Below are 288358 nucleotides of genomic sequence, written 5' to 3' on the forward strand. Positions count from 1 at the left end.
AATTTGAGGGAGTCCATGCCTGATTAACCCAATTTTCTTACACATACACCCAATATCAGAGGACCATAAGATATTTCAAATTCACCTGAAGCAGAAGAGAGGGAAGAAGATGAAAACAACCCTGAGAAGTGGTAATTAATAGCGAGCTCTCTGGTGTATAGTTCAAATTCATTTCATCTCAGCAGTTCAAAAAGTCCTCAGGCACCAGTCTTGTGGCGCCCCCAGGTGCTTGCTAGAAACAAATGCAAATGCTCTAGAGTAGCGGTTCTCAACCTGTGGGTCGCAACCCCTGAAAATACATCCTGCATATCAGATATTTACATTACGATTCATAACAGTAGAAAAATTACAGTTATGAAGTAGCAACGAAAATAATTTTATGGTTGGGGGTCACCACAACATGAGGAACTATATTAAAGGGTCGCGGCATTAGGAAGGTTGAGTCTAGAGTAACATAGCTTCATTCTAGGGCTCTAAGGTTTCTCACAAATAATTTTGCTCACAATAACAAACAGCAAAGACAGAAAGCCCTCAGTGAAAACCAATAGAAACAACAGACAGCAGGAAAAGACTGGTAAGACTTCAATTTATTCAAATTATCAGATAAATGCAGTGGTGTGCTGAGTTGACTCATACAGACTCAAGAAAGCCAAGCATCTCCCTCCAACTCCGTATTTATCAGTGATATCAAGATAGTAGTTTGAAATTGGCCAAGGTGGGAGTTTTTATACCACAGAAATCAGAAAATTTTATAAATCAGGGCTTTTTTTCTTCAGAGAACTGACGATTAAAACTTTATCAGCACACCACTGGATGTAGGTTGTAAAATTATCATGCATATTATCTTTAAAGAAATAAAATTTAGGAGGCCTTGGGTTTAGCAATGAAGTTTCATATACAACAACAAAAGCATAACCCACGAAAGAAAGAAATGGACAAAAAGGACCACATGAAAGTTGAAAACTTCTGCTCTGTGAAGCACACTGTTAACAGAAGGAAAAGACAAGCCACACACTGGGAGAAAATATTTGGAAAACACATAGCTGATGAAGGACTGTTATCCAAAATATACAAAGAACTCGAAACTCAACAATAACAAAGCAAAGCACCAATTAAAAAGTGGACAAAAGATGTGATGCCAAAGAAGATATATGGATGGCAAGTAAGCATATGAAAAGATGTTCAACATTATATGTAGTTAGGAAATTGCAAATTAAAATGAGACAACACTACACACCTATTAGTGTGGCTAAAATCCAGACAACACAAAATAGTAATGAGGATGTGGAGCAACAGGAATTCTCATTCATTGCTGGTGGAAATAAAGAATGGTATAGCATTTTGAAAGAAAGTTTGGCAGTCCCTAAAACTAAACATACCACCAGCAAAAGTGCTGCTTGATATTTTCCCAAAGGAATTAAAAAGTTATTTTCACACTAAAACCTGCACATGGATGTTTATAGCAGCTTTATTCATAATTTCCACAACTTGGAAGCAACCATGATGTCCTTCAGTAAGTGAATGAATAAATAAACTGTGGCCCATACAGAGAATGGAATATTCTTCAGTGATAAAAAGAAATGAGCTATCAAGCCATGAAAATAAATGGAGGGACCTTAAATGTACATTACCAAGTGAAAGAAGCCAAAGTGATATGCTACATACTGTATGATTGTAATTATATGTCATTATGAGACAGTAAAAAGATCTGTAATTGCCAGGGGTTGTGGGGAGGGAGGGATGAATAGGCAGAGCACAGAGGAGTTTTAGGGCAGTGAAAATACTCTATGATATAACAATGGTAAATACATGTCATTATACATTTGTTAAAATTCATAGAATGTACAAAACAAAGAATGGACACTAATATAAATGTGTCACTATAGGCTCATCTATTGTAACTGGTTTACTGCACTAATGCAACATGTCGATGATAAGGGAAACTGAAGGAAAGTGGGCTGTGAGAGGGTATATAGGAACTCTATATTTTCCACTTGATTTTTCTAAAAACCTAAAACTGCTCTAAAAACAGCAATAACAAAGAAAGTCTATTAATTTTTTTAAAAGACATCCCAGGTAATTTTGTTCAGCTAGTCCAGCACCAAGTGTTTAGAAACTACTATGTTTTTTTTAATATATTTTTATTGATTTTTTACAGAGAGGAAGGGAGAGGGATAGAGGGTCAGAAACATCGATGAGAGAGAAACATCGATCAGCTGCCTCCTGCACACCCCCTACTGGGGATGTGCCTGCAACCCAGGTACATGCCCTTGACCGGAATCGAACCCGGGACCCTTCAGTCCGCAGGCTGATGCTCCATCCACTGAGCCAAACCGGTGAGGGCTAGAAACTACTGTTTTAAGCAATACATGCATTTTGGTCAAAATACATCCTTAAATAGAGGCCATTGAAATGATTCATCACTGACTATAAAGTCTGCTTCCCTTGGAAGGCGTTGTTGTATTGAGACTTTGAAAAACAGCATGTTTAAAATATAGGGCTTTCTTTCTTTGCCTCTACACCTGTAGGAGCAGAGCCTGACAGGATCTTGTAGGAAGAATTCAATCATGAAATGGGATGTAGATTGGAAATAGGAAGAAACTTGAGTACCTTAGTGTTTCTTCCAACATAGCAAGTCCATGAGTCTCTGCATTGGTTTTCTATTGATTGCTTCTCAGCTCCAAATCCATCCTTCTTTAACTGTTCTGTGATGATGGAGATGGGCTTTGTAAATATTGCACCCTTACAAACTGTTAATCCTTGTCAGTAGAGAGTGCTAGAGATATACTGGAAGAGAAAGGGGTTTCCTTCCAGGTCTGGTGTGTCTTGCTTGCTAGCCTGCAAAGCACAGCTTTCTCCAGTGCTTGGCTCAGGAGCCCGAGGAGTCTTCTGTGCTTGGCTTCTAACTGCATTCACTAGTCTTTTACTTTCTGTATTCTAATGCTTTGATATCTGGTGTTCTTGCTGACTCTGGAGAGACAGCCCCTCCCAGGGTAAGCCAATTCCTAACAATAGTAAATAACTTACCAATGAGCACTCTTTACAAATGCAAACCAAACAATCCAGGGCCCTTATCTCCAGCCACCTCCTTTATTGGCTTTCACACTCCAGGCCACTCTTCACCTGCCCTAATCACCTTAGGGCAAGGCACATAGGGACAGCCCATATGCCCCTCCACCCTGCTGAAATTACTCAAACTGGATAATCCTAAAATTGCTAGCCCCACTTCGCCCATCCTTTTCCTCAGAAACCAAAATACAGGCTCTTGCCCACAGTTCCCTCCCCTGACCCTGGTACTTTTAAATTTGGCCCCCAATGGTATGGCATGTCCCCGCTTGGGAATCTGTGAGTTTAACAAACTACCTTTTCAGTAGCAATTGCCTCTTTACTTACTAGTCAAACTCTTATTACTCCAATCCCATTAGTGTTCTTCTTATTACTGTTCCCCTATCCAAATGACCATGTGGTTTCTGTCTTTTGATTGGACTCTGACTGATACAGTCTACTAAGTCCTATAATCATTTTTGATCATCTTTTCTTCAGGGAGTGTTTGAGAGGGGGAAGTTGTGGTTTTCATCAATGCTTTACAATATAGACCAAAGGTCTATTTCCAGAATGTCACACAAAGCAAAAAGGAGCTGAACAAAAGTATAGAACTTAAATTAGAAACCTTCCCAAACTGATTACACACCATGATAAGATGATTCATATCTCTGTCCTAAAAGTGAGTTTGAGCAGTTTAGAGAATTATTACCTCCATGAGAAAAAATTTAAGTCTGTAGCTTTAAGTTTTACTCTTTTATATCCAACTAGAGGCCTGATGCATGAAATTTGTGCAAGGAGCCTGGCCCTCCCAGCCCCGGCTTTGTCCAGAAGGTTGTTTGGCTGTCCAATCTAATTAACATATTATGCTTTTATTATTATAGATATCCAAAATCATTTTTAAAAAAAGAATTTCAAGCAAATTACAAAAATTCAAACAAGATAAAATAAACTAGTTAATCAGGGAAACTGAAAGATAAAAATAGGGACAATAGATGAGTTTATTAGAATTTATGCTTCAAGATTCTATACACTCACCAGAAGTTTGCCACATATTTGTCTGTGAAGTTTTCAATAAAGCACAGATGATATGATTGGTTTCTAATTCATTGTGTCTTTGAGGTAAATATTAAGCCCTGATATTTGACAAAGGAGCCAAGAGCATACCATACGGTGGAGTCAAGACAGTCTCTTCAATAAATGATGCTGAAAAAATTGGTCAGATTCATGCAAAAAAATGAAACTAGATCACTAGCTTACACCATACACAAAAATAAACTTAAAATAGTTAAAGTACTTAAATGTAAGATGGGAAACCATAAAAATCTTAGAAGACTCCATAGTAAAATATCAGACATGTGTTGTAGCAATATCTTTACTGATACAGCTCCCAGGGCAATGGAAACTAAAGAGAAAATAAACACATGGGACTACATCAAAATAAAAAGCTTCTGCACAGCAAAAGAAACAATCAACCAAACAAGAAAGCCCATTGCATGGGAGAGCATATTTGCCAATGTTATCTCTGATAAGAGTTTAATCTCCAAAATTTACAGGGAACTCATACAACTTAACAAAAGGAAAATAAATAAGCCAATCAAAAAAAAATGGGCAAAGGACCTAAATAGACACTTTTCAAAAGAGGACATATTAAAATTTCCTCAAAGTCACTAATCATCCAAGAGATGCAAATCAAAACAACAATGAGGAACCATCTCACACTGTCAGAATGGCTATCATCAACAAATCAACAAAGGACAAGTGCTGGAGAGGATGTGGAGAAAAAGCAACCCTCGTGCACTGCTGGTGGGAATGCAGACTGGTGCAGCCACTGTGGAAAACAGTATGGAGTTTTCTCAAAAAGTTAAAAATGGAAGTCCCATTTGACCCAGTGATCCCACTTCTAGGACTATATCCCAAGAAATAAGAAACACCAATCAGAAAGGATATATGCATCCCTATGTTCATAACAGCACAATTTCCATAGCTAAGTTTGGAAACAGCCTAAGTGGATTGCTGTTGCCACATACTTGTCTGTGAAGTTTTGGAAACAGCAGATGAGTGGATTAAAAAACTGTGTTACATCTACACAATGGAATACTATGCTGCTATAAAAAAGAAAAAACTCTTACCATTTGCAACAGCATGGATGGGTCTGGAGAGCATTATGCTAAGCGAAATAAGCCAGTTGGAGAGAGATAAATATCAGATGATCTCACTCATATGTGAGATATAATGAACAACATAAACCAATGAACGAAAATAGAGACAGAGACAAAGAAACACTGAACAGACCATCCAACCTCAGTGAGAAGGCAGTGGAGGAGATGGGGGAGAGATCAACCAAAAGACTTGTATGCATCCATATTAGCGTAACCAATGGACACAGACATTGGGGCAATGGGGGCTTGTCCTGGGGGGAAGGAGTGGCGGGGGGGGGGTGTCAATTGGGGAAAAGGAGATATATGTAATACTTTAAACAATAAAAGAAAAATGAAGCCCCAGTTGGTTTGTCTCAGTAGATACTAGAGCCTCGGCTTTCGAGCTGAAGGGTCCTGGGTGCGATTCTGGTCAAGGGCACATGTCCAGGTTGTGAGTTCAATCCCCAGTGGGGAGCATGCAGGAGGCAACTGATCAATGATTCTCTCTCATCACTGATGTTTCTATCTCTCTCTCTCCCTCCCTCCCTCTTCCTCTCTGAAATCAATAAAAAGTATATATATATATATATATATATATATATATATATATATATATATATATAAAATAAAATGTTTCAAGAACAACTATTCCTGGTACTCAAACCAGGTGTCTTTCTATGATTGTTCAGGGTCTTGTGAAACTTAAACCCAATCCACTGGATATCCTGAAGTTCCATTTCTACCCAGTTGAAAGCATGTAATCTATGCATGGCCACCAGGTCTAGTACAGTATCTAGCACATATTAAGCATTCAATAATGTTTAAGTGAATGAATGTATAACTTTCTACCTATTTCTATTAAAAAGAATAATGCCACAGTGACAAGGTTCTTTTTAAAAACTTATTTTTATTAATTGAATTTATTGGTATGACATTGGTTCACAAAACCATAAAGATTTCAAGTGTACAACTCAGAACATCATCTGCACACTGCATAGTGTGCCCATCACCCCAAGCAAAGTCTCTTTCTGTCCCCATTTATCACCTGTTGCCCACTTCTGTAGGGAGCTGATATAGGGTTAAGCCTCGGACTGACCTGTGGGCAAAGTCACAAACAATTCCCAGCTTAGAGGGCACAGTCCTCTTAGTATAATTAGGCTTGACCTTATGAGGCTCCCTAGATCTTATCTGGGAAGCTAATGGGCTGGGGAAGTGCAGGAAGTATAACCATGCTGTAAACAAGTGAAACTCACAAGAACAGTGTAACTTTGGTAACCACTACCTTGTTTACCTCTCACTATAAAATAAAGGCTCAGCTTGCCTTGGGATCTCTCTCTGTGGCCTCAGCCAGGCACAGGGAAGATCCACGGAGACTAAGGAAAGCTAGAGAGTTTTGAACGCTGTCTCCGTGTAAAACATTCTTCGCCGACTCCGTCCACACCTTTGGGAACCCCTGGACCCGCTGGGGCTGGCCCCCAGCACACTTCCACCAACTCCCACGCCCCTTTCCCTCTGGCTATCATCACACTGTTGTCTGTGTCTGTGTGTTATTTATACATGTTTTTTGGCTAATCCCTTCACCTTCTTTTATCCAGTGTCCCCGAACCCCCACCCCTCTGACCTCTGTCAGTCTGTTCCATGTATCCATGTTTCTGTTTCTATTTTCTTCTTGAATTTATTATGTTCATTAGATTCCACATGTAAGTGAAATCATATGATATTTGTTTTTCTCTGACTAACTTATTCTGCTTAGCATAATAATCTCCAGGTCCATTCATGCTGTTGAAAAGGTACGATTTTCTTCTTTTTTACAGCCGCATAGTATTACGTCATGTAAATGTACCACAACTTTTTTATCCACTCATCTATTGATGGGCACTGGTTTGTTTCCAGATCTTGGCTATTGTATCTTTAAAAAAAAAAAAATCCTCACCAGAGTATATGTTCGTTGATTTAGAGAGAGGAAAGGAGAAAGAGAGAGAAACATCAATTGGTTTCCTCTCCCACAAGCCCAGACCTGGGACCAAACCCGCAACCTAGGTATGTGCTCTGAATGGAAACAAAACCCGAGACCTTTTGGTGTATGGTATTATGCTCCAACCAACTGGTCAGAGCCAGATCTTGGCTATTGTAAATAATGCTGCTATGAACATAGTGGTGCATATATTCTTTTGAATTGGTGTTTTGGGATTCTTAGGAAATATACCCAGAAATGGATTGCTGGGTCATAAGGCATTTACTATTGCAACAAAAAATAAGGTACATAGGAATAAATTTATCTAAAGAGGTAAAAGACCTGTGGTCAGAAAATTATAGGATATTGAAGAAAGAAATTGAGGAAAATACAAATAAGTGGAAGCATATACCATGTTCATAGATTGGAATTAACATCATTAAAATGTCCATACTACCCAAAGCAACCTGTACATTCAATACAATTCCTATTAAAATATCAATGGCATATTTCACAGATCTGGAACAAATATTCTAAAACTTTATATGGAACCAAAAAATGATAACATTCTTATAGAATAATACTGTAAGCATGGCAAGGAATTCAAAGAGATCTTGGCAATTTTTATTATTAAAAATTTTAATTACAGTTGACATTCAATATTCTATTAGTTTCAAGTGTACAGCATAGTGGTTAGACATTTATATAATTTACAAAGTGATTAAATCTTGGAATTTGAATTTCTTTTTTCAGTTTAACTTCCAAGATCCATTCCAGCTCTAAAATCTGATGTTCTCCCCAATAACACTTTAACATTTGTCTTAGGTTAGGATCCTTAGAAGCAGAGGTACAGGGATGTGGGGGCACCTGATATATGAGCTCTCAGGAGAAGGGGGTGAGGAAGCAGGAAAGGGCAGAGAAAGGGGCTGCCCAAGGATGTGGTGGCAGGTAGACTCTGGCTTCAGCCTGATCTCATGAGCATCTCTGGGGTGCTAATTGCACCTCACCACTTGTTTCATTTTTATACAAGGGGGCAGACTTCTGTTCTCCGTGCCAATCATTTGCTGTGAGCTGCCCCAGGGTTGGGGAGAGGGAGTGTATGTAACCTTCTAGGAAAGATGGCTCCCATACCTGAAGGCAATCCTCCACAGAAGGGGGTGCTTGGGAATCCTTAGCATCCAACACTACCAGCAGCTGGCAGATGGGGGTAAAGCTGCCAGAGTGGAACCACTCACTGTCCCAACATTGTCCATGTCAACATTAAAACTACTTTGTCTATGCTGTCAAGAGGGAAACAAGTTTTTATAGTTGCCATTTACTAATAGCCTACATTTGCATCATGCTTACACATACCAGGCATTGTTCTAAGTACTTTATATATATTAAAATTAATCTAATTGCCACAACAAGCCTATGATTATCTGTATCATCATCATCATCATCATCCCCTTTAGCATTCAAACAATTCGTAACACTCAAAACAGATTGCTAAAACCCTCCACCGAAGGTCTTGCAAAAGCAGTTCACCTCTGGCACTGTTAGGGCTGGAAACCATCTCGGCCCAGTGATGGCGAACCTATGACACACGTGTCAGAGGTGACACGAGAACTCATTTTTTTGGTTGATTTTCCTTTGTTAAATGGCATTTAAATATATAAAATAAATATCAAAAATATAAATCTTTGCTTTACTATGGTTGCAAATATCAAAAAATTTCTATATGTGACACGGCACCAGAGTTAAGTTAGGGTTTTTCAAAATGCTGACACACCGAGCTCAAAAGGTTCGCCATCACTGGCTAGCACCTAATTGTGCTGGCACCTGGCTGCCATAGGTGGCAAAGAAATTGCATGCTTTTTCCCCACTTGGTTGAACCCCATGTTCAGAATGAAAAAAAATCCCCCCCAATTCTGCACAATGAACAGGTCAATGGAATGCTTAAACATTTGCTCAGGAAGCTGGAAGTTGATGTATAACGTCCTTGCTTGGCAACTATGTTACTCCCCTCGTGGGGGTTGGGGTGGAGGTGGGGGCAGAATCTTGTTAATCCTCACCGGAGGATATTTTTCCATTGATTTTTTTAGAGACAGTGGAAGGGAGAGAGAGAGAGAGAGAGAGAAACATCAATGTGAGAAAGACACATCAATTGGTTGCCTCCCTGGACCAGGACCAGGGATTGAGCCTACAACCAAAGTATGTGCCCATGACCGGAATCGAACCCAAACCCTTCAGTCTACAGGCCAACACTCTATCCACTGAACCAAACCAGCTAGAGCCATTTTGTTTTTGTTTTCATTTTATTGGTCCACGTAATGCAAAAGTCTGGGAATAACTGGTTTGAACTCGGTGTCTCCTTTCTTCCCCTGTGTAATGGCTAATTGTATGTATCAACCTGACTGGGCCACAGGTTGTCCAGATGTCTTGTTAAAACATTATTTCTGGGTCTTTCGGTGAGGACACTTGCAAAAGATTAGCATTTGAATCAGTGAATCTGTAGACTGAGTAAAGTCAATGTTTCTCCCCAAAGTAAGGAGGCCTCATCCAATCCATTAAAGTCCTGAATAGAACAAAAAGGTAGAGGAAGGTGGAATTCTCTTTCTGCCTGACTGTTGAGCCCAGACATCCATCTTCTGCCCTTACTGCTCCTTGTTCTCAGGCCTTCAGATCCAGACTAGTATCTACCTTCAAAATATTGCACTGGCTTTGCTGAGTCTCCAGCTTGCAGATAGCATATCATGGGACTGCTTGGCCTCCATAATCAAGTGAGCCAATTTCATATAATAAATCTCATTACAGTCATGCTTTGTATAATGACATTTCAGTAAATAATGGACTGCCTGTACAAAGGTAGACACATAACATTAAAATGGAGCTGAAAAATTCCTATTACCTAGTGACATCATAGCCATTGTAACATCACAGTGCAATGCATTCTTCATATGTTTGTGGTGATATTGGTGTAAACACACCTACTGTGCTGCTACTCACATAAAAGTATAGCATATACAATTATGTGCAATACATAATATTTCATAATGATAATAAATGACTATGTTACTGGTTTATGTATTTACTGTGCTATACTTTTTATCATCATTTTAGAGTGTGCTCTTTCTACTTATAAGAAAACTAGAGGCCCAGTGCATGAAATTCATGGATGGGAGGGGGTCCTCTCAGCCCAACCTGCACCCTCTCCAATCTGGGACCCCTTGGGGGATGGGGCCTAAACTGGCAGTTGGACATCCCTCTCACAATCCTGGACTGCTGGCTCCTAATTGCTCACCTGCCTGCCTGCCTGGTCGCCCCTAACTACCTTCTCCCCACCAGCCTGATTGCCTACAACTGCCCCCCCACCAGCCTAGTCACCCCAAACTGCCCCACCTGCTGGCCTGGTCGCCCCCTCACGGCCCCCCTGCCAGCCAGGTTGCCCCATGCAGCCTGCTGTTCAGTCATTTGGTCGTCCCTCACTAACCCCCCTATTGGTCTGGTTGCAGGCAGCCATCTTTGTGAGGGTGTGAGGGTTAATTTGCATATTACCTCTTTATTATATAGGAAGTTTGTTGTGAAACAGTATGTAATGTTACACCAGCAGCAGTCTCATATATATCGAGCTTACTGCCTCTCTTGATTGCATCATTTTTTCTTGTGCTTAATTTGATCTCATGTTATGTTGTACAAGTAACATTCTGTATAGGTTTGTACCTAGGAGCAAGACCATGTAGCCTAGGTGTGTAGAGGCTATATCATCTGGGTTTGTGTAAGTGTACTCTATGATGTTTTTCACAACAAAGAAATCGCCTAGCTATGTATGCACTTCTCAGAACCTACACCCATCATTGAGTGGCTCATGACTATAGAGACAGATATAGAGATGATAGAGATAGAGATAGAAATTAGAGATAGAGCGATAGATTCTGTTTCTCTGGAGAAGTTAATACACCCTCCCAGACATTTCTTAACCCTTACCTCCAGCTCCAATTGTCCCCTGAAAGTGTTCTTATCAAAGTCCAAACCACCTCCACGTTGCTGATTCGAGGGCCCACTTCTCTGCCCTACCTTACTATATGTCTCAGCACCACCTGACACTAAACCATTCCTTTTTAAAACTCTCTACTTTTTTGGCTCTCAGGTCCCCTCTTGTACTTGTCTCTGGTATTGCCTCAGGCTATTCCACGGCTTCTGTCCTTTCACTTGCCTCGTAAGTGCTAGTGTTCTAGTATCTTACCAGTGCAGGCCTGACAATTCATTCCTCACCTTGCCTCCTACCACACAGGTGGATATATGTCCCCTTAAGTGATTCCTGGGAAGGCAGTGTGGTCAATCCAACAACCCTGATATGGGTTGGGGCACTTGTGTGTTGAAAGGCAATTCTCCATGACTATCTCAGGTTTCTGCATGTTTCTGGACCACTGAGTGAATGAATTTATAGCCAAGTTAAGAATGTTGGTATAAGGAGACATTCCCAGATAGAAGGTCCAAGGTCAAGGTCCTGGCAAGGTTTTATGAGAGTCCTGGTGAGAGCCTTCTTCCTGGCTTTCAGACAGCTTTCTTTTCACTGTGAACTCACATGGTCTTTCCTCTGTGCCTGCATATGGAGAGAGTGAAACCAGTCTCTCCGGTGTCTCTTCTTATAAAGGCACTTATCCTATCAGACCAAGGGTCCCCTCCTAATGAGCCAACCATCAGCTAAAGGCCTCATCTCCAATTATTAATTGAGGGTTAGAGCTGCAACATATGAATTTGAGGATGAGAGATACAAACATTTAGTCTGTAATAGTGGGGTAAACATTTGACTTACAATTTTGGAAAAACAGAACCTTGTAGGAGGTAGCTCTACAGTGTGCCTAGAGATCTTCCCTTCCTTCCTCGAATGCTTCCTTCTCCTGTTGCCCTTTCTCCCCAGGCTTACCTCCTCTTGTGTGTAATATGGCTTCTGGGGCTCCAGCAATTACATGTTAAGGTTCAGTTTGAAGTTATTAAGTTGGTAGGGCAGGATGGGCCTGGGATGGGAAGCGGGAACTTCATGTTTCTAGGTCTGCCTTTTACCAGGGTCATAAAGTTTGTTGTCCATACAGAGGGCAATCATAGGTGAAGGGGCCTAGCCATGATTTCCAACAAAACCAGAGATGAGTTGACAAGGTGTGAGAAGTTGGATATGTGAACCCTAGCGAAATGAGCAGGGACATAAGTCTAGTCCAGAATCAGATATTGGCTTGATTTTCACAGCACTGATTTAACCAACATTAGTTAAATGTTATTCTTAATATAAACCAAGGGCGAAAATTCCGAGGTTGCCCTACAGATGGCTGGAGGTGGGTTTTGTGGGAGGGAGTGAGAAAAGGGGGTGGGATGGAATTGCTAAAATGTATGGAATTGCTCTGGCTTGGAGAGGTCGTTACTAGGGACGCCCAGGGGCCTGAGCTTCCCCACCCCAAAACTTTCCTTGTAACAAACTGCTTGGCTAAAAGTGGGAAGAAAAATTGAAAGAAAATAAATGATTTTTAATCCTTGAATGCCTCTGAACTTTTTTTAAACGCCGTGTCTCAGTAATCAATCTGGTAGTTCACTGAGCAAATCACGTTCTGTGCCGTTTGTAGACTGCGATCCCAAATGGCTTGGGTCGCGTCCAAGTTGCTCCAGCCTCTGCCCCCTGTTCCGGTTTCCCTGGCGGGAGCATAGGTGGGCGTGGGCGGGTGTGAGGGGCGACCGGACGCCTGGCCTCCGAGCCGCCAGCGCCGCGCCCCTCCTGGGAACCCCCCACCCCCACCCCCACTCCCGCGCGCGCGGACTTGTGGGTAACGCAGGGCCGCCAGGTGACAGCTAATGGCGGCGACCGCCTAAGCCGGCAGGCGGCAGTTAGGGCCTCAGGAGCGCGGCGGGACATTCCGGCGCTTCTCTGATCCGGATCGCGGTTTCCCCGCGGCGGCGGCGGCGGCGGTCTGGGCGCTCCATGGACCGGCAGGCGGCGGCGGCGGCGGGCAGCGAGGGCGCCGGGGGTCCGGGCCCGGGGCCGGCTGGGGGCTGGAGACCCCCTCGGGTCGCGGGGGCCCCGCCCGCCGGCTCCCGGCAGCCCAGTGTGGAGACCCTGGACAGGTAAGGGGGGGCCGGCCCGCCGAGGCCTCCGCACCCTGATTCCCTAGGGCCCCTCCTGAGCCCCAGCCATCCCCTATGCGCGCGTGGGTCGGAGGTGTGGGTGCGGCGTCCTCCTCCTTGGCCCCCTACTTGGCCCACTCCGAGGCTCCGAACCCCATGTCAACATTCCAGACCCCTCACCTGGCTCACTTCCGCCTTGCACGCAGGAGTTCCCCTGAGGGGCTTTGCAGCTGTCAAACCATTTCCAGTGCCACCTCTTACTGTGCCTGGGCTGGCGTTGCCCCAGCCACAAATCACTGGGGAGGATATTTCACCCGGGCTCTCCTCTCGTAGTGGTTTGAAGACCACCATAAATCAGCAGCACCATGCTTGGGGTCTTTGATGTTGGGATTGGGAGTGGAGGCCAGGGGTGGAACCCCGCGGATGTGGAGCTGGTTCACATGGGGGCAAAGATACCCTGATTTGAAAAATTGGGATGGAAAATGTCCAAACTGCTCCTGATGCAGAACATGCAATCGTTTACTTTCAGTTCTCTACCCTTGGTAGGAACCAGTTGGATGTTTTCCTGAACACATGAGCCGACTGCTTGTTACCTAGTCTCAGAACTAAGATCCATCAGTTAGAAGCATAAAGTGACCATGTCCAACTGGCAGGGCCATCCTAATGCCCCCTAATGCAAGGGGTGGGTTATGCCATCTCCAGAATATCCAGTATTCCCACATCTTGGCCATTTCACTTGACACCAGAGTGCAGTTAGGCAAGAGAGACAGCTCCATCAGGTTCAGATGTTTATTCTTGCCTGGCTTAGTCACACTACTGAGCTGAACTTTGGGAAATTTCCAAAAGCATAGGAACAACAAGGAACACTCCCTTTGTTTCTACCCCTGTGTAATTACAGTGTATTTTAGTAAGTTAATCACCCAAGTGGTCAGCTTCACTGAAAACTAAACACAGCTAAGACAGTACTTGGAATGGTCAAAATTTTCCCCTCATTGTGAATACTCTGTAATGTCTGAGGGCTTGGAGAGTCAGAGAATATTTGCTCTCTTAGCATTTAGTGGAGAAGACAAACCAGCAGTTTATGTGGAATATAAGTGCTAAGGTAGTGTGAACATGGAAACATTCTAGATGGGGATCATCTGAGAAGCTTTTAAAGAACTCCATGGGGCAAGGCCCCCCTCCTAAGGCTTCTGATTCTGGAGGTTTGGGAGGGAAGCCCAGAAGTTAGTAGTTTCGAAAAGGTCACAGCCTCAGCTGTGATATGCTACATTGTGGGTACACGGAAGTGGGTACTTGATTTATTTGTTAGTGGTGGGGGGATTGGCAAGTCTGGACAGTAAGCAAGGGCCTTCAGAGGAAGCTGACATTTGAACTGAGCGATAAAGAATGAGAAGTTAGCCGGGGGGCAGGGTGGGAAGGGCTTTGAGCCATTGGAGTGGAATGTGTAGTCATGGAGGTGGTACTGGATGTGGGGAACTGGTAAGGGAAAAGACTGGCGGGATAACGGGCCAGATCTTGAAGGGACCAGTGTGCCTTCCCAGGGCATTTTGCCTTTATCCTCTGGGCCAATGCTTCTCAGGGCATGGTTCTGTATAACCCGCCACAGAATCACCTACAGTGCTTGATTCAAATGCATATTTTTGGGTCTCACCCTAAATCTAGTCCATCCACCTCTGGGGTGGAGTCTGGAATTCTGCATTTTTAACAACCACTTGGCACTACATGTGGGGGGAACACATGATCTCTTTTGCCCAGGATGGTACTGGTTTACCAGTTGGGCCAGTGTAATTATTAACAGTGTTCTCCTTCAACTCACAGTAGTGATTTGGTTTGGAAGGGGAAATTATATGGTCACCCTAATGCAGGGACCACAAAAGGATTTCCATCAAGTGAACTACAGGATGGGACTGGCATTTGAGAACGGATTGGAAGCAGGTAGCCTTATTTATCAGATTATGGAAATGCTAATCATTCATTCATTTCTTCTGCAAATACAGGTGCCTACTGGGTGTCAGGCATTACTTGTATGTTGGACTGAGGGTCTAGCAGGAAATAGACACAAATACCTGCCCTCGAGGAGTGTATGTTTGGTGGGAGAAAGACAAAAATACAAGTGAAATGTGTTCTCTGCTAGATGATGATAAGTGCTAGAGGAGAAAAGTAAGTTGGGAAAAGGATGGGAATTGTTGGGGGTATGCACTTGGGAAGTGGTTGGAATTTTATTTAGTGTGGTCACAGAAAGCCTAGCTGAGAAAGTGACATTTGAATAATGTTCCTAAAAAGGTGAGGAATCCAGTCATACAGATATCTGGGATGACTGCATTCTAGGCAGAAGCTTGTGCACCCTTGAGTGGGACTGTGGTCGAAGTGTTCAAGGGTCAGCAAGGAGACCAGTGTCACTACTAGCGGGTAGGGAGCTAGGGAGAGAGCAATAGGGGACAAGGGGCGGAGAGATCACAGGGGCAGATGGTGGAGAGTCATGGGGAGCCATTGCAGGTCTTTCAGCAGAGGAATGATATAATCTATTTAGATCTGAGTAATGTCTCCATGACTGCAGTGTGGACAACAGAGCAAAAGGGGAAAGGGTTGAAGCAGAGAGACTAGCAAGTAAGAGGCTACTGCAGTCATCCAAGTGAGAGAGGATGATGGCTTAGACTGGAACAGTGAGGGGTAGAGGATGGAGGAGAAGTGATCAGATTCTGGACATAATTTGAAGAAAGGCTCCATGGTAGAGCCAATAGGGTTTGCTGATTTTTGGTTGTTGGGTAAGATAGAAGAAGAATCCAGGACAATCCTGAGGTTGCTGGTTTGTAGGAAGTGGTGTTGCTGAGTTGGAGAAGCCTCTAAGTGAAATAGTTTTAGGAGACTGGCAGACTCTAGCTCTGTACTGTCAGTTATGAGATGCCAGTTGTCCTGGAGGCAGTTGGTTTATATGACCCTGGAGTTCAGAGGTGGTGTCTGGGCTGCAGACCTCAATTTGGGAGTTTAAGCATAGAGACTGGGCTTAAATTCATGAGGCAGGAGGAGAACACAGAAGAATGATGGGTGTCTGGAAAGGGAAACTGGAATAGCAATCAAGCAAGGTGCATTCTTGTGACATTAGGTGTGAGAGTGAAGTGAGGGGTGGACTTCAATGTAAACCCCAGCTTTTAGGCCTTAGGGGCCTGGGTAACTGGCTGTGCTTTCCTCTAAATTAGGAAACATGGGGCTGATGATGGTTCAGAAATTTTGAGTTGGCAGGGTCTCTGGGACCGATTAGTGATGTGTCCTAGGATTGTGGGCATCCACACCCAGGTTGGAGAAATAAGGCTGGGAGGCGCCAAGTGATTGTTGATACCAGGCATGTGGAGGAAAATTTCACAGACTAAAGAGAAGAGGTTGGGAAGAGGGGATATGGCTTCCCTTCTTAGGTCTATCAGTCACAGTTCTGATTCACACTTTTAAGAGTGACCATGAGTATGGAACCTGGCTCTCCAGCCATAGACTGTGGGACCCTCTCCTGTCTTCTGAATACTGTACTTCTCTTAATGATGTCAAATCTGTGGTCCTGCAAGAGGATGTGGCTTGCTCAAGGTCACAGAGCTAGCAGATGACAGAAACAGGACTTGGATCCAGACCTCCTCTCTACCCTCTCACTAAACCACACTGTTTGTAACTTTTGGTTTCAGGTGACAAAAAATACAGATCATTCTAGCTTAAGCCAAAGAACAAACTGTCTTGGTGCACATCACTGCTGCAGCTAAATGGCCATAGCACATTTGGCCCCAGAGTTGCAAATAGTGTTGTCAGCCTTCCTACCCCCCAATCTATTGAATTTTTCTTGTCTTACTCTTTATCTCTGTGGGTTCCTCAAAGTGGTATGGGGAGTGGCCCTCAGTGGACTGGGGTGGATCCAACCCAGGGTCTAAGAGAAAAGCTTCAATTGGCCCAGGCTGGGTCACTTCCCTACAAGTGGGGGCAGGAGGAACAAGAGGTCAGTCACTCTTCTCCCTCCCCCACAGAAGCCTATGAAGTTGAGGGGTTGTTCCCCACAGTAAAGAGAAGTGTCCTTATCAGAAGAAGGGGGAAAGAATGCTGGGCAGATGGTAACAACAGATCACCCATGGTGCGTACACAGGCAGGTTTCTGTTAGATTTGCAGTCAGGGGTAGATGCTGACAGGGAAAGGGCCTACATGATAAGAAAAGTATGCTATAACTGGGCAATAAAGGTGACAGCCTTTAAAAAGGAAACTAAAATCCCTCCCCTTTCCTTCCTTCTTCCTCTTAGAAATTGTGGTAAATGAATTCTTGACATATTGTAGGAATGTCTTCCCATTTAGTGCATGTTTTTACTTATATTTTCAGTCCCACAGATAACCACTGAGATATCTTTGTCAGACTGCAATTTAGATCACTAGTAGAGAACACCAAATATCTTTATTTCACTACTTAGGTTATTTTACATACTGCCTCGGTAATCCAGGTTTTTCTATTCTTCCATACATGAATGTGTATTTAATTAGAGATGAGATTTTTAAAGGTCTTGAATATTGTTTACAGTGAAAGCTACCTGCAAGGTAAATGTTTTGCCCTTTTGCTTGATCTCTTCATTGCTTTGACCAGTTGAGAGAAAAACCTGGCCCCTAGGGGCAGTTTATAATTCCCTCTCTGCCTAGTTTGCTTATGTGGTCCTTAGGTCGGGAGTGCACAGCTCTGAACCCTTACCAGCCACGTGACTTTGGTCAAACACTGGAACCTCAGTGTTCTCATCTGTAAGATGGGTCACTGTGAGGCTGGGGTGAGGCTGTGAGTAGAAGTGTGTTGAATATTTTAGAGCACCGTACAAGTGGAAGGTACCATTTTCATTGCAATGTGGTGTTCTCATGTAGGCAGTGGCTGGCATCTGTGGTGCTGGCCTCTGTTTTGCCTTCCAGCTCAGTGAGTTGGCCACTACTGGTTGTGCCATGTTCTGGCAGAACAGCCCTAATGGAAGTGAAGGCAGTCCTGCCACTTTCTTACCAGGTATGTCCCCTTGTGCCTCAATTATCTCATCTCAGAAACAAGTTGGCTATTTTCTGTTCTGTCTTCTTATACCATGGTGTGAGGCTCTGATATAATGACTGGAAGGGCCTTTGTTCGTCATCAAAGCCTTTACTGAAATATAAGGAAGCATTATTACTAGACACAGGCATCGTTTTTCTATTCTGTTCTTTTAAAAATCACATAATCAACTTTGCTACATTAAGAGTTACTTTGATTTATTCAAAATTACATTTTCTAGATTTGAAACTACCAACATGAAATCGATTGAATGTTTAAAAAGCATATACTTTAAGATAAATATTTTACTTTATAATTAATTTCCTGTATACAGCACATTAAGAATATCCACTCTATATATAGAGGTTGGCAAAATCTGTATAGAGCTAGGGTCCTAAAGACCGAAGGCTCGACCAGACCAGTAGTCAGTGCTGGGTTGCTGTGGCGACCCAACACTGACTGGGGCCTCTGTGGCGCCTGACCCAGCACTGACTGCCTAGGGGGCTGCAGATCAGGCCCAGAGAGAGGCCTGCAGAGAGAGAGGCAGGGTCTGATCTGTAGCCTCTGTGGCAGCCGTTGATCAGAACTTGCCTCTTTCTCTACCGACCTGGCCAACAGCTGTGCCTCCATTTCTCTCCAGGCCTCCACCAAGGCTGCTGATCAGCTCCCCCTTTCTGATCAAGCCCCGTTGATAGGCCCAGAGATGCTGACTGGCATAGAAACTGACCAATCAGCTGAATCTGGGTGAATGTAAGGAGCCAATGGCTGCCTAGGAGGCAGAGCTTTTGACACTGACTGGCATAGAAACTGACCAATCAGAACTAAATTGGCCAGCAGAGGAGGGCAGTTGGGGGTGAGATCAGGCTTGCAGGGGAGAGCAGTTAGGGGTGAAATCAGACCAGCAGGGGAGGTCAGTTAGGGGCGATCAGGCCGGCAGTGGAGAGCAGTTAAGGGCAAGATCAGGCCAGCAGGGGAGGGCAGTTGGGGAAACCAGGCTGGCAGAGGAGGGCAGTTGAGGGCGAGATCAGGCCGGCAAGGGAGGGCAGTTAGGGGTGATCAGGCAGGCAGAGGCAGTTAGGGGCGGTCAGGCAAGCAGAAGCAGTTAGGGGAGATCAGGCAGGTAGAGAGGTTAGGGGCAATCAGGCAGGTAGGCAGGCAGGCAGAGGGGTTAGGGGCAATCAGGCAGGCAGGCAGGTAAGTGGTTAGGAGCCAGCAGTCCCAGATTGTGAGAGGGGTGTCCAATCACCGGTTTAGGCCCAAGGGGTCCCTGATTGGAGTGGGTGCAGTCTGGGCTGAGGGAACCCCCCCTCTGTGCCCAATTTTGTGCACTGGGCCTCTAGTAATACAATAATTAATCAGTAATAATATAAGAATAAACTTTTGCATACTCACAACTGTAAACCTATGTTTGCCCACCCCTGTAATTGGAAGAGTAAAATTCCATTAAATGATAGGGAATAACTTGCTTAGAATCTTAAAAATAAATTTTTAATTCATTTAAAATCAACCTGGAAGCTAACTTACTTCCTAGTTATTAGTCAGTATTTCAGTTCTTATAGTAAATGTAAAGGTAACCAAATAGTCTAATAAAAGTTGATCTGAAAAAAGAAATGTATATATATCCCCAGTCAGTGCTCATTTTTCTCACCAAGAACTTATGTCTTAAAATATTTAATCACACTATTTCTTTTAGTCCCACAGGATCACATGTTGAATGGTGTAAACAGCTTATTGCTGCTACAATTTCTAGTCAGATTTCAGGTTCAGTGACATCAGAAAATGTATCCAGAGATTATAAGGTAAGCAGCATTGAGTTCTTAATTCGTTTTCAATATGCTAAGTAGCCAAGAAGCTTTGCAATTTTAAACCGAGTGAGACTTTGGTCCCTTGTTGCTGGATGGCCATTTGCTTGGGAACAAGGCTGAAAGATTCTCTGTTGTTAGATGTGAACTTTAAAGAGAAACTTTACCAGGATCTAGTATATGTGGTCATAATTTTGTAATTGAGAGGAAAAGATGTCTTTATATTATAATAATTCTTTTAAAACTCCAGTTTCATTTTATGATTTAATATATATTATATTATATATTACTTTTTTACCTTATTGTAATAAATACCTATATCTTCTCTGTTAATATTCTAAATTTCAGAAAATATCTGATGTACAGTATCTTCCTACAGTTTGTTTCTGTATTTAGATACTACCTGTGGGTATTTAGCATTAACGTGTGATAATATAATGTAAAAAACTTGTAAAAATCTCAAGAATATTTTATGGGTAGCCTGATATTTTAGTCCTTATTAAATTAAGAAATACCTTCTTGTTTATTTTTAAAGCTGGATTTTCTGCTTATTCTAAAGTTAACAGTGATAAGCTCCTTTTCAGTAGAGAGGGGCTGGGGTTCTTTTACTCAACACTGCTTCCCTAGCATGATCTTGGAACTTAGCAGGTGCTCAATAAATATTTGTTGAATCAATTAACAAAACACTTGAGTACTCCATCTTTTAGGTTGAAGATTAACTTCGTTTTAATGTAAATAAACTATTAACAGCTACATTAAATGAAACTGTGTTTACATTTCAGGTTGTAATGTTTGCTTGATTTGAGATTTCTGTTTATTATAGTAATTTTGCCTGCTAGTAAGAGATAATTGATTTTCATAAGTATTGCAAATTACATTTAGTATTCCAGACTACCCTCAGTCAACAGTCTCTCAAAATCATGGTCCTTGCCAGGCATCAAATCTTACAAACAATTCAAGAACTACAATAAAGACCCTAATTCATTCCTAATAGCCGCTCCTTGTTTAAGGACACTGGACTCAGTTCCTTTTTAGCTCATAACATAAGTGCAAAGACTGGCTCAAGAGGCCATGTAATTGAAAATTTGGCTGTCATGCTGTACTTGCTTCATAGAAGCTGTCAAATGCTTTTGATGACACCTACCGAAGGAAAGCATTGGCTGTGGATTAGTAGAAATTGGATAATCTGCCCGACCAGAAGGACGACAGTGTATTCCTTAATAAGTTTCCCTGTTATTTGATTTTTGTGTTTGCCCACGTAGTAGCAGCTGGGACTCCAGGTCCTCAAAACCTGGCGGGTGCCCTAACTGGTTTGGCTCAGTGGATAGAGCATCGGCCTGTGGACTGAAAGGTCCCAGGTTCGATTCCGGTCAAGGGCACATGCCTGGGTTGTGGACTCGATCCCCAGTGTGGGGCATGCAGGAGGCAGCCGATCAATGATTCTCTCTCATCATTGATGTTTCTATCTCTCTCCCCCCCCTCTCCCTTCCTTTCTGAAATCAATAAAAAATATATATTAAAAAAAAAAAAACCCGCTGGGCAAATATGCCATCTCCAGGTGGGAGAAACATCTGCTGTATCGCTGATGCTTGAGTGGCTGGTCACTGAGCAGTTACTGGTTGCCCTATTGCCTCCACTTTAACTGAGTAAATGCCCTGTTGAGTGGAGAAGCTCAAGGACCCATGTTAGCAGAGAACAGCTCTTAGTCCTTGGAGTGATTTTCTGTACTGATAATTAATGAGTTAACTGTAATGTTTTCATTTGGTTAAATATTTGTTAGTGCTGTGTGGGTTCTATAAAAGATTAAATGTTGATTGTGTGCATAGCTTTCTAACCTCTTTATTAATACATCAGACTGAGTCTGTACTTTAACATAAAGCAACTAAGTGGTTTTTTTTTTTTAAATTTTAGTCTATTTACAAATTTTGTGTAGCAGAATCGGCTCATATCGGAATGGTTTAACAGATGGTATTCAGAAAAAACTAAGGCTTTTCTATATTTTTTAAATTGAATTTTAAGTATCTACATCAGATCATGGCTAAAGTCTTTGATGAATTATTGTCTTATCATTGTCTTTGTTATATTTGCCCTGTAGTCAAATCTACAAAGTTGCTGTTAAAGTTATTATTCGGGAGTTATATTTTTTCAAGGAACAAGTTTTTTTTTAAATAATAAATATTTTTTATTCTAAACCACAAAGATAATTTTACATGCTACTTATAAAGTAGTTCTTTTTTTAAATGTATTTTATTGATTTTTTACAGAGAGGAAGGGAGAGGGATAGAAAGTTAGAAACATCGATGGGAGAGAAACATCGATCAGCTGCCTCCTGCACACCCTCTTACTGGGGATGTGCCCACAACCAAGGTACATGCCCTTGACCAGAATCGAACCTAGGACCCTTGAGTCTGCAGGCCGACGCTCTATCCACTGAGCCAAACCTGTTAGGGCATAAAGTAGTTCTTAAAATCAGAGTAACCAAGATGGGCCTTTGAGACACCTCTGGCCTGGGAGCCATTGTTTGGGGTTTTCCCTAAAGGTCCAGATATAACTCTTTTTAAAAAAATCCTCACCTGAGCATATTTTTTCATTGATTTTTTAGAGAGAATGGAAGGAAGAGAGAGAGAGAAGCATTGATGTGAGAGATGCACATCGATTGCCTCCCGTATGTGCCCCTGGGATGCTGGACCCTGCAACAGAGGAATGTACCCTTCATACCCTTGACCGGAATGGAACCTGAGACCCTTCAGTCTGAGGACTGACACTCTATCCACTGAGCCAAACCATAGAGCCAGATACAATTCTTTGATAATTTAATTTGTAGTCATCAATCAGTAATATTTGAAATTGTCTACTGCACAAATACCTTATTTAAAATACACACTCAAACTTTGGATGGTGGGCACACGGTGCAATGTACAGATCTTGTAACATAGAAATTCACACATGAAAACTATATGTTCATATTGACCAACATCACCCCAATCAACTTAATAAAAAAAATAAAATACACACTCAATTTGGAGGTTAATTTATTGAAGGTAAAATTCAAGGTTTGTAATTAAATGGGAGCAGGTGTTTGTATGGAACAGAGCACTTGTATCTTTATTTGAAACTAGAGGCCTGACCCACGAAATTCATGCACTTAGGAGGGTCCCTCAGCCCGGCCTGTGCCCTCTTGAAGTCCAGGAGTGGGCCTAAGCCATCAGTTGGACATCCTTAGTGCTGCTGCAGAGGCTGGAGAGGCTCCCGCCCCTGCCACTGTGCTCCCCAGCTGTGAGCCTGGCTTCTGGCTGAGTGGAGCTCCCCCTGTGGGAGTGCATTGACCACCAGGGGGCAACTCCTGCATTGAGCATCTGCCCCCTGGTGGTCAGTGTGCATCATAGTGACCAGTCATTCGCCATTTGGTTGATTTGCATATTAGTTTTTTATTATATAGGATGCTGATTGTCTTCTGAATGGCAGGCTGCTGAGACTGCTTCCACATCCTCATCAACCTCCTAGCATGTACAGGGTTCTGTGGTTTTGACATATCACCCATTTAAGCCTTAAAATAACCCAGTAAGGTCACTTTTATTATAATCATCATTTAACAGATGAGGAAACCAAGCATTGGAGAAGTCAGTTGATTTGCTTAGTATCATACAGTCAAAACTGGGATTTGAACTCAAGATGGTATTAAAGCTCTAATGTTTTGCTAGTACAACTTTACCAAAAAAAAAAAAGAACTAGGATTTGAACCCAAATCATCCCATTGAAGAGCTAGAATGAGTTTTAAAATTTGTCCCACCCCTCTGCCCACTGTTTTTCAAAATGTGGCCCTTGGGTCTTCTCACATCAGCACTCAATGGGGTACCTGCAAAAATGCACCTTCCTTGGACCCCTCCTACTCTGTGAATCAGAATCTCTGAAGGCAGGCTCCAGTGCTTCATATATTTCTTACGTACAATAAAATCTGAAAAGCTAGGTTCCCGAGGTTAATATCTGTTGAAATTAGTGATGGGACCATACATTTCTGGTACATGTCCACAAATCTGAATAATTAGCAACCCATGATAGATTTTGGAGATGATTGTTTTATTATTTACTCATATCATAAATTGACAGCTCAGGATCAGATCACCCAAAGTGTGGTAAGAAAATCACCATTTTCACATGTGATGAGTTTAGATGGTATGTCCATGGACATTTTTAACAGTTACATAATTATTTTAATGAGTTTAGTAAAACCAGCACATCACACTTGTAGTTTAATGGATGTTATTGCTTAGAGCTAGGGAAAGTATGAAAAAGGAGTGGATTTAAAGGCCATATAAAGGTAAATACTAATATTAGTACAGGCACTATACAGATACAGCAAACCAACTTGTAGAGGCAATATATGAAATGACAGAAGTTTGAGAAACATTGTCGCTGATGAAAGAGTAGATAGCCTTTATGTTGATTTGTAAGTCAACTAAATTAATAAATGTTTGCTTTAATACCAATTCATCCTGAAGATTTGACTAATAATTAAGACTCCTAGAAGAAATATAATAAAACTAGAAGCCCGTTGCACAAAGATTCAAGCAATAGGCCTTCCTTCTCCTGGCTGCCAGCACTGGTTTTCCTCCAGCACCTGGGACCCAGGCCTTTGGTCCAGCCGCAGTGTGGCTTGGCTTCTCCGTTGTGGCCGCAGTGGAGAAGCCAAGCCTCTTCAGTCTTCAGTCTTCATTCCGGCCGGAGCCTTCAGTTTTCGCTCTGTGCCTGTGTATGCAAATTAACCACCATCTTTGTTGGGTTAATTTGCATAGTCACGCTGATTGGCTGGTGGGCATAGCGGAGTGACACCAGTTTGCATGTTTCTCTTTTATTAGTGTAGATGTTTTGTTTTGTTTGCCCTTCCCCTCTACTACTCAATTGCTTTCATTTTTACTGGCCTAAAAGAGTAAAATTCTCTCTTGAATTTGTCAATAAATTTAAGAACAAGATCAGAATGTAATGTTCCATAGAGTAGATGAAATAATATAGTTAAGAATTGTACTGAAACGTTTTTAGGAACTATTAAAAGTGACACAGTTGATCAGTTTTCATTGCTGGGAAAGTAGGATTAGGCCAGGAAGAGGGAACATGATGGAATAGTACAAACAGTACTGGTTGGCTTTGTGAACTTGTATAATCCATGACTGTCAGTTTCCTTATCTGTAAGGATAAAAGAGTTTGGATTAGATTGCAAGTCTCTAAACTCCTTTCTTTCTAGAAAATTCTTCAATTTTCTTTTGTCCAAAAAGGATTTGATTCTGGCTGGCCTTCAGGAAATTAGGACATTATAATTTTAATGTTATCATCCTCATTCCTCTGGTTCCATCATTGTCATTATCATCATCACCTCTATGTACTTCTCCTCCCCTCATCCATACACATACAGTAGCTAGATCTTGTCTTTAAACATTCTGAAGAAGATAATGGAGAGGGCCCTGTACTAAGTTTAATCATTTAACAAATTAGTACAGTGATTAAATTCTGGATGCTCAACAAAAATTTCCTGAAGGGCTTTGGAGAGAAGTGGAATGCAGTGTATGGGGAAGGCTTAATTATGCTTGAACTAAGTCTTAGTTACTATTTCTTAAATGAAGTACTATGAAAAGGGCGGCTTGAGCATGATCTTTCGGAATCCATGGCTGTAATCCGTTGTTGATAGCTTGATCTCATGATCTATTTATTAAATCTGAGTTTGGAAATACAAATGTCTACATGAAATAGTTAACAAGCTGGCAGATATAGGAGGGAGCTGTGGGGAACTACAGAGTACAGCATCTCCCCCTAGAATAATTAAATTAGAAAAAAAGCCTGCTGCCTATTTGAGCAACAGGCATCTAATTTGTAACCACTCTAATAGAAAAGTGCTATCCTGTCTCCCAGGGTTACATGTGGGGAAGAATTATTGCTTAGAAATATCAGGATTTGGGCTTTTGCTTTGAGAAAGATGGAGCAGATGTACTTTTTCTTTTTTTTTTTTTTAACTTTTTCTTATTCTTCATGCTAAGGACAACTAGAAACCCTGGACATAATCTGTAAAATAAACATAAGAATTCCATGAAAGGGAGAGAGAAGAGGCAAACTGGTCAGGCACCTCAGGACCCAAGGAACGACAGGGTAGTGAAATCCCTGGGTTTTGTTTTTGCCACATACTGTCCCAGACTTATTGCTGAAGAAGCCAGCAACCCCAAAATGCCAACAGGCACAGACAACAAAAGCCTACTCTGTAACCAAAGGACCATGAAAGGGGCAGCCTAACAAAAAGAAAACTCTTAGACACTAACCAGTGTACTCCAGCCAAACACCACAGAAAAAGTTTTGGCCCCACACCCACACTCCAGCAAAGCCAAATGGAGAGCCTAAATTCAATCCTTGCTAGACTGTAATGAGGCAGTGCCCATCCTCCCCTTCTGCTGGTGCAGTGTCAGAGAAAGCGAGCTCAAACAGCAGGTTTAAATACGATCATATAATACTTAAAATGTCTAGATTTTTATTTAAAAAAATCACTTAATAGCCCTGGCCAGTTTGCCTCAGTGGTTAGAGTGTTGGTTCTCAGACCAAAGGGTCGTGGGTTCTTTTTAAAATGTATTTGTATTGATTTCAGAGAGGGAGAGATAGAAACATCAATAATGAAAGAGAATCATTGATCAGCTGCCTCCTGACGCCCCCTACTGGGGATCAAGCCTGAAACTTGGGCATGTGCCCTTGACTGGAATCGAACCCAGGATCCTTCAGTCTGCAAGCCGATGCTCTATCCACTGAGCCAAACCAGCTAGGGAAGGTCGTGGGTTCTATTCCAAGTTAAGGGCACATACCTCGGTTGCAGGTTTGATCTCTGGCCTCGGTCGGGGCACATGTGGAAAGCAACCAGTCGATATGTCTCTCTCACATAGATGTTTCTCTCCCTTCCTCCCTCCCTCCCTCCCTCCCTCCCTCCCTCCCTCCCCTCTCCTTCTTTCTTTCCTTCCTTCCTTCTTTCTTCCTGTCTTTCTTTCTTTCTTTCTTTCTTTCTTTCTTTCTTTCTTTCTTTCTTTCTTTCTTTCTTCTTTCTTTCTTTCTCCCTCCCTCTTCCTCCTCCTCCTCCTCCTCCCTTCCTTTCACTCTAAAAAATTAATGGAAAAATATCCTTGGGTGAGGATTAAAAAAAGAAAATTAATCATTTTACCGAGAATCAGAAAGATCTTAAACTGAATGAAAAAAAGAGAATAGATGCCAAAACTGAGATGATAGATATTAGAATGATGTAAAAAAGGTTTGAAAGAAGCCATCATAAAATTGTTTCAATAAGCAATTACAAATATACTTGAAATAATGAAAATAGAATGTCACAGAAAAATAGAAAAGTTTAAGCAAAGAAATATGAGATAAAGGAGAACCAAATGGAAATTTTAAAACTGAAAAATACGATAACTGAAATTTTTTTAAAAAAAACCTGAATGGATGAATAGCAGAATAGAGAGGATAGAGAGAAGGGAATTACATTAAGTAAAAAACAAAACAAAACAGCACTCCTGTCCTAGCCAGCGCATTGGCCGGCATACTGAAGGGTCCCGGATTTGATTCTGGTCAAGGGCATGTTCCTCGGTCACAGGCTCCCGACCCTGGTCGGGGCATGCAGGAGGAAACCAATCCATGTGTCTCTCACATCTGTGTTTCTCTCTGTCTCTCTCTCTCACTTCCGCTCTCTAAAAATCAATGGAAAAAATATCCTCGGGTGAGGATTTAAAAACAAACACAACAAAAAAGCCAAAACCACACACACACACACACACACAACCCAGCACTCCCAAAAGGTCACAGACTTTATGTTTTCATTTATATACTGTATGTTTTCATTTATATAACAGTCTTGAAATGACAAAATTATAGAAATGGAGAATAGATTAGTGGTTAAAAGGGGCTAAGAAAGGGAAGGGCAGGGAAAAAGTGGATGTGGCTATAAAAGAACAACTTTGGGTTCTTGTAGTGATTAAATTGTTCTGTGTCTTGACTGTGTTAGTGTCAGTATCCTGGTTCTGATATGGCAGTATAGTTTTGTTATATACTCCCATTGGGGAAATCAGATGACATGTACATAGTACATGGAATCTCTCTATTGCATGTAAAAAATATTTTGATTAATATTTCTAAAAACTCATGATATATCAAAAGTATGATTTAAATGAAACATATAGTTATGCTATGATATGTAAAAACAATTACAAGAGAAGTGTATTGTAATTTCTGAGTCCGAATCACTTCTATAAATGTGATGTAAGGCACCTATTCTTTTCAAGGGGCTGGGCTGGGCTGCATGGAATTCATAGTAGGGGAAAGAGACACCAGAAAACATAGTACAAATTGGACTGTGGTGAGCATTCAAAGGACAAGTAAACAAGGTGTGGTGGGAGGAGGGGAGGGAGCAGAGCATGGCATTCTGGGCATTAAGCCTGAGGGCCTTTATCAGCCTCCTCCAGAAGGGGAATAGGTTTAGGTGAGGCCTTTTCCAGGTTAAGAGCATGGATGCTAAAACCAGCCAGCTTGGGTTTGAATTCCCACTCTGCTTTGCTGGCTCTATGACCTTGGGTAAGTTACTTCACCTCTTGCTGCCTTGGTTTCCTCATTTGTCATATTGGTATAATAGTAGAATCTCCTTTCCCAGTGGCTGGGAGGGTTGAGATAACACCTAAAACATTTACCACAGCACCTAACATTGAGTAGATCTTGTTGATAATTGTATTACTGGTACTGGCTGGGTTTGAAAACTTTCTGCAATAACTTCACGCTGTTGAGGATTTAGGGGTGTCAACTACCTAAAGGAGAATTCAAACAGAAGCTGAACAGATACAGACCATAATAATTTCTCAAAGCTGACTTGAAGGGCCTGGATCAGGTGTGAGGCCACAGTGGGCCCTGGATAACACACACTTTCCCAAAGGTAGCCCTGGACAACTTTGACCTCTCCTTTGGGGCAGAGCCCCAAATTCTTCATGTACCCTATAGGCAGGCTGGCACACAAAGCCCAGAGAGGCAAAGGGGGCACAGTAGCTCTCTTCCCCAAATCCACCCAGAGCAAGTGATCATCCCGAGCCCTTGCCTCTCTAGTGGGGAGTGCCCCAAAGAAAGATTTGAATGGAACCTGAGGGCAGAGGAAGAGAGTTTTTTGCCCAAAACAAACTTTCATACAAATTTAAATTTAGGGTATTCTCTGGAAAATAATTCACTGTTTCCCTCCCAGCTATTCACACTGCATACCTAGAACACTTCTGACACCAGATGTGCATTTCCCCCCCACACCAACCAATACTCCAACACCAGCTGGGAGTCCTCCAATTCAATTAAATTCTCACACTAACTGGAGTTAATGCAGAACCCAGAGGTTAAAGGCTCAGTCTCATGAGACTGTCCCCCATTTCAGATTCCAAAGCAAATAGTGGGTTCCCAGTTTCCCCAAAACTTCTGCTAGACTTGGCTACAAGTTAGAGCAATGATGGCGAACCTATGACACGCACGTCAGAGGTGACACGCAAACTCATTTTTCTGGTTGATTTTTCTTTGTTAAATGGCATTTAAATATATAAAATAAATATCAAAAATATAAATCTTTGCTTTACTATGGTTGCAAATATCAAAAAATTTCTATATGTGACAGGGCACCAGAGTTAAGTTAGGGTTTTTCAAAATGCTGACACACCAAGCTCAAAAGGTTCACCATCACTGAGTTAGAGGCTCCCACAACCCCCTGTTGAATTTGACAATTTGCTAGACCAGCTCACAGAATTCAGGGAAACACAGTTTCTTAAAAGGTATGATAAAGAACACAGATAAACACCCAGATGAAGAGATAAAATGGCAAGGTCTGGGAGGGTCCCAAATGCAGGAGCTTCTGACCTTCTGGAGTTATGGGCAGTTGAACCACCCTCCAAGCATGCGTTCAATCCAGAAGCACTCTGACTCCATACTTAACTTTCAGGTAGTCTGTTTGTTTTGTTAAATAGACTAAGATCATTAACTTTTTTGCACCTTCTCATAGGTTCTTGGCATGTGTAGGTGGTGAGAGAGGGGATATGAAGCATGTCAAGATAGTTGTGGTGCAAGTTGGGTAGGCTGAGACCCATCTAATCTAATAAAAGAGAAACATGCAAATTAACCACACCTCTGCTACACCCCAAGCCACACCCACCAGCCAATCAAAGCGACTATATGCAAATTAACCCAACCAAGATGGCGACCGGCAGCCACAGAGCTGGAGCAGGCAGGAGGCTTGGTTGTCCCAGTGATGGAGGAAGCCAAGCTTCCGCTGCCCTGGCCAGCTGCGGCCTCCACTCAAAGCAACAAAGTTTCAATTATAGAAGATAAATAAATCCCAGATACCTGCTTCCAGCCAGCCTCCCCTGGGAGCTTGGGTGACTGGGGGCCGTGGCAAACAGCCATCAGCCCCTCAAGCCCAGGATGGCCACACCCTCAAGGGGTGAGGGTCCCCGCTGGGGGGCTTGGCCAGCCTGCAAACAGCCATCAGCCCCTCACCCAGGCTGGCCAGGCACCTCAGCAGGACCCCCGTCCCTGAAGGGGGTGTGCCCAACCTGAAAACAGCCCTCAGCCCCTCACCCAGGCTGGCCAGGCACCCCAGCAGGGATCCCCACCCTGATCCAGGACACCCTTCAGGGCAAACCAGCTGGTCCCCACCCATGCACCAGGCCTCTATCCTATATAATAAAAAGGTAATATGCAAATTGATCCTAACAGCAGAATGACTGGGAATGACTGGTCACTATGACACACACTGACCACCAGGGGGCAGACGCTCAATGCAGGAGCTGCCCTCTGGTGGTCAGTGCGCTCCCACAGGGGGAGCTCTGCTCAGCCACAAGACAGGCTGATGGCTGCCAGTACAGTGGTGGTGGCAGGAGCCTCTCCCGCCTCCTCAGCAGCGCTAAGGATGTCCGACTGCAGCTTAGGCCTGCTCCCCGCTGGCAAGTGGACATCCCCTGAGGGCTCCCAGGCTACCAGTGGGATGTCTGACTGCCAGCTTAGGCCCAATCCCCTGGGAAGCGGGCCTAAGCCAGCAGATGGTCATCCCCAGAGGGGTCCCAGACTGTGAGAAGGCACAGGCCAGGCTAGAAAACCCCCCAACCCCCCGAGTGCACAAATTTTTGTGCACTGGGCCTCTAGTCTATATATATATATATATATATAAAAGCCTAAGTGACCATTATGACCGGACGACCGGCCAGTAGCTATAATGTGCACTGACTACCAGGGGGCAGATGCTTTATGCAGGAGATACCCCCTAGTGGTCAGTGTGCTCCCACAACCAACCTCCCGCAGCTGGCCAACCTCCTGTGGTCCCTCCCCCACCCGGCTGGCCTGATTGGGACTCAGTGCAATGGCCTTGATCACCAGCCAGGCCGAGAGGCCCCACTCATGCAGGAATTTGTGCACCAGGCCTCTAGTCAACTATAAAAGGTTACCTAAATAGTACTGATGCTAACAACTGCTTCCTGAGTACTTATCCACCTAGGTACAATTTTGTTACCCAATTTAACCCTTCCAACAACCTGTGAGGGAAGTGTGCCCAGCATCACTGGTTTAGAGAAAAGGAGACTAAAACTCCCAGGGCTTGTGTTGCTCTTCAGGGGTCTGGCGGGCAGTAACACAAGATTTGACTCCAGAGTTCATTCTTCCAACCACTATGCCGGTTTTCATCCAGAAGCCTTGGTTGGGAAGATGTTTTCTGAAGTATTTCCATGAGGATTAGATACATAACTCCTGTGGTTTTAGAGCTGATCAGGACCTTGCAGTCATTCTGAAGACTCCTCTCCTTTTGTATTTATAGAGACTGGGACCAAGTGCAGACATTAAGAGGCCGTAAATACTGGTAGGACCCAGGCCTCCTAACTTAAAACCACTGCTCTCTTCTCTAGCTTCGGTCAGAATCCAATTCAAGGGGGGAAAAAAAGAATGAATCTCTCTGTGTACCTGAAATGGCTTATTTCAGAAGAAATGTAAACTAAACCAGAGAGAAACACTTAGGCATTCACTTACAGACTTTCGGGAGACCTTCTTGGTCTTATATAAAAAATACTAAGGATTTCATTACAGTCGATAAAGAATTATGTGAGTGTAGGCCCGGCGGGTGTGGCTCAGTGGTTGAGTATCGACCTATGAACCAGGAGGTCACGGTTTGATTCCCAGTCAGGTCACATGCCAGGATTGGGGGCCTGATCCCCAGTGTGAGGCGTGCAGTAGGCAGCCAATCAATGATTTTCTCTCATCATTGATGTATCTATCTCTCCCTCTCCCTTTCTCTCTGAGATCAATAAAAATATATATTTAAAAGAAAAGAATTATGTGAGTATAAAAGCATGTATCATCCTACCCCTTTCCAGGCTTTTGAGTTAGTCTCTCCTTCCAATACGAAAGGCTTATTGATAATGGTATATGTCCTACATTTAAGGAAGGAAGGCTCAGTTACACTACTTGTGAATGCTGCTTTGTTGTTTTCAGTTGTTGGTATCACGTTATAGAGAAAGTGTCAGAAATATTGTAGTTATAGAACAAATGTGAAAATAATGACTTGCTAGAGCAGAGGTTTGGAGGTAGAGAGGGGGAGCAAGGGAAGTGATAGTGGTGTTGATTTTTTTCATTAACCTTAAAAGGGAGATTGTATGCTTGAAGACTATAGTTTAAATGTGTTAATTATAGTGATGCCATCCTGAAGCAGTGTAGCAGACCACCTGGGTTTAAGTACTTGCTCTGCCACCTTGAACTTGGCCGATTATTTAACCTTGACTTGGTTTTCTCATCAAAACTGGAACCAATAGTTTTTATCTCACAAGGTTGTTCTGAGAATGAAATAAATTAATACATACAAAGTGCTTAGAAGAGTGTCTGGCACCTAAAAATCATATCATGAGTATTTTAAATTTTTTATTAAATTTTTGGAGTGGTATTGGTTAATAAAAATATATAGGTTTAAAGTGTACAATTATATAAATACATCATCTATATACTGTATTGTATTTCACCACCCTATGTCAAGTCTCCTTCCCTCACCATTATTTATCCTTCTATTACCCCATGAGTCTCTTCAAACTCTTCCCACCCCCATGAGTTTTTTTATGATGCAACTTTGCTTAAGGAAGACAATAAAATAACTAAAAATCAAATTTTCAACAATCAGAGATTAGGAAGAGGGAGGTAGTAGTTTGAGAGAGCCTATTTCCTCATCTTTTAAAATGGGAAGAAACTAGGTACTGTTTAAGGTAGACAAATCAAGAAGTCGAGGTGTAACCATATTTATGGTTATGGAGGCGATCCACAGAATTAAAAATAGGTCCAGTTAAACATGGTTATCACTGAGGAATGAAGCTCAGGGGGTGGAGACTTTCTATTTTGAGTTTTATTGCCATATATGTCCCATTTTGAGTTTTTATTAACACAAGTATGCATGTTTATACTAACTTTATTGTGTTGTTATTAACAAACGATAAACTTTCCATATTTAGCACATACAATTTAATAAGTTTAGATAGGTATACACTTATGAAATGGTTACCACAATTAAGATGATAAACATATATATAACCCACTGTGCTCTTAAAAAACAAAGCCAGGTTTAAGCTTCTTAGTCTAAATAGTCTAAGTTTAGGAACTTATGGGCTTAAATAAATCTCTTTGTCCTACAACATCACGTAACTCAGAAAGCTTTTTTCACTTCAAGAGTATTTTCATTTAATGATGATACAGTGATGAAATCTTCATGTGCTTATCTATCCTGAGGAAAATCTATACAGCTAATAATACCCTCTGGTGATTTTTTAAAATAATCTATGTTCCATAGAACATCCAGTGGTTAGATGATCAGAAATCAGACTTTGGAATGGGGAACACATGATTCAGGTCTTCCTCAGACAATTACCACCATTCACTTTTCAAAAGTTTCTTTCATTGTTTCCTCTGTCCTAAGCTTCCCAAATGCATATACTGCATGTTCAAGTAGTATTCATAGGCTATTGGTGCAGGAAGAACATTGCTGAAATTAGTGTCCCTTATTCAATAAAGCCTGGCTTCCCCTTGCAGGGGCAGCAGCTTGGGCCTCCCCTCCCCATTCTCTGGCCCTCCCAGACCAGCCAGCTACCTCTCCCCACCTGGAGCTGTCCTTCTCCCACCTGGAGCTGTCCTTCTCCAGGCAGCGGGGTCTGGGGGTCAAGAGAGGCATTTTTCTCTTGGTGGGGCGGCCACATCTGGGAGTCAAATTCTGGAGTCCCAAGTGCGAGTTGGAAATATAATTTCTACAGAAACCAGGTTATGATTTGTGGTTATCTAAGTTTCACGATACCATTAACACTGTAGCTGAGCTATGTTCTGGGTCAAATGTGGGAGCTTTTGTGGGTTTTAGGTTTGGTTTGGTTTCTGTGGGCTGGTTTGGGATTAGAACTGCCTTTTTATATAATTGTTTCTATGGGGGAAATGTATTCGGTATTCCAAACAGACACACAAATGAACTTTTCAAACACTGCCTGTTCACAATGGCTAGTAATAGCACTTGACAGAAGGGGTTTGTGTTTAAAATAATGTTGTTTGTCTTAGCCTAAGGGCAATAAGTTTCTTCAAACCATAGACTTGCCTGAAAATTATAGGACAAATGTGTTAAGATTGATTTGATGTTGAATGAAACTTTAGAGGGCAAATGTGTTAGGATCGATCTGTTTGGTTTTATGTACAGGATTATGATGTTTATTAGGGAATGGGCTGGTGAACTTAATGACATTTTGTACAGGTCAATAGTAATGTGTTTGTGATGATGATGTTCTGTATTTTAACTAACAGGTTTTCAGGAGGCCTGATATAAGGGTAAGGATGTTTGGCAGATGGGCCTCCTACTTGTGTGTCTCTGTGCTTTATTGAACACAGTCTATTTAGTGTTCTTTACCTTCTCACTGGTTTTTATGAGTCACTCAAATCAATTTGCTCTGCTGTGTCATAGCTTTAAGTGTTCACTGGAAACGCTTTATTTGTTAAAATGTTTTTATGTGTAATAATAGCCACTGTGTATGAGGGCAGGATACTAAAATTGTTGCCAGTGTGAAATACTGACTTTTGTTGTGTTACATGAATTCTGACCAAATGGATCTTCGTGGCAGGGGCTTATAAGGCAGAGTCCTCTTTTAACCTTGTTTAGCATGTAAGTCATGCTAAAGAATTTAGCAACAACAACAAAATTGTTAGTTGTTGTCTACCCTATCTAAATAAGATTATAAGTCACTTTCATGTCTGCATGCTGAATCCCAAAAGTAGAAGTGCTAATCCTAAAAATTAGTTTAGCAAAATCAGTCCCATTTAGTATTTCTTAAAACACAAATATAACTATTACATCTAGTGGGTTATAGCTTATATTTCTTCATGATTTTCCTTCCCTTTATTTCAGAGTATTCATAAAGCAAGACAAAGATTGGTAATGTGCATGCATTTAAGCCTGAGTATTAGATGTTGAAAATTAACCTATTTCCATTAAATGAAAACAATGTGGATTTTGATAGAATAATTTAGTGACTTCAGTTTAAAATTCTTAATCTTATGGAAGCCAATAAGTAGTACAAAAATAAGCAGGTTACATCAAATTCTTATGATTCTAGTTGGTTTATCTTTGTTTAATCTTGTTTTCACTGTTTTCTTTCACTCGTGAGAATCATTGTCTTTCACTGATTCACATTGTTAAATATTAGTGCTTGGCTTTACACTTGCATGGACTTTGAAATGTTGTGTGATTTTTGTTGTTGTTGTTTAGCCATTCATTTTTTCTGTTTTTAAAATTTGTGTCAAAGAATGATTCAATTCTCTTTGTATTTAAAAATGGAAAGTTCAAAAAAAAACTGGCTGCATTTTAAAAAAATCAACCTTCATGGAAGGGGAGCAGTACCAATTGTGTACTAAATTCAGTCTGATATAAAGTATACAAATGTATTAAGTAACAATTTCACTTTATTGACAAAAATGAAAGATGGGAAATAAATTCTTTTAAATCTTTACTTCTTCACTGATTGCCTTTCAAAGAAATATAGTCAGTGGAACCAGTTTCATGAAGGAAAAAATATATATCTATGCTAAATTTTAATATTTTCAGTCTTAGAGACTTGATATTATAATTTTGTCATCTTAAGTATTTGTATTTTTATACCATCTGCTGAACTAAACATCCAATTTTTAAAGTTTCAAAAATTGATTCTATGAAGAAATTAAATTAAGAACAGTATACCTTAAAGGGATTGGAAAAAATTTAAATAAAGATATGTGATCTCTCAGCTGTTTCTTTGAAGCACATTGATACTGTAATTAGAAATATTTAATATGGCATTGATTCATAATTCACAATATTTAATTAGTAATAAGCAATAAATACCAGATTATATGTATACATATATTTATATGTATATGTATATCTCTAGCATGATACGTGCATGAGCATGTTTGTGGAAATTTTGGTAATACCAGTGGAGTTGATCGCTGGACAATATAATAATTCTTGAGAGTATATGAATACTTACTGTGTTTAAAATACATGTCTATGAACTGCCTTTGTATTTTGGCTGGCTTTTGCCCTTTACCTGGTTTCTGTGGTGTTCTTTATTTTCCATAAGCATATTACCTGTCTGCTGTTTTGTTCTTTGACTATATGCTATAGTGCGAATTGCTTGATTTTAAAAAGACAGTACATTCCTTGAAATCCATGATATTTGTTTGCTTTCCATTTTTCTACCCCAACACAAATACAGAATAGATACTCCACTTTAGGCTGAGGATGCTATAGATGGCCTACACGTTATTTCCTTACCTCCAAGGGGTGAAATGTTGTGATTTGCAAAGCCATGAAAGGTGTGTCGACTTTTACATGCTTACTGTCTCTTTAAAAAAGAAGTTCTGTGCTTTCACCTGTCTGTTTGCACGTGTTTCTCTTTCTCCTCTTTGCTTTTTCTTGTCCATGCACCTGGTGCTGTGCAGGAGATTCAGGAAGAACACAATGGCTACCCTTCTGAAGCTGAAGCCGATCAGGTGGCAAGTTCTACATGTTCATCTGTTTGTAGCTACAGAGTGTGTATTTAGAAGCCATTTCATACTAGATTTCTAGACAATAAGCAAATGCTTTTACCACTACAGTAGTGCCCTCCTGTCCAAGTTTGATAGATTCCATGATGACATTATTTGCAAAATTTGGTTTATCCAACATTTTGTCAACGAGAAACTTGTTCGTCCATACTTCTCGGTTTTCCCACATAGGGTTATTAATGTGTTAATGAGCCTCAGACATAATAGGATTCTGATGGGCCTTTACAAAGACTTAGAGGGGACAGATGCATATGCTAAGCATGCTCCTTGAGGGTGCAGACTTTGCTTTCTTCAAATGTTCATGGTCCGTGCCCAGCATGGTACCTTGTACCAGAGAGCTGGTGGGCCTTCAGCTGGACCTTCAGGGTCACCGGAACAGGATTTGGGTGAGATCATCAGAGGAAATTCCTCAACTGGGCAACACTTGGAGCAAAGGCACCAAGAGGAATAGGTGTGTTCATGAGATCAAATTTTGTTCACAAGAATCCATTCTTTGATTATGCTGTACATGGGTTGGATAAATCAAGGGTCAAATTATGTCTTGTGCAACTTAATCGTTGCAACAAAAGCTTAATGTAGCACAAGTGTGAGTCCCATTTCCTAACATCAGATTGGTAAAGGGAATCTACTGTACTCACCAGACAATGAGCCTTTAAAAACTATTCTCCTCTTGAATTCCTATGCTAAAGTGAAATGTGTTTCCTGTACAAAAGAAACATTTTATGGGGAAATCTGAAGCAGCAGGATCATTTGTTCGTTTTGTTCTGACAGTTGCTTTCTCATTTCTTAAAGAGCATGTCCCAGATTTAATTATTATTAGTGAGGTTTATCTCACTGTCTCACCAACACAGTCATGCTTCATATAAATGCACAGGTGTTTTAAGCCAAATTCAACATGGCTTTTAGAAGAAAAGGAAAACGTTTGATCTTCAACCTCTACCTTGAGAGCCTTGTATATTCTCAAAATGGTCCCAATCACTGCTGTCTCCATCCGCACATTTTGCTAGGTAGTCGTGGGCTGAGGATTTTAAAGTGTTTAATGTGGCTCCACATAAGGCTTAAAGTGAGCCACATTTCCCCCATCCCTTCCAGCTACAGTTAGATATAGTTAATTAGAACAGCTTGCTTTAGTAACTCTATTTCAAAATAACCTATTCTCATTTATTTTAAAATATAAGTTAAAAAATGTAAGTCTATATAATATATAATATAATACTTAGCCATTAAAATAAGCTTTAACAATGTAATATTTGAAGTAGTACAAAACTTGAATATTGATTAAAATGACTTTCTCACATTGTAACTATATTATAAAATTACCCTCTAGTGCAAGCAATAAATTAAAGAAGGTGACTTTCAAATTAAGGCTTCTATTAAGGATTTGTGATTTCTTACTGTTTATAAAACTAGACATTTAAAAATATGTGTTGGTTTATGCATTAGTGTGTAAAAGATATATTTCCAAATCAGGTGTGAATATTAAAATGAACCCCAAAACACTTTCTCATGTCCTCTTTAGTAGTCCTCTAAGTCCCTAAAATTTTGGGCTGAAAAGTGTCTTAAAACCAATCTGCACTAAAAATTCAAATGAAATAAAGGTGTTTGGAGGTAATTTGTATTGTTTTAATGATAAGGAGGAGGATGGACTTTGTTATTTTGTGCCCTCCCCATAGAACAGACATATCCAGACCAACATTTAGCATTGAATTTGCTCTTTATGTCTTCACCTTTTCCTTTTCTTTATTTTCAAAATTTTGATGAAACTACTATGTTTAGTGTTTTAAAATTGCGTCCCTTTAATAAATCATAATGAAATACTCTTATAACTATGAAAAGTAGTTATTTTGAATTTTCAATAATTTTTATTAGAATTAAAAAGTTTTCAAGTTTTAATGTTTTACTTCACAAAATTATGCTGAAAACTTGATATTGTCCGATCTGTTTTCCTCTGAACACCAGTGGCCTCCTGATGTTAACTAATATTTTTTTTGGAGAAAGCAGCTCATGACCAAATAGGTATGGGACATGCAGCATACTCTAGCGCCCTCTTGCTGATTTGGCGTACATTAACATGCTAAAGACTGGTCTCACGCACACATAGTTTAACTTGTTTTCTTTAATCCTGCATTTCCTCAACTTTTCACACACACACAAAAAAAAGACGTATTCATATCTCTTGGGAATTTAGTGCTCTGTGAAACACAGCTTGGGATTTCTAGGGTTTTGAACATCTTACTCTTATTCGTGATACATTGTGTCAGAGATGCCAAGGAGAAAGTAACCAGTTTCCTTGGCAGCATTGCAGAGGATGGCAGTACCTTGGAATAGGCCCAGAGTTCAGGTTCTGGTCCCCAGCTTTGTAGTTCGAGAGCACCATTTTCTCAACTTTTCTGAGTTCCCTGGCACTATCCAACCAAACTCACAAGAGACTGACTACTGGACTTCCATGCCAATCTGGAGAACTGTGGGCATGTACCCACATTTATACCCAGGCACCTTGTAATAGTCATCTATCCAAGACATCCTTTTCCTAGCATCATTGTAGCCAGGAAACCCAGTACCTCATTAGCAACTTGCTTGGTGAGCATGGAATCAGCACAAGGGTGAATTGACTTTGACGAAGCTTGATTAACACACTCTGCTCCACAGTCTTGATTTACATACTCTTGTCTGCCAGATGAGGGCACGCTTTCTTGTGGTCTGGATGCTATACACACTGACAAGCCCCTGAACTTTGTATATACACATGGGTGGCTGGGTTGCAATACAAAAGCCGAGGGCTTTCCTTAGTAATATCACTGCCCTGAGACACCTCCCTGACTACTTTACACTTCAGGGTTTCCCACATTATCTCATAAGCTTGGCCATTTCTACAACTAGCTAAGCACCTACATCTAATTTTGATTTTATTTGAATTTTATGCTCAGAAGATAATTTTTTTTTACTTTATTTTCAAATTCTGGAGGTACCTTATAATAGCTGTCTGTGTAGTGATTAGAGTATGTATCTGTTATGTCAAGCCATTTCTGTATTAATGTTTTCTGTGAACCTTAAATATGTGTAATAATTTGCTAGAATATGCAGCATGGTGTCCTGTGATGTTGAGCTTTGAAACTGTCTTGTAAGGGGAGGGAGCATACATTTTGCACGCTTCTGTAGCTTTGTAGCAAGAGCACAGAACACCACAATTATTCCCACGTATACAGATGGGAAGTGAGATTTACTCCTGTTTGCTTTTTTGCCAGGCTCTAAGGGATGGAAATAAGCTGGCACAGATGGAAGAAGCACCGCTTTTTCCAGGAGAATCCATCAAGGCCATTGGTAAGTTTAATGCGTACACTTTGCTTATAGCAATCCATAAAATGACATGGCACTTTCGTTGTGAGCACATGTGATGTAATTGCTCAAGATCAGTCAGAACACTTCTTTAGATGACAAATGGACTAGGTCTTTTCAATCTTATTAATGTCCTTATGACCTTAAGAGATAGAATACTATAGAGAATCACTTTAAACTCTGATTCAGTATTAGTTGGCATTACTAACAGAAGAGGATCCACCTTTTCCTGGTGAACTGAAGGCTGATTAGACTTGTTATGTAGGTTCACTGCTTTGTTGGAATCCTTCACTATAAGGAAAATGTATCAAGAAAGTGCAATTTTAGTGCAAGAAAAGGGCATGTGTTGCCATCCTGGATTATAAGGGCAATGGCCTAAAGGCTTTCACATCCCCCCACTGTGGACTAGCAGGCATTTCAGCAGATAGTCCACTGTGCCATGCGTGGATGAGAGGACAGCTGGGTGCGACCATTTTACCTCGTAATTGCTGGATTTGGCTAGGACAGTCTGCTTTGCTAGGCTGAGTATTGCCTTCTTTCCTCATGGCTCCCTTCCAAAGATGTGTGCTCAGTCTCAGAGTATGGTAATCTTGTGTCAACAACTTCTGAGTAGCTGCACTCTCCTACCACGGCCTGCACACAGCCACCCCCACTAAATAACCTCTTCTGTGGCTCTGAACCCTGCCTATCCTATCCTTGGTTTTGGCATTCTTTCTCTCTTTGGCTTCTAGTACCTCATTCACTCCTGGTAGTCCTCTGGCCTCTCTGGCTGTTATTTCCCTGAGAATTCTAGCCCTGCCTCCAAGCTGCTTTGGGAATGATCTGTTTAAAATGCAAAGCTAATTATGTCATGCCTCTGCTTCTCCTGACAGCAAACTGCACAGATTTAAAGTGAACATGAAGAGTTTTGACACATTATACACCTGGGAAACTATCATCACATTCAAGATAATGAACATATCCTTCATCTCCCAGCAGTTTCCTTAGGTTTCCTTATAAATCTTTGCTCCCATGCTTTCTCCCCATTCCCAAGCACTATAGACTAAATTATATTTTCTAGAAATATAATTATTGAGTACATTCTTTTTCTTGTCTAGCTTCTACTCAGCATCATTATGTTGATATTCATTCATACAGTGATATGGGTTAATAATCATTCTTTTTTATTGCTGAATAGTATTCCATTGTATGGATGCACCATACTTTGCTTATCCTTTCATCTATTGGTGGACATTTGGGTTGTTTATACTGGTTGCAAATTATACTATTACCAATAAAGCTGCTCTGAACATTCATGAACAAGTCTTCTCTGACCTCATGTCCTATCATCCTCATGTACTCTTTGATCCAGCAACTGGCTGCTCTTTCTTTTCTCCTTCTCCCCTCTCTCCCCCCGCCACCCCCCACCCTGGGCTTCCTTGCCAGATTAAGTTGATCTTTTTTCTGAGCTCTTGTCACATTGTGTCCACATGATTATGATAGCATTTATTAGGCTATAGTATAATGGCCATTTTATATGTATTGTCGCTCACAAGTCACGGACTACTTGTGGGCAGGAACTAGAACCCCCAAAATAGAAGCAACTCGGTACATAATGAGTTATAGAAAACGTTAATGGAAGTGTTTGTCTGGATGACAACTTTTGTACCTTTAATTGATCCAGTTGGACTCATCTGTAGTTACGTACATTCTTGTCATTCCAGTGGAATGATGCTTTGGGAAGATCCTGTAGGTGTTTTTCAATAGGCATAAGGTTCTTAACATGCATAGGAATCAATATGCTGTTGATACCATCTACACTAATAAAAGATAAACATGCAAATTGACCATACCTTCGTTATGCCTTAAGCCACGGCCACCAGCCAATGAGAGCGACTATATGCAAATTAACCCAACCAAGATGGCGGCCGGCAGCCATGGAGCTGGAGCAAGCAGGAGGCTTGGTTGCCCTAGTGATGGAGGAAGCCAAGCTTCCCGCTTGCTGCGGCGGCTCTGAGCTCCACTCAAAGCAACAAAGTTTCAATTATAGAAAGTAAATAAACCCCAGATACCTGCTTTCAGCCGGCCATGGCCACGGAGCTGGAGTGAGCAGGAGGCTTCCCTCCCGCCCGCCCTGGCCGGCTCTAAGCTCCTCTTAAGGCTACAAAGTTTCAATTATAGAAGGTAAATAAACCCCAGAATAAAAAAAAAGAAAAATAGGAGAGTCGCCAGGGGGCTTGGCCAGCCTAAAACGGCCCTCAGCCCCTCACCCAGACTGGCCAGGCACCCCAGTGGACCCCCCACCCTAAAGGGGGTGTGGCCAGCCTGAAAACAGCCATCAGCCCCTCACCCAGGCTGACCAAACCTCTATGGGGTGGGGGTCCCCACTGGGAGGAGCTTGATCAGCCTGCAAACAGCCATCAGCCCCTCACCCAGTCTGGCCAGGCACCCCAGTGGGGACCCCCACCCTGAAGGGGGTGTGACCAGCCTGCAAACAGCCATCAGCCCCTCACCCAGGCTGGCCAGGCACCCCAGTGGGGACCCCCACCCTGAAGGGAGTGTGATCAGCCTGCAAACACCCCTCAGCCCCTCACCCAGGCTATCTAGGTACCCCAGTGAGACCCCCACCCTGATCCGGGACACCCTTAAGGGCAAACCAGCCAGCCCCCACCCATGTACCAGGCCTCTATCCTATACAATAAAAGGATAATATGCAAACTGACCCTAACAGCAGAATGACTGGGAATGACTGGTCACTATGACATACACTGACCACCAGGGGGCAGATGCTCAATGCAGGAGCTGCCCCCTGGTGGTCAGTGCGCTCCCACAGGGGGAGCTCTGCTCAGCTAGAATGGCTGCCAGTACAGCAGTGGTGGTGGGAGCCTCTCCCGCTTCCTCAGCAGGATGTCCGACTGCAGCTTAGGCCTGCTCCCTGCTGGCAAGTGGACATCCCCCAAGGGCTCCCAGGCTGCCAGAGTGATGTCTTCCTGCCAGCTTAGGCCCAATTCCCCAGGGAGCGGGCCTAAACCAGCAGGTGGTCATCCCCTAAGGGGTCCCAGACTGCGAGAGGGCACAGGCCAGGCTGAGGGACCCACCCCGAGTGCACAAATTTTTGTGCACCGGGCCTCTAGTATTAAATATGCTGATATTGATATTCTAAATACGAAAATAAAAGTCTATATGGAAGCTGATAAGGAATTTGAAGCAAATAATTATTTTTCCACTCCATTGATGTGGTTTGGTTTTTGTCATCTGTAAAGCAGTTGCTTTTAGGAGGTGCATTAGTGGCTAGTTTTTAGCTTTAGTTTTCATTAGCAGTAATTTATTAACTGGTAGCCCACTGTCTTCAGAGATTAATTAATATGTTTTGATATGATTAATTTATCACTCATAGAAAAAAGTTAACCACTTGGAAAAAATGACAAAATGTAGCGTATTATGAAGCCCTTCACTTAAAACCTCATTAAGTACCAAAATAGAATTTAGTTTGATAAAAAGGAATTTTATTAGAAGACTATCCATGTCTATTTAAAGTAATAACAAATTTATAATTTATTGAAGCACAAGTCTATGGCAGTAGTTGCTACTTTGAGTTTTTCCTTTCAGTGAAAGATGTCATGTATATCTGCCCATTTATGGGAGCTGTGAGTGGAACGCTGACTGTGACGGACTTTAAGATGTACTTCAAAAATGTAGAGAGGGTGAGTTTTTAAAAGTATGTTTTATTTTAAAAAACATGTCAGAAATGAGTAAACAATAAAGAAGAAAGTAAGAAGTGCCCTGAAATCCCATCACCCTGAGAGAACCAGGTGAGTTTTAAGATGTGCACATTGACAACCAGATTTTGAATCTTGAGAAAAAAAGCTGTTAAAGTAGCACTTATACCTGGAGGGGAAGTCTAAACATCTTTAGAAAACATGTTAGAAATCAGACTTCAGTTTCTTAGCTGGGACAAAGAGGAAATGTGAAGTAAACAAATAAGTTTTAAGCCAGGGAAGACTTACAATATGAAAACTCTGTTGACTGACACTAATAGGCATTCATCTTAATTTGTAAACTCAGGACCCACATTTTATCCTGGATGTTCCCCTGGGAGTGATCAGCAGAGTTGAGAAGATTGGAGCACAGAGCCATGGGGACAATTCTTGTGGTATAGAGATAGTGTGCAAGGTATGGTACCAACACTAGTAAGACTGCAAGAGTCAGTCAGCTGGGAACTTTTTCTGACACAATTTTCCTGTTCTTTGGACAGTCACAGTAATTTGTACTGTTAGTAACTCAAATGTTTTAGGACAGAAACCTCTTTTAATCTTGTATCAACCAATTCATACTATTATGTAAGCCATTGAAGTAAACCTTTTCTTTCCTATTGAAGTATTCTAATTAGCATGGACCTGTAACCTACATGCTGATATTATTTGTTACATTTCAGAGAAATCAAGTGGAAAGCAGAGATCCATATTTTCCCAGTTCGTTGTTTTAAGACTAATCTTCAGAACAACGGATGGTCAAAGACTTCCTAAAGGGACAACAGTACAGTGACCACTGAGCAATGTGGGGCTTAGGGGCGCCAACTGCCTGCACAGTCAAAAATTCCCATATAACTTTTTCAAAAATATGTTTTTATTGATTTTTAGAGAGAGAGGAAGGGAGAGGGAGAGAGAGATAGAAACATCAATGATGAGAATCATCTATAGGCTGCTCCCTGCATGCCCCCTATTGGGAATGGAGCCTGCAACCCTGGCATGTGCCCTGACTGGGAATTGAACCATGACCTCCTGGTTCATAGGTTGATGCTCAACCACTGAGCCAGGCTGGCCAGACAGTACATCTCTCTTCACCCCTATTGCAGTCCTTGCAGGCTCCCACTGTTATCAATTTTCATAGATACCCTCTGCACATAAGATGTATGTATAATCTTTGAAAACATTCTGCCCTTTCCATTCCCCCTTAACAATGTATCTCGGAGCTCGTTGACATCAATACATAGCAAGCTGAGTCTCGTTTTTAACAGCACTCTAGTATTCCATTATATTCTAGTCAGCTTCTGATTATTTCCATCTTCTTGCTGTTGTTATACATATCACAACAATAACTTCCTCATTTCCAAATTACTCTACCTTAAATTTGTTTGTGGCCATAATTATTTTTTAATTTCAAATAATGTTAAAGAATAGTGATAGTTTTGTGTTTACCAGCAGTGGTTTTAGAAGGTTGGGGGACAATGCTCAAACCAGTCCTGGGAAGAAATTGCCCCATATGAGCCACCTTACAGGAATTGCTCCTCCCCACCTTCATTTGAGCTTTTGGACAGCAGCTTGCATGGTGGGGCATTTTAAGAAACTGATCTTAAGAAAGAGCATTATCGTTTTTGTAAGGAAGTCACTGAGGCGGTAGTCTCTCTGTGACAGAGTCCTTGGTCTGAGTTCTGGGAAGGAACCTCTTTTGCATTTCTGTTTTGTTGAGGGTTCAAGATCTGTAATTGATTCTTTCAATAGTTTAAAGCTCACCATTGATTGGGTGTCTCATATCTTTAGGAAGTAAATGCGTAGGTCTTGATATACTAACTTTATTCTTGATTCTATCTGAAGAGTTTTTTTTTCCCCAACACATGCCCTCTGTTCCAGTTTCCTCACTTAATTTCCACACTGGGCTTGGCCTGTGTGGCTCAGTGGTTGAGTGTTGCCCCATGAACGAGGAGATCATAGTTTGATTCCCACTCAGGGCACATGCCCAGGTTTTGGGCTCAATCCCCAGTAGGAGGCATGCAGGAGGCAACCGATGGATGGTTCTCTCTCATCATTGATGTTTCTATCTCTCTCTCTCTCCCTCTCTCTGAAGTCAATAAAAACATATTTTTAAAAAAGGAAAAGAAATCTTGTTGGAGGTGTTTTTGTTAATTACCTTTTGTTAGTTGGAGCAAGATAAAGTATAACATGAGAAATGATCAAAAATATTTTATTGATCTCTTATAGCATGGTTATGACTAATTGGTACTCAATACACATTGAATAAATGAGTTCTGCTAATTGTTTAACAGGATATGAGAAACTTGCGACTTGCTTATAAACAAGAAGAACAGAGTAAACTGGGAATATTTGAAAACCTCAATAAACATGCATTTCCTCTTTCCAATGGGCAGGTAAGTACACTAATATAAACCTTTTTGCATTCCTTTGTGAGGGTCCAAAATTTCATGCTTAATTATTCCTTTTTTCAGAGGTTGCCTTTATCTGTTTTCTCTCTTTTGGCAACTAATATTAGAATATTTAAAATTCAGCAGTTCTGTGTAATGATTAAGAAAGCTGCATATTTGGTGCTTCAGCATTTACAAATTAAAAGAGGAATCTTAATACATTCAGCTTATAACTGAATGAAAAGTTTTAATATTGGGTATATGACATAGCAAAGAAATGCTGACATGTATTTTGTGTTTTTTTGTATCCAGACACTCTTTGCATTCAACTATAAAGAAAAATTTCCAATTAATGGATGGAAAGTTTATGATCCAGTAGCTGAATATAAAAGACAGGTAAAGTATGTTGCTTATCGAAACTAAAAATAATAGGTTGAGCCGAAACCGGTTTGGCTCAGTGGATAGAGCGTCGGCCTGCGGACTGAAAGGTCCCAGGTTCGATTCCGGTCAAGGGCATGTACCTGGGTTGCGGGCACATCCCCAGTGGGAGATGTGCAGGAGGCAGCTGATCGATGTTTCTCTCTCATCGATGTTTCTAACTCTCTATCCCTCTCCCTTCCTCTCTGTAAAAAATCAATAAAATATATTAAAAAAAAAATTTAAAAATAATAGGTTGAGCATATTTTTGTTTTCTAAAAGGTTAGAAATGTTGTGGTAATATGTATTACTTATTTTAGATATTGGTAAGAAATTTCTGTCTCTAGAGGAATTTCATGAGTATTTTTGAAGACAACACTATGCTCATTCTTTATAAAAACACTACAAGAAATGTATAGTACTGGGATTCTAGTATATAATTTTCATTTTTTTTAGTGTGTTTGGAAATTCTTATGCTTCATTAAATTTTTAAATGGGTAGGAAATGGGTCATATTCGATAAATATATATTTGAACTTTTAACTAGCACTGGACAAATTATAAACAGATTTTAGCACAAAATAGGAAATGGATATGGTTCATGCTTAGTACTTTTCAAAAGTATAAAAGTATGCTTTCCCCCTCTTCTTTCTTCTCTAACACCCTACAGGGCTTGCCAAATGAGAGTTGGAAAATATCCAAAGTAAACAGTAATTATGAGCTCTGTGACACTTACCCTGCCATCATTGTTGTGCCAACTAATGTAAAAGATGATGACCTTGCAAAAGTAGCAGCCTTTCGAGCAAAAGGCAGAGTCCCTGTAAGTAATAAACATTGTCATTTAGGTATAAACATATTGTGTTAGATCTAATATGGGAAGAAAATAGAAAAAAAAATCTAGTGAACAAAATGAAAAGTAGAAAAATAAGCCTGAAAACCTGAACATATCTTTGATTCTCAGGAACTACCCAATTATGTAAACATTATGTTTGCTGACTGTCTCATATGACTTCACATTACTAAGTATAAGGGTAATTTCAGTTTAGCTCTCAAAATGTAGTACGTATAACAAAAGACAGCAAGAATGAGTTAGCATGTTACTGCTTTAATGGTTTGTGTCTCTGGTTTCACCAACTCATCTCGGAGAAAGACGCTCTTTCTTGGATGCTGAGTGCAAGGCTGCAGCTGCATGGGCGGGACACCATTATGAAAAGAAACATAGGAGCCAGCAGGGGATGGGTTTTTTAAATAGCTTTATTGAGGATTAATTGATACACAAAAACATGTCACATGTTTAATGTATAAAATGTGATGAGTTTGGACATATGCGTACCCCCATGATACTGTTACCACAACCCAGGAGGGAGTGAACATTTTTGAGCCTAGAGTTTGCAGTCTGGTACAATCCTGATTCTCTTGGCCACAGGAAGAAAAAAGGAGGTTTGGGGATATAGTTTTAGATTTTATGAGAGACCGTATATTCACTTTGTCCTTATCTGGCCCCATATATCATTGTTGAGATACAAAGCTGTTTTTTAATTTAGGAGACAAAATAAAACTAGTCGATCAAATAGGAATGGGGCTTGATGTTAGTAACCTTTTCACTTAGTTTCTGCTTTTCTTAGAATCATAGAAGTTTAGATGCGGAAGGGGATTTTTAGAGCTCATCTAGTCAGACTTTTTTCATCCTGACCCAAACATTGCATCTCATAGCCACTGTCATTGCTGTGATTGGCCTGACCTCTCCACTTTGAGGAAAATATACAGAAGAAGCTGTGCTTGAGAAGAGAACTTGTTTTTACTACATAGTATTTAGAGCACATACTGTTTTAGGAACTGTACTCATATTTGTTACTTACACACATTAGGTGTTGTCATGGATTCATCCAGAAAGTCAGGCAACAATCACTCGGTGCAGCCAGCCACTTGTGGGTCCCAGTGATAAACGCTGCAAAGAAGATGAAAAATACTTGCAGACAATAATGGATGCTAATGCACAGTCTCACAAACTTATCATCTTCGATGCCCGACAAAACAGTGTCGCCGATACCAACAAGGTACATTCTTGATGACATTGCAGAACCAGTAGGTCTTGTCTCATGTACTGTCTGTAAATTGTTATGCAGTTCAAATAGCCATTGACTTCCTCCCCACCTGAAGGTAGAATCTTTCCAAGTAGACCGTAGCTATTCCTCCCTGGGATATAGCCTGTGGATGTCTCATGTGAGTTGGGATCTTGTCTCTCTTATTGTTCCTCCACAATCCTGTCTGCCGAATTAATTAAGCAAAGACCCAGAAAGAGAATTATCACCAAAAGAAACAAGTAAGTACCTTAATGAAATGATCGTGAGGCCCTTGGAAGTCCTTTAACCTGTGAAATATGGTGATTGCTTGACTAATTCACATCTGGTCTGAAGGTCTGTTAGAATGGAGTCAAATATGTGAAACTAGGGAAATATAAATGTTTCCATAAATCACATGGAGCAGAAGCATCTGCAGACCACTCCATTTGATTCTCAGTAGCTGAAGGGGACAGGACCCTTCAAACCTAGCAATAGCTATGACATCAAGCCTCCAATACCCACTATCCAAATAGAAAAGGCTCTGAACTGAGTCATTTCTACTTCCCATGATTGACTTTCCAGCAATGTGTTACTACAGGTAGGTATTTGGCAGTCAGAGGGCTTGGCCCTTTCCACAAGTAATTTCATGTATCAGGAAGGTGGTGACAGCCCTTACCATCTCATGTCTTTTGGGCAACAAACATGTAATAAGTACCTACTAGGAGGATATACCACAACAGACCAGGTGAGGTGCTATTTACAGGTATCAACTCAGTGTGCTGGGGGAGCCAGGAGAGGGACTGGCCAGGCCTGCTTGTGAAGCTGGGTAAGGCTTCACGAAGGAGGCACCATTTGAGCTGACTTTGGATGGTTAGCAGGTGGAGACAAGCAGGGCATTCTAGAGAGCACATGTACCAACCCAACAGTGTGCCAGAGCATGTCATTCACAAGAGTGGCAAGAAGGAAGATGTCTGAGAGCATGGTCATGATCCCTCATGTTCTCCTCAGCAGTGCTTAGGGAGGTCTTTGTTTCTCTGGGCAACTTGAACCTCTTATTTCCTCAGTGATTATGTACTTGACCACAATCTCCAAAAAGCCACCTTCCCATCTCCCCCCATCTCACTCTTCAGAGAAGCCATTACCTTCTTCTTCAAGGAGCAAATGAGCCATCCATTTTCCTTCAGTGCTTGAGTGCCTGCTATGGGCCAGGCATTTGCTAGGTATTGGGAGAGACACATACTGAACAAGTAGTCGCAGCAACTGCCACATGGTTATCCTCTGAGGTATGGAGGAACATGAAATATGCTCTGAGAGAGCATAGAAAGAAACTGGTTATTTGCTATATGACTTCATCTTTCTGCACCATGTTTGCCTCATCTCTAAAGTGGCAGTGACAGTAAACCTACTTCCTGGAGTGGATGTAAGACTACTGTAAAGGGCCTAGGACACTACCCTGTGAGAAAGCATTTGGTTCAAGTTAGCTGTCATTGTTACTGACCTCAGAGTGTACTGCTCCATTCTCTTGACTTTTATGACATTCACCCCCTGGATTTCTCTGTCTCCAACCTGGCTAGCTTGGTCTCCTTCACTGGTTCCTCTTCCTTTCCCAACCTGCAAATGGCAAAGCTCCTCAAACTCAATCTGGGATCCTCTTTTCAACTTTGTGCACTCTCCTCCTATGCCATGAATTTAAACAATCTATATGCTGAGTTTCACATCCAAGTTTCTATCCCACCCTCATTCCTCCTGAGGTCTAGACAAAATTTCCATCCGTTGTCTAGTTGCCATCTCCACTTGGCTGTCTCCCAGGTAACAACTTCAGCAACTTCCGAGGCAGGGTATAAGAACCCTTGGCTTGGCAATCACTTACAACTGAGTTTTTCTTCAGGTTCTGCCACTTGACTCTATGTAGAGCCCTGAGCCATTTACCTCACCTCTTCATAAGCCTCAGGTTCCTCTTCTATGAAATAGGAGATAACAGTGCCCTGTGTAGAGGGCTGTGTAAGGATTAAAATTAAGTGGGAAGAATGCACATAAGGGACTCAGCACCGTGCTGGGTACATCCTCAGAACTCAGTACATGACGTTGATAAGCTCACTGTCTCAGATGTCTGGCCTGGGGAGTGATGGGTGGCATCAGCTATTGATATGGGAAAGACTGGAAGAGGAACAGGGTGGGGATGGAGATGAGCAGTACATGAGTTTCCTGAGGCAGCAGTACAAATTACCACACACTTGGCACCTTAACACAAATTTATTCCCTCATGGTTTTGGAGGCCAGAAGTCTGAAATCTGTCAGGGTTTCACGGGAGAATCTTTCCTTGCCTCTTGCAGATCCTGCTGGCTATTCTGTATATGTAGCCACAACACACCAATTTCTGCCTCTGTGTCTTCACATGGCCTTCTCCCCTGTGTCTGTGTCCTCTCCTTTCTTCTAAGGATACTTGTGATGACATTACAGCCCACCCAAAATAATCCATGAGTTCTCTTCATCCCAAGATCCTTAACTTAATCACATCTTCAAATACCTCTTTTTCCAAAAAAAGGTCATGCTCACAGTTGCCAGGGATTTGATGTGGATATCTTAGTCAGTTTCTCTTGCTACCCACATCTGGTGGATCACTAACCCTTGTCAGTCCTTCTATGTCTCTGCATACTTCCTGTCACTGCTGTAATACTATTCCAAAGATATAAAACACAAGATGAAAGCTATATTCACAGAGGTGATCTTCTAAACATCCAACAGAGCAAGGGAAGTTCATTGTGTTTCATCCAATGTGGAAGAGATAGAAGCAGGACACCATGGAAGAGGGTGTTTCAGCTCTGGCTGATATAACAAAACACTGCAGACTGGGTGGCTTATCTATATGTATAAAAGCCTAAGCTACTGAAGGACCACCAGGAGACAGATGCTTAACACATAGGATCGGGTTCCCTCCTATCTGGATTGGGCCTGCAGGGATCGGGCTCCTTCCTGTCTGGATCGGGCCTGTGGGGATCAGGCTATCTGACATCCCCAAGGGGTCCCAGATTGCAAGAGGGTGCAGGGCAGGCCAAGGGACCCCACCCGTGCACGAATCCATGCACCAGGCCTCTAGTAAACAATAAACACTTCTCACAATTCTGGGGGCTGGAATTCCAGAATCAGGGTGCCAGCAGATCCCGTGTATAGTGAAAACCTATTTCCTGGCTTCTAGATAACCACCTTCTTGCTGTGTCCTCACACATCTAAGAGCAGAAAGAGGCCAGCTCTCTGGTGTCTCCTATAAGGGTTCTACCCTCATCACCTAATCCCCTCCCAAAGACCCCACCTCCTAATACCATCACTTTGGGGGGTAGGATTTCAACATATGAATTTTTCAGGGACAGAATCATGCAGTCCATAATGAGTAGTGTGGATTTGTGAGTCTGGGGACATGGGAATGAATACTGCCCTGGCAGTTTATCCCTTTGGCCTTTAGGAGTTGCCTGCCCTCTCTGAGGCTTCAGTGTTCTCACCTGGGAGCCCTCCCTGCTACTGAGGATTGGCATGCTGATGGGCGGAGAGTGCTGTACACCTTCAACAAGCACTGAACAGCTGTTTGAAATCAAGGAAATCTGAGTACATCCTTCAGCTGGCTACTGGTATTCAGGTTTCCTTTTCCCAAGAGTGTTGGGATGGCCCTATCTCCGCTGCTATCAGCTTATTCTTGCAAACTTGGGGGCTAGTCTGTAACAGTGCCCCAGTGTCACTAGCTCCTCTTCAAAGCCCTGCTTGCCCCCATAGAAAGAGGTCTGGCCAGCAAGTTCTTGTCTTCCAGAACTCTCTGAAACTCTCTCCCTGTTCCAGCTGGGACACTTCTCACCCTCCTTCCCCTTCTTCTGTCTCAAGACCTCCAGCTGTCTGTTCTTTGTGTCCTGGCTTAGAGTGGGTAATCACACTCTTTCTCTTTTATAACCCCATTTTCTTTTCTTAATTTTAAATATATTTTTATTGATTTCAGAGAGGAAGGGAGGAGAGATAGAAACATCAATGATGAAAGAGAATCATTGATCAGCTGCCTCCTGCATGCCCCCAACTGGGGATTGAGCCCACAACCCGGGCAAGTGCCTTTGACCTGGCACCCTTCATTCCGCTGGCCAACGGTCTATCCACACAGCCAAACCCGCTAGGGCTACAACCCCATTTTCTGATTGTCATTTGCCTCATTTGGATCTTTAGTAATTAGCTTCCAGGCAACAAACTGCCTTGCTATACATTCTCCTGTTTAAACCCAGCTTTTGGCATGAGCTCCATAATGACATGTTTGATAAGCACGAGGCCCCGCCCAACCCCTCCTAGAGCCTCTTCCTCAGCACTCTCTCAGGGAAGGGCTCCGCCTGGCTCATGGCTTCGGACATGGTAGGTGCTGGTGAGGTAATACTATATCAGTGCTTGAGTGACTTTGGGGGATGGTGGACAGGCACCAAGCTTTGCATGAATTAGCTTTAAGATAATTTATTTTATTTTATTTATTTACTTAGCAGTTAATCCCCACAGTGACCCTTTGAGATTTTTACAAGTGAGAAAGCTGAGGTGGCATTTGGGTGGCAGAACTGGGATTACAAACCCACTCTCCCTGCCACCCAGGCCTGTGCCTTTAACCACTACACTGTGCTGTTCCTACCTTAGCAAGCAGCGTCTTCAGCAGGTGCTAAGGTTTATACTTCTTTATGAAAAACATAAGGATGCCACGGAAAGCAGGACTGGACTCTAAACTGCTTTGTCCATAGTTGGTGTTCAAAAAGTGTTTAATGATGTTTAGGTGTTTCATATAATTCTATAAAATAACGGAGTATAAGCTGGCATCCAAATATACAAAAATTATGTTGTTTTCCTGTTAGTCATGTTTGCCATGTACAGACTTTATCAGATATTCAGCAACTGTTCCTACATCCAGGAGACCAGGATTTCAGCCTCACGCACAGCCTCTGGTCTTCCCCAGAGCAGCTTTCCTTCTGAATTCTCAGATGCAAACTGTCCTCTCAGACCTTCGCCTCTTGTGCCAGTGCTTACAGGCCACTCCACAGCTGGTCCTCAATGCACGGACCCCCAGACCCTGCACGTCCTCCTGTTTCTCTCAGCTCTGGGACTATCCACATGACCCTGCCCAGCCTGGGCTCCTTAGGTTGTCTGTCTCCTGGCCAGCATCTTGGCTCATTAGCCCTTCAGCACTCCTGCCTGACCCAGTTCACTTCTCCTTGCCTGCCTTTCTCATGCCCACAATCTGGGCTGCTGAGTGTTACAGGAGGATAAGAGGCTCACAATGTGCAGGTTGGAGCCACTCCAGATTTATACTCTCCAGACTGGGCCCTCATCGCTGCTGGAAAGTTTTCCCCCCTCAGTCACCCAATAGACTCCCCAGGAGTTGTTTCAGCCTCTTCATGACTCTTGTCTAATGACTTTTGTATGACCTTGCTGTATCCCATTCATCCTCAACAGCTGACCTTCCTTCTCCACAGAGGGTAAACCAATCCTAAGACAGGAACTCCCACCGCTCCTGCCACCACACATGGAAACTAGCTTGCATTGCTGTCTGTGGCAGCCTCTTGCCTCCTGTTATTGTGGATGGGGTGGCTGCCTTCTTGTGCCCTGCCATTAGCTCCCAACCTCTCCACCTGCTCAGTCATCCCTTTTCTTGCTCTGGGATCTTTGACCTTTCCCCTCCACTGACTCCTTCCCATGGAGTCATTTCCATCTACATAGATACGCCCTCCCTGGATTCATCATCACTGTCTCTTTCCAGCTAGCTCCTCCTGCCCTTTACAAGACTTCTTAGAGGAGCTGCCTCCTTGATCCCCCTTAGTGCTCACTGCCACTCACTCACCCCTTAAGCTATGTGAAACTAGCTCCCATCCCCATCTCTACCCCGGCTGTTCTTGGTAAAGTCCCCAAGTGTTTTCTTTTCACAAAATTCAATGTGTATTTTTTTTTTAAGTTCTTTTCCTTGTTTTCGTGAGCTTTTGACATGGTTAAGTACTTTCTCCTTTTTCAAAATACTTCTCCCCTTTTTCTTTTTTTCCTTCAATCTCTGGCTGATCTTCTCTTGCTTTATATTCCTTAAATGTTGGCCTTCTTCAAGTTCCTGGTCTTTACTTGTCTCCTCACATTGCATGCTGTCCTTGAGCACCATGTGCCAGACCTTTGTCCTCCAATATCATCCACATGTCCTCGACTTCATATTGATATGCACAGCTCAGTCCTCTCTTCTGAGCTTCAGACCTGTGTATCCCACACCCTGCAGGCCTCTCCACTTGAATTCCTCCCAGGCATTTTGTATTCACTATACTCAAAGCCAAACACTGTTTCTTCTCTAATAGTGTATCCCAGTAAATAATACCACCATCTCTCAGGTTACCCAGTCCAGAATTTTAAGCATCACTGTCACCTCCTGTGTTCCCCAGTTCCATTGCCCCAATCAGCCACCATGTCCTGCCTCTTAAATATCTCAAAGCAGGTGCATGTCTCTGCCCTGGTGCCTCCATCATGATTCCTTCAGCCAGGTAACTGCCTGTCTCTGAACTGGTCCACCTGCACAAAGTCCCCCCTTCTCCAGTCCCTTCTGTCCCTATGTAGCCAGTGCTGATTCTACAGTAAAAGTCTGATTCAGGACCTGACCACTCCGGCCTCCTCTCTTCCTGCTCTCACAACTGCCCTAGTGTCTTCTGCTGAACTTCTTGCTTGCCTCTCAGGAAACCACATCTTCACCCATTTCTGGTCATGTAAACATGATTGGCCCCTCTACCTTGAGTGTTTTCGACCTTCCTCCCCACAGCAAAGCTTTCCTAACTTGTATAGACATCTCTTCTGCCCACCCTGGCAGCCTCACGCTCTTCTACAGGAAAGGACTTGCCCCCTGTTCTTTACATGCCCTTCTCCTCACCTGATTACCCCACTAAATGTTGAAGACCTTAAGGATTATAGTCTACACTTGTTCATAATTGTTGCTCCAGTATTTAACTCAGGGTTGAGCATTAGTACCCACTAGGCAAATGGTTGGATACTAAATGATGAGTGTGGTCTTTGAGTTGACAGATGCATTTATTGCTTTTATTAATATAAAATTCAGTTGGGAAGGCTGGGGAGGATTGGGGGGCAGGAGGGAGGGGGGTAAGAGATCAACCGAAGGACTTGTATGCATGCATATAAGCATAACCAATGGACATAAGACACTGGGGGGTAGGGGAGGCCAGGGGATTGTCAAGGGCGGGTGGCAGGGGAAGGACACATATGTAACACCCTTTGTAATACTTTAAGCAATAAAAAAATAAAATAAAATTCACATAACATAAAATTTGCCATTTAACCATTCCAAAGTTTTACAGTTCAGTGACTTCCAGTATATTCACAATGTTCTGCAACAATTACCACTGTCTAATTCTAGAATGCTTTCATAACCCCAAATGGGAACCCTGTGCTCATTGACAGTCTCTGCCCATTCTCTCCCCTTCCTCCTCAATCCCTGGCAGCCACTAATTTACTTGCTGTATAGATTTCCTTGTTCTGGACATTGCATATTAGCAGGGTCATACAATATGTAGTCTTTCACGCCTACAACAGTTTGTTTATTCCTTCATCCATTGATGGGCATTTGGGTTGTTTTCACCTTTGGCTGTTGTGAATAGTGATGTGTTCATCTGTGTACAAGTTTTTGTTTGAATACCTGTTTTCAATTCCGTGGGCCTGGGATTGCTGTGTCATATGGTGATTCCATATTTAACTTTTTGAGGAACCACCAACATTTTCTCCCACAAACTATGCAATTTTAATTCCCACCAGCAATGTATTAGGGTTTCAACTTCTCTACATTCTCATCACAGATGTGTTTTAAATGTTGATCTCTACAAAATATAAGTTAGATCATATTTTGTTATGAGATTACCAAGGGGTGAACCATATTCCCCTTTTTTGTTACAATTTTAGTTTGCTAAAATTGCTTAAATAAATATCATTGTAAGGGATTTACAAATGATTTTATTATTTTTATTAATTTTGTGGTTGTATAACTTTTTGTGTTCAGACAGATGGCATTAACAGAACTTTTTAAGTCTAAACTGCCTTGAGTAAGATCCATTTCTTAATGGTTTAAAAACTGACAATGGGTGATGGAGGATTACTTTGGGTGAATTGTATCTCCCTTTAAAAAAAAGTCAAAGTCCTAACCCCTGGTACCTGTGAATGTGGCCTTATTTCAGAAGAGGGTCTTTGCAAATGTAATCAAGTAATGATGAGGTCATTTTGGGTTAGGCTGATTCCTGATCCAATCTGACTGGTGTCCTTAAGAGAAGGGACACAGACACAGGAAAAGGACTTGTGATGATGAGGCAAAGATTGGAGTAATGAATCTATAAAATAAGAATACCTGTGACCGCCAGAAGCTGGAAGAGGCAAAGAAGGATCCTCCTCAAGAGTGTTCTGAGGGAGCATGGCCCTGCCAATATCTTGATTTTGGACTTCCCACCTCCAGCACTGTGAGAGAAGACACTTCTATTGTTTTAAGGCACTCGGTTTGTGGTGCTTTGTTCCAGTGGCCACAGGAAACTCATATGAAAGATGTAGGGAGTTTATAATAAACAGATGAGTTTGTTGCTTCTTTAAATGGTCTCTATTTGGTAATACTAGAGAGGACAACAGTTAACTCAGATGAAGTGATGTCTTTCTTTTGTCTTTCACAGGCAAAGGGTGGAGGATATGAAAGTGAAAGTGCTTACCCAAATGCGGAACTTGTCTTCTTGGAGATCCACAACATTCATGTGATGAGAGAGTCACTACGTAAATTAAAAGAGATTGCGTACCCTTCGATTGATGAGACACGGTGGCTATCCAACGTGGATGGGACACATTGGCTGGAGTATATCAGGGTAAAGAGGGCCAGTCCCTTACATGCTTTCTGGATAAGATTTCTCTGTGTTGGTGCCATAAATCTGTATCCAAGTGGTTTCTCAACATTGCAAATTAGCACATATTTGCTGTGTGCTTGCACTTCCTTAGTTTCTATGGGAAGCATCCAGACTTTGGTCTTCTTTGGGGGGGCTTCTGTGATATAATAAAAAGAGATAGTGCTTGCCTTACATCAGGTCTTTTAAGTACATTTCGGCTGTTATAGTAAAGGACCCTAGTTACTGCTATAGTTTTTCTTAGTATAAATTTCCACCTCCCATGATACTACTAATATTTTCTAGTGATTTTCAATTCCTTACATTCTTGTTTGGCTTATTGATCTGAACTTCCTGTGTTCTCCCCAGAATTATTTTTGTTATAACAGAAATTATATGTTGCTTGGTCTAATGTGCCTTCTTTTCTGAAGATGCTTCTTGCCGGGGCAGTGAGAATTGCTGATAAAATAGAATCTGGGAAAACCTCAGTGGTGGTGCATTGCAGCGATGGTTGGGACAGAACAGCCCAGCTGACATCTCTGGCTATGCTGATGCTGGACAGCTATTACCGCACCATTAAAGGATTTGAGATTCTCATAGAAAAGGAGTGGATAAGTTTTGGACATAGGTTTGCACTGGTAAGTTGAGATAGGTTCATGCTTCAACTGTTTTGATCCATTATTTGATGTAGGTATGACCTACCTTCCTTCCCTCCCTCCCTCCCTCCCTCCCTCCCTCCCTCCCTCCCTTCCTTCCTTTCTCCTCACCCAAGGATATTTTCCTTTGGATTTTTAGAGAGAGTGAACGGGAGGGGGAGAGACAGAGAGAGAAACATCCATGTGAGAGAGACACATCAATTGGTTGCCTTGCATACACACTCTGACTGGGGCCAGGGGTTGAGCCTGCAACTGAGGTATGTGACCTTGACTGGGAATTGAACCTGCGACCCTTCAGTCCGTGAGTCGACGCTCTATCCACTGAGCAAAACTGGCTAGAGCAGTATGGCTTTTTAAAATAAAAGTTGAGCCTGGCCAGCATGGCTCAGTGGTTGAGCATCAGGCTATGAACCAGAAGGTCATGGTTTAATTCCTAGTCAGGGCACATGCCCGGGTTGGGGGCTGATCCCCAGTGTGGGGCATGCAGGAGGCAGCCGATCAATGATTCTCTCTCATCATTGATGTTTCTATCTCTCTTCTCCCTTCCTCTCTGAAATCAATAAAAAGATATTTAAAAAATAAATAAATAAAATAAAAGTTGAGGTAAAACTCATATAACATAGAGTTAACCATTTAATGTGTAGAGTTCAGGTCCTGGCCACTCCCCAGCGTGAATACCTCAGAGTCTTCCTATGGCCTATGGGATTGTGGGCAAACTCCTCAGTTTGGCATTCAAGGCACTTGGTCATCTGGCCTTAGTCCACCTTTCCAGCCTCATTTTGTCTCCCTTGCTGTGCTTCATCCTCTGAGCCTCAGTTGTGCCCAGCTAATAATGGCACCCTGGTGCCCCCATTGCTTCTGATATATTATCTCCCTGGCCAGCCAGGTAGCAGGCATCTTCCTGTCCTCCAAGGTTTATCTCAAATGAGACCTCCTCCATGACTGACTTGTATGACTTTCCCTCCTCATTCCCTCATCTACCCCATATTAAGATGGCCACTTGCTCCTTTGTGGCCCTTGGAACACTTTATTGCTCTTGTTATTTATAGGTCTTTCTCCCATGACCAGACCATAAATTAATTAATCATCAAGCATGGGTACTCTGTCTCATTTGTCTTTGTACCCCAGATGACTAACCAAGGTCCTGGACTCTACTAGACACCATGAAAATGCCTGAAATCCTGAGGGCCAGGCAAGATGTGTTACAGACACCATAGGAGTTCAGTGAATGTCTATTAAAAGAAAGAATCTCACTTCTGATCTGACTTATTTTCAATGGTTTTTATCAGTCCTATTTATGTGATTGAAATTATCTTTTACTTTTTGAATCTATTAATATCTTCTAAAATATCAAAGACTATGAAAAACAATTCTAGCTATCAATTATATCTCAGCTGGAAAAAAATTAATACAACACTGGACTCCTAGAACAAGGACTCTAGCCATTATTATTTCAAGAGTGAGATTTTTGGGGTTCTCTGAGTCATAGAAAATTGCTTAAAATTTGTATATTGTTAATGATTATTTTTATTTTCAGACTTTCCTGACATTTCTGAACAATGGAAAAAATGTGTGTGTTTTTTTCACTTGTGGAGAAAATGGCAATCATAATGTGCTTTATGAGATGCTAATTGGTAGTTCCAGGGTGACACTGTGCACTTGGTGTGGTGGCTGGGGGCGACCCCATCATTTGGACTGAAAAATGCTGGCTCTTTGCTTATAACTCTTGATCCCAGCTATATGAAAGAAACATTATAAAACAATCATCATGTAAAAATGTAGTACACTGACATTTTTTTTCCTAAGACTAATGAAAGTCAGTTCAATTCAGTGAACATTTTTGAGTGCCTATTATGTGCTGGTAATTCTGTTAGGCCTTGAGACATAGGAGTGAGACATGATTCTTTTTTATTCTTTTAATCTTTATTGTTGAAAGTATTACATAAGTCCTTCTTTTTCCCCCATTACTCTCCTCCAGCCCACTCATGCCCCCCCCCATGCCCTCATCACCCCATTGTTTGTTTCCACGGGTTATGCATATATGCATACAAGTTCATTGGTTGATCTCTTCCCATCCACCCTCCCCTGCCTTCCCTCTGAAGAGACATTATTCTTGTCACCAGGCAATTTTGAGAGGGCCATGCATACATTAAAACATTTAACCTGTTGTTTCTTTACAGCGAGTGGGCCATGGCAATGACAACCATGCAGATGCCGACCGGTCTCCAATATTTCTTCAGTTTATTGATTGTGTTTGGCAAATGACAAGACAGGTGAGAGATTTCAAATACATGTTTGACCTACACAGTCTGATTCAAACATTCCTTAGAGTTGAAGAGTAAATTTTGATGTTCATTCAAAATGAAGACGTGTATAAAATATGATCCCTTCTATTATTTAATTCATTTTATTCTAATTCATTTAGATTTAGAAATATAAGCAGAAAATTAGAAACAAACAACTTCTCACCAAAAGTTACTTTTCTTGTACAAGTGTTCTTTGTCAGCATCCTGTCCCCAAGCCTTGCAAACCAAGGCCCTACTCCTTAGCCATTCTACTTATCTTGCTCACTTTCTGTCAATCCCCTGCTGGGTCAGAAATGTAATGTGTTAGAAATGGGGATGGGACTGAAGACCAGCAAAGGGGATTTGACCAGGGAATCCAGGAGTCTCCATACCCTGCCCCCAGGCCACAGCCCCTCTAACCCCAAGGTCACTGAGGGAAATGACTATTCAAGAACCAATGGCAGATAGAAAACTGCAGAGTATTTTGTCATCTCCTGGTGCTTAGTTCCAAAACCCCAATACAAAGGGCCCTGGTAAGCAAGAAGCCCATACATGGACCACCCGTCCCTAAGCCAGTTGGGCCTGGAGGGCTTTAATTCAAAGCAGACCATGAGGTATGTATTGTTTTTCCCCTCATCTCCAACATCCAAACCTGAGTTTGAGGATTTACCATCATGATGGGAGATTGTGCCATGGAAATGGACCTGGAATCAGAGAGAGACAGAGCCAGAGCCAGTCAGAGAGAGAAAGACAGAGACACAGAGAGTGAAAGAGAGATGATGTCAGAGAGAGAGGGGCAGAGGGGCAGAGAGAGATAGGGACAGAGAGGGACAGGAAAAAAAAGGAGTCAGAGAGACAGTGTGGTAGAGAGAAGCAGAGAAGGGGGCAGGGAGAGGGCCAGAAAGAGGTGGAGTAAGGGAGGTAGAGGAGTGCAGAGAGTGACGGGGCCAGAGAGAGGCAGAAAGAGGTAGAGAGGGGGGACAGAGGGGCAGAGAGGAAGACATGGGGTCAGAGAGGTACAGAAGGAGGTAGTGGGGGAGGCAGAGAATAGAGTAGGAGAGAGGGGACAGAAGCGGGTAGGAGAGAGGGGTGGTAGAGTGAGGAGTATAAGAAAGAGAGGGGCAGAGAGGAAAGGTCAGGAGAGAGAGAGGGGGACATAACAGGGGCAGGGGCAGGGACAGAGAAAGGCAGAGAGGGGCAAGGGCAGAGAGAAAGGGGAAAGAGAGGTAGGGCGTGGTAGAAAGAGCCAGAGGGTCAGGGAGAGACAGGCAGAAATAGGCAGAGAGTGGCAGAAAGTGCAAGAGGGGTTAGGGAAGGGCAGAGAAAGAGAGGCAGAGAGGGGTGCACGGATACAAGAACAGGGGCAGAAAGAGGGCAGAAAAAGGGGCAGGAGGCAGAGTGGGGTAGGAGAGGCCACAGAGAGGAGTGTAGGAAAGAGAGGGGAGTAAGAAAGAAGGGGCAGAGAGAGGAGGCAGGGAAGAGAGGGGACACAAGAGATGGCAAAGAGTAGGCAGGGAAAGGGGGCAAAGAAAGAAGGAAGCAGAGAGTGGGGTGGGAGGCTGGGAGGGTAGTAGAGAGAGAGGGAAGCAGAAGGGGGCAGGAAGATAGAGAGGCAGAGAGCTAGAGGGGAGATGTAAAGAGAGAGGGAGGGGGCAGGGTTAGAGAAAGAAAGTCAGAGGTAGGGAGAAGAGCTGGGGAGAGGGGAAGAAGCAAGGAGAGAGGTTGGGAGTGAAGGAGGCAGGCAGAGGACTTCCCTAGACCAGTGCCGCTCATACTTAATGGGAGCACAGAAATCCCCTCTGGCTTATAGTAAAACTAGAGGCCAGGTGCATGAATTCGTGCATGGGTGGGGTCCCTCTGGTGGCCTGTAGGGATCAGGCCGAAACCTGCAGTCCAACGCCACCTGTAGCTCCTACGTGCTGCTCCCGCTCATCCTGGCCCCAATGTGCCTGCTGCAGGCTCCCACCTGATCAGTCCCGATCGCCATGAACCCTGTATCTGGCGCCCTCCCAAGAAGAATGGCCTGTGGGATTGAGCTGAAACCGGCTCTCCGACATCCCTTAAGGGGTCCTGGATTGTGAGAGGGCACAGGCCATGCTGAGGGCCCCCACCGGAGCACGATCAGGCTGGGGAGGGACCATGGGAGGGCTCCAAGGCGTGTCCAGCCCATCTCGTTCAGTCCCGATCAGCTGGACCCCAGCAGCAAGCTAACCTACCAGTCGGAGCATCTGTCCTCTGGTGGTCAGTGCATGTCATAGCGACTGGTCAACCAGTGACTGTCTGCCCCCTGGTGGTCAGTGCACGTCATAGGGAGTGGTTGAGCAGCCTTAGCATATCATTAGCATATTACGCTTTGATTGGTTGTTCAGTTCTGCTGTTCGGCCTATTTGCATATTACCCTTTTATTATATAGGATATAGATTCTGATTTGTGAATCTAGGGGTGAGCCTGAGAGTCTGCATTTCTAATAAATACCTAACAAGTCATGCTGCTGGTCCATAGATCACACTTGGAGCAGCAAGGATCTGGAGAGCATAGACATACCTTCAGAAATAAGTAAAAAGGGGGCAGTAGATCAGAGCAACCAAAGTAAATTCCCAGAGTCCTTGGGCCTCTCTTGGAACTCAATTTTACTTTTAGACCAGGGAGCTGCTTGGGCTCAACAGTCATCTGAGTGCCAGGTCACAGCTGACTGAAAGCAGTCAATTAAAAGATTGTTGGGGTAAAAGTGGTGTTCTCACAGGCAGACACCCTGGTATGAGTGATAGGTAACAGCAAACACATACTCACAAGGCTGGCCAGAAGTCTCACTGTTTTGTGTGCCATGCACTTCTTGCTGTTCATGTTGATACCAAGCCAGTACAAAAATTAAATGTTGGTTACATTCAGGTTAAGAAAAGGAAGTGTGAAATCCATCATAGAAAAAATGTATAAAAAGGTTGAACACAGCCCAGCCGGCATGGCTCAGTGGTTGAGCGTCGACCTATGAACCAGGAGGTCATGGTTCGTTTCCGGTCAAGGCACATGCTTGGGTTGTGGGCTTGATCCCCAGTGGGGGGTGTGCAGGAGGCAGCTGATCAATGATTTTCTCTCATCATTGATGTTTCTATCTTTCTCCTTCTCCCTTCCTCTCTGAAATCAATAAAAATATATTTTAAAAAATTGAACACAAAAAGTAATTCTGATGCTTCTGAAGGGATAAGCACCACTTCGTGGATCTGAAGTAGCTTATTCCTCCCAAATGTCTAGGTAAATGTGCGTCTGTTATTAACATCTTCAATCTGACTACCACTTGTCATGTTGATTAGTGCCTATTTTCATGTCTAATCTGCATCATTTTTGTACTGCTTGTTTTTAAGAAAGAAAATAAGGGGTTTGGATTAGAAAATTTCAGATGCCTTTCACAGCTCTAAGACTCTGTCCATGAAATGTGCATAATTATTTTCAAATGATATTGTTAGTGCATTAGATGTAGAAACATGAATGATTGGTCTTTATCTATCAATTAAGTCACAAGTGAATGGATGTAACTTGTTAGAAAAGATGTGTTAATATAACAAGATTAACCTATTTTTAGGTTGTCTGCTGCTAAATCAAGTAAGTTAATGCAGTATAAAGCTGTCAGAAAACTCAGAATAAAATAATCTCTGTGCACAAATTGATATAAAATGAACTAAGGGGAAAATTGAGGGATTCTTTAGAAAAGAGTCTCAAAGACATTCTACAACAGCCAGACTTTAACAGACTCTACCTTTTTGGATAAGTTTAAGTTGTTGTTATTTTTGCCCCTCAAGAAGTGCAGAATTTTATTATGGACTAGAGGCCCGATGCACAAAGATTTGTGCAAGAATGGGCCTTCCTTCCCCTGGCTGCCGGCACCGCCTTCGCTCCGGCCTGGAGCTGCCTTTCTGCCTTCCCACGCTGCCCAGAGGCCCTGAGTGGCTGGGGCAGTGGGAACGCCTGCATCGTCGCCACGGCAATGATGCAAGCGTCCTGCCCTGCCCCTGGCCGCTTGGCACCTGCATATGCAAATTAACCACCATCTTTGTTGGGTTGATTTGCATACTCCTGATTGGCTGGTGGGTGTCGTGAAGGTACAGTCAATTTGCATCTTTCTCTTTTATTAGTGTAGATTTCAGTGGAGTGTTTAAGACAGCCGTGGTCAAACTACGGCCCGTGGGCCGGATCTGACCCGTTTGAAATGAATAAAACTAAAGAAAAAAAGACCGTACCCTTTTATGTAATGATGTTTACTTTGAATTTATATTAGTTCACACAAACACTCCATCCATGCTTTTGTTTCGGCCCTCCGGTCCAGTTTAAGAACCCATTGTGGCCCTCGAGTCAAAAAGTTTGCCCATCCCTGGTTCAAGACCACACTTTTTATGTAAATGGTATAGTTTCCAGGAGAAGAGGCCAAAACAAATTATTGCTACTTACCCTCATGAAATGTTTTCTGAGTTGAATTAAATGCCACAATGACCTTTGAATGAGAATAGCAGTTGAGGTGAGTAGGAGCCTTTGCATTCCAGTGTCTTGAGTGCTGATGGGCGTGGGCTGAGGGCTGCCCCATGTCACCTTCCATAACTGGTGCCCACTAGGCCAGAATAAGGCTCAGAGTCAGTGGTTTTAGAACAGGGGTGGGCAGACTTTTTGACTCAAGGGCCACAATGGGTTCTTAAACTGGACCGGAGGGCCGGAACAAAAGCATGGATGGAGTGTTTGTGTGAACTAATATAAATTCAAAGTAAACATCATTACATAAAAGGGTACGGTCTTTTTTGTTTTTAGTTTTATTCATTTCAAACGGGCTGGATCCGGCCCACGGGCCGTAATTTGCCCATGGCTGTTTTAGAATGTACCTAACTGAGCTCCCAGATCCAGAATGCAGGCTTAGGAATGAAGACTCATAAGATTCAAAAATCCTATATAATAAAAGTGTAATATGCAAATCGACCAAACAGCAGAACGACCGGTCGTTATGACGGGCATTGACCACCAGGGGGCAGACACTCAATGCAGGAGCTGCCCCCTGGAGGTCTGTGTGCTCGCTCCCACAGGGGGTGCACTGCTCAGCCATAAGCCGGGCTCAGGGCTGGTGAGCGCAGTGGTGGTGGCCAGAGCCTCTCCCACCTCCACTGCAGGCAGGCAATAAGGAGCAAGGGGTCATGGACTGCTAGAGTGTGCAGGCCGGGCTGAGGGACCCCCCCCCCCACTCCAGTGCACGAATCTTGTGCACCGGGCCTCTAGTATCTCAATAAAAGTCTTGCTGTCCTGTTAGTAAACATATTTTTAAATGTTTGAAAAGAAAATAGATTTTTCCATTCCTATCCTTGATTTAATAAAACTTCAATAAACACAAATGTTATATATTTGCTTAAAATTAAACTTCATTGTTCTAATAATTTGTGAATAGGGCATAACTAAGATGCATAGTAAAAGACTGGGAAAGTGGACATATTATACACTTGGCCTTTTAAAAGCCATTTGGAATGTGAGGCCGTTGTCAGAGTTGTAAGGGGCAATCTTAAAGGCTCTGACAGAAGATTTATCAGTAGCTATTTTTAACATGTCAAACAGATTTAGTTGATCATTAATTTAGATAATCTGAGAACAAGAATGCTAAAAGGAACAACCACCACAGCTCCTAGAAGTTATTGAATAAATGGTATTCTGATGGGGTTTCTTAGAACAGAATTGTGTGTTTCTATAAGAGCAGTCCTTAAGATGGAGAGAAGTTGACCTTAATCCAAGGTAGCTGAGAAGAATTGGTTAAATTGGAGAATGGAATATCCTGGTGAGGAAAATAATTTCAGTTGGAGTTTGGACAGTCCTGACTAAGCTAAAAAATAAACTTGTCTATCAGTGACCCTGGTTGTCACTCTAGAGGTGACAGGATTAGTCATGATAGTGTGCCAACATCATTCTGAGTGGGGAATAGGTCTTTAAATTGACAAAAACATGCTGGGTAGTTCTATTTGGTTTTGCTCTAATTGGCTTTGTTTCATTCAGTAGATGATTAATATTTCACTATGTTTTTTGTGTGTTTTTGCTGTTCTTTTTATAATTTTAATTTTATTTTATTGGGGTGACATTAGTCAACATGAACATAGGTTACATGTGTGGATTACTAATTTACAAAATCTGTATATAGAACCATGTCCCCACCACCCAAAGTCAGATATTCTTTTGTCACCTCATATTAGGACCCTTTTCTTCCCCCTCCCCCCTCCCTCTGACAACCACCACACTGCTGTTTGTGTTCATAAGTTTCAGTTTTATATCCCACATACGAGTGAAATCATATAGTTCTTAGCTTTTTCTGTTTGACTTATTTCACTTCACATAATGTTCTCAGGGTCCATCCATGTTGTTGTAAATGATGCTGTTTCATCCTTTCTTATGGCCGTGTAGTACTCCATTGTGTATATATACCACATCCTCTTTATCCAGTCCTCTATCGTAGGGCACTTTGTTTTAAAATTAGAATTCTGGCACAGGGTAGGACCCCCCCCCCCCCGTACATGCCTGTTACTAGAATCATTATTATCATTTCCAGGTTGCCTTCTCGTAGCTACTAAATGCCAGCTACTAGTTAGAATCTCCTAGCAAAGGAATAGTCTTTGTTAGAATTCTCCAAAATCCCATTAAGAATTAGCTAAAACAGCCCTAGCTGATTTGGCTCAGTGGATAGAGCGTTGGCCTGGAGACTAAAGTGTCCCAGGTTCAATTCTGGTTGAGGGCACACACACGTGCCCAGGTTGGGTTGCAGGCTCGATCCCCAGTTGGGGGGCGTGCAGGAGGCAGTCAATCAATGATTCTCTCTCATCATTGATGTGTCTATCTCTTGCTCCCTCTCCCTTTTTCTCTGAAGTCAATAAAAATATATAGAAAAAAAATTAGCTAAAACAGTTGAGGTGATCATGTGATTTTCTTCCTCACTCTGTTAATATGGTGAATTTCACTAATTGATTTTTTTGTAACATTATTGATTTTCAAATGTTAAACCAACCTTTCCTTCCTGAAATCAACCCCACATGTATTGCTACCCTTTTTATGTATTGCCAGGTTCAATTGCTTATATATTGGTTTGCATTTGGTGGCGGGGGTGTGTGTGCAAGGCGTTTTCTCCATGGGAAGGTTTTAAATTATGAGTTGTTTTTTTAATACATATAGACTTTCCATTTTTCCTTGAGTCACTTCTGATATATGCTGTGCCTGTAATCCCTCCCCTCCCCCTTCTCCATGGCCCAGAATGTACCTCTAGGTGGAAACCTGAGACAATAGTAGGGCTCATCTCCCTGTTTCCTTTCTCTTGGGGGTCACAGTCCCATGCTGTCTGGTGCTAATTTCTGAAAACAGATGTTTCATATATCTTGTCCAGCTTTCTAGTTATTTCTGACAGAAGAGTGAATATGAACTTCTACCATCATGGAGAAATGGGAGCCCCTTGAGTTTTGTTTTGTTTTTTTTTAGATTTTTAATTGATTTTTAGAGAGAGGGGAAGGTAGTGGGGGAGAGAATCATGGATGTGAAAATGCAATATTGATCAGATACCTCCTGCACACCCCCTACCCCCCAGGGGGTTGAGCCCACAACTCAGGCATGTGCTCTGACCAGGAATCAAACCAGCAACCCATTGGTGCATGGGAGGATGCCCAACCAACTGAGCCACACCAGCCAGGGCTCCATAAGCTTTTTAGGCATTGAAGGTACAATTTTTATTGCTTCCAGTTCAGCCAGATCTATAAGCTTGGACTTGAAACTGTAGATAGTTATGTGTCAGCTGTCTTTTCACAAAAATATTGGTACCAATCTGTTTTAGACATTGACCTTTAACCTTATTTCCCTCTCCATTTAAGTTTCCTTCAGCGTTTGAATTTAATGAGCTATTCTTGATTACAATCTTGGATCACCTTTATAGCTGTCTCTTTGGGACTTTCTTGTGCAATTGTGAACAGCAGCGGTTCAAAGAGGTAAGTGCATTATATCCTGTCCATTGCTTTCCAAGTTGCTCAAGTGCCTTTCCCATTAAGTGCTACTGTAGAAGGGGGACTGAATGGAGAGGGACATAGGTGTAGCCCCCCCCCCGCTTTTTTTTTTTTGCTAAAATGTACTCTAAAAAAAACAGCTCTCTTGAGATATAAATTCACCCTTTAAGTGTACAGTTCAGTGGTTTTTAGTATAATGAGTGTGCAACCATCACCATTTTTCATAAAATTTTTGTCACCTTCAAAAGAAATCCTATACCATTAGCAATCACTTCCCATCAGTGTGTAGTAAGGGTCCAATGTCATTCTTTTGCATGTGGTTATCTAGTTATCCCATCACCATTTGTTGAGAAGACCATCATCTTTCCCCTATTTTCTTGGCACTCTTATTGAAAGTCAGTTGACTGTAAATGTGAGGATTTGTTTCTGTATTCTTTTCTATTCCATTGATCCACATTTATATCCATGCAATGCCACTACCACCTGTATTGATTACTGTACCTTCGTAATAAGTTTTCAAATTGGCAAATGTGAGACCTCCAAATTTGTTCTTTTTCAAAATTGTTTTGGCTATTCAGGGTCCCTTGAATTATGCTGGTGTTTCTCTTATAAAGTAATGAAAAGGTCCGAATTGAATTTTCTGAGTCTGGATAGCTTGTGAGGAAGTCAGCTGTCTTGGAAAGAGCAGAATGGTAGAAAATACTCTTGGCCTCATCATTTTCTTGTTTTTATTTTGTCACTGGGCTTGATCCATGATTAATATTTACCTGCCCCACCAGGATATCCTCATTCAGATGAGCAGTGTAAATGATAGCATTTATAAACATGAGCAATGTAAATGATTATAACATTTCTAAACCATGTACCACAAAATCAGGTGGTGGGGAGATATAATTTAATGATATATTGACCTCTCTATATAAAGCTTCTCCAGCCTGCAACCCTGGTGTGTTTTGCACAAGATAGCCATGGTTTCCCAATGAAAGGAATCTTATCTGTAAATTCTACCCACAGTCATTAATATTAAGAGTCAAAAAACAAACTGCAAACTGGAATTAAAAATGTATTTGCTATGGATGAGCCCCATCATTCCATGGCTGTTAGAAAGTTCTCATTCCGCCTTCACACAGATGCAGTTGCCAGATGTTAACTCAGCAATCCATTTTTCCAGGACAGTAATCAGTGTGTGTTTCCGTGTCATCCCTAGCATGAGGTGATGCATGACAGAGGGATGGGTGTGGGGCTTAGTAAATTGAATTCAAATAAAAAATTGAATTCATTTGTTATGCAAGTCCTTTTCTTTATGTAATACAAATTCTTAAGGATGTGAAGAAAAGCTGAATTTATTTCAATGTATTCCTTTTTTGTTTTTCAGGATATATATACGAAGACTATATCCTTATGGTCTTATATCAATAGTCAAATCGATGAATTTTCTAATCCCTTCTTTGTGAATTATGAAAACCACGTCTTATATCCTGTTGCTAGTATGAGTCATTTGGAATTATGGGTAAACTATTACGTGCGATGGAATCCACGAATGAGGCCTCAGGTATCTTTTTGTTTTTCTTCTTTTCAAAAGAGCATGTCTTTCTGTTCAAGTAAAGATGGTATTTCAGAAATGGGTGCATGCTAGGTGTAAGCACATTATACTGAAGGCCCTCTGCCCTTGACTATCAGGGTTCAACCCTTTACAGTCATGTTCCAGAAGGTTCCTTTCACAAACCAACCCAGATGCCATTTGCTGTGTTAGAGTTAAAAATCTTAGCACCTCTGTCTTATGCTGATGGTACATAGATGAAGTATTATTAGCTACCAAGTTTGACTCAGCTTTTACAGGAACTTGACTCAGAGGTGTTATGGGGGTAGCAGTACCAATTATGCAGGGTACCATATGGGGAGTCAGTGGAAGGGTATTTGAAAAATGCATCGTGGTTTGTTTCTAGATTCTAGTAGCACAGCAGAAAGGGGGCCTGTGCTGAGCTGCAGAACAGTGCCCCTTGAAGAAGGGGTAAAGTTTCCCTCTCCTGCCACACTTTTTCACTGATATTTTCTGAGATTAAAAAAATAGAGAACAGTGCACATCAAGACCAGGCAGCCCGGCTGTGGTCACCCTTGGTCTTCAGGGGCTGAGTTTGAGCTGTGGTTCAGACATTACCAGTTAGGGTCCCCATGGTGCTTCCCCAAACCTTTGCTCTACACAGTCCTGCCCCACCCTCAATCTCCTCCACATGGGTGGCCAGGGCATGGTTGGTGCTAGGTGGGGAACATACTGTTGGAGGCAGCCCTCACCTCCGTGGACAGGCTTTCTGCTGAAGTTGTTTATTAAAGTTAAATATTGTTAGGATTTCCTGGCAGTTCACCTGGAGTATGTTTCCAGGGCCTTGCTTAACAGCATCGCTTTTGTTGGCCACAGATACACAAATCTGCCTTTCCTCTCTGCCCTCTTCCTTCTCAATTCTTCCCTCATTCAGTGTCTTCAGTCTCTCCAGGCACATTTCATCTGTCTTAATCTGCTAGAGCTGCCATAGCAAAGTACCACAGACTGGGTGGCTCACACAATAAAAATGTGTTGTCTCCCACATCTGGAGGCTAGAAGGACAAGATGAATGGTGTCAGCTGGGTTGGTTCTTTCTGAGGCCCATGAGGGAATGATCTGCTCCAGGCCTATCTCCTTGTCTTGTAGATGGCCACCACCTTCCCTTTATGTGTGTTTGTGTCCAAATTTCCCCTTTTTATAAGAACACCAGTCATATTGGATTAGGGACAACTTTAATGATTTCACTTTGACTTGATCAACTCTATAAAAAACACTTCTCCAAATATAGTCACAACCTGTGGTATGGGGGTTAGAACTTTCACATATGAATGAGGGGATAGGATACGATTCCACCTATAACAATCCCAAGCCCCACTAACCTTGGGGAAGACTAAACTGTTCATTTCCCTTTTCAGTTGGCTTGGCACTTGAACTTCGAAGGTACTGTCACTTCACTAACCTTCCCACCCTACTGGAAAAGTCACTCACTGTAGACTTAGCTCCAGGTTCTGTTTGACAGGTGCAAATTGCTGCCCAAGGCACTGCTTTTCATCTCCTGACCAGCTCCCTTTTTCTCTCACACCACAGCCCAAGGTGCTCATCACTTGCTTCTTCTTTTCCTGTGTCATTCCATCTGTTCCACGAAGCTTTAGCTACAGAAACCCTTTCCAACTCTGGAACCTCTGAGTCAGCCATGCCACCCTTAAGACCTGAGGCCTATTTTCCAGAACTCCGTGATCAGGGCCCGCTCAGCCCAGTACTTGTCCTTCTGTCCAAGCAGGTCCTAGAACCAGGCCTCAGGTTCCCCTGCACCTGTGCCTCTGCCACCCCTCCTCCCAGGCTGATGGACTCCATGCCCCACAGGCTGCCGCTGAGTCACCCCCTACTCTGCCTCTCATGGTAGCAATAGCTGGTGGTCTCAGAACCTTCTTTAGAACCCTTCCCTTACTTGAAACTCCCCTCCATTTACTATATGAGGGCCCAGCTGCTGTTACTGTGTCTCATGCAGATTTCTAATGTGGTGCAAGGGACTACTAGCCGCTTCCTATGTTACAGCGCAGAGTAGCAAGGGAAGCACACATGTCCACACTGGTGTGAGGGGATCTCAGCACTAAGGCAGCCAGAGCACATTTCTACATACCAAACGGGTTCTGGGTTTAGTAGTGTGTGCTTTGAGTAGCAAAAATGCTAACTTCTAAGAGTTGTAAAGTATTTTATTGAAGAACATCTGAAGCTGGAGAGACAGTCTCAACTCTTTACTCCATGAAAACAAATAGTATACATTTAGTATACATTGGTCAGTGGTCAATGTTTTAAATACAGATTTTTTAATTTCACTTGTGGCCAGTAAGCCATTAGTAACTCATTTTAAATGTTCAGTAAAGTTTATCCCTGTACCAGCGAGCATCTGTCCTTAGCTCTGTGGCATCTGTGCAGAGTGCCATGATATCAGTTAGCAATCATCTGGCCTCCAGAAAGCTTCCTCACAAGCACAGTTCCAAAATCTGTTCTCCTTTCCTCTTTGGAGTGGCCTGCTCCTTGAGCCACTCATCCCCTAGTGGCCAAAGTCAGTCACACAAGGCCTCCTGGTGCAGCCAGTTATGGAAGGAAAGGCTGCCCCCAAGCAGCCAGGGCCAAATCCTATTTCTGGCGGTGATTGTCTCTGATGCCTGATGTGGGGCAAGGCCCTTAGCCTCGCTAAGACCTTGTGGGTGTACAAGTGTAAAATGAATTCCTACCTTGATGGGTGGTAGGGCTGGGCCTTGTTGCTCCCTTCTTCCTGCCAAAGTCAGGAGTTGGTTCTCGGCCTCTTCCGTGCTGGTCACCAAGCCACCGTGCTATGATGGGGGCACCTGGCTGCCCTCTTTTTCATCTCACTTCCTTTCTTCTCTGGCTCGCTCACTCACATCTCTGTCCCGCTTTCGTTTTCTGCCTGTCCCTCTCTTTCCCTCTCATCACTGTCACCCCCTTGTCTCTGTTTCTCTCTTCCTCTTTCTCTCATGTCTCTGCCCCTCCCTCTCGTCTGTCCCTTTCTCATCTGTTTCCCCCTTCTCTGATCTCTGACCCTCTCATCTGTCTTCCACCTTCCTTCTTTCTTCTAGTCAGGCTCATCATCATTGGCCTCCCTAATGGGACAGTTCAGTCTTTGGTGGAGGTAAATGATGAAATAGACAGGCCTGGTAGGAGTGGAGAGTCCAAAAGTGTCCCCCCACCCCCAGAGCATGTGCTATTTACACTGGTCCCTGTGGGCTGAAGCAAGCACGTGTGTGAAAAGGCTGGGGGAAGAGTACCCCAGGCAGAAGGGACAGCACATGCTTCCAATACCTGGAAGGTTCTGGAATGCTGGACCTGGTGAGAGGTGAGCAGGAGAGGCAGGCTGGGATCAGATTACACAGGGCCTTGAGGACAAGGCCAGGCTGTTACCCTTAGGGTGGCACGAAGAGGCCATTGCAGTGGTTCTCAACCTTCCTAATGCTGCGACCCTTTAATACAGTTTCTCATGTTGTGGTGACCCCCAACCATAAAATTATTTTCGTTGCTACTTCATAACTGTAATTTTGCTACCGTTATGAATTGTAATGTAAATATCTGATATGCAGGAAGTATTTTCATTGTTTGCGATCCACAGGTTGAGAACCGCTGCATTAGAGGGTGTTAAGTGGTTGTGCCTAGCTGTATGGAAGGAAGGAGGGAGGGAAGAGGCAGTGTCCCCAGGGGACTCCCCTCTGCTGGCACTGCCCTCTCCAGGGGCTTCTGCTAGCTCCTATTCCAATCAATGAAAATGAATGAAACTTCAAGTTGTAGAAAGTGCTGATTTAACAGAAGCATTTTTAGTCAGTAGAGCTATTTATAAAATTGTAAAAATTCAGAGGTAATGAAGGTATGTATGCATGCGAGGGGCAGAAGCCAGTAGCATTTTATGACCAGTCAGTACCTGTGGCCTTGCCTGATGCGCAGGTTGAGGTTTCACCTGAGCCTGCTTGTGTTCTCTGGGAATTTGGCCAAGCTGGCAGGGGAGTACAGGGTGACAAAAGCATCCCCACGGGGTTAGCTGGAACCTCTGGCTCCTGGGTAGAGAGTCCCTGTAGCTTAGCATGAGGACACATGGGCATCTTGGTTGTGAACTCATCCTGCAGTTAGAAGCATCTGCATGCTGAAAGTGCCCATGAGTGCCTAACGCAGCTGTGTCCTGCTTGCCCCCAGATGCCAATTCACCAAAATCTCAAGGAGCTGCTGGCTGTGAGGGCGGAGCTGCAGAAGAGGGTGGAGGACCTGCAGCGGGAGGTGGCCACTCGAGCCTCATCCCCATCTGAGCGGGGTTCCTCGCCTTCCCACTCAGTCACACCCGTCCACACCTCAGTCTGATGCTGCAGAGACAGTAGTTCCGGTGAGTCCAGCCATCAAGGCCATCCTGCGGCTCCACTGCTTTCCCAGGTGACTCAGGCAAGGGTCCTGCGACCTGTTCCGGCTATACATTGTGATCTTGTCTTTTAGGATTAGGCCCAGTGCCCTCCACATCTGGACAGCACTTCTAACCAGCGACCCTGTGTGTGGCTAGGTGCCAGCTCCCACTGTCGTCTATACTTTTTTGTTTTCTGAACATCCCATTTCCCTCCTGTTGGGTTTCTCAGGGGTGGCTGTCTGTCCCATTGACCCTGTGACTGGCCCAGGCGCTTGGGAGAAGCCATAGTGAATGGAACATAGTGCTTAGGTTCAAGAAAGTCTCATAGCATTTCTTTCCTTCATTAAAACAAACACCATTTACTTAGAGACCATGTTGCCAGCCCCGGGCTTCTTTCAGCTCCTTGCTACAACTTGACTGTTTTAAAGTTAACTATTTTGGGGAAAAAACAGACCATTGCCCTCTGTTCTAGAGTTCTTGCAAGGGGGCCCCTATACCAATTACTGCTGTGTACATGTAAGGTATTTTTTAAAAAGAGAAATATGCATTTATTTTCCTATGTCCTTTTTTATGTTTATACTAGTCACCCCAGGAGGTATCTGCTAACTGGACTGTGAGAAATTCTTTTCAAAAACAGCTCATGATAACTTTTATGTGGTACATTTAAAACGCGACTTGAATACTGTTGTTTAAAAGGCATTGTGTTCTAGCCTCACCTAACTTTGGTACTTGCCTCCTGAGGTGGCCTAGGCCACTGATGGCAATAGCAGCAGTTTCCCTGAGGTGGCCTAGGCCACTGATGGCAATAGCAGCAGTTTCCCTCGGGATGACTTTGCAGAGGGGGAGGACTCTGGCAGCTCTGCGCTGGCCTCCCCGTGGGCTCCTTCACAGAGCTGTCCATAGCTCCTGGCCTGTCTGACCTTGCAGCCTCCTGCTTCTGAGTCCGCTCTCACCTGTTATCTGCCTGTCTGAAGATCTCTTTAATTCAGTTTATTCATATGACTTCATGTCAGTATTTTAAAGCAACCACTGAGCTGTGGCTTCAGTTGCCAAAAGCATAACACGCACTTCCCTGGGTTTTCTCATCTCAGAGCCAACCTTCTCCGGCCAGGCCTCTCTTCCCAGGTTTGAGCCTTCCCTCCTGAATTTGGGTTCTGGGACTCTGTCATTGTGGGCAGGAACTAATTTACCATCAGCTGGTCCATCCACTAGTGCTAGAGCTGAGTTCCTCTGTGTGGTGTCACAGAATCTTGTACCCGCTCCAGCAGGCCAAACCCTCCCCCTGCCCTGCCCATTTCTGCCAATCACTGGGACCCCCATCACTGCAGGAGTTAAGCTTGCCTTTGGAGTCAGGGAGCCTCAGAAGCCCATAGGGTTAGAGCTGAGTACAACTGCATTGGAATATCTAGTTTGTTTAATTAGTGGACGCCATGCACAGTCTTACATATTGACCTTATTTTTGAAAATATATTCTTAAAAAAGATTTTTTTACAAATAGTTAAGAGAATAGATGTTTTTTCAACTTGGAACTTTCTGATTCTTAAAGAAAATTATCTGGTACTTGTAAGGTATCAGAAGTACTTCTTCCAAGTAATTTGATTACCTAAAATGAATTCTCCATTTTTATCAGCTGGGGATTTGTTTCTAAATCATAGTTCAATTTATATTAGCTTTTTATTTATGCTCCCAACATACCTGAAAGCTTATTTACAAATGGATGAACTGGATTAATTCATTGATACACTGTTTTCTTCCTAAATGGAGACATTCCCTTTTTTTGTTCCCTACAAATATCCTTTAATCCCCAGCTGCACTAAGACTATTAAACTTGGTGGGGACTGGATGAGGCTTCTGACAGAACCAGAGCAGCAGAGTGGGCTTATTCTTGCCCAGGTCAGCTAGCGTGGTGCTGGGCAGGGTGGGGGCCTAGGCTGGGCTGTCGCACCCTCCTCTGCATGTGGGGCCCTAGGAGGAGCCCTTGAAACTCCCATTCGATTTGAAAGCAGCAATCGAGATCATTCTCCTTTATATGTTCCTAGCACAAAACTATTTCTAAAATAATTTGAAGTATAGTTTTGTTACCTAAGCAGTTCTTTTTTTCGGTTTTATTTAAGTGTACTAGAATGTAAAACCTTTACGGTGCAGATTTTTAAAACTGGTACAGTATCGTATTTGCCTCACCTGATGCACTATATTACAATCTGTAATTAAAATGATAATATCTTTGCTCTGTGGTTTCTTTTTTTTAAGTGTTTGGGTAGATTTTCCCCCCCTCGGGGGAAATTAGTAATGGTAAACATTCAATCCATGTTATTTTATTATGTGCCTTTAAATAACTGAATTCATTTACTAAATCATAAATGCAATTTATCTTAAGTCTTCAGTGTTTTGGCTGAAATGGGTAAGTACTGTGATTTAAAAATCTGAAATGCCTCTTGACCTTAACCTTGAAAAAATGTTAAGGACAAAGGAAAGGACTGGAGACACCTGAGAACCAGATGCAGCTCTGAGGAGTCAGAGCTGTCTTTCCAGGCCATGAGTCCTGGAGCCTAAAACTGGGTGCACTTCTGAGAAGCCCCAGAGTCCCCACCCCAAGTCTACATAAGGAATGCTGGCCTTCTGGAGGGCTGTAAGGGCTTGGATGAAACCATGGTACCCCTGAGGCTCACCCTTCTTAAAAAGTCCTCGATCCCTGTCCCTCTCCATGGAGCAGTCACTGTAGCTGTAGTCCTCAGCAGTGACAGCTGAGTGGCAATGCTGGGAGGGCCACTGTGTGAGACCCCAGTTGGCCATGCAGAACCTCTGCACTGAAAAGTCACTGGGTGGGTTTGGGTTTGAAGACTTAGTGCTGTTTTACTACTAGAACAAAAATGTCACCCACCTCAATGTGGAAGCTCTCCTAGTGTCCACCGGATCTTGCTCATGCTGAAATGTCAGGCTGTCTTTTCACTCTGTAAGCCAAGCTGTGGGGTCATGACAAGAGCACACTTTATCCCAAATAGGCCATACCACACAGAGCAGCAATGAGTGATGGGGTGCAGGGCCCTCCTCCTTGCTCAGTTTCTCTGGCTGAAACCACTGCACAGACCTCACAGCCACCCTCAATATTGCCTTTCATTGAAGAAGGCAAAGCAGTGGGCTTGGGAGTCAGGAGTCTGGAGCCTTTGCCCTCCCGCCACCCCTTGCCCCTCACACACCCTGGAACATCAGGCACGTCACTGTACAGCTCTAGGCCTTAGCTTCTTATACCCTGAGTGGGGCCACCCCTAACCTACCTCTCTCCTTCCAAAGAAATACCTTTGGCTGGGGAGGGTGTGGAGGAGGTCAGCTCCATATCATAATTAGGGGGAAAAAACAGCATCACCTGACAAAGGAAGTGTCTTGAACGCCACCACAATGCAATGATCTCTTAGGTTCCATTTTGTTTAATGTAAAGACGAGACAGTTTACAATTCACTCTTAAATACAAGCACATAAAAAGTACTGGGGTCTTGATCAGTCTCTATTTCTTCTTCCTCAGAGAACTGATACTAACTCCCAACCCAAGTAGCCAAGGCAGTGGCCTGGCACTGTTCTATGGGTCTGACCTGAGAGGGTATTCCACCCCACAAAACTGCCATGTCTCCTTCCTCCACGTGCTGTTAATAACACTGAGCCAGCTCTGCCCCCACCCCCACCCCCGCTGCCCAACCTGCCCACCACGTTAAGCTGATACAGATTGGCTCTTTTCAACTGGCCCTTCTAATTCACTCACTTTATCTCCCTTATCATCTGAGAGAAGCCCACACCAGCCAATGCAATTTTCAGATAATCACATAGTTACAAAAGCCCCATAGGCTTCTGCAGGTATCAGTACTCCACCTGGGTTGACAGCTCTGCAAATGGGTGGCTGAGTGACTTTCCAGGCTTGGCCAGCCACTAGCAGCAGGTTTGAGCACTCATTCTGCAGAAGGCACCCCGAGAGCTAGGGAGGAACAAAATGGGTTTGGCAACTGAAGTCAGTGCTGCTCAGAATGTGGCTTTACAGAGCGTGTTGACTTCTCATCCCAGATGGAGGGGTGCAGGTTCTTTGCCATCACAAGCCTCAGGTTAAAGCTAAGGGGAGAAACCCAACTAATTCCAGTGCCAATCCTCGCCATGCCAGGGGCCACACAGGCCACATCACTCCTCATCCTACTCACTGCTGTGACTGACTTCTCTATAAAATGTCCACAGTTCCCAGCATGTGATTAAATACGCTGGCCCTTTTTTCCCCATTAAAGGCCTCAGGAGGGCCTTGGTGCTCAGACATCCTAACACAATCCCTCTCTGACTCCTGTCCTTAGGACACTGGCTGTCCCTGGGTCCTGAGGTCAACCTATCTACGTAGCAACAAGCCATAGATGCAAAAATCCTTCATAGCTGCCTCCAGCCCAGCACTGGCCAGGGATTCAGGCCATCAGTTCTTGTCATTGTTGGGATGGGGAAGCCGAGCAAAGTTGACAACAATCTGGCTAGTGAGGGCTGGGAGGTGTTAGAAACAGGCATACCTTGCAAGCACTGCCTCCCCTGCTCAATCTCTTGGAACATGGGGAGGCCACATTTTCCTTCCTCCAGTGTCCTCAGTGCTCCACGCCCCCTCAAAGACACATACCCCTGGCCTGACTGGGAGGTACCTCCACACAGAAGGCATTTTAGGACCTGCAGGCCTGCATTGGGAATGGATCCGAAGGGCAGCACTGAGCCACACAATCCAACTGGACTGATTACCATCACACAATGGAGTATGTTTTTAAAACAAGTGCATAAATGAACACATGAGGCATGCATTAGATAACCTATGGGGTCTGTTCAGATTTCAACTGTTTCCTTAAGTTGGAGTAGGCTCTCCCAGCTCAGTAGACAAGGAGCTAACACAGAGCCTGGGAGACTGGTGGGGCCTCCTGTGCAGGGCAGAGGCACATGGACTTGTGTAAATAGGAGCCTATCTTCCTGCTGACCTTCGTTATGTTCTCAGGGATTGACTTTTGACGCTCCAAACTTATTATCAGTAGACAGTGACTCTATACTCTAGCTCAGCCTCTGACAGCAGAGCTCCCAGAAACAGGACCACATGTGGGCCAAAGAGAACATTCCAGGAAGTCAGCTCTGCTCCAGCCCCAATAAGATAGTGCCAGGTCAAGTGAGGAGCCAGTCCCTGGGTTCTGGTGTTTCCCACAGTGAGCAGGCCCCCAGTGCTCATCATCAACAGGCCAGACAGTATATCTATAAACTTGCCAAGGCAGGCATACGTCACTAAACCAAGCAAACATCCCTTCCCTCTTCTCCCCTCCCCTCCCCTTCCCCTCAAATATATTTCTAAGCAAACAACAAGCATGCTTCTGGCTTTGATACTCATTCTTGATGTCTGTATCTTTTGCTACCAAATAAGAACACAAGAGGAAGGGGGATGAATTCATTTCTAGTACATAAATGATTCCTAAAAACTAATCATGTCAGCCTGGAGACCACATCCAGTCCCCTATGGAATCAGATGGGAATTAGACTTGAGAGTCACAGCTTGTACTTGTCTAGAAAATTCCTAAACTCTGAGGGCAGGACTAGCATGGCATGCATTTTTGCAATTAAATAAATGTAAAATGTAAAGTCTCCACATGGACCAGCTCTCTGGAAGCCCAGCAGTGAGTGTCAAAGCTGGAATTGGAAAGGACAGAAATGACTCCCCACCTCCACCCTGGGTGTCGTGTGTGCCCAGTGTTACCTGGTGTTCACTAATTCGTTCCTTGCAGGGGCTCTAAGCACCGTATGTTAGCTGGGCCCCCTGATTGTTCTCTGAGGTCACACTAGGGCTGCCTTTTGGCAGAAACCTGCCAGTGGGTCAGGAACCACACTACCCTGTGGTCAGTATCTTGTCCCCTAAGCACAAGTGTCCTCTTGGCCTCCCTCAGCTTGGTCCCCCTCCCCAGCTCACTAAGGCCTGGGATTGTCTAGTTTCGGGGAGTGGGTGACCCAGCAGCTCCCACGGCTGGATTTCAGGGTATCTGTGGCAGGGAGGGCACCACCATCCTGTCTGCAGGGCACAGAAACCAAACTCACAAACACCAAGAGCTCATCCAGAAAACTTAAGAACAACGAGAAGCCAATGATATCAAAGGAACAGTACAGCAGCTGCGGGTCCAAATGAAATAAGGATCTTGGTCCTCAGTGGCAAGACCACTGTGAGCGGCTGCTGCAAGGGACCCTCAGATCCGAGGCGGCTGGGGCTGCAGTGGCTCCGCGGACTGTGGTGGCAGTTCTAAGCATTTCACTGGGAAGAGAAAACACCCGTTAGAAGGGATTCATTTCCACGCTGCACAGAAGGTGCAAATACACAATTCAGCCCCTGCTGGACACAGCGAGCTGGTTCCCTGTCTGTCCTGTTCAGGGGCTGGGGCAGCACAGCCCCTCCTGGCCAAACTCCCCTCTAGTGCCCACTCTGTCCCCAGTCAGGGCAACCCATTTCCTCATCTGTAACGGGAATGCTTCTGATGGGGTTGCTGGGCGGATTTTAAATAAAGCACTCGACACAGTACCTGGTCTACAGAACGTGCTCACACAATGTTGGCTAAGAGTTTTAAAAATGCTTATAGTGAATGCTGCTGTCGAGCCAGTTTTCCCATGTTTTAAGTCAGGGCTCTTTAATCCATTCAGTGCAGTACTGTCAAGTACCCATCCTAAGCAAGGGCATGGGGCACGCTGTGCACCCCCACTGCTGCTGCCCTCTAATATAGCCACAAGATGCCTACCCAGCCTCTACTGAGGAAAACAGCCTTTCCTGACCACCCCACTCAAATTCTAGAGCCACAGGTGGTATCTACCCTGAGAAATTGGCCCTCTAGGCCAGCAGCTTGACCTTATGCAGCCTCCATTGCTGATGGCTCCTGCACCCAGAAAGGGCTTCATGACCATGAAGGAGACAGGGAAGGAGGGAAGGAGGGAGGGAGAGGGGGGAAAGGAGGGTAGAGGGAGAAAGGGAGGAAATGAGGGAGGGGGAGGGAAAAAGGGAGGGAGAGAGGGAGGGAGGAAGGGAGGGAGGGAGGAAGGGAGGGAGACGGGTTCCAATAATAGGGTCTATGTTTTAACAAAGTTCCCTCTTGCCTTTGGCAATTTTCAAATTGAAAGTTTATGTGTCTAGGGTAAAATATTCCCCAGGGCTCTATGAGAATTTGTCTGGAGTCATCTATTTTCATTGTAGGGAGTACAGGGGCCTGGGGCTCATGCTCAGATAACTCAGGAGCACAGCCCGAGCCCCAATAGTGCACCGAAGTCCTCAACACAGCATCAGCTGGCCCTGGCTGTGGTCCCACTCTCCCTGATGGCCATCTGATCAGGGGCTGAGTGCAGGGACCTCTAGGCCACTGCAGCCCTTGTTCTGCCTGGATATTCTAGAAACAGACACCTCTGCACTTCCTGCTTCCCTAGCACAGTGCTGGGCTCACCAACTAGGGGACCTTTGGCAAGGGACACTGACCAAAAAGTCTTTACCTTGAGGTTCTTCACACACAACAGCTTCTAGGTTCTCTCCCTTCACGTAGTCTGCATTGAGACCCTCTGCAAAGGGCAAAGGGCAGAGTTAGCAACTGAACCAAAGGGTCTCCCACCATGATCAAGCACTCCCGTCTAAGTCCTCCAACTCCCTTCACAGACTCGGACCCTGCACCCTGAGCCACATACATGTCTTCATCTAGGCAGAGTGGCTGGCTGGGAGTGTGCTGCCTGCCCAATTCTCATCATCATCCTCAGAAATGATATCACATGGCAAAGGCCCCTGACAAACCCCGTCCGCATAGGGCAGGTGGCACCGCATGTAGATTGTGGGCCAGACAGCAGCTCCGCTCAGCAGAGGGGGCACCCAATAGCAGGGCTCAGTGTCACCCATGGGTCCATATGCTGGGCCAGGGGCCAGGAAGGCAGAGAGGGAGCCAAGCACTGCATGAGTAACCGATGGATGCTGAGTAGAGGGGCAGATAGCTGAGTGGAGCTCACTTTGGAGATGCCTGCAAAGCCTCCTGCTAGTGTACAGCCTTCCCGGCAACACCTGCATGGAGAGGCCAACCAGATCCTCTAGGCAGTGGGAATGGCACTGGCCCTGCCACATACAGGTGCTAGGGCCCAGCAACAGCTTCTCTGGTCTAGTTATTTGGCTTTCTCCCACCTACTTTCGAGAGGGACTTGGGGACTCTACAAAGCATGCTCTGCATGCCAGCGCTCTGGCCACTGAGCAGCACCATGCTGGACATAAGGGCCATTACTCAGGACCCAGAGTGGACCCAACCCCTGCTGCCTGAGGAGAGTCAAGAGCCCCTGTCTTATCCTTAGATGGGCAAGAGACTGGAAATCTCATCAGAGCTCTGGGCCTGCAGGAACACTGGATCATGGTTACAACCAACCAACCAAATGAGTAGGCACCAGTGTAAGTCACTCCACCCTCCTAGGCTGCATTCAGGCTCCTTGCCTAGAAAAGTATGCCTGTATGCCCTGATGCTTGCTGGCTCAAGGCGATACCAGATGGGTCCAGTAAAAATGTGGGCATCTGTCAGCAGGTGTGGCTAGCCCCCATATGGGACAGGGTAGGTGATGGAGCTGGGAAAAGCTATCCCCAGCTGATGGGCAGGGGATGGGAGACTCCTTGACCTCTGATCACTGTCCAGCTGCCACCCTGGCATGCACTGCACTGGCTTTTACCTGTGGGCAGCCATCTGGTTTGCTCCTCAGGGATGACCACCAGGGGGCATCTGAATCCTACATAGGACCTTCACTCCCTCCCACACATCCCTGAACCCAGCCTAGGGACAGAAAGTCTGGCAGGTGGCACCCTCCCGTGTGTATCAGGGAAAGCTAAAGATGATGTGGTTGCAGCCAAGTTGGAAAGTGCCAAGGAAGAGCGGTGGAGAGCGGTGAGAAGGAGCAAGAGCAGCAGGATGGTGGGGGGAGGGGGGAAGACAATGAGGCATTGAGGCCAAAGCAGAAGAGAAAAACAAGTAAGTCAAAGTACATTGTTACCTTGACCTTCTGCTGCATCTGAAGGCAAGACACAAAACTTAGGACCCTGGAGCAAGAACTCAGCCCCCGGCAACAAAGCACACGGGCTTTTGGTGAAACACGCTGGCCCTTGGCACTGAAGGCAGAGACGGGAAGCAAAAGGTCCCCAAAACCTGAGCCCTTTTGATGGCAGAAAAGGCTGGAAGCCCCTGAGGGCCACATTGGGGAGAGACCCTCCTAGTAGCCACACACCATCCCTTGGGGGGCTTGCTGGTGCACCCCGTGCAGAGTGGTTTCTGCTCTGCTTTTCCTGACCTCCACGCAGTGATAGTTGAGGCCACCCTGGGCAGGAAGTCCCAGCCCCCAGCTTCACAGTGGTTTTAGCCACCCCACATCCATGGGATTCCTTCTGATTCCCACCCAGTGTAGGTACCAGGTACATAACACATGAAGCACACACAGTCTTCCCACAGGCTGACAGTCCAGAGAGTGAACAGGGAAGCAGTCACAGATGCAGAAACAAACCACCAAGCCCAATCCTTCCTCATGATCTCCATACCAGTCAGCAGGGGGCGCTGTGGGCACATCCAGGAGAGACATCTAGTCAGGGCCATCAGGCTGGGAGGGTCGGAAGGCTTCCTGGGAAGGTAACCCAGGCCCAAAGAATGAGAAAGGCTAAGTGAAGAGGGGACAGCAAGAGAGGATGCTGGAGGCCCCAAGGCACACTCAAGGAAGTGAGTATGGCTATGGAGAAAACCTTATGGGGCCATGGCTGCAAGGGTGGGGAGGGGAGCGAAAGGGCAGGGTTGTGGTTTGAGTGGAACAAACCACAGAATGACAAGCTCAGGGGCTCAGCCATGACCTGGGAGGAGTGGGTAACATGGGAGGTCCTGGCAGAGCTGGTTCTGTGCATTTTTAAGCAGGTCCTTCTGGCTGCTCCGTGCAGGGGGAAGTGTGTGGAACACTGGGGCAGGCAGGAGGCTGATGGAACCATCCAGATAGAGGACTAGGAGACCTGGCCCTGGAAAGGCATGGGCCATGGTGGTGGTGTGACCCCAGAGCAGGGGGCACAAGCCCCAGGATTGGTAAACCATGGATGCGGCATGAGGAGACAGGAGGATCCAGGAGGACTGGTGGAATCTGTGAGAGGGGCCACAAGGATGGGGTGGACGCAACTTAAAAACTCTGAAGAGAAATGTGGTAGTACAGGGAGTGGATACAAAAGCAAAAAAGGTCCTTTTCAAAACTGGGGGATACTTCACACTTGGCTCCCTTCTGTGTAAATTGGGGGTGATGTTAGCACTTGCACAAGTGTCCAGTAAAGGGATTCAGGACAATGTAGGTTAAGCAATGATAATGACATCATTAACAGACTGAAGGGGGGAAAAAACAGGGCCAAAGATGAGGGTCCACTCATACAGGAGCCAGAGGGTGTAGTCTGAAGTCTGTGGCAGGGAGGGAAGCCTTCCTTTAGACTGAATGGGGGTTGGGGAGAGGCCTATTGGCTCCCACTCAGGGATCTGTGAGGCCAGTGGGTTCCATGAACTTCTTTGGAGCTATCATAGTCCTACAAGCCCACTTGCTTCCCTCGCCTATGCCACCCTGCCAGCAGGCTCACCCCCACTGCCTGGCCCAGCAATACCCTCACCTCGAGGCTACCCCCCAGAAAGGTCACATCCATGCCCTCCAGCTTTGTTGCCACATAACTTTCAGCTGTCATTAACACTCCCTCTTTTGGGTTTATTCTTTCCCAAATATCATATAAATTGCTCAGTTCTACACACCAAGTCCTTCATGTGTTCACATTTTACTTGGCTTCCCTGATAATCCAATTTGAAAAGCTCATATCTGTCTGTTTTATGTGAAAATAATGTATTTTCATTTCACCTTAGTACCCCCACAGAGACAAACAGATACAACCCAGACATCTCTTTTTTAGTTTGGAAATCAACCTTTTTTCTCCTCCCTGTTTCTACCTACTGGTACCCCTTCTGGATTCATGGCTTCCCATCTGGAGTAAGTTCCTTCAAGGACTGTCTGTGCCTCTGTTCATCTATGAGATGAGGGTGTACGTCATTCCTAATCGGTGGGGCTGTGGGAGTTCTTACTCTTTGGGTAATGATGCTGTACTGGAGTCTATGGTGGCCCCCAAAAAGGTATGTCCTGGAACCTGTAAATGTGACCTTATTTGGAAAAGGGTCTTTGCAGAAGTGATCAAGTTAAGGATCTTGAGATGAGATCAGGCTGGATTATCCAGGTGGACCCTCCATTTAATGACAAGTGTCTGTATAAGAGACAAAATAGGAGAATCAGACACAGAGGGAAAGGCCATGTGAAGACAGAGGCAGAGACTGAAGTGATGCAACCATATACCATGGGACATCTAGGGCCACCAGAACCTGGAAGAGGCAAGAAAGGATCATTTCCTAGAGCTCCCAGAAGAAACCAACCCTGCTGACACCTTGATCTTGGACTTCTGGCCTCCAGAACTGGCAGAGAATAGATTTCTGTTGTTTTAAGCCAGTCCGTTTCTTTTATTTTATGCTGGGACAAAGGAAAGCTCTAAGGACAATCCAGCCTCCAGGTTTGCACTCCTGACTCTTCCTTGTTCACACCACTCTACAGCCAAGCTACGCAATTCCTGGTGAGGTGACAGTATCTCCAGCAGGGAGACCATGAACAGTTGCACAGGTTGTGTACTGAGATGTGAATGGTGCCCCCAGAGTACTGTGCGCAGTCTGTGCAGCTGTATGTGGTGGCCCTGGTCAAGAATGTTGTATAAGAGTAAAAGAAGCAAATATGATGGCCAGATGAAAAGCAGTTGGAGATTTCAGCAATATCCACATTCAAAACATTCTGGGACTTGGGTTAATTTTCTGGGGAGCTCAGCTCCCAGCTAGAATTAAGGGCAGAGTCCTAGAGCAAGGGTAAGAGAAGCCTCATAGGGGATAATCCTAAATTTAGGAAAGAGGAAATCTACTGCTGAGTCAGATACTGTCCCTTGAACTAAAAATCACCAGTCTTAGGGATACGCTCTTAGCAAACAGTGACACATCAAAGCTGTGCTTATAAAACCAACAAGTGTGGTTTTTCTGCCCCCGCCCAACAGCATTCCCACGGGTACCTGACAGCTTCCAAGATAGAATTCCATTTGTACCACATCTTATAGAAAACCATGGCATAAAACAGATGCATCCTAGCTTTCACAAATCTAGCATGTAAAGGAAGGGGCAAAACTACATTTAGTTTCTCTCTTGCATTCCTACTCCTTTAAAACAATTCACAATTCCACGTATTTTAAGATGTTCTGGCTCACACAGGGAGGAGCAGGGACACCAGGGCAGTGACTTCTTGGGATCTGAAAGGAAGGGAAAGGTTGCCAGAATGAGTGGTCCCCAGAGACTGCTGCCTTCTGCTCTGGAGAAAAATGACACCAGAAGAGGGAGCTGTTGACCCCAGAGCCTCTGACGCTCCCAAATTCCTTTGGGTGAAATCTGAGGCCATACAGACATCCCAGGGTCTCTCCTGTTCTATGACAAGGAAACATCACAATGGCCACTGGGCTCTGCCCCCACAGAAATCTGGCTTCTAGAAACTGGAATCCTGGAAGACCAAGGTCAATGTGTCCAGCCCCATCCTCTCTTCTAGGCTGGTTTACACTTCAGTTTGGCCTAGACCTGTCCTCCAGGATTTCCAAAACTGCAACTCCCCCGCCCCACCCCCAGGAAGTCTTCTCTGGAGTTGCTCTCAGGCAGGCTGTGGAATAGACCAGAATCTCAACTTGCTCATGTTTCTTCCCCTTTCCCTCAAAAGGCCTTAACCATTTGTTCACATCCAGGATTGGGGGGAATGCAATTGCTGCGGGCACAGCCACAAGCAGCTACAAGGCAGATCCACTTACGCTGGATGCGGAAGCAGAACTTCTTCTGCTGGTAGGAGATGTAGCTGGTAACGGCGCCAATCAGGGCCATGGCCAGGGCACTGGCCACACCGGCAATGGTGCCAGTCTCTGGTGACATTCCTGGGTAAAGGTGAGGGTGGGAGAAAGAAGACTCAAGGTCAAGCTAACTGTACCACAAGAATTGGCTCAGACACTGACCTAAGTTTGTTCTAATGCTCAGGACCTCTGAGCCAGTGTTGAGAGGCCCAGCCATTTGTATCAAAAGGGTTCAAGTGACATAGTGCCCCCTTGGACTTGCCAAATGCTTCTCATTTTCCATAAGGATTTCCATTTTGAGAAGCTTAAAAGGTGGACATGGAAATGGCGCAGTCCCTCCCTATTTAACTCAGTTCCAGTTAGGTCTCTGGGTCTCATGCCAGCGAGGTTCCCATGGGATGACCTCCCTGGGGATCCATGTTTTCATGATTCATTCCTTTAAATGACTTTGTCCCTCTGCTGTTGGCCTCACAGTTCTTTAGCAGAAACATTCAGGGGAAGGTCTGGAAGGCCAACTCTGCGATCAGAGTGGGCCAGCACTATGTCTCCTTGTGGTTTCCAACAGAAATCTTGGGACTCAAACTCACCAGCTTCAGAGTCATCATTGTTGCCATATCGGCCATCACCTAGAGAAAGGACAAAAGCACATAGTGTCCGCCGTGAGTCTGTGACCATTCAGCTCGGGGTTAGGAGAAACAGTCCCTTTCCAATTCCCTGACCCTTCTTATTACCCCCTGCACAGGCTCCAGCCAGTAAACCTCCCAAATGAAGCAGGACTCGCAAAGCCCAGGCTTCCAGGTAAGAATTTTTATTTTCAAAATGATAGCAACTATGCATTGAGCATTTGTTATATCCCACCCAGATCCTAATGCACAGTACTCCATTGAATTTCCTTGCAATCAAATGGGGCAGATGATCCCCATCTTACAGAAGAGAGAGCAGAAGCTAAAGGACTTGCCAACAGGTGGCTGAGCTGGGCTCATGCCAGGTGAGCCTGACTCTGAATGACAACAGTATGTGTGTCCCATGTATCTACTATGGTAAGAAGTATTTATTCTTTATCTGAAGTGTATATAAAACTTTGTTTTAAAGAAGATAAAAGGCTAGCATAAATATTCATAATCCCACCAGCCAGTGAGATTTACGGTTAATATTTTCAATTTACTTTCTTCCTGTGCCTAGTACTTTATCTGCTTTTCTTCACATCCAGATGTTTCTGTTCATGTAACTTAGGTAAAATACAGCATCCTTATGAGATGCTACAGGATTAAATCATAAGAGTTTTTAAGGGCTTCCACTTCCAGCTTGGCATAGATTTGGAGTTGTTCTTGGAACATACACAAATGCAGGTTGACAATCCCTTACCCAGGATTTTGAAATTCAAAAGGTTCTGAAATATCACAGAGATGGAGATGAGATGAGTGGCTGACAGGAGTTAAGGAGGGTGGAGGGGGGGGAGGGCTGTCTGTGATTATAAAAGGAAAACAGGCAGGATCCTTGCGGTGGCACAACTGTCCTTTATCTTGACTGTGGTGGTCACAGGAATCTATACATGAGATAAAATTTCATAAAACACAAACACACACACACTTCCCCAGACCAACAGCTCCCTGCCAAGCAAATGGTGCCATTTCAAGACATTAATTAGCCTTGAGCACTCCTTTCATGTCGCCCTCTTCTTCTCAGGACATAACACTCATTAACGGAGGGAGACTGTTCACAAAGCCCAGAGTCCTCAGGGGGAACCGCCCTGGGATGTTGGAGGCAATGAACTCTGACATTTCCTTCACCAATCAAAGAGTCTGGGGCAATGTGGTTCCTGGATCGTAACAAATGTCCACCCTCTGGGAAGGGATGTTGGTAATGGAGGAGGCTATGGGTGTGTGGGAGCAGGGTTGATATGCGAACTCTCTGTACATTCTGCTCAATTTTGCTGTGAACCTACAAGTGCTCTAAAAAATAGTTTATTTTTTAAAAAGAATCTTGTGGGAGAAAATGAGGTTTGTTATGTTCCCACCTGGGGCAGAAACCTTGGGTTAAATGCATTTTATAAAGACCCATGATTGGATATGAATGGTTATTTACAAAAAAAGAACACTGGCATTTTAAAAACCACAATGGGGGTTCATCAGTGGCCCCCCCTCTGCTGTGCTAGACAGGCAAGCCCCCTCACAGGCGTCTTCTACTGACATGTCACCAGATTTCCAGACAGATCTGAGCAATTCAACCTATTCTTTCTTTCACCTTGAGGTGAAATGACGCTGAGTGTTCACAAGTCTCTCTTTCCTTGTTAATGATATGGTCATGAGGATTCACAGCAACTTGAACCTCACAGTCTATATGATGGCTGAGTTAAGAGGGTGTTACATGAAATGTAAACAGGACTGCCGCTGGCTATTGTTCATCCAGATGCAAACAGAGAGACCTGGTACTCTCCCAGGCTGTCAAAAAGACTCAAAATCTCAACACATCTCTACAAATTCCTCACTAACTGACAACCTGTGACAGTACAGAAGCATTATCCTAAGATTATTTTTTTTAAAACCATGTTATTTCTCTCCCCTTCAAAAAAAGTGATCCCATCCTGTGGGAGACTCATTGCTCAGATGGACATGTGAGCTAGAAACACCATGAGGTTAAACAATTAGAAAAAAAATAGGCATTTAAGATCCTTCCATCCCTTCTAGTTGCATGAACCTAAACTAAAGTCAGCCACACAGACCTGCCATTGCAGTTAGCCAAGCCAGTGTCATGGCTTTGATCCTCATTCGGCAACAGAGCTCTATTTACTTCCTCTGAGCACAGAATGAACCCAGTTCCTTTATGAAATGCATGCTGTATAAAAGATAGTATTGGGACAACTGATGAACCACTGGCATAAAATAAATTTATCTAATCCAATACCTTCCATGGAAGTTCCCAATAAATACAAAACAGATGAAGCCATAAAAGCACTACAGGAAAATGTAGGACAACATTTATATTGTCTTGGGGCAAGGAATGAGTTTCCAAACATGACCCAAAATCCAGAGACTTAAAAAGGAAGAGATATCAAAAGTAAAAACTTTAGTACTAAAGCACAAGCAACAAAACAAAAAGAATAAGTTGGATTTCATCAAAATCAAAACCTTCTGTGCTTTAAAAGACTTCACCAAAACAATGGAAAGACAAACCCACAAACTGGAAAAAACATTTGCAAATTGTATATCTAATAAGGAACTAGTACTGACAATATATGTAGAACTTCTACAACTTGATAATAAAAAGGCAAATAACTAGATTTTAAAATGGACAAAGGATGCAAATAGACATTTCTCCAGAGACACACAAATGGCCAATAAGCACAGGAAAAGATGTTCAACATCATTAGTCATTAGGGAAATGCAAATTAAACCTACAATGAGATACTGATTTAAACACATTAGGATGCCTATAATAAAAAAAAAAATAAGTAAGTGTTGGCTAGGATGTGAAGAAATTGGAACCCTCAGATATTATTGATGGGAATGTAAAATTGTCTAGTTGCTATGGAAAACAGAGAAGAAGCAATCTAAGGTTTCTCTTGAAGGATGGGTGGCTTAGCACTCTCTGGGGAATGAGTGGGAATTCATCTGGTGAAAGAAAGGCTTTTTAGACAGAGAAACAGAATGTGAAGGCCTAAAGATAAGCATTACCAGTTCATATGTTTGGAAATAAAAGGAACCTGGTGGTCCAGGGCTGAAAAATAGGGCACCAGGCTAAGGGGCTTCAATGTATTTTATAGGCAGTGGAGAGCCATTAAAGAGAATTTGTTTGTTTGCTTCTTTAAAAAAGTTTTCTAACATTCAAAAGAGCTGAAAGCACTGTAGAGTGAACACTCATACTAGTATATCCAATATCTGGATCCTATAATGAACACTTTGCATTATTTGCTTTATCATTGTCCATCCAATGATATTTCTTATATTTGTGATGCATTTCAGAGTTGCAGATATCAGTATACTGACCTCTAAACATATTTAGAGTTCCACATTTGCTCATGATTCCTTTTGAAGGTAAAGTTTACATAGATAAATCTTACGTGTACCATTTGATAAGTCTTGGTAGATGAATATACTTGAAAAATCCATATCCCCACTAAAATACACAATGTTACCATCACCCCAGAAAGTTCTCTCATGTCCCTGTTCAATCACTCCCTGTCCGTATCCCAGCCCTGACAGCCATGAATCTCATCTCTAACATAACACATTAGTTTGCAAGTATTATTACTTAATATGTTTGGGCTCATTTAGTATGTACTCTTTTTTTCCCTTTGGCTTCTTTCACTTAGCATAATGTTTTGACATTTATCCATGTTTTTATGTGTACCAGTAATTTATTCCATCATATGAGTGTATATCATAAATTATCTATCCACTGATTCTCCTATTGATACTTGGGTTGCTCCCAGTTTTTTGCTTTTATTTGGCTATTATAAATAAAGCTGCCATGAACATTTTTTACAAGTCTTTTTTTAGACATAAGCTCTCATTTCTCTTGAAAACACATGAAATTGCAGAGTCAATGCATAGTGTATGTTCAGTTTTATAAGAAACTTTACATTCCTACCAACAATGTATGAGTTTCAGTTGCTCCACATCCAGACCGACATTTGGTATTGTCTGTCTAATTTTAGCCATTCTTGTGGGTGTGTTGTGATATCTCTTGTGGTTTTAATTTGCAGTTCCTTAATGACTTTGAACATATTCATATAACTTCCTTTGTGAAGTTTCTGCTCAAATCTTATGCTCATTTTTAGCTGGGCTATCTTTTCATTAATATACAATAGTTTTAAGCAGAGGTCTGACAAGATCACTTTCATATTCCTGATGGTTCTCTCTGGCCACTGCAAGGAGGAAAAACTACATCCAGGAGACCAGTTAAGAGGTTAAGGTGATGACCCAAGCAGAGATGACATGGGTCTGGGCTTGAGGGGAGGCAAAGAGAAGTAATATTCCAGTTTCAAAAGATACTAAGGGGGAGGATTTCTGGCATGAGGGAATGAATAAATCATCTCCTCAAAAAGCAATTCTAACTGTGGATAATCAAAGACAGCCATTTTAGGGAACAGTGAGAACAGCTGGAGTCTGCGGCCTTTTTGCCCAGGCTTGCTCACATTCCCCCCTCCCCCAGACTAGTTCAACTGAGGTGGAGTAAACAGGCCATAAAAACCAGCAACTGCACTGCAGCTGCTAAAGGGGACCCACGTGACTTGCAGTATTGTCAGTTAATGTGGCAATCTCAGTAGCAAGTGAATAGGGAGAGCCAGCAGCTCCTTTAGCCTGAGCAAGCCACCAACCAGTAAACTCAACAGGGATTTCATAGGAAGGTAGGAGGTGAGATAACAGATGCAACCTGTTGACAAGACTGTCACTGTCACCTAAAGACAAGGGGGCTCCTATAAGGCCAGCAGAAATGTTTTCTGGAGAAAAAATATATAACAAATAACATTTCAGAATTACACTCCAAAACTATAGTTGAGTCTATGTGCCTAAGAATCAAGGTTGCATGAATTATAATTGTTTTTAGGGTGAAGATCATCATTTATTTAAATGTGATGTTTTATCTTCACGCATGGCATTAGCATGTTGGCACAGAGGAGAGTGTCTGGGAAATGCATCATGTGCTTATCAAAATGTTTCAGTTTCACACTTGTATTTTTTGCTAGGACCCCTTTTATCTTCTTTTACTGAGATCCATAATGACAGAGAGTAAAACTTGAGCTAACAACTGATTCTTTATAAGACAAGTTCAAATATGAGCCTAATTAAAGAATTTCCTAACACTTCCTCATTGCTAAAGCATGTACTTTTAATAAGGAATAAAATCATTCAGACTTTTATTCATGTGCATGCATACATACACTACTACTGCCCTAATCTCCCCATCTGGAAATACCATTTGTCACCCAGGAGTAATTGGCTCATTTGCTGGGTTTGCCCTTTAAATGTTCCATGTACTCCTGACACCTGCAAGTTTCATTTAGAGGCCTTTAGAGCTTTTTACTCAAGATGACACTGTCTGGAAAGGTGTTCTGAAGGACAAATTTGACTACAGTATCCTTTGATCAGAAGAAAACACTCTTCCCATATGAAAAGTACACAGTTCCTGCAAAAAAGGAGCAAATGCTAGTACCACTGCCAGGACTGTGGGGAGTATCACAGGGTTACCACCAATAACTTCTCACACACATAACTGTAACAACGTACCATCACAGCAAGTTACAACCACAAACTGCTACAACCATAGCTTACCATCAGAACAGGTTACAACCATAAGTAACAATCACAAATTACAACCACAACCTGTTTTTTCATATCAAGTTTGGCTAATATTCTCTCCATATTAAGATAAAATCTTGACATATTCTATAGAATCAAAGCCCCATGACCGAATGGCGGAATGACCAGAACAACCAATGGACCAGTCACTATGATGCACACTGACCACCAGGGGGCAGATGCTCAACACAGGAGCTGCCCCCCGGTAGTCACTGTGCTGCCACTTGGCTGACCAGAATGAGCAGCTGCTCCCGCTGCGAATCCTGGGCCAATGAGCAGGAACCCGGGCTGCAATTGTTGCCTCCTCACCCCAGGCTCCTCCTTTTCGCTCCCTGCTGATTCCTCTGGATGCCCACAGGTCACGCAGAGCCACCTCTGGGCTTGAAGAGCTGACCCCAGAGGCTGGGAGGCGGGTTCATGGCCGCTGCAGGACTGAGGCCTACTCCGCCTCCTCTCAGTGCTATTGTCCCTGGGCCTGGCCTTGACCGGGTCCCCTGGAGAGGTGAGTGCTCTGGCTCCACAGAAGATGCCAGACCAGGGAGCAGCTGCTCAGAGGCAGATCTACAGCCGCTCAGCTGACCCGGATGAGTGGTGCTCCCACAGTGGGCCAATCCCTGCAGGCCACGCTCCCCACCCGTGCACAAATCCCGTGCACCAGGCCTCTAGTATTATGATAAAAGTTTTGCATTATTGGTATTTTGGGCAATTAAAAATAACTGGCTTTGGGGGAGGATGTGACTATGAAGGTTTAGCATGAGTGAGTTCGCTTGTGATGGAAGAGTTCTGCATTTTGAATTCAGATTGTACACATGGTTATTAAAATCTACACTTGTGATAAAATGTGATAGACCTATATGCACACATGTGCACACACACACAAACACACACATGAGTTCATAAAAAATCTAATAAAATTTAAATAAGGTTGATGCTTGACTTAATAACAGTATTATACCAATATCAGCTTCCTGGTTTTGACAATGTACTATGGTTACGTAAGATAGGGAAAACTTGGTGATAGATACACAGCTTTTACTTCTTGTGGGCTTTAGACTATGTCAAAATAAAAAGATATTTTAAAAACTGTTTGGCTTGCCTGGCCAATGTGGCTCAGTGGTTGAGCATCGACCCATAAACCAAAAGGTGACTGGTTTGATTCCCAGTCAGGGCACATGCCCAGGTTGCAGGCTCAATCCTCAGTAGGGGCAAGCAGAAGGCAACTGATTGTTTCTCCTCGATGGTTCTCTCTCTCTATCCCTCTTCTTCTCTCTCTAAAATCAATATATATATATATATATATATATATATATATATATATATATATATATATATAATATTTAAAGATGATTGGCTTGCTATGGATCTCCTTAAAAAATGATTGTCACAATGGTTTTTGCTTCTCCCATCCCAAGAGTGACAGGCTTCCCAGGTGGGGGACTTCCCAATGAGTTCTGTAACCCTCAGTTACTGTAATTAGTGCTGCCTTGGCAAATGGCTTCTTCTAATGTAGAGACGTTAACCCATGCAGCACCCTGGCTTTAGGAACATCAGAGAAAATGTGTGACCTTGCCAAACTGTCTTATAAACTCTCCTCCTTGAGCTGCAGAGCTCGCATCATTCCAAGTGAACCCCAAGTTGCAAGCGCAGATGTCTGGGAACTACCTCTGACTTCCCAGAGGCTAATCATGTAATCACATTGTAAATGAGAATAAGCTGTTTGGACAGATAAATGCCCCTACCTCTACCCTTGTCTGGTTTGTAGTCACCACCCCCTAATACATCTTCGAGATCCTTGTCCGAAAAACCTAGAGAGAGAAAAATATATACTTCAATGGCAAAAATACATTTTTCAGTGACAAGAAACTTATATAGGTTAATGTTGCCCAACAACCCCAGACAATAATTGCCTCTTAAGAATGTTCTTGATCAATGTGGTAGACAAAATTCTAAGATGGCCCACAAGATTCCCTCCCACTAGTATACCCATCCTGTATAATATCCCATTACTTTGAGTGCCAGCAGGACCATGAATAGGATGGCTATTGCCCCCGTGATTAGGTTATATTACATTACAAAAGTGAAGGGATTTAGCAGATGTAATTAAGGCACCAAATGAGTATGGCTTTGTATTCATCAAACGGGAGATTATCCTGGAAAGGCCTGACTTAATCAGATGAGACCTTTAAAACAGTGTTGAGACCTTCTCTGAATTCAGATACTAGAAACAACAGAGTTAGTCGTCCTCTTCCACTCTACCCCTCTCTGTCTTTGTACTGTCTGGCTCCTGCTGGTCCTGGAGAAGCAAAGATCCATTAGTTCTACAATTGCAAGGAAATGTACTCAGTCAACAACTACATGACCTTGGAAGAGAACCCAAGCTCAGATGAGACCACAGATTTGGTCAACATCTTGACGGAAGCTGTATGAAGCCCTAAACAGAAAACTCAGCTTAGCTGTTCCTGAACTCCCCAACAAAGGAAATTGAGATAATAAATGGGTGTTGTCTTAACTCACTAAGTTTGGATCATTTGTTATGCAGCAATAGAAAACTAATACTAGGAAACAGTAATTAATTTTATTATAGCTCAACCACTAAGTACACATTGTTTAATATTCTATGTGATGAAATGAAAGTATGCTTAAAGCATTTCTGTTGCACTCCAAAACATTATAGTTAATTCATAAAAGCACCTGTGTGATTGGTTCAGTTCTGAGTTGTATTAGATGCTTTGTGTCATGGAAGACAACTTTCACAGGAAAGACTGAGTGATGGGCAAACTATGATTGTGGTATCTTAAATATTTGGCTGATGATTTCTTAAAAATGAATGAAATAGGCCGTCACTTAAAATCCTTGGAGGTATTTGTTGTCAATGATAAGATTTCAAACAAGAATTAAAATTTCAAAAATCTTTATCTACCACTGTGAACAAAATAACTTCCCTCTACTTAAATACTTTTTCCGCCCTAGCTGGTTTGGCTCAGTGGATAGAGTGTCAGCCTGTGGACTGAAGGGTCCTGGGTTTGATTCCGGTCAAGGGCACATGCCTGGGTTATGGGCTCCATCCCCAGTAGGGGACATGCAGGAGGCAGCCAATCAATTATTCTCTCTCATCTTTGATGTTTCTATCTCTTTCTCCCCTCTCCCTTCATCTCTGAAATCAGTAAAAATATTTTTTTTTTATAAAAGACTTTTTCTGATGAGATGGGTGGTAATATCAACAAAAGTGAATTTAGGGAATTGCATAATGAAATGGCATTATTTGAAAGATCAGAGGACCTAGGGGCAACAATATTTTTCAAACGACCAAAGCACAATGTACATAATCAAGAATGGGGTTTAACTCAATTATGGGAAGTTCACTGATATAATTTTATATTCCACACTAGATGCCCGGTGCATGAAATTCGTGCATGGGTAGGGTCCCTAGGCCTGGCTGATGATCAGGGCCGATTGGGCCCTTCCTTCCAGCTACCGGCCCAGGCCTTCCTTCGTTCCATGCCACCCCCTGATGGTCAGCACACGTCATAGCAGGCAATCGAACACCTAGTCTTCGGGTTGAACTCCCGAGGGGACACTTTGCATATTAGCCTTTTATACGTAGAGACTGCACTTAACCTGAAAGAAATAACTACTGGTTGAGTTTTAAGTTTTTAGTGTCTTATCCAAGAATGTCCACAGTGATCTGATAAGTCTATTAAAATATTCCTCCCTTCCCCAGCTGCATAGCTATATGAGGCCAGGTTCCCTCCATATACCTCAACCATCACAACATGTTACAAATGAATCTGGAACCAGCAGTGAGACTCTAACACTTCCACTAAAATAGCCATCATATCAATTTGCAAAAATTTTTCTCACTAAAGTCCTCTTTTATCTTGCCAAGCATAGTTATTTCACATGATACTATGCTATTTATGTTATCATGCATGGGCTTATTGCTGTTCATTTTTCATTAATAAATACTTTTTTTCAGTTTTAATTTCAAAGATTATAGATATTGATAGATGTGACCCACATAACCAAAAACCCTTGAGATCCTCAATAATTTGGGGGGTCCAAAAATTTGAGAACATTGTTTTAGGGTTCTCCTGTGCCTTGAAGTGCCCCCAGCTCTGCCAGGCCAGGAGTGGCTCTGTGGGCTGCAGTAGGAAATGAGCTACAACTCGACCAGTGAGCTACAGTGCTGGCCAGTGCTTTTAACCAGCTACAACTTACCTCCTCCTCCTGCACTTGGCTTCCTGCGGCCATCATCTCGATCATTTCGATCATCCAAGGCATCAGCCAAGTCAAAATCATCAACTTCATAAAAGAGAAAATCAATTGGTTAAATGACAGGTAGCTCACTTGGACACTACCCCAGAGGGAGCTCCACAGGGTCTTTCCTCATTGCCCTCATTAGAGTAGCATTTACCTGCAGGCTTTGCTGGAGCTCTGGTCGTTCCAGGCCTCTTGGTTGTGGTAGTGACATGGTCCCATCGCTCTAAAGGAGGGAGGGGGACAGCAAGAGGAGCCCGTTTAGTAACAAAATATAGCAGCCACTTCATGGCTCAGGGAAGTCACATCATGAGTAGCGTACCCTGGTCTTGGTCCTTGAGGCTCCTCGTAGGCCTCTGAGAATCACTTAGAGAAGGATGACAAGGAGATGTAGGAGGTTTAAATGAGACAAGTTCTGCTCACATTTCTTCAGAAGATGGGTGGTGAGGTGGATGTTGTCCCTCATTCGACCTATAGACCTCCAATAGTTTTGACATTTTTTGCAGAGATATTAAAAACCACCCTAAAATTCATATGGAATCTAAAAAGACCCCAAATAGCCAAAACAAACTTGAAAAACAACATAGTTGAAGGATTCACACTTTCTTAATTTCAAAATTTACTACAAAGCTATAGTAACCAAAACAGTGTGGTACTGGCATAAGAACAGACATATAAACCAATGGAATAGAACAGAGTACCCAGAAATAAACTCTCACATATATGGTCAATAGATTCTTGACAAAGGTTCCAAGAAACTGGATATGAAAAGAATGAAGTTGGAACCTTATCTTACACCATATATAAAAATTAATTCAAAATTGATCAAAGACCTAAACACAAGAGCTAAAACTATACAACTCTTAGAAAAAATATAGGGGAAAACCTTCATGATATTGGATTTGGTGATAATTTCTTGGATATGACACCAAAAGCACAGGTAAACTGATAGATAAATTTGCCTGGATCAAAATTTGAAAGCTTTTGTACAAAAGACACTATCAAGAGAGTGAAAAGACAATCCATAGAATAAGAGAATATATTTTTAAATCACATACCCAATAAGATATTAAAATCGAGACTATATAAAAGAATCCTAGAATTCAACAATAAAAAACCAGTGATATTTTTAAATGGGCAAAGGGCTTAAATAGACATGACTTTAAAGAAGATACACAAATGACCAATAAATGCATGTAAACATACTCAGCATTGCTAGACACTAGGAAAATGCAAATTAAATCCATAATGAGATAGGACTTCACACTCATTAGGATAACAATTATCAAAAGAAAAAAAACAGCAAGTTTTGGAGAGGATGTGAATAAATTGAAACCCTGGTACATTGCTGGTGGAAATGTAAAATGGTGCTGCTGTTGTAGAAAACAGTTTGGTGATTCCTCAAAAAGTTAAACATAGGTGATGTTTAAAAAATGCTGGGAATATACTTAATGCCAATGGATCATACACTAAAATGGTTAAAATGGTAAATTTTGTTATGTATGTTTACTACACTGCTGAAGTATATGAAATATTTAAAGAGGAATTAACACCAATTTCACACAATCTCTTCCAGAAAACAGAGGAAGACTAATTCCCAAGAGCAAGACTCATTTTATGACCCTGATAACAGAAAAAGAGCATATTAAAAATTTACAGATCAATATTTCTTATGAATTAATACATAAAATCTTCAACAGAATACTAGTGAACTGAATAGAATATATAAAAAGAATTACACATCATGAACAAATGGGATTTATTCTAGTTATGCAAGTCTGGACCTACATTTAAAAACAAATATAAACCATCATATCAGCAGGCTAAAAAAGGAAAATCATCCTATCTAATAATAGACAAACATGGTAATTGACCATACCTTCGCTACTCCTCCCATTAGATAATCAGCGAGATATGCAAATTAACTGCCAACAAAGATGGCGGTTAATTTGCATATGTAGGCACAAAGCGGCGGAGCGAAGACTGAAGGCAGCTCCAGCCGGAGCAGCGAAGACTGAAGGCAGCTCCAGCTGGAGCGAAGGCCTGGGTCCTGGGTGCCGGAGGAAAATCGGTGCCAGCAGCCGGGGGAAGGGAAGGCCTATTGCACGAATCTTTTCGTGCAACAGGCCTCTAGTCTATATATATAAAAGGCTAAGTGTCTGTCTGTCTGACCATAGCTATGGTACACACTGACCAACCAGGGGTCAGATGTTCAACACAGGAGTTGCCATGATGCACACTGGCCATTTAAAAATAAACAGCACCATGGACCTAGCACCAACAAACCAATACTCAGCTTCCCCCAAGTGGGACACAGGCCTCGCCACCACCCCGGAGTGACACCCCACCAAATTGCAGCCAATGCTGCCGAGACCCCATGGCACAAAATGTGACCCACAGCCCAGCCCAGCCTGGAAACAGTCACTGTGGATGCCGGGTAATGACATCACATAGCAACGTCTGGCTTCCTCTCCCTAGCAACTAGCCTCCTTGGAGTTCCTTCAGCCCAGCAACCCAACTTGCTTTATAGCCAGGTGCAAACATTTTACAGTTTAACCAAATGTTTGTGAAGCATTTTCCCATGTCTCATCTCATTTGATCCTCACAGAAGTCCTGGAGTAGGTAGATAGGAGACTCCGTAGAATCCTATATTCTTTTCATTAGCTGGAAAACGGAGATTTAGAAAGTTTGGAAACTTGATCCAACATAAAAGAAGTAAGAAATGGTGGAACTTGAAAATGACTTCAGGTTTTCTCACTGTGCAGAATATAGTCAAACACTGCTGCAGTTAAATATCTTACCCTTTGTTCTCCCTGCCTGATCTACAATAATAATCTGCTTCATGTTGACATTTACTGCTGTGTTGCTGACAATTACCTGAAAGAGAAGTTGGGGTGCTTCACTGGGCTGGAAAAAGTTTAGCTACATCAGAAAGCAGGTCTAATTAAGTAAGTTTATTCTATATCTATAAAAGACTGTTGACTCGCGCATGCGTCATACATATAAAGCTCTCACTGGTGCCAATCACACGTGTGTTTCAATCTGTTATTGTTGATCATGAATTTGGTTGACACTTCTATTATAGAGAAAGGGTGAATAGTGATATTAAAATATTTCTTCTAATTAATTTCTTTTCAATGTACACGAATTCATACACCGGGACACTAGTATAATTATATTGACATATAAAATCCAATATCCATTTATGAAAAAAAAGCAAATTAAGAATAGAACTACCACAACTTCATAAAGAACATTTAGAAAACATCTATAACTCTCAGCAGACTTGATGATGAAAGACTGATACTCTCTCCCTGAGATCAGGAACATGGCACAGAACCTGCTCTCACCACTTTTATTTAACACTAGAGGCCTGGTGCACGAAATTCATGCATGGGGGGGCAGGGTGCGGGTGGTCCCCTCAGCCCAGCCTGCACCCGCTCCAATCCGGGACCCCTCGGGGGATGTCCGACTGCCAGTTTAGGCCCAATCCCTCTCAGAATCCTGGACCACTGGCTCCTAATAGCTCACCTGCCTGCCTGCCTGCCTGGTCACCCCTAATTGGCCCCCCTGCTGGCCTGATCACCCCTAACTGCCCCCCCACTGGCCTGGTCGCCCCTAACTGCCCTCCCTGCTGGCCTGGTCGCCCCTCATGACCCCCTTGCTGGCATGGTCACCCCACACAGCCTGCTTGTTCAGTCAGTTGGTCGTCCCTCACTAACCCCCCTGCTGGCCTGGTTGTAAGCAGCCATCTTGTGAGGACATGAGGGTCAATTTGCATATTACCTCTTTATTATATAGGATAATACTAGAAGTGATAACATTGCAGCAAGAAAAAAACTTTTAAAGATTTAAAAGGAAGAAATAAATCTGCCCCTATTTGCAGATAAAAAATTCCATGGAATCTACAAAACAAAGTTTTTAGAACCAATAAAAGGTCTCAAAATATAAGATTGACAAAATCAAAATCAATCATATATAATAGTAATTAGATATGAAATATGAAATTAAAACACATTACCACTTATAATTGTTCCAAAGAAAATAAAATATTTAGGTGTACACCTAAAATATTTTTTTCTGTAAAAAAACATATACAGAACCCAGTAATTCTACTTCTGGGTATTTAAGAAAATGAAAGTACTAATTTTAAAGGATATATGCAATCCAATGTTCACTGCAGCATCATTTACAATAGCCAAGATATGGAAACAACCTAGGTGCCCATTAATAGGTAAATGGATAAAGAAGATGTGGTACATAAATATAATGGAATATTATCCATCCATAAAAAGAGTGAAAGCTTAACATGTGTGACAACATGGATGGACCTTGAGGGCATTATGCTAAGTAAAATAAATTGGATACAGAATGACAAATACTGTATGACTTCGCTTATATATGGAATATAAGAAATAAACATATGCATAAACAAAATAAAACAGAAACAGATTCAAAGATACAGAGAACAAACTGATAGTAGCCAAAGAGGAGGGTGGTGGGCAGAAGGATAAAATAGGTGAAGAGGAATAAGAGGTACAAACTTCCTTATATAATAAGTCACAGGGACATAATGTATAGCACAGGAAATATCCAATCTAATAAAGAAGCAATTGCTAATTGACCCTCATGCTGTAGCAAAGATGGTGGCGCCCACAGCCAATAAGGAGGAAATAGGCTAATTGACCACCCCACCCTCAAATATGGTGGCGTCCACAACCAATAAGGAGGGAATATGCTAATTGACTGCTCCACCCTCAAAGAGGGCAGTGCCCACAGCCACAAGATGGCGGCGACCAGGCACCTCAGCCTCCCAGCCACCCAGGGCTTGCCCGAAGCACAGGCAAGCCTCGGATGGTGGCTGCCCACCCGTCCAGGGCCAGCCCAAGACTCAGGTAACCAGGGCCGGCTGAGGCTTGCACTGCTGGCAGTGGCAGTAGCAGAGGTCTGATGGGGCGTCACCTTTCCCTGATCGCCAGGTTGCCTGCCCCTGAGGGCTCCCGGACTGTGAGAGGGGGCAGGCCAGGCTGAGGGAACCCCCCCTCCAGTGCATGAATTTTCATGCACCGGGCCTCTAGTAGTGAATAACATCATAAAAATTTTGAATGGTGACGATGGTTACTAGGCTTATCATGGTGAACACTATGTTGTACACCTGAAATTAATGTTATATGTTAGCTATATTTCAGTTAAAAAGAAACATGTACCGGACCCGCATGCTGAAAATAATATGCTAATCTGAGAAATCAAAGACTACCTAAATAAGCAAAGAGGCATACTGTGTTCATAGATTTGAAGACTTAGATGTCAACTCTCCTCCAATTGATCTTATTATGTCTTTAACATAAGCCCTATCAAAATCTTCAGGAATGAGGGCTAGGTGAAGAGTTCACAGACTTGAAAGCAAAACCATGATCCATAAAACAATGTTAAATCAGACCTCACTAAAATAAAAACATTTCCTTTTGCAAAAGACCCTGTTAAGAAGATGAAATGACAAGCTACAGAGTAGGAGAAAATATTTCAAAACATATCCGACTAAGGACTAGTGTCTAGAACAGCCGTGGGCAAACTACGGCCCGTGGGCCGGATCCGGCCCGTTTGAAATGAATAAAACTAAAAAAAAAAAAAAGACCGTACCCTTTTATGTAATGATGTTTACTTTGAATTTATATTAGTTCACACAAACACTCCATCCAGGCTTTCGTTCCGGCCCTCCAGTCCAGTTTAAGAACCCATTGTGGCCCTTGAGTCAAAAAGTTTGCCCACCCCTGGTCTAGAATATATGAGGAACTCTCAAAATTCAATAGTAAAAAAAAAAAATCTGACTAGAAAATGGGCAAAAGTCATGAAGAGAAATTTCACTGAAGAGTTTATACAAATGGCCAGTAAGCATAGGCAATTAGGGAAATGCAAATTAAAACACAATGATTTACCATTACACACCTATCAGAATGACTATAATAAAAAAAACAGTGATAACACCAAGTGCTGACAATGAAGAGAAACTGGATCACATATATTGCCAGTGGGAATTTAAAATGGTAAAACCACTCTAGGAAGCAGTTTTGAAATATTCTTAAGAATCTAAATCTACAACTATCATATGACTCAGCAATTACACTCCTAGGCATTTTCCCCAAAGAAATGAAAACTCATGTTCATACAAAAACCTGTATATAAGTACTTATTTCCAAATATTAGAAACAACCCAGATGACCTTCATAAACTGGTAAATCATGGATTATTATTCAACAAGAAAAAACCAACAAACTATTGATACATGCAATAACTTGGATGGATCTCAAGGCAATTATGCTGAGTGAAAAATCCCCAGACATTACATACTAGATTATTCCATTTACATAACTTGTTTTAAATTGCCAAGTTCTATAGGTGGATAACAAATTAGTGGTTAGGAAAGGAAAAAGGTGGGAGGGTAGCAGGACAGAAGGGTTCTGTTCATGAAAGGACAGCAAGGGAGATCTTTGTAATCAGGAACTGTTCTTTGTCTGGACTATCAAGGTGGATACATGAACCTACACAGCTAATAAAATTGCATAAGAGGACCCAGCTGGCATGGCTCAGTGGTTGAGCGTCGATCTATGAACCAGGAGGTCATGGTTGGATTCCCGGTCAGGGCACATGCCTGGGTTGTGGGCTCAATCCCTAGTGGGGGTTGTGCAGGAGGCAGCCAATCAATGATTTGCTGTCATCATTGATATTTCTATCTCTCTCTCCCTTACCCTTCCTCTCTGAAATCAATAAAAAATATGTTTTTTAAAAATTGTATAAGAGGGAAAACATCCACATGAATACAAGTAAAATTGGGAAAACCTGAATAAGATCACTAGACTATATCAATGTCAATCTCCTGGCTGTTACATTATAATTTTACAGGATATTACCATTGGGAAACTGGGTATAGGATGTACAGGATCTCTCTGTAATATTTCTTACACTTCCATGTGAATTTACAATTACCTCAAAAGAAAAAGTCAATTTAAAACTAAAGATTGAGCACAGCTGGCACGGCTCAGTGGTTGAGTATCAACCCATGAACCAGGAGGTCACAGTTCTATTCCCACTCAGGGCACATGCCTGGGTTGCAGGCTCAGTCTCCAGTAGGGGGTGTGCAGGAGGCAGCCAATCAGTGATTCTCTCATTACTGATGGCCCTCTCTCGCTCTCTCTCTCCCTTCCTCTCTGAAATCAATAAAAACATATAAAAATAAATATAACTGCCCTGGCTGGTTTGGCTCACTGGATAGAGCGTCAGCCTGGGGACTGGAGGGTCCCGGGTTCGATTCCAGCCAAGGGCATGTACCTTGGTTGCAGGCATCCCCAGTGGGGGGTGTGCAGGAGGCAGCTGATCAATGCTTCTCTCTCATCGATGTTTCTAACTCTCTATCCCTCTCCCTTCCTCTCTGTAAAAAATCAATAAAATATATTTTTTTAAAAATCTGACGCATAGCCGAAACCGGTTTGGCTCAGTGGATAGAGCATCGGCCTGCGGACTGAAAGGTCCCGGGTTCGATTCCGGTCAAGGGCATGTACCTGGGTTGCGGGCATATCCCCAGTAGGAGATGTGCAGGAGGCAGCTGATCGATGTTTCTAACTCTCTATTTCTCTCCCTTCCTCTCTGTAAAAAATCAATAAAATATATTTTTTTAAAAAATCTGACACATAAATGACTGGTCTTCAAGGGCCCAGGAATGGCTATTATCAATCTGAAAAACTAAGGAGTAAGTCATATAGTCCTGAGTTGGGGGAACATAGCCGTAGGTAAGAACATCTAGAAATGAGGTGGTATACACAAGGAAAATTTTCAGACAACTGAAGCTTCTTCCTTCCTGATCCCAATGGTTTGTACAACACTGAAACTCTTCTCCAAAGGATATCTTTCTAGAGCAAGTAACACAATTCTCTATTGAAATGAGTATATAAAACACAACCTTTCTAGAGAGCCCGGGATCACTTTTTTCTGTGATCACACTGTGCTTACCTCATAAAGATTAGTCCCCTTTTCAGCTTTCTAGATTGTTGGATCTAATCTTCCAGGGCTAAGAAAACTGCAGAGCAGACCAGTAATACACTACAAGTCAAAGCTGGTATTTTTGGCTTCGAGGTGCTGCCACAACTTTCTGGGGGCAGGTTAACCTATGGATCAGTAGAGGCCTTTGCCAGGGCTTCTTCAGCCAGGGTGCATCAATTGACCTTAAACTCACCTTTGGGGTCATCATTACCCTGCCTGTGCAAGCACTTCCAATGGCAGCATGCAGCAGAGGAAAAAGTCCTCAAGGTAAAGCCAGAATCTCTGGGCTCCAGTCCAGCTGCACTGTTAGCTTGCAGCAGGACATTGGACAAGTTCCTCTCAATTGAACAATGACAGGAGGACATATTCATTAAGGTGTTCCCGGGTTATGTCATCTAGAGTTCTTCCTCATTAATAAAGATGGCTTTAATTTTTTTAAAGTTGAAATTTATTAAATTATTAAAAAGGGAATATATGCTCAATATAAAAAAAAAATAATCCAGTGGTGTAGAATGGCAAGAGAGAAAATATAAAGGTAAGTCTTAAATCTCTCTCCAGAAATGGCTACCATGAATCTTTTCAGACCTGCATGCATGGCCCTGTGTGTGTGTCTGCATGTTCACATATATTTGATAAGAACATGAGTCATACTACATATATCCTATTCTGTAACTTGCTTTTTTAATGTCAGTTCTAGAGATTTACCATATTTTTGTAATGGCTGCACAGTATGAATAGTTCAGAATTTATGAATTTAACCATGAGATTTGAGAGTATTTAATTTTTTTAATATTTTACTTGATTTTTAGAGAGAGAGGAATGGAGAGGGATAGATAGAAACATCGATGAGATCAGTTGCCTCCTGCCGGCGCCCTACTGGAGATTGAGCCGGCAACCCGGGCATGTGCCCTGACCAGGAATCAAACCGGTGACCTCTTGGTTCCTGGGTTGACACTCAACCACTGAGTAACACCGGCCTGGTGAGAGTAATTTTAGATTGATACAAAACACAGGAAAGCTGCAAAAGCCATTCCAACTGTATCTCTGCACACATACATAAGTGCACCTAGAGGGAAAATGCTTTGAAGTAGAACTGCTCGTTCAAAGACTTTCTCAAATTGCTCTCCTAAAAGGTTTAACTAATTTATATGATTATCACAAAAGTGAAATTATAAAAGTATAACTTAATACACAGAAGACACATAAAAATGACCTTCCTGCCCCAACTCCACAAATACATGCTCATTGCACATTAATATTGAAGAGCTCAGTGATTTGAAGGAAAACATAAGGATGCTACATAAATATGTAGTCATCTTCTCAGAAAGTTCTTAAAGTTTGTTCCATGGACCTCTGGGGTCCATGAGGTCATAACTATTTTCATAATCATCCTCAGATATTTTTTGCCCTTTTTACAGGGTTGATATTTGCACTATGAGGTAAAAGCAATGGTGAATAAACCTGGCCCTAGAATGAACCAAGGCAGTAGCACCAAACAGTACGAGGAATCAATAGATTCTTCACTATACAATAGCAGTTGAAAGAGAATGCCAGTTTTACTTACTGTCCTAGATCAGTGGTTCTCAACCTGTGGGTCGTGACCCCTTTGGAGGTCGAACGACCCCTTCACAGGGGTCGCCTAAGACCATTGGAAAACACATATATAATTACGTATTGTTTTGTGATTAACCTCTATGCTTTAATTATGTTCAATTTATAACAATGAAATTGGGGGTCACCACAACATGAGGAACTGTATTAAAGGGTCGCGGCATTAGGAAGGTTGAGAACCACAGTCCTAGATGAATATGGGAGGTATAACTCTAACATAGTTGCTAAGACTCCTGCCCTGCTGATATACATACCCCATATAATCCCAGCCCTTTGAGTATGAGATGGACCATTTCACTCCCATAATCAGGTTATGACATATGGCAGAGGTGAAGGGATTTTGCAGGCTGAATTAAGATGCCCAATCAGTATGACTAAATTACACAAAATGGAGAATATTATGTATGATTTAATCAAGTGAGCCAATGAAAAGTGTTGTTTAGGCCTTCCCTGGGCTGACATTAGAGGAAGCAGACTCTGAGTCTCTTGCTGACCTTGAAGAAGTAGATACAAGTTCTATAACTGCAGAGAAATGAATTCTGCCAACAATCCTGAATGTGTAACTATATTACCTTACATGGGAAAAGGAACTTTGCTGATGTGATTAAGCTAAGGACCTTGAGATGGGGAGATTATCCTGGATTATCTAGGTAGACCCAATGTAATTACAAAAGCACATATAAGGGAAAGAGAAGGAGGCAAGAAAGTCAGAGAAGGAGATGTGATGATGGAAGGAGGGATGGGAGTGAGAGAGAAATTTAAAGATGCTATACTGCTGGCTTTAAAGATGGAGGAAGTAGCCACAAACCAAGAAATGTAGGTGGCATCTAGAATCAGGAAAAGACAAGGAAACAGATTTTCCCCTAGAACCCCGAAAAGGAATGCAGAGCTGTCAGTACCTTCATTTTATCCCAATGAAACCCAGATCATACTTCTGGCCTCTAGAACTGTAAGATAATAAATGTGTGTTTTTAAAAAATATGCTTTTATTAATTTTACTTCACTTTTTCTGTTTTTGTTTAATTCTCACCTAAGAATGTTTTTTCCATTGATTTTTAGAGTGGAAGGGAGGGGGAGAGACAGAGAGAGAGAAACATAGATGTGAGAGAGACACATCAATTGGTTGTCTCCTGCATGCACCCTGACTGGGGCCGGGACTGGAGCCTGCAACCGAGGTACATGCCCTTGACCAGAATCGAACCTGTGACCCTTTACTCTGAAGGCCAACACTCTATCCACTGAGCCAAACTGGACAGGGCTGTTTTTATTTATTTTAGAGATACGAAGGGAGAGAAGAAGAAACATCAATGAGAGAGAAACATCAACATCAATTAGCTACCTCCTACATGCTTGGGCTAGGGTGAAGATGATAAATATTGATAGATATGACCCACATAACCAAAAACCCTTGAGATCCTCAATAATTTGGGGGGTCCAAAAAGTTTAAGAACACTGTTTTAGGGTTCTCCTGTGCCTTGAAGTGCCCCCAGCTCTGCCAAGCCAGGAGTGGCTCTGTGGGCTGCAGTAGTAAATGAGCTACAACTCGACCGATAAGCTACGGTGCGGGCCAGTGCTTTCAACCAGTTACAACTTACCTCCTCCTCCTGCACTTGGCTTTCTGCGACCATCATCTCGATCACCCAAAGCATCAGCCAAGTCAAAATCATCACCTTCAATGGGCACCAAAACATAAAGGAAACAGCCAACTGGTTAACGACTGGGTGCAAGATTCCAAAAAGGCAAAACTACACCCATGAGCTCAGTTAATCAATGGACTAAACCAAAAAAACTTAAATTGGGTTCTAACTCCTTCTACAGATATCAATAATGAAAATACCAGCAGGATGGAGTAAGTTACTGCTTTCTGCCTTTGCATGATATTACCACTAGAGACCCAGTGCACGAATTCGTGCACCAGTGGGGTCCCTCGGCCTGGCCTGTGGGATCGACCGAAACCAGCTCTCCAACATCCCCCGAGGGGTCCCAGACTGCGAGAGGGCTCAGGCCAGGCCGAGGGACCCCACCGGTGCACGATCGGGACCGGGAAGAGATGTGGGAGATTGGCCAGCTAGGGAGGGACCGTGGGAGGGCTCCAGGGCATGTCCGGTCCAACTCACTCAGTCCGGATCAGCCAAACCCCAGCAGCAAGTTAACCTACCAGTGGGAGCATCTGCCTCCAGTGGTCAGTGCATGTCACAGCGACAGGCTGACTGGTTGACTGTCTGACACCTGACGGTCAGTGGTCAGTGCATGTCATAGTGAGCAGTTGAGTGGCCTTAGCATATCATTAGCATATTATGCCTTGATTGGTTGAAAGGCTGACCAGTTGACCAGACGACTGGACACTTAGCATATTAGGCTTTTATTATATAGGAGGACTTTCTACTTTTTATATTTCTATATACGCTTTCCTTAGGCCAGCAATCAGACCACAGCATACTCACTGATTACAGATATTAACCCAATATTCAAAACCAGCTGTATAGAGTGCATAAACTGGACAATCAAGAGGGAGACTTCATAGTCGCATACACCCAAAAAAAAAACCCCACCCTTTTGAGGGTGCAAATGATAAGACACAAGGGCAAAATCATAAAGCAATAGTAAATCTCTCCTGAGTCAAGACTGTCTCTTTAGAAGTAACCCTACTTCAAGGCACATGGTAGCATGCTCCTAAATACTAGTAACAAGTTGCCAGATGGAATCAATGATTGCATCTCCCACTCCAAGGCTAAGCTTGTCTTTATATCAGTGAAGATGTCCGAATAGTAAGATGGTCCATCTGGACAAAGGTTAAAACAACTTCAGGAAAAAGTCACAAAGAAACATCAAGTTCCAAAATCCTTTACTGAACATGACACTGTAAAATAAATGTCACCCAAAATGTTCCAACAGCCTGAGAAAGCATTTGACAGGGGGGGAATTGGGGGGGGGGGGGTTATAAAACCTATACAATTACATCTTCTCTGATTTTAGAATGTGAAATGGTTGAAAGGGGAAGAAAATCCAAACGGGTTTTTCTCTTGAAATTTTCCCAAGTAAAACTTTTCATAAAAAAAAAAAAACAAAAAACAAAGACAGTGATTTGGCCAGCTATATCCTCTGTTACTAGTAAGTTAAATCCAATGTTCAGATAAAGGTTTTGGTTGGCATTGCATATACAGGGCTTAAGGCTATGGGTAGTTCATCTGGACACTATACTACCCCAGAAGGAGCTCTACAGGGTCTTTCCTCATTGCCCTCATTAGAGTAGCATTTACCTGCAGGCTTTGCTGGAGCTCTGGTCGTTCCAGGCCTCTTGGTTGTGGTAGTGACATGGTCCCATCGCTCTAAAGGAGGGAGGGGGACAGCAAGAGGAGCCCGTTTAGTAACAAAATATAGCAGCCACTTCATGGCTCAGGGAAGTCACATCATGAGTAGCGTACCCTGGTCTTGGTCCTTGAGGCTCCTCGTAGGCCTCTGAGAATCACTTAGAGAAGGATGACAAGGAGATGTAGGAGGTTTAAATGAGACAAGTTCTGCTCACATTTCTTCAGAAGATGGGTGGTGAGGTGGATGTTGTCCCACATGCAACTTATGACTAATGGAGCGGGGGCTTCCTCCCAGATCTGTTAAAGGTGGGCACGTGGTCCAGTGAGTTCCAGAGCTGGAGCATGACCCTTGTGAGCTTCAAGCCTTGGTTTCCACCACTATCAACCTGGCAGCATAACCACAGACACTACTGCCCATGGATGGATGGAAGTTATGTTCCCCGTAGAGTACGGGAGTGTCTTATAAACTAAAAGTGGTTATAACACCAAGGAAATATTTTATATCAGTGTGGCAACTACTGCCAATATTAGGTCTATGGGCTTAACCATATTCCTTTAAAATTGTGGAATTCTTTCACATCAATTACAAGGCATGCCATGTACAAGTTTTCCAATAGTTTCTTTTCTTAAATATCAAGACTGTTCTGTAACTGTTAAACTATTGGAAGTAGTAGAGAGAGAGAAAATTTGAGTAATGGGAAAGCAGAGATGAAACAGGTTTAGGTTTATATACAGCAATCACTCAATAATTATTGACTACTCAGGAAAAAAAACAAAATATAAATTAATTTAAAGTAAAATGATAGATACAGCTATAGAATGCAAATAGCAATCATAAGAGAGCTGGAGTAACTATATCAGATAAAATACACTTTAAGACAAACATTATTACAGGAGTCAAAGAGTGACATTTTATAATGATTAAAGGATGAATCCAGCAGGAAGAAATACAATTTAAAACATATATGGCCCTAGCCAGTTTGGCTCAGTGGATAGAGCGTCAGCCTGTGGACCAAAGGGTCCCGGGTTCGATTCTGGTCTAGAGCATGTACCTTGGCTGTAGGCTCCTCCCTGGCCTGGGCCCTGGTCAGGGCTCGTGCAGGAGACAACCAACCGATGTATTTCTCTCACATCGATGTTTCTCTCTGTCTTTCCCTCTCTCTCCCACAAAATCAATGGAAAAAATATCCTCAGGTGAAGATTAACAACAACAACAACAACAAAATCTGTATGACTCTAACAGCTCTGGCATAAAAATACTTGTTTTCCCAGTTTAAAAAAAAATCAGCCGAAACTGGTTTGGCTCAGTGGATAGAGCGTCAGCCTGCGGACTGAAGGGTCCCAGGTTCGATTCCGGTCAAGGGCATGTACCTGGGTTGTGGGCACATCCCCAGTGGGAGATGTGCAGGAGGCAGCTGATCGATGTTTCTCTCTCATCGATGTTTCTAGCTCTCTATCTCTCTCCCTTCCTCTCTGTAAAAAATCAAAATATATTTAAAAAAATAAAAATAAAAAAAAATCAATTCATAGATGTAAGAGTTTATTTTTGAACTCTCATTTCTTTTTTATTGCTGCACATGTCTATCCTTATGCCAATATCACACAAGTCTTGATTACTACAGCTTTGGGGAGTTCTGCCCTACTATGCACAGTTTCTAGAAAAGTCTGGTTTCTCTGAAGATCTTCAGGTGCCATTTCAAGAAAGGGCCTTCCTTACATGCATATGGAACCAGTTGCTCTGTCAGAGCCTGAGCCTGCAGTGATATGGAACATAAGCTTGGATCTGTGCACTTTTTAAGATAATATTAGCGACAAATCTTGTTGTTAGCCTTTAAATAGGATAAGTGAGATGAGGAAATTCTAGTTACTTACAAAGGAATTAGAAGAGTAGTCAACTTCACTAAAGCAGCGAGTTCCTAAAATAAAGAAACCTATTTCTATGAAGCCTTTCTCAAAATAAAACTTAGAAAGGATTCTTTGCTGTTCAGCAAACACTGTCAGCAATATGGCATTCCTACCAGGAGTGGTTCTTTATAATATGTGCTATAATAAAACAATAAATAGTCCTAGCCGGTTTGGTTCAGTGGCTAGAGTGTTGGCCTGCGGACTGAATGGTCCCAGGTTCGATTCCAGTCAAGGGCACATGCCTGGGTTGTGGGCTCGATCCCCATTAGGGGGCGTGCAGGAGGCAGCCAATCAATGATTCTCTCTCATCACTGAGGTTTCTCTCTCACACTCCCTCCCTCTCTGAAATCAATACAAATATATATTTTTTTAAAAGTGAATAAAACTGGTCAGGTTCACCCTGGACGGTTTGCTCAGTGATCAGAACATCAGCTCTCAGACCGAAGGATCACAGGTTTGATTCCTGGTCAAGGACACGCACCTCTGTTAAAATATCCTCAGATAAGTATTAAAAACAAACAAACAACAAAAAAAAAACTGGTCAGGTTCTCCCAGGAATGGCTTAATGATGGTACCCATGGTATTCCAAGGAAAAGAGAACACTCATACAAAGCTTTATTTGAAAAGAGGAGAAGTGAATTCCCCTGTGAGATGATTACACACAGAGAAAGATGAAAGGATGTGGGGGGGGGAGAAAAAGATGGACAGAGAAGGAGAGACAGTGGGAAGGAGTGAAGGAAGGGAGAAAAGCGGGGAGAGAAAGAGGAACAAAATTCTGAAAACAACATGGATGAACCTTGAAAATATTATGCTCAGTGAAAGAAACTAAACATAAAGTCCACATATTATATTACCCCACTGATATGAAATGACCAGAATAGGAAAATGTATAGAGACAGAAAGTAAATCAGTGGGTGCCATGGGCTGGGGGGTGAGGAAGAATCAGGGGATTAGGGAGTGATAAGTAAAAGGTACAGTGGGTTGTCGTTCTTTTTGAGATGACAGAAATGTTAAATTGACTGTGGTTATAGTTGCACAACCTTGTGAATACACTAAAAACCAATGAATTGTGCACTTTAAACCGGTAAACTGTATGGTACGTGAATTATATGTCAATAAGGCTGTTTTTAAATATATACTCCAGGAGTTTCCTCTTGTAATTGGAATAAAGTGTCACTATGCCTTTGAGACTTTATATGCTCTATCTCCTGGGAACTTCTCTGTCTTTTCTCTAACATTATCCACACTCCTAATCACATAGACTACCTTCTACGCCCTAGAGCCAAGCTAATTCTCTGCTGTATGGTTCTTTCATCTAATCCCTTGGCTTTCAAGGGTTTTTCCCGGCTCCATGCATGTCAACTTTCACCAGAGAGTTCTTTACCATGTTTAAGTAGTTACCCCTTACCACGTCCTTGGGCTCTCCCTGTTCCATCACTCTGCTATATTTACTCTAGAGTACTCAGTAGTACCTGAAATTATTTTATGTACTGTCTATGTCCTTCCAGAGAAAATAATTTCATGAGGAAATTGACCTAGGCCACCTGGTAAGTCCAGCCCTGGAATAGTGACTAGCAGCAAGCAAGTACTCAATAAACATTACTGAATGGATTATTGAAAGCCTTTTACAATACCCTGACGTAGGTGGTTCAGGGATTTTTTAAAAAATAAATGTACAATATACAAAGAAGAACATTCTCTGCCAGAAAAATAATTGAGCCAAAGAGAGATGGGCAGGCCTGTGTCTTTGAAATTTTAGTTGCATAAAGTGTAAGCTAAAATAGAAAAACAAAGGATGGCAGAGTGATGTGGTCTTAAAGGATATCATTCAACCCAAGACATCATGTGCAACCAAAGACATCTTGTATTGGTGGTCCTATGCATCCCAGACACACTGGCTGATGGGTGCTGATGAGTAAAATCCGATGGACAGGCATATGACTGAAAAGGTGATGTAAATATTTAAAAGCCCTCCAGTAGGAAATTAATAAATTTACTAATTGGTGGTCTGTTTATACTTAACAAGTTTTTCTGTTTTGTTTTAGATCATGTTTGTTTTTGGAGATGTTAATTTAATTTCATTAAAACCACCGATAATAAATTAGTTGTATTTTTTTTCTTAGGAATCTAAAAGGCTACCTGAATGTATAGGACTGTGTGCATGCTCAGCAAAAACCTGAGAATACCCTAAGATCTTGCCTCACAGCATACATAAAAATGAACTTCCAAGAGATTTATAGTTTTAGGTATATGATCCATTTTGAATTAATTTTTGTATAAGATGTGAGGCAGGGGTCCAACTTCATTCTTTTGCATGTGACTAGGTAGTTGTCCCAGCATCATTTATTGAAGAGACTATTCTTTCCCCCACTGAATAGTCTTGGTACCTTTGTTAAAAATCAATGGGCCCTACCTGGTTTGGCTCAGTGGATAGAGCATCAGCCTGTGGACTGAAGGGTCCCGAGTTCGATTCCAGTCAAAGGCATATGCCCGGGTTCTGGTCTTGATCCCCAGTAGGGGGCATGCAGGAGGCAGCCAATCAATGATTCTCTCTCATCACTAATGTTTCTATCTCCCTCTCCCTTCCTCTCTGAAATCAAAAAAATTTAAAAATCAAATGGTCACCCTGGTCGGTTTGGCTCAGTGGATAGAGCATCGGCCTGCAGACTAAAGGGTTCTGGGTTAGATTCTGGTCAGGGGCACGTGCTTTAATTGCAGGCTCCTCCCCAGCCTGGGCCCTGGTTGGGGCTCATGCGGGAGGCAGCCAATCAATGTGTTTCTTTCACACGATGTTTCTCTCTGTCCTTTCCTCTCTCTTCCACCCTCCCCAAAAATCAATGGAAAAAATATCCTCAGGTGAGGATTAACAATAAATAAATAAATAAATAAATAAATAAATAAATAAATAAATAAATAAATTGGTCATAGATACAAGGGTTTATTTCTAGACTCTCAATTCTAGTCCATTGAGCTCTATGTCTATCTTTATGCCAGTACCATACTACTTGATTATTGCAGATTTGTAGTAAGTTTTGAAATTGAGAAGTGTGAGTCCTCCAACTTTTTCTTCTTTTGCAAGATTTTTTTAGTTATTCTGGGTACTTTGAAATTAAGATCAGCTTGTCTATTTCTGCAAAACTCTAGCTGGGATTTTGACAGGAAATTGCATTTAGTCTGTTGATCAATGTAAGCAGGTGAGCATTTCTTACGTATGCCTGACTCTTACACTGGAGACCCAATCTTTCCAATCAAATCAGTCAAAGAACAACAATAATGACACACACACACTGAACACTCACCTTATATCAAGTCCTTTGCATAGTTCTTCACAAGGGCCAGCTCATCTAATCCTTACCATAATCCTAGGAGGTAGTGCTTATTATTAGCCTCATGTAACACATGAGAAAACTGAGGAGCAGAGAAGTCAGGTGACTCACCTAAGGTGATAGTTAATAAGTGGCAGAGGCAGGATTCAGACACAGGAAATCAGATGCCAGAGCTCCTGCCTTTCTCAATCCACAATATACAAAGGGATCCCACAAACCCATAAAACCCCCCAAAAAACAACCAATAACCCAGTTGAAAAATGGGGAAGGAATATGAAGAGACAATTCACCAAAGAGAAAAGTGCAAATGGTCAATCCTATCTAATAATAGAGAAACATGGTAATTAACCGTAACTTCGCTACCCTTCCCATTGGCTAATCAGTGAGATATGCAAATTAACTGCCAGCCAAGATGGCGGTCAGCAGCCATGCAGCTGAAGCGAACATGAGGCTTGCTTGCTCCAGTGATGGAGGAAGCCAAGGTTCCCCACCTGCCGCAGCCCAGCTCTGAGCTCCGGATGCAACAATGTTGCAATTATAGAAGCTAAACAAACTCCAGATACCTGCTTTCAGCTGGCAGCGGGCTCAGAGCTTAGAGCGCCAGTGATGGTAACAGAGTTTCAATTATAGAAGCTAAACAAACCCAGATACCTGCTTTCAGCCAGCACCGGCTCAGAGCTGGAGCCAGCTCTCAGCTCCAGTGACAGCCATAGAAGGTAAATAAATCACAGAAGAAAAAAAAAAGAAGAAAAAAAGAGGCTGGGAGCTTCAGTCACCCACCAGCATGAAAACGGCCCTCAGCCCCTCACCCAGACTGACCAGGCACCTCAGTGGGGACCCCCACCCTAAAGGGGGTGTGATCAGCTGCAAACAGCCATCAGCCCCTCATCCAGGCTGGCCAGGCACCCCAGTGGGGACCCCCACCCTGATCCAGGACACCCTTCAGAGCAAACCAGCCGGCCCCCTCCCGTGCACCAGGCCTCTATCCTATATAGTAAAAGGGTAATATGCAAACTGACCCTAACAGCAGAACAACTGGGAATGACTAGTCACTATGACACACACTGACCACCAGGGGTCAGACACTCAATGCAGGAGCTGCCCTCTGGTGGTCAGGGCGCTCTTTCAGGGGGGAGCTCTGCTCAGCCACAAGCCAGGCTGATGGCTGCCAGTACAGCGGTGGTGGTGGGAGCCTCTCCTGCCTCCTCAGCAGCCCTAAGGATGTCCAACTGCAGCTTAGTCCTGCTCCCTGCTGGCAAGTGGACATCCCCTGAGGGCTGCCGGGCTGCCAGAGGGATGTCTGATTGCCATCTTAGGCACAATCCCCCAGGGAGCAGGCCTAAGCCAGCAATTGGTCACCCCCGAGGGGTCCCAGACTGTGAAAGGGCACAGGCCGGGCTGAGGGACCCCCTACCCCCGAGTGAACAAATTTTTGTGCACCGGGCCTCTAGTAAAAATATAAAACTAGAGGCCCAGTGCACGCAATTTGTGCATTCAGCAGGGGAGGGGGGAGTCTTTCAGCCAGGCCTGCGCCCTCTCTCAGTCCGGGAGCCCTTGGGGGATGTCCAACTGACAGCCTAAGCTGGTGCAGGGCTTCTGGCTGAGCGGTGTTCCCCCTGTGGGAGCACACTGACCACCAGGGGGCAGCTCCTTCATTGAGCGTCTGCCCCCTGGTGGTCAGTGCTCATCATAGCGACCGGTCATTCTGCTGTTCAGTCAATCTGCATGTTAGCCTTTTATTCTATAGGATAATGCTCCATCTTAGTATAATCAGGGAAATGTATAATAAGCAGTAAGATATTTTGTCCATCATATTGGTAAAATGTTTTTGATTGGTAAAATCTGGTGGTGGTGTGAGGCTGGGATAAAAGTTACTATTATAACAGTATCAATGGGAGTACATAATGGTAAATTCATTTTGGAAATAATTTGGCAAAATCTGTTAAAATATAAAATATATATACATTTCAGCCTTGTGGTTCCACTGTACTTGGGCACAAAGGATATGGAGAAGAAATGTTCACTGAAGCCTTATTTGTAAATGTGCAGAACGGAAACAAACCACATGTCCACCAGTAACAAAATGGCCATGTCCACAGTCATATCACTGAAATGCTAGTTCCACAAAGCACAGGTTTGTGTCTGAGATACTAGTATATGAATAATGCAGTAGGTTAAATGGTGGCCCCCAAAATATATAGCCACGACCTAATCCACAGAACCCAGGAATATGATCTTATTTGGAGAAAGAATCTTTGCAGATGTAATTAAGTTAAAGTTCTAGAAATGATACCACACAGGATAACCCAGGTGAGCTCTGAATCCAACAAAAACTGTGTTTATAAGAAACAGAAGAGGAAAAGACACACACAAATGAGAAGGCCGTGTGAAGATGGAGGCAGTGATTGGAATGCCACAGCGGCAAACCAAGTAACACCAAGGTTTGCTACCACCACCAGAATCTGGAAGAGGCAAGAAACCTCCCCTTGAGCCTTAGGAAAGGGCATGGTCCTGCCAATACCTTGATTTTGGACATCTGGCCTCAGGAACTCTGAGAGAATGAATTTCTGTGGTTTTAAGCCACCCGGTTTGTGGTACTTTGTTATGGCAGTCCTAGGAAACTAATATAAATAAATATATTCACTCAGGTCTTTTGATACATATTAACTAAAAAAACAAGTTATGAAATAATATTCATATAACTAAATTAAAAAGTCCTACACATGTTATGTAAAACAAACAAAAAAAGAACTATGTGTATAGATGTGCATAATGACATAGAACACTAATCAGCCGTTCCTTCTTGGGGTGGGAGTGGGTTTTAGTAGGATGGGGAGCGGTCAAGGAAAATCTCAGCTTTACTTTCTAAGCATTCACACATTTTTTAAATGTAAAGACAAGCTGATAACAAAGCTTACCATTTGAGAGATTACATGCAGACACCATCTTAAGTAAAGCCATTTTTTTTTTTTTATCTAAAAGGAGAAACAAATCCCTTATTCACTTCAAAGTACCTTATTCTGAGGTAGGGAAGTACCTTATTCTGAGCTTGGAGGCCACTGCCTGCTGGCATGTTATACCAGTACAGGCTATGACAGGAGCTGGAGAAAATGCTGTATCAGTTATTACATATTGCTTGGTATTCTCCACAAAAGAAACAAAGAATTTTAGATATTCAAATTTTCTTTTGAATAATGTAATTTATGATACCCATATTTTATCCGATCAAGTGCAATACAGGCCACCCATTTTCCTTGAGTATGTATTCTGAGTGGATGGTACATATTAATTGCTATTGTTTGCTTTTAATAGATTATTCAATTTACTACTCACGCTTTACTGAGGAAGTTTCTTTCAATGCATCACTCAGATCAAAATCAAAGTCCGCGGATCCTAAAAAATAAAATTTTTTAATTTTAACTATATTTTCATGAAACAAAATAATACTAAAATACTCTCTTGTAATGGTCATTTCTCTTTAGCTAGTGTCATGAAGGTAATGCCACAAAAGAAGATCAGTTGAAGCCTCCCAAAGATATAATGAATTGATATCCTTCCACAAACAACTTATCCCTGCCCCCCCCAAAAAAATACATCCTTCAGTCCACTAGAAGTGTGAAGGCTCAAGTGTATAGAACATAAAGTACAATCTTACAAAAATATTTCTACATGTTATGTATGACTTTTGTAACAGGTAATATTGGAGCCCAAAGCTCCACTGAAAGTGGGCTAAGATCTTTCACCCCACCCCAGGTTTCACAAAGGCTACTCTGCATTTTGTCAACTCAGGGTACCCTCCTCCCCGACCCTAGCACCTACACCTAGACTAGTAGCTCTAACCAATAATACATAACTGAAAAGACTCTGGGGAAAAGCTTTCCACAAAGAATCTTCCATTCCATCTGCTCAATGCTGCTTGTTTTGGAATTTGACAGCTATCACTCCCTTGAGATCGGCATGTAGTTTCCCATGGGGGTATATACATTATCAAGTCTCAAGAAAATAGCTATGCATTCTCACTGGAACTGAATAAGTAAATGAATGGTGGATTGTAGAAGCTAGTTTTCTCACTGTTGGAGCATCAGATAATCAAGATTAACACAGACAGTGATGAGTAATATTGATAGTATATACCCTGGATATGATGTGATGAGAAGGGTGCTATAGTACGTGTGTGGTCTTTCTCTTAAAAACACATGACCTCAGTATAATCATGAGAAAAACATCAGACAAATTCCAATTGAAGGCATCCTAAAAAATACTTGATCAGTATTCCTCAAAACTATCAAGACCATCAAAAACAAAGTAAGTCTAAGAAACTGGAGTAGCCTGAAGAGTCTAAGGAGATATAGTTATGGAAAGTTATGTGGTACCCTAGATTGGATCCTGGAACAGAAAAAGGATTTTAGATAAAAACTAAGAAAATCTGAATGGAATATGAACTTTAGTTTATAATAGTGTAGCAATATCGGTTCATTAATTGTGACAAATGTGCCATATTTTTATATGTTTTATTTATTTTAGAGACAGAAAGGAAGAGAGGAAGGGAAGTGAGAGAGGGGGAGAGAAAAAGAGATACAGAGAGAGAGAAACATCAATGTGAGGGAGAAACATAGATCAGTTGCCTCCTACACACATCCCGACTGGGGATCAAACCTGCAACCTGGGTATGTGCACTGACCGGGAATCGAACTGGTGACCTTTTGGTGCATGGGGCAATGCTCAACCAACTGAGCCACACTGGCAAGAGCTCAAATGTACAATATTAATAATAGGGGAAACTGGGTGTGGAGCATATGGGAACTTTCTGTACTAGCTTTGCATTGTAAATCTAAAACTGTTCTAAAAGTAAAGTATATTTTAATATCCATTTCCTATAGCAAAAATTAAGGGTAACCACTAAGAGATGATCTGTAACCTCAACTCTTTCAAAAAGTAAACATGAAAGTTCAACAACAGTAACTAAAATCAATCCAAAAAAGTCACTAAACGGAAAAAAGAAGCAAGAAACATAATTGTCCAAGACTATAGAATATATTAACACCAAGAGTGAACCCTCATGTAAATTATAGACTTTGGGTGATAATGATGTGTCAATATAGATTAATCAATTATAATTAATGTACCACTCTGATGGGGATTGTTAATAATGGAGGATGCAGTCACCCATATATTATTTAATATATTTAACTGTTAAATGCATTACCTACCAACAATAAGATAGACCTTTATGAAAACTGAAAAAAGAAAAAAAAAGAAAATGGAGGAGACTGTGTGTGAGGGCAGAAGGTATATAAGAAAACTCCATACCTTCTGCTCAATATTGCTGTTAACCTAAAACTGCTATAAAAAAATTAAATCTATTGAAAAAAGGATAACAAAAGCCTATATAATGACACTAGAGGCCCAATGCAAGAAATTCGTGCAAGGCGCTCGGCCCTCGCAGCCGCAGCGGCTTGCCTCGGCCCTCACAGCTTTGTCTAGCAGAAGGTCGTTCAGCTGTCCGGTCTAATTAGCATATTACAGTTTTATTATTATAGATAGGAAAGGGCTCCAAAATATACTATTAAATAAATAAAGCAAGGTGCAGAGAGTATTTTTCCATTTGTCTATATACATATCCATACAAATTTTCTAGAAAAATTGCTAACAGTAGTTATGTTTAGAGAATGAAAATAGGAGTCAGGAAGAATGAGCATTTTACTATTAATTTAAACCTTTCTCTGCCTTTTTTGTTTTTAATAATGTACATATATTTCTCTTATGATGATGATAATGATAATTTAAAAGTTCTGTATCAACCCTCCAAAATCATAAGCCTATCATCCTACTGGGTCTCCATTTAAAACTCTATTCTTACTTTCTAGTCCAAGAATTGGAAGAATAGGTTCTTCCAAGTAACATCTTGCACAAGTAATATTTTTAGCCTCAGCCACTCCACTACTGTTTGCTGACACATTCTGTTATATATCATCAAGTAAAGAGTTAGGAACAATATAACACAATTTTGCAGTATTTCTTAATCCCTCATTGACCTTGGATTCAATAGACCCAAACCATCTGTGGACAAAACCATTCAATCTCAATCTAATACATCCTGAGCTCTTAAGGCTACCTCAGAGCGTACGACCAAGCATAGCTGCTAAAATCAAGATGGGAACAAATATTTTCATGAGAAATACCACACCTCAAATGGTCTAAAGTAGAGTTGTATTCCATACCTCTTCTATGCAATCTGTAACTAAATAACTCAGTTTGGGTGCAGGCAGACAAGGATCCTCCACTTTAACAACACTGGCTCATCATTTGGCACCAAGCACACATTAGAAAGCAGCTTATTCATCGTAGGGTCAATTTACAAACCCCAAATCATTGTGTATCTGGGGGACCAGTGTTCCAGTATGGGGCAGGAAAGTTACCTCATTCAGCCCTCTCTCCCTCCAGGTAGCACACCCATGCCATTGCCTCTCCCCCCCCCCCCCCCGCAGGTACATATCCCCCAATTCTAAGGGACCTCATGATATTTCTGCTGCTGTCAATAAAGTCTTGCTTGATTTTCTAAAAAAAGAAAAAGAAAAGTTACCTCATTCCACTGCAGAGGGTCACAAAAATTTGTTTTAATGGAAAAAGCATGTAATGAACTGGTGACACCTGTATAAAAACATCCTTTCATAGAGCAGAACTTTTGGAAATATTACACAAAGCCCTGCACATGTCCTTGAGAAGATCCATTTAGTAAGGAAAACGCTGCTTCTACCCACAGATAGCCCAGCGGCCTGTGTCTGTCCTAACGTGGATTTTGTCCCTTGGGGAGGGAACACAAACTTGACCTCATATTGCAACCTGACCCACTGTGACTAGGGTCTAAAGCTAAGGGCACATTTTCAGAGAGCTGTAAAACAAGGCACAACAGGCAACTGTTAGAGAATTCCACCAGGAATTGGCAGGACCCAGCAGCTGTCTTGATTGAAATGTCTGATCCATGAGAGCACCCACGTGATGTGCCCCTTAAGTAGTCTTACATTTGGATTTTATTTAATTAGCCACTCTGCTCTGTTCTCCTGCCTGTTCCACATAGTTTTTCCTGAAAGCTTGCCCCTTGCAGTTAGGTATATATGTTCATTCTCTCTCTAGCCCTATCCTGTCCATCATGGGAACCACTAGCCACATGTGGCTGTTTAAAACTAATGAAAATTCTATAAAAATGTTAAGATTCAGTTCCTTAATCACACTAGCCACATTCCAAGTGCTCCATAGCCACATGAGGCTGGTGGCTATTGTGTTCGACGGTGCTGACAAAGAATATTTCCATCATCATGGAAAGTTCCATTGGCATGTGCTGCTCTAGACAGTGAGCTGCTTGAAGCAGAGACTAGGACTTGGTCTTCTCCATGCCTATGCACAGGCCCAGAAGCAAGGAGGCACTACCTGTTCATTGTGATTATCCAAAGGGTGTCTCCATATTGTGAGAATACCTTCGATCTTTTCCCCACAGACTCACCAGTAGATCGTACATGATATTATTTTGTGACAAATCCATTTGGGTTTCATGCCAAGAGCAAACTCATCTCTGCAGAGGAACATGTCTACTCTCTGCTGATGGATTAAGAACTGCAGAGATATGGACCTCTGGCTGCTAAAGATTTCAGAGGCATAGTCACAACTCAGTCAGGAAGATGGGAGCCTCTCAAGTGTCCAATTACATCTATTCCCCTGCTCTCTAAGGATGGTTTCTCATCTCCCTTTTTCCTATGTACACATGAGAAACTTTCTTTTTTTTTTTCCTTTTTGGAAAGGGTCCAGTACAAATCCTACATGAATAAAAACTCACATAAACTGCTTTTGTTTTCAAATTTTAAAACCTTGGCCCTTTTCTGTGGATAAATAAGCATGCAAGGGACACCTGAGACTCGTAAATCATAAATATGACATCTCCGGATTTTCCATTTGTCTAAATGGAGCTTCCATAAACATCTATGTTATACTTAAATTTGTCCAATGCAAGGAGGACCCACTAGAAGGTGGGCCAGAATCAAATTCCTACCTAAGGGGTCAAATCATGACACACTTAACAGGACTCTGGCATATACCCATAATCACTTGGGTTCAGGAAATAATACTAGCCCAGTCAGTGTGGCTCAGTGGTTGAGCATTGACCTATGAACGAGGAGATTACGGTTCGATTTCCGGTCAGGGCACATACCCAGGTTGTGGGTTCAATCCCCATCAGGGGGCATGCAGGAGGCAACAGATCAATGATTCTCTCTTATCATGGATGTTTCTCTCTCTCTCTCTCTCTCTCTCTCTCTCTCTCTCTCTCTCTCTCTCTGTGTGTCTCTCTCCCTTCCTCTCTAAAATCAATAAAAAACTATTTAAAAAAATAAGACTAAAATCAGCCCTAAAAGATTGAACCTAAAGGAGGAGGGGTGAGGGGCACCGCTTGATTTAACCTGAAATGAGCAATGGAAGATTTCATCTGATGGGGCAGCTTGTAAAAGCCATGTGTTTCCCCTGCCCTCTAGGCAGGTGGCCATTAAGGCTATCATATAATAAAAGCCTAATATGCAAATCGACAGAATGGCAAAATGACTGGTTGCTATGATGTGCACTGACCACCAGGGGGCAGACACTCTACGCAGGAGCTGCCTCCAGCCTGCAGGCCCCAGGCCAGCCAAGGCGGGTGCCAGCAGGGGTCCCCCAATCACCCCGCCCGCGCGTCACCCCACAGATTGGCCCTGATCATGGGTCAGGCCTAGGGACCCTACTCGTGCACAAATTTCATGCACTGGGCCTCTAGAGAGTAATAAAAGGAAAACCTGCAGATCAGAAAAACAACTTTATACCTCTGTGCTGCAGGAAGCCTCTGCCTGCCATGGAAACATTCCTGAACACTGCTTGTGGGAAATTTATGCAATAAACTCACTGGCACGCATGGTCAATTTTACAAATGTCTCTGGTAAAAATAACTTTTCTTCCTTAACACAAACAAGTAGGTCTCCCACCTGGTGCTAGAGAGGGTGGGAGCAAACCAAAAACACTAAATTATGCTGTTCCCTCATTTCCCTGAAATTTTGCACTGTTTTAAATTAACTCTTGTTGCTTAAATCTAGACTTGAACACATTTGTCTTGCCAAATTTATGCTTTTACACCTCAAAGCATGCTGAGTAATTAATATCCTCTAGGTTAGCTAAGCACTGCAGCATTGCAAGGGAACATGAAAGTGGCTTTCCTCTTATTCTGATTACTAAATGGATATAGCTATTGCCACCTGAGCTCCCACTAGTTTCATGAATAAATTTAAAGCACTCCCAGAGAGGACAGTAATGATGCAAAAGCTGTAGTTCACTAGAAGCCAGGGATCAGCATTTCAGTCCAAAACAGCCACCACCATTAATACATCTGCAGTGTCCAACCCAGGTGCTTCATTACAGGTATTCACAGGACACACTGCACTCCAGTTACCTGCTACTTAAAGGAAAACTTGGTAAAAAAGAGAACGATTTATATTCAGGTGCCATTGCTAAAAGCATTTTTGCATATTCCTAGGAAGTGTCTATGTGTCCTACATACATGGAAAGTAGCTTGATTTTAAAGATGGGAGGAGGATTTTTTTTTTTTTTTTACAAATTGTGTAAGTCACCTCACTAATTAAAAGATGTTTTATTCTTCTTTTCCACACAACTGTTCAGAGAAAATCCCTAAGGTGTTCAGAAGAGTTTTACCGTTTTAGTTCTTACATTTAAAATCTATGATCCACAGCCGCCCAAGCAGCTCGCCCCTGTCCAAGGAGTAGCAGCCACACGAATAGACAGACTGACCACATCTGAGGAGCGGCAGCCCTGCGCAGCCCACAGTGGTCTAAGGAGCAGCAGCCACACGCAGTCTGCACCTGTCCGACAAGCAGCAGCTAGGTGAGCATCCTGTCCCCATCTGAGGAGCAGCAGCCACACGTGTAGCTCACCCCCGCCTGAGGAGCAGCAGCCATGCAAGAAGCCCGTCACCCATCTGAAGAGCAGCAGCTGCGCAAGCAGCCCACATCCGTACAAGGAACAGTAGCACTGTAAGCAACCTGTCCCAGTCCAAAGAGCGGCAGCCACACAAGCAGCCCACCCCATCTGAGGAACAGCAGCAGCATGCAGCCAGCCCCGATCCAAGGAACAGCAGCCACATGAGCAGTCCACACCCATCCAAGGAGGAGAAGCCACGGGAACAGCCTGCTCCTGTCCAAGGAGCAGCAGCCGCGCTAAGCCCACCCCCACCTGAAGAGCAGCAGCCTTGTGATCAGCCCACCCCTGTCCAAGGAACAGCAGCTGTGTGAGCAGCCTCACCTACCAGCCAGAGGAGACACCACTGCTGCGAACAGCACCCACCAGAGGAGCCGCTGCCAACTGAGGAGCAGCCACTACTGCGACCACTTGAGCAACTGCAGCCTGAGGAACCACTGCCACCCAAAGAGCAGCCCCTGCACGACTCGACATCTAGATCAGTCGGTGAGACCAAAAATAGGTAGACAAAGAAACCCCCAAAGGAAAGAAAAGGAGGACTCGCCAGAAAAGTGGCTAAGTGAAACAGAGGCATTCAATATGTCAGAAAAAGAATTCAGAATAAGGGTCTTAGAGTGCATAAACTGGTTGGAGGAAATAACAACTTATGTAAGAATCAAGAAGAAGTGGATGAAAAAAATCAATAACTTACGTAAGAATCAAGAAGAAATAAAGAGTGATATAGCTGCAATAAAAAACACTATGGAAAGTTTCAACAGTAGACTAAGAGAAGCGGAGGACCGAATTAGCGAATTAGAAGACAGGGAAGCAAAACACACCCAAACTGAACAGCAATTGGAGAAAAAAATTAAAAGACACAAGGAGAGAGCCTAAGGGAGATATGGGACAACATGAAACGAAACAACATACGAATAATAGCGGTGCGAGAACAACAGGAAGAGGAGCAAGACTTAGAAAACCTATTTGAAGAAATAATGTCAGAAAATTTCCCTGCGGTGGGGAAGAAAAAAGTCACACAAGCACAGAGAGTCCCAAGCAAGATGAACCCAAAAAGATCTACACCAAGACACATCATAATTACCATGGCAACTGTTCAGGACAAAGAGAGAATCTTAAAGGCTGAAAGAGAGAGACGGAAAGTGACATACAAGGGATATCCCATTAGATTATCAAATGATTTCTCAACAGAAACACAGAAAAGAATGGATGGAAATTTACAAAGTGGTGCAAAACAAAGGCTTGAATCCAAGAATACTCTATCCAGCAAGGCTATCATTCAAAATTGAAGGGGAAATAAGAAGCTTCACGTACAAAAAAAGGCTAAGGGAGTTTATCACCACCAACCCAGCAATGCAAGAAATGCAAAAGGGACTGGTGTAAAAAGAAGAAATAAAAAGCTCAGAAAGAAAACAGCCACACAAAAATAAAAATGGCTACAAATAAGTACCTTTCAATAATAACTTTAAACATAAATGGACTAAATGCTCCAATCAAAAGCCACCGAGTGGCTGAATGGATAAAAAAACATGACCCATACATTTGCTGTATACAAGAGACCCACCTCAGAAGAAGGGATTCACACAGACTGAAAGTGAAGGGATGGAAAAATATCTTTCAGGCAAATGGAAATGAAAAAAAAAGCTGGGGTAGCAATACTTATATCAGACAAAATAGACCTCAAAGTGAAGGCCATAACAAGAGATAAAGAAGGCCACTTCATAATACTAAAGGGATCAATACAACAAGAGGATATAACCCTGATAAACATATATGCACTCAATGCAGGAGCACCCAAATACATAAAAAACTCCTAGAATATATCAAGGGAGAGATCAACAACAATACAATCATAGTAGGGGACTTTAATATATCACTAACATCACTGGATAAATCCTCTAGACAAAAAATCCAGCAAAGAAACAGCAATCCTAAATGAGTCACTAGATCAGATGGACTTAATTGACATCTTCAGAACATTTCACCCTAAAGCTGCAAAATATACGTTCTTCTCAACAGTGTCCTGAACCTTTGCACATGGGATACTTTCAAAAATAGACCACATATTGGGTCACAAGCAAAGTCTCCCCAAATTCAAGAAGACTGAAATCATACCAAGCATCTTCTCAGACCACAATGGCATGATATTAGAAATAAACTACAATAAAAACAATCCAAAACACTCAAACACGTGGAAGTTCAATAGCATGTTATTAAATATTGAATGGGTTACCAATGAGATCAAAGAAGAAATTAAAAACATCCTGGAAACTAATGACAATGAAAACACAACAATCCAAAACCTATGGGACACAATGAAAGCTGTCCTGAGAGGAGTTTATAGCCCTACAGGCCTACCTCAAAAAACAAGAAAAAAATGGTAGCAAATCATCTAACTCTACAACTCAAAGAATTAGAAGGAGAGCAACAAGAAAAGCCCAGAGTGAGCAGAAGGAAGAAGATAATAAAGATCAGAGCAAAAATAAATGGCATAAAGACAAAAAAACAATACAGAAAATCAATGAAACCAAGAGCTGGTTCTTTGAAAGGATAAGCAAGATTGATGAACCTCTAGCCAGGCTCACCAAGAAGCAGAGAGAGAGGACCCAAATAAACAAAATCAGAAATGATAGAGGTGAAATAAAAACAGACCCCACAGAAATACAAATGATTGTTAAAAAATACTATGAACAACTCTACTCCAACAAACTAGACAACCTGGAGGAAATGGACATATTCCCAGAGAACTACAACCTTCCAAAACTCAATCAGGAAGATTCAAAAATTCTCAATAGGTCAATAACTATGGAAGAAATTGAAGCAGTCATCAAAAAGCTTCCAGCAAACAAAAGCCTGGGGCTAGACGGCTTCACAGGGGAGTTTTAACAAACATTCAAGGAAGAACTAAAACCTATCCTCCTCAAACTATTCCAAAAAATTCAAGAGGAAGGAACACTTCCAAGCTCATTCTATGAAGCCTCATACCAAAACCAGATAAAGACAACACAATGAAAGGGAATTACAGGCCAATATCCCTCATGAACAAAGATGCCAAAATCCTCAACAAAATCTTAGCAAATCAGATCCAGCAGTACATCAGAAAGATCATACACCATGACCAAGTAGGATTTATCCCAGGGATGCAAGGATGGTACAATATTAGCAAATCAATAAACGTGATACATCCCATAAACAAACTGAGAGAGAAAAAACCACACAGTCATACCAATTGATGCAGAAAAAGCATTTGACAAAATCCAACACCCATTTTTGATAAAAACTCTCAGCAAGGTGGGACTAGAAGAATCATACCTCAACATAATAAAAGTCATATATGACAAACCCACAGCCAACATCATACTCAATGGACAAAAACTAACACCATTTCCCCTAACAACAGGAACATGACAGGGATGCCCACTCTTACCACTCCTGTTCGACATAGTACTGGAAGTACTAGCCATTGCAATTAGACAGGAAGAAGAAATAAAATGCATCCAAGTTGGAAAAGAAGAAGTAAAATTGTCCTTATTTGCAGATGACATGATATTGTACATAAAAAACCCTAAAGACTCCATCAAAAAACTATTAGACTTGATAAATGAATTCGGCAATGTAGCAGAATACAAAATTAATGCCAAGAAATCTATGGCATTTCTATACACCAATAGTGAATGTGCAGAAAGAGAGACTAAAAAAGCAATCCCATTTACCATCGCACCAAATAAATTAAGATACCTAGGAATAAACTTAACTAAAGAGTTAAAAGACCTCTACTCAGAAAAATACAGGACGTTGAAAAAAGAGATAGAGGAAGACATAAACAGATAGAAGAACATACCATGTTCATGGATTGGTAGAATCATCATCATTAAAATGTCTATACTACCCAAAGCAATCTATAAATTCAATGCACTTCCCATTAAAATACCAATGGCATATTTCACAGGCCTAGAACAAACTCGCCAAAAATTCATCTGGAATAAAAAAGACCCCGAATAGCTGCATCAATCCTGAGAAAGAAGAACAAAGTAGGAGGGATCGCAATACCAGATATCAAGCTGTATTACAAAGCCACTGTTCTCAAAACTGCCTGGTACTGCCACAAGAACAGACATACAGATCAATGGAATAGAATAGAGAACCCAGAAATCGACCCGAACCGATATGCTCAATTAATATTTGACAAAGGAGGCAAGAATATACAATGGAGTCAAGACAGTCTCTTCAATAAATGGTGTTGGGAAAATTGGACTGATACATGCAAAAAAATGAAACTAGACCACCAACTTACACCATACACAAAAATAAACTCAAAATGGGTAAAGGACTTAAATGTAAGATGAGAAACCATGAAAATACTAGAGGAATCCAAAGGCAACAAAATCTCAGACATATGCCGAACCAATTTCTTCACTGATACTGCTCCTAGGGCACTTGAAACTAAAGAGAAAATGAACAAATGGGACTACATCAAAATAAAAAGCTTCTGCACAGCAAAAGAAACCATCAACAAAACAACAAGAAAGCCCACTGCATGGGAGAACATATTTGCCAATGTTATCACTGATAAAGGTTTAATCTCCAACATTTATAGGGAACTCATACAACTTAACAAAAGGAAGATAAACAATCCAATCAAAAAATGGGCAAAGGACCTAAATAGACACCTTTCAAAAGAGGACATTCAGAAAGCCAAGAGACATATGAAAACATGCTCAAAGTCACTAATCATCCGAGAGATGCAAATCAAAACAACAATGAGGTACCATCTCACACCTGTCAGAATGGCTATCATCAACAAATCCACAAACGACAAGTGCTGGAGAGGATGCAGAGAAAAGGGAACACCCGTGCACTGCTGGTGGGAATGCAGACTGGTGCAGCCACTATGGAAGACAGTATGGAGTGTCCTCAAAAAGTTAAAAATGGAAGTCCCATTTGACCCAGTGATCCCACTTCTAGGAATATATCCCAAGAAACCAGAAACACCAATCAGAAAGGATATATGCATCCCTATGTTCATAGCAGCACAATTTACCATAGTGAAGATCTGGAAACAGCCTAAGTGCCCATCAGCAGATGAATGGATTAGAAAACTGTGGTACATCTACACAATGGAATACTATGCTGCTGTAAAAAAGAAGGAATTCTTACCATTTGCAACAGCATGGATGGAACTGGAGAGCATTATGCTAAGTAAAATGAGCCAGTCAATGAAGGAAAAATACCACATGACCTCACTCATTCATGAATAATTAAGACCATTATAAACTGATGAACAAAAATAGATAAAGAAGCAGAGGAACATCGAACAGACTGTCAAACTACAGCGGGAAGGCCGGGGAAGGTTGAGGGGCGGAAGGTAGGGGGTAAGAGATCAACCGAAGGACTTGTATGCATGCATATAAGCATAACCAATGGACACAAGACACTGAGGGGAAGGGGAGACCGGGGAAATGTCAAGGGGGGGAGGGGGAAAGGAGACACATGTAATACTCTTTGTAATACTTTAAGCAATAAAATAAAATAAAATCTATGATCCATTTTGAGTTAATTTTGCATATGGTATGAGGTAGGGATCCAAATTCTTTTATATATATATATCCAGTTGTCCCTGAACTATTTGTTGCAAAGACTGTTCTTTCCCTCATTGAACTATCTTGGCACCTTTGTCAAAATTTGGCTGGTCATAAATTTGAGGGTTTATTTCTTGACTCTCAATTCAATTTCATTGATCTATATGATTATCCTTGTTTGAGTACTAGCCAGTCCTGAAGTCTGCTGTATTGTAATGAGTTTTCAAATTGGGGAGTGTGTGTCCACTAATTTCATTCTTGTTTTTCGAAACTATTTAGCTATTATGGGTCCCTTGAATCTCCATATAAATTTTAGGATCTCCCTGTCTATTTCTGCAAAAGCAACAGCTGGGATTTTGACTGAGCTTGCCTTAAATCTATAGATCAATTTGGGAAGTATTATCCCATCTATTTTTAAACGTGCACAAATCTCTCCCACTTTAAACTAGAAAATTGATTTTTTACTATACAAATGGACACTGCCTTCTCTCTCCTCCTCTTCATAACCAAACATAAAATGGCTGTTTTAACTCGATGCATCCACTCTCACCCCTTCCAATCATTCCTTAATGCCTCAAAGTCCCCTCATACTCAGCATGTCCAAAACCAAATACCTGCACTTGCCCCACCAAACTAGACCCTTTCCTGGGATTCTCATCTGTTTCACTGAATGACACAGCCACCCCCACCCATTTCCAAGTCAGAAAACTACACATCATCCTAGCCATCTCTCCCATACTCCATAGCCACATCACCGTCAAGAACTCTCAAGTCTACCTCCACAGCATGCCCTTGGTCCACCCACTTATCCACATCTCCACTGAAGCCATCATCTCTTGCCTAGACAACCATAAGACCCATCCACCTGGTCGTTCTAGGCCTTCTCCCCACCGTAACCAAATCTCCACACCGTAGGCAGGGAGACACCCTTTTTCTTTTTTTTTAAATATATTTTATTGATTTTTTACAGAGAGGAAGGGAGAGAGATAGTTAGAAACATCGATGAGAGAGAAACATCGATCAGCCGCCTCCTGCACATCTCCTACTGGGGATGTGCCCGCAACCCAGGTACATGCCCTTGACCGGAATCGAACCTGGGACCTTTCAGTCCGCAGGCTGACGCTCTATCCACTGAGCCAAACCGGTTTCGGCCCTTTTTCTTTTTTAAACAAACATCATAGCACATCATTTCCCTGCTCAAAGACCTCCTCACTATACTGAATATAATCTCCATATGCCAAACTATAGCCTGCAAAGCCCAGACTAACCTGGCCCCTGCCTATCTCTCTCTGTAAGTCTCTCCTGTATTATGCTTCTCAATGTGTTATGTAAATTTTTAAATTTGTTTTCAAATAATGTATGTCCACTCTGGAAATCTTACATGATGTGAAAAAATAAATAAAATATTAGCAAGTGATTATCATATAGATGAATCTTGAGGACATTATGCTAAGTGAAATAAGCCAATCACAAAAGAACAAATAATGTATGATTCCATTTATGTGAAGTCTAGAGTAATCAAATTCATAGAGACAGAAAGTAAAATTGTTGTTTTCAAGAGCTGAGAGGAGAGGGATTATGGGGAGTTAGTGTTTAATGGGTACAGAGTTCCAATTTTGCAAGATGAAAAACTGGAAATTGGTTGCACAACAATGTGAATATACTTAACTTCTGAACTGTAAACTCAGAAATGTGTAAAATGGTAAACATTAGGTTTTGTGTTTTCTACCACAAATTTTTTTGCTTTCTTTATTCCACAATTAAAAATTTAACAAACCACAGCAAGCTATGATTCTTTTTTGAAAAACACTATTTATTTATTTATAATCCTCACCCAAGGATATTTGTCCTTTTTTTTTTCCTTTTTTTTTTTAGAGAGAGAGTGGAAGAGAGAGGGAAAGACAGAGAGAAACATCTATGTGAGAGAAACACATCAATTGGTTGCCTCCTGCACGAGCCCTGACCGACCAGGCCCGCCCCCCCACCAGGGGGGCGAGGAGCCTGCGACCAAGGTATGTTCCCTTGACTGGAATCAAACCTGGGACCCTTGGGTCTGCAGGCCAATGCTCTATCCACTGAATCAAACCGGGTTGGGCAAGGTTTAGCAGAATAGGATCTGGAAAGATTTCTAAATGAATACTGCCAACCTGTTAAAAACAAACTTCACAAAGGCAAGGTCAACTTTCTCAGGACTTATTAACTTTGGGCAGAACCTGAAATGTAAACTAATCAACCATTCATCAGAAAACAGCAAACTCATCTCCAATGTATAACTCAGAGGTTTTCAGCCAGGAGGGACGGGCTGAGGAACCTCTTCTCTCAGAATCAATTGAGTTGGGGGCCCTAGCAGGTGCTTTTGAAGGTCATTCATTGGAAGAGGCAGGTTGTTGGAAACTCCTTTTTTTGTGTTGACCCCAAACTGACCCTGATCCTCTGGCACTACAACAAATCAGTCCATCCCCTGTTGCCCATGACAAACACCTGAATTCTGGGGTGAGGATCACCAGTCACCAGCACCAGATCTCATCTCCCTGCCACTTGCCTCACTTCTTCCTCAACCCCTTCCTCCCTTTGACTTGAACGACTTTTCTCCATGAACCTGTCCATGTGTGTCATATCTGCAAGAAATACCTTCCTCCAATTCTCTTCCCTGATATATCTAATGACAAACATCCCTTGGCACTTGCATGGCACTCTGTAAACACTGAGTAAGCAATCTGGAAGCTGTGTGTAAAACAGAAGAGCCAGTCTTTGGGTATAAATATACCCTGCTCCATAAGCTCCTCCTGGGGCTAGCTTATCATTGAAGTAGGCCATCAATCTAACTCATCCTTCAACACAAATCCTCAAAAGGAATGAGACTCCATCCCCAGTTTTCACCTGAGTAGAAAAGGGAAGATTGGTGTCTTAGGCTATATAGCAACTTTAAGGAACATATCCAAGCCTGTGTCTGCTTGATTTAGTCAAATAAGTCCGTAAATGAGCTAGTTCTTTGAGGGAATATAAATCAAATAATGTATTTAATACTATACAAAATGAAATTATAGCTTTTCAGCTGACCTTTTCCCTTTTCACCACTCTACTTGTGTCTCTGTACACAAGTCAATGGGGGGTGATGCTAAGGACACAATGACAATTTTTAAAAATCCACTAGAAATGACAAGCATCCTGCAAGTCTACATTGTTGAACATTCCTACTCAGTTTGGAGAGGGAAGCTGGAAGGTCCCCAAGAAAGCTTCCTGTGTGTCATGGAACAGAATCCAACTTGTGTATTTGTTAAGCTTCTTTCCAGCCCAAATGTGTCCCTTAAAACATGAACCAAGCCAGGCTCAGCAGTGCACACGCTCAACATTAAGAACCTCAGCAACTCATCAGACCATAGTTATCTTCCAGTTGTTGCTGACATAGATCCCAGAGTTAGTAGAAACATAATTTGCATCCCTAGACATGCACCTAGCAACAAATGATGCAACAAAGGCTACTCGAATTGTCTTGGCACCTTTGACAAAGACAGAAACAAATTCAGAAAGCTGAATTCTAACTTCTCTTCATAACTACCTTATTCACAGAAAGGGGGAGGAAACCTTTGGAGCAGCAATGGCCAACCGGTGGTCCACGGACCACTGGTGGTCCGTGAGGTCCGAAAGGTTGGCGACCGCTGGTCTAGGAGATCTCAGGTTGAGATTTGTGCCTCTTCTCCTCCATGGCACCTGAAGCAAGGCCAGGTGTGGCACGGACCCACTGGGCACTTAGCACGTTTGTTAAATGAAGTCACCTAGCCCAGTAATTTTTAGTAACAAGAAAACCTACAAAAAGGAGGCTTTTCTCTTGTGTGGGAGGGAAAGGAACGAATGACTAATATACACACAACATCGATAAATCTAAGGATAATTATGTTGAGTGACAGAAGCCAGGTGAAAATGAAAGAGTATATGCTGCATAACCCCATTTCTAAAAAATTCTGGAAAATGTAAACTAATCTATAGTGAGAGGAAGCAGATCAGTGCTGCCTGTGGATGGGGATAAGGACAGAGAGGTATTTCTTAGGGGCACAAGGAAACATCTAGGGCTGATGAAGACAGTCATTATCTTGATTCTAGTGATGGTTTCACAGGTGTATACATATGACAAAATTGATCAAACCATACACTTTGAATGCGTGCATTTTATTGTATGTCCATTATACTTCAATAAAATATACACCCACTGGGGGGAAATGTAAATGCCAAAATCCTTACAATAGCCTCTGAGGGTCCACAGATCTACCGCCCACCTCACCAACTCCTCGAGGTGTTTTCATAAAGTCTGGAATAATATATCACAAAATAGTAACAGTAGTTATCCAGAGGAGATGCTTGTTTTCTTCTTTATTTTCTCAAATCTATTAATTTCATATTCAAAAACAAAACTATTAAAAAAAAAACCAATGTAATGTAACACAAACTAACCAATACCCCCTGTGGTAGGCAGAATCCTTCAAGAAGTTCCCATCCTAACCCAGAAACCTGTGAATATGTCACCTTATATAGCAAAAGGGACTTGGCAGATGTGATTAAGTTAAGGCTATTGAGATGGGAAGATGCTCTTGGATTATCTGAGTGAACTCAAGCTAATCACAAGAGTCCCTATAAGTAAAAGAGGGAAAAAGCAGGGTACACAAGTCAATGTGATTGGAAAAAGGGGCCATGGGCCAAGGAATATAAAGTAGATGCTGGCCTTTTCCAGATGCTGGAAAAGGCAGGGAAACAGATTCTCCCCTAGAGCCTCTGGAAGGAACACATGCAGCCCTGTTAACACCTTGATTTTATCCCGGTGAGATCTGTGTCAGACTCTCAACCTCCATAATGTAAGAAAATATGTTTGTGTTGCTTTAGGCCTCTAAATTTGTGATAATTTGTTACAGCAGCAATAGACCTTCCTTTCTTCCATGTAAGTGTTCATCTGTTATGTCAACAAAACTTTGCTGAGCAACACATCATCCCAGACCTGGAGAATAGCAAGAACAATGCATCCCCTGCCCTGGAGAAGTCACCAGATATGCTACTGTTTGAAAGAGGCTAAGTGCCCACCTTTACTTTTAACAGGTTGGCAGTATTCATTTAGAAATCTTTCCAGATCCTATTCTGCTAAACCTGTAATGTCACCCTTTCAACAAGCAATTACTTTTTTTTAAAAAAAAAGTCCTACTTACAATTATGGATTTTCTAATTGGGTAATATGACTGACAAAGGCTTTAATTATGGTCCATAATTCACACCTAGTATATTATTAGACCTTTGCTATAAGTTGGCATTTGTGAACATTACACCATTGTTCTGTCATTTGTGCAGTTTTCTCCAATTATTGTACTTGCAGGGCAAGGTGACAAATGATGGTGGTCTAACTACCAGAGCCTTTATTTACCTGACAAAAGCATATTTTGGTCATTCAAACCCAGAATACAAAATGCATGTTCACCCAGAACATGTGAATTTGACCTTGGTTGGAAACAGGGTCTTTGCAGGAGTAATGAAATTAAAATGAGATCAGACTGGGTTAGAATAGCCCCTAATTCAATGACTGGTATTCTTATTAAGAGAAATTTGGATACAGACCCAGGGAAGAACTCCATATAAAGATAGAGGCAGAGATTAAAGTGATACAGACGCAAGCCAAAGAACACCAAGGATTGCAGCTACCACCAGAAGCTAGGAAGAGGCAAGGATTCTATCCATAGTCTAAGAGGGAGCAAGGGAGCAAGGTGGAGAACTGGAGACAACTTCAGAGGGTGTCCACGGCTGGCACAGAATCAAAGTACAACATGGTGACTGCTTACAAAGAAATATTCATACCATAGGGCGACTGGAACCAACAAATCCAATGTGATAACATGGGGAGATCTTAAAAACATGGTACTGAATGCAAACAAGAAACAGACAGGCACTGTATGATTTATGCATATCACACTATACATTTCACAGAAATGTACTTATTTAATAACATGTATCAAGAACAAGTGTTTACCCTGGCTGGTGTGGCTCAGTGGTTGAGCATCGACCTATGAACCAGGAGGTCATGGTTCGATTCCCAGTCAGGGCACATGCCCAAGTTGTGGGCTCCATCCCCAGTAGGGGGTGTGGAGGAGCCAGCTGATCAATGATTCTCTCTCATCATTGATGTTTCTCTCTCCCCCCCCCCTTCCTTCCTCTCTGAAATCAATAAAAATATATTTTTTTTAAAAAGAACAAGTGTTTAATGAAGGGAGGTGAAAGAAGGTGGGAAGGGGGATGAAGGGGAATAAAAACTAATATAAAACAAAATGAAAGAGAGGCCTTATAAGGCCACCATGGTGACAGTTGGTCAGTACCAAGAAGTGAGATGAACTCCATTATCCACACTAGAGAGCTAAGAGAGAAAGACTAACAAGGCAAAGAAGACCTCAGCCCATCACAGTGGCTGGTACACAGGAAGTCCTCAGGAAATGGAAACTCTCCCCTCCCCAGCATTAACACACTTTTCCATGGAAACAGATTCATGGGGTAACTTTGAACTCCATCAGCTTTCATTGCAACAGGAAAAAAGAAGATGAAACCTATACTGAAGTTTTGGTAGTAGTGTTTTCAAAAACCCAGTTTAGGAAACTTTCTACAATTCAGGCCATGGAGAATGCAAAGGCACTGGGAACTCCAATCTTGGAATTCTTGACCATTCAGCCCAGTAATTGTCGGATGCAAAATGCCAGGTAGGGGATGGGATCCTGGAACAGAAGAGAGACATTAGGGAAAACTAAGGAAATCTGAATAAAGCTGGGACCTAGCTTGACATTGATTCATTAATTATGAGATATGTACCATACTAACTTAAGATGTTAATAACAGGGGAACTGGGTATGGGGCATATGGGAACTCTGCACTATCTTTGAAAATTTTCTGTAAATATAAGACTGGTCTAAAATTTAAAGTTTATTTTTTCAAAAAGTTTAGACAGGTCCCTGATCCTACTTCATCTTACTTCTCAGCCTGGGTTTAAGAGACTCAGAAAGATGGGTGGCTTCCTTTGGAGACTTCATTCCTTTTAATAGAGCCCATGGAGGTGTTTTGTGTCAAGTAGGATCTAAGCCCTTGTAGACATTTTAGACTCTGCCTCCACTACACAGGTAACTCACCTGGACTCCTGGCCTCATCTCCAGCCTCTGCTCAGGTGATCAGAAGCTCTGATTTTGCTCACAGAGGGAGATCTTGCCCTGCCCTCGGGAAGTTAAGTTGAAATAAGAGAAACATACAGAAAAAAAAAAGTCCTAATTAAGAAGTTACCAAAAACATCCAGGACTTTTTTGGAACTGTTGGCAAAGAAAAACTCTTTCTAGAGCTGATAAAATGTAAACTTCAGCTGCCTGTGGCTACTTTGCCAAGAACATACCAAAGCATAAAGCCAACTCAGAGAAAAACAAAACTGTGAGGTGGGAAGAGATAGTCAAGGTAACATCATTTAAGAGGCTGGATCTATATGCACTTGAAACTAACATCTGGGCTTTTGATGTATTTGAGCCAATAAATCGCTCACTCATTTTTCACTCACTCACACATACATACATACATACATACATACACTCCAAGACAAACAGTTTTTGTAGTGCCTTGACACACTGCTCCCAGAGGGAGGGCAAACAATTTGACAGTATCTATTAAAATCCGAAACCCAAATCCTATCACCTTGCAAGTCTACTTCTCAGCACCCATCTGGCACACGGGCATAGGGACAATTATACAAAGATGACCACTGCAGCACTGCTATATGAAAGACCTGGAAAAAATCCAAATGACTATGGATGGATAAATTCATCAAAGCAGGTACAAAGATAATGTGGATATAAGCCAATGGTTTATATGAATGACAAAGGTCTACATGAAAAGATCCTCAAGACATACAACTAAGTGGAATAGTGATACATAGAAAATAATAGCAGTCATGTAAATATTTAAAAGACCCATCCATCAACAGATAAATGGATAAAGAAAATGTTATTTAGCCCTGTCCGGTTTGGCTCAGTGAACAGAATGTCAGCCTGTGGACTGAAGGGTCCCGGATTTGATGCCAGCCAAGGGCACATGCCTGGGTTAAGGGCTTGATCCCCAGTAGGGAGCATGCAGGAGGCAGCCAATCAGTGATTCTCTCTCGTCACTGATGTTTCTACCTCTCTCTCCCTCTCCCTTCCTCTTAAAATCAATAAAAATATATTTTAAAAAAAGAACATGTTATTTAATCATTAAAAGGAATGAGGTATTGATGCATATTACAACACAGATGGACCTTAAAAACATGCTAAGTGAAAGAAGCCGAAATCCGAAGTCCACATATTATATGATTCCAGTTATATGGAATGTCCAGAACAGAGAAATCTATAGAGAAAGAAAGCAGGTTAGTGGGTGCTAGGAGATGGGGGGTGAGGGGAGGTGAGTGACTTCTTAATAAGTACAGGTTTCTTTTTGGGATGATAAAAATATTTTGCATTTTGACAGTAGTGATGGTCACACAACATTGTGAATGTACTAAAAATAATTTGTATTGTATATGAATTATATGTCAAAGAAAAAATATGATAGCATAGGTGAATTTGAATAATGTAACTGGGAATATAGAGGAGGCAGCATATTTCTGAGATACAATCAATAGGATGCAGTGACAAAATGTGCTTTGGGGACAGAGACGAGAGAGTGAAAGGGCAAGGTGAAGGTGATAACGAGAAGGTTTGGAAGTCCCCTGTAATGCATTGCACTAGCTCCCTGGGGGGCCAAGTAGCACTAGGGAAGGGTTTCCCTGTACATATCAGGTCATTTCCAGTGAACCTGGCCCGACCTAGTGGCTAGTTTTCAGAGCTTTTTTTGTGGTGGTCAGCAGAAGAGGCACCGGGACCTGCTTGTCTACAGACGCATCTTTGGAGCTGCACTGTCTTTGACATGAAGGTCCTCAGAAGTAGCCAGGGAGCTACCAGCTCCTACTTTCTACCGTGATCACCCAGTCCCAAAGTCCAGCCCTAAGATTCCCTCATCTTTGTAACTAACATTGACCACAGAGGTATGGCTAATCATGGAGATGGCACACCACTAGATCTACAAGGGGAAGGCAGCCATACCAAGGCAGTGGGGAGCTGATCTGAAAATCACACTTCCTATGCAGGAACATAAAACTGAAAGCTCTGGCCATAGGGCCTGCTGGCAACCGTTCAAAGGCAAAATTGCTAGGCCAACTACATCCAAACCCAGCAATGCCATTCACTAGCTATGTGACCTTGGACAGATTTGTACCTCTCCCAGAACCTCTGTTTCCTCCATTATACTTCCCATGGGTCCAGGGAGGCCCTAATGAGATCCTGGATGTGCATGTGTGTAGAGGCACTTGATCCAGTAATGGTATCTTCCCCCACCTCCATTGTCTCCTTTCTTGAACAGCCTGGGAAATAGTCAAGTCTCCTTAGTCCCTACTGCCCCTCAGCCACTGCCCTCTCTATACCTCCCGCACTCCCTAGGCAAGACAAATACGGACTCCAGGCCTCACTCCACCACCTGCTGCAGTCTGACATCACCCACCACTCCAAGAAACTGTTCTCAGGAATGTGAGCTAGAACACAGGAAAGGGCTCCCTGTTTTTTGAGTTGTTCCACCTGGGCTTCTCTTTCTTCTGATTTTCTTTCCACCTCTCTGGCTCCTGATGATATCTCTTCCTCAACCTTAAACTATGCTGTTACTCTTCCTTCTTTCCTCCCTCTCTTCCTTCCTGACCCCATTTCCTGGGTGATGTGGTCTAGGACCATGACTTGGTTTTCATCTCATGTTGAGACCTCCCAAGTTACATCTCCAGCCCTGACCTAGGCCATACCATGGTCTCTCCTCTGAGCACACCTACACCCAAGACTCATTTCCTCTTCAATTTATTGGAGCTGACAATCCCTACATATCTCAGAATTACTGAAGTGGCCCAGTACTTGGCACACAGTAGGTGCTTAGTATTGGTTGGTGTCTCTTGACTCCAGAGCTCATTACATAATGTGCTGTGTGGCCGTCTGCAGTTTAACTTCTCTATCCCTCTATTTCACCATCTCTTAAGTCAGGACAATAGCTCTACTCTACTGTACTCACAGAGTATACATTTGGATATAAACCTTAGACAGCATATGCAGAAGTACTTGAAAAGTAAAGGGTCTCTGACACATAAAGTATGCTCAAATTGTATCATTCCACCCATACTGGCAGGTGATTCCACTGGCCTAACACTGTGCATCCTTGCCAAGTCCAACTCCCAACTTCTCTGCTGATGGGGAAGATAGGCATTCTTCCCTTTGTAGTTTGTTACTATAGCCAGAAGGCTCAGGAAGAAGCTGGTACCAGACACTGTACTAGGTGTTCTACATCATCCCCCAGAATGCTCTCATGAATACCTCGGCCAAGTGGGACTTATTCTAGTCCTTACTGGGGAGTGACCAGACAGAGAGGTAGATTTGCAACCCTGAGGTAAGAGGGTATACCCTACAATGACTCTAGATTCTAGAGTCTAGTCTAGAGCAGTGGTTCTCAACCTTCTGGCCCTTTAAATACAGTTCCTCATGTTGTGACCCAACCATAAAATTATTTTCGTTGCTACTTCATAACTGTAATGTTGCTACTGTTAGGAATCATAATGTAAATATCTGATATGCAGGATGGTCTTAGGCGACCCCTGTGAAAGGGTCGTTCGACCGCCAAAGGGGTCGCGACCCACAGGTTGAGAACCTCTGGTCTAGTGGCTCTTGCTGTCTCACCCCCTGCCTACTGCTTCTATCAGAGCTAAAAGCAAGCATTCTCCTTTCCTTCTCCAGACTAGGTTTCCCCAAATCATCACCCATCATCATCATCATCATCATCTGAGTAAGTGGAACTACCAGTTACAGCCACTCAGGCTGAAAATTTGGGCATTATATTACCCTTGATTTTTCCAACCCCTCACCACCCACATCCAATTCATCAATGAAGGCAGTCAATTCAACTGAAAAATATTAAATCCAGCCATTTCTTTTTAAAAATATTTTTCTACTGATTTCAGAGGAAGGGAGAGGGAAGAGATAGAAATATCTATAAGAAGAAAAAAAAAATCTACCAGCTGGCTCCTGCACACCCCCTACTGGGGATCGAGCCCAAAACCCAGGCATGTACCCTGACCGCGAATCGAACCAGCAACCTTTTGGTGCATGGGATGACGCTCAACCAACTAAGCCATACCGGCTGGGCAAGTCCAGCCATTTCTTTCATGCCCACTTTCACCACCCTAATCCTTTAAGTGTGCACACCTTGCTCTATAGTTAATTTCCACTTTGTTATCTGATACCTATATTAATTTGATTGTCTTCTTCATGTGTGTTGTCATCTCTTCTCCAGCAGGTTTCTTCTGGATCTTCCCAAGATGCTCTAATGATCCAATAGAAAATACCCTTTAGAGTGCCCTGAATCTCTACCAGTACCAGGACAGCCAATTAGGACATGGCATGTGCTCTTGTCACTGTCACTAGCCTAGACCTCTGCTAAGGTCCTCTTTGCTTTCCTCAATAAAGAGCTATTTTATAACCTTTGCACTAAAGACAGAGGGAAATAATCAGACTCTCTCTTTGAAAAAAATTTAAAAATGACTATCCATATAAGTAAATAGATTTAAAAAAGAAAAACCTTTCAAATATATTTCTATCTTGGCCTTTGGGAAAAGGGAGCGGGGAGAGAAAGGAAGGCTGACTGAAAAGGTTGTTCTCATTCCCAGTGCTGGTGAGGCATTTGATTTCATAAGTATTAATCAAAATCACTCTTGATTATAGCAAAAACAACCTTTGCTATAATTTTATCGCAATTAACTGGAATACATGGTAATTCTGAGCAATCTTGCTCTTGAGATTAAAGAACAGCCTGCCAGGAAACATATGAATAAAGGTTTAAGATCAAAATTTGCATAATTAGGTTTCTTCCTTACTCTACCCACCCCCCACTCCTAGCTTGGCTGGCTGTGAGACATTTTGTTGAAAGGAGATGTTTCAAATCATCAGGCCTACAACCTGGGCTGGCACCCTGTGCTTCCCTCCCAGGCAGAATATTCCTTGCTGAAAGCATGTTCATGTTTCTTCAACACACCCTTGATAGCCAAAGACTGTTAGGGAGAAGAAAAAGTGGACACATTGCAGAGTACAGAGATTCTGAGCCATACTAGTACTTTCAGAGGCAGCAGCAAAGGAACAGCAGCAGTGAATTCTAGAATTTGCTTCCTAGCAGTTTAGCACCATGCAAATTTGTCCACCCTGCTCTGCAGATATATCATATTCTATTCTCAAAAGGATAACCTAAGCAATACATTAAACCCCCAAAGTATAGGTTATGTGTATGAAACATTTTAATGCCTGGTCACAATGGATGTCCTTTTCATATATTCACCCAGCCCAGGCACTGCTACCAGCAGAAAGACCCACCTACTACACTCCCCTAACTGAGGCAAGGACAGCCAGAACCACTGTCTTGCCCCACTTCACCCCCTTCCTATCAGCCTTCAAGTCCCTAACCCTCTGGGGAGAGCCTGTATTGCTCTGGGGAGAAGAAAAAGCTTCAAGCAGTTATTTTTTCTGAAGATGTGACAAGCGAGACCATGCAAACACATACTCCAGAGAAGGAGAAATGCAAGAAGTGATGGTACCAGTTGCACATGACATGCAGGTTGGGGACTGAGTATTCCCCAGACTGAGTGAAACAATTCCTACCACCCATCTTCCACCTCTGTCTCATACAGACCTTTTCCATTCAATCCTACCCATGAAAAGATCTTTAACATTTAAAATTGTGTAAAATGTCAATAGTCCCATTTCCCTTTAAATAAGTTATTCTTGGACATGCAATCAAGTTTAGGCCGAAATGTTAATATTCCTTTATTGGAAAGTGTGGAGAAAACAGAAGTCACTGATTTTGTTCTTTGCTGCTTTAAAAACAAGTACAGAAAAGACAGGAAAACAGTTGGGTTTTTTTGTTGTTGTTTTGTTTTGGTTTTTTTTTACAGAGACCTTCAAGATAAAATGTCACACTAGAGACTACTCAGATAACTAAAAATCTGCCCTAAATTCCTGTTCCAGATGGTGGACCAAGCATATTTATACCCCCTGTCTCTGAAAACCCCTGGGAGATATAAGAAACAGAGTGTGTGAATGCATTCAAAATAGCACTGGGAGCAGGAAGGGGTGGGGAAGAGATGAACTTCAGAAATACAAAGGTGGATGAGATCAGAATAACATAAATCCAAGTCAGAGAAGCTGAATGTCACCCAATATTGGAGAAGATGTGAGAGACTGGACCTCTCACACACCGTTGGTGCAAGTGGAAAATGGTACAACCACTGGGGAAAACTCTACCAGTTTCTTAAAAAGTTAAACATATCCTGCCCTAGCCGGTTTGGCTCAGTGGATAGAACATCAGCTTGTGGACTGAAGAGTCCCGGGTTTGATTCCGGCCAAGTACCTTAGTTGCAGGCTTGATCCCTGGCTCTGGTTGGGGCATATGCAGGAGGCAACCAATGTGTCTCTCTCACATCCATGTTTCTCTCTCTGTGTCTCTCCCCTCCCTTCCACTCTCTCTAAAAATCAATGGAAAAAATGTCCTCCAGTGAGGATTAACAACAACAACAAAAAAGTTAAACCTATCCGTACCCCATGAATTAGCAATTCCACTTGTAGGTCTCCATCCAAGAGAAATGAAGACATATGTCCACAAATAATCTTGTACACAAATCTTCACAGCAGTTTGATTTTTAATAGTGCAAAACTGGAAACAACCCAAATGTCAGTGAACAGGAAAATGGATAAACTGTGATATCCATATAATGGAAAACTGCTCAGCAATTTAAAGGAACTGCTGATATAAGCTGTAACATGGATGAAACTTGAAGGCATCGTGCTGCATGAAAAAGCTAGACACACAGAAGTAAACATGGTATGGTTTAAACTATCTTATAGTGTAAAAATCAGGTAAGTGGTTGCCCGGGGGAGGGGGAGGCTGGGAAGTGATATAAGGGAAATTTCTGGGGTGATAAAAATTGTGGGGAGCCTCTATAGGGTTAAGCCTTAGACTGACCTGTTGGCAAAGTCACAAGTCCCAGCTTAGAGGGCACAGTCCTTTTAAGCATAATTAGGCTTGACCTTATAACAACTCCCTAGATCTTATCTGGGAAGCTAATGGGCTGAGGGAAGTGCAGCAAGAACAAAAACAAGTGAAACTCACAAGAACAGTGTAAACAAGTGAAACTCACAAGAACAGTGTAACTTTGGTAACCACTACCTTGTTTACCTCTCACTATAAAAATAAAGGCTCAGATTGCCTGAGGATCTTTCTCTGTGGCCTCAGCCAGGCACAGGAAGATCCACGGAGACTAGAGAGAGCTAGAGAGTTCTGAACGCTGTCTCCATGTAAAACATTCTTTGGGAACCCCTGGACCCTGGCAAAAAATGGTCTGTTTTGATATGCATTCAAAGTTAGCATTTACTTGTATGTAAATTTAAAAAGATACTTAGGAAATGTACTAGAATTAAAATTTTTAAATAATACTAAAGAACCTAAAAGAAGACCTGAACAATTGAATACTAAATTGTGGGTAGGAAGTTGCAATATCATAAAGATGTCAATTCTCCCTGATTTCTAATACGACATGTTTCCCATAAAAAAGAACCTAATAAGAAAAAATGTGGGAAGGAGCCAAACTCAGGAGGACATCACCTGCCCAGAAGGAGGTGTGCAGGCTAGGTAGAAGACCCCCTACCCCTTCCTCTAGTCAGTGTCAGGGGAGGTAGATGGTGGGAGATGGAAGGAGAAGGAGCCTAGGAACTGTGTGCAGACCTGGTGCTCCCCTTGGCCTCCTGCACAGCTCCCTAGCTGCAGAGAAGCTGAAAATCTCCTCGCTAAAGAAACTGAGCAAGCTGGCAAGGAGGAGCTGGCAGCTGAGCAGTCCCGGGACCTAGAAGGGGATCCATTCAGGCCAGCCCCAGCCTGTTCACTAGCTCTCTGACCATCCACAGTCCCAATATGCAGCCTTCCCATCCTCCCAGATTGCAGCCAGCCTCCCAGTCCAGGAAGAGGAAATTCCAGCTGGGTTTCCACTCAAGCATACAAGCAGACACAGAGAATCACCAGACACAGGGAAACCAGCAACCTCCATTCATTCATCCAACAAATAGCTACTGATCAGCATGGCAAGGTGCCCATCTCTGATCTCAGCCTTAGGAAACATCCATGAACATGGCAGCTCCAAGTGATGCCCTTACAGAGTAGCATTCTAGTAGGCGTCGTCTATCTGTACAACAAAATAGTATTTGGCCATAAAAGGAATGACGTTCTGACACATGCTACATATAATCTGAATGAGCCTTGAAAACCTTTTGCTGAAATAAGTCTTACACAAAAGAGCACATACTGCATGATTCCATATATACGATACATCAAGAATATGTAAGTGCATAGAGACAGAAAGCTGATTAGCAGTTGCCAAAGGCTGGAGGGAAGAGGAGAATGTAGGCTGAATGCTTAATTGGTATGAGGTTTCCTTTTGGGGTGATGAAATGTCTTAGAACTAGACAGAGGCGATGGTCACACAACTTTGTGAATGTCCTCCATGCCTCTCTTTAAAAGGGTGAATTGTAAGTTATGTGAATTTTATCTCAAAAATTTTAAGCCATAGAAAAAGGAAACTACATTTCAAGAGGATATATTCATAGGGAAGCCAGTGTAAAGGTGATACGAGTCAGAGACTACAGGGAGCTGGGCTGGATTCTGGCTGCCCCAGCTCCTACTCCCATCTAAAACCAGGGCTGGCCTGGATAATAGGAAGTAGGAGGAAGCACGGAAGTAAGCAGTACCCGGGGTATGAAGAGGAGGAGAGATAGGGCAGATGTCTTGCCCACTATAAATATACCTGGCTCCTAACCAGGGTATGAGCCAGACTGCCAAAAAATATAAAACAGGGTGTACTTCCAGGGGCTGGTACGATTTGCTTAAACACAACAAAAGTGTTCTGACCCTGCTACATGTGACTCAAATGTCTGCAAATGCAATCTTATTTTCAGTGACCCAAGGAGCTTTCATTTAAAGGAAATCCTTAGTGAATGCTTTTCATAGGTTTATGGAACGAGAAACTTCACACAGAACTATTTAGTCACCAAACACTTAAGACCTAGCAAATACCAGAGACTGGAGAAGAGAGAAAGATGAAAAAAAAGAGCAGTTCTTAACCTCAGTCCAGTGGCGGAGACATTTAAACAATTGGGGTAATGATAGCTTCATGTGCCAGATGCTGTGCATCTTGGCAGCACGTCACTTGCTCTGCCTGGCAGGCTTTAAGGAGCGGGTGGCAAGCTGGGATAGGTTTAGGAAAGTGAGCATTCTCTGGGAGCAAAGGGAGAGGACCTTGGCACAAAGGAAACCTGAGTCAAACCTTAGAGCAGGGGTGGGGAACATCCAACCCAAGACCCATGAAATCATTTGATCTGGCCCTGCCAAAGCATGAGGGATGAGTTAATTAAATGTTTGACCAAATATAGTAGGCTAATTTTTAAGTGGATAATTTTGTATGGCCCGTGAATGATATTATCAATATCCAAATGGCCCTTGGCACTAAAAAGGTTCCCCACCTTTGCCTTAGAGATACAGTAGCCCAGCTGCCATTCTCAGAGAGCAAGGAGGTATCATGAGGAGAGAGAAATTAGGAGGGCTAGAACAAAGTACAGTGGGGCCTTGACTTAGGAGTGTCCCAACTAACGAGTTTTTTGAGATACCAGCTGTCTCTCGGCCAGTTTTTTGCATTGAGTTGATAGAGTAATTTGAGTTAACGAGCTCCTTAACGAGCTCGGTCTCGGAACGAATTAAACTCGTAAGTCAAGGCCCCACTGTTATGTGGCAGGGAATGGCCAGAGAAGGTGGATGAGAAAGGCCAAACTGGGGAAGAGTAGTGAGGACAGTTAAGAGATGCAGGTGTGAGAGGAGTATGAGGATGACTTACACGTGTCCCTTGACATGTGGGCTAGAATGATGATACCACCCACCAAGCTGGGGAGCATAGGAGAAGAGGCCAGCTTGGGGGAGAAATGCCATGTCCAGGCAGACTTGAAGACTTATCCTTCTGAGTTTTTAAAAATTGCCTTTTATTAAAGTACTAGAGGCCCAGTGCATGAAATTCATGCACAGGTAGGGTCCCTAGGCCTGGCCAGTGATCAGGGCCGATCAGGTTCCCTGTCTCCCCACCTTCTCCTTCCCTTGCTCCCTCAGCACCCCACCGTTGCTGCTGGTCACCCGCCATGTTCCACGCCACCCCCTGGTGAGTGATCAAACTCCCAGTCTCCCGGTTGAACTCCTGAGGGGAAAATTTGCATATTAGCCTTTTATTATATAGAATAGTTGGTATTCAGGTGTACAACATAGTGATTTGATTCGACATTTATATAGCTGTGATGTCATCACCACAAGTCTAGTAACCACCAGTTGCCCTGCTATAAAAGTCCTAGAAGAAAACAAAAGCAATAAACTCTGACAGAGGTCATAGTGATATATTTTTGGATGTCTCCTCTGACAAGGGTAATAAAAGCAAAAATAGATAACTGAGACATCAAACTAGAAAAAAAAATCTGCACAGTGAAGTAAAATGAATGGGAGAAGATATTTGCAAATGATACATCCAATAAGGAGTTACTATCCAAACTACATAAGCAACTCATACACCCCAACATAAAAAAAAAACCTGGCCTGGCAGGTGTGGCTCGATGGTGGAGTGTTCACCCATAAACCAGGAGGTCATGGTTCGATTCCCGGTCAGGGCACATGCTCAGGTTGTGGGCTCAGTCCCCAATATGGGGCATGCAGGAGGCAGCTGATCAATGATTTTCTCTCATCATTGATGTTTCTATCTCTCTCTACCTCTCCCTTCCTCTCTGAGATCAATAAAAAATATTAAAGTAAATAATTAATTTTAAAATATTTGAATAAAAAAAATGGGCAGAGGACCTGAACAAACATTTCTTCAAAGAACCTCCAGATGGCCAATACACATATGAAAAGATGCTCAACATCACTAATCATCAGAGAAATGCAAATCAAAACCTCAGTGAGATACCACCTCACACTGGTTAGAATGGCTATCATCAATAAACAACAAACAAGTGTTGGCGAAGATGTGGAGAAAAGGAAGTCCTCGTACACTGTTGATGGGATTGTAAATTGGTACAGCCACTGTGGAAAGCAGTGTGAAGGTACCTTAAAAAATTAAAAATAAAACTACCATAGGACCCAGCAATCCCACTTCTGGGTATTTATCCAAAGAAATGAAAAATACTAATTTGAAACAATATATTCACCCCTAGTTCACTGCAGCATGATTTACAATAGGACTCGTCTTTCTGACCCCTCCGGAGCATGTGACCTTCTTTGAAACACTTCATCCTGAATCTGGGTGACACTTCCTCCTCAGGCTCTTGTCCTCTTGCTTCTCATTCTTCTTCACTAATCCTACTCTGTCTCTCCCCTCTCACTCAATTTTGGTGTTCCCCAGATAGCTCATGTTCACCCTCTCACAGAGTGATCCCACCTGTTCCCATAATTTCAGTTTTCTTTTAAATATATTTGAGAAAGGAAGGGAGAGAGAGATAGAAACATCAATGATGAGAGACAATCATTGATTGGCTGCCTCCTGCATGCCCCCTACTGAGGATCAAGTCCACAACCTGAGCATGTGCCCTTGACCAGAATCAATCCTGGGACCTTTGAGTCCACAGGCCGACATTCTATCCACTGAACCAAACCGGCCAGGGCACATAATTTCAGTTCTTATTGCCCCCTCCCAAATCTAAATCCTCAACACAAAGTGGCTCTGAGCTCTGGACCCAGGGCCTCCTGTCAGATACCTCTCTGACTGATCAGCCTGAGGTCTGCTGAAATGCTTCAGTGTTTACTGCCACCTCTTCCTTCCCTTGGCTTCCCCTTTTCTGAATCATTATTTTGAATCACCCCTTGCTTGGCTCTTTTGTATTATTAACTAGATGTCTCCAGTAGGGTTCCTGAGTGACACACAGCTTCCAAAGCATTACATTTTTAAATTGAATTTTTTATCAAGATAATTATAGATTCACATAGAGTGGTAAGAAATAATACAAGGAGATCCTTTTTATACCTACCCAATTTCCTCCAGAGGTCATATTATGCAAAATTATAGTGTACGATCACAATCAAGATATTGACATTGATATAATCTACCCATCTCATTCAGATTTCCCCAGTTTTACTTGCATTCATTTGTGTGCATTTATTAAGTACTATACAATTTTATGACATGTGTAGATTTATGTGACCAGCACCACAGTCAAGATAAAGAACAATTCCATTGGCACAAGGATCCCTCGTGCTGCCTTTCTATAAGCATACCTACCTGTCTCCCATTTCACATGCCCCTAATACCTGACAACCACTAATCTGCTCTCCATCTCTATAATGATGTTATTTCAAGAATGTCATAGAAATGGAACCATGCAATATATATTCTTTTGAGTCTGGCTTCTTTCACACAACATAATGTATCTGAGATTCATCCAGCTTGTTGTACCAACAGTTTGCTCCTTTTTATTCCTGAGTAGTTCCATGGGGCAGATGCACCATAGGTTGTTTATCCATTCACCCATCAAAGGACATGTGGGCTGATTCTGGTGTTTGGTAATTAGAAATAAAGCTGCCATCAACATTTGCATATAGGAAGCCTTACATTTTTCAAAGTGCCTTTGTGTTACCTCCCCTCAAAGCTATATAGAGGTATTGCCCTGTTGGCTTCTGACATCAACTCCTGTCATGAAAAAGGGTGAAGTACACCTAGCTTCTTTTCCTCTGATAAGTGATTTGATCCTTCTGCCTAGGTTTCTTAAAAAAAAAAAAAAGGGCACCAGCCTAGCCGGTGTGACAGTGGTTGAGCATCAAACCAGGAGGTCATAGTTTGATTCATGGTCAGGGCACATGCCTGGGTTGCAGGCTCGACCCCCAGTAGGGGTTGTGCAGGAGGCAGCTGATCAATGATTCTCTCTCATCCTTGATGTTTCTCTCTCTCTCTCTCTCTCTCTCTCTCTCTCTCTCTCTCTCTCTCTCTCCTTTCCTTTCTGAAATCAATAAAATACATTTTAAAAAATGATCACCAGAAGAGATAAATCATCTACCTAGGCATATTATGTCATCCCTTAATTCCTGTGCAATAACAGGTGTGTGACTTTACCTAGTCACTTGAAATCTGAACATCAATTCTCTCATCTGAGAAATGAAGATAACCATATCTGCTTCACCTCCATCACCCTTGAGTATTACAGGGAAATCACAGATCTGAAAAACAGGGAAAGAAACATGCCACCACATGGAATTTATGGAATCACTATTTAATTCAGACCTCTCCCTTAAGTAAGTTGGTTCTCCTATAATTCATTACTGGGAAATTAGCAAGGCTTTTACTGCACGATATCTAAAATCCCAAGTGAATAGGGCAGCTGTGAGCAAAACCCAACAGACATCTATCAGTGTAGTAATAAAAAAGGCAAAAGGCACGTTCAAGCAATTCTGGGAGTGTCTCTATTCTGCTTTACACGCCAGAGCAGCACAATATAGATATGAGGCAGGACAATGGGGTGGCTGGCAGTGACAGCTCCAAAAGCAGACTGCCTAGGTCAAATCTTGGCTCTGCCATTTCTTAACTGGGTGTCTTTGGATAAGTTACTGAAATTCCCTGCACACCAGTTTAGTTTCCTCATTGGTAAAATGGAGATAATAATAGTGTAAACAGGATAAAATGTGAATGGATGTGAGAGTGATACTTAACTATCCTTGAAGGGATGCTATGTTGATTAAATAAGTAAATTTAAGTCCAGCATTTAGCTAAGTGCTTGGCACATATTAAGTGCTCAATCAATATTAATCAATATTATTTGCCTTGCTACTAAATCTTAGTCCAGGTGAAATGGACATCAGGGATCCTCTTCAAGAAAATTTGGGGATGAAATTCAACCTCTACCATTTGGGATCTATCAGAACTTGATATAATCATAAGCTCTTCCTTCATCAGCTAATTTAGGTAAGAAATATAACAGGAAGGCTCCAGCTAAATGTAATGGTCTGACTATGGTCAAACTGGTCAAATCTTGCTACCACGTATCAGAACAGAATAGAGTTTTATTGCTAAATCCAGCAAAGCTTCCTTATTTAAGCTGTCTATAGTTTTTCCATGGACAGTCCCCCAAATTCCCTGGTAAACTTGCTCTAGAAGTGTGCTTACCCCTCGTCTTCTCTGAGACACTCACACTCTGAACCATCTGATAACCACTGACATTCTATGCCAGGATCTGGGAATGTTTGAAATAGCGTTTGTCTATCCATTTCCCTTCCCATCCTTGGTGCTAAATGAAACAGAATGGAGCTTTTAGAATGATCTGAGAAATGTTCCTGGAATACCTAATTGCCTGCTCCTCCTGCAACCAATTGGTCACCAATTGGATTGAACTAGATGATTCTAGAAGGTGACTTTTGGCTCTTTCCCCAGTTCACTGTTTTACTGACTCCTGCCTTGGTCATTTTGCTTCCATTCTGCTCCTTTGCAGGCCCACCCCTGACAAGCTTCTTCCCTTAACCCATATCAAGCATTAAAAATGATTCATTGGCCCCAGGGATCCCACTTCTAGGAAAAAATTCTAAGAAATCAGAAACACCAATCAGAACATATGCACCCCTATGTTCATAGCAGCACAATTTACAATAGATAAAAACTGGAAATAGCACGATTGCCCATCAACAGATGAATGGGTAAAAAAGCTGTGGTACATGTACACAATGGAATACTATACAGCTGTAAAAAAGGAAATCTTACCATGTGCAACAGCATGGATGGACCCAGAGAGTATTATGCTAAGCAAAATAAGCCAGTCAAATAAAGACAAATATCACATGATCACACTCATATGTGGAACCTAATGAACAAAATAAACTGATGAACAAAATAGATCTAGAGACACAGAAGCATGAAATAGACTGGAACCTCAGAGGGAAGGTGGGGGAGGTAGTGGGTGGGAAGAGATCAACCAAAGAACTTGTATGCATATTTGAATAACCCATGGATACAGACAAAAGGGTGTTGAAGGCCTGGAGCAGGGGGAGGGGTGGCAGGCTAGAAGGGGTCAATGGGGGAAAAAGGAGACACATGTAATACTTTCAACAATAAATATTTTTTAATTTTAATTTTAAAAAAAAGATAACATTATGCCACTAAAAGATGCCAGGGAGCCCCAGTTGGCTTGGCTCAGTGGATAGAGCGTCAGCCTGCGGGCTGAAGGGTCCCAGGTTTGAGTCCAGTCAAGGGCACATGCCTGGGTTGCAGGCTCGATCCCCAGTAGGGGGCGTGCAGGAGGCAGCCAATCAATGATTCTCTCTCATCATTGATGTTTCTCTCTCTCCCTTCCTCTCTGAAATCAATAAAAATATATTTTAAAAAATAAAATAAAATAAAAGATGTCAGGGACAAAAGGCCACATAGTTTATGACCCCATTTATATAAATAGAAAATAAGTTGTTCCTGGGGGAGGGGACTGCTAAAGGATTAAAGGGTTTCTTTTGGGGTTGAAAAAATGTGTCAAAATTCAGTGGCGGAAATGGTCATTCAACTCTGAATATACTAAAAACCAATGAATTGTACACTTTAAGTATGTGAATTGTATAACATATGAAAATGGAACTGTTTTGACATATGGGAGGGGAAAGGAAATCAACCTGCTATACAAAGGCTTCTGTAGTTCAGAGGTAGCAGATATAAAGATCCCATCTGTGACCATGGGCAAGTCCCTTTATGACTTTCTGCTTGTTTCCTCCCCTAGAGGAAATATAGGGGCCCTCTAAGCAACCCACATTCACTGTCAAAGAACCCTCCCTTCACTTTTAAGGCTGAAGCCCCTTTCCTTGAGACCATCATCTTATGACTTCTAGCACATTGCCTCCTAGTCATGGAATGAGGTAATGCTGTTTGGCAGTGGCTGGGTTCTCTCTCCCTACCCTATGAGCCTGTCTGTCCTATGCTGGCATCTATGGCCTGGATCTTCTCCAAATCCTGCCCTTGCCCCCTTCACCTCCTTCCTCCTTCCTCATCTCCAACATCCTTCACTCACCTCTCCTAGATAAAGGCAATTCCATCCCCACTCTGGACAAGAAACTGTACCACGTTGGAAATCTCACTCTCTGGCCTGGTACTATCTTCCCAATTTTGGCCAGACCTCCTGCCCCAGCAGATCGGCAGAACCTGCCAGACAGCCCTTTGTCATCCCTTCCTATTTTCCTTAGGGATTTTAACTGACTCCTCCACTTTTCCCACCAAGTCAGTCATGGCAGAGACTCAAGCCAGCACTGACAATTCCTGTCACAACATTCTACCCTCTCCCACCAATCCCCAATTTTGACAGGAGAACCCACTCTGTAGCCACACTAGACTGAGAGCTCTTTGAAACAAGGCCAGTGTCTGAGTCATTTCCTTTGGCTCAGCACCATGCAGGGTGCCTGGCACTCAAGCAGCATTTAATTACTGCTTGAAATAAACTGACTATGCCGAGTGATCCTGCCACCTGCCCTGCTGCATTCTGGGGTGGCGCCACTTTGCAGTAGCAGGTATCACATCCCTGTGCTGACTAGCATTAGCACAACTGCCAGTTCAAAATGTTTGACTTGAGACTGGCCTTCAGGGTACCCTGGCAATCCACATTTCCATAATCAGCTCCCTTTGTTCCCTGGCATTACTCCTTCCAACCTTAACTCTCTAGCCAGCTCCCGGCACTCTCAGCACAAGACCTGCCTCCCCATCCATAGAAAAGACTGAGGCCATCAGACAGGACCTCTCCATGTGCATATGTGATAATAACAGTAACAATAGTTGGCATGCATCTAATATCTATTAAGTAAGATTCAGTACTTCTCTCTCCAACCTCTCCCAGCCACCCTGTAATTAGGTACCATTATCCTCAGCTAAATATTATGCACAAAGACACTTACTGAAATATACTTTATAACAGCAAAGACCTGGAGTCCACACAATATCCATCAAAAATCATATATTCAAAATCATCTAATTATATAAGAAAATACTCAAATAATATTAAATACCTAAATAGGATAAAGATATATATTAATTTGTGCTTCTAGTAATGGCAGAATAGATTATATGGACCAACCTTCCAATTAAAAACAACTAAAATGCTTGATTTTTTTAAAAATCCCCTTAAAAGGACTGAAGAACTGACAAGATGGTATAAAACTGATCATGGGAAAATAAAAAACCTAAGAGACAGCATACTAGTAAATTCTACAAAGATAGAAGCCAACAAATCTAAAGGCATTTGCCAAGCTGGACAAACTTGCCTTTCATTTCAGCCACCTCCCAAGGCAGGCAAAGGGATTGAAGTTAGGCCCATGACCACCTAAACTGAAGACTCTAATATAATGCCTTCCCACATTAAACTGGGATTCCAAAGGGCTACACCCATGGTGTAAGAGTGACTCAGAAACAAACTTGCTTCTCCCCAATTCAATCTCCAGAGGAGAGCAATGAAAGCTTCTTGGTGCTGGGGAAACAAGGGAAAAAGGTTGGGAACTTATTTCAGATGATCCCAGGCTAATAACATCCCAAGGCACCTGACAAAAATCAAAGACAAATCTTCTCTGGAAGAAGGCACACATACCCTAGGCCAGTGGTGGGCAAACTGTGGCTCGCGAGCCACATGCGGCTCTTTGGCCCCTTGAGTGTGGCTCTTCCTAAGCCTTAGGAGTACCTTTATAACAATGTACCTACTTATATAGTTTAAGTTTAAAAAATTTGGCTCTCAAAAGAAATTTCAATCATTGTACTGTTGATATTTGGCTCTGTTGACTAATGAGTTTGCCAACCACTGCCCTAGACTTCAAAGAAGCCCTACAAATATATTTTAAGAACAATGAGCAGAACACAGCCAAAAATAACCAAGCACAAGAGAAAATAAAGCATCATGAGTGACAACCATAGAAAAACAACAGGTAAATGAGCAACGACTTGACCAGGCAATTCATTAACGAAGAAATCAATTTGGAAAATAAACATATGGAAAGATGCTCAACCTCATCAGTAACAAAAGACATGCAAATTAAAACATCCTAATATATAAAAATCCAGGGTCCGTAACATCCAAAACAACCAAATATATAAAAATCCAGGGTCCGTAACATCCAAAACAACCAAATATATAAAAATCCAGGGTCCGTAACATCCAAAACAACCAAATATATAAAAATCCAGGGTCCGTAACATCCAAAACGACCAAATGCTCGACCGACCGGAAGTCAGTGCTGGATTGCTGTGGTAACCCAGCACTGACTGCCACTGCTTCGGGCGCCCGGACTAAGCACTGACTGCCGAGGGGACTACGGATCAGGCCCAAAGAGAGGCCTGGAGAGAAAAGCAGGGTCTGATCCGTAGCCTCTGTGGCAGCTGTTGATCAGCACTTGCCTCTCTCTTTTGCTCTGGGCCTGGCCAGCAGCCGTGCCTCTCTTTCTCTTGGGCCTCTGCTGGGGCTGCTGACCAGCCTCACCTCTCTGATCAGGCTCATTGATAGGCCTGGAGATGCTGCCTGGCATAGAAACCGACCTACCAAAACCAAATCTGGGTTAAGTGTGAGGAGCCAATGGCTGCCTAGGAGGAGGAGCTTTTGACGCTGACTGGCATAGAAACCGACCACTCAGAACCTAATCTGGGTGAAGTGCGAGGAGCCAATGGCTGCTTAGGAAGCAGAGCTTTTGACACTGGCATAGAAACTGACCAATCAGAACCTAATCTGGGTGAACTGCGAAGGCAGAACCTAAGGTGGGGGCTGAGGAGGGGTTTTAAGGGCAATAACTGTTTGGTGTAAGGTGTAAGAAAGCAGCTCAATTTTTTAATATCTGGTTTCACAGTATAGAGCATATGGCTGGCTATCAGTCCAGATATAGGGATTATGTATTTTTGTCTGCCAAGAGCATCTCCCCCTGATGAAAAAGGCTCCCGCCCCCCCCATTTAAGCAATCCTATCCTATATAATCTATCTATACTTCTAAAAGGGTAATATGTTAACACATTGTATGCGGGAAACGTATTTATACGTTTTACGTATTTATACGTTCTACCAGTGTAGTAGAGCGCAGAACACGTATTAATACGTTTTTTTATAGACTAGCGGTAGAATGCAGGTAACGTATAAATATGTAAACTAAAGTTATCGTAATTTTACTGAACGTTGCCATTTGCGCAAAAAATTAGCAAAAATTGCCCACGCCACCTGTTAGCACATGATAAAAACTACCCGCAAACAATGTGTTAATGAGCCCAGGTCCACTGGCCATCTTCTGGACGTCCGACTTCCTTCCGGACAAAACCATGGTGGTGGGGGCTGAGGCAGAGGCCCTTAGGGGTGATCAGGCCAGCAGGGGAGGGCAGTTTGGGGTGAGATCAGGCCAGCAAGGGAGGGCCATTAGGGGAAAGATCAGGCTGGCAAGGGAGGGCAGTTGGGGGAGAGATCAGGCCTGCAGGGTAGGGCCACTGGGGGCAAGATCAGGCCAGCAGGGGAGGGCAGTTAGGGGCGATCAGGCAGGCAGAGGCAGTTAGGGGAGAGATCAGGCTGGCAGGGGAGGGCCATTGGGGGTGAGATCAGGCCAGCAGGAGAGGGCAGTTAGGGGCAACCAGGCCTGCACGGGAGGGCAGTTGGGGGCAAGATCAGGTTGGCAGGGGAGGGCCATTGGGGGCGAGATCAGGCCGGCAGGGGAGGGCAGCTGGGGGCGAGATCAGGCCAGCAGGGGAGGGCAGTTGGGGGCGAGATCAGGCCAGCAAGGGAGGGCAGTTAGGGGTGATCAGGCAGACAGGCAGGTGAGCGGTTAGGAGCCAGCAGTCCCAGATTGCGAGAGGGATTTCTGACCACCGGTTTAGGCCCGATCCCACAGGGTCGGACATCCCCCAAGAGGTCCCCGACTGGAGAGGGTGCAGGTTGGGCTGAGGGAACCCCCTCCACACACGAATTTTGGGCACCAGGCCACTAGTCCTAATAATAAAAAGGTATATGCAAATTGACCCTAAGGGCGGAACGACCAGCCACTATGACATGCACTGACCATGAGGGGGCAGATGCTCAATGCAGGAGCTGCCCCCTGGTGGTGTGTTTCCACAGGGATAGCGCCACTCAGCCAGAAGCTGGCTCATGGCTGGCCAGTGCAGCAGCAGCGGTGAAAGCCTCTCCTACCTCCACGGCAGCACTAAGGATGTCCAGCTAATGCAGTGGTTCTCAACCTTCCTAATGCCGCAACCCTTTAATACAGTTCTTCATGTTGTGGTGACCCCAACCATAAAATTATTTTCATTGCTACTTCGTAACTGTAATTTTGCTACTGTTATGAATCCTAATGTAAATATCTGATATGCAGGATGTGTTTTCATTGTTACAAATTGAACATAATTAAAGCATAGTGATTAATCACAAAAACAATATGTAATTATATATGTGTTTTCCGATGGTCTAAGGCGACCCCTGTGAAAGGGTCATTCGACCCCCAAAGGGGTCGTGACCCACAGGTTGAGAACCACTGAACTAATGGCTTAGGCCCACTCCCAGGCTGCCAGAGGGATGTCTGACTGCCAGCTTAGGCCCGATCCCCTGGAGAGTGGGCCTAAGCCATCAGTCTGACATCCCCTGTGGGGTCCCAGACTGCAAGAGAGTGCAGGCTGGGCTGAGGGATGCCCCCCCCCCCCCGAAGTGCACTAATTTTCAATCACTAGGCCTCTAGTCTAATCTAATAATAGACAAATAGGGTAATTGACTGTACCTTTGCTACGCCTTCCATTGGCTAATAAGCGAGATATGCAAATTAACCGCCAGCAAAGATGGCAGTTCATTTGCATACGTGGCTCCGGCCGGAGCAACAAAGGCGCTGAAGGCAGCTCTGGCCGGAGCAGTGAAGTTGCTGAAGGCGGCTCCGGCCGAAGCAGCGAAGGCCTGGGTGCCGGAGGAACACCGGTGCCAGCAGCCAGGGGAAGGGAAGGCCTATTGCACGAATCTTTTCGTGTAACAGGCCTCTAGTAATAATATAAAATTACACACTTATCAACTGCTAAAATTATAGTAAAGTCTAATAATACCAAGTATTGGTGAGGCTTTGGCACAACAGAAAGTTTTATACAATCCTGATAGAAATATAAAGTGGTACAGACACTTTAGAATAACAGTGTGGCATCACCTGGTAAAACTGAAGTTATAAACATTACATAATCCAGAAACTCCACTCCTAGGTAGAACCCTAGAACCATAATTTTCAAACTTTTTGGTATTAAGACTCTATATACTCAAAAATTAAGAATCTCAAAAGAGCTTTTGTTATGTGGGTTATATCCATTATATTTCTCACATTAGAAATTAAAACTGAGGCCCAGCCGGCGTGGCTCAGTGGTTGAGCATCGACCTATGAACCAGGAGGTCAGAGTTCGATTCCCAGTCAGGGCACATGCCCGGATTGTGGGCTCAATCCCCAGTAGGAGGTGTGCAGGAGGCAGCTGATCAATGATTCTCTCTCATCATTAATGTTTCTCTCTCTCTCTTTCTCTCTCCCTCTGTTCCTCTCTGAAATCAATAAAAATATTTTTTTTAAAAAAGAAATTAAAACTGAAGAAAATTTTAAACACAAGAAGACACAGCACACATTCTGTTAGGCATCAGAACAATGATATTACAAGTCACATCAACTCTGAAAAACACTGTACACTCTTGAGAACAGTGCAAAAGGCAATTGACACCTTAGTGTCATTATGAAAACAGTTAAGCCTTGAAGTCTCAGAGGCCCTTCAAGGGTCCCCAAATCACAATTTAAGAACCAGTGCCCTAGAGAAACTTATGCATATCTGTATAACCATATTCATGGCAGCACTGCCTGAAACAGTCAAAAGGAGAAAACTACTCAAATGCCCATCAATAAAAGAATGAATTAAGAAAAAACTTGTGGTATATTCATACAGTGGAATAATGCATAACCATCAAAATTAATGAAGCACAAATACACACAACAGATCATAATCTTATGGGGGTTATTTTTTGGGGGGGAGGAGACAAAACATAATTACACTGTATACAGTGTAATTTGATTTCTAAGACAGGCCAAACTAAACTATAGGTGGTAAAGCAAAAAAGTAACTGCATAAAAGTGAAACTAGCAGTCACCTCTGGGGGTGGGGAGGGCTGTGATCAGGAGGGGCAAAGGAGTTCTACTTGGGTGTTTGTCAACATCCTATTTCTCACCCTGATTGGTGATAACACAGATTTTCACTTTACACTTATTCATTAAAGGCCTTGCACACTTTTCTGTATTTATATTTCACAAAAAGGGGAAAAGCTATATATACAGTTTGATACCAATAATGTAAAATAAATATTTCTGCAGAGAAATAAAGTATTGAAATACTGTATTCCAATATGTTAACAGTGGTTAACCCTGGGTTATGAGGTTTGCATTTTCTCTACACTCTTCTACATTTGCAAGTTTACTACCAAGAGCACATATTACTCTTCTGGCCATGTAAACACCTGGTATTGTCAGATTTTATTAAAATTTTAGCCTACTGGAGAGTATGTAATTTTATCTTGTTATCTTTTAATTTGAATCTCTCCAATTACTAATGAAGTTGAGAATCTTTTCATGTTTGTTGTCCAATTTGATTTCTTCTTGTATGAATTACCTGGTCAAGTCTTCAGCTCAGTTTTCTGTTTATTCTTTTCCACCAGTTCTCAGAAAATCGTAAAACATATTTAAAAAGACAAGGCCACCATCTAAAATTGAAACTAATAAGGATCAACACAAAATAAATGGGGTAGTCATCTCTGGGAATTTAGGCAGAACATAACTCTCTAAAGAGATTAGTGATGTGCCTGATCGAACTAAGGATGAGCTCGAAGCTCACCAAGGAGCCTAGGGTATACGCCTAGAGTCAAAGGGAGCTGCTACCAAACCACAAAGATTGGTTATGTTCTCATTTACTCCCAGGGTGGTAAAAACCCTCCAGATGCTTCTTCATCACCCAAGGGACTTCACCACCCCTTGTTGGTCTCCCTTAACCCTGCCCATATCTTGTAAATAGCCTTTTGCTTAGCTATTCAATTACTTGGTTTGAGGGTGCCTCCCATTTCCTGCCCAGTCCCTGACTGTGCCAGGTTTTGTTCTAGATACTGGTAACAAAGTAGACAAAGACAAAATCCCTGCCCTCATGGAGCCCGAAGTCAAGTGCTGGAGACAGACAGTAAACAAAGAAAAGTTGGGCAGATAATACCAGAAGATAAGGGCAAGCTGGTGATAGAAGGGTATTTATAGTACAATTTCAGGTACAGTGCTCAGGGATGGCCTCTCCAAGGTGGGGGCATTTGGGAAGAAGTATAAGAAAGGACATACACCTCCCTGGGAGAAGAACCAGCCAGAGGATAGGGCAAGCACAAGGTCCCAAGGTGGAGGAGCACTTAGCACTTTGGAAGACTGGCAAGCCAGCCCTGGGCAGGGGTGGAAGCTGAGGTCAGATCACCAGTAGAGGTCCATTCCGTTGGGACTTTATAAGCCATGGTAAGGGTTTGAGTTTTATTTTCATTACAACTAGAAGCCACTGGAGGGTTCTAAGCAGAGGGACAAAATGTGACTTAGGTCTCTAAGATTGTCTGGTTGCTGTGTGGAGGTAACTGTAGGGGCAGGAGTGGACTCTGAGACACTGTGGGGAGGACACTGCAAGGGCTCCAATGAGAGGGGATGGTGGTCTAGACAAGGGAGGTAGCCAGAGAGGAGGTGAAAAGAGGTAGGAGTCTGGATGATTCTGAGGGTACTCACATGTGGTCTAGTGAGAGATCAGTTGTGGGGCAAAAAGAGTAGCCAGAGCCACCAGCAGAATGGGGCTTCCAGTTGCTCAGGTGGGAGGAAGGGGTTTGAAGGGAGCAGGCAGAAACTCAGGTTTGCACAGGGTCCTTTCAAGATGCCTATTAACAGGGGTAATAGTCAAAATTTAACATGTTGTGCAAGGCATGAACCCCTTCGTTGCTGGGCTTTGTGTAAGAGCCAGGATTCGAATATTAGGTGGGAAGAATAAGTGAACCTGAAGGATTTCAATAACCTACCCCAGCAGAGCATGAGACAACCACATGGAGATGTTGGGTGTAGGTGCCTGGAGGTCAAGAGAGAGCAGGTCTGGGGATAGAAACTGAAGACTCACAAGCATTTAAAGCCATGAGGCTGGTGGAAGCGTCTGGAAAGCAAGTGCGGGGAAAGAAGCCTGTAGAGAAGAAGCTGACCAAAAACTAAGCCCCAGGCACTGCCACCAGTCCTGAGGTCAGGGAGGTAAGAAAGGCGAGAATGAGTAGTAAAGTTCGGCTTCCCAGAAGCTAAAGAGAGAAAATGCTTCCAGGGGGAGGGTGTGATCAGAGGTGTCAGATGACCTGATTTAGCAACACAGAAGACATCACTGACCATGGCAAGGAGCAGTTTCATGGGAGAGGTAGGAAGCAAAGTGTTGGGAGGGAATTAATGAGAGCCCCAAACTACAACTCCACAGTGGTATATTGTATTTGACAAGTAAAAGATGAGAACATGGATTTTGTTGGTTTCTTTTTATGTACCACTTTGGATTCTTGGCTTTTTTTTTTTTTTTTTTTGAGCTGGATAGCCAAATGAATGAACTGTAAAACTCTGCAGGAAGCCAAGAGGATATGTAAGCCACTCAATTAGAGTTGCTCTTGGGGCAATTCCTCCTGAGCTCATCTCAGTAATTTAGCTGGCACTTTGGTTCTGGCCAAACGCTGTTGTGTGGACATCAGCCCCTGGATTCTCATTAGAACCAAAGAAGCAGGTGGCCCCTTTTGCATTCTAGTCCCCTCTAGGGAGCCTAACTTGGCTAATACCTTGACAACACACAGTCTGTTTGCATTAGTAATTAATTGCCTACTCGGACAATTCTGTGAGGCCAACAAAGCAGAGATCAGATAAGACCACTGTTGACAGCAAATGGTGGGGCCACACTGGAATGCAGGCCCTGTGTTAATTCCCTCATCCTAGGCTAGCTGAGGCAGCAAAAAATAAATAAAAAGAAGAATGCCAAAATGAGCCCCGTCTGTGCCTTGGCACTGTTTTGGTCGTAATGAGTTCTGCACTGCAACAATGCTTCCTGCTGAGGATACTGCCTCTAATTTAGAAAATAATCCCAAGTAGAATAATCCCAAATAAAGCCACCTCACGATGCCAGCCAGATGTCGAGCTTCTCCTTTAAACAGATGTTCACTGAGCAGGGGCATTCCTCTCAGTGGGAGTCACCTATAGCATTCTTCTACTCTAGTTTTCAAAGTGATTTTGTTTGTTTTATTTTATTTTTGTTTGGTTTGGTTTTTTTTGGTTGTTGATCCTCACCCAAAGATATTTTTTTCCTTTGATTTTTAGAGAGTGAAAGTGGGGCGGGGGGAGATAGAGAGAAACATCGATGTGAGAAGGACATCCATTGGTTGCCTCCCACACATGCCCTAACCAGGGATCAAGCCTCCAACTGTGGTATATGCCTTTGACTGGAAACGAACCCGAGACCCTACAATCCGTGGGCCAATGCTCTAACCCAGCCGTGGGTAAACTACGGCCCGCGGGCCAGATCCGGCCCGTTTGAAATGAATAAAACTAAAAAAAAAAAAGACCGTACCCTTTTATGTAATGATGTTTACTTTAAATTTATATTAGTTCACACAAACACACCATCCATGCTTTTGTTCGGGCCCTCTGGTCCAGTTTAAGAACCCATTGTGGCCCTCAAGTCAAAAAGTCTGCCCACCCCTGCACCACTGAGAAAAACCAGCAGCGGTTCTCAACCTGTGGGTCACGACCCCTTAGGCGGTCGAACGACCCTTTCACAGGGGTCGCCTAAGACCATCCTGAATATCAGATATTTACATTACGATTCCTAACAGTAGCAACATTACAGTTATGAAGTAGCAACGAAAATTATTTTATGGTTGGGTCACAACACGAGAAACTGTATTTATAGGGCCAGAAGGTTGAGAACCACTGAGCTAGGGCAACTGTTTGTTTTAAAGCTGCAGGACACTCTGACATCTTCTAAGCAGCCCTGGGTAGAAAACTAATAAAAAACAGAGCTCAAAACTGGTTGAAGCTAGAGTGGAGGTCCAGGCTATCAACCCTTGCTCTGTTCCTCTCCCCCGACCTGCCTCCAGAGAGCAGTCATCTGGCAGCAAAGGGGCAGGCCTAGACTCAACAAATAAGAAACCCTGTCTGCCCTAGTCAGTTGGTAGCTCAGTGGGTTAGAGCATTGTCCTGATACACCAAGGTTACAAGTAATGTTCCCCCCAAAAATTGTTCAAAAACACCCTCTGTCTGCTGGCCTTAGACTGTTTCCTGCTTCATGAGCAGCCATCATGACTGGAGAAGGGAGAAAGGCCTCTTGGGAGACAGCCGGTGGCCCCCACTGTAGGCCTACAAAACGGGATGCATTCTGAAACAGGGACAGGCTCCAATCTCCTTGTGAAGTAGTTTAAAATCAAAGCCAAGCTTGCACGGCCGGTGTGATTCAGTGGTTGAGCATCAACCTATAAACCAGGAGGGTCACAGTTCAATTCCCGGTCAGGGCACATGCCAGGGTTTTGGGTTCAATCCCCAGTGGAGGGTGTGAGGAGGCAGCTGATCAGTGATTCCATCTCATCATTGATGTTACTTTCCCTCTCTCTCTCTCTCTCTCCCTGTCCCTTCCTCTCTGAAATCAATTTAAAAAAATTTTAAATCAAAATCAAGCTAAAGAAATCAGGCTGCCTTCCAGAGCCCTTTGAGGTTTATTGCTGCACCAAAATCATCGCTGCCATCCAATTTTATGCACATTTACCTTAAAATCCTAAACTCAGAGAGTATTGGTGATGGATTTAAATTGGCAAAATTAAAACAATGTAAAGAAACATCACAAGCTAGTTTTTTTCAAAGAATGAAGAGGACTCTAATATCTACCCCTCAGCTTCTCTGTTAGTTTCCTCTTGCTGCTATAACAAAATACAACACACTTAGGGGTTTGAAACACATTTTTATCTTACAGTTTTGGAGGTCAGAAGTCCAATAAGGTCTCACTGGGCTAAATTCAAGGTGTGTGCAGGGCTGCATTTCTTCTGGAAGCTCTAGGAGTCTGTTCCCTTGCCTCCTCCAGCTTCTAGAGGCTGTATGTGCTTTCCTTAGCTCAAGGACTCTTCCATTCTCAGAGCCAGCAAAGGCCAGCTGAATCTTTCTTGCATAGCAACACTCTGATCCTGACTCTACTGCCTCCCCTTCCATATTTAAAGGACCCTGTTCTTAATTGGCCAGGATAACCCAGGATGAACCACCTTAATTCCACCTGCTATCTTAATTCCCCTTTACCATGTAACTTATAGTTACAGGTTCCAGAGATGAGGGCATGGAAATCTCTGGGGGTCATTATTATTATTATTCCCACCTGCCTCCATTTGGAACCTGCATGAAAGGTTTTCCTACCCATTTATTAGGTGTTTAGTATGACTTTAAGCTTTTACATGCAAACAAAAACTGGCTAGTAGGTGGACTTGTGACCAAGCCTCAAGGAGGGCAAAGTCTGGGCTGGGGGGATTGGAACCCCTGTAGCCAGTCCTCCCAAGTGCTTTCTGAATACTTCCAATGTGTAGTTTTTTTGCTTTCTCTTCTTTTTCTCTCTACTACCCTCCATTTCCGCCTCCCCCCCTCCTCCCCAGTATCATCCATATCAGCCGACCCAGAGGGCACAGCTGACTCCTCCCCGGACGCCAACACTACCATCAAGCGCAGCCCTGATGGACCCTTTGATCCAGCCCTTCAACTCGCTGACGCTTTGGGAAGCCCGTCGCCAATGACGCCGCCCTCTAGCCAGATCAACAAGGACAACCAAACCACTGACTTGAGGACAGCTGAAACCCCTTGACTGAAGAGGCCAGCAACCTTCTACAGGAACAAGGCTCCTTGTGCGCTCCATCCACTATGTTTATAGCTATGCTCGCTATCATTGGTTGTCAGTCTTCTTCCGAGTCTTAAACAACCCAATCCGAGAGGTGGCCGCTGATTTACATGCACTATCATTTAAAAAATAAAAAAGGGGGAATTTGCCGGAAGCCGGTCCATCCTTGCTGCTTGACACAGGTGATGCAGGGAAGAAACATCTGCACAGCATATGTTTCAAGGGCCTTGGCGTATATGGCATACTGTTCTTAATATGTTTGCTCACCTTCTTGGCGCTATGTGTTTTATCCAAGGTCACCTCTCAGAGAAAGGTTGTTTCCCCAGGTAGGGATTTTTCCCTGAAGTTAGGGAGGGAATAAAACCCCTTAACTAAATGCCAGGTGGGTAGTTAATCACTTGAACTATGAACAATCACCCTTAAGCTACATAATTTTTACTCCCTGGAATGGAGATAAGAAACGCCCTAACCTTTGGAATAGAAATTGACAGGATTAAAATCAACTGGTATAAAAACAGATGTAACAAGACAATAAATGACAGAACCTGGCTGGAGATCCTGGCTACAGAACCTGGCTAGGCTGCTGATCAACTGAACGCTGTCTCCATGTCATTCCTTCTTTGCCAACTTCGTCCACACCTTTGGGAACCCCTGGACCTGCTGGGGCTGGACCCCAACATCTTTCCAGTTACAGAATATTTTCATCACTCCACCAGGAAACCCTATACCTATTAAGCAGTTACTCCCAATTTCCCTCCGTCCCTGCCAACCAGTGATCTACTTTCTATCACTATGGATTTATCAACTCTGGACATTCTATGTAATAAAAGCCTAATATGAAAATTGCCCCCTCGGGCAGTCATTCCACTAGGAGATCAGGAGTTTGACCACTTGCTATGATGTGCGCTGACCACCAGGGAGCAGTGCAGAACATGACAGGCATTGGTGATGTGCTGTGACCTCTCGCTGGCTACCTGGGGGTGGGGGTGATGGGACAGAGGTGTGGTGAGAATGCATGCAGGGTGTCCACTGCTCATTCTCACTCCCCCTGATACTCACCCTCCGACCCCCCAGACACCAGGGCTGGCATGCCTGGGAAGCCCCCACACTCAGGTGCCCGCGAGGAGCCCACCCTGCACCCACATGGCCACTTCCGGGTGAGCCAGGCCACAGCCACTGGACCGCAGGGGCCAGTCAGTCTCCCCATAGGTTCGTGCAGGAGCCAGTCTGCTAGGCTAGCCAGGAGAGAGTGTGCTGCCTGCCAGGCTTCTGTGCAGTGCTGCTGGGCAGCCCAGAGGCCCACGCTGCACCCTGGCCTGTGGCATCCGACCACACTCACCACATCTCCATGTGGGGACTCAGGCACTGTGACTCAGGTGCAGTGGGGCACGTGGGGGTCCAGGTGCTGCCCCGGGCCCAGAGGTCAGCTGGGACCTGCCCGTCCATGCCAGACGCTCATGCTTCAATCACCAGCCAGCCTAGGGACCACACCCATGCACGAATTTTATGCATTGGGCCTCTAGTTTTATATAAGTAGGATCATACAATATGTGAGGTTTTGTGTCGTTTCTTTCACTTCGCATAATTACTTCAAGGTTGGCACTGTGTATTTTTTGGATGTGGCTTGGAAGGTCTTAAGCAATGAGAATAATTACTAACATAAAGTTCACTTGGAGCCAGGTGCTCTGCTAAACACTGCACTCATGTAATACTAATAGCAATCCCATGAGATGGATGGTATGGTTATCCCCATTTTTCAGATGAGAAAACCAAAGTACCAAGCAGTTAAGTGACTTGCCCCAGGGTGTAGTAGCACTGGGCAGGATTGCTCCAAAGCCTTCACTCTCCCTGTCAGCTGGGCTACCTCTCTTTAAGGAAGCAGGCTCTCTCACCACACTCATTCTCGACCACTTCTCACATTTCTATGACCTACCTCAATCCTAGAATTGTCTGCATTCATGCCCTCTGCTTTGGTTATTCAGCATAAACCTGCATTCAAGACCTAAACCTCACTGGACCACATATTTTTCATCTGAGATAGGGGTTACCACTCAGTTACTTTCAAGGCTGTGGGCAAATGTTCCTTATAGACCTCAGGAGACAGAGGAGTCACCATGCCAACCTTTCAGGGCAGTTATGATGAGGAGATGGGTGTGAGGCACTGAGGGCCTGGAGTGTGGAAGACATTGGGGAAACAGAGCCCTCGTTATGCTTACTACACACCTGTTTCACTGAGCTGCTTCTCCCCACTGCTCAAAAGAACAGCTTCCCATTTCTGTAGGTGCACACAGGCTAGAGACCTGTCCTCAGAGCTTTCCGAACTAGTAAAATACACAATGCGCTAAAAACCCATCTGTAATTAGAACAGGGATGATTTCTTAACCACCCTTTTAAACTCCTTGGAGCCTAAAGTCTGTCTCAACTTGCCAGCATCTGGAGGGATTTCACAAATCATGCTTCAAGGTTGTGTGTGCTTTCTGAAGCCAATCAGGCTTTCTCAGTCACACCTCACTGTTGAGGATGAAGACCAGAATAAAGTGGCTCTTGGGCAGGCCCACCCAATCTACCACTTTGGGGCTCTAGGAGACACAACCATTCTAAAACTGTAACTGCCCACATACCTAGAAAAAAACACCAATGTGAAACCCATAATTATCACTGTATTTTGCACAAAAGATCCAGAAACCTGGGCCCTACCTTGAAGCAAAAGCTTCTTCTGAAAAAAAAAAAAAGCTTTTTCGGGTTCAGCTTTCTTACTTAAAATAAAAAAGGCCTTGGCCAGTGTGGCTCAGTTGGTTGGGCATAGTCCTTGCATGAAAAGGTTGCAGGTTCGATTCCCAGTCAGGGCACATGCCCAGATTACAGGCTCAATCACTGGTAAGGGGTGTGCAGGAGGCAGCCAATCAATGTCTCTCTCTCTCTCTCTCCACTCCTTCCTCTCTCTTGAAAAATCAATTAAAATATATTTTAAAAATAAATAAAATAAAAAAGCTCACTGGGTAGCAGCTTTATCTAGATCAGCGGTTCTCAACCTGTGGGTCGTGACCCCTTTGGGGGTCGAACAACCCTTTCACAGGGGTCGCCTAAGACCATCGGAAAACACATATATAATTACATATTGTTTTTGTGATTAATCGCTATGTTTAATTATGTTCAATTTGTAACAATGAAATTGGGGGTCACCACAACATGAGGAACTGTATTGAAGGGTCGTGGCATTAGGAAGGTTGAGAACCACTGATCTAGATGGTATCCTGGCTCTCTCTTTTAAGCTATTTGACCAGGTGTCCCTCAATTGGAAGGACCAGCAAAATTGTTGGGGTAATTAAAAACAATAAATGTGAAGTGCCTAGCACACAGCAAGCACTCTGGAGATGGTAGCTGGTGACAGCGCTGCAGATCTGAGAGTGACACATACCTGGTCCCCTCCACAAAGCTTTGTGAGTTGTTAGGCACTATCCAGATAAGCAAACTGGCCAAGGTTCACAGTATTTTACAAAGGCCACTTGGCCAGTAAGCTGTAGAAGGAGGGCAACCTCCAGGAGTAAGGGCATATATATAGTGCTTGAAAGCAAGGACTGTGGAATCAGACAAACCTGGATGAAATCTTAGCTTTGCCACATGAGGAAAGTTATTCGCCTCCATTTACTCATCTGTAAAATGGTTTCACTGGCCCTGGGGGGCATGGCTCAGTAGAGTGTCGGCTCATGCACCGAAGGGTCTTGGGTTCCATTACTGGTCTAGGACTCATACCTGGGTTGCAAGTTTGACCCCCAGACCCAGTCAGGGCCCATGCAGGAGGTAACCAATTGATGTGTCTCTAACATCATATCGATGTTTCTCTCTCTCTCTCTCTCTCTCTCTCTCTCTCTCTCTCTCTCTCTCTCTCCTCTCCCCCTCCCTCCCTCCTTTCCACTCTTTCTGGGAAAAAAAACATGGAAAAAATATCCTCAACTGCTGAATGGAGTGGATCCAGAGACTCAAAGCATGGAACAGAATGCAGAATCTCAGAGGGAACACAGGGGAGGGTGAGTGGGTGGGAGGTAATCAACCAAAGACCTGTATGTATATATGCATAACCCATGGACACAGACAATAGGGTACCGAAGGCCTGGGTTGGGAGCAGGATGCAATGGGGGGGGGGGGAAAGGGGGCATATGTAATACTTTCAACAATAAAGAATTATTTTAAAAATATCGTTAAGTGAGGATTAACCAAAAAAATTATTGATTTCAGAGAGGAAGGGAGAGGGAGGGAGAGAGAGAGAAACATCAATGATGAGAATCGTTGATCGGCTGCCTCCTGCACATCCCTTACTGGGGATGGAGTCCACAACCCGGAGATGTTCCCTGACTGGGAATCAAACTATGACCTCCTGGTTCATGGGTTGAGGCTCAACCAGTTCGCAGTTTCCTCTACCACCTCCTAAATCACCTAGTGCAGTGTCGGCAAACTGCGGCTCGCGAGCCACATGCGGCTCTTTGGCCCCTTGAGTCTGGCTCTTCCACAAAATACCACATGCGGGCGCACATGTACAGTGCGATTGAAACTTCGTGGCCCATGTGCAGAAGTCGGTATTTTGTGGAAGAGCCACACTCAAGGGGCCAAAGAGCCGCCTGTGGCTTGTGAGCCGCAGTTTGCCGACCACTGACCTAGTGTAACACATGATGGTGAAGAACTGAGACTTGATCATTTACATTCTTCACCTTCTCAATGTACGTAGCATGTTGAAAACTTTCAGAAGATAGCCTTTAAAGGAGTATCATTTTTCTAACTTTTTTGTGCTTCCACACTCAAAATTTCCACATCGTTAGGTGCAAGTCAATTAAATGATTATACTTTTTCCCACAAATGCATTATACACAAAAAGAAATAGAAAATTCCACAACCCTGTAACTTTATTTTTCTTCAAGGCACGAACAACATGCCATACTGCCATGTTTGTAGTTGTTTTCACCCCCCACCAGAACATCAGCTCCATGAGGACAGTCTCAGTTCTGTTCACTGCACCACCAGTGGATAGAGCAGCCGTGGGCAAACTACGGCCCGCGGGCCGGATCCGGCCCGTTTGAAATGAATAAAACTAAAAAAAAAAGACCGTACCCTTTTATGTAATGATGTTTACTTTGAATTTATATTAGTTCACACAAACACTCCATCCATGCTTTTGTTCCGGCCCTCCGGTCCAGTTTAAGAACCCATTGTGGCCCTCGAGTCAAAAAGTTTGCCCAGCCCTGGTCTAGAACAAAGCCTGGCACCTTTGCCCATGTTGTACCAACTCCAGGAGAATTGCCCACATGAGAAACATTTCTGCATCTTTTGCAAAACTATTTTGTCTAGCACTGTCTACTGTTTTTTAGAGCTCCTTATATGTAACATAAAGCCCACAAGAAGTCAGTACTAGGACAAACTTTTATTTTTGCTCAGCTCATTTGTTTTTCATTAGTTGAATTTGCCTTGGTTGTCAAGAAGCTCAGAGCACAATTCTGTACGCAACTGCAGTGTTGTTTTTTTTAAACCCCTTTTTTGATGTGGGGGTGGGATATAAATAATTGAGAAGATTCTGCCAGTACAAGTGTAAGACCCTATTTTTAACCACAGACAACTTATTCTAAGATGCTTCTCAAACTTGAGTGCAAATTACCCGGGGATCCAGTTAAAATGAAGACTCTGACACAGTAGATCAGAGGCAGGGGTCTCCAGATGCTGCATTCCCAACGAGTCCCAGGTGATGGAGCGCGGGCCCTAGACCACACTTTGAATAGCCAGGATCTAAGAAACTTACCGCCTTGATTCGGCAGGATTTCTCTCTCCCCATCTTTGGCAAAAATACCATTAATGTTTCAAAAACTGGGGCGGTCACCAGAGGCACCTGGGGAGCTGGTTAGACCTACACCTCGCTGTCCCCACAGAGATCCTGAAAAAGGGGGTAGGAAGGCGCCCAGCAAGCTCGCCAGGTGTTTCTGTCGCAGGTGACCTAGAAACACATTTCGAGAAGCCCCACTGGAGGGAATGAGTGCTCTCTTCAAGGTTTCCCAAAGGCAACCTCCTGGGGACAGCTGTTGTCACCGGTGGTGACACCTTGTTCAGAATTTTAACGGGTACTATCCTGCTGTTTCCAGCCCAGCACCAGAAGGGGTCCCGCTTCCTCCTTTCCGGCCACGTGGATCGCAGCAGGGTCAGCCCCCAGTGGGCTTGGGGCTCGCACCCCCGCCCCACCGCCCGCCAACTGCGTCCGGCGCAGGCCCTTGGGGCGGGCACCGGGCCGCTCATGCGCACCATTGAGCCGCAAGGGCGTCGAGCCCCCGCCCCACGGGCCCTAGGGGGGTGGTCCCCGCGTGCACCCCGCTCGCCTTACCTCTCTGGACCAGAGTGTCCAAGGAGAAAGCGAGGCAGATGAGGAACGCCGAGCGCCAGGCCACCATTGCTGGGAGCGGACGGAGGGGACCCAGAGGAGAACAGTTTGCGCGAGAGCACCCAAGGAGTAGGTCCAGATGGAGTGGGGAAAGAGGCGGAGCAGCAGGAGGAGGAGCCTTGCCACCACCGCAGGACCCGGCCAGAGCCGGTGCGTGCGGCGCGCACGGGGAGGGACTAAAGGGGCGCGCGCGAGCGCAGACGCCGGGGGCGCGCCCGGCTTGGGTGAGGTGAGGGGCGGGCGGGTTTGCACCAGAGACGCGGGCGGCTGGGGGAGCCTGCAGTTTCGGGGGCGGGGCTGGTGTGCCAGAGGCGGACCCAGAGGACACCCCGCGGGCGGGGTTGTCTGGGTTGGGTGCAGGGCCAGCACCAGCAAGCGGCCCGCGGGTTCCTTCCCACCAGGGTCCTGGAGATGGAAGTCTCCGAGGTGGACCCTGCGGGCCCAGAGCAGTGTGGAGGAGCCAGAGGTGCGGGAGGCGAGTGTGGGGTGATTTACACGCAGTGCGCCAGATTCCGGGCCGGGCCATGGCGGGACCTAGGGCGGCGCACATGCCCGGTGCGGTCTGCCAGACTGGTGACCCTTGGACAGAGCTCTACCCCTTCTGACCTTGGTGTCATCAGGATAAAGGCTCTTCCCTAAAGGCCCCTCTGGCTGCGGCTCCAGGATGGCACCCGCGCTTTTGCCTCAGTCGCTGTAGCCGACCTTAGTTTTTCAGAGACACTGGCTGCCCGCCCACTCGCTGATGCCTGCAGGAAACTGTAGTGGAACCCGGTCCAGAGGTTAACAAAAAGGGCTGTTTTCGTGTCTGGCCACGGTTGGCAAAACAGCGGTATGTCTGGAGGAAACTAGCCCGAGGTCGGAGCTCCAGGGCAGGCCAGAGGGAAGGGGTGGGGCGGGCTAAACTGGAGTGCCGCGGGCCCAGGGGACAAAGGGGTAGGCACAGGGTTAGCTCTCCGGAGACTTTGATGAATGTGCCGAAAGCGCAAGTTCATATCTGCAGAGTCGCGCTGTAAACAAGCTCACAAATAGACAAACGCGCTGCAGTCCTTTCCCATGAACCCCCGCAAACGAAGTCCGTGTCCTGGACCGGGCAAAATCAGACTCTGGCACTGCCCTGAAGAGCAAAACGCCCATTTCAGCCTTTGAGGTGAACGCCCTCAAGAAGGGCTCCAGCTGCAGCCAGCTTTCGAGGACAAAGAGAAAGCACCGCAGCTCTCCTGAGTGGCAGAGCAGGGGCGTCAAGCCTGTCCCTACCATTATTCGACATGGGCTGCATTGGGCCACATCGTCCTCAAAGGGCAGCTACTACCACGTCCACCCAGTGTTCCTTCGTAGACTTCCTGTGCCCCACACCGCCGGGCCCACCCCTCCAGAGACCCCACCACCACTAGTGCCTTCCATCAATCATCCTCTGAGCCATAGTGGGGGGTAAGGGTCTCCTTGAAATGGAGCCTGTGACTTCCATCCTTTGCCCTGAATCCTGGGACTTGAAAAATAAAACATAAGGAGATTTTCAGGGCAGTGCTTACTTATTCTGTGTCACTACGAGCAGAAATAGCTAGTTATCGAACACATACTATATGCATGGTATACTCTAGGTATTTTACCCTTATTTTTTATTCCTCACAACTTCATGTAGCATCTCAATGATTAATGAGGGGAAAGAAGTAAAATGGAGGTTCCTTGAGGTTGAAGAGTAAATCAGCTCCAGTTCCTTAGTGTCCAAAGGCACAAGGGGATCACTAGGAAGCCCAGTGGGTGAATGGCTAAGAACATGTGCTTTAGAGCCAAGCAGAGATGAAATCCTGGCTGGATTCAATAAGGTTGTGCTAAGGATTAACTGACATGGTGGAAAGTGGGTGGCCTACACTGAGGAAGTGAGGAAAATGCAGCCTCTGAGTTGAGGCCATCTCAGTCAACATGCCCTGGACAGTCACACACACCAGGAGCTCTACCTGGTACATGTGTAATGCAGACACCTAAACCCCACCAGCAGAATACTGGTCATGGTGTAATACACAATAAAACTATCTTCTAGCTCGGGTAATTGGCCCACTGGCCAAATCCAGCCCACCTGTTTCTCTGCATGGCCTGCAGTCTAAGAGTGTTTTTGTATGTTTAAATGCTTGAAAAAAATCAAAAGAAGATTATTTTGTGACATGGGAGAGTTAGTTATATGAAATTCAAATGTCAGGGCCCATGAAGTTTGTGGGCGCACCCATTCATTTCTGTATTGTTGATGGCTATCTCTGTGCTGGCACAGCAGAGTTGTTATTGTGACAGGGATCATGGCGCCCACAAAGCCTAAAATAATTACTACCTTTACAGAGAAGTTTGCTGGCCTCTGTTTTAGCATGTTGAACTCTGACAAGGATGAATATTTTAAAAATATTTTTTATTGAATTTTTTAGAGAGAGAGGAAAGGAGAGGAAAGGAGAAACATGGATGTGATCAATTGGTTGTATCCTACACACCCCCTACCGGGTATCAAGCCCACAACCCAGACATGTGCCCTGACTAAGAATTGAACTGGCAATCTCCTGGTGCACAAGAAGAATGTCCAACCATTTGGCCATACCAGCCAGGGGTGAAAAGGATGAATATTAACAGGTGATGGTGTGAGACCTAAACAGTGTGCTCCACCAGAACACAGGATGACACAGGAATAAGAACCAACAGAAAAGGGTAATGTTGCCCAGCTGGCGTAGGTCAGTGGTTGAGTGTCGACCTATGAACCAGGAGGTCACAGTTCAGGTATGGGGCACATGCCTGGGTTGCAGGCTCAATCCCCAGTGTGGGGTGTGAAGGAGGTAGCCAATCAAAAATTCTCTCTCATCATTGATGTTTCTATCTTTCTCTTCCTCTCCTTTCCTCTCTGAAGTCAATCCTATTTAATAAAGAGGTGATGTGAAAATTGACCCTCACTCTATGATGCTGTCACAAGATGACTGCACCCACAGCAGAGGCAGGGTTGCCGTAACACATGATGGCTGTGCCCACAGTGGAGGTGGGGTTCCCATAACTAGCCATAACGAGCAATCAGCAGGGACCTGAGGCTGCGTGGCACAGGGCCAGGCCAGGGGACCTCAGGCCACACCCCCTGCCCGGTGGGGCTTGAAGGGGGACCTCAGATCACGCCCCCTCCCCGCCTGGTGGGGCTTGACAAGGGACCTCAGTCCATGACCCCCCGCCCAGCAGGGCCTGATGAGGGACCTCAGGCCACGCCTCCCATCCCAGCACTGGGCCAGGGGACCTGAGGCTGCGCCCCCTTCCCGGCAGGGATTGATAGGGGTGGGGCCGGGTCTGGATCTCGCCTAATGGGAGTAGGGCCAGCTAGGTCTGGGTCTCATGTGATTTCGAGGTGCACGCAGGTGAGCAGGGACTTGACTCTGGGTCCTGTGGCGTGCCCCAGACTCTGACAGGAAGAAGATTTTCACATACATTTTACTAATTTTCTTTCATTTCTGACACTTCCATTATAGAGAAAGGGCAAATAGCAATATTAAAATATTTCCTCTAATTAATTCCCTTTTAATGTGCACAAATTTCTTGCACCGGGCCACTAGTAAAAATATATTTTTTAAAAAGAGAAAAGGATAATGTTTACCGTGTGCCAAAAGACACCCACTCAAAAATGTAATTAATCAAAATATTGAAAATGTCTGAGGTCAGTTATCCTACCAGATAACTCTCCCTATGTAAAATGACTCATCTGGGCCCAGGCTAGTCTCTAAGTCTCATATAAATTAGGTTAGTGTGAGTCTGAAAAGGCTGATGACATCTAGGTCCTGAGTCTGCCAGGCTGAAGACCAGCCTAGAACTTGGTAATCCTGTCAATCAGATAGTAGTTATCCTGCTGAATTGAAGTGGAACATGGAGTTGACTTACAAACAGGAAATTCTACACTTAGAAACTGATTCTGTGCCTGCCCCTGGACACACACACATACACTCCCCACTGCCCCTGAACATGGGAACTGGGGACAACTCCTGGCCCAGCCAGCCTTGTCCCCACCCTCTTGCAACTCCTTACACCTTCCTGAACTTCTCACATCCTGAAAATTGTCACCAATTGAAAAGCCATTTGGTCTGACAAGCTTCTCTCCTAAAAAGCCCTATTTTCCTCAGCTCTGACAGAGAAGTACCCCATAGACCAGCCGTGGGCAAACTACGGCCCGTGGGCCGGATCCGGCCTGTTTGAAATGAATAAAACTATTGAAAAAAAAGACCGTACCCTTTTATGTAATGATGTTTACTTTGAATTTATATTAGTTCACACAAACACTCCATCCATGCTTTTGTTCCGGCCCTCCGGTCCAGTTTAAGAACCCATTGTGGCCCTCGAGTCAAAAAGTTTGCCCACCCCTGCCATAGACAAATGGCCATCAGGCAAGTTGGTTGAGTCTGAGAGTACACGAGAGGCACAGATGGAGCTGGGAGGACTTCTGAGGGCTAGCCTGGTATTCCACCATTTCCCAACCTTCTGCCCTCACCCTCATTACACACCATAGCCTTGAGAAGAGTACTCTAAATTCCAAAACAGCTATATCTCACTATCATAGTGCAGAGTTCCAGTCTATATCCCAAGTGTCACAGACCCTTTCTTGCAAAGTCCCCCAAGGGGGCCTCCTTCACCCATGGCCAAATTCACTCACACCAGTGGTGAGGGCTTGGGGCTGGTATGGGGTTAGGTGGAGGGGGTCGATGAGGGAAAAGGGGGGATATATGTAATACTTTCAACAATAAAGATTTAAAAATAGAATAAAATAAAAACAAAATCACTCTCACTTAGAAGCATCTGCCCACCAGGCCACTGGACAGGCCTTGCCACCGCTGCCACCACCACTGTGGAGTGGAAGGGGCCACTTGAGAGCACCAGTGTCCATGTCACGAGTGCCATTTCCTGCTAACCTCCACTCCCATTGATCCTTGGGCCAGAATGGAGAGGGAGGGCAGCGACAAAGGCTGATGGGACCCAAGGCAGCTCAGCTTGTGCTCATGGCTTCAACAGCCCTTCCATCTGCTTCCTCTTTTCTGGCACAGCCTTTGGTTAATCCCTCTTAACCAAACTAGTTTGTGGGCCCCTTCACCATAGGGGTGGGAAAGGGAGCCACGTCTCCCCTACCCCTGAACTCCCCACTGTGCGGGCCAATTAAGAGACAAAGACTTCATGCATTTCAATGGGAATTATAGAGGCTAGCTAGTAGAGGGGCGGGGGGAGCACCAAGGGCTACAACAGTTCCCCAAATGCCTGACATCACACATCAGGTCTTTACCAGTCCCAGGCAAAAGAAGAAAAATGCGGTTGTTGTTGCAAGTTTTTCCCCATAAAGCTAGAGTACTGACCTTTATTCTGAAATCATAGGCTTTTTAGTATACAAAAGTCCTTTATTTCATGAAAAGATGGCAGTGTTTTGTTTAATGTGCTTACTTTGCAAAATAGGAAGTTGGCAACCCTACCCATCCCCAAATTTAAAAGAAAGAAAGAAAGAAGGAGAAAGAAGGAAAGAAAGAAAGAAAGAAAGAAAGAAAGAAAGAAAGAAAGAAAGAAAGAAAGAAAGAAAGCTACTTGTTAGTAAAATTCACAATTCTGGGAATCACTGCCTATACCAGCATATTCAGCCCCACCCAGGACCCTGAAACAGGACTTTTTTTTTAACACACCACACCCCATATGTAAACAGAAGCCCTGAAAATTGATTCTAAAGCAATATTCCCTTTCATATTTTTTGAATTGTAAGCAAATTATCTCTCGGTCTTCTACGCCTCTCCACAGAGTTCTTGGATTTTATGATAAGGCAAGGTCAGGCAGAGCCTTGAATGCCATGCTAATGAGCAAAGATTTGATTCTGAGAACAAAGGGAAGCCACTACAGGGTTTTAACCATTAAACAGCAGAGTGACTATAGGAGTGGCTACTGGCATCATCTAGCAGGGAGAGGCTGGGATCTGTGGGGCTGAAGAGAAGAGTTTATTTAGATTCAGAGTACATATGTGGTAGAGGAAGCAGTGTCCATGAAAGGAGGGGATAGGTATGTGGGTCTGTACCAGTTCTCAGGACAGGGAGGAAAGCAAGTCCCAGGTGCCCTGTGGGGAGGAGACAGATGACAAGCAATTATAACTCCATGTGATACAGGCAATTAGAGAGGGTAACACAGGGCACTGTGGGGGCCCATCCCAGTTGGATGACCAGGGTTGAGCTGATTTAAGGAAAAGTAATAATTCACGCAGATAGGTTTGTGTGTGTGTGTGTGTGTGTGTGTGTGTGTGTGTGTGTGTGTGGCGGGGGCAGGGGGGGGGCGTGAAAACCGATGAAGCAAAGGCCCAGAAATGAGAAAGCTCAAAACATATGGAATATGAGTCAGCTGTATCCGGGCCTTGTAGGGCTCACTGAGCAAATGAAGTTTGGACTCTATCCAAAGGCAACTGGGAACCCCAAAGAGTTTTCATTGGGGCCGGGGTGAGACTGCAGAGTGACAAGATCAGATTGGCATTTCATGGATCTATTTCTTTTAAAAAATATAGGTTTTTTTATTGATTTCAGAGAGGAAGGTGAGGGGAGAGAGAGAGAGATAGAAACATCAATGCTGAGAGAGAATCATTAATCTGCTGCCTGCTGCACATCCCTTACTGGGGATCGAGCCCACAACCTGAGCATATGCCCTGACCGGGAATCGAACCATGACCTCCTAGTTCATAGGTCAACACTCAACCACTGAGCCACGCAGGCCAGGCTCATGGATCCATTTCTTTACAGAGACTCAGGGGTCTCTTGTACAAAATCCAGCATCTCCCTTAGAAAATGCTACTCTAGGTGACAGAGCCATCCTATCTAATAAAAGAGAAACATGGTAATTGGCGTACGACTGCTACCCTTCCCATTGGCTAATCAGGGTGATATGCAAATTAACTGCCAGCCAAGATGGCGGCCAGCAGCCAGGCAGCTTGAAACTAACATGAGGCTTGCTTGCTTCAGTGACGGAGGACTGCAACGTTCCCCGCCTGCCTTGCCGGCCTCTGAGCCTGCAGTTTCAAACATTGTAACAAATATAGAAGCTAAACAAAACCCCAGAAACCAGCTTTCAGCTGGCTGGGATCTCAGAGCTGGAGTTGATACAGAGTTTTGATTATAGAACCGAAACAAACCAGATACCTGTTTTCAGCAGCTGAGGCCTCAGAGCTGGAGCCAAGCCTCAGAGCTAAAGCTGGCCCAGAATAAAAAAAGAAAAAAAAGAAAAAAAGGAGCAGTTGGGAGCTTCAGTCCCAGCCTGAAAACAGCCCTGAGCCCCTCACCCAGACTGGCCAGGCACCCCAGTGGGGACTCTCACCCAGACGGGTGTGTGACCAGCTGCAAACAGCCATCATCCCCTAATCCGGGCCAAGCCTCAGAGCTAAAGCTGGCCCAGAATTTTAAAAAAAGAGAAAAAAGGAGCAGTTGGGAGCTTCAGTCCCAGCCTGAAAACAGCCCTGAGCCCCTCACCCAGACTGGCCAGGCACCCCAGTGGGGACCCCCACCCTGAAGGGTGTGTGACCAGCTGCAAACAGCCATCATCCCCTCATCCAGGCTGGCCAGGCACCCCAGTGGGGACCCCCACCCTGATCCAGGACACCCTTCAGGGCAAACCAGCCAGCCCCCACCCATGCACCAGGCCTCTATTCTATATAGTAAAAGGGTAATATGCCTACCAGCACTGAGATCAGCGGAGCTGAGAGGCCTCCCGGCACTGGGATCAGTGTGACGGGGCAGCACCCAAACCCCCTGATCGCCCTGCAGCTCTGTGTGTGACAGGGGGCGGGGCCACAACCTCCCTATCTGCCCTGCTCTTTTAGTGACAGGTGAAGGCGCCCCAACCCCCTGATCGGCCCTGCTCTGTGCCTGATAGGGGGGCGCTCCCCAACCCCCTGATCACCCTGTGGCTCTGTGTGTGACAGGGTGCGGCGCCCCAACCCCCCCACCCCACGGGCCCTGCTCTGTGTGTGACGGGGTAGAGCCATAACCTCCCCATCGGCCCTGCTCTGAGTGTGAGAGTGGCGGCGCCCCAACCCCCTGATCCGCCCTGCTCTGTGCGTGACAGGGGGCAGCGCCCCAACCCCCTGATTGGCCCTGCTCTGTGGGTGACAGGGGGCAGCGCCCCAACCCCCTGATTGGCCCTGCTCTGTGTATGACAGGGGGCAGCGCCCCAACCCCCTGATGGGCCCTGCTCTGTGCATGACAGGGGGTGGCGCCGCAACCTCCCCATCGACCCTGCCTTGAGTGTGAGAGGGGGCGGTGCCCCAACCCCCCAATCGGCCCTACCCTGAGCGTGTCTGAGGGTGGCATCGCAACCTCCCAATCCGCCGTGCTCTGTGCATGACAGGGGGCGGCGCCCCAACTCCCCAATCGGCCCTGCTCTGAGCCTGACCAGGGGCTGCACTTAGGGATTGGGCCTGCCCTCTGCCACCCAGGAGCAGGCCTAAGCCAGCAGGTCGTTATCTCCCGAGGGGTCCCAGACTGCGAGAGGGCACAGGCCGGGCTGAGGGACCCCCCCTTCCCCCCGAGTGCACAAATTTTTGTGCACCGGGCCTCTAGTCTGTATTAATAAAAGGGTAATATGCTAATGAGACCAGGAGACCTTCCAGACAAAGTCATGGTGGCAGGGCCGAGACAGAGGCAGTTAGGGACGATCAGGCCAAGAGGGGAGGGCAGTTGGGGGTGAGCAGGCTGCCTGGGAGGGCAGTTGGAGGCCACGAGGCTGAGAAGGGGGGGTAGTTGGGGGTGAGCAGGCTGCCAGGGGGCAGTTGGGGGCCATGAGGCTGGCAGGGGGGGCAGTTGGGGGCAAGCAGGCCAGTGGGGGGTGGGGTAGTTGGAGCGATCAGGCCAGTAGGGGGAGCAGTTGGAGGTGAGCAGGCCAGCAGGGGGCAGTTGGGGGCAAGCAGGCCAGTGGGGGGGGGCAGTTGGGGGCAAACAGGCTGGCACAGGGGTAGTTGGGGGTGAGCAGGCTGGCAGGGGAGCAGTTGAGGTGATCAGGCTGGCAGGGGAGGCAGTTGGGGGCAAGCAGGTTGGCAGGGGGGGCAGTTGACGGCAAGCAGGCCAATGGGGGGGGCAGTTGGGGTCAATCAGGCCAGCAGGGGGGGCAGTTGGGGGCAAAAAGGCCAGTGGGGGGCAGTGGGGGACAAGCGGGCTGGCAGGCAGAGTGGTTAGGGGCAATCAGGCAGGCAGGCAGATGAGCGGTTAGGAGCCAGCAGTCCCGGATTGCAAGAGGAATGGCTGACTGCTGGTTTAGGCCTGATCCCTGTGGGACATCCTCTGAGGGGTCCCAGATTGGAGAGGGTGCAGGCCGGGCTGAGGGACACCCCCCACCTGTGTATGAATTTTGTGCACCAGGCCACTAGTTGAATAATAAAAAGCTGGGGAAAGTAGAGAGGGGATCTTGATGGGGCATAGAGGCAGGGAGAAGAGTGAGGAGGCTGGGGCAAGAATTTCAGGAGTGCTTAGCTAGGCTTAGGTGGAGCAGGGAGCTGGGATGTGGACTCTCAGATTCTGCTGGTTGTCTGGAGACAACCCAGTGTGGCTGGTCAGGAGCTGAAGCTTTACAGACAGAGGTGACTTCGATTTCTCTGGAAGTCACCTCTGCAGAATCCCTCCCCCCCCCCCCCCCCCCCGCCAATCATACCTGTTGCAACTTTGTGTCATAAAATTGCTCAACCCCCACCTCCCCAAGGGATCCTTTGACCGTAGCATTTTGTAATCCAGTGCCACAGATTCCCATTAGATAGTAATCATCTCATCCTTTTTATTTCTGTTAGAATTCACGTTTGGGGGTTTCAGTTCTTTTCTCTTCATTTTATTTTATTTTTTAATTTGAATTCTATATTGTTAAAAGTATTACGTATGTCTCCTTCCCCCCCCCCCCACCACTGACCTCTCCCCGGCTGCTCCCCCCCCCCATGAGGTTTTTTTTTTTTTTTTAATACACCAAGGACCATACAACAGTGATGATAATGGCAATGGTGGCCATGGTGACAACAGTCCTGAGGAAAAGAAGACGGGTACAAAATGCCAGTGGGTCAGGACTTGGTTTCAAGGCTCATTATCATGAGAAGGAGTCCTCTTCTCTGGAAATCTAAATGCAAAACGCCCACCCATCTTCTGGAAGCCGGTGTGCCAAGTCAAGCAGGGCAAAACCTCATACCTGCATGTTTTCCTAATGCAAGAGACTGTTCTGTACATTTCTTTCTAGTGCTCAGATGAATTAATATGAAATTTGCATAAGCACTTGGCAAGAAATAATTTATGTCTCTGTAATACTTCCGAGGCAGCATTTTCCACTCTGAATCCTGACCTCTGCAGGAACAGGACTTAACATTTGCCTACCAAATGTGAAGATGTAGGAACTTATTTAACTTACGTAGTGAAGTCTACCTGAAGCACTTGGGAGACACAAACCACAGAAACCAATATTTGGCCTCTTTATGTCTTTTCCTGTAATGGAAGCAATCCAAGAAACCCCTCAGAAGAAGTTACAGGACACAAATGTGGAAAGCAGCATCCTATTAATGGTAACAACATTGTGTTCAGATAACCTCCTGCTGGTTTTCAATGGGTATTGCCACTTCTTTGGGGCACCAAATACATCAAACACCCTCCTACACACAGACAGACACATGCACACACACGCATACACACACACATCCATAGGGCACTGGTGGATGTGAATTTGGATATTACAGTAGCCAAATACCAGCCCATCCAACAAGACCATCCTATTCCATTAACTCTTATGCAAATGTCAAACCTCTGTTTGATTTCAGACTTTTATCACCAGGCATGGGTAACCTGAGGGAGAGAAAAATCAGAGCAGTACAGATCTGCCACTAACTGATTTTGTGAATTTTAACAAAACTTTATTACCGTGTATTAAGTACCTAGCAATTCAATTCCTTCAAGACTTCTCAAAGCACTCCCCTCTTTCCATCCCCACTAAGGACACCCCAGCACAAGTGGCCACCTGAGACTAATGCAAGAAAATGGAGCATCTTAAGTGGGATCCTTACTTCCCTTTCTCTGTCTACTCTTCATACTAGAGGGATCTGAAAGTGTTCAGTCAGATCACAGTCCTGACCTGCTCAAGCTTCTTGCCATTGTTCCTGGGACCTGGTATAAACTCCTGAGCTCAGCATTCAAGGCCCTGTAGAACTTGGCCTCAGATGACATCTTCAGCCATCTCCCTCCCACTGCTCCTGGCCCCAGCTTCCATTCTCACTGGAGCACTTGCTGGTCTCTAAACCTCTGTGCTTCTTCCTTTCTCTGTGTTTTTGCTCACACTGTACCTTCTGCCAGGTTCTTTCTTCTCACTCTAACCTCTTTCCCTGGGCCATCTCATTCATTCCCACGTGTAGATCACACCCACCTTTACCTCTCCAGCCGTGCTTCTTCTGTGAAACTAGATATCTACATTCAAATGGCTGTTCTGCATTGTCTAATGGCTGTTTCAGAGGCATTGCAATGTCCAAAACAGAACAATCCATCCTTGTCACCCTGCCACTCCCCCACATGGTCCCCACCAGTAAATGGCACCATGGATTTCCCAGTTGCTAGGGCCACAAACCTAGGAGACAGCCTTGACTCCTCTCCTGGTCTAATCCACTCCATTATCAAGTACTAAAAACTCTGCCTTCTAAACAGCCTTGGATGGCTCTGGCTGGTTTGGCTCAGTTGGTTGAGTGTTGTCCTTTGCACTGAAAGACTGAGACCGGTCAGGACACATGCCCAGGTTGCAGGCTCAATCCACTCCCAGTCTGGGGTACATATGGGAGGCAGCTAATGAATGTTTCTCTTCTCTTCTCTTTTCTGTTCTCTCTCTCTCTCTCTCTCTCTCTCTCTCTCTCTCTCTCTCTCTCTCTCATCAATAAAAACATATTTTAAACACCCTTGGATGTAGGCACCCATCTCTGCCCTGAATAACTGTGTCGCTGCCTCCAGCCCATTCTCCACCCAGCAGCCAGAGGGAGCCTCTTAAAAAATAAATCAGATCATGTTGTTCCCTTGCTTAAAGTCCATTAATCTCATGTTAAAGACTCTTCATCTCACTTAGAATAAATCCCAATGCCTGACTCAATGACCTTCCTTCTCTTTTCCACCTGGCTGGCTTTGGTTTACCCCCCAGGCCTTACTAGAACACACTGTCCTCCCTATTCCTCTCTCCCCCACCACAGAAGGGTGAGGGGCCCATTCTTTCTACTCCTATGGTCTCTGTGCTGGGCTGTCCTTTAGAACTGGGCCTGCTACTTTGAAAATTGTTGTCTCCTCTCACTGATGCCCTGGTTCTCAACCCTGGCAACATGATAGAAGCTTTTATTTTTTAATTGTTATAAATTGAGGTAAAATTCACATAGCATAAAACTCGCCCCCCTTTTTTTTCAGACAGAGTGGAAGGGAGGGGACAGACACACAGAGAGAAACATTGATGTGAAAGAGACATATCGATTGGTTGGCAAGATACATGCGCTTGACTGGAATTGAACCCACAACCCTTCAGTCCATAGGCTGATGCTTTATCCACTGAGCCAAACTGGCTAGGGCAAAATCCACCCTTTTAAAGTGTACAATCCTATATAATAAAAGGCTAATATGCAAGTAGACCTAACAGCAGAACAACCAAACAACTGAACAACTGGTCGCTATTATGTGCGCTGACCACCAGGGGGCACATACAGAACATGGCTGGCATTGGCAGAAGGCAGCAGAGCATGGAACATGGTGGACATTGGCCATGGCGGGATGGTGGAGCAGGTGAGCAGGGGGTGCCAGACCAAGGTGGGGCACTTGTTGCTGTCATTGGGGTTAGCCTCTGGTGGTTACTGAAAATTCTTTGCTCCCGCGCTCCGTGGTCCCACCCAGCACTCGCACCTGCTGCCGGCACTGGAGCCGCCACTTGCACCCATTGCCAGCAACCATTGCCGGCACTCCATGCCAGCCCCAATCACTTGGTGCCAGCAGCGGGTGTGAGTGGCGGCTGCTGGTCCTGATCGCCCCTCAGGGCTTCTCCACCTCCCCCTGCTCCTAAGGGGCAATCAAAGCCAGCAGCCACCTCTTGCACCCGCTTGCGGGCATTGGCCCCAATTACTCTGTGCCATCAGTGTGTGGGAGCAGCGGCGGCAGGCGGGAGCGGGACTGCCAGCAGACAGGGGACCAAGGGCCATGGGGGGCCTGGAGGATGGGCCAAGACCTGCCCCTGTGCCTACCACAGCCTCACAGCCCACAGCTCCTTTCAAGGTGCATGAATTTCGTGCACTGGACCCCTAGTTTTAAATAAATAAATAAATAAATTAATTAATTAATTAATAATGAAGTGTACAATTTAGTGGTATTCAGCACATTCAGCATTGCATAACCATCACCTCTATTTACTTCCAGATTATTTCCATCACCCCATACCCATTAGCAGGCACTCCCCATTTCTCCTCCCCAGCCGCTGGCAACCACAAATCTGCTTTTGTGTTTCTATGGATTTGCCTGTTCTAGACATTTCATACAAATAAATCATACACTATGTGACATTTTGTGTCTGACTTCTTCCACTGAGCATAATGTTTTCAAGGCTTATCCATGTTGTAGCATGATCCTGGTTGCTTTTTATGGCTAAATAATATTCCATTTTATGGATAGACCACATTTTATCCATTCATCAATAGATGGACATTTCGGTTGTTTCCAGTTTGGGGCTATTGTGATTAATGCTGCTATGAACATGCATGTACAAGTTTTTGTGTGAGCATATCTTTTCCTTTCTGTTACCCATTAGCACAGTGGGTATCCTGGTATTCAAATGCTAATGGCACTAAGCCCAAGGTCAACATGTACATCTTTCTCAAAACCTTTGAAAGTCAGATATTATTTGTCTATTTAATAAGGTATCATCTGTTACTATCTTGGGTGGGCATTTCCCATCTTTTACTATTTTTCACATATACCCTGATGTTGATTTTATCTAGATGGAAAGTTTCTGGAAGCCAGGGACACCTCTTACTTTGTGTTTCTCTCCACAGTGCATATAATTGGTATGAAATGAAATTTGGTTAAGTTGATTGGGTGAAAAGGAGGGGCACATCTAAATATTAGGTGCCCCTGGCACTTGAGTCCCTCCTTCCTCTGCACCTTCACTCTTTCCATCAGACTCTGAGGGAGAGGGGGAGCTGGCATTGGGCACAGAGCATAGGGAGGTCAGTAGCCTTCCCTTTGTCATCTGTGGGAATTTTCCTTTGGAAACTCTGACCTTTGAATTTTTCCGAAACTATCTTTCTGTGGTGAAAAATTATGAAAGAACTTAGTGAGCCCAGCTGACCTCGCTCAGTGGTTGAGTAGCGACCTCTGAACCAGGAAGTCACAGTTCGATTCCTGGTCAGGGCACATGCCTGGGTTGTGGGCTCGATCCCGAGTGAGAGGTGTGCAGGAGGCAGCCAATCCATGATTCTCTCTCATCACTGATGTTTCAATCTCTCTCTCCCTCTCCTTTCCTCTCTGAAATCTATAAAAATATATATATTTTAAAAGAACCGAATGAAAGTATCTTACTCAGGAATCTCCTCACTGTGTCTTCTGAGACTTTCTTCTTGCTGTCACCACTGTCTTTTCCCTGGTTCCAGTTGTCCCCATCTCACTTCAGGATAATTGGACCAGCTGCTCCCTGGTCCCATTGCCTCCAGCGCTGCACCCATGAACCCATGCTCTACAGGCAGTTGGGTGGCTGTCCTGAAACAGATTTCCTCCTTTGACTTTTGAGCTTACAAATGGCAACTTGTCTCCAATCTCTTAAGTGTGGGATTCCAGGCACCCCCACCATCTGACCCTGAGGCCCAGACCCTTTCATAACTCCTATGACTCTGATACTGCACTATGGCACACTTTGGTTTGTTTGTTTGTTTCTCTTCTTTTGTTGTTGTTTTTTAATCCTCACCCGAGGGTATTTTTCCATTGATTTTTAGAATGAAAGAGAGAAACATCAATGTGAGAGAAACACATTGATTGATTACCTCCTGCATGAGCCCCTACCAAGGCCCAGGCTAGGGAGGAGCCTGCAAGTGAGGTACATGCCCTTGACTGGAATCAAACCCGGGGCCTTTTAGTCCACAGGCCGAAACTCTATCCGCTGAGCCAAACTGGCTAGGGCTGGCACACTTTGGTTATTTAAAAAAATGAAGTAGGAATATGGATGTCTCTGGGGCTCAGTCCAGGCTATCCCCTTTCCTGGAATGTCTGACCACTCACAACACATCCTGAAAGATTCACCTCCTCTGCAAGCACTGTCTCCTCAGCACTCCTCCCACCTGGGAGCTTTGTCCCAGTGTGAAGCCAATACATACTCTCTAAAGAGAGCAATAGGCCACAATGAGATCCAACTTCATTCCCACAAGGGAGGCTATAATAAAAAAAGGCAGACAAAGTGTTGGTGGGAATATGGATGAATTTAAACCCTCAAAGATTGCAGCTGGGAACGTTATCTTTGTTCGGACTGCTGTAACAGTGCCATAGACTGGGCGGCTTGTAAAAATACATTAACACATGCGCTAGCCGGTTTTGCTCAGTGGATAGAACATCGGCCTGCAAACTGAAAGGTCCCAGGCTTGATTCTCGTCAAAGGCATATCCCTGGATTGTGGGCTCAATCCCCAATGTGGTACTTGCAGGAGGCAGCCGATCCATGATTCTATCTCATCATGGATGTTTCTACCTCTCTCTCCCTCTTCCTTCCTCTCTGAAATCAATAAAAATATATTTTAAAATATACATTAACACACATGGAAAGTACACAGAATAGTGCCTGGACTACGATAACCTCTCAAGGGTGGTAGTTGTTGTTTTGTTTTAACTATTATTGAAAGGGCTAGGACTACGCCCTCCATCTTACCCTGGGTCCTCCATTTTTGGGCAGAGCCATGTGCTCGGCAAGGCTTCTTCCCAGAAGCCCAAGCATCTGCTAGCCACACCCAGGATTTCTCTAAACTAATCAATGACAATCAAGGGAGGTGCACGCCATCAAGATGACCACATCCTGTGTAATGAGACACCGACTTGCACCTGGCCAATCGGCAGGACCTACAGTCACCTCTCCTGCCCTTACTCCACCCCCCTATAAAACTCCTCTTCACACCGGGCTAGGTCTCTCTCTGCCACCTGCTGCTGTGTCAGTAAGGAGGGCAGGGGAGCCAGACCCGGGTTTGAATAAGAGACTCTTTGCTTTTGCATCGGACTCGCTGGCTCCCTGGTGGGCTCTTGGGAATCTTGAAATCTGGGCATAACAATTATTAGTTTGGTTAAGTAGGTGGGAAGGGAAGGAGGCACAATAGGGAAATCATCTGGGGTATGTATACTTCCTGAATCACAACAGAAATATTTTACATATTTTTTCCCTTTACCCTTTCAAAAAGCCATGTTCTGCTTTATAAGCAGGGAGGTGACAGTCCTCCTGTCTCCTGGTCAGCCCACAGTGCCAGGATGCATTATCCGTTCTGGTTACCAGTAACCTCTCTGAGAGGCATTAACAAGCTGGACTTGTTCCAGGAATAAACGATCCAGATGTCAAAGGGAGCTCAGGACTTTCATACAAGGAATAATCTTGGGAAGTGTTTAGGCAAGAGAAAAAGATGACTTTAAAGAGTTAAAGGGTGAAGGATGATGGAGAATCCTGTAGGGTTTTTATGGGGGATTTGAACTGTTGTGAGTGGCCTCAACTGTGGAAACAAAGATAAAGGGACAAGTTATGGGATGATGGAACTTTCTAAGAGTCAGAACAACCTAAAGATGGAAGAGCTGGCTGGTCTCGTGGGGATGCTTAGGCCTGGTTCTCTAGTCCTTCTTTGATGTTTCTTCCATCTTAGAGACCTTATGACACACTGACCTCCCCCACCAGGTTTTGGCCAGGACAATAGTGAAAGACTGCTTTCCAAAACTGTTAGAGCAAAGCAAACAGAGGGTTTGGCAGGTCCTCTGTTTAGTCTAAGCCCAATTTGAGACACACCTTTGAGGCTTTGCCACATCCTGCCTATGGTCAAGTTGAATGGACACAGATTTTTCTGCCCACCTTTCCATTCTTACCCTGTGATGCTGAGCTGAGAAAGTGAGGCTGTGAGAGAGCTTCTGCCAGGAGCTTTTGTATTTAGAAGCAAGATGAATAGATGAATAGGAAAAGCAAACATATTGAAAAAAGTCCTGGGATTCTATCTAGATCAAGGCCAGGGTCTAGCTGCTGAATTGGGGCCCAGCCCATCCTTTCTAAAGTACACAATGCCCTTTCATCTCTTAAAAACGAAATTCTGACATTTAAGTGTGATCCATGCCTTTACAGAGTTCTTCATTCAGATGGATGATGAAAGGTACATGGGAGGCTTTCCCAGCTCAGCCCAATAGCGCAGAAGGCTCCTTCCTTCAATATTATCTGGTTCAGCAGCCCCTAATTTAAAGATGAAGAAACTAAGGCCCAAAGAGGGAAAGCCACGTGTCCAAGGTCACACAGCATCAATGATGTAAAACAGGCCTCCTGCCTTCCTGTGGAGCTGTTGGTGGTGCAGCTTCCTGGACCATGGCTGTTTAGTGGCTCCCTGGGGGCCACTCCTGCTGCCTGGTCCTCTAAGAAGGCCTTTCATTTGTGTCAGATTCTTCTGCCAAGTTCGAATCAAGCAGAGTGGTTTTTAACCACCAGCAGGGTTTTCACTTGTAAACCACAGGAGGGACCAGCTACTGACTCAACACAGGGATAACTTGACTCTCTCCAATGGAGCCCAGCATTTGAAGGGGTGATAATTGTTGATTTAAATGTTAATAAGTTAATGCTTATAATTTGCAAGCATTAAGTTACAGGTGATGCTGCTTCTCTTAGTGCCATTTCTTATGGGCTCTTTGGAAGTGCAGACAATATTACCCTTATTAGAGGATTTGTGCTTATTTTCAGTTTAGCTTGCCATCTGGTCAGAGAGGAAGAGAGGTTTGGAGAGTGTTCCGAGACTAATTCTGCTGTGCCCATTGATGAGCCTATCCTGTGCAATGTTCCATTTGCAGTCCATGAATCAAGTGCTATTCATGGGCACAGAACAGAACAAACCAACCCAAATCATTTAGCTTGCTTTACAGTCTCTCAATCCCACTCCCCCCTTTAAATGCATAAGCTCAAGGCCTGTCTCAAAGGCAAATATTGTACAAATGAAGAAATTGTCACAGAGTGTACTTGAAAAGAATTCAACTGATGTCGAACTACCCTGACCTGTAGGTGGCATGTCTTCAAAGAGATTCACTTGAATGGATTTAACCACCCCCTACATACATAAGAAATCTGTTTAGGACAGTGGTTCTCAACCTTCTGGCCCTTTAAATACAGTTCCTCATGTTGTGACCCAACCCTAAAATTATTTTCGTTGCTACTTCATAACTGTAATGTTACAACTGTTACGAATTGTAATGTAAATATCTGATATGTAGGATGGTCTTAGGTGACCCCTGTGAAAGGGTTGTTCAACTGCCAAAGGGGTCACGACCAACAGGCTGAGAACCACTGGTTTAGGAGGTCATTTCATGGCTCAGGAGGGGAGCTGAAATTCAAACTGTGAATTTAAAAAAATATATATTTTTATTGATGTGGATTTCAGAGAGAGAGAGAGATCAATGATGAGAGAGAATCATTGATTGGCTGCCTCCTGCACGCCCCCCCCCCAAGGGAATCGAGCCTGCAACTTGGACATGTGCGAACCATGACCTCCTGATTCATAGGTTGATGCTCAACCACTAAGCCACGCCAAATGCATATATGAAGGCTGGAGAGTGCAATGATATATCAGCAAAGAAAAGCAGGTGGCCTAAAAACAAGAATCAGGGAATGTGGATATATAGTCAACTATAGATCCACCAGGTGGCTGCTCCCCCTCCACCTGAGAGCATGGGAATTGGGGTCATTGTAACACAGACCAGCAGAAAGAGAACCTCTTAGGGGATCTGGAGTCTTTCTCGTTGCCATTTAAGGGGGAAGGTTTGGGTTGGTCAATGGAAATTTCAAATCCACAGGCAGACATCTGCCACCTCCATTCCTATGGGAGGCTGACCTACAAAGATAATGGAATCCTAATTCTGAGAACCTATGAATATTACCTTATATGGCAAAACAGACTTCGTAGATGTGATTTTGTTAAGGATCCTGAGATGGGGAGATTATCTTGTTTTTCTTTTCTTTCTTTCTTTTTTTTTCAGGGGGGGGGCAGATTATCTTGGATTATCCAGCTAGGCTCTAAATATAATCACAAATGTCCTCATAAGAGGGAGGCAGAGGATCATTGCCCACAGAGGCAATGTGACCACTGTATCAAGATGCTCTGCTGCTGGCTTTGAAGATGGAAGTAGGGCCCATAAACCAAGAAACACAAGAAATGAAGTTATAGATGCTGGAAAAGCCAAGCAAACAGATTTTCCCCTAAAGCCTCCTCAGAGAGGGTACCCCAGCCCACATGTTGGCTTTAGCCCAGTGAAACTGATTTTGGACCTCTGACTTACAGAAATGTAAGAGAATAAAGATGTGTTGTTTGAAGCCTCCAATGTGGTGGTAACTTGTTACAGCAGCCAAAGGAAATGGATACAACTCCCCTGATGTGCTATGCTTTTGAGAAGTTACTATAGTCACAGAAGTTTGGGCTCAAGAACAGGGCATTCCGTGTGCATTTGCTCTTTGCCAAGGACAGTCTAAACTGGCCTAACTAAGTTCCTTTATGTTTAATGCCCCGGCTGTTCTGGAACTTACTGGCATATTCCATGGAATAACAGGAGGCATAGTGGAGGGCCACACTCTTCAATCTTAGCAGACCAGCTTCCTAGTACATAGGATCGGATTCCCTTAGCCTGGGATTCTGGGTGAAGCCATTCCTGCCTCACTCTGCCTAGCTATCTGACAGTGCCATCTGCCCTACCTGTCAGGGCAGAATGTGGTCAAAGAAGTGTTATTCTTAATTTTTTAAAAATATAGTTTTTATTGATTTCAGAGAGGAAGGGAGAGGGGGAGAGATAGAAACATCAATGATAGAGAATCATTGATCAGCTGCCTCCTGCACGTCCCTTACTGGGAACTGAGCCTGCAACCTGGGCTTGTGCCCTGACCAGGAATTGAACCTTGACCGCCTGGTTCATAGGTTGGTGCTCAACCACTGAGTCATACTGGCTGGTCAGGAATATTATTCTTCCACTGCCTTAACAAGCCTCCTCTTCAGGGACTACTTCAAGAAGTGAACTCTTGGCTTATTTTAGCAATCATCAGCCTTTTATGGGTTTCTACTTTGTGCTTTCAACTATGGTTGGCTTAAAGTCTGAGCTATATTTGCTTATTCATTCATCAAACATTCACCAAGAGCCATGCTCCCTCTGAATGCTGTAAGAAAGCATCTGTCGCAGGCCTCTCTCCTAGTTTCTAGTGTTCCTTGGCTTATAGAAGCATCACTCCAATCTCTGCCTCTGTTTTCATATGTCCTTCTTACAAGGATACCAGTTGTTGGATTTAAGGCCCACCCTAATCCAGTGTGGACTCATCTTAACATGATTACATCTGCAAAAACCCTGTTTCCAAATCAGGTCACATTCACAGGTACCAGGGATTAGGACTTCAACATATCCTTTTGGGGGACATGATTCAACCCATATCTTCCAAACAGTCTTGTAATTTCTTGCTACTTTGAGGCAAAGCTGACTGTTCCTCGCTTTCAGCGTCCACGGTGTTCCTTTTTTTTCCTGCTATCTAGAACATTGGGATAAGAAGCAGCCACCTCCATGGCCTGGGTATTCAAGATCGGTGAGCAGGCTCAGTGAATAAATGTGTATAGCTCCAGACACCATAGAATAGTTACTCTCCTGACTCACTTCAGTCAATCTGGCCTAGTAATGGTGGGTGTTCCTCTGCCCCAAACTTGGATCAAGTGAAACCTGTACACTAATGTTTATAGCAGTATAATTTATAATAGCCAGAAGGCAGAAACAACCTAAATGCCCATCAACAGATGAATGGATAAGCAAACTGTATTCTATCCATATGGTAGAAATATTATTTGGCCAAAAAAGGAATGAAGTACTGATACATACTATAAAATGAATGAACCTTGGAAACTTCATGCTAAGTGAAAGAAGCCAGACACAAAAGACCACATACATATAGTGTGATGCTATTCATATACAAGTCCATAACAGGAAAATCTATAGAAACAGAAAACAGATTAGTCAATGCTTAGAGATGGGGAGATGGGGTGGAGGTAAAGGGCTGTCATAGCTAAAAGGTACAGATAGGGTTTCTTTTTTGAATTTATGAAAATTATCTAAAATTAACTATGGTAATTGTTGCATATATCTGTGAATTTTCCAAAAACTTTTGCAGTTTACACTTTAAATAGTTCAATTATGTGATATGTGAATTATATCCCCATAGAGCTATTTAAAAATATGCTACAATTTCTTGCTACCTATGTATGTATATATTTCCCATTCAGCTATGCTTATATGAAAGTCTCACACTCAACTACCTTGTCATTACATGGTTGTTTTATTTAATTAATTTGGGCTTATCCCACCCATAATTTTTAAGAAATGTATTTATTTTATTTTTTATTTCTTTTTATATTTTTATTGAATTTGTTAGGGGGTGACATTCGTTAATAAAATTATGTAGGTGTCAAGTATACAATTCTATAATACATCATCTGTAAATTTTATTGTGTGTTCACCCCCTCCCTTTACCCTCTTCTACCTTTCCTACCCCCTGTTCCCTCTGGTAATCACCATACTATTGTCTGTGTCTATGAGGTGTGTTTTTTTTCTGGTCATTTCTCATAGCAATATTTTTTTTTCTGATTTATCTCCACAGGCATGGGAAACAAAAGAAAAATAAACAAATGGGACTATAACAAACTAAAAATTTTGTGCACAGCAAAGGAAACCATCAACAAAATGAAAACACAACCCACTGGATAGAAGAACATATTCACCAATGATTCATCTGATAAGAACTTAATATCCAAAATTTATAAAGAAATTTGTAAAACTCAACACCAAACAAACTACTCAATTAAAAAATGGGCAAAGAACCTCAATAGACACTTCTCCAAAGAGGACACACAGATGGCCAATAGGCATATGAAAAGATGTTCAATGTCACTTTTCATCAGAGAGCTGCAAATTAAAGCCACAATGAGATATTACTTCACACCTGTCAGAATGGCTACCATCAATAAATCAACAAAGAACAAGTGCTGGTGAGGATGCAGAGAAAAGGGAACCCTGGTGCACTGTTGGTGGGAATGCAGACTGGTGCAGCCACTATGCAAAATAATATAGAATTTCCTCAAAAATATAAAAATGGAACTGCCTTTTGACTCAGTGATCCCACTCCTGGGAATATATCTAGAAACACTGATTCAAAAGAATATATGTTCCTCTATATTCTTTGCAGCCTTATTTACAATAGCTAAGATCTTGAAACAGCCCAAATGCCCATTAATAGACGAGTGGGTAAAAAAGCTGTGGTACATTTACACAATGGAACACTATGCAGCAGTAAAAAAAGAAGGATCTCTTACCCTTGAGACAGCATGGAGGGACATAGAGAATATTATGCTAAGCGAAATAAGCCAGAAAGACAAGTATCACATGATCTCATTCATATGTGGAATCTAATGAACAAAATAAACTGATGAACAAAAGAGATCCAGAGACATAGAAGCATGGAACAAGCTGTCGAATCTCAGACAGAAGGCAGGGGTGGGTGGGAAGAGGTTAACCAAAGAACTTGTATGCATACTAGAGGCCTGATGCACGAAATTCGTACATGGGTAGGGTCCCTAGGCTGGCCAGCAATGAGGGCCAATCAGGTTCCCCACCTCCTGGCCTCCCTGCCTCCTCCTTCCCTCACTCCCTCAGCACCCTGTCACCACAGCTGCTGGTCGCCTGCCATGTTCCATGTTGCCCCCTGGCGATCCGCGCATGTCATAGCGAGCAATTGAACTCATGGTCTCCCGGTCAAACTCCTGTGGGGACAATTTGCATATTATCCTTTTATTATATAGGATATGCATAACCATGGACACAGACAATAATACAGGGAAGGCCTGGGGCAGGGGGTGGGTGCAGCCTAGAAGGGGTCAATGGGGAAAAAAGGGGGACAACTGTAATAATTTCAACAATAAAGATTTTAAAAATAAAATAAAATGAAAAGCCATAGGTGGCACTGGTTACTGGACAAGCCATTTAAAAAAATTTATGGCTCATTTACACAAGGGAATACTACTCGGCTGTACCCCACCCACATTTTAAAATTATCACTTGGATTCAGTTGACATGCAACAAGGAAATCTATGTTTGCTGAATAACCTGTACTTAGTTTTTGAAGATAATTAATGTTTACCCTCACTCTGTTCTGTTCTGTTCTGTTCTGTTCTGTTCTATAGTATTAAGGCTAGCCTGAAGCTTAGTGAATGTTTTAGTTTCCTATTGCTGCTGTAGCAACTTACTACAAACTTAGTGATTTCAAATGACACAAATGTATTACCTTATAGTTAAGCTCTAGAGGAGAATCAGTTCCTTTGCCTATTTTCACTTTTAGAGACCACCTGCATTCCTTGGCTCATGTCCCCTTCCTCCATCTTCAAAACCAGAAACATAGCATTTTTCAATCTCTCTCTCTCTCTCTCTCTCTCTCTCTCCCCCCCCCCTTCCTGTATCCTTGTTATAGGTACCCTTATGATTACATTGGGCCCATCTGGGTAATCCAAAATAATTTCTGCATCCCAGAATCCTTGACTACAAAATCCTTTTGCCATGTAAAGTAAGATAGTCACTGGTTCTGGATTTAGGAGAGGACATTTTCTTAGGGAGGAGCTGATAGCAGTGAAGTTCCTTTTTATTTTATTTTTAAGTTTGTGGAGGATTTTTAAAAAATAAATTTATTGGGGTGACATTGGTGAATAGGATTATATAGGTCTCAAATGTATATTTCTATGGTAGTTATGTGTATATTTCATTGTGTGCCCACCACCCGAAGTCAAATCATCTTATGTCACCATATATTTGGCCTCCTTTCCCCTTTACTACCCCCCCTCACCCCTTCCCTCTGGTAATCACCATACTGTTGTCTGTGTCTCTGAGTTTCAATTTTGTATCCCACATATGAATGAAATCATATGGTTCTTAGCTTTTTCTGACTGACTTATTTTGCTTAGCATGGTCCATCCATGTTGTCACAAGGGCAGTATTTCATCTTATGACTGAGTAGTATTCCATTGTATATATGTACCACATCTTCTCTATCCAATTATCTATCAAAGAACACTTTGGTTGTTTCCATGTGTTGGCCACTGTGAATAAGGATGCAGTAAACATTGGGTTGAATATAAAAAAGAAAAAAGAACTAAATCAGAGATATCACACTGTCTGAATTCAAATCATACTACAGAGCAATGATAATCAAAACAGCATGGTATTGGCAGAAAAACAGACACACAGACCAATGGAACAACTGAGAGGTCAGAAATAAAACCACATGTACTATTATATGGACAAATAATTTTTGACAAGTTAGTCAAAAACATACAATGGAGAAAAGAAAGCCTCTTCAATAAAGAGGCTGGGAAAATTGGAAAGCCACATGCAAAAGTATGAAAATAGACTATAGTTTGTCCCCAAGAAGTTCCTTTTTAGATTGAGCATTTGATGCAGTCTCTCTCAGAGGATTACTGTGAGAGAGAAACAGAGGCTATTTTGTACCCTAGTTATTCTGTGTCTTCTATAGAAGACTCTCCCACTTGGAGATGCCATGAGGTAAAATCTTCTACCTCCCTATGTGCAGGCTCTCCACCAATGATATTGAAAGGGATTGGTGCCATCAGTCCCAGGCATACTTCTTTGCACATACTAGGTGCTCAAGGCTGACTGGGTCTTTCCCCAGGAGAAGATGAAGGTCAATCTAAAGGGGTTCCAGGTGATTGGACCATTTCAAGGTCATCACTTAGGCTTCTTCTCAACTAACAACGCCACTCCTAGGAGCTCTTCATTGGGGCTATTTTAAATCTTTCCTACCATGATCAAAACCCATTTTGTTTGCTCTTGCTTAGTTCTCAGGGCAAGTGTACAATAGCTTCTAAACAGAGCACCCATAAGCCAGAAAATCACCATTGCTTTATTTGGGCCTTTTGATTAGGTGAAATCATTTCAACTCCTTTAAGCTTTCTTTAGGAATTACCCACACTGCAATAAACTTTACTCCACCTTTTCTACAAGACCCAGAAATTCTCCTATGTCCAATCTGTCACTGCTAAAACATACCCATTGAGTGATCTGCTGTGAACTCACCTTCTTTCCTTCTCTCCCCACTAGGCTTCTGTCTCCTGCTGATTCACTTAGTTTTAAAGGCAGTCTGCCTCTCAGTCTTTCTTTTTTATTTGTTTACTGGTGATCCCATGCACAGATTCATGCACATTGAAAGGAAATTAATTAGAAGGAAATTAATTAGAAATTAACTAATTAGGTGGGGGGGGGGGGACTGGGCGAGAGGGCCGGACACGCCCTGGAGCCAACCTCCCGCGGTCCTTCCCTGGCTGCATCTGGGGTGGCGCTGTGGCTTGAAGGGTGTCTGCTGAGTGAGCGGGGTCCCTCTAGCAGGTGGGGTCCCTCAGCCTGGCTCTCCGACATCCCCGAGGGGTCCTGGAGTGCGAGAGGGCACTCGCAAAGTTGCTGTCGTACAGGGTGTGTAACGCAAACACAAGTGTGCAGTAAACCAGATTCGGGGCTGACAGTGCCCCAAGCAACAACATAACCCACCGCCAAAGGTGGAATCACGCTTTATTGATTTCAGAGAGAGGAATGGAGAGGGAGAGAGAGAAACATCAATGATGAGAGAGAATCATTGATTGCCTACCTCCTGCATACCTCCTACTGGGGATTGAGCCCAAAACCCAGACATGTGCCCTGACTGGGAATCAAACTGGTGACCCTTTGATGCATGGGAAGACATTCAACCAACTGAGCCACACTGGCCAGGGCCTCTGTTGATTCTTATTTGTTCCATTTTAAGGCAGGCATCATGACAGAATATAAATAACATGGGATTTGAGTCAAAAGACATGAGCTAGAGTTCGTGCAGTGGACCTGTTGACTGTGTGACCTTTAGCCAGCCACCTCCCTTCCAGAGCAAGCCTCTTCATTTGTAAATGGGAGATGGTTAAAAATTCTGTGCTCAGCTCCTCCCCTCAAAGGGTGAGGATCTGGTGAGAGGCTCCTCAGACCCTGCTAAAAGAGTCTTACTCTTTTTCCCCCCGCCAAAACCTCTTGATCAAGTTATAGCAGAACAAGCACTGACTGCACTTCACCTTCAGAAACTAAAAATGAAACAGCAACCTTAGCAAATGAGACTTTGAGCCAGACAGAATATAAATCAGGCCTGTCATTTTTGCCATTAACTCAAAATGGATAAAAGACTTAAATATGAGAGCTACAACTATGAAAGTATAAAATCCTTAGAAGAAAACAGAGAGGTAAATTGTCATGACCTTGGCAATGGTTATCTAGACATGACACCAAAAGCAAAAGCTAACAAAGAAAAAAAAATAGGCAAATTGAATGGCATCAAAATTAAAAACAGTTCTTCTAAAAAAATACATTCTGGCAAGGATACATCCTGGTGAGGATAATTCCTTGCCCTTATATTGTTTCGCTACCTTTGAATAAAAATGGCATGGGCATCTAACCCATTGCTCAATGGTTAGAGCATCAGCCTGTACACTGAAGGGTCATGGGTTCCATTCCTGGTCAAGGGCATGTACCTTGCAGGTTCGATCCTGCCCCAACTCACTCTATCTCTCCCTCCCTTCCACTCTAAAAAAATCAATGGAAAAAATATCCTTGGGTAAGGACTAAAAAAAAGAGAGAAAAAAAATTGCATGGGTATGGTACTGGCATAAGAATTGACAATAGATTAATGAAATAGAGTTGAGAGTTCAGAAATAAACTCACTTTATGACAAATTGATTTTCTACAATTGTGCCCTAACAATGCAGTCGGGGAAGAAATAGTATTTTCAACAATTGGTGATGGGGAATCTGAATATTCACATGCAAAAGAGTGAATTTGGACTCCTACTTCTCAGCATATATGAAAATTAACTCAAAATGGAAAACTCTTAGAAGAAGACATAGTTGTCAATCTGTATGACCTTGGATTAGGCAATGGTTTCTTAGATATGACACCTGAAGCACAAGTGACCAAAAAAAAGTAGATAAATTGGACTCGATCAAAATTTAAAATCGTTGTGCTTCTGCTGGGGTCCAGCCCCAGCGGGTCCAGGGGTTCCCAAAGGTGTGGACGGAGTCGGCGAAGAATGTTTTACACGGAGACAGCGTTCAAAACTCTCTAGCTTTCCTTAGTCTCCGTGGATCTTCCCTGTGCCTGGCTGAGGCCACAGAGAGAGATCCCAAGGCAAGCTGAGCCTTTATTTTATAGTGAGAGGTAAACAAGGTAGTGGTTTCCATTAGTTACACAGTTCTTGTGAGTTTCACTTGTTTACACTGTTCTTGTGAGTTTCACTTGTTTTTGTTCTTGTGAGTTTCACTTGTTTACACCATGGTTATACTTCCGGCACTTCCTCAGCCCATTAGCTTCCCAGATAAGATCTAGGGAGCCTCATAAGGTCAAGCCTAATTATGCTAAGAGGACTGTGCCCTCTAAGCTGGGAATTGTTTGTGACTTTGCCCACAGGTCAGTCCGAGGCTTAACCCTATATCAGCTCCCTACATGCTTCTAATGGCACTATCAAGAAATTGACAGATTGGACCCCTCCTATATTGCTGATGGGAATGTAAAATGATGCAGCCATGGTGGAAAACAGGTTGGCACTTCCTAAAAAATAATTAAACATAGAATTAACATATGACCCACCTGGCTGGTGTGGCTCACAGGTTAAGCATCAACCTATGAACCAGGAGGTCACAGTTCAATTCCCTGTCAGGGCACATGCCTGGGTTGTAGGTTTGATTCCCAGTGTGGGGCGTGCAGGAGACAGCTGATCAATGATTCTCTCCCATCATTGATGTTTCTATCTCTCTCATCCTCTCCCTTCCTGTCTGAAATAAATAAAAATGTATTAATAGTAATTAACATATGACCCAATAGTTCTACATATTTTTGTATATCTAAGAGAATTTTTTTATTTTTTTAAAATTCTTTATTAGTTAAGGCATTACAAATGTGTCCTCATCCCCCCCATTACACCCCCATCCTCCTTCCCCCACTCATGCTCTCATCCCCCTGTTGTCCTTGTCCATTGGTTTGTCTTATATGCATGCATGCAAGTCCTTTGGTTGATCTCTTCCCCTTGCCCCCCTCCCTCCCCTACTTTCCCTTTGGGGATTAATAGTCTGATCGCTGTTTCTCTGGATCTAAGAGAATTTAAAACTGGTGTTCAAACAAATACCTTGTACATGAATGTTCATTACAGCACTATTCACAGTAGCCAAAAGATGGAAACAACCTAAAGGTCCATCCAACAGATAAATGGATAAATAAATTGTGCTATGGCCATTCAATGAAATGTTTTTCAGCCATAAAAAGAATGAAGTAGTGATTAATGCTACAGCATAGATTAATTGTGAAACTATCATGCTAAATGAAAGAAGCCAATCACAGAAGACCATGTATTGCATGATTCTATTTATATACAATGTCCAGAATAGGCAGATTTATAATAGAAATTAGATTAGTGATTGTCAGTATCTGGGAAAGCGGGAAATGAGGAGTGATTGCTTACTGGTTATGGAAGTCCATTTGGGTGTGATGAAAATGTTCTGGAATTACAAATTGGTGATGGTTGCACAACCCTATGAATACACTAAAAAACAAGGAATTGTCCACCTTAAAAGGGACATGTGCATGTCTGGTATGTGAATGTCTAGCTCAGTAAAAGTAAATTGCACAAGCAGCACTGAATGTGTGTAGTGGGTGAAGAGGACAAGAGCATGGGCTTTAGAGTCAGGGGAATTTGGGTTCAAGTCTCAAATTCCTTCCTTCCTAGCTGAACATTCTTTGACTGTTTGCTGCGCCTCTCTGTGCCTCGGTTACTTTATTGGTCAAGTGAGTCTGATCATAGCCTCCTTGGACTGTTGTGAGGATTGCAGATGAAACTTAAATATAGGCATTGTTGTTCTAATTGTGGTTGTGGTGGTGATTGTTTTTCTCATCCTGAACAAGAAAAGACTCAAGAGCAGCTGGTACCTGTCTTCAAATCTCTTCAGGGCTATAAAGGAGAAAGGAGTTAGACTTTCTCCCTGAGACCTAAGCAGAAAAAGTAGGAGCCATAAGAAGATGTTGGGAAGAATTTTCTACAGGATTTTATCCAGGACGGCCTTGGTAGGTATTGAGGAGAGGGTCACTTGAGGTGTGTAAGCAGATGAGTCCTTGACAGGGTTTGAGCCACACACAGGGGTCTAAGCCTCCAACCTTGAGACGCTTGGGTTTTATAGATTACCCAGTGAGTCAAGTGATGACTGTGGGGAGGCTGCCAATGTCCTCGGTGGTACTCTCCTGAGCTGGAGCAAGGCCAATTGGCTCTGGAAAGGAGGAGAAGGGAGGAAGTTAGCAATAAATTAACATAATGGCAGTCCCTTCAGGAAAAGGGCTCTGTAAGGAGATAGAGGCTATCCATGAGCAAGTATGCATGTGCACTTCTTCTCTGGGGTAAAAACAAAACAGGGCACCCTCCAGCTTCCTTCTCCTCTCTTTTTTAAAAATATATTGTATTGATTTTTTACAGAGAGGAAGGGAGAAGGATAGAGAGTTAGAAACATCGAACCAAGGTACATGCCCTTGACCGGAATCGAACCTGGGACCATTGAGTCCGTAGGCCAACACTCTATCCACTGAGACAAACCGATTAGGGCCTTCTCCTCTCTTTTTGGGGGCAGTAGCCCTAGGGAAGGACAGTGGGGTGGGAGTGAGAAGAGTGGGGGCAATGAAGTGTCAAAGAAGGGTAAGTATCTATGGAGATAGGGGGAGAGAGTGGGACTGTTCCACACTGAATGGAGGAGGGCAATCCCTTTCACACCCCACCTTTTACTTTTTCTCTCCCTCCACCTTATAATTGCCTTAAAACAATAGGGTCATGACCTTTTCCATTTTTGGCCACTCTCCTCTCCATACCCCCAAATCCCGAACTTCAACCCCTGGGCAATTTTCCTTTTGAAAGGCTGTTGACTAAAACCTACATATTTCATTCATATGAAATTCAGACTAGGGAAATCTATAGAGAGAAAAAGTAGATGAGTGCTTGCCAGGGGCTGCCTGGATAGAGAGGTAGAGGGACAATAGCTAAAGGGTACAGGGTTTCTTTTTGGGGTGACAGAAATGTTCTAAAATTGAGTGTGGTGATGGTTGGGCAACCTTGTGAATATACCAAAAAAATCATTTAATTGACCCTAGCTGGTTTGGCTCAGTGGATAGAGCGTTGGCTTGCGGACTGATGCCCAGGTTGCAGGCTCAATCCCCAGTAGGGAGTGTGCAGGAGGCAACCAATCAATGATTCTCTCTTATCATTGATGTTTCTATCTCTCTCTCCCTCACCCTTCCTCTCTGAAATCAATAATATATATATATGTATTTACATCATTTAATTGTACACCTTAAATGGGTGCGTTGTATGGTATGTGACTTATATGTCAACAAAGTTGTTGTTTTCTTTTAAATAAAGGCAATCATTGGGCAGTCCTTCGTTTAGCTGACCTATCTCTTTTAAATTTCCAAAAACAAACAAACAAACAAACCCAGAAGAGCATGTGCCGTGGGTCTGTCTGCGCCCAGCCTGTATCAGCATCATTATTGGACCTATTGTCACTGGTTCTGGGTGCTGCATCTTTGGGCTGGGCACCTCATTGTGATTGCAGATGGCTGGCCAAATGCACTGTGTGTATGCAGCAATGAGAACTATCTGGAAGGCATTTAATATAGTGACTCACCGGGTCATGCTTGGAAAATTAAATCAAATTGGCTTGGCATCAAGCCAAGGAATACTCTCTGAAGAGGCTGTAAACATAAGGTAATGGATCGAGTTGAAGGAGGAATAGAGGGAAGGCTGCAGAGGGAGGCCCAGCCACACAGCACCCAAGGCAGCTAGCTGGAGGGGGCTGATGTGGTGGCTGGCACTCTCTGTGCTTGGTTGGGGTTGGGGACTGGGCTCTAAGTCCTGGTCCTCTGTCTCATGCTGGTTCTTCTCCCCACTCTGGAGTCACAGGTACCTTGTCCATTCCTTCTGGCAACACTGATCCCTGTCACCCTAGATATTGTTGGTAGTCAAACACTTCTGTTTGCACCTTATCTCACTCCCTACTGAAAGCTCCTTAAGGGGAGAGGGGCAAGCTTTAGACAAACAACAGCTTGTGGGGTCAACCATAGTGTCTGCCCCAGGGAGGCCTAGATAGGCTGACAGGGGCCCCACCTTATTAAATCCACTTCCCAGAAAAAACAAACAAACAAACAAACAAAAAACACCACTCCTCAGTGGACAAAATATTAATGCAAGCCTTCATTTCAATAGTTTGTGCTGGGAAAATACAGGTTTCTTTGTGGATTTTACAAAGAGATGGTATGATGCCTTTGAGGATTTTTTTACAGATGTATTGAGGTTTAATATAGATTCTATAAATTGTAGCTGTACAATTCAGTGATTTTTAGGAAATTTGTAGAGTTGTGCAAACATCACCGTAATCACTTTTTAGAACATTTCCATCACCAAATATGTCTTTTAAACCCTGCATTGCCCCCCATATGCAGATGCACTCAGCATTGCAAAATGTCCCTTTATCCCCCTTCCTGGCCCAGGTAGTGAAAGGTCAGTGACCGGAGGGCCAGCCACCTGGGTTCTCAGCCCAGCTCTGCCACTGAGCAGTTATGAGACCTTGAGCAAGCCTTTCCCCTCTCCAGGTATGCTTTTCTGTCCTATAAAGTGCCAGAACTGGGACTGGGGAGGGGACCCACCTAGTCTATGGAGGCCTTCCAGCTCTGGCACTGTGTGAGTATCTCTGCCCTAGCAGGAGGGCATGGCGAAGTTACATGGGATGGGGAGCTCTGAGACCGTGAAGGTATACAGCCTATCACTGGAGCCAGCTGGCACCTGCACAAGTGGGAACAGGGGTATGGAAGGCTTCAGATGCTTCTTGGACAAAGTACTTGGGTCTGGGACTCCTTTCTCAGGCATTAAAATTATCCCACTCTGCCCCTTCAGGCATGTATACCATCCCTGCAACTGGAATTGTGACCAATCTTTAGCAAACAGAATGGGATGTAAGCATCCATAGGTACCCTGATTCCTTCAGAAGGTCCCTCAGGAGCCTCATACATTTGTCATGCTCCTCCAACCTACATTGTCCTGGCTGAGTGAATTCAAACTAATATTTCCTGAGTACCTAGTAGGGTTCAGGTGAGGAGACCCTGCAGGGATGTGGATGTGAGCAGGATAATTCAGGCCTTGGAGAACCCCACACTGTCCACAGTAGAGAAGATGGGGTAGACATGTTTTCTATGGCTATTGTAATCAATAGACACAGGCTAGTGGCTTAAAACAGAACATGTTTAGTATCTTACAGTTCTGGAGGTCAGATGTCCAAAATGGATTTCACTGGACTAAAGTCAAGGTGACAGTATGGCTGCATTCCTTTTGGAAGCTCTAGAGGAGAATCCATACCTTTGCCTTTTCCAGCTTCTAGAGATGCCCACATACATTCCTTGTCTTATGCTGCATCACTCCAACCTCTGCTTTAGTCCTAACATCTCCTTCTCTGATTCTGACCTTCCTGCCTTCCTCTTGTAAGGACCCTTGTCATTGGGCTCACCGAAATTGTCCAGGATAATTTTCCCATCTCAGGATCCTTAACTTGCCTCCCAGTGTGGCTCAGTGGTTGAGCATCAGCCTATGAACCAGGAAGTCACTGTTCAATTCCCAGTCAAGGGCACATGCCCGGGTTGCCGGCTCCATCCCCAGTGGGAGGCGTGCAGGAGGCAGCCAATCCATGATTTTCTCTCTTTGTTGATGTTTCTATTTCTCCCTCCCCTCTCTTCCTCTCTGTTATAAATAAAAAATATATATATATTTTAAAATCCTTAACTTAATCACTGAATCCTTAAGTTTCTGTTTCCATGTAAGATAAGATATCCAAAGGTTTCTGGAATTAAGACACAAATATTGTTGGGAGACAATATTCTGTTCCACCTACAAAGCCTCAGTTGAATTCTTACTATAATTCATTACTATCATTTTCTTTATTTTGCTACTCATATTGTCCCAGACTTGGTCTGCAAGAGTCCTTTCAAACTGGCTTCTGGGTCCTTTCAGCATGTCCCCATCATTCTCAGAGCACATCCTCCTCTTCTTGGAAGTACAAGATGTTCAAGACTCATCTGTCAACTTCACTGTCCCAGGAAATTAACCATTTCTCTAAGGAACCCTGGTTCATTTATTTAGAAACCAAGGTCTGGGGACCAGGTGTGCTCATTGCTACTTGTATTTCATTGCTTTTAGGCCCTCTCAGTGGACAAAGCAAGGGAATATATGTGTGTATAATCACATGCACATATGTACACATGTACCAGTACACACATCTGTGTCTATGTGTCAAAAACCGTGATAGGCCAATTCCTGCCATTCAAATCCAATAACCCAGAGTTTATTATTACTCTCCACTATATTTGCACTTCCTTCTTCCAATAGCAAGAAAACTGATCTTTATTATCCTCAATATATTTACTTATTTGCCCAATTCCCCCATGTGGTACTAATCTTCTGGTCACAAAGGCCATATCAGCTGTGGCTCCAGTGACCCTGCCTATTGTACCTGCTGAAGCACAGTGCCCTGCACTGCCCAACACTACCGCTCAACCTGACACCAACCTGCTGTGTGACCATGGCTTCCTCCCTTTACTCTCTTCCTCTCACCCAGGCAATGGGAGTGGCAGGTAGAAATCTGTGCCTCTTTGAGAAATGTTCAGAGCACTGTGAGAGGCTAGAGCTTAAGAAAAGGCTGGAGCCATGAGACATGGGGCAGGTCTTCTCAAACTGGGGCTCAAAGAGCCCCAGAGGCAGCTGCTGACTGTAAGCGTTGGGAGTATACATGGGGGTGGGAGTGGGGAATGGAAAGTGGACAGCTCCATAGGAGTAAGGAACTTGGATGGTGACTGGGTCCTGTGGCCTACATGGGGCAATAAAAAGTGTGAGCTGGAGTGAGCAGATCAAATTTGCATTTTCTTTTTTTTTTATTGCTTAAAGTATTACAAAGGGTATTACATATGTGTCCATTTTATCCCCCCGCCCTAGACAGTCCCCTAGCCTCCCCTATCCCCCAGTGTCTTATGTCCATTGGTTATGCTTATATGCATGCATACAAGTCCTTTAGTTGATCTCTTACCCCCCTACCTCCTGCCCCCCAACCCTCCCCGGCCTTCCCACTGCAGTTTGACAATCTGTTTGAGGCAGCTCTGCCTCTGTATCTATTATTGTTCAAAAGTTTATAGTGGTCTCTATTATCCATGAATGAGTGAGATCATGTGGTATTTTTCCTTCATTGACTGGCTTATTTCACTTAGCATAATGCTCTCCAGTTCCATCCATGCCGTTGCAAATGGTAAGAGTTCCTTCCTTTTTAGAGCAGCATAATATTCCATCGTGTAGATGTACCACCGTTTTCTAATCCATTCATCTACTGATGGGCACTTAGGCTGTTTCCAGATCTTAGCTATGGTGAATTGTGCTGCTATGAACATAGGGGTGCATATATCCTTTCTGACTGGTGTTTCTGGTTTCTTGGGATATATTCCTAGAAGTGGGATCACAGGGTCAAATGGGAGTTCCATTTGAAGTTTTTTGAGGAAACTCCATACTGTCTTCCCAAATTTGCATTTTCTTTAGAGGCTCTTGCTGTCCTATGAGTAGGTGAGAGAAAGGTTGAACAAACAGGAAGCAGGATACGATTGGAGGCAGAGACCAGTTAGGAAGCTCTTCCAGGAGGCCAGGGAGGGGAAATGGAAGTAGGAATGAAGGTAGTGGCAGTGGCAGTGCCAGTGCCAGTGCCAGAAGAGGAGACAAACAATAGGGATGGCTAAGTTCAAGAATACCCTCTCTGGCCCTAACCAGTTTGGCTCAGTGGATAGAGCGTCAGCCTGGGGACTGAAAGGTCCCAGGTTCGATTCCGGTCCAGGGCATGTACCTTGGTTGCGGGCACATCCCCAGTAGGAGGTGTGTAGGAGGCAGCTGATTGATGTTTCTCTCTCATCGATGTTGTTAACTCTCTATCCCTCTCCCTTTCTCTCTGTAAAAAATCAATAAAATATATTTTTTAAAAAAGAATACCCTCTCTGTTCTGTCTTGGTGATCTGAATGGTAAAGGCCTCAAGCAAAGACTGGGAGATTGGGAAGGAAAGATTCAGGGAGGAGAGGGAGGGCTGAGGAACGAGAAGGGACGCAGAGGGAGGAGGAGGGGAAGGGAGCGTTTCTTTTGATTGGGAGGTGACAGTGAGGTCTCAAAGAGAAGCCTCTGTACCAGGCAGATGAAGGCAGAGATGGCAGAGGAGGCACTCTACAGAGATAGCTCTTCAAGGCCACATAAGGAGTGAGCTCTTTCAGAGAAGTGTGGGGCCCAAGGCCAAGGCCTGAGTATTGGGATGGTTGGAATTGTGGGAGCACGGGGCAAACAAAGAAAACCAGGGTAGGGAAGGAGGGGATACAGGAGAGAGTATGTCATTCAGGGGCTCACCATGGCTGAAGTGGATTCTCTGTTGGAGCCCAGACCAGAAATCTCCTAGGAAGGAAGGAGTTTGTCCTAGTCCTTCTGGAGTGGCCCTTGCCCTTAAACTCCAACAAACATTCCAATCACCCTTGAGACTACTCAGCATAAAGATCCCTGCCCTCTCCTACCTGAAGGAAGGCTCTTCCATATGGGCCCCATTCAAACCGGTGGATCCTACTTTTTTTAAGCGCCCTCTCTTCCATGCAGGCCACCATGATTTGCAGGAGGATCTGGAGATTCAGACATCCCTGAAGATTTGCATGTAAATCTAGTCTTAAACCCATTTCTCTCATTGACAGTTTCAGAGGGGGTTATCTTCCTTTAGCATCACTCAGGCCCCAGTGGCACTCAACACCTTAGCTTTAAGCTTCTCTGATCTCCTGCCTCTTTGTTGGGGAGAAAATGGTCTCTTTACATGCACCTCTGAACTACCCACAGAATTGCTGGCAGAGCCAGATCGGCTGACATCCTTCTGTTGGGGGGAGGAGGGGTTATTCCAGTGGTGACTGTTTGCATACTCTAGTCTTCCCTGGAATTGATTATTGATGACACTGCTTTGCCCTAATTCTTGCCTAGGCAGAGACAAGGAGATGAGGCCAAGCCCAGAAATGATGTAATAGTATAGATGGACAACAAAGTGGAGAACAAAGTCATGTCACCCAGTAGCACAAGTGATACCCTGTGATAGGCCCTGACCCAGCCTGGTACTTCTTGGCACCTTGGTATATTCTTCCCACCCATCTCTTGCCCTGTCTAAAGCCCAGAGCCCACTACTAACTCCTCCTCTATCTTCACCCTCCGAAAAGATCTAAAACTCACTTAGAGGTCACTTCCCTGGGCTGCTCTTGAAAGCAGAAGCGAAAGCAGGCTGGAGGGCGAGGACCACAGAGCCCAGTTCTCTTGCTGCCACTTGTGTGGAACTGTTTTTCCTATTACTCATCAGAAGCACACAAACACGTCTTCCAGCAAGCAGGTGACAGGCCTTCCCTGCCCAGCAAGTGACCAACCCAACAGAGCTCACAGGCCAGCCTAGCAGTGTGGCTTCCTGTAAGCAACAAGCTACCTTAGGTCCTGTTGGAGTAATCTGGCTTCTACACAAGTGTGTGCTTTATGGACTGTCAGCGGTCAGTTATTGTTTGTTGCTGACTTCGAAAGCCATACCATATTCCACTTAGCTGATTCAGGGCAGTCCATTCATTGATCCACAGGAGTGGAGCTCAGAGTGATCCTAGGCCTTGGGAGAGAAGCAGGAGGGGGCTGTGCAGACAGAGCAAACTCTCACTGTGCCTGTCCTAAAGCCAGTCATAATTATTGTCAATTTAATTCAATCCACATGTCCTGGCTGGCCTCCTGTGAGAGGCCCCGGGCAAGCATTGAGGGAATACAAGGTAAAGCAGCAGCTCTAGCTGCTGACCTCAGTTTGCTCAGGTTTGCAAGGGGCCAAGTAGGGCACCCAACCTGGGGCTTAAAGCTCACAGGTCCACTGTGTGGCACAGGCATACTTTGCATGTGCTTGGAAGTCATACTCACTACTGCGTAGCAGAGGCTGACCATCTGCTGTCACTATGAATCCTTCTCTCTTAGCACTTATTTCACTCACACCCTCACTCACATATGCACACACTCCCTCAATATACTGCCTCGCTCACATACACACACTCCTACACCAACACACTCTCACACTTACATATGTGCCCTTACATACACACACTCATGCTGCACATACAAACCCACATACATTCATAACTCTCACACACATACATCCCCCATATACACACACCCACATACCCCCACACAGCCGCATTCTCATACTCACACACTCTCACACAACTGCACACACTTACAGACTCTCTTTCTCATACATATGCCCTCACACACACACTTGCTCACAACCGCATACACGCATACCTCCATGTAATCCCTCACACGTATTCTGCCATACACCTTCCAACGCACTTATTCCAGTCACTTGTAGTAGTCCTTCCCAGGCCCTCTGTGTGTCCTTGTGAGCTGAGGAAGCCAGCAAATCCAGAGATCTCCATGAAGAGTATGGTTTTCACATAGGCATGAAAAGGGAAGGTTGGTCCCTAAATTGAAAGGGGAACAGGAAAGAGTTCTTTTTACTTTATTTGAACACCTGGAGTACTTTTCAAAATTACACATTTCTTCACTAAGCCTCTAGACCTCACTGCCAGGTGACAGGAAATACAAGGGGTAGGTACCATGTGTCTCTCAAGCATCAGAGGAGCACATTCATTAGGTCAGTCATTCAGCCAGTCAGATACTCAAGTATTGATTGAGCGCCTACTAAAAACCCAAATGTCAAGAATACAGCTTGGCTGGCATCGCCCAAATGGTTGAGTGTCAACCTACAAACTAGGAGGCCATGGTTTGATTCCTGGTTAGGGCACATGCCCGATTTCAAGCTTGATCCCTAGTGTGGGGCATGCAGGAGGCAGCTGATCAATGATTCTCTCTCATCATTGATGTTTCTATCTATTTCTCCCTTCCTCTCTGAAAGCAATAAAAAATTTAAAAAGAATAATAAAAAAAGAATACATACAACCTTGAACAAGAAGACACAGCCCCTACCCTGGCAGTATTCAGTTCAGTGGAAAGACATATGAGCAGAGGATGACAGTGTGGCCCAAGGGTGCTGGGAGAGGGGTTCTCTGTGGGTGCACTGAGGACAGACCTCACCCCTGACCAGGGTGATCAGGTAGCAATAGTCCTAGTCAGACACAGATAAACAAGCTCTGTGGTTGGCAAGCTCCAGGGCACATCAGTAGCCCCTGGAGGACTTGTTACAACACAGATTCCTGGAACCCAGCCTAAAGCTTCTGAGTCCAGAGGTCTGGTGTGGGGCATGAGCATTTGCATTTCTTCCACTGTTACTGCTGGTCTTTGGGTCTATACCTGGGAGTGGAGTTGCTGGGTCATATGTTTAAATCATTGGGGAACTGCAAGACTTTTCAACAGTGACAGAACCATTTTACATTCCTACCAGCAGTAAATGAGGGGCCCGATTTCTTCACATCCTTGCCCACCCGTGTTATTTTTTTTTAAATCCTCACCCGAGGATATTTTTCCATTGATTTTTAGAGAGAGTGAAAGACAGAGAAATATCAATGTGAGAAAAACACATCAGTTGGTTGCCTCCTTCACATTCTCTGACTCAGGCCTGATCGTGCCCTTGACTGGAATGAAAGCAGGGACACTTCAGTCCACAGGCCAACGCTCTATCTACTGAGCCAAACTGGTTAGGGGCCCACCCATGTTATTTGGATGTGAATTTGTAATGGGTCAGGTTAAGGAGGAGCAATCTTAATAGAACCAAGAGTAGTGGCAGGGGAGAGAGGAGGAAAACCAAGGCAGCACAGTGGCCTAGAAGACTGAGAGGCTAGATTTCAGGATACAGCAGTGCTCATACTAGCAGGATAGTGACAGTGTCCCAAGACTGGGGAGAACTGGTTAGGAGGTTTCTTAGGGGCCAGGATGGGGGTGGGGTCGTGTGGGGGTGGGTGGGGGGTGGGCAGGGGCTAGAGGTATGGCAGGGGTTTGAGGAAGTAAAGACACAGCTGCTGAGCTGGGAGAGGATGGTCATGGGTGTGGTGGGGGAAGGGGATATGGGGTTTAAGCAAGAGCTTTGGTCAGGGCCCTGGGACTTACAAGATGTAATTTGAGCTGGCTCCTGTGCTGGCAGTGCCCTTCATTATTGTTGGGGGTTTGGAGCATGTGCTGAGGGCCCAGAGGCCCTGCTGGCCTGACAGTTTGTTGGAAGAGGAACTGTCTGGAGTCAGCCAGCAGGAAATCTGGCTGAAGCAGCTGTAGGGAAGCCAGAGAAGACACTGGAACCATCCCCACCATTGAAATGACAGGTCCTTGTCTCTACAGGGGAGAAAGCCCCAAATTGTTGGGGCTCAACAAATATGCTGGGATGAATGAAAGGAAGAGAGAAGAAGAAGAAGAAGAAGAAGAAGAAGAAGAAGAAGAAGAAGAAGAAGAAGAAGAAGAAGAAGGAGGAGGAGGAGGAGGAGGAGGAGGAGGAGGAGGAGGAGGAGGAGAAGGAGAAGGAGAAGGAGAAGGAGAAGGAGAAGGAGAGGGAGAGGGAGAGGGAGAGGGAGAGGGAGAGGGAGAGGGAGAGGGAGAGGGAGAGGGAGAGGGAGAGGGAGAGGGAGAGGGAGAGGGAGAGGGAGAGGGAGAGGGAGAGGGAGAGGGAGAGGGAGAGGGAGAGGGAGAGGGAGAGGGAGAAGGAGGAGAGGGAGGAGAGGGAGAAGAAGAAGAAGAAGAAGAAGAAGAAGAAGAAGAAGAAGAAGAAGAAGAAGAAGAAGAAGAAGAAGAAGAAAGGGAAGAGAAGAGAAGAGAAGAGAAGAGAAGAGAAGAGAAGAGAAGAGAAGAGAAGAGAAGAGAAGAGAAAAGGGAAGGGAAGGGAAGTGGGGAGATGGGGAGATGGGGAGATGGGGAGATGGGGAGAAAGGAGAGGGGAGAGGGGAGAGAGAAAAGAGGAGAGAGGAGAGAAGTGAGATGCTCCTCAGAGGTCCCCAGGAATCCATTTACATTAGATCTGTGAGGTTCCCGGAAGCCAGCAGGGCTCAGGAGCAGCTGGTAGTGGCAGCTTCTGGGGCTATGGGCAGCCAGGATAGCTCAGGAACAAGAGGCTGGCAGGCCAAGCAGTTTAAGGGTCACTTAGGGCAATGTCCTCCTGTCCTTTCCCCAGCCTGCTCTCCACCTCTTAATTTAAGGGCCGAGGTGAGGGTAAATTCACATGGGGCCCTTTGGCCAGGCTGAGCACCAAGTCCTGAACCCAGCTAGCAGGGCCCACACCTGACCTCACTCAGCAGGGCCTGGTGTAGGCTGACACCCAGTGCACAGTTAGTGGTGGAAGAATAGATTGGCACAGTGGGGTAATCCCAGGGCACCGGAGTTTCTGAATGCCCTGCCAATCCTGTCAGCCTGGTTGACTTTTTGCTGGACCCTGAGAAGGATGGACTTCCAGAACTGAGAGTAAGACTGAGAATGCAAAGTGGGGTGGGGAGCAAGAATGCAGAGGTGGGCTGAGGGGTGAAGTGGGGAGTGGCAAGTGTCTTAGGACCATCCTGCTGTGCTGCTTCTTTTCACCCTTTCCAACGCCTTTCCCACCTACTCCCAGACAAGGCTGAGCCAGCCTCCTAGTGCTTGTTATGGCTGGGACACCAAGGCCTTTCTTTCACATCAGGCTGTCTTCCTGCTGCTACCTGGGGGTGATCCCAGTGGGATAAGGGGACTCTGGCCATTCCCTCATCAAAGCTATTTCCTTTTCTTGCCCACCATTCTCTTCCCCTCCCTTTCCTTGCCCACACCTCCTCATATTCCCTCCCCTTTTTCCTCCCCTCTTGGTTCTTTTCCCACCTCTGTTCTTCTCCCTTCCCTTCTATTTCCTTCCATAATTTCCCATTCCCCTCTCTCCCTCCCTTCCCCTCCTCCTTTTCCTTTTTAAAAATATGTTTTTATTGATTTGTTTAGAGAGAGGAAGGGAGAGGGATAGAGAGAAATCAATCAGCTGCCTCCTGCACGTCCCCTACTGGGGACTGAGCCCACAATCCAGGCATGTGGCCGGGAATCGGTTCATGGGTCAATGTTCAATGGGTCGATGTTCAATGGCCAAGCCACACTGGCCGGGCTCCTCCTCCTTTTCTACAGTTCTCCTCTCCAATCCCCCATCTCCCCTCATCCTTCCATTTCTTTTTTTTTTTTTTAGTTCATATAATTTATTGCAGTTAGCACACAGTTTAAAAGTTCACCAACACACCAATAGTACAAAACTAAACAGCATTATAAGTTATTCCCCCCTCAGGAAAATAAAACATACTATGATTGTTAAAGCTACATGTTAGTCTAAGTTTTAGAGCAAAGGAAGAATGTGAAACTAAGAGGAAAAAGTAATCACTCACAATGACCACAAAAAGAAAGTCTGTTTTCTCACAGACATTGTCTTTTCTAAATTAATAAAAATTATTTTAACATAAGCTATATTTAAAAAAACACTAGAAACTCTTCAAGTAACTAAAGATAATGCTCCAAGGCCATTTTCACAGCTTTGTTTGTTTGTTTGTTTTAAATGCCATTACAGCCAAATTAACACACATTTGACCAAATATTTCCAAAACAGTCCAGCAACACACAATGGAGTTTTCCATTCAGTATCTTAAGCACAAAAATAGGCTATGTTTACAGTAGTTGAGGTGATCAAATTTTAAACAGAAGCAATTTTTTTTTTTAAAAAAAGGAAAAACAGCAAACGTTTTCCATGCTACTTCCATAGACCTTATTTGTAAGTGCAAGATAGGAAAACAAACTGTGCAAAATGCTCTTGCCCTGCTGGGCTGCAGCCTCTGCCATGATCCACATCGTCTACTAACCCCCTTCCCCATGTCAATCAAGGCAGTCCAGTCCTTTCAGCCTGGGGCTTTTTCAGTCCATAGAATCTTTTCATGAGTATGGGGAGGGGGTGGGAGGTGGGATAGGGAAGGCGGGTAAGGAAGAAGGGGAGAAAAAGAAAGGGGGAGCAAAAAAAATGAATGATCTTTTGTCAATTTGTGCAGTAGTTATGCTAAAGATGCTCAACTGGGTATAAATGTGTACACTTAAACTTCAAACTGGCATGGGTTTTGTGCAATCAGAAGTTTGTTATAAATGCACATGCAAGTCTTTAAGCCTTTTGTAAACATTTATATTTTCCTTATTATGTAGCGAAGTTATCAATTTGCAGCTTAAGTTTTTATTCAGCTTAACAGTTTCCACTTAAAAACAGTGGGAAAGTCAATTTAAATTATATAAAATAAAAATAAAAACAGTTACGTTCTTCATAACACCAGGTTATTTTCTGAATGGTGCTATTTTTTTTCTAAGAATATTAAATAATTTTAAACTCACTCGTCAAAGTTATACAATGCAAACAAAGACAAAAATATATACCCTCCATTTCTTTTTTTTCCTTCCCTTCCCTTCTCTACTCCTGGCCCTGCCCAGTTAGAGGAGGAGGCTGGACTTTAGTCTTTAGTCTTTCTTAGGGGACGAGGGGAGGGGAGAATGTGGTGGGGGTAGGTAGTGGCAGGGAGGAGTTGCCTGTTTCAGCCTCAGGAAGCCTGGTGTTAGTTGTGGGGTGGGAGAGGTGGATAGGGGTGAAATTCCAGGTAGGGCCCTGTTTATACTTCCCTGCCCACCACTTGCACTCCCCTCCTACATATACGCTTTGGCCTCAGCACTGCTTTGGAGTGCCCAAGAAAGGGAGGAATGGGTGACTGCAAGGCTGCCGTGTCACATGGATGTTTTCTAGGTACTTCCTGGATTCTTTCTGCTGGACCAGCCATGATGCTGGTGATGCTGATGGGAAACACTACAGAGTGACCGCCATGAATCACCTTGGCCATTTGCAAGCAAGTTCCCACAGTGTGGAGAGGCATGTGTATGTCCTAGGTTAGTCCTTTTGGAATATGTATATGTGAAGAAATGAAAAGAGCGCTGAGCTGGCAGTCTGGACTTGGCCATCGGTGTGACCGTGATCAAATCACTTACCCACTTTGGGTCTCATTTTCCTCCTCTGTGAAATTCTTTGGCCTGGTGGCTGCTGGGGTTGAGTACTAGCACTCAGCGAGTATAAGCCTCTGTCCCATCCTCTTTAGACTTCCTTTTGTTGGTTGGTCAACTGCAAGGCTGTACGGCCTATAAAACCACACACTGGCCTTCCCTGTACAACCCCTCGGCCAGCAGTGTCAAACTCACCTGGGAGTTTATCAGAAATGCAAATATTTGCACCCCCCACTCTAGCCCAGAAACTTTGCGGGTGGGCCCAAGAATTGGGCACATACAAGAAGCAACCAATGAATGCATAAATAAGTGGAACAACAAATCTCTCTCTCTCTCTCTCTCTCTCTCTCTCTCTCTCTCTCTCTCTCTCTTTCTCTCTCTCTCTCTCTCCCCCCCTTCCTCTTTCTCTCTCTAAAATCAATCAATAAAACTTTTTAAAAAGCATCTGGCTTTGAACAAGCCCTCTGGGAGATTCTAATGTGCGTTGATGTGTGACAACCACTGTGCCAGACTGTTTGTATTACTGGAAGGAACAAGGTAGCAGTTCATCCCAAAGAGCGGGCAATGCACAGATCCCTGTGGGTTGACATTCAATTGACACACAGAGAGCACAATAGTCCCTGACCAGTGCAACTCCCCCTAACCCCCCATTGGCAGCCTTGCTTTAGATAGATTTGATTATAGCAAAATTAAGGATTTATTTCCATGAAGGACACTACAGATAACAACAGGCGACAGATGGAGAGAAGATACTTGCTGTTTAAACTGACAAGGGATTAATGGAGAAAATATACAAGAAAATTCTGCAAACCAACAAGAAAAAGACCCAACAGGAAAATGAGCAAAGCATATGAATAGGCAATTCCCAGAAGGAGAAACCCAAAAGGCTAGCAAGTAAGTATGTGAAGAGACACTCAGATTCGTTAGTAATCAAAGAAATGCAAATTAAAACAATGAGATAGGATACACACATGTCAGATTGGCAAAAAGCAGATACATGATGCCAAGTGTTGGCTTAGATAAGGAGAATGGGGAACCATTGTGTGTACTAGTACTGGTGGAAATCCAGCTAGATTGATACAGCTGCTTTGGAAAGCCACCTGGAAACATCTGGGCAAGTCAACTGTACATGTCCACACTGACCTAACAATCCCTCTCCTGAGTTATGCCCCCAAGAAATTACTCTGCTGGCCTAAAAGGGGCTACTAGTTTCCTGTGGCTGCTGTAACAAATTACCATGAACTTGGTGGTTTAAAACAACAGAAATGTATTCTCTCATAATTCTGTAGGCCAAAAGTCCAAAATCAGTGCCACTGAGCTGAATCAGGCTGTCAGCAGAGCCCACACCTTCCCATGACTCTAGGAAAGGATTCTTCTTTATCTCTTCCAGTTTTTGATGTCTCAGAGTGTTCTCTGGCTTGTGGCTGTATCACTCAAATCTTCAAGGCCAGCATCTTCACTTCTCTCTCTGTTCTATTTTGACATTGCCTTTCGTGTGTGTGTGTGTGTGTGTGTGTGTGTGTGTGTGTGTGTGTCTTGCCTCCCTTTTAAAAGAATATATATGTACTGGTTGAATAGTGTCTCCACAAAATTCACGTTCCCCTAGAGCAGTGGTTGGCAAACTCATTAGTCAGCTGAGCCAAATATCAACAGTACAACGATTGAAATTTCTTTTGAGAGCCAAATTTTTTAAACTTAAACTATATAGGTAGATACATTGTTATTAACTTAATTAGGGTACTCCTAAGGCTTAAGAAGAGCCACACTCAAGGGGCTAAAGAGCCGCATGTGGCTCGCGAGCCGCAGTTTGCCAACCATGGCCCTAGAATATCAGAACGTGACCTTATTAGGAAATACAGTCATACTGTATTAGAAGGGACCCTTAATCCAATGACTGGTGCCCTTATAAAAGGCAGGGAAGAGTTGCCTGTTTCAGACCAGGAAGCCTGGTGTCGGCTGTGGAGTGGGGAAAGGATACATGAAGACATCAATGAGAAGGTTATGTGAGGACAGAGACAGAGATTGGAGTGATGCAGCCACAGCTAAGGAACACCAGAGGCTGGAACAGGTGAGGAAGGGTTCTCTCCTAGAGCCTTTGGAGAGAGTATGCCCTGCTGACAGCTTGATTTCAAACCTCTAGCCTCCAGGACCATGAAAGAGTTAATTTTTGTTGTGCTAAGCCACCTAGTTTGTGGTCCTTTGTTATAGCAGCCCAGGAAATTCATACAACATGTGATTGCGCTTCAGGCCCACCTTGGTAATCCAGGATAATCTCCCCATCTCAAGATCCTTCACTTAATTACATCTGCAAAGTCTTTTTCCACACAAGGTAGTATGCATGCATTCCAGGCATTAGGAGCTGATATCCTTTGGCACCATTATTCAACCTGCTACAGAGATCCACACAAGGAGTTCATCATGCATTGCTTGTGCTAACAGAGGATCAGAGGCAGCTCAGCTGTCTACCACTAGGGAAAAGCAGAAGTAACTGAGTGGTTACAAACAACCCACTCAGGAACAAACAGCAGCACGTAGAGGTAACATATATAGGGCTGAATGGAAAAACACCCAGGAAGAAACTAAAGAAGTTCTCCAGGACAATACCACTGTGTTTATTGAAAACACACATACACGCACTCTACCCTACACATTTGCCAGAGCGTGCACTCAAGTGTTTGCTACTGAGGTGAGGGGAATTGGAGTGGAAAACAGGAATTATGAGGATGGCATGGATGTATGGATTGATCTAGCCAGAGATGGACCTCACATACCAATGATGGTAATGTCATGAATTGAGGAGTGTCATCACCCAAAGGCCAAAATAAACAAAGTAAAAGAAAAAGTCCCAGATGGGTTGTTTCCAGTGAAGGCTGTCTTACTCTAGAAGTGGCTAGGTGTTTTTGTTTGTTTGTTTTGTTTTTTGTTAATACTCACCCAAGGATATTTTTCCCCTACTGATTTTTAGAGAGAGTGGAAGGGAAGAGGAGAGACACAGAGAGAAACATCAATGTGTCTGATTGGTTGCCTCCCCAACGTGCCCCAACTGGGCCTTGGGATTGAGGATGTAACTGGGGTACATGCCCTTGATCAGAATCAAACACCCAACCCTTCAGTCCGTGGGCTGACGCTCTAACCACTGAACAAAACCGGCAAGGGTGCTTTGGTGTGTTTTGCATAAAGGTATACTGTCCCATTAGCTGCAATGGTAGTGGTGGCAGCCAGTGAGCTTCATCTTTTCCTGCCCATCTTTCCCTTCCCTTTGGGAAGGGAGAAACCACATGGTCTCCAGAATGGAGGAAGGATACTCTCCTTAGCAACACCAAAGAACAAAGAAAGCCACCTGGATGCCATTTGCTGTAGCCTGACAGTTGTTTTCCATCTGCTGTACTGAGTGTCCCCTTCTAGCATCCTTGAGCAGGCAGTTGATGTTGTTGGCTCACCCATTGGTTTTAGTTCAGACCTTCCATGGTTTTTGTTCATTCTTGGAACACACCCTGCCTCCCTGTTTTCAGACACAATACTTCTCTCAGTGCCACTGATCAAGTAGCAGGAGTGCAAAATAAAATGAAGCCAGTGGCCCTGGAAACAGTTATATAAATCATCGTGAATTCCAAATCAGTTTGGTAAATAGTCAATAATTTTAGCCCCCAGGGAGAGGAGTTGGATCTTGTTTGCTTATTTCCTGTTGGGCTCATTTTAGTTCCTTCTGAAGTTCCCTTTGAAAATGCCATCCTTCTTGACAATGCTTGGGGAGGAGAGAGAACTTGATTTTTAACGTTTTGTCTGTTGGTACCAAGGCCAGAGGGAAAAGGGGGAGTAATATTTTATTGTAACCTTTTCTATATCCCCCACAAAGGCCTTTTTAGCAGACTTGACCTTCAATATTTTTGAATCTAACAACAACAAGAAAAATCTGATTGTGGCATTCAGCTATGTTCTTGTCCAGGCTCTCTTTGATCCACTTGAGGATTCATATTTTCAGGTACACCAACAGCTGCTTCATTTTGCGATTTATTCCTGTCTGCTTCCTCATTTCTACTGTTATTGGCATACCCAGGAGACTACATTTCCAAACACAGGTGAGGAATCAAGCAGTGGTTTTTCATCTCCTAAGATGTTGTAACAGCCTGCTCAATGTCTGTGCTCTTCGTGAACAAATGTTTCGTTTGAGCTTTGCCACATTGACAGAATTGGCAGTCCTTATTCAAAACAGAAACTGGTGATAAAAACAAAGTTCCCTTAGAGCAGCCGTGGGCAAACTATGGCCCGCAGGCCGGATTCGGCCTGTTTGAAATGAATAAAACTAAAAAAAAAAAAAAAAAAAAAAAAAAAGACCGTACCCTTTTATGTAATGATGTTTACTTTGAATTTATATGAGTTCACACAAACACTCCATCCATGCTTTTGTTCCGGCCCTCCGGTCCAGTTTAAGAACCCATTGTGGCCCTCGAGTCAAAAAGTTTGCCCACCCCTGTTTTAGAGACTCTACTGTATTCTTAGATGTTTGCTTGGGAGACAGGGATTTAGTCCAACCAGGAAAGGGAAGATGAGAGAACAAGCAAAGGTGGCTTGCCTTGTTTCCTCCTCACAAATATTCGTTGCCTGCAGGCCAAGAGAGGCCCTTCAGCCAATTGCTAAGTCCCACAAAGCTTCAGTTTACCCATTTATATAGTGATGTTTTGGGAACTGGTTGCATGTTTTCACACTCTGTTGGTGGAATGTTCTCAGAGGTGTGTCAGGAGCCACCATAGAGATAGGAAGAGACCTCCCTTTTCAACCATTGCCCCTCTACTTTCATCTGTTGTCTTGATAGGCTGCAGCATATGAATATTTATTTGAAAAGTCATTGATTTTGCTGCTAAAAATGTGTGGGAACCATTGGACTAGATGAACTCTAAGAGCCCTGTACTAGTTTCCTGGGGCTGCCATAACAAATTACCATGAATTGAGTAGCTTAAAACAACAGAATTTTTCTCTATTCTGGTACCGAAGGCCAGAAGTCTGAAATCAATATCACTGGTCTGAAATAAAGGTGCTTTAGGGGAAAATTTATTCCTGTCTTTTCCAGCCTCTGGTGGTTGCTGGCATTCCTTGGCCTGTAGTCAAATCATCCAATCTTCAAGACCTGCATTTTCTTTTTTTTCTTTTTTTTTAATATATTTTATTGATTTTTTACAGAGAGGAAGGGAGAGAGATAGAGAGTTAGAAACATCGATGAGAGAGAATCACCGATCAGCTGCCTCCTGCACATCTCCCACTGGGGATATGCCCGCAACCCAGGTACATGCCCTTGACCGGAATCGAACCTGGGACCTCTCAGTCCGCAGGCCGACGCTCTATCCACTGAGCCAAACCGGTTTCGGCAAGACCTGCATTTTCAAATCTCTATCTGTTCTGTCTCACATCACCTTCCCCTCTGTGTGTCTAATCTCCCTCTGCCTCTCTTTTATATTGGTACATGTGATTGCACTAGGGCCCATCCAGATAATCCAGAATAACCTCCCCATCTCAATATCCTAAACTTTATCACATTTACATCTATACAGACCCTTTTCTGCCATACAAGTTAACATTCAAAGGTTCTAGTGATTAGGACATAAATATCTATTGAGATCAATTTGCAGCCTACCATAGGCCTTTCCAACAATAAGATTCTAGGATTTACTGCTTCCCTCCCCACCAATTTCCATCTTAGAAACTTTCTCCACATTTCCATGCCTTAAATAATCTAAAAGTACAGCATTGTTTTGTTTTATATATTTTTATTGATTTCAGAAAGGAAGGGAGAGGGAGAGAGAGAGGTAAACACATCAATGATGAGAGAGAATCATCAATTGGCCTCCTCCTGCACGCCCCCCACTGGGGATTGAGCCCGCAACCAGGGCATGTGACCTAACCAGGAATCGCACTGTGCCCTCCTGGTTCATAGGTTGATGCTCAACCACTGAGCCATGTTGACCCGGCTACAGCAATGATTTTACATTCAACCCTGGAATACGGAACCCAAATTTTATTCCTTCATCATGAAACAGTGTAGGTTTGTGAGCCCCTCTCTGATCTGTGATCTTTTTCTTTCTGTAAAAATCTAGTAAGTTGGTTTTGGTTGACCTTGCTGCCCAGAAGATACTGTGTGCCATGCATAACCCCCAGGCAATGTAAAGAGAAACACCAGTGCTGACCTCAGGGCACAAGTTAGGACTACAGTCTCCTCTCCTACGTGGGTTTCTTTCCTTTGCTGTGTGATCTGGAAGCATCTGTCTGCTTTCTGACAATGAGGAAAATACCTGCAGGGCTTCACAGCAGTAACTTTGAGGAGTTGTTTTAAAACTGTTTTGTTGCAAGGATCATTTCCCCCCCTTATATTTTATTTTTTTCTGATCAGAAAACTAATTCCTGTTTAGTGTCCAAAAGTACAATATTTCAGTATAAAATATCTCCCATAATTCCTCCTTTCCGGTACATTCACATTTCTATATGTCCAGACCCAGGCTAAGTGCACTTTATCCCCTGCAATCTTCACAACTACCCTGTGAGGTGGCTATCATCAGACTCATTTTACCTATGAGGAAACTAAGGCATAGAGAGATTCAGCAACCAGCTCAAAGGAGTAGGATAGTATATGTGGAGTTGAGACTTGAACCCAGGTACTCCTCACTCCAAAGCTCATGCTCTTGACCTCTGCATCCACCACACATTTTCAGTATAACTTTGTATCCAAGATTCTCAAAACAATATGACTGTGTGCTCACAGGAACATCTCCCCACTAGGATGCATTTTGTGTGCGTGTGGGTGTGTGTGTGCTCAGGGTCCCATAAATCCTCAGCCAAGGATATTTTCCCACTGATTTTTAGATAGAGTGGAAGGGAGGGCGACAGACAGAGAGAAACATCAATGTGAGAAAGACACATTGATTGGTTGCCTCCTGGACCAGGGCCAGGGATAGAGCCTGCAACCGAGGTATGAACCCTTGATTGGAATTGAACCTGGGACCCTTCAGTCCTCGGGCCAACACTCTATCCACTGAGCCAATCGGCTGTGGCTAGGTTGCATTCTTGCAAGAATAATCTTTGCCAGGATTGATTTATATTCTGTCAAGCTCAAAACTTTATTCTGTGAGGCTGTTCTGAGTTTCTGGAGGGGAAGTTTCTGGAGGGGCAGTTTGGTTGCTTGGGTACTCATCTAGCCACAAGTTGATGAAGATGCTTGGGGAAGCCCTAGCAGGCTTGGCTCAGTGGCTAGAGCATTAGCCTGCAGACTGAAGGGTCCCAGGTTTGATTCCAGTTAGGGTCTCTTACCTTGGTTGCAGGCTTGATCCTCAGCCCTAGTTGGGGCGCGTGCAGGAGGCAACCAATGGATGCTTCTCTCTCGCATTGATGCGTCTCTCTTGCATCAATATGTCTCTCTCTGTCTCTCCCTCTCCCTTCCACGCTCTCTCTCAGAAGAAGAAGATGAAGAAGAAGAAGAAGAAGAAGAAGAAGAAGAAGAAGAAGAAGAAGAGGAAGAAGAAGAAGAAGAAGCAGGAGAAGGAGAAGAAAAAGCAGCTTAGGGAAAGCAAGATCCCATCATCCCATCAGCAGGGCCTGAAGAGTCTCTCTCCCCAACTCCACCCTTCTGGAGGGGTCATGGCATGGTATATCTCAAAGGTCAATTCACACACTCAGGACAACAGGAATGATGACACCATAAGGAGTGGATTTCTTGGAGTATGGGACATGTAGGGTGATGAGAGGTCACACACTCTTCTCAGCCTTAAATTAACTAGTTTGCCATCTATATTCATTTCCTTTTCCAGTGAGTTATGTGTTTCCTTTTCCCTTGGTGCAGTCGAAACATATCCACTTCCATTTCTAAAGCATTGGAAGCTTTCCAGTCCCCACTTTGGTGGAAGAGGGAGGCAGAGTTGTGTAGTGGAAAGAGCTCAGGATAGTGAGGCAGTCATTTGGTTCCAGACTGAGCTCTGCCCCTGATACCAATGTGACTTTGAGCCAGTTCCTGGTCCTCTCTGGAACTCAGTTTCCCATATAGAAAAGGAAAAGTTCTGCTCGGCTGGCAAGGCTCAGTGGTTGAGCATCAATCTATGAACCAGGAGGTCATAGTTCAATTGCTGGTCAGGGCACATGCCTGGGTTGCGGGCTCAATCTCCAGCGTGGGGCGAGCAGGAGGCAGCCGATCAATGATTCTCTCTCATCATTGATGTTTCTATCTCTCTCTCCCTCTCCCTTCCTCTCTGAAATCAATAAAAATATATTTTATAAAAAAGAAAAGTTCACACTAAATGCTAATGATTCTTTTACCTATAAAGTTCTATGATTTATAGAGTGTTAATACTCTAGCATGCTAAGAGGTGATTTAGAAACCCATCACAAATATTTAAATTAACTAGCAACATATGCTAAGCTCATCACATAATCACAAGCAAGATAATGGCAAGATCTAGAAGAGAGAAGGTGACACAGCATAATTTGGTACTCTCTTCTCTCTAGATCCCCCAACTAAGTGTTCCCTAAGCTGGATTTCTGTGTGGTCCCCAGCTTATTGTCATCGTTATCATCACCCAGTTCTTAAGATGAAAGGCAGGAAGCTAGCTAGTGGGAGAAGTTTCCCAGAGGCCACCACCACAGCAGCAGCAACAGCAATAGCAACAGTAGCAACCTAAGACCACTGTGGATATTTGTCTCTCTTCTCACCCTTTTTTAAAAACAGATTTTAGGTTGCTGAATTTATTACCAAACAATGCCAGCCCTCATCTCTCAACACTGTCAAGCCAATTTGATCCAGTTCAAGTTTTACTCTGAGATCCTATCTAGTAGGGACCAAACCTTTGCAAGGCAGTAGGCAGTCTACAGGTTATTGGAGACAGTTCTGACCCTGGGGCTTTCCAGGTCTGGTAGAGGAGCCAGGCAGGTACAGAAACAACTGGAACACCCAGGTCATTCTGACTCTTAAGAATAGTGTGAGCAGTGCCAAGGTGGATCACAGGATCTTTGTGTGAGATTGGGGGCAAGAGGTATGCACTAGAGTCCTGCAGTGCATTCATGGCATCTCAGTAACCTGGCTGGAACTGGATCTTAAAAGGTCTTTCTGTGGTTTTATTTCAAGGTTATGGAGAGTCATGAAAGGATTTTAAACCGAGCAGTGACAAGAAGAAATGTACATTTATAAAAGAACCCTTGGATTGCTGGTGTTGAGAGCAGATGATATGAGAGGGCCAAACAAGGAGACCAGTTGTTCAAGAGAGAGATGATCATAGCTCAGTAGAGGGAGGTGGGAAGAAGCAGCTGTTTTGGGAGATATTCAGGAACCCAAATAGATAGGATTTGGGGACATGATGGATATGGGATATGGGAGAGAGAGGGAAACTAGGCAGGATGCTGGAGGGAGGATGCTTCCATTCTGAGGTCCATATGAAGGAGGGGCTGAGGTTGGGGAGCTTGCTTTGGGACACACTGGGGTGAGATCCTAGAAGATCACTTATCAGATGACTTGAGCAATTGGCCTCAGGCCTTTGACTTTTGCTGCCCTTCTCTCTGTGGTTATCGGCAGACAGAAGAGTCCTGGATGGTCATTGACACAGTAAATGCCCTCCATAGATCTGCCCTCTCCTTGTTTGTTTGCCTGCTGCAAACAACGGGCAGTGAGGCCTGTTCAAAAGACTGGGAGGCAGGAGTCTCAATTCTGTCCAGATGGCCTGGTGTCCTTGAGCAAAAACACTTGCTTTCTCTGGGCTTCAGTTTTTCCCAAAATATGCACAAATATCTCATAGGACCTTTTTTTGGTGAGGTGTAGGTTAGATTGCAGATATGAAAGCACCTCGTGAATTCTTAAGGAACAACATGCAGTGTAGCATTATTATCATAATTATCACTATCCTGTTCTCTGACCTATCTTGGGCCATTTGTACTTTATGTTTACGGTTCCTCACCTTTATATTTTTATCTGATTTTCCTTTTCTCTGATAACCAGTGGATCATGCAGGCCAGGTACAAATATATCCAGAAGTAAATGGAAAGTTGAGATGATAATGTAGATAAACCATGATTTTTTTAAAGGCTTTTTCTTGAAATATCTCAAGTCAGGGTGAACTGTGAGTCACGTCACATTTAAAAAGTTGTCCAGTATCATTTGAAAAGATTAACAAATAAAGGAGATCAAGCATACATTTTCCACTTCACTTCAAGAACATAGAACCAGAGCCTCTTCATCCATTCATTCCTTCAGCAAATATTTACTGGGCATAATTCAGTGTGCCTTCTTCCAGGCATCTGAGGGACACCGAGGGGCTTGCGCTCCAGTGATTATTAGTGTGAGAAAGGCCCTGGAGATCATCTAGTATCTATTTCAAACCTCTGATTGTACAGAAGGGGAAACCAAGGACTAGTGAGGCTTGGGATTTGTCCAGGATTTGCCAAGGCCCCTTGTAGCTGAGGAAGAGCAGAGAGCAGAACCCCCTGTGCTCCTAGGCTGTGAGTCCTGCTATGGTACCTGTGTTGGCTTGGATTTGAAAACACAGAGCTATTTGCCCAATACTTCATGAAGCAAACACTCTGTGCCAGACTTTAGGCTGGACCTCGTGGAGATGAAGTCATTGCAAGATAAATGGTGCTCAGTCCTTCCTCTAGCATCTATCAGTTCACCTGTCAATTACAGTCCATGATCTAAGTGCCCCTCTCTAGGGTTCTGCTCTGGTTGTCTCCTTCTACTCCCCATGCAGGACACAGTACACAAGACAAGGTACCCAAGACTCAGACCCCACTAGATGTTTATGGAATGAATGTGTGTTGAGGCACAGCTAGTATGGAAGTGGGTGCATGCCTTCTGATGTACCACTGGTCCAGTTGGTCTTAATACTATGGCTCAGGTCCCAGACAACCCAGAGAGAGTGATTCACTAGGGAAAATGCGATTCCCAACAGGGTCAACTGTTTCTGAGTGTGGACAAATACAGTTCAGGCTTTGCCACTGATGTTTGGATTGTCCTTCAACTGCTGCTCTTCTGAGCTGTCTGAAGCAACAAGAATGAAATTGAAGGAAACCATTAGAGCAGTGAAGCTTTTTTTAAAAATATGTTTTTATTGATTTTAGAGAGAGAGAGGGAGAGAGAGAGAGAGAAACATTGATTGGTTGTTGCCTGTATGCACCCCACCAGGGATCAAACCCAAAACCTGGGTATGTGTCCTGACCAGGAATCAAACCAGCAACCAGTGCACTCAACCAACTGAGCCACACCTGCCAGGGTAGAACAGTGAACACTTTGTGAGTGCTAATTTTGTGTCAGACATTGCTCTAAGTACTTCATATATTCTCCACAAGAATTTATGAAATGGGTACTATTACTAGTCTCATTTCACAAATGAAGAAACTGACACAGAGAGGTGGAGTTTCTTGCCCAGGTCACACAGATTGTAAGTGGCAGAGCTCAGGCTCCAACCTTGGCAGAGTGGCTCCTACTTTTCCCCACACACCCAAACTAAAATACTATTCAGAGCTGTTTGGACTTTGCAGCTCTCTATGCAACACATAGCCCTAGTATGTGCCACGAATGTGCTATAGGATAGTAAGAAGCTAGGAAAATTCCAGAATAAGCAGAATAGGGAAACTAAGACAGAGAGTTAAACAGCAGTTTGCAGCCACCTAGTAAATCCTATATTCCCTAAACCAAAGATAGTTATGGGTAAATAGTTTGGGGTGGGCAAGAAAGGGTTAAGGGGGGAGAGGGGGACATCTGTAATACTTTCAACAATAAAGATAAACAAAATTTTCCAAAAAAAAAAAAAAAAGAGTAAATGGTGTGCACTTCCCCTCCCCAACCAGAGGGTAAATAGCTTAAATCACCCTAATCAGGGAGACAGATAACAGAAATCCAATTAGTACCATTAGCCAGCCACACCCAAGGACAGACAAATTAAGAGAATAAATCTCACTTTGGTACATCAGCATAAAGCTGATGAATATTCTATTGATCCTCCCCTAAGACCTCCCCTAAACACCCAGGCTTTAAAATCCCTGAAAAGGAAGGTTGATGAGCACTCTCCTCCCAGAGAGTATACCCTGCCATTCCCTTCCCCAACCTTTCCCCCACAAAAATGTATCTCCTAAACTCCAAAGGACCTCATGAGGCTTGCAACCAGGGGAGCAAAGGGCAGTGGCAGCTGGTCCTGGGCTAACCCCCTGAATCTGTCTCCAAGGCCCCCTTTTCTCTGACTTCCCGGTGAGCCAAAGTGGCCCAGCTAGGCTTTTCTGTTACTTCTATGCCCTTCCTTGTTCCACTGTCCTAAGTGTGTTTTTGCTTCGGTCAATAAATTCTTTGTTGTTTCTCTACATTTTGTCTCTTGATTGAAATCTTTCCTTCAAGAAGACAAGAACTGAGGTCTCATTGTCTCACTGGTAACAATTGAACTACAGGACTCTAGTGCTCAGAAATCAAGGTTGGGAACTCACCCTCCCTCCGCTTCCCCAGTGCTATTCTGAGGCACCAGGCAGCCAAAGGGAAGTGCCCTCGCCCTTCTCTAGGAGTGAGGTAGATCCATCATGACTCCTCTTCTTGGTTGAATTAAGTCCCTTGTGGAGTTGGCATTTGTCTTCTAATTTTCTCATTACTCCACCCCCATCTGAGAGAGGGCTGATGACTCTTTCTAAAAGGGTGTGCCCTCCACACCTGGCCTTCAATAACACAGGCATACCTTACTTTCTCAGGCCTTTATTTGTCCACCTAGTATTTCTCAGTGTCTCCTAGGTGCCAAGCCTGTGCTAGTTGGGCAGAAGCTCAGTTGAGACAGACATTCAACAAGCAATAACTCAGAGAGTGGCCAAATGAGGGCTGTGAGAAGTGCCCCAAGGGAGACCAGATGGAGAAAGGAAAGTGTGGGTGGGGGACCTCAGGAACTTCTTATTATAGTGCTGAAGTGGGCAGAGGGCCACCTGTCAGTTTTTAAAAATATATATATCTTTTTATTGATTTTTTAGAGATAGAGGAAGGGAAAGGGAGAGAAACATCAATGTGAGAGGGAAATATCAATAAGCTGCCTCTTGCATGCCCCCTACTAAGGATCAAGTCCACAACCCTGGGTGTGTGCCCTGACTGGGAATCAAACCGGGGACCTCTTGGTTCATGGGTCAATACTCAACCACTGAGCCACACCAGCTGGGTCAGGTATACAATTCTATAATACAACATCTATACATTCCATTATGTGCTCACCACCCATAGTCTAGTCTTCCTCTATCACCATGCATTTGGAACCCCCCTTATCCTCTCTATCTTCCCCCCACTCCCTTCTCCTTTGGTGACCACCATACTGCTGCCTGTGTCTATGAGTTTGTTTTATTTGTTCCTCTGTTGTTTTTTGTTTCATCTCCACATATCAATGAAATAAAATAGTTCTTGTAGTTTTCTGTGTTAATTATTTCTTGAAGGCCTAACAGGGCAAGTCTGTTCCTGGAATGGGATGGGGGAGCAGTGAAGGAGACCCCACTGCAGTGTGTCACCTCCCCTCTGCTCCTTTCTCCCCCAAGCGAGCTACCAGGATCAGGTGCCTTGGGAGGGCAGGGTCCTTCATTTTATCTCCTTCTTCCCCACAGGCCCTTGCCCAAATGGTGTCATAGGCCCTAGAAGGGCTAGTGTTGGTCAAGACTGTGTTCCCACAGGCAGCAGGGTGGGGAATAACTCCTAGGAAACTCTTTGGTTGCTGATCTGTTTCCTTTCCTCAGTCAATAGGAAAGCCTCAACCTGTGGGCCTTGTAGCGCTGATTCTGCTTCAGAGGCCTGGGTGTGCCCTCCCCTCTCGGGCATCCTCCAGTGGGTCCTTGCCATTACTCCCCCCCTCCAGGAATAAAGTCTCCAAGACAGGCACATGGCGGAGGGTCCCATGGCTTGAGGTACCCTTTGGGCTCTGGGCCACCATGCAGGCCCCCTTAGCCTGACCTGTGGCCATGCTGAGGAGAGAGGCTGAGCAGAGACTGAGCAGAGGTTCCCTGTGAGCCATTAAGAGTAGGACAAGTGTGACACTAAGGGTGAAGAGACCATGCTTTAAGCCCTAGCTCAGCCACTGACTCCTGTCAAGAGAAGGCTGGGCTGGAGGACCTGAATTTTCTTCCAAAGGGAGGCTTCAGACCTTGAATAGATCACCTGGGGGTGAGTGAGCAAGGGCCCTAGGAAGGCCAAGAAGCTAGACTCCCTATTTGTGAGGATCTGAATTTACAAAGGCTCCTAGATCCCTTCTCAAAGGGTGTATGTGTGCTTCATTGTAGGACCTTCACAGCAATTTCCCTTAACATATTTTAAATGATTCAACAATCTGGCCCCACTCTGCCCTCATATTCACCTGGCTGCAGTTTCATTGATCTTCAAGGAGACTGGCTGATATGGGCCTTAGTGATGCCAACTTTAAGTACTGGGCACCCAAGTGAAGACCTGGATGGGTGTGGGTGTGGGTGTGGGTGTGGGTATGGGTATGGATATGTGTGTGTGGGGTGGGTATAGAGAACCAAGACTTCAGGGTTTTTTTTTTGTTTTATTTATTTTTTTTTGGTTTTCTGATGTTTTTAAAATATGTTTTTATTTATTTTAGAGAGAGAGGACAGGAGAGGGAGCGGGAGATAGAAACATCAATGAGAGAGAAATAGAGATCAGCTGCCTCCTGCACGTTCCCTATTGGGGATCAAACCTGCAACCTGGGCATGTGCTCCAACTGGGAATCAAGCTGTGACTTCTTGGTTCATAGGTTGATGCTCAACCATTGAGCCATGCTGGTCAGGCCAAGTACTTCATTTTAGTTGAATGAGGAGAATCCCTTTTATCTTTTGAAGGGTCTTGAACTAGCAAGAACCAAAAACCTCTTCAAATAATATTTGTCACTCTTTGTCCTATTTCCTATTTCATTTCAATGCTTTCCTAATATCTCCAGGTAGCCAAGCAGTTTAAAGGGTTCTGGTTTGAGGTTCCCCTGTGTGATGGGCTTGGCCTGGGATTGAGCCTCACAGGCAAATGGTGTGATTTAAAGTACTTTCCAAGGAGGACCAGGGCAGAGGCCCATAGCCTCAACCAGTTGAAGATACCCCAAAGCCATTGGGCACTGAGCTTTGCTACAGACAGAGGAGGCAGCCTGCCTTGGGGCCCCTGAGTCCAGAACTTGACCAGGCACTCCTGACTTTCCATCACTTTTTTCACCTTCCAGACTGGCCTTTAGCCCTTCCCTAGGTGGCCTTTTAGTGGTGATACTCAGACCAGCTTCACTCATACCCTCCCTCACAAGCAGACTGGATAGTGGCTGGGGTGGGTAAGATGGTGAAATCACCTTTGAAGCTGGAAGAGATGAGATGTCACAGAAGAAGGCACATCAGGAAATCAGAGCCCAAAGTCACTGCCTTGCCCCTGCCTTGTAGCCCCACCCCTACTTCACTTCATCTCCCCTCTGTTATGTATTAGTAGGCATTCAATATATGTACATGGAATTGAATTATGAGTTTCTCTTGAGGTAGGAACCTGCTAAGCCATAGATTTTGCTTAGATGTGCTGCCACACACACACAGCACTGAGGAGAAAACCAGGCTGTGAGGAGCCTTCTAACCGAGGTTCATGGGAAAGGGATGGAGGAATCATAGAGATTGGGCCTGAAGAAGACATGGAGACTTGGGGTGACATGTGTTTGCAGGGGGCAGGAGCAGGGAACTACAGCCACCATTTTCAGGCCTAGGACATGCCCACTCAGTGATGTCATAATCATGTTCTGTAAAGTTCTGATGACGGCAACCACAGGTTTGAGCTTCAGAGGCAGTGCTTGAGCTTGATGGAGGGAGGAGCTTCTTCGGGAGCAGAGATGGAAATCGTTCCTTCGAATAAGCGCAAACCATTTGTCCTTCGAAGTATGTACCCATGGGTAGGGCTGTGGCAGTGGGTGGGGAAGAATGGGTCTTAAGGGGGGTTTCTGGATACCACTTACTATACGGTCTCTTCTGGCTGGGAGATACTCTTATTCTCTGGGTCGGCCTTCCCCCCTCTTGCCTCTGGGAATGTTGTGTGTGTGCCTGGTGTGAGTGTGAACATATATGCTGCTGTGACCCTCGCCATCCACTCAGGGACCCACCAAATAGTGCCTGGTGGGCTCTGAAGCTGAAAACTCTGATTCTTCCACTTTGGTGCCTGACAACTGGTAAGTGCAGCTTCCCAGCATGGCCAGAATGCTGGGCAGTGGCTGGGTCCCGCCTAAGACCCCCAATTCACATCTCTGGCCTAGCTAGGGCACTGTGGCAGAGGGAAGGTACTGGTCAGATCATATGTGGATACCCTACTCTCCTTTGGGAAGGGCAGAGACAAGGGTGGAGGGAAGAGACCTGGGCAGGTTAGACCTTGGGGACCTGGTTGTAGAAGAAGTTGGAGCTATCGGGCTGGAGAAAAGACCTCTTCTGCCAGGAAATCTGTGAAGGGTGAGGGGTTGGATTGTGTGTAGGGTGGTGACCCCAAGGTTCAGAGACTGCTCAAGATGGAACAGACAGCCCATAAGGTAGGTGGCAAGCTCTCTGTGAGTGAAGATATGTGAGCAGAAGGTAGGTAACCATTAAGGTAGGTAACCATTAAGGCCTTAAGATATTCACATTCCCAAGGGTCTGTAAATTGGGTACATAGTCGGCTCCGATCAAAGCAGCACTGATTTTGCCCTTTGGTCTCAATTGGGTCCCTAATGATGGAAGCCTAGCAGTTACAGCTTGCCCAGGAGGCTCAAACGAGTTGGCAAGAACTGGGTGGGGATGGGGAGGCAGTTGCCTTGTGGGGTCAGCTCCCTCAAACACCTCAAATTCAGCCAGTTTCTGGAAACAGCATTTGGAAAACTCACCTTCTCATCTCATTTCAAAATATGGGAATTACAAACAGCTGGCTATCTAGGGGTTCAAAGTGTTTGGGAACAGGAACTTAGAAGTCATGATGTGCCTCTTCCAAATTTCAACCCATAAAATGTGTACCTTTTCCTCACCCATCCTTCATACATTCTTTCAGGAAGCTCAAAGAGGGAAAGGCCTTCCAATATTTTTCAATAGGGCTGACACTAGCATTTGTAGTGGGAGATTTCTTTCTTCTGTATGACACTCTGCCCAATGCAAGACATTTAACACTCCTGCAACAACTCCCAGTCATGGGGCATTTTCAAACATCCCTTAGAGGTGACACTGCCTCCCCCACCACACACACACTTTGAAAACCATTGCCGTGACTTGCTCAAGGCCATAGCCAGTGGCAAAGCTGAGGAGGCCAAGTCAAGTCAAATCCCATTTGTACATTCCAAGAACTTTTATTCTTCACCAGGGTGTCAGGAGAGCAGAAGGAATGTGGGCCTGAAGTGAGGCAGGGAAGAAGTGACTCCCTAAGCACAGAACTACTAGTACAATTTCTCACGATTTCTCTGCTTTTGCCAAACTCCCGTTTTCCACCTCTAGCCCACCTAGCTCGCTCTTTCCGCAACTGCAGGCACAGACAGACTTTCTGGCAATTAGTGCAATGAGCCTAGTGGAGCAGGATCCACGGGACAGGAGTCAGGTCCCTTTTATTTGGGGGCGGGGGGAGGGAGTGGGGGCAGCGGGATCCCAGTACTGAAACCCCGAGGTCTTGGCAGGGGAACAGCTGCCTTCCACTGTCATCAAGGAGAGAGCTGCGGGCAAGACCCCGGCCGCAGAACCGCGACAGGACTGGGCAGAGGTGGAGGACCCTCGACCTTCGCCGTTCGCCCCCGGAGGTTTTCCGGGGTTGGGGGCTACCTGAGGGCCGGGAGCGGGAGGCGGGGGCGCCCAGGTCGCAGCGCGGCGGGAGCAGAGGGCAGAGCAGCCGGACTCGACCTTGCCATCCCACGCCAGAGGCCAAGGCTGAAGGGAATGGAGGGGCCACCTCTCCAAAGTCCTTTGAGGTCCCAGCTCATATCGAGGAAGGGGTTCGGGGGGTGGCAAAGCTCTGTTTTGCCTCCGCAGCCTGTGCCGGCGGGTAGTTCTGTTTGAATGAACGATCCCAGAGGCCGTGCCCAATGGGTGCCCGCGCCTGTTTAATATGCATGAGGCCCGCAGCCAATGGCCGGGCAAGGAGGCTGTTTTAAACGGCGGAGCCCGCTGGCCAATCAGGCGGCTCTCGTGGAGGCAGCTAGCGCGAGGCTGGGGAGCGCTGAGCCTCGCGTCGTGCCCTGCGCTGCCCAGACTAGCGAACAATACAGGTACGTTTCCTCCGCCCGCGCCCGCCGCAGCCGCCGTCGTCGCCGCCGCCGCCGCCACCGCCACCGCAGCGCCCGCACAAGTTTCCAGCTCCTGCAGCCGCCAGCGCGTCCCGCTGCCACCGCCTCCTGCCTCTCCTCCCCGCGCCCTTCCCGCCCCCTCCACCTTCCTTCTACCTAGGTGACTGGGAAGGAAGAAGCAATTCAGGTGTTTCAACTTTCCAGTGCTTCATCCCGAGCTCCCCAATGTCTGCGCTGGGCTCCCTTCCTTGAGCCAATCTCGGCTGCCGCCCCCCAGGGCCGCGCCGCGGGGCTCAGGCCCCCTGAAGCCAGATGTTGGGGCAGCTGCGGCGGCGGAGGCAAAGCGAACTGAGGGGCGGCTGCGGGCTCCGGTGGCGCGGGTCCCGGTGGCGCGGGTCCCGGAGCCAGGAGGCGGCATTGGGAAGGGGGCAGGGTTCTCCCCGGCCCGGGACGGACGCCGCGGATTGCGGGCAGCTGGTGCCCGCGGGGGGCTGCGGCGTGAGCAAACTTAGCTGCTGGGCTCTGCCGGGCACTGTGCGGGCCCGCGGATTGCACTGCTGGTTTTGCATTAACATGGCCGTCTCGGGAGCGCACGGAGGTCCGGGAGGGGGGAGGCGGGCCGGCCGCCCCCGCTCTTCGCCTGCCCGTAGGGCACCGGCGCAGCCACCGTCGCCGCCGCTAACATGGCTGGCGCGTGATGGGCCCTGGCAAGGGGTGGACAGACGGGCTGGGCGGGCGGCAGGGCTCCCGGGCGGGCTCTGGCCTTGGTCCCGGAGCCCGCGGCCAGGGTCTGGTGGCGTGAAGGGCCAGGGGCGCTGCCGCGGGCCCCATCGCTGTCGAACGTCATGGCTGCACGGGCGCCTTTGTTATCCCGAGGAATGCGCCCCGCGCCGGCGAGGGGGGGGTCCGGCCCCCGCAGCCCCGCGCCCCCGGGCGCTCGGGGCGGGGCGGGGCGGGGTGGGGGCCGGCGAGCGGGCGGCGGCTGCGGTGGCGGGGCCCGGACCGCTTTGTTCGCCACCGACGCCTGTGCCCGCTGCTGGCGGATCAGCCATTTTAGCAAAGCCGGGCTCCAGGCACGACGGGCGCCACCATCACTGCGGCCGCTGCCGGCCAGGCTCCGTGCCTCCGGAGCGCGGCTGCCATCGCTGTCCCCGGCCTCGCGCCTCCCTCGGGGGAGGCAACGGTGGATTTCAGGGGCACTTTCTTTCATCAGGAAGCTTTTGACAAAATGGAAGGTGAATTATGGGTGTCCAGGTGACCCAGCACTGGCCGAGTCTGGCTGCCCACTGCTGGCCAGAGGCTCCCCTGTGTTCTGTCCTGCCTCACACGCACAGCCACTGTGGAGCCCTAAAGCAGCCCCTGGGTCGGTCCCCGCAAAGGGGAGTGCTTTAGTTTTACATGATGACCTTGGGTGTGGGAAAAGGAAAAGATGGCGGGAAGCTCGGGGGTAGGAAAGGGACTATGACACGCCACAGCTGCATTTTTATTTGCAAACTTTCTCCAAAGTATTTCTGGCTGGACATGCATTCCGCTTTATAGATGAGCAAGACTTAGCCCTTTTCATATCCCCTGCCCCTTTAGATAATGACGAAGAGACAGATTTGAACTAATCGTGCAGGGGTATCTGCTCACTTGCTGTATAACCATTCTTGTAAAAGCCATTTTTATAAGTCAAAATGCAGCAAAAATACTGAAATATAAAAATTTCCCTATTTACAGTTCTGCTTTGATTTTGTGTTTAGCAGCACTGACAGTATTTTCGTTTCTAACATGGGAGTAAAACAGATGACCAGCTAGCTTTAAGTCATTGGTTTCAAGCTTCTATCATCAGCCTGTACCACCTACAAATGTATCCTCCCCACTTTGTGGTTGCAGTTTCCAAAACATAGCATTTCTGAATCAGAATGTAGAGCTGAGCCACCCCACTTGGGTCTGTTCCGTTTGGAGAACTTGATCGCTCTTTGAGAAGTAACTCGGAAACCTGTGCACTTCATGCTGGTCAAAAGTTAAATGACAAGTGACAGTGAGGCTGATTTCCTCTCTAGTCTGTCTTTGGTTGCCAGAGGCATCAGGCATTTTTTTTTTTGGGGGGGGGCTCTTAAGAGCAATATCGATTTAAATTTTACCCTGCCTTTGGTATATCTTGTAGTTCTATTCTGTTCATTGGATTTGTTTTTCTTTGTTTCTCTTTCTTTCATCCATCACAGTCAGGATGGCTAAAGGTGATCCCAAGAAGCCAAAGGGCAAGATGTCTGCATATGCCTTCTTTGTGCAGACATGCAGAGAGGAACATAAGAAGAAAAACCCAGAAGTTCCAGTCAATTTTGCAGAGTTTTCTAAGAAGTGCTCTGAAAGGTGGAAGGTATTTTTGCTTTGTATCCTTCCAGCTAGTCTTAGTTGGATTTGATACTTTGGTGTTATTTACCTTTAGAGTAGTCCCAGGTGGCTGTTTTCTTCCTCTTTACTTAGACACATTTTAATTGTTTTTAGGATTTTGTATGTGTACTTTTATTGTTTAACATTCTACAAGGGCGGGTTAACCCACAGCTTTGTTTTCCTCCCAATAAATTTCGTTTTCTGCCCCCCCCCCGCCCCCACACACACAAAAGACTACAAGGCTTTCATCCCCTTTTGCAAGTGATTATGGCAGCTGCCACTTTAATTATAGGACAACTGAACAGGTACGTGTTCACTGCATTGAGGAATTTATCAGGTCCTGTTCTTTGCAGACCATGTCGGCAAAAGAGAAATCTAAATTTGATGAGATGGCAAAGGCAGATAAAGTACGCTATGATCGGGAAATGAAGGATTATGGACCAGCTAAGGGAGGCAAGAAGAAGAAGGACCCAAATGCCCCCAAAAGGCCACCGTAAGTGACTGTAGGATTCAGGACAACCATGAAAAGCTTTCCTTCTGCTTGAAAGATTTTTCAAGAGATACTTTACCTAAAAAAATGTCAGGAGACCTCTGTAAAATATTCTGTACTTTGAGCCTGAGGTGTTTGTGTGCTTGATAGTTGTCTGTTGACCTTTCCACTGGGAAGTAGACAGCCTAGTTTGGGGTTTTAGGATCCTTAGGTACATTCTCTACTCCTTGCCCAGTAACTGAGAAACTGAGAAACCGCTATATATTTCTAAAGCAGCTTAAACATTTTATAGCCTTCAACTTTGAAACACTGTATATGGTATTACACATTTCTTCACTCTAGGGAGGAGTGATAGGAAGTATGTGGGTTCAGGAACATGGGAGTTTGACTGAAGCTCACTTTTTGAAGATTCTCATCTACTTTATATAATTTTCTCCCCCAAGGTCTGGATTTTTCCTTTTCTGCTCGGAATTCCGCCCCAAAATTAAATCTACAAACCCTGGAATTTCTATTGGAGATGTGGCAAAGAAGCTGGGCGAGATGTGGAATAACTTAAGTGACAGTGAAAAGCAGCCTTACAACAATAAGGCTGCAAAACTGAAGGAGAAGTATGAGAAGGTGAGGTGGGCCAGAGTGTGTATTCTGGCCGGTGAGAAGTCAGCTGTCCTGAATGTGAGGGTTTGTGGGGTGGAAGGCTGCTTTGCTGGGCATGTGAGGGCCCATCTCCACTTAAGATCAGCTATGTGTGCTGATGTTCAGGCTTCTGATCTTTGTATTTTGGAGAACTTTAGGCAGGCTTAAAAATTCGGATAACGGGATGCCACTGGAATAGGATTTGATAGTTCTGTAACATGACTTAAAGGCTACTTGATCACCCATTACCTTTTAAATTTGAATGGCTGAGAACCAAATGTGTATCAGAAAACAAATACTTCAAGTAGCAGACCTGTACTGTTTTTGAATTCCAGATTTCTTATTCTGAGGCAGGGATAGCATGTTTTCACCCTGTGCTAAAATAGCTGCAGGAGAGCTTGTCTTCTCATTTGGAATGTGTCCCTGTTCTTTCTAGGATGTTGCCGACTATAAGTCTAAAGGCAAGTTTGATGGCGCCAAGGGTCCCGCTAAAGTTGCCCGGAAAAAGGTGGAAGAAGAAGATGAAGAGGAGGAAGAGGAAGAGGAGGAGGAAGAAGAAGAGGAGGAGGAGGAGGAGGATGAATAAAAAAACTGTTTATCTGTCTCCTTGTGAATACCTTAGTGTAGGGGAGCGTCGTAATTGACACAGCTCTTATTTGAGAGGTGTCTGTTGCCCTCATTAGGATTAATTACACAATTGGGTCATGATCATATGTAGTCTCTCAAAGTGCTCTAGAAATTGTCAGTGGTTTACATGAAGTGGCCATGGGTGTCCGGAGCACCCAGAAACTGTATCAAAGTTGTACATATTTCCAAACATTTTTAAAATGAAAAGGCTCTCGTGTTCTCCTCACTCTGTGCACTTTGCTGTTGGTGTGACAAGGCATTTAAAGATGTTTCTGGCATTTTCTTTCTTTTTTTTTTAATCTGTAAGGTGGTGTTACCTATTTGGTTATTGGCTAGAAATCCTGAGTTCTCAACTGTACATATCTATAGTTTGTAAAAAGAACAAACAACCAAGACAAGCTCTTGATGCTCTTTGCTTGGCGTTGAGGCTGTGAGGAAGATGCCTTTTGGAGGGGCTGTAGCTCAGGGCATGCACTGTGAGGCTGGACCTGTGGACATTGCAGTGGGCATCCATTTAGCTTCAGGTTGTCTTGTTTTTGTATATAGTGACATAGCATCCTGCCATTCTTAGCTGTGGAAAAAGGTGGGTCAGCTGGCATGAGAAGTATTTGGATTGTTTTTTTTTTTTTTTAGTTGTGTGGTAGTTTTAAACTTTGTTTTAAAACAAACTATAACTCTTCATTGTCAACGAAGTGAAGAGTCACTGCATCAATGAAAGTTCAAGAACCTTCTGTACTAAACACAATTTGCAACGTTTTGTTAATTTTTGTATGTTTAGAATGCTGAAATGTTTTTGAAGTTAAATAAAAACAGTATTACATTTTTTAAGCTGTTCTCTATTATAACACTCTAAATTTCTGACTCCTAGCAGTCTTAATGGCAAAACACCCCACTCTACTGTATTTGATGACTAGCCTCCCTGTAAATCTGGTAATTTAGGGCGAGTTGAAGAGAGCTACTTGAAGTTACTGCATGATTTTGTTTGTGTCTGAATGGCGTCAAGATGATGTCTGAAGTATTGAATGTAGGAGCTAAGATAACTTGACACAGGCAAGGTTTAGCAGCTTTTAGAGGTGTAGGAAGGTGGGTGGTTAGGATTGAGGCTGACTACTACCTATGAGGTTTAAAACTATATATTTTTTTGCCTCCTGCCCCACCCCTTACATTGTGGGGCCAAATTAATTGCTAAACAGCAAAAATACCTTCCTGAGGGTATGTATGGTGTATCAAACATTCAGGCTTTATTCCCCCAGCCCGCCCCCCCCCCCCCCCCGCGACATTTGTTCTCAACAATTGAGATCTTAAGCTGCCACTTCTCTTTTGGTCTCCAGTGATGGGGTGGGGGGTGGGGAGCAGTATCAATTCCTCCCCACACTACTTCAAGAAGCCATACACCCCAAGGAAATTTGCTGGAGCTCCTGTTGGCAGGCTGTGTTGGGGCACCTGCAAGGCAGGCTGATGGAATCAGTTGTTTCTAAGCACTAAATGCATCAGATGGAAAGTAGAATGACCTAAACATGATGTGAGCTCATTCATTGGCAACATGGATTGTTGTTAAATATTCTTGAAGAAGCTTGGTTTGTGATTCAGTGATTATTTCATGTTGGTGGATGGTGTGATATTTGTCCAAGTTGGGGTGAGGGGTGATGGCCACAGTGGCAAAATGGTGATACTAAATATAAGTATTTTGAGGGCCGATGTGTACATACATCTTAACTGTTGGCAGTAATGAGGGGTACTGTGTTATGAGTGAGTGTCGCTAATGCCTAGCATTGACACTCATATGTATGTTTGAGGCCTGGGAAGCACTCGGGAGTGTTTTAATGACATGTTTTTATGCTTACTCAGGAGAAAGCAGATTTTTTTTTCTTAAAATTGACTATTTGGAACCTTGCATGTCTGCAGACAGTGTCCTCCCCACCCTGTCAGGTTCTGGGTGGGTACAAGTGATGGTAATGATCACTGGCCTGATCACTGATCTCTATATTTATAGCCATTCCTTCTCATTTCAGAACTGTTTATCCTAAATGTGTTTTTCTAGTTCTTCTAGAAAATGACCACTAATTAAAAATCTCTTTGGTCCTGAGCTTTGCCTGGAGGTACTTGTTCCAGAATTGCCCCTCCTGCTTCAGCCATGCCCTTGTTACTTTCCTTCAGCCGTCACTTGGCATTGTAGTCTTAAGCTGCTGCTGCCCCAACACAATGTGCCATGCTTAGATTAGAGCTGTGGGCAACCTCGTCACATATGAAAATGCTCAACTTGGCACAAAGGAGAGATTTCTGCGAAGGGGTGAACCTCTATCTGGTTGTAAATAGACATGCCAAATATGGAAGGGGGTGATGTTCTTTTGTGCTCCCACAGTAACTAAACAGAAGTAGGGAAGCTGGTAAGTGATCTCTGATTAAGCAGATATTTAATTCTAAAGAAACTTAAGGCCACTTGATCCACTCGCTGTTGCAGCAAGACTACTATTCACCCTATCACAAGATTGCTTGTCTTGATGGAATGATGCTCTGTAGCCTCTGAGGTGTGACAAGTGGCATAGTGTCACCACCTAAGGCTTAGGCTTTACTTTATTTCTGGGCCCACAGTAGGTGCTCTTGCAATGCCAACCTGTGTGTGTGTGTGTTTTTAATCTAAAGGACAGTACCTGCTTTCTTTAACCACCTCTCTCTTCTAACCTCCTCACCCTGTTCTTGAATGGTGTTTTATCCTTTGGAAAGAATATGGCTGTGATGTAGCAACTATTGTCTATGTCGCCTGTGTGTCTTTCTTGTCACAAATGTATTTGGGGGACATTAGATGCATTCGTTTACTGTAATAAAGTTTCTTAATCAGTCATCCCCAAAAGTAATCAGTGGGCTGTCTGCAATCTGTTTCAGATACTGAATCTCTGTATTTTGGGTTGATTATAATCAAGGTTTTAGAAGTACAAGCTTTGCTGTAACCACAGATCCAGACTGACTAACATTTAATGGAAAGATAACATCAAAAAGGGCAAGTGTTAAGGACTCCAAAGCCCCTAGATCAACCCTTCAGACAGAGGGGTAGAGGGAGGAGTTGGCTCTGGAGCTCTATGCCAGGGCAACTGCAATTTGCAAGATGCCAAAGTGACTGTGTACTTGTAATCAGCCAGCCCTGCCAACCAGGGCTTCCTAAGGCCAAGGGTTGGGGCTTAGTTGGCTGACAGAGCCAGCTCAACAAGGAGTTTTGGATGAGAGGGCCCTAGGGTCCTCTTGCTGCTCTTGGGCCCTGGCTTAGTTTCCTGTGGGGCCCAGGGCTACTTGGGAAGGAATTGCAACTGCAGACTTCCCTTCCTGCTTCAACCAGAGCAGACCCTCACTGTGTATTTTTTTATCTTGAGCGTCCTTTTAAGATTTTAACTTAAAAAAGAAGCTGGGGCACCATATTCATAAAGGGGGAAAAAACCCACATCATCTCAATGGATATATAAAAAGCATTTGATTAAATCCAGTACCCTTTCTTTATAAAAACACTCAGAAAACAGACTAGATGGGAACTTAATCAACCTGATACAGAGAGCTAAGGAAAACCCACAGCTAATACAATGAAAGATGCTTTCCCCCTAAATTCAGGAACAAGACAAGGATGCCTGCTTGTGCCATTTCTATTCATCATTGTACTAGAAGTTCTAGCCAGGGAAATTAGGCAAGAAAAAGTAAAAGCATTCAGCCCTGGCCAGGTAGCTCAGTTGGCTAGAGTGTCATCCAATATGCCAAGGTTGAGGGTTTGATTCCCAGTCAGGGCATATGCAAGAATCAACCAATAAATGCATAAATAAATGGAAAAACAAATGATGGAGGACTCAGACTTCTCAATTTAAAATTTAGTATAAAGCTCTAGTAACCAACACAGTGTGGTACTGGCTTAAAAACAGAACATATCTGGCCGGCATGGCTCAGTGAATGAGCATAAACCTATGAACCAGGAGGTAACTGTTTGATTCCCCGTCAGGGCACATATCTGGGTTGCAGGTTTGATCCCCAGTGTGGGGTGTGCAGGAGGCAGCCAATGAATGATTCTCTCTCATCATTGATGTTTCTATCTCTCCCTCTCCCTTCCTCTCTGGAATCAATAAAAATACATTTAAAAAATAAAAACAGGACAGACCAATGAGATAAAACTGAGAGTTTAGAAATAAACCCATATATCTATGGCCAATTGATTTTTTAATAAGGGTGCCAATATCATTCAAGTGGGGAAAGAATAGTCTTTTAAATAAATGGTATTCACATATAAAGGAATGAATTTCAACCCCTACCTCACACTACATACAAAAATTTAATTAAAAATGGATTAAAGACCCAAATGTAAGAGCTAAAACTATAAAATTCTTAATAGGAAACATAGGTGAAAACCATTGTGACCTTGGATTTGGCAATGGTTTCTTAGGATTTCAAAAGCGCAAAGCAACTGGAGAAAACATCAGATAAATCTAATTTAAAAAATATTTTGTGCTTCAAGCAATATCATCAGGAAAGCAAAAAGAAAACCTAATGTGAGAAAATATTTGCAAATCACATCTCATAAGAACTTAGTATTCAAAATATATAAGGAACTATTACAACTCAAAGATAAAAAGTTAAAAAAAAGTTTAAAATGTGCAAAAGATCTAAATAGACATTTCTCCAAATAAAGTTTACCAATAAGCACATCAAAAGATTCTCTGCATCATTAACCATCAGGAAAATATAAATCAAAACCATAATGTGATACCACTTCACTTCCACTAGCATGGCTATCCTATATAATAAAAGCCTAATATGCTAAGTGTCTGGTCAATCAATCAAAACGTAATATTCTAATGATATGCTAAGGCCGCTCAACCGCTCGCTATGATGTGCACTGACCACCAGGGGGTAGATGATCCGACCGGTAGGTTAGCTTGCTGCTGGGGTCCAGCCAATCGGGACTGAGTGAGACAGGCCAGATATGCCCTGGAGCCCTCCCACAGTCTCTTCCAGACTGGCTAACCTCCCACGTTCCTCCCTGGTCCCGATCGTGCTTGGCACACTGCTACATTCCCCGAGGGGTCCTGGACTGTGAGAGGGATGGCTGACTGCAGGGCCTACCTGGCAGTCAGACATCCCCCAAGGGGTCCTGGACTGCAAGAGGGCGCAGGCCGGGCTGAGGGACCCCCCCCCCCCAGTGTACAAATTTCATGCACCAGGCCTCTAGTAATAACATAAAAAGGAAAAAGAATCTAGTAGTAGTGGGGATGTGGAGCAACTAGAATCCTTGTACAATGCTGGTGGGAATATAAAATATTGCAGTCTCTGGGGAAAATAGTACAGTCCCTCAAGTTAAACATAGAATATGAACAGAGACTATGATCCAATGATTCCACTCTTTTTTTTAAAATTTTTTTTGTTGATTAAGGTATTACATATGTGTCCTTATCACCCCATTGCACCCCCACAGTGATTCCACTCTTAATATACAACCAAAGAATTGAAAACAGGTATTCAAACAAATACTTGTATTTGAATGTTCCTAGCAGCATTATTCATAAAAGTTAAAAAATGGAAACAACCCAAATGTCCATCAAGTGATGAATGGATAAAATGTTGTCCATCCATTCAATGCAATATTATTGAGCCATGAAAAGGAATGAAGTGTTGATGCATGCTACCACACAGATGAGCCTTGAAAACATGCTAAGGGAAAGAATCCAGTTCAAAGAGGGTACATGGTATGATTCCATTTATATAAAATGTCCTGAGTAGGAAAATCTATAGAGACAAAAAGTTGATTAGTGTCTTCCTAGGACTGGCGGTTGGTGGGGGGAAATGGAGAGTGACTGCTAATGGGTATAATGAGATTTCTTTTTGGGAAAATGAAAGTTCTAAAATTAGGTAGTGGCGATGGTCATACAACTCTGTGAATATAGTAAAAAGTGAATACTTCAAATGGGTGAATCTTATGGAATGTGAATTATATTTCAGTAAAGATTTCAAAAATAAATGGTTGGAAAAGTCTAGTGTAGAGGGAAATGTTGAAGCACAGAAGGAGAATATTCAATTGATGGACAAAGGTCCCCTGGTCAGAGAGAGGGAATGGATCCAGAGCAAACTTGAAGGAATTGACCTTTTATAGAAGGGAAGACACTAGAGTGATCAGTAGTAAGTGATGGCGTGCCCATCTGGCAATTTTATTTCCTTGTGCAGTTTATGGGGGTAGCAGAGAGGAAGGGTGGAGTTTAAATCCAGTCTGGCTAGTGTTGTGCAATTAGAAGTAGATTTTGAGGTGCTGCTGAAAGTTCAGACGATGCAGTGATAGAAAAGTGTTTTTGCACTTGATAGCATGGGAAGCCTGGTTAGCCTTTTTTTTTTCTTTTTTAAATTTATCTTTATTGTTGAAAGTATTACAGATGCCCCTCTCCCCGACACACATTGGCCCCTTCCACTCTGCACCTGCCCCTCCTAGGCCTTCACCACACTATTGTCTGTGTCCATGGGCTATGCATATATGCATATAAGTTTTCCAGTTAATCATTCCCCACACCCACACCCACCTTCCCCTGGTTGGCCTTCTGACAGTTGGTTCAGGGGAATGGAGACCTGATTCTTGTGTGTGGGGTTTGGGAGAGTAGATCCTGGGGGAAGAGAAATAGGGTAAAGGAGCAGAATCAGAGTGAGTTGTTTGTTTGTTGTTGCTCTTGTTTTTAAGATAAGAGAGGCATGATGAGTTATGACCCATGATAACACTACCTGTGTATCAATAGACTAGGCCTCTCTACTGAACTCCAGACCTGTAGATCCATCTTTTTTTTCTCCTGCTTCTACCATATAATTTCCTTTTTTGTAAATTTATTGATTGATTGATGAGAGAGAGAGAGAGAGAGAGAGAGAGAGAGAGAGAGAGAAGAGAGAGGGAGAGAGAGAGATGGATTTGTTGTTCACTTATTTATGCATTCATTGGTTGACTCTTATATTTGCCCTGACCTCCATGTCACTGCAGAATAAGCTTTAGGACAAGGCCCAGAAGTGGCAATATATCACTGTTGCCCACATTCCATGGTCCCCAACTTAAGTACAAGACATTTGGGGGATGTGCTCATTCTGGGTGCCCAGGGAGAGAATGAAATGGATCTGTGAACACATAGCATTTCCTCTGCTATGCAGGGAGATGGGATGGGGTGGTTACAGGAGTTTATCTGGATGAGAGATGCTGATGGCTTGTATAAGAATGGTGATGATGGGGATAGATAGTGTGGGATTCAAGAGATACTTAGGATTGCTGCGACTTGGTGAGGGGTTGGAGGTGGGGGATGAGGAAGAGGGAGGAATTAAGAATGAGTCCATTTCTCTCATTTAGGGTACTGGAGGGATGGAAGAGTCTTTCAGAAAGGTAGACTCCTGAGGAGAAGCATGTTTGAGAGAGAATCATCTCAAGGTGTAGCAGTGTTGAGAAAGGTAACAGGTTCAGGTTCACATTTCCCCAAAAGGGAGTTTGTAACTTGGAATCACAGAACACTTATGTTGTCAGGCTAAGTCTTCCCTCTCAGGACTAGTCTGGAATTTGCATTTTTTGAGGCTTGTTTTTTTCATTGGTTTCCCTCCAGGGAAATCTCCAGCACTGACATCCTGGTAGACTCTGTCTGCTATGGTATGATCTTACCAGAGTGTCAGAGCCAGAAATTACCCAGGAGGGTAACTAAATCCCTTGGGCTGGAAGGAGGTTTCCCCTTTCCATACTTACACTTCCAAATATGTTTCTAAACTGGAAGCATTTGAGAAAAAGCTCAAAGAAACTTCCTATCGTTGGCCTCAGGCCACAGTTGTTTTTTTCAATACACATAGGAAATAGAAGATGCACATTTTCCTGGGTTGTGTATTTTATTCCAGGCCTGTGGTAGGTTTTTGTTTTTAAAGTCTTTTGGAAGCATGTCAGTGGTGATACTGTGGCAATGTTGATTGCAGCATTTGACAGCTCCCATTGCAAGATGTGTAGAACATATGATGCTTTTGTCCTCTGTCCAAACCCTCAGTCGTGTACATGCAAAAAGGGCTGGTATTTCAGCGATGAAACATTAGCAGACGGCTGAAATATGTCACTTAAAAATATTGGGCTAGCCATGATTTTTAAAATCTTTTTGAACTGGAGCTGCTTTTAACTTCTATATCAAGAAATTCTCTTCTGCATATATTTAATTTATCAAATAAAAGCAGCTGATTGAGGAACAAAACTCCCAAAGTTTCTACCTGGATTTAGCGATAGCAGAGCATCCTCAGAATAAGAGGCCAGATGGGATTGTAGAAGGAACATCAAATAACTAGCTTCATGCCTGGGATATAGGAATAGTAAAATATGAATTCCCCTTTATGGTGATGCTCACCCCCTCTCCACTCCAGGAATGAGAAGGTCTAGGTTCTAGAGGGGCTAAGTGGTTGTCTTAGGTTACACAGATAGTTGGTGGTGGAGCTAAGATTCAAATTGTTGTCTGTTGACTCCAAAGTCTTTACTATTACTCACCCTGCCTTCAGACAATACATACTATGTAACAAGTATCCCACTAGAAACTGAAGATTTGGGAATCATGGCACTATACAGCATGATCCTGGCCCTCGAGTTAGTTGTTCATAGACTGCTGCACAGTTACGTGGACAAGTAATTTAAATATATTAACTGTGCTAATAGAAGTCATAAGAAGAATCCTAGGGAGAAAGGAAGCAGAACAAGTTATGCATTGCCCAATCAGAGAAGTCTTCCTGGAGGAGGAGATGCTTGAGCTATTTGTTAAAGGTAGAGGAGTAAGCTGAATGAAGAAGCATAGAAAGGAGAAGCAGCATGGTGTACACTGGGAAATTGCAAGCAGTTTTTGTTTTAATTGTTTAAAGTATTACATATGTCTCCTTTTTTCCTGATTGACCTCCCCTGGCCACTCCCACCCCCAAGGACAAGCCCCCACCGCCCCAGTGTCTGTGTCCATTGCTTATGCTAATATGCACACATACAAGTCCTTTGGTTGATCTCTACCCCACTCTCCTGCCTTTTGTCTCTGGATCAATTTTTGTTCATCAGTTTATGATCATTATATCCCACATATGAGTGAGATCATGTGATATTTATCTTGCTTTGACTAGCTTATTTCACTTAGCATAATGCTCTCCAGTTCAATACATGCTGTTGCAAATGTTAAAAGTTCCTTCTTTTTTATAGCAGCATAGCATTCCATTGTGTAGATATACCACAGTTTTCTAATTGCAAGCAGTTTTTTTTTTTTTATGGGAGGTACATTAGTTATTTATTGCTGCATAAAAATTATCCTGAACTCCAGTGGCTTAAAATATAACAACATTTATTATCTCACAGCTCTTTGGGTCAGGAATCCAGATCATTTAGCTGGATCCTCTGGTTCAAGATCTCAGCCAGGGTCATTTCATGTCTTGTGTGGAGGAGAATCACTGCCAAGCTCATTCATGTGGTTGTAGATAGTGTTTAGTTTCTGGCTGTCTGTTGGTAGTTCCTGGTCACACGGGCATCTCCATAGAGCAGCTCACAACATGGCAGCTTCATTCATTCAGAGAGAAGAGAGAGTATGAGTGAGCAAGATGGAAGTCACAGTTTCTTTGGAACCTGTCAGAAGTGAAATCCCATTACCTTTCCCATATGCTACTCATTAGAAATGAGTTACTATGCCCAGCCCTCACTCAAGGGGAGGGCATTACACAAGTGGGGATCATTGGAAATTCTGAAAATTTCAAGTCTGAAAATTTCAGTTGCATTTCATTTATAAAAAGGTACCATTGTATATCAATCTTATAAGGGTTTTTTCACATAAAATTAAATCACAAAGATTCATGCATATTGTTTGTGTTGCTTGAGTTCATTATGACTGATGTATTCCATTGTATATGTATACTATAAATTGTTTATTTTCTCCTATGGATGGGCATTTGGGTTACCTCAGGCTGATGAAAAGGGGGGAGGGGGGAGGGAAATGGGGAATGACTATAATGGGGTTTTCAAGGGAAGGGTAATTAAAATGTTCTAAATTTAAATAGTGGTGATAATGTACAACCCTGGATACTAAAAACATCAAACTGTACACTTTAAATGGGTGAATGTATGACATGTGCATTATCCTATATAATAAAGTGGGAATATGCAAATTGACCATCACTCCGCCACAAAGATGGTGGCGCCCACAGCGGAGGTGGGGTTTCCGTAACACAAGATGGCTGCACCCACATCGGAGGTGGGGTTTCTGTAACACATGTGGCTGCACCCACAGTGGAGGCTGAGTTCCCGTAACGAGCCTTAACAAGCAATAAGCAGGGACCTGAGGCTGCGCACCGCCCCCCACCCCCGCTCCCATGGGGCTTGATGGGGGACCTTAGGCCACACCCACTGCCCAGCGGGGCTTGACAGGGGATCTCAGGCCATGTCCCCCACCTGGCGGGGCTTGACAAGGATGTCAAGGCGCACCCCCCACTCTGGCCCGGGCTGGGAGACCTCAGGCCACGCCTCCTGCTCTGGCGCTGGGCCAAGGGACCTGAGGCTGTGCCCCCTGCCTGGTGGGACTTGACAAGGGTGGGACTGGCTGGGTCTGGATTTAGCCCAATGCGGGGGGGTGGAGGGCAGCCAGGTCTGGGTCTTAATTGATTTTGAGGAGCACATGGGTGGGCGGGGAGTTGACTCTGGTCCCATGGTGCGCCCCAGCCTCTGACAGGAGGAAGATTTTCATATACATTTTACTAATTTTCTTTCATCTCTGACACCTCTATTATAGAAAAAGGGCAAATAGCAATATTAAAGTATTTCCTCTAATTAATCCCCTTTTAATGTGTACGAATTTTGTACACCGGGCCACTATTATTTCAATAAAGCTCTTATACAAACTCTCTGGCAATGAGTTTGAAAATGTAGCCCTAACTGGTTTGGCTCAGTGGATAGAGTGTTGGCCTGTGGACTGAAGGGTCCCGGGTTCAATTCCGGTCAAGGGCATGTAACTTGGTTGTGGGCACATTCCCAGTAGGGGGTGTGCAGGAAGCGGCTGATCGATGTTTCTCTCTCATCAATGTTTCTAACTCTCTATCCCTCTCCCTTCCTCTCTGTAAAAAAAATCAATAAAATATATTCAAAAAAAAAGAAAATGTAGAGAAAAAAATTTCTAGCAGAATCTATATATATAAAAGCCTAAGCAACTGCTCACCAGCCGACCAGTAGCTATGATGCTCACTGACCACCAGGGGGCAGATGCTCAGTGCAGGAGCTGCTGAGCTGCAGTGACTTGGCACCTGGAACCAGAGAGGAGGGAGCCCGATTCCAGGGTGTGTCACATGAGAACCACCCTCTTGTAATCTGGGACCCCTCGGGGGATGTGGGAGAGCCAGTTTTGGCTCAATCCCCGCAGGCCAGGCCTATAGTATAAAATAACAACATTGACCCAAGCAAAACTAGAAAACAAAGGCAATGCATTAGCCAATAGGGAAATGCAAGTTAAAACTGCAATGAGATATCACTGCACACCCACCAAAATGGCTAATATGAAAAAGACAGACCACACCAAATGTCGGTAAGGCTATAGAGCTCGTGGCACTCTCATGTACTGCTGGTGATAGTATAAATTGGTAGATGCAAATTGAAGTATTTCCTCTAATTAATCCCCTTTTAATGTGTACGAATTTTGCTTAGAAGTATTTAATGAAACTAAATGTTTGCTATATTTGAAAGTTTTTAAGAGATTAGATCCTAATAGTTCTCATCAAAAGAAAACATTTGTTTTATTTTTTTTGTATCTGAGATGATGGATGTTAATAAACTTTTTGTGGTAATCATTTCACAATATATGTAAGTCAAGTTATTTGTTTACACCTTAAACTTACTAGTACAAAGTGTGTAAGTCAATCGTACCTCAATAAAATGGGGAAAATAAATAAATATTAGTTGGATAAAAAAAAAAAAACACCCACTAAACATTTTTGTGCCCCACAATGCTGTAATAACACTCCTAGGTGTGTATACAAATAGAAAGAGTCCCATACCCACAAGCCATAAACAAGATGTTCATAATGGCACTGCTGGTAATAGCCCAATACTGGAAACAACACAAATGCTCATCAATAGTAGAAAGTTAAAATCAATTGTGGAATACTGTGTAATAATGAAAAATAGTGAAAAATAATGAAAAATAGGCATATGCAACAACATGGATGAATCTTGCAGACATAATAATGAATGAAAAAACTAAGACACAAAAATAGTACATATTGAATTATTCCATTTGTATGAAGCTCAAAAACAGGCAAAAATAATGGATCTTCCTGGGAGTGGGGGTACTGACTGAGAAGAGGAATGAAGGAATCTTTCGGGGGAGGGACTGAAAACACTCTGTGTCTTGATCTTAATGGTGGATATGTGGGTGTATACATATATATAAGTGCATCCAGCCCTAACTGGTTTGGATCAGTGGATAGAGCATTGGCCTGAAGGGTTCTGGGTTCTATCCAGTCAAGGGCAGGCTCCTCCCCGGCCTGAGCCTTGGTCAGGGCGTGTGCAGAAGGCAACCAATCGATGTGTTTTGCTCACATCAATGCTTCTCTCTGTCTTTCCCTCTCTCTTTAAAAATCAATGGAAAAATATCCTTGGATGAGGATTAACAACAACAACAAAAATAATAATGCTACTACGAATATACATGTACAGATTTTTGTGCAGATACATCTTTTTAGTTCTCTTAGATATATACCTAGAAGTGGAATTGCTGAGTCATGTGGTAATTCTGTGTTTAAATTATTGAGGAACCACCAAAATGTTTTCCATCATGGCTGCACCATTTTACATTCCCATCATCAGTGAATGAGGGTTCTGATTTCTCTGCATCCCTGTCAACACTTGTTATTCTCTGCCTTCTTTATTGATTAAGGTGTTACATATGTGTCCTTATACCCCCATTACCCCCCACTTCACTCCCCCATTCATGCCCTCACCCCCCTGTTGTCTGTGTCCATTGGTTAGGCCTATATGCTTGCATATAAGTCCTTTGGTTGATCTCTCCCCCTTACCCCCACCCTCCCCTACCTTCCCTCTGAGGTTTGACGGTCTGATCGATGCTTCTCTGTCTCTGGATCTGTTTTTGATCATTATATTCCACAAATAAGTGAGATCATGTGCTATTTATCTTTCTCTGACTGGCTTATTTTGCTTAGCATAATGCTCTCCAGTTCCAACCATGCTGTTGCAAATGGTAAGAATTTCTTTCTTTTTTTTCTTTTTTTTTTTTTTTACTGCATCTCTGCCTTCTTAATGGTAGTACTCCTAGTTGGTTGGAAGTGGTATTTCTTTGTGGGTTTGATCTGCATTTCCCTAATGATATTGAACATCTTTTCACATGCTTATTGGCAAGGATTGCTGACTCCATTTTCCCAGTGAAGAAATCAAACTTCAGAAATGTTAAGTGAATCATTTCATGCCATGTAGTCCAAGACTCCTTTTTTTCTTCCAATGCATCTCTGCCATCTCCATGGAAGGCAGCATCCTCCCAGCAGGTAAGCATAAAGGTCAGCCCTGGCTCTTCTTGGGAGCCTGCCCTGGCCCCACCCTGTGCCTTTAGGTTTGCCTGGGTCAGTTTCTATTACTGCCACCAAACCCCGGATATCTTATTGGGTCTGCTGGCATCACCTTACAGCATTTGCCCTCTGTTTTATCTAAAGCCTGCTTCAAGACTTTTCTTGGCTTTACCAAAACTGGAACCATGAACATCCTGACTTAGCAAACAGATAAGAGAATCCCAGAAGGTCAGGGCTGGCAGGGCCCTGTGAGAGCATCAAGTTCAACTCCTCTTCATTCAGAGGGGGAAACAGGTTTCTAGAAGGCAGGGAGCTGTCTAAAGTCTCACAGAACATTAGTGGTGGAGTTGTGGACAGGGCAGAACTCTCCCTGCTGTGTACATGATGGGAAAAATATGAGAACAGCCCTAGCTGGTTTGGCTCAGTGGATAGAGTGTTGGACTGCAGAATGGAAGATCCTAGGTTCAATTCCAGTCAAGGGCAGCTGATCAATGATACTCTCTCATCATTGACATTTCTTTCTCTCTCTCCCTCTCCCTTCCTCTCTGAAATCAATAAAATGTATTTTTAAAAAAAGAAAAAATAGGAGAACATTCTTTCTTTTACACTCTTCTCAAGGAAGGGAGGGAGCATGCCACTGTGCTGTCTTGAGGGGGAAGGGCAAATGCCTGGTGGCTGCTGCTCAGCATAGAATGAAGTCAGAACTCTGGGCAAACAGGGTGGAGCCACTAAAAGCTGGATTTGACTAGCACTAGCAGGCGCCCTGATCTGGTAGAGCAAGGTCTTCTGCTCTGGTGACAGGTTAACCACAACCACTTGAGAAAGGTAAAGATAAATGGATTTCTCCTTCAAACCCTTTGACCTCTGCAAACCAGGTGCAAAGTATGCTTAGCCCTAGTGGAGTTGCTGAAGAAAGAAGGGAATAATAGGTCTTTTCTTTTTCAGTTTTACAGTCTTCAACCTTCAGCCAGTCCACTTGTTTCCTCAAACCCACAGTCTCACTGTGGACCGTGGGAGTGGAAAGCCCAGTGCCTGCTGGGACTCCTCCCTCCTCCCATGCCTGACCCAGTAGTGTTCATGTTCTCCTTAGAGGATTGAGCTGTTGGGGCTAATCTCCAAGCTTCAGGTTCCATTACCGTAAAGGTCATTTCTCTTTCTAGAATGTCAATGCTACAGGAAGGCCTGTGGTGCTGAGGGGGTGCCCTGGGCTGGGAGACAATCCTGGATTACACCCTCAGCTTCTCCACTAACTCACTATGTCACTATGAGCACACAATTTTCTGAGCCTCTGTTGTCTCATCTATAATATGGAGCTAAAAACAACACTATCATACCTTCCTCACCAGAGCATTGTGAAGATGAAATCAGATCATGTATCTTGACATACTTTTAAAGTCCTGAAGGGACAGATAACCAATTCATAGTCCAAACATAAAAAAAGCTCCTAATAGTGATGGACAAAAGACAAACTCTACAATTAAAATTGGGAAAAGTTAGTAAAATAAAATCCGTAAAAATAAGGAATATGCACAATCCTTAAATATATAAAAATCTTCAACCAAATAAAAATGCAAATTAAAACCAAAATATGTTTTATCTTATTGGGTGACAAAAGTTAAAAAGAATGATAATACTTAGTGTTATCAAATATGTGAGAGAGTAAAATAATGTATTATTTGCCCTCCTATCTGGAGGGCAATTTAGCAACGTGTATACAATTTTTTTGAAAAATGCATATATATTCCTCTTTTGGTGTACTCTAAGAAAGCAACTGAGATACATGCAAAAATATGTGTATACCATCATATTATTCTTTTAAACATTTTTGAATAATTCATATTGACTTTTATTAAAAGCAAACTTCCATAGCGTTTTAAAAATATAGAACCAATTCAAAAACATGTTTGTATTTATAGAGGGGATACATGGTGTAGGAAAAAAAAAGTTTGTATTAAATTTAAAAAAACAACAACAACAACCCATACTTTCTAATCTCTCTTCTGACTAGTTACCCAGAAATACTCAAATTACATGTTAAATGTATTTAAGCAGCAGAAATTGATACCCTATTAAAAAGTGCATCCATTTGTACAATGTCCTAATGATGTAAAACCTACAATTATGATGGAAAAGTCTAACAGGTTGAACACTACACATCTTTAACCCTAGTATGCCTACCTACTTTTCATATTATGTTTATATTTTTTATGTATGGAATATTTCACAATACATTTTTAAAATAAAATGCATTATAAATGAAAGATTATTGAATAAGGATAGTTATCATGGCCTTGCTTATAATGGTAAAAAAAAAATTAGAAGAATTTTTTGTGTGGTATTTGGTATAATAATATCCCCAATAAATTATACCTTCCTGTGTCCATCATCCTTTGCAACATAACATTGTTGCTCCTTCCATCAAGAGGTAGAGTAGATTTTCCCAACCCTTTCTTTGACTCTGGGCTAGGCTTATATAATGTTTTGGCCTATATAATGCATCAGAATGATACTGTGTGACTTCCAAGGCTAGACCTTAAGAAGCCTTGCAGTTTCCATTTCTACCCTCTTGGAATCCTCAGACCACTATGCTGTCTTCTAGTCCTGGAGCTAAGAGATATGTGCAGTAAAGGGTTAACTCAGAAGGTTAGGGTGCTCAAAAGCTACATACTCCAAAGCAAGGGCTGGCCTCCCCCTGGCTTCTGGGGAACAATCTCTGAGCCCTTGGAATGCCCTGCCTGAGAATAAGAGTGTTTCTATGTGCTTGAGGCTTTGGACCATGTGTCAGTTTAACTTTTGGGGAGCTAAGGTCAGAGTAACTGAGGTGAGTCATGTGGGTACTGCATGTCTCCTGGCTTGACCTCTAATAAAGACCTTGGACATTAAGGCTTTGTGAGCTTCCCTGGTTGGCAATACTTCATATGTATTGTCACACATCATTGTGGGGAGAATTAAGCCTGTCCTCTTGAGATTTCACTAGGAGGAGATACCTGGAAGCTTGTGACTGGTTTATGCTGGACTTCTTTTCCCCATGTGCCTTTTTCTTTTTAAAAAATATATTTTTGTTGATTTCAGAGAGGAAGGGAGAGGGAGAGAGAGATATATAAACATCAATGATGAGAGAGAATCATTGATTGGCTGCTTCCTGCATGCCCCACACTGTGCATATGCCTTGACCAGGAATTGAACTGTGACCTCCTGGTTCATTATTCGATGCTCAACCACTGAGCCATGCTGGATGGACTTCCATGTGCCTTTTTCCTTTGCTGATTTTGATCAGCATCCTTTTGCCACAACAAAACATAATCATGAATATAACAGCTTTTCTGAGTCCTGTAAATCTTTCTATTGAGTCATCAAGCCTGAGGGTGATCTCTGGGACCCCTGACACTGAGGCTACATGGAGAAGAAGTGAGGAGCCCCAGCCAATTCCAGCACTATTTAGGAGGTACTTGAGGGAGAACATCTAGGGCCTTTGAGCCCCAGTCAAGCTGTTGGATGCCTTCAGCTTCAGGAATGAGCACAGGAGAATCCAGCAGGACCACCAGCTTACCTGCAAACTCATAACAAATAACACATCATTGTTATGTTAAAGCATTAAGATTTGGGGTGATTCATTAGTACCTATAGGTAGGTGAAATAGTAAATGATAAAAAATAGGCACATGGTTAAAGAAGTTATTGTATATCTATACATTAAAATACTAAGGTGTTCTTTAAAACACTGATCTAGCCTGGCCAGCGTAGCTCAGTGGTTGAGCGTCGACCTATGAACCAGGAGGTCACAGTTCGATTCCCAGTCAGGGGGCATGCAGGAGGCAGCTGATCAATGATTCTCTCTCATCATTGATGTTTCTGTCTTTCTCTCCCTCTCCCTTCTTCTCTGACATCAATAAAAATATATTTTAAAAACAAAAAAAAATTGCTGATCTAGAGTCTATACATACAGTGGTGGGCAAAAGTAAATTTACAGTTGTTTGTATGAAAAAAAGATATGTAGGTTATGACTAATAATAAATAATAATACAGCCCTGACTGGTTTGGCTCAGCGGACAGAGCGTCAGCCTGTGGACTGAAAGGTCCCAGGTTCAATTCTGGCTAAGAACATGTACCTTGGTTGCGGGTACATCCCCAGTAGGAGGTGTGCAGGAGGCAGCTGATCGATGTTACTCTTTCATCGATGTTTCTAACTCTCTATCCCTCTCCCATCCTCTCTGTGAAAAATCAATAAAATATATTTAAAAAATACAAAAATAAACTCTGTTTTGTGTACTCACAACCATAAACCTACTCTTTCCCACCTCTGTATTAACATGGAACTGTGTTCACTATATATTTCAAGTAATGAACATCTATCCTATCTAATAAAAGAGAAACATGGTAATTAGCGTACGTCCGCTATCCTTCCCATTGGCTAATCAGGGCGATATGCAAATTAACTGCCAGCCAAGATGGTGGCCAGCAGCCAGGCAGCTTGAAACTAACATGAGGCTTGCTTGCTTCAGTGACGGAGGAAGCCAACGTTCCCTACCTGCCTTGCTGGCCTCTGAGCTTGCAGTTTGAAACATAGTTACAAATATAGAAGCTAAACATAACCCCAGAAACCTGCTTTCAGCAAGCTGGGATCTCAGAGCTGGAGTTGATACAGTGTTTCTATTATAGAACACAAACAAACCAGATACCTGCTTTCAGCAGCAGAGGCCTCAGAGCTGGAGCCAAGCCTCAGAGCTAAAGCTGGCCCAGAATAAAAAATAAAGGAAAAAAGGAGCAGTTGGGAGCTTCAGTCACCCGCCAGCCTGAAAACAGCCCTCAGCCCCTCACCCAGACTGGCCAGGCACCCCAGTGGGGACCCCCACCCTGAAGGGTGTGTGACCAGCTGCAAACAGCCATCATCCCCTCACCCAGGCTGGCCAGGCACCCCAGTGGAGACCCCCACCCTGATCCAGGACACCCTTCAGGGCAAACCAGCCGGCCGCCACCCATGCACCAGGCCTCTATTCTATATAGTAAAAGGGTAATATGCCTCCCAGCACCGGGATCAGCAGAGCCGAGAGGCCTCCCGGCACCGGGATCAGTGTGACAGGGGGCAGCGCCCAAACCCCCTGATCGCCCTGCGGCTCTGTGTGTGACAGGGGGTGGGGCCACAACCCCCCTATCCACCCTGCTCTGTTCGTGACAGGGGAAGGCGCCCCAACCCCCTGATCAGCCCTGCTCTGTGCCTGATAGGGGGGAGCTCCCCAACCCCCTGATCGCCCTGCGGCTCTGTGTGTGACAGGGTGCGGCACCCCAACCCCCTGATCGGCCCTGATCTGAGCCCGACCAGGGGCTGCACCTAGGGATTGGGCCTGCCCTCTGCCACCCAGGAGCAGGCCTAAGCCAGCAGGTCATTATCTCCCGAGGGGTCCCAGACTGCGAGAGGGCACAGGCTGGCCTGAGGGACCCCCCTCTCCCCCGAGTGCACAAATTTTTGTGCACTGGGCCTCTAGTATATATATAAAAGGCTAATATGCAAAGTGTCCCCTCGCTATGACGTGCACTGATCACTAGGGGGCAGCACCAAATGAAGGAAGGCCCCAGCCAGCAGCCAGAAGGCCCCGATAGGCCCTGATTGCTGGCCAGGCCTAGAGACCCTACCTGTGCACGAATTTCATGCACTGGGCCTCTAGTTATAAATAAATATGTATAATATAATCCCATTTAAAAAATATGTGTATTTAAGTGTATAATTAGAATGAGCTGTATGCAGTTGCTAATATTCAACCATTTTGACCTATCAAAACAACAATTTCTTGTGATTCAACTAATATATATTAATAGAATCAAGGCTGGAAGGCCCCACAGCAAAACATTAACTGTGGCTGTATTTGGGTGGTGAGTATGGGCACTATTTATACATATATTTCTTATTTTAATATTAGGGGGAAACCAAAATGAAACTCTTCTTTTTATAAAATGCTAAAGAAATATGTGAGCAATGATGACTGGATGAGTAAACTGGATGAGAAATATGTGAGCAATGATGACTGGATGAGTAAACTGGATGAGAAATATGTGAGCAATGATGACTGGATGAGTAAACTGAGCTCAGTAAACTGAGGTGGAAGAAGGGCAGAGTTGGAGCCTAGATCCAGGTTCTTCATTAGCCTGAGATTCAGGTTTACTGCCTGTGGCTCAGGTCAAGTTCACACAAGCTCAGGACAAGGCAAAAGGAGGCCAAGAGCAGAGGCTTCTAAATTAGGTGGCTGACTGTGGAACTGGGCTCATGCTAGAGCCCTTGTTAATTATTGCCTTTTGTCCCCAGAGGCACTGTTGGTCTCAGGTAAAGGATCACTGGACAAGATCCAGCCTTCCCCTCATGTTGCTTGGGCAAGTGTAGGAGGAGCAGTCCAAGTCCATGGTCTCTTACCTATGATGGAGCCCACTATCTAGATCAGGGGTCCTCAAACTTTTTAAACAGGGGGCCAGTTCACTGCCCCTCAGACCGTTGGAGGGCCGGACTATAGTTTTAAAAAAAACTATGAACAAATTCCTATGCACACTGCACATATCTTATTTTGAAGTAAAAAAACAAAATGGGAACAAATACAATATTTGTATTTGCATGTGGCCCGTGGGCTGTAGTTTGAGGACCCCTGATCTAGATGGCTACCTCTCCTTTCTTAAAAATTTATTTTTGTTTTTTAAATATATTTTTATTGATTTCAGAGAGGAAGGGAGAGGCAGAGGGAGAGATAGAAACATCAATGATGAGAATCATTGATCAGCTGCCTCCTGCATGCCCCCTACTGGAGATTGAGCCCGCAACCCCAGCATGTGCCCCTGACTGGAATCGAACCAGGAACAATTCAGTCCACAGGCTGACACTCTATCAACTGAGCCAAACCAGTTAGGGCTTCCTCTACCTTTGAACTGGAATATCTTGGGGGCAGGGGATGGGGGGGGGGTCTTAGCTCTATAGGGAGTCTCAGAGATCATCTAGTGCTATCGCTGCAGGATTCAGGACTCCCCCTAGCAGGAACTCTCTGTACCACCCTCCAAAGTCACTACCCTTTGCCTATCCCACTACAGCCTGACGATGATAGGGGGCTCACTACTCTTAGAGGCACCCACCCCATGTGGCAGTGATCAGTAGAAAATCCATTTTTACTGGGAATAGGCTCAACCTTCTCCCTGTTGGAATTCCCCCTTTTCACTTTGGACACATCTGCTTCTCCTTTGTGCGCACAGCCCATGGTAGTTGTTTTCTCTAAGTGGAATATCCTCCTCAAAAAAATTGAAAATCTTTGTTAATGGCATGGTATATTCCAGGCATGAGGCATGGCGTTGTGATGTACATATGCTATTCCTCTTAATTTGCCAAACAACTCAGTGAATGAAGTATTAACGTCTACATTTTAAAGATGGAGAAACTAAGGCCCAGAGACGAGGAATGCCTAAAGTAACATGTTAGGAAGTGACAGAGCTGGGGTTTAACCCTGGTCTGTCCGTTCAAGTCTCTATATTATATAGCTACCTCCATTTCATTGATTGCTACTTGGCTTCATTTGACAAGGAATTTGAGATAGCTCAGAATATGCACAATTTGATAAAATAGAAATAGAGAAGCAGATCTAGAGAAAATGCAAACATCAGTAGCAAATACAAACCAGGTAAAGAAATCTATAAATACGCATAACATCAGGGTTACAATCTACAGTAAGGGTTGTCATAGGCTCTGAACTGCCAGGTTGCGAACATGACAAGGGAAAGCCAATTATTCTTCTAATTCTCATTACCAGTAAAAAGTTGTTTAGAGAAAACCTAGCTGGCAAATAATTCTAAAAGCCATTTATGAGCCCTGGCCAGGTAGTTCAGTTGGTTAGAGCATCATCCCGACACATCAAGATTGCGGGTTTGATTCCCGGTCAGGGCACTAACAAGAATCAACCAATGAGTGCATAAATGAGTAGAACAACAAGTTGATATCTCTCTCTCTCTGCCTACTTCTCACTCTCTCTCAAATCAATACATAAAACATTTAAATTTAAAAAAGGCATTTCTGAAGACTGTTGATGATACTGTCAACTCTTAGCACTTGGCACCTTCCAGGTGTCATTAAACCCACCTTTGGGCTCTAATGTCAAGAATGGAGAAGAACTGAGACAACCAAGATGGCAGCATAGGTAAACACCTGAACTTGCTGTCACACACAACCACATTAAAACTACAACTAAAAGAAAAAACGAATGTCATCCAGAACCACAGGAAGGCTGGCTGAGTGGAAATTCTACAACTGGAAGGAAAGAGAAAAGCACATTGAGTCCAGTAGGAGGTGCAGAGGTGTGGAAGTATGGAGGTACAGAGGCATGTGCGAAAGGGGCTGGCAGCTGGGTACGCTGTTGTCTTTTTCAATCGGGAGGGACATACAAGCTCCTGACTGCTCTGAACTCCAGTTCTGGGTGAGAATCTGGGGACACAGACTCATATGGAGAGAAACTGGACTGTCTGGCATCGGGCAGGAATGTGAGGGCGGCTATCTTGCAGAGGTGCTTGCAGCGGTCATTGTTCCTGCATGGGGCTGTGGGACACAGAGACCTGGGGACCTCTCCAGGGCAGGGCTGACTGTAATCCATTGCTGTTTTCTCCACCCTGGTGATTCCCTGAGACCCTGCCTCACCCAATTTACAACCCACCCAAGCTGTGAGCAGAGGCTTTTGCATATGAATGGCCTGGCCTTTCTCAGCCTAAAAACCTGTCAAACTGAAGCTGGGTCAGAGAACCCCTGAGCTTCCAAAAGAAGGCCTAACCTAAGGCTCCTCAGTAGCCTGCATTGCTTCACAGCTGGGCCTCATATGGGCATCTCCAAACCCAAACAAAGAGGAGGAATATGCAGATCTCTCTGTAGCTCCTGCTGGGTGGCCTCAGGCAGTGGCTGACTTTGCACCTCCTTGGAGATCCAAGAGCCAGTGTACCCAGTGGTCAGAGTGAGACCATCCAGGTTACAACTCTTCACATCCATAAGAGACACACTCAGGGAGCAGATTCAGTGAGTGCCAAAGCCCCACTGAAGCAAGTCCTGCCCTATAAGGGTGTCTCCAGCACAGAAATTTTCCCATTGTAGACACAACTGGTCCTCAGAGCCAATTGGCCTGGAGGTCAATTTCTCCCAGTGATACCAACAGCAATCAAGGCTTAACTACAACAAAACTGTGCACACAGCCCACAAAGGGGTTCATCAAGAGTGTCCACCTCAGGTAATTAGGGAAGCTGAGCCACTGGGCCCTATAGGACACCTAGCACACAAAGCCACTCTATCAACACAGGGAAGCAGCCAAAATGCAGAGACAAAGAAACAGGTAAAAAATGAAAGAAATGGAGGAAAGCAAACTACTGGATATAGAGTTCAAAACCACAGTTATAAGGTTACTCAAATATCTTCTAGAAACCTCTGAGAAATATAGTGAGACCCTCAAGGATATGAAAAAGGACCAATTAGAAATTAAGCATACACTGACTGAAATAAAGAATAATATATAGAGATCCAACAGCAGACTAGAGGATCCCAAGAATGAAGTCAAAGATTTGAAATATGAAGAAGCAAAAAACACCCAACCAGAAACGAAGAAGGAAAAAAGAATACAAAAATATGAAAATAGTGCAAGGAGCCTCTGGGACAACTTCAAGTGTACCAACATCCCAATTATAGGGGTGCCAGAAGAAGAGAGAGAGCAAGATATTGAAAACCTATTTGAAGAAATACTGACAGAAAATTCCCCTACTTGGTGAAAGAAATAGACTTACAAGTCCAGGAAGCACAGAGAACCCCAAACAAAAGGAATCCAAAGAGGACCACACCAAGACACATCATAATTAAAATGCCAAGAGCAAAAGACAAAGAGAGAATCTTAAAAGCAGCAAGAGAAAAACAGTCAGTTACCTACAAGTGAGTACCCATACGACTGTCAGCTGATTTCTCAACAGAAACTATGCAGGCCAGAAGGGAGTGGCAAGAAATATTCAAAGTGATGAATGCCAAGAACCTACAACCAAGATTACTCTACCCAGCAAAGCTATCATTCAGAATTGAAGGTCAGATAAAGAGCTTCACAGATAAGAAAAAGCTAAAGGAGTTCATCACCGCCTAACCAGTATTATATGAAATGCTGAGGGTATTCTTTAAGAAGAGGAAGAAGAAGAAAAAGGTAAAGATAAAAATTATGAACAACAAAGTGACAACAAATACATATCTATCAACAAGTGAATCTAAAAATCAAGTGAATAAAAAATCTGATGAACAGAATAAACTGGTGAATAGAATCGAATCAGGGGCATAAAAAGGGAGTGGACTGACAATCCTCGGGGGGAAGGGGATGTTGGGGTGCAGGAAGAGACTGGACAAAAATCATACACCTATGGATGAGGACAGTGGGGGGCGGGTAAGGGCAGGATGTAGGGTGGGAACCGGGTGGAGGGGAGCTATGGGGGGAAAAAGAGGAATAACTGTAATAATCTCAACAATAAAGATTTATTAAAAAATAAAACAAAATTTTAAAAAGAATGGGGAAGTAGTTTTTCTGTACCTGCATCTGTGTCTCTAAGATACCTGTACCTACATCTAATAAGTACCATAATCTATATCTTTATCTCACCTTTATCTGTCTCCACCTGTACCTGTATCTAAATCTCTATCTGTGCCTATATATACAACTCAACCTGTACCTGAATCTGTGTCTTCTGTACTTGTGTTTGCACCTATGTTATGTCTGTATCCAAGACTTACATATGTTATTCTCTCTACACCCATGTCTGGGTTTCTGCAAATATCTGTGGCTGAATATCTTTACCTGTATCTGTATCTCTGTTTGTACTTGTTTCTGTGTCTCCATCTTTGCCTGTATCTATTTCTCTATATGTCCAAGTGTCTGTGTTTTTATCTTTACCTGTATTCGTCTTTATCTGTATATGTATTAATATTTGTCACTGTACCTCTGGGTCTCAATCTGTGTCACTGTATTGTGTCTCTATCTATACCTATATCTGTGTGTTCATCTGTATTTCTGCCTCTATCTTTAATTGTATTATGTCTCTATTTGCCCCTGTATCTGAGTTTCTATCTGTACTTATATCTTTATTTCCATCAGCATCTGTATCTGGGTTTATCTTTACTTCTATTTGAACTAAATATGTACTTATATCTCTGTCTCTAACTGTATCTGTATCTGTGTTTCTATCTATACATGTAGAGGTACCTATATCCCTGTTTTCAATCTCTATCTGTATCTGGGTCTATATAAATACTTGTATCTGTGTCTCTAAGTGTATTTTTATCTGGTTCTCATTCATACCAGTATCAGTGTTTCTTTCTGTACTTATACTTGTGTCTCTATATGCAACAGTATCTGTGCCCCTGTCTGTACATATATTTACCTCTACTTTAATCTGTATTTCTATTTGTAATGTAACCTTGTCTCTCTATCTGTTTTTGTGTTGACATGTCTGTAACTATATCTGTGTCTTTATTTGTACTAGTTTCTTTTTCCTACAGGTAATTGTATCTCGGTCTCTATCTGTAACAGTAAATGTACCTCTATTTGTACCATTGTCTGTGTCTCTACCTGCACCTGTATCTGTGTATCTATCTGAATCTGAACCTGTGTCTTTATTTGGATACTAGAGGCCTGGTGCACAAAATTCGTGCATGGGCAGGGCCCCTAGGCCTGGCCAGCAATCAGGGCCGATCGTCCCCTTACCCGCACTGGCACCCGCCTTGGCTGAACTGAGGCCTGTGAGCTGGGGGCAGCTCCTGCGTTGAGCGTCTTTCCCCTGGTCGTCAGTGCACATCATAGCGACCAGCCATTTTGCTATTTGGTCGATTTGCGTATAAGGCTTTTATTGTAGGACTAGAGGCCCGGTGCACAAAAATTTGTGCACTCGGAGGGGAGGGGGGGTCCCTCAGCCCGGCCTGTGCCCTCTCGCAGTCTGGGACCCCTCAGGAGATAACGACCTGCTGGCTTAGGCCTGCTCCCGGGTGGCAGAGGGCAGACCCAATCCCTAGGTGCAGCCCCTGGTCGGGCTCAGAGCAGGGCCGATTGGGGAGTTGGGGCGCCTTCCCCTGTCATGCACAGAGCAGGGTAGATTGGGAGGTTGAGATGCCACCCTCAGTCACGCTCAGGGTAAGGCCGATTGGGGGGTTGGGGCACCGCCCTGTCACACTCAAGGCAGGGTCGATGGGGAGGTTGCGGCGCCACGCCCTGTCACGCACAGAGCAGGGCCCATCAGGGGGGTAGGGGCTCCGTACCCTGTCACTCACAGAGCAGGGTCAATCAAGGGGTTAGGGAGATCCCCCCTGTCATGCACAGAGCAGGGCTGATCAGGGGGTTGAGGAGCTCCCCCCTGTCACTCACAGAGTAGGGCCAATAGGGGAGTTGGAGCACCACCCCCTGTCACACTCAGGGCAGGGCAGATCAGGGGGTTGGGGCGCCACCCTCTATCACCCACAGAGCAGGGCCGATCAGGGGGTTGGGGTGCCGCCACTGTCACACTCAGGTCAGGGCCGATGGGGAGGTTATGGCTCTACCCCGTCACACACAGAGTAGGGCCTGTGGGGGGGAGGGCAGTTGGGGCACTGCACCCTGTCACACACAGAGCAGGGCTGATCAGGAGGTTGAGGCACCACACCCTGTCACACTCAGAGCTGCAGGGCGATCAGGGGGTCGGGGCGCTGCCCCCTGTCATGCTGATCCCGGTGCCGGGAGGCATATTACCCTTTTACTATATAGGAAAGAGGCCTGGTGCATGGGTGGGGCTGGCTGGTTTGCCCTGAAGGGTGTCCTGGATCAGGGTGGGGGTCCCCACTGGGGTGCCTGGCCAGCCTAGGTGAGGGGCTGAGGGCTGTTTTCAGGCCGACTGAAGCTCCCAACTGCTCCTTTTTTTCTTTTTTCTTTTTTATTCTGGGCCAGCTTTAGCTCTGGCTCCAGCTCTGAGGCTTCTGCTACTGAAAGAAGGTATCTGTTTTGTTTCGGTTCTATAATTGAAACAATGTGTAACTCCAGCTCTGAGATCCTGGCCTCACTGAAAGCAGGTTTCTGGGGTTTTGTTTAGCTTCTATATTTGTTACAATGTTTCTTAAACTGCAGGCTCAGAGGCCGGCAAAGCAGGCGGGGAACGTTGGTTTCCTCTGTCACTGAAGCAAGCAAGCCTCATGTTAGTTTCAAGCTGCCTGGCTGCTGGCCGCCATCTTGGCTGGCAGTTAATTTGCCAATGGGAAGGGTAGTGGTCGTATGCCAATTACCATGTTTCTCTTTTATTAGATAGGATGTATCTGTGTCTCTAGCTGTACTGTATCTGTGTTTCTATTTGTACTTGTATCTGTTCTGTATATGTACCTACATTTTTGTCTCTATAATTGCCTGCATCTGCCTCCCTATCTGTACTAATGACTGTGTCTCTATCAATACTTGTATTTGTGTCTATATGTGCACATGTATCTGTGTCTTTAATTGTATCTGCTTCTGTGTCTCTATCTGTGCCTGTATCTGTCTTTATATCAGTACTAGAGGCCCGGTGCATGAAAATTCATGCACTGGAGGGGGGTTCCCTCAGCCTGGCCTGCCCCCTTTCACAGTCCAGGAGCCCTCAGGGGTGGGAGGCGACCTGGTGGTCAGGGGAAGGCAACGTCTCCATCACACCTCTGCTGCTGCCACTGCTGGCAGCACAAGCCTCAGCTGGCCCTGGTTACCTGAACTTCGAGTGGCCCTGGGTGGCTGGGCAGCCACCATCTGAGGCTTGCCTGCACCTCAGGCCGGCCCTGGGCATCTGGGCAGTCACCATCCAAAGCTCGCCTGTGCTTGGGGCTGGCCCTGGGCGGCTGGAGGGCTGAGGGGACTGGGGTCTCCGGAGGCAGGTGTGCAGAGCGGCCAGACCTGCCTGGGGGTGGGCCCGGCCATGCCATGCACTTGCTGCCCCAGTGGGGCTGAGGGGACTGGGCACAGCCATCTTGTGGCTGTGGGTGCTGCCATCTTTGAGGGCGTGACAGTCAATTAGCATATTCCCTCTTTATTGGCTGTGGGCACTGCAATCTTTTGAGGGCATGATGGTCAATTAGCATATTCCCTCTTTATTAGATAGACTATGTATCTGTGTCTATATAAGTACCTTTCACTATGTCTCTGTATCAGTAGTAGAATCTCTCCAAGTATCAGTATGTACCTGTACCTAGTTCTCTACCTGTACCTATATCTTGTTCTCTATCTATTCCTATGTCTGTTACATTTTAACTATGTTTATCATGTCTTTATCTGTTTTTGCTTTTATGTCTCTATACATATTGGTATCTGTACCAGCAGCTATGTCTCTATATGTACCCCTATTAATTTATTTATACCTCTATCTGCTTCTATACCTGTACCTACTCTGAGTTTCTATAAGAACTTGTATCTGTATTCTATTTGTACTCCTATATGTGCCTATTTCTATATAACTGTGTCAGAGTCTCTATCTGTACCTGAGGGTGGGATAGTCATTTAGCATATTCCCTCCTTATTGGCTGTGGGCACCACCATCTTTGTGATGGCATGAGGGTCAATTAGCATATTACCTCATTATTAGATAGGATGGTGTTTTCCCTATGTGGGTGCCTCTGTGTCCAAATTTCCCCTTTTTATAAGGATGTCAGTCACATTAAAATAGAGCTCACCTTAATGATCTCATCTTAACTAATGGCATCTGCATTTACCCTATTTCCCAATAAGGTCACATTTTAGAGTCTGGTGGTTAAGACCATATGAATTTGGGGGGGACACAATTCAACACATAACAATTATCTTACTTATTCCTTCATTTCACTGCTGAGTTCATACCTTCCCAAGCTCCTCACTTCATCCTTCAGATTGGCTCTTTTCTAGGCTCTTATTTGGGCCTGGAACAGTGAGTTGAGAAGGCCACTGCCATTATTTAGAGAAGGTCACTCCAGAGCAATCCAGAGGACAGGCCTGTGGGGCAAGGATCTGGAGAAAGGTTAGATCTCTGCACAGAAGTGTTCAATCATTGGGAAGTGATGTGTCCTCATATCTTGAAGTGGAGCTTGGGAGGAGAGTCAAACAGGTTGGGTTAGGTGATGCCACAAAAGCTAATGACCCCAAAATCTCAGTGCTTAACTCAACAAATATTTATTTCTTACTTATGCAATATGTCAATTACAGGTCAGTTAGAATGTTCTGCTCCATATCATCGTCACTCAGAGTCCAGGCTTTGGGAAGCTCTATTCTCATGATTCCACTATCCTTAAGGCAGGAAAAGGAAATTGTAGCCTATTGTATACTGGCTTATAATGTGTTTGCTCAGAAATGAGATACCACACTTATGCTCATATGCCATTGGCCAGAGAAGATCATATGGTCATACCAAGTCTTAAGGGATCAGGAAAATTCAATTATACTATATACCTGGGAAAAGAACTGGAAATATTTGGAAAACAGCGGGCCTTAAGAAGCTTGGGAGAGGCCTCTGCTTCTTTCTCTCCCCTGTCTCTTTGTGAGGGTAACCCTATATCCTGGCTGGCCAAGGCAACTTGTACAAACTGCTTCATCTTAAATATCAATGGTGAAAGTTTTCAGTCTTAAAAAAAGTCCCTGTTTGGATACAGATTCTGTGGTCCCCATCCTCTTTGGTGTCAAGAGATAAAAACAGTCGGTGTGCAGGGAAGTCAACGCTATTAGGAAGGGAGACACCTGGTGGACCAGATGCTAAAGTGACATGTTATTCTCCTTTACTTTTTTATTACCATTCAGCCCTCAAGTGAGTCTTCTTTAGAAACCTAATATGGTCTCAGTTGTGTCCTGGGTGAGGAAAAGGACATGTGTTCAGGGAACTGAAGGAGAACAGTGTTGTTCAAAGGCCAGCATGGTAGTGGCAATGGTGATAAGCAAGGGGCTTCCATGGGAAGACAAGTTATTCAGGTGAGTGTTAGGGGCCTGTGTTGCCTTCTCCTACACCCAATTCTTCTAGTGATGACCATGGTGGTTCTGGAGTTTTATATTTGAGGAAGATGGTGCTTTCTCAAAGATACCTCCACAGGTCACACCCATTCCTTTCATTTGAAACTGAAATTGAGTTCTAGTTCAAAATGGCCATTCCTAGAAAGTCAGACAAACAAAACTGAAAATGATCTCGAAGTCACAGTAGAACTCAATAAAATATACAGAAGCATCGTCTTGGAATCTATCAAAGGACAGTCTTTATCTAAGAAGGGCAGAAAGCCTTTGGAGTATTTATTGATCTTTCCAGTAATATCCATTCCTCATTGATGGCAAGTTTTGTGGCCATGATGCCAACACAAGGGTGACATGTGTGAGGTTCACCAAAGATGGCACTATGTCGAAATAACTATATATGTCTGTTTGTGGGAATGTGATGGCTCAGTTGAGTGATGCAAAATGCTGAAACTCTCTCTTGGCCAGATAGAAGTGCAGTATGTGTGACTCTATTTGGTGTGTGCACACACATACTCACATAGTTGCACACAGAGATGAGGCTGTTTTCAGGTAACTTTGTGGCAAACAGACATTTTTCCTGCATGTAGAAACTATTCAGAGGCACTTAGTGCAGGGATTTTTAGCCCCATTTTTCAGAAAAGGAAACTGAGGCTCAAAGATGTTAAGTTTGTTGTCTAAAGTCATACAGCTAGTATGTATAGAACAGGCAGGCTGATCTCTCCTACCCACCTAGGGTGGGGATTAAAGCCCAGAGCTTGTGCTTGAGCAACACTATTGCTGGTAGTATAGATATAAATGTACCTTCTTTGTGATCAACTGTGGGAGGGTCTAAATCTCGGGCTGTGGTGAATAAGGGTGTCTACATTGAAAAAGGCCCCAAAGCCTCGCTGGTTTGGCTTAGTGAATAGAGTATTGGCCCTCAGAGTGAAAAGAGTCCTGAGTTCGATTCTGGCCAAGGACATGCACCTTGTTTGCTGTCTGGATCCTCAGTCTCTCTCATATTGATGTTTCTCTCTTGGTGTCTCTCCCCCTCCCTACCACTCTCTCTAAAAATCAATGGAAAAATATCCTCGGGTGAGGATTAACAAAACAAAACAACAACAATAAAAAACTAAACAAACCGAAAATGGCCCCCAGATAATTTGGAGACCTTCCTCCTCCCAACAGGGAGATAATAACAATATACAAGATAAAGAAGTGTATTCCCTAGTCCAGCGGTTCTCAACCTGTGGGTCACGACCCCTGAAAATACATCCTGCATATCAGATATTTACATTACGATTCATAACAGTAGCAAAATTACAGTTATGAAGTAGCAACGAAAATAATTTTATGGTTGGGGGTCACCACAACACGAGGAACTGTATTAAAGGGTCGCAACATTAGGAAGGTTGAGAACCACTGCGCCTAGTCCCTTCCTTAGTATGCAGTAAATGCTATAGAAGAAAAAAATAACGAAAAAGGCCAGCAGGTGCAGATGGTGGAGGTGGTACTGTAATTTTGGACTGAGGGGATGTGCTGTGTAGCTGAGGGAAGTGTGTTCCAGGCAGAGGGGGAACAGCATGTGCAAAGGCCAGAAACAAAAGGTGCTTGGTATGTCTGAGGAAGAGCAAGGAGGCCCATGGGTCTGGAATGGCATGAGTGAAGGTAGAGTTGGAGGGAAAGAGATCACAGAGCAATTCCCTCCATTGTACCTGAAATACTCCCCTTGCAGTGCTCTCATACCTTAACATTATCGTTAGCGTTATTAGTTGGGTTTCCTGGGGACCAGAGTCAAAGATGAATTATAGTGTGCACTCAGCATAAACACTTTGGCAAAAGATTGTGTAGCCTTTTTACAAGGATAGCAGCAAATAATTGGGAATAATAATACGATCTATTCTAGTATCTTATTGATGTAAATATATATCATATTCTATACTGTATAATCATAAAATTCAGCTCATAAGTACCCCAACACATTAATAAAAATTGAACATATATTTGGCCACAAAGAAATGTCAATACATTCTAAAAATGTAAAGATATAATTTTTCTTTCAGCAATAGCAGACTAGGATGTCTCAGTTCAATTCTCCAGCTGAGAACAACTAGAAAAGCTAGAAAAAAAAAAGAATTAAGATAATCTGTGTCATGGATACCAAGGCAAGGAGAATGTATAGGGCCAAGATCTAGAAGAGAAGAGAAACCCAGAGAGCAGAGCCTGGCATTTTGCTCTTTTTCTCTAGAGTACCAAATCTTGAAAGCCACAGCTGAGATGATGAGGATCCACTAAAGAGGAGTCCTGGTAATTTTCTCCTATCCCCAAGGTTTGGGATTGATATCCTGAAAGGCTACATCCTAAGAGTAAGGGTTAACCAGAACTAGATTAACCCTAAAAAGGGTTAAATATCTGGTACAATTCACCAGTTAGAGCATTTGGGCCTTGTGCTTTGTGCATTGGAAATTTTAGAATTATTGAATTAATCATGTCAATAGATATAGGCCTCTTGATATTATTTATTTCTCCATGTGTGAGTTTGATAGTTTGTATCTTTCAAGTAATGGATCCATTTCATCTAGGTTATCACATTTGTGGGCATAAAGTTGTTCACAGTATTCCTTCATTATCTTATAGTCCACAGGATCAGCAGTGATGGCTTTTTAAAAAATTTGTAATATTAGTATTTGTGTCTTCTCTCTTTCTTTGTTAGCCTAGCTAAAATTTTATCAATTTTGTTAATCTTTTCAGAGAATTTGCTTTTGGTTTCATTGATTTTCTCTATTGTTTTCCTGTTTCAATTTCATTGATTTCTGCTCCAATTTCTTAAAAACTTGTAACTTTTTTGGAGGTTAATTCTCACTGGAGGATATTTTTCCATTGATTTTTAGAGAGAGTGGGAAGGAAGAGAAAGAGAGAGAGAGAGAGAGAGAGAGAGAGAGAGAGAGAGAGAGAGATATACATCGATGTGAGAGAGACACATCAATTGGTTGTCTCCTACATGGGGCTTGTGGATTGAGCCTGCAACTGAGGTACGTGCCCTTGACCAGAATTGAACCTGGGACCCTTCAGTCCACAGGCCAACACTCTATCCACTGAGCCAAACTGGCTAGGGCAAAAAACTTGAAACATTTTTAAAAATACATTTTTTATTGATTTCAGAGAGGTAGGGAGAGGGAGAGAGAGATAGAAACATCAGCTATCTGTCCCCTGGTGGTCAGTGCACATCATAGCGAGCAGTGGCGTGGCCTTAGCATATCATTAGCATATCTGTCCCTCAGCCTGACCTGCACACTCTTCAATCTGGGAGCCCTCAGGGGATGTCCTACTGATGGCTTAGTCCCACTCCCCATGGCTCTCTGCTCTCTGTGGGGCCTGGCTGCTCCACACCACGGCAACAGCCAAATAGGCCCTGCTGGGTGCTGCCTATGGGCCACGCTTGCCTGCTGCCAGGTCACCCTGGCGACGGCCAAGCAGGCCTTGCTCGGTGCTGCCTTTGGGCCAAGCCTGCCTGCTCCTGGGTTGCCCTGGCGACAGCAAAGCAGGCCCTGCTGGGTGCTGCCTGCAGCCCACTTTCCTGTTCGCTGGTCGCCGTGGCTACGGCCAAGCAGGCCCTGTTGTCTGCTGTCAAGCTGTGTGACCAGACCCGCCTGGGGACGGGTTTGCTGCACCGCCCACCCTGGAGTTGCCGGTCTGGCCCTGCCTCCCTCTCCGGCCCTTGAAGCAGTATCTGGGGCTGCTGACCAGGTCCTCCCCCAACGCAGGCACACGGAGGGTCCTGCCTCCCTGCCCCGACACTGCATGCACAACCTCCTCCTGTCTGGTAGACCCATTACAGCATCCTGGTTAATTAGCATATTTCTCTATTATACACACACACACACACACACACACACACACACACATATAGATATTACACTTTGATTGGTTGAACAGATACTAGAGGTCTGGTGCATGAATTCATGCATGGGTGGGGTCCCTTGAGGTGGCCTGCGGGGATCTGGCCGAAACCCACAGTCCAATGCCTCCTGCAGCTCATACCTGCTGCTCCTGCTCATCCCAGCCCCATTGTGCCTGCCGTGGGCTTGTGCCCAATCAGTTCCGATCTGGAGAGGCTCACGCTGCCACAGCAGTGCTCACCAGCCATGAACCCTGCGTCTGGCAACCTTCTGAGGGGAGTGGTTTGTGGGACCAGGCCGAAACCGGCTCTCCAATATCCCCCGAGGGTTCCCAGATTGTGATAGGGTGCAAGCCAGGCCCAGGGACCCCACTGGTGCACAATTGGGGCCAGAAAGAGACAGTGGGAGTGCTCCAGGGCATGTCCGGCCCATCTCGCTCAGTCCTGATAGGCCAGACCCCAGCAGCAGGCTAACCTACCAGTCAGAGCATCTGCCCCCTGGTAGTCAGTGCACATCATAGCAACTGGTCGACTGGTTGTTTGTCTGCCCTTTGGTGGTCAGTGCACATCATAGCGACTGGTTGACCAGTCGACTGTCTGCCCCCTGGTGGTCAGTGCACGTCATAGTGAGTGGTTGAATGGCCTTAGCATATCATTAGCATATTACACTTTGATTGGTTGAACAGTTGACTGGTCACCAGATGACCGGACACTTAGCATATTAGGCTTTTATTATATAAGATTAGATCATCACATCCTATATAATAAAGAGGTAATATCCAAATTGACGCTCACACCCTTGGATCATCAAAAGATGGCCACCCTCACGTCATCACAAGATGGCCGCTCCCACATTGTCACAAGATGGCTGCCCCCATGTCACAAGAAGGCCATCCCCATGTTGTGTCACAAGATGGTTGCCTCCATGTTGTCACAAGATGGCTGCCCCCACGTTGGCCAGCAGGGGAGGGCAGTTGGGGGTGACCAGGCCGGCAAGGGAGGGCAGTTGGGGGCCATTTGGCTGGCAGGGGAGGGCAGTTGGGGGTGACCAGGCCAGCAGGGGAGGGCAGTTGGGGGTGATCAGGCTGGCAGGCAGAAGCAATTAGGGGCAATCAGGCAGGCAGGCAGGCAGGCAGGTGAGTGGTTAGGAGCCAGCAGTCCTGTATTGTGAGAGGGATGTCTGACTGCTGGTTTAGGACATCCCCCAAGGGGTCTCTGATTGGAGAGGGTGCAAGCTGGGATGAGGGACACCCCCCCCCCTGTGCATGAATTTCATGCACCTAGCCTCTAGTACTAAAGTTAAGGGTAAATAAATAGCTTTTTGCCACCCCAACCATATTGCTGCCATTCCTCTCATCAGGTAAAAAGGGCTCTTGACAACTCTCCACAAATGTCTTTGCAGTAATTGCCCTGAGGAGGTTCATTGCTGTTCCACTGCCAATTTGGGGCTGTTAGGAAGCAGGGGAACCACAAGCCAAACTGGAGATGTCTGAGAACAGTCATTTTCAAACAGATCTCTCATCACTGTAGTCTTCAGACACTTCAGGAAACCTAACCTTTCCCCACCCAATATTACCATCCTATTATTGCTATGAACATTCTCATCCTAGCACTTTTCAACTATTGTCCCTCCCCACCAAGTTCTTTCAAAGGGCTCTCTAGAACTCCTATTCCTCTGCAAGCAAATGCCACTACCTTCTTTTTTTTTTAATTAAATCTTTATTGTTCAGATTATTACAGTTGTTCCTCTTTTTTCCGCCCATAGCTCTCCTCCACCCAGTTCCCACCCCACCCTCTGCCCTTACCCCTCCCACTGTCCTCATCCATAGGTGTAAGATTTTTGTCCAGTCTCTTCCTGCACCCCCATACCCCTTCCCCCCCAAGAATTGTCAGTCCACTCTCTTTCCATGCCCCTGGTTCTATTATATTCACCAGTTTACTCTGTTCATCAGATTTTTTATTCACTTGATTTTTAGATTCACTTGTTGATAGATATGTATTTGCTGTTCATAATTTTTATCTTTATCTTTTTCTTCTTCCTCTTCTTAAAGAATACCTTTCAGCATTTTATATAATACTGGTTTGGTGGTGCTGAACTCCTTTAGCTTTATCTTATTTGTCAAGCTCTTTATCTGACCTTCAATTCTGAATGATAGCTTTGCTGGGTAGAGTAATCTTGGTTGTAGGTTCTTGGCATTCATCACTTTGAATATTTCTTGCCACTCCCTTCTGGCCTGCATAGTTTCTGTTGAGAAATCAGCTGACAGTCATATGGGTACTCACTTGTAGGTAACTGACTGTTTTTCTCTTGCTGCTTTTAAGATTCTCTCTTTGTCTTTTGCTCTTGGCATTTTAATTATGATGTGTCTGGTTGTGGTCCTCTTTGGATTCCTTTTGTTTGGGGTTCTCTGGCATCCGAGACTTGTAAGTCTATTTCTTTCACCAGGTAGGGGAATTTTCTGTCAGTATTTCTTCAAATAGGTTTTCAATATCTTGCTCTCTCTCTTCTTCTGGCACCCCTATAATTCGGATGTTGGCACGCTTGAAGTTGTCCCAGAGGCTCCTTACACTATCTTCATATTTTTTTATTCTTTTTTCTTTTCTGGTTGGGTAATTTTTGCTTCTTCATATTTCAAATCTTTGACTTGATTCTTGGGATCCTCTTGTCTGCTCTTGGATCTCTGTATATTATTCTTTATTTCAGTCAGTGTATGCTTAATTTCTAGTTGGTCTTTTTTCATATCCTCCAGGGTCTCACTAAATTTATTGGCAGTTTCTAGAAAATTCTAGAAAAACCTTATAACCGTGGTTTTGAACTCTCTATCCAGTAGTTTGCTTTCCTCCATTTCTGTCATTTGTGACCTGTTTCTTTGTTGTAGTTAAGCCTTGATTGTTGTAGGTATCACTGGGAGGAATTGACCTCCAGGCCAATTGGCTGTGAGAATCAGCTGTGTCTACAGTGGGAGAACTTCTGTGCTGAAGACACCCTTATGGGGCAAGACTTGCTTCAGTGGGACTTTGGTGCTCACTGAGTCTGCCCCCTGAGTGTGTCCCTTATGGATCTGAGGAGTTGTAATCTGGATGGTCCCACTCTGACCACTGGGTACACTGGATCTTGGATCTAAGGAGGTGCTAATTTAGCCTCTGCCTGAGGCTACCCAGCAGGAGCTACGAAGAGATCTGCAGATTTTCCTTCCTTGTTTGGGGTTTGGAGGTGCCCAGATGAGGCCCAGCTGTGAAGCAATGCAAGCTGCTGTGGGGTCTTGGGCCTTCTCTTGGAAGTTCTGGGTCTGTCTGGCCCAGCTGCAATTTGTTAGGTAATTTTCAGAATGCAAAGGGCCAGGGCATTCATATGCAAAAGCGTCTGCTGCAGCTTGGGTGGGGCGGGGTCTCAGGGAATCAACAGGGTGGAGCAAACAGCTATGGCTGATCCTCAGCCCTGTCCTAAGAGGCCCCGTGTCTCAGTGTCCTGGTAATCGCTGCAAGCACCTCTGAGAGAAAGCTGCCCTTGAGTTCTGAGTTCTGCCCGCTGCCAGAAAGTCCAATTTCTCCCCGTATGAGTCTGGGTCCCCAGAGACTTCCCAGAACTGGAGTTCAGAGCAGTCGGGGGCTTGTGACTCCCTCCTGATTCAAAAAGACAGCCGCGTCCTCAGTTGCTAGCCCCTTTCAGCGCGCGCCTCTGTACCTCTGCACTTTACTTCTGCACCTCCTCTGAGTCTCAGTGTGCTTTTCTCTTTCCTTCTATTTGTAGAATTTCCACTCAGCCAGCCTTCCTGTAGTTCTGGATGATGTCCGTTTTGTCTTTTAGTTGTATTTTTGAAGTTGTTGTGGGAGGCAGCAATTTCTGGTGTTTACCTATGCTGCCATCTTGGTTTCTCGCCACTACCTTCTTAATTTATTCCTGTAATGCTTTCTTTATCACCTTGTAGCCATAACTGGAAATGGCTCCCTTCATTAGGGTGCAACCTCCTCCTTCGCATTCCATCTTAGGGAGAGGGGGCAGATTCTTCTGACTTCTTGTTGATGGGTCTAAATTACAGCATGATTCTTCTACTGTCAAAACTGACCCTTCTATAAGCCTCAAACTATTAAGCTGAACATTTTTTCTTAAAAAAAAGGGGGTTTTAAATTATGCAATCTATATATATAAAAGCCCAGCGACCATTAACAGTGGAATGACCAGAACGAACAGAACAACCAGTCGCTATGATAACCAGTTCCCACAGTGGGAATGCCGCTCAGCCTGAAGCTGGGCTCATGACTGGCGAGTGCAGTGGCAGTGGCCGGAACCTCTTCTGCCTCTGCAGCAGCGCTAAGGAGTGGTGAGCCAAGCGGTAAGGAGCAAGCAGGCAGGCAGTTAGGAGCAAGCAGGCGGGTGACAAAGAGTGAGCAGGAGAGCGGTTAGGAGCAAGGGGTCCTGGATTGCGAGAGGAAGCAGGCTGGGCTGAGGGACCCTCTCCCCCACACAAATTTCATGCATCGGGCCTCTAGTAAATACATAATAAATCCTCCCTTTAAAAATGTCATCCTTTACAGATAAAGTCAGTCCCCTGAATTCAGTCCCATCCCCAGCTGCTCTGTGGTGAATACTAATTATCTGGTTGGTGCATTGCTCTTCTGACCTCTTCCTCTACAATAACCCATTAAAAATGTACAGTTTAGGTGTGTGTGTTTAAAAAAAACCCCACTACAAATGGCATCTTACTATAAACATTGTTTTGTAACTTGCTTTTCTCACCTATCTGTCCTGGCAATCTTTCTACTTCATTCTTTTAAGTTTTTGCATTGTAGCTCTTTTTGGAAATACCACAACGTTTCTTTAATAATTCCTCCAACATGAACATTTATGTTGTTTTCATTTTCCCCTATTATAAAAAATGCAGTGATAAGCATTAGCTTTCTATGTGTTGGCTTGCACACAAAAACAAATGTTTCTTTATTCTTAATATTTTTAAAAGCATAATGACTATCTTTAATAAAAGTCTAATATGCTAAGTGTCTGACCACTCGACCAGTTGCTATGATGCCCACTGACAACCAGGGGGCAGACACTCCAACTGGTAGGTTAGCTTGCTGCTGGGGTCCAGCCGATGGTGACTGGGTGAGACGGGCCGGATAGGCCCTGGATCCCTCCCGAGGTCCCTCCCCGGCTGGTTGGCACCCATCAGCCCTGATGGGGACTGAGTGAGAAGGCCTCGATCGGCCCTGATAGTCGGCCAGGCTGAGGGACCCCACCCATGCACAAATTCATGCACCAGGCCTCTCATGGTTTTTATAAAGTCGGTAATGCATCTTATAAAATTGAAGCAATTTAAGAATTACAGTAAAGAGACAAACAGATCACCAACAATTTCATCATCCAGAAAAGAAAAGAAAACTACAGTTAACATCTGGTGGACAGCATTCCAATCATCTCTTTACACACATGTCCAGTAGAAGACAGCAAGCTAACTAGAAATTTTATAATACTAGGATCATACCAGTCATGTTATTTTTAACAATAGTGTGAAATTTGGTTGTATTTTAATTTAAATGATAAAAAGGGAATAGTATGAAAATAAAGGAAATGCTGAACATCATATGAATTAACTCCCTGATGGGCTGGACTGTGATAGCTTTATCCCCAGACATCACATTCAGAGGGTTTCTGGATTATTTGATGATTTCTAAGGACAGATTGATGATCAAACTATAATAAAGGGCTTTTCAACGTGGATTACAGAGATGAGTGTTGTGAATTCTCTTATGTGAATGAAACCATGCTGTAAAGCTAAAGACTTTCCCACAGACATTGTATTTATAGAATTTCTTTCCAATGTGCACTATACGACGCTTATTAAGACTTGAGATCTGGTTCAATGGTTTCCCAGAGCCCTTATATTCACAGAAGATTTTTTTCTGAAGTGAACCTCCTGATGTTTCCTCAGATGTGTACTCTGGCTGAAGGCTTTCCTATACTCATTACATTCATACGTTATCACCAGTGTGAAAGCTATGATGTTTAAAAGGTGTGAACACCACACTAAGGCATCCCCATGTTCACTAATCATATTTCTCTTCAGAATGAATTCTTGGATGTTTTATGGGGTTGATCTCTGTCTAAAATCCTTCCCACATTCATTGTATCCATAGATTTCCTCACTCCTGGGAAATTTGATTTTTTCTTTCCATTTAAATGGATTCTGGCCGAAGGCTTTTCCATATCCATTTATATGTTAGGCTTCTTTCCCGCAATAAGGTTTGAACACATATGGAAAGCTTTATCACATTAGCTGCACTGATAGGTTTTTCACTATCCTAAAATCACTGAGGCTTTTGAGAACTGAACTTTGGATGAGGTATTTTCCACATTAATTACATATAAGGATCTTCTCTCTAGTATTATCTGATGTTAAATAATATCTGGGCTTCCTCTGAAGGTTTCCCCACATTTATTACTTATACATAGACTTTTAGCTTTGTGAATTCCCTGATGGCTCATTAGATCCACATTCTATGGGAAACTTTGGTTACATATGTTATGCTGATGAGGCCTCTCTTCTATAGAAACTCCTTAGTGTATATAACAGGGTTTAGGTTCAGACTGAAGAGTCACTCAAATTCATTATATTTCAAGCCTTTCTCTCAGGGATCCCTCAACCTCTTGTTGATATGTTATTACAGAATACTTCAAGTTCAAGTGCTTGGGAAATATTATTGATACTAGTGGCCTGGTGCATGAAATTTGTGCATGGGGGTGGGGTTTCCCTCAGCCCAGCCTGCACCCTCTCCAATTGAGGACGCCTTGGATCCCAGGGATTGGGCCTAAACTGGCAATTGGGCATCCCTCTCGCAATCTGGGACCACTGGCTCCTAACCGCTCACCTGCCTGCCTGCATGATTGCCCCTAACTGCCTCTGCCTGCCTGCCTGATTGTCCCTAACCACTCTGCCTGCCTGATCGCCCCTAACTACCCTCCCCTGCTGACCTAATCTTGCCCCCAACTGCCCTCTCCTGCCAGCCTGGTCGCCCCCAACTTCCCTCTTCTGCTGGCCTGATCACCCCTAATGGCCTTTGCCTTGGCCCCCACCACCATGGCTTTGTCCAGAAGGAATTTGGATGTCCGGAAGATGGCTGGTTGATCTGGTCTAATTAGCATATTACCCTTTTAGTAGTATAGATTATATAGGATAGGATTGCTTAAATGGAGGGGGGGTGCTTTTTCAGCAGGAGGATATGCTCTTAGCAGACAAAAATACATAATCCCTATATCTGGACTGATAGCCAGCCATATGCACTATACTGCCAAACTGGTCATTAAAAAGTTGTGCTGCTTTCTTACACCTTACACCAAGCAGCTGTTGCCCTTAAAACCCCTAATCAGCCCCCACCTTAGGTTCTGCCTTCGCAGTTCACCCAGATTAGGTTCTGATTGGCTGGTTTCTATGCCAGTCAGTGTCAAAAACTCCACCTCCTAGGCAGCCATTTTGTGAGGGAGTGAGGGTTTATTTGCATATTACCTCTTTATTATATAGGATAGTTTCTTTTAAAAAAATATGTTTTTATTGATTTCAGAGAGGAAGGGAGAGGGAGATAAAGATAGAAACATCAATGATAAGAGAGAATCATTCATTGAATTGCTGCCTCCTGCATGCCCCCTTCTGGGGACTGAGCCCACAACTGGCCCATGTGCTCTGATGGGGAATCAAACCCAGGACCCTTCAGTTTGATTCTCTATCCACTGAGCCAAACCAGCTAGAGCCAAAGACTGCTCTTTCTGCAGTCCTCCTCATTTCAATATATGGTAACTCCATTCTACTACCTGTGACTCCTCTACTTCTCTCATGCCCCATAGCCCATCTGTTAGTGATTGTTCTCAGTGTTTATTTTCAAAATATATATAAATATGTCCTAAATATACCTGCATTGCTAGCTCTGTGGTCCAAGCCAAAGTATTCCATCAGTTCACACTCGGACAGGTGCCTCCTTCTAAATGATTTTCCTGCTTCTACTCTTGCCCTTCTCCAACCCATTTCCCACACAGCAGCTAGAATAATCCTTTTTACACATAAATGAGATAGTCACTTCCCACTTACTAGTAATACTCTCCAAAGACTTCCTAGCCACCAAATTCATCTTGCTATTCTTCAGAGAAGCCAAGTGAATTTCTGTCTTTTGCACAGACATTCTATCTCTCCTTCCTTCCTTCCTTCCTTCCTTCCTTCCTTCCTTCCTTCCTTCCTTCCTTTCTTTCTTTCTTTCTTTCTTTCTTTCTTTCTTTCTTTCTTTCCTCTCTCCTCTCCCACCCTTCTCTCTCTCTCTCTCTCTCTCTCTCTCTCTCTCTCTCTCTCCCTCTCTCTCCTTCTCTCTCCCACTAGAATGTGAGTTCTACAAGACAAGAGATTTGGTTTCTCCTTTTTTCTGCTGTTGTATCCTCAAAGCCCAGAAAAGTGCCTTTCACATAGTAGATGCTTAATAAATATTTTCTGATGGAATGAATGAGCAAATGTAAGAGTGATGTAACATTAAAAAATTCATTGTTATAATTAATCACATCAGCCTCGATTCCAAAGGTGACTTAGCAGATGATAATTCATAAAATTGAATAAATACTTCTAGCAAAAGATTTGGTAAACTTGCTGCCTTTAAAAATCAATTTCAAATAAATAGCCTGAATCATAACTAATATTAAACTCAGGACAGAGAAGGAAGTTCTTTCTCCTGAGAGTAAGTAACACCAACTTATTTTCTCATCTTCTGCTTTTTACTAGGACTTACTAAGAATTAGATATGGTGATAAATTTCTTACACATAGCATGTAACTAATCCTCATGCCAATACTATGAGGACTGTGCTATCCTCTGTTTATAGTCAATGAAATGTTATCTAAGCAAAGTTAACCCCTGCCCCAGTGTTACTCAGCAAATACAGGAGGCAAACAGGATGCAAAACCAGGGCTGACAGAGGGTGAGGATCTGGCTTGATTGCACCATAGGATGATAACAAGCATGAGAATAATGAACTTTATATGGCCCTCAGACATGAAAAATAGTTCTTTCTCACTAATAAACAGAAGTGCAAACTAAAGTAATAATGGCTATCAAACATGTAGTAATTTTTTAAAGTGTAGAAGAACCAGTATTGGTGAGGGTACAAGATAGTAGGTGCTGTCTTTTAGCACAGGGGAGTGTAAGTGGTTCAGTCTGTCTGGAAGGCAATTGCAGTGCATTGCTTAAAGCCGTAGGACTATTCATTTGCTTTGATCCAGCAATTCTGCTTCCAGTAATTTATCCTTAGGGAATAATTCAAGATGTCGGCAAAGACTGAGTTGAAAGGATATTCCATTTAGAGTAATCTTACAAAATAGCTTGTAAAGCATGAATTACATTTTTTGAGATGTGTGTGTATATATTTATCTATAACTATATCATCTACATCTATATTTATATTTGTATCTATCAAGCAAGAAGAAATATATCAAAGTAATGAGCGATTTTCTTAGGATAATTAGATTACATGTGATTTTTAAATTTGCTTCTGGACACTTTGCTCTATTTTCTGAAGGCTTATAATGATCACATATTATACTTACAATTGCAGACCACAATAAAACAACTTTCATTTTGGAAATAAGGTGGGTACTTTTTACTCTTGTACTTGCATTTGAGGTAGGAGGACATGGCTTGTTCATTCAACAATTAGGCCCTGTTCCAGGGAAGGGAATACAGTAGTGCATAACAGACTCCTAGCCCCTACTCTCATGGAACTGACATTGTAGCATGGTGAGACATTAAACAAACACACAGATATATAAGAACTATATCTGTAGGCACTACGTGCTACCAAGAATTATTAAGATGGAGCAAAGTATAAAGGGTGCTGTTTTGTTTTATTTTATTTTTAAATTTATTTTTATTTTTTAAAAATGTTTTTATTGATTTCAGAGAGAGGAAAAGAGAGGGAGAGAGAAATAGAAGCATCAATGATGAGAGAGAATCATTGATTGGCTGCATCCTAAATGCCCTACACTGGGTAGCGAGCCCACAGCCTGGGCAAATACCCTGCCTGGGAATCAAACTGTGACCTCCTGGTTCACAGGCCAGTGATCAAGCCCTGAGCCACCCTGGGCAGTCTCATTTCCCTCTTTAAAACCAGAGTAGTTTGAAAGTATCTCAATGTGTATTAATTGAACACATGTGGGGTTGAGTAGGTATCTACACTAATAAAAGACAAACATGCAAATTGACCGTACCTTCCCTAAACCTTAAGCCATGCCCACCAGCCAATCAGAGCGACTGTATGCAAATTAACCCAACCAAGATGGCGGCCGGAAGCCATGGAGCTGTAGCAAGCAGGAGGCTTGTTTGCCCCAATGATGGAGGAAGCCAAGCTTCCCGCCTGCTGTGGCGGCTCTGAGCTCCACTCAAAGCAACAATGTTTCAATTACAGAAGGTAAATAAACCCCAGATACTTGCTTTCAGCTGGCATGGCCATGGAGCTGAAATGAGCAGAAGGCTTAGGTTGCCTCTGGTGATGGAGGAAGCCAAGTTTCCCTCCTGCCCACCCTGGCTGGCTCTGAGCTCCTCTCAAGGCTACAAAGTTTCAATTATAGAAGGTAAATAAATCCCAGAATAAAAAAAAAAGAGAGAGAGAGAAAGGAGAGGCTGGGAGCTTCCATCACCAGGGGGCTTGGCCAGCCTGAAAACGGCCCTCAGCCCCTCACCCAGACTGTCCAGGCACCCCAGTGGGGACTCCCCCACCCTAAAGGGGGTGTGGCCAGCCTGAAAACAGCCATCAGTCCCTCACTCAGGCTGGCAAAACCACCATGGGATGAGAGTCCCCACTGGGGGGGGAGGGCTTGACCAGCCTACAAACAGCCATCAGCTCCTCAACCAGGCTGGCCAGGCACCCCAGTGGGGACCCCCACCCTGAAGGGGGTGTGACCAGCCTGAAAACAGCCATCAGCCCCTCACCCAGGCTGGCCAGGCATCCCAGTGGGAACCCCACCCTGATCTGGGACACCCTTCAGGGCAAACCAGCCGGCCCCCACCCGTGCACCAGGTCTCTATCCTATATAATAAAAGGGTTATATGCAAACTGACCCTAACAGCAGAACAACTGGGAATGACTGGTCACTATGACACACACTGACCACCAGGGGGCAGACTCTCAATGCAGGAGCTGCCCCCTGGTGGTCAGTGTGCTCCCACAGGAGGAGCTCTGCTCAGCCACAAGCCAGGCTGATGGCTGCCAGTACAGCGATAGTGGTGGGAGCCTTTCCCGCCTCCTCAGCAGCACTAAGGATTCTGGCTGCAGCTTAAGCCTGCTCCCCACTGGCAAGTGGACATCCCCCGAGGGCTCCCCGGCTGCCAGAGGGATGTCTGATTGCCAGCTTAGGCCTAATCCCCCAGGGAGCAGGCCTAAGCCAGCAGGTGGACATCCGCCAAGGGGTCCCAGACTGTGAGAGGGCACAGGCTGGGCTGAGGGACCCCCCTGCGAGTGCACAAATTTTTGTGCACCGGGCCTCTAGTCCTATATAATAAAAGGGTAATATGCAAATTGTCCTCTCGACTGGGAGTTCGACTGGAGTTCGATCAGAGAGAGGGGCTTGCCCACCAACTGTCCGGGGCTCTTCCTCTTGGCTGACCCTGCCCTACTGGCCTCGATCAGGGAGGGCCTGCTGGACCCCACCCATACATGAATTTGTGCACCGGGCCTGTAGTATGTAATATCAGTTTATAATTCAGCAAAATACCACTATCCCCCATGGTCATTTTGACTCATTATACAGTTGCAAATTGACTATTTTTATGTGAATAAAATATTTTATTTAATATTTTTAATGGACCATTGCTTAAAGGCGTAAGCATAAGGAAATCCTGATATTCAAAGATAAGTTAATGAGAAGGATAAAAGTGATAATATTTTGCAAATTTACCTCAGGATGATTTTCACAAGATATGTAAATTATATTAATCTCATCAATGTTTCTATAAAAAACACCAAGAAGTTTCTATTACTTCAAAAAACAATGTTAAGAAGAGAAAATATACTGGCAATTCTAGCCAATTTTGCTTTTCCCTTATTTGGAATAAAAACTAGTGAATTATTTTTGGAAAAAAAATCCTTTAAAGTCACTTTTTAGTTAATCATTAAGATCTGTAAATTTAAAATAATAATTACATGATTTTAAAAGTTCAAATAAAAGAATCCCAACATTAAGTCACAAAACTAGTTTTTGCATCTATAGTATTTGATCCTGTAACATGCAATTGAATTTAATCTACATATTAATATACAAGCTAATCATGATTAATGTCATTTAAAAGATATTTGTTGACAAACCATGCTTTGTGCTTCATAACTGGTATAAATTAAAATTAAGAATACATGCCATTTTTAAATTTGAAAAGTATAAATTTGTCTATTATGAATATTATTAGTAATATTGTTATGAAAGGAGGCTATAAGACAAAGAAGATTGATACTTGCCAACCTGGATGCTTTTCCACCTCCAGTTCCCCATCCCACAGAGCAGTGCAGAAGAAATAATGCCAAGGAAATAGTGTTGCCTAAGGCAATACCTATCCTTGGAAGGGTACATGTGTGGACATGATGTATAAACATGAGTGTGTCAGTGCATCTGTGGGTATGAATGTGAATGTATGTGTTTGTGAGTAATTTTTGTACGTGTGTATAAGTCTGAGTGTATTTGTGAGTGTGTGACTATATATGTGTAAGTGACCATGTGTCAATGTGTGTAAGCGCATGTATGTGTGATTGTGTGAATGAATTCGTGTAAGTTCCTGTGTGTTTGTGGATGTGAGCATTGTGTGCATGTGTGTGTGTGTGTGTGTGTGTGTGTGTGTGTAATACCCCACACTCTGAGGAAGAGAATTTGGGATTATATGACTGTGGAACAAGAAAATTCTAAAACATACCAATCTGTTAAGTGAAATAGATTCCTGGTATCCTGAGTGAGATCAAAGTCATCTTTTTCTCTGTTCATTTGGTGGTTATAGTAGAATGAGACTACATCTGACTTTGGTAGAAGCAGATCTGTGTTTGTTGAAGGGGGACTGATGAGCAGTAGTCCACAAAGTGTAGCAAACCATCAACCCAGGTTCAGCCAACTGAGTGTGCTCAGGGAAAAAGGCAGCTGTGGGTGGCCGCAGTGTAAACCCACACAACACTAGCTCAGTGGACATCTCCTAAGCTCCTAGGCTGTCCCTCTCTCCTTTCCTCCATCTCCCACTCCCCCAGAACACACACACCAAAGTGCGCTCAAGCCTCTGTCTTTAATAAGCTCAGAAGACAGTAAATCATGGTAATGAGAAAAACAAGAAGCACATCTGCTCCTGATGAAGCATTGCACAAGGGCTGATCAATTGTCCTTTGTACATTACTCAAGATGAAGTTGTCCGGCCAGAGTGCAGTTTCCCATATATAATTGGATAATGTGTCAGATTTGTTGCAAGTCCCTCTGGTGGGACCATCATGTTATCAGTTCAGGACATCCTAAGAAATTTGGGTTTCCAAAATGCTTTTCATGTTCTTTTTAAACCTCAGAGTCCATTTTCACAGAAAAACAATTTTAGCAAGGATGATAAATTTCCAGGAGCATCTGGCTTAAAGACATGTTTTTGATCCCTAAATTGATTTTGGAGTAGTCTCCCATCAACATTTGCCGGGAGCCGGTCCATCCTTGCTGTTTCAAGGGACCTGGCATATATGGCATACTGTTCTTGATATGTTTGCTCACCTTCTTGGCACTGTGTGTTTTAGCCAAGGTCTCCTCTCTGAGAAAGTTTGTTTCCCCAGGTAGGGATTTTCCCCTGAAGTTAGGGAGGGAATAAAACCCCTCAACTAAGTGCCAGGCGGGTAATTAATCACTTTAACTACGAACAATCATGCTTAAGCTACATAATCTTTACTCCCTGGAATGGAGATAAGAAACGCCCTAACCTTTGTAATAGAGATTGACAGGATTGAATCAACTGGTATAAATACAGATGTAACAAGACAGCAAGAGACAGAGAGAGAGATAGAACCTAGGCACAGAACCTACACAGAACATTCTCTAGGGACAGAAGAACTTCGCTGGAGAGAACATGGCAAAAGATCCTGGACAGAAACTGGCCTCAGAACCTAGAGACAGAACCTAGCGAGAGAACATGGCAAAAGATCCTGGACTGAACCTGACTACAGAAATTGGCAAGAGAACCTGACTAGAACCTGGTGACTGAACCTGGCTGGAGAACCTGGACAGAACCCGGCTACAGAACCTGGCTACAGAACCTGGCTGGAGACCCTGACAAGAGAACCCGGCTATGATGATCAACTGAACGCTGTCTCCGTGTCATTCCTTCTTCGCCAACTCCGCCCACACCTTTGGGGACCCCTGGACCCCCTGGGACATTCTAACCTGGCTGAATGTTGTGTGCCCCTGGAACCTGGGAGTCAACCTTGGACCTGGGAGTCAACCTTGGAATGTGGTCCATTCTCATTCAAGAACTACCAACTATCATGGAAAGATTAGCAACCTTGTTGCCCAAACAATGGAGTTCTGCCCCAGCTCCTCCTGAGCCCACCTTGCCTACTTCTCCATGCCTGTGATTCCTGCTTCCCCATGTAATCTTTGTCCTACCCTATATAAGCAGCTGGTTTATGGAGGGGGGCGGCTGCAGAGCAGATTTTTGTGGATGACCAGCTGCTCTCTCATACTACTGGCAGTATTGGAATAAATGCTCATAAGATTTAACAAACAAACAAACCCTGGGAATTTGCATTTATTTGTGACAAGAATGGGAGGCAGATTGTGATTAAAAGCATTCATGGGCCTGGCTGTGAGCCCCTGGGAGTGTGCTCCTCTCAACCAGCTCTGGTATACTCATGCCACATCCACAGCCACAAGGTAAGGGCGTTGTAAGTATGCATCCCCTTTGGGCTTCTAAGTCTTAGAATCTAAGGACTGTTCCTATCACTATCACTACCACTACATATTCATTCATTCACTTATTCATTCATTCAACACTGGTTTAGACATTTGGGATACATTGGTGAAACAAATAGACAAAGATCCCTGCTCCCACCACCCTGAGGTTTACAGGATAGCAAGTGGAGACACATGCAGTAGGCATCATAGAGGAGGAAATAATATAGTATGCTAACAAGTGGTGTGGGAAATAGAAGAGCAGGATGAGGAGGGGTCATGCGTATTAAATAGAGTGGTCAGGAAAAGCCTTGATGAGAAAGTGACATTTGAGTACACTTGAAGGATGAAGTTGATATCAGGGAAAGAGCATTCCAGCAGAGGGGACAACTAGAGCAAAGGCCCCGAGGCAGGGATGTGCCTTACATATATGCATAACAGTAAAAAGGTTTGTGCAGTTGATTTAGAGAGCAAGGGGAAGGGCATGAGGAGAGAAGGTGAGAGTGATGGTCAGAGACAAGACAAATAGGGCCTTGTAGACCATGCGAAGGACTTGGGCTCTCACTCTGTGTGAGATGGGGGCTGTTGCAGGATTTTGAGCAGAGGAAGGATGGGACCTATCTGGCTTGTGTTTTGATAGAATCACTCTGGCTGCTGTGCTGGAAATAAACTGTAAGGCAGTAAGGGTGGACATAGACTAACAGTCATTCAGGTGAGAGGTGATGGTGGCTTGTTTCATTCTCTGGGTTGAACTGATGATGTGAGGAACAATAATGGCA

General features: G+C 44.0%; 3 protein-coding genes across 8 annotated transcripts; 2 read left to right on the forward strand and 1 right to left on the reverse strand.

Annotated features, from left to right (window-relative positions):
- Nucleotides 1-13087: 13087 nt before the first annotated feature.
- MTMR1 (myotubularin related protein 1) lies at nucleotides 13088-77084 on the forward strand (the record flags this gene model as incomplete). The annotated part of the gene is given in 19 exon segments (XM_081081325.1): nucleotides 13088-13230; nucleotides 19944-20090; nucleotides 28347-28380; nucleotides 28382-28420; nucleotides 34882-34905; nucleotides 37051-37101; nucleotides 40401-40476; nucleotides 44080-44174; nucleotides 44536-44643; nucleotides 46514-46615; nucleotides 46922-47005; nucleotides 47696-47845; nucleotides 48894-49082; nucleotides 57782-57967; nucleotides 58414-58620; nucleotides 60819-60911; nucleotides 68786-68899; nucleotides 70290-70466; nucleotides 74658-77084. Coding segments are annotated over 19 exon segments (2181 nt in total). The 3' UTR covers nucleotides 74820-77084.
- A 1169-nt stretch (nucleotides 77085-78253) lies between these two features.
- CD99L2 (CD99 molecule like 2) lies at nucleotides 78254-173724 on the reverse strand. Of its 3 annotated transcripts, XM_081081322.1 has the most exons (12): nucleotides 173535-173724; nucleotides 119873-119932; nucleotides 111258-111326; nucleotides 109593-109667; nucleotides 98510-98578; nucleotides 98314-98397; nucleotides 95835-95900; nucleotides 88381-88419; nucleotides 87758-87877; nucleotides 83878-83895; nucleotides 82360-82425; nucleotides 78254-81142 (listed from the first exon to the last, which is right to left on the reverse strand). In XM_081081322.1, exons 1-12 carry the CDS (start codon nucleotides 173599-173601, stop codon nucleotides 81078-81080), a joined length of 798 nt encoding a protein of 265 aa, XP_080937448.1. In that variant the 5' UTR covers nucleotides 173602-173724; the 3' UTR covers nucleotides 78254-81077. The 3 variants fall into 3 exon arrangements, with proteins under 3 accessions (XP_080937448.1, XP_080937449.1, XP_080937450.1); XM_081081323.1 differs by lacking the exon at nucleotides 83878-83895; XM_081081324.1 differs by lacking the exons at nucleotides 98510-98578; nucleotides 109593-109667.
- Nucleotides 173725-235125: 61401 nt separating this feature from the next.
- On the forward strand, nucleotides 235126-240111 carry HMGB3 (high mobility group box 3). Of its 4 annotated transcripts, none has more exons than XM_081115152.1 (5): nucleotides 235126-235349; nucleotides 237370-237524; nucleotides 237892-238031; nucleotides 238472-238646; nucleotides 239098-240111. In XM_081115152.1, the coding sequence occupies exons 2-5, from the start codon at nucleotides 237375-237377 to the stop codon at nucleotides 239245-239247; spliced, it is 615 nt and encodes a 204-aa protein (XP_080971278.1). In that variant the 5' UTR covers nucleotides 235126-235349; nucleotides 237370-237374; the 3' UTR covers nucleotides 239248-240111. The 4 variants fall into 4 exon arrangements, with proteins under 4 accessions (XP_080971278.1, XP_080971279.1, XP_080971280.1 ...); XM_081115153.1 differs by having other exon boundaries at nucleotides 235126-235322; XM_081115154.1 differs by having other exon boundaries at nucleotides 235129-235144.
- Nucleotides 240112-288358: the final 48247 nt, after the last annotated feature.

Source organism: Myotis nattereri (genome assembly GCF_964212035.1).
Source record: "Myotis nattereri genome assembly, chromosome: X".
In the NCBI taxonomy this organism is placed as follows: Eukaryota; Metazoa; Chordata; class Mammalia; order Chiroptera; family Vespertilionidae; genus Myotis; species Myotis nattereri.

Coding starts and splice junctions, on each gene's coding strand:
- HMGB3 (XM_081115151.1), top strand. Junction 237,525..237,891: donor AGTGCTCTGAAAGGTGGAAG/GTATTTTTGCTT, acceptor TGTTCTTTGCAG/ACCATGTCGGCAAAAGAGAA. Junction 238,647..239,097: donor TGAAGGAGAAGTATGAGAAG/GTGAGGTGGGCC, acceptor TGTTCTTTCTAG/GATGTTGCCGACTATAAGTC.
- CD99L2 (XM_081081322.1), bottom strand. CDS start 173,601: ATGGTGGCCTGGCGCTCGGCGTTCCTCATCTGCCTCGCTTTCTCCTTG. Junction 98,579..109,592: donor GCCAAGTGCAGGAGGAGGAG/GTAAGTTGTAAC, acceptor TCCCTCCTTTAG/AGCGATGGGACCATGTCACT. Junction 87,878..88,380: donor CAATGATGACTCTGAAGCTG/GTGAGTTTGAGT, acceptor ACCTTTACCCAG/GAATGTCACCAGAGACTGGC.